At 41.4% G+C, this 288,358-nt stretch overlaps 2 protein-coding genes and 1 long non-coding RNA gene across 13 annotated transcripts; all 3 read right to left on the reverse strand.

Moving 5' to 3' along the window:
* Nucleotides 1–3,587: 3,587 nt before the first annotated feature.
* BTRC (beta-transducin repeat containing E3 ubiquitin protein ligase) lies at nt 3,588–201,454 on the reverse strand. Of its 11 annotated transcripts, none has more exons than XM_007187315.2 (15): nt 201,196–201,454; nt 131,178–131,285; nt 88,086–88,163; nt 70,958–71,047; nt 28,523–28,754; nt 25,052–25,238; nt 19,640–19,736; nt 18,848–18,985; nt 18,256–18,374; nt 16,178–16,427; nt 15,567–15,685; nt 13,591–13,701; nt 11,832–11,910; nt 5,876–6,068; nt 3,588–3,918 (listed from the first exon to the last, which is right to left on the reverse strand). In XM_007187315.2, the coding sequence occupies exons 1-14, from the start codon at nt 201,241–201,243 to the stop codon at nt 5,907–5,909; spliced, it is 1,818 nt and encodes a 605-aa protein (XP_007187377.1). In that variant the 5' UTR covers nt 201,244–201,454; the 3' UTR covers nt 3,588–3,918; nt 5,876–5,906. The 11 variants fall into 11 exon arrangements, with proteins under 11 accessions (XP_007187377.1, XP_057387285.1, XP_007187378.1 ...); XM_057531302.1 differs by lacking the exon at nt 201,196–201,454 and adding an exon at nt 201,026–201,057; XM_007187316.2 differs by lacking the exon at nt 201,196–201,454 and adding an exon at nt 200,801–200,954.
* On the reverse strand, nt 168,060–169,011 carry LOC103006144 (BTB/POZ domain-containing adapter for CUL3-mediated RhoA degradation protein 3-like). Its single transcript, XM_057531308.1, has one exon. The coding sequence runs from the start codon at nt 169,005–169,007 to the stop codon at nt 168,099–168,101; it is 909 nt and encodes a 302-aa protein (XP_057387291.1). The 5' UTR covers nt 169,008–169,011; the 3' UTR covers nt 168,060–168,098.
* Nucleotides 201,455–214,958: 13,504 nt separating the features above from the next.
* LOC103004540 (uncharacterized) lies at nt 214,959–246,562 on the reverse strand. Its single transcript, XR_451439.1, has 4 exons — nt 246,496–246,562; nt 243,590–243,678; nt 235,019–235,166; nt 214,959–215,050 (listed from the first exon to the last, which is right to left on the reverse strand). It is a non-coding gene; the product is annotated as an uncharacterized LOC103004540 (long non-coding RNA).
* Between the last annotated feature and the right edge of the window lie 41,796 nt (nt 246,563–288,358).

The following is a 288,358-nucleotide window of genomic DNA, read 5'->3' on the forward strand; positions in this document are numbered from 1 at the left end:
GGGAAGAAAGGAAGGCAAAAAGAAGCAAGGGCACCTTTTTCTGTTCTCCAGCTTGGGGAAGTCTGTTGAACTCAGAGAAATGGAGGAGGAGATCAGAAATATGGATTAAAGTCATACGGCAAACCTGATCATCAAACACGTGGTAGGCATCGAAGCATCCCTTTTGACACCTGGAAGTACTTCGGATTCCTCCAGAATCAAGCTTGCAGCCTAGCCTCTCTGGCCTGCGCTGTTCTAGGCAGGAAGGTATTACCATCTAAGATGCCAAGAAGGTCAACAATACCAAGGTGTCTAATTCTGGGGAAGAAAATGTTGCCCTAGTTATTCCAATATTCCCCCTGCCACTCCACCCCCAGCCCTGTGTTTCCATGTACAATCAAGTGCTAAGTAAGGAACAGACCAACCACAGCTATTCAGACCAATGGGTACCAGGAGACGGCAAAGGAGAAGAGTGCATATTTTCTTCTCTTCAGCTTTTGATTTTACAAAAGAAAAATAAAAAGGATTTTTCTTACTCAAGCAGAAAACAGAATGATTTAGGGGTCCCAGGGTCTTTCCCAGAAACAAGCTATGAGGGCCAGACTTTATTACTTGTCAATAGAATTCCAGAGAGTCCCTGTCTCTGAAGTTTCTGGTGAAGAGTCGTTGGAAAGAATTTTGCCAAGGGACAAGTGTAAAAGGCCTCCCACTCACAATTCATGTCCATTTTCAAACTGCACATAAGAAAGTAAAAGGATGTTCTCAGCAGTGGAAATATACACACATGTAGCAAGGCATGCTGGTTTTGTCCAAGGAGCCCCAGTGTGAACAGAGAGCTCACAAGTGCCCACAGAGTAACCAGGTGCAGGGGCATGCACACGCTCCTTGCCTGCCTTTGAACAGGATTCCTCCCATCTTTATGAGATGTTTCTTTCAGGCCTAAATTGGAATTTTAGTGAGAAGAGACTAATCTACAATGGGGACATTTCATTTCAGAGCCCAGAAACACCTTCAGCTCCTTTTCTACCATTCCTTTGGAGGTGTTGAGACTTCATTTCTCTTGTCTTTTTAAAAAGGTCAAACTTTACATTTTTTCTAGCCCAGTTGGGGATTAGTGATAATCAATTCCCACTGAAACCATGCAGAGATGGTAAGTGGCGTTTACTTTCTCTGGAAATGAACTTCTACTTACCTGATTATTTCTTCTACAATGAACTGGTAAATGACCCCCAGAGCTGAGAAATGTGACCGACAAGTTTTTCAGACCACTTAACTTCATTCCCATTTCCATGAGCAGCAGAGGACAACCTGGAGAATATCCTCGATAGAGCTAATGGCTCCAGACTGCAGGGTTCACCCTTGATCTCATTTATGATGTACTGGACAAGCTCCTGTCAACATACCTTCAACTGAACCTAGATGAGAGAGCAAAACCCTGGGGACCAATGAATATTCCATGGTTCCACTTCTAAACAGCAGCATATAAGAGAAGGACTGGTAAAGTTATGGCTATTGGACAATATTTTGAAATAGCTCAAAATCCATGCCTCTTTAATGCCTGACCTGGGATGGCCCTCTGCCCCATCTACAGCAAAATCCTTAACCAATCAAAAAGCCATTAATAGTCAACACACACACACACACACACACACACACACACACACAAAGTCAAGACAATAGACAAGGAACCCTGATAGTGGCTAAATAGAAGACATACATCTAGCATGTGGGTATTTGGTAAGGAAATTATATTCAGAAAATATTGGGTTGGCCAAGAAGTTCATTTGGGTTTTTCTGTAAGACGTGTGGAAAAATCCGAACGAACTTTTTGGCCAACCCAGAATTTCCCAAGCAATGACAATCATTTCACTGGGAAATATTTTCTGGCTATAACCTGGAACTAAAAGCTTAAAAGCACTCATAAAGCAGGAAAGGGAAAATGCATATGCACAATCTGCCTCTCAGTACGTAACAAAATTCAGTCTGGGCATATTTTGGAAAGAGGATTCCTTCTGGCAAAGCAGAGGAAAGAGTGAGGATGACCACCCCCCCACCCCCCCCCCCCCGACCCCGAACTAAAGGTGGCCTGGCTTTGAGGTCACCTGCAACAGGATCCCATTCTGAAGTTTTTACAGCAGCTGGTTAAAAGGGGCCTTTCTTTTACTCAACTGCTTTGATATAACGGAAACAATGGGCCTGTCTGCTCAGCTTCCAAGGGAAGATTTGGAGACTGCCCTGTGCCCACTGATGGGTGTGTCTGTGCCACACAATATGGCTGGTGAAGGCCCATTCCTGCCCAGGGAAACAAGCCGGGTACATACTGATAGTGTTCCCTGTGCCCCAGGTTGGGGGGCACACGTGCCCTGCACCTGAAGCCCCTATAGCTGCTTTTGAAGTGGCCAGTAAGCCTTGGCCCTTGCTGAAGTCCATTTATTTATGTTGCTCACCAACTGCCAGAGGAATTTTATTGGGGAGAGTGGAGAGTAAAATAAGGCCAGGAGAAGGAAGAAAAGGAAAGAGAAGGCAGTTCCTGTGCCATTAATAAACCCTGTGTGCCAAACTTCACCCTGATTCTCTCTCTGGCAGTTTTGCCTTTTATAAATACCAGGTTTGGAAAAGCAGAAGGAAGGTTCTGCAGAGCAAGGTTGAGATGATTAGCTTGATTTTTGAGAGACAATATTTACTGGCTTAAATGAAAAAGACATCACCTTTTAGTCTTGACCACCTGGTAAGCTAGTCTGATCATGGTCTCGGCAAAGATACAGGCGCGCCTGGGTACTTGCAGGCCCTGATGAGGAAATCAGAGACGCGAACCATTATGCAGAATGCAATGAGTGACTGGCTCTGGCCATTTCAACCCTTTCTGTAGGCTGAGCCTTAGCAGTGATTTAAGATGAAGTACAACGCTTTTTATTACACATCTAATTGTTAATGAGAGGAAATGCAATCAGCAACTCCTTTCCACACTCTACATGGAATCGAGGAGACTGCTGAGTCCAGAAAAGATGTGGCCATTGAAGGAGCCCAGGAAATTTCTGCCCCTCCCCCCTTTCTTTGGGGGTGGGTGGGTGGGTGGGTGTTACAAGGAGAAGAGAGAAGAGGTGCAAATACGACGAGAGTACCATGTCTGAGAATCCATCGTTGCCACATAGGGTCACTTGCAGCAAAAGCCTGGGTTTGAAATTTTGACTGAAGAGTACTTAACTCTTCTAAGTATTGCATTTTCTCATTTGCCTTATGATAACTGAGGATACTTTCTTCATACTTTCTTCTCAGGTGGAGCAGATAAACATGTTGAAGGGGAGTGGGAGAAGGGGCAAGAGGAACAGAAACAGAGAAAGAGATGGAAGGAAAGAGGCCCAGATCTTCCAGGGTGTACATTCTTGTTTTCTTTCTTTCTTGCCCCAGAGGCTACACAGACAGCTGTTTCCTCCTAAGCACAGTGGGGCTGGGCAGATCTTGCCAGGTGCTGGGTATTCTTGCAGTTTACAGGGAGACACTGGGTGCTATCTGGCTTGAAGTTGTATCCCCCGTCCCCTAGAAGTGGCTCTCTCCCAGAAGGCTACATAGGAAACTAGTTCTTCTGCTTAACGGCAAAGCAAGAGAGATTCTGGCAAAACACTAAATATATTTATGTCATCTCTGTCTGGAACCAAATGAGGAAAAAACATGTGCAGGAGGAAAGAAGGAGGGGAGGTGGGGTTTAAAAGTTCCAATCATTCACAAAAGATAGAAGACATCTTCTGATAGCAGCATGGAAGCAGTCAGCTGTGCTGAGTAAACCATCCTGGGTCGACTGCAGACCAGCTGTGTCCCAACAGGAGTCTTAAAGCCCCGCTCCTCGGCTAGTCCGGGGAAAGTGGGTGGTAGTTTGATTGTTACTGTTGTTGCTCATCCTGGTATTGGCAGGTACGTTAAATACCGCAACTTTAATGAGTCCTGTGCGAAAACAGAGCACATAGTCATTAGTCCCTTTTCCTATATTTCTCACTTTCTCTAAGAGGAAAAGAATATTAAACTAGCTGTCAATTGGGGGAAAGGCTCAGAGGTGCTTCCTAATGCCCGCTTTCTGTCCATGCCATGCAGGAGCTTCTGTCAAAGGCTACATGGCCTGTTTGGGGACTCGGCAGGGCTCACTGACATGGTCAGGGCTGTAGTGCTCATGCAGAGTGACTCTGATAGCTAGAGATTAAGAATGACTATAGTGGGTGCAGCATCAAGCTTTCAGCTGCTCCCTATAATGGTAGAGTGGGCGAGGACAGCTCTGAGGCTCCGGCCCTTAGTGGCCATGAACGCAATGCGCCACTAACAAAAGTGGGGGAGTGAGGTGAGGCTATCTGGCTGCTTGGCTGGAGGGGACTGGCAGTGTAGATGAGGGGAGAGCCTGATTGTTAGATGTGTGCTCTAGAAGTGCTCCTGGTACCTTCAAGGACAGGTGTGTAGGTGGTGTCTGGAAATGTGGCCTGGAGATTAGGCAGAGGTTGGGACTACAGATACAAATTAGAGATGAGAGCTGAAGCCTCGGGAAGAGATAAGGCAGACAAAGCAGGGAACTCAGATAAGGAAGAAAAGCCCGAGACAGACTCTTAGTGGACATCTACGTTTTAGGGGTGAGAGAAAGAAGGAGACATAAACAATCAGAGAGCCAGGAAGAATATTAAAAATGGCAAAATGATCAAAACCTAAGGAGGAGAAAACTTTGGCAAAAGGAGGGGGTAGGTACATGACGACTACAATATTAATACTAATTAATGGCTAGTTTTTAGTGAGGGCCTGTTATGTGCTAGACACTGTGCTAAGCACTAAGAATTTTACATATAACATTTCAAGGGGATCCTCACAACAGCTCTGTGTGGTAGGTATTGCAACCCTCATTTTACTAATAAGGAAACTAAGGCTCTGGGAAGTTATTTGCCCAAAGGCATGCAGCTAGGATTCTCACCTAGGCCTGTCTGTGTGCCTTGGTTGAGGAAGCAGTGCATCCTCTCTGAGAGAAGTGAGGACTGAAGCGAGCCCAGCAGGGCATGAAACACCCTGTTCAGAAGAACCACTATAGAAAGATGTGCAGAAAAGTGTACTAAATGTGTACTTCTGGCACAAGAATGAGGCAGGTATGGGAAATAAGAAATGACAATAATGGCAATCCTCCCCAGTAGCTAGTACAGTTTTCCCAAACCAGTGATTACCTATATTTGAACTGGTTAGGACACCAAGTATGACATAAATATACCATGGCTATAGATTAAGATGAATATTAGGATCTTTTCTTGCCCCAGAGAGAGGATGGAGACTTGAGTGGGAGATTATATGGAGTTCTCACCAACTCCAGAGCTACTTCCAAGGTAAAAAAATAGTTCTTTTCTTTTTTGGATGCAGTAGGGAATGAGGATAAGGATAAAAGAAAAGCTACCTTTTACAATCAAATGATACTGACAAGGCAGAGCTGTGAGAAAGCAGCCTGATATTTCACCAAGAGATTTTTCCTTTCACACATTAGATTATCTACTTGGGTTAAAGGGTCTCCATTATAGGTGCTAGTTTAATCTGGGAATTACAAAGCCATAGGCTTTGGGGTCAATACTCTTAGTTTTGAAACTGATTCAAATCTCATTTTATTTTCTTAAAAATCCTACTAGATTACTGAGGCAGGAATATTAGTTCTACTACACAAGGATCATCTAGATCTAGTTCAAGAATCATCTAAGAACTGAGGCTGGCTACCTCAACCAAAAGCAGTGTCCAATGTGCAGCCCCAGCCCTGTCTCATGGTGTCAGCTTCTGCTTTACAGGACTTGGAGATATAAAGGGCATGAGAAGGCTCCAAGAACTCACAATACCTTACAGCCAATGTTCCATTTCCTACCCACAGTGCTATGTACACAATTCTTTTTCATACCTGGGCAAGTCTGAGGTCAGTGTATGATTATTTATCTGGAGATATAGGTGTATGTTCGAGAAGGGGAGCGGGGGGGTTCAGCTTGGGCAGCTGGATCATTTAGGAAGTCCCAGATGAGAATTGTGTCATCATGTGAACTACTGACAATCTGGAATTCATCAAACTGGAGTCGGAAAACTCTTCCAGAATGCTCCTAAAGAAGCAGAAACAAAACTTTTGAACTACTCAAAATCAAAAGGACACAAATTCAGCAACTTGTCAAAAGGAGTCTATGGAAAGGCTATGCTGATAGTTTTCTCTACCATTTAGCTGTTTCAAGAATACAGAGAAAAACCTTAACTTGGATTAAAGGCAGGATGGAAAAGTCAAATATTGGGTAGTTGATTTCGTATACAATCAAAGTAATATTTACTAGAGCTGATACATGTCAAATAGTACACTAGTTTCTCATTACTAACTCTCCTAGACTTAGGCTGAATGAGAACATTCTTCAGTACCTCCCTGGCTTTATCCTCTTCTCTGTATTTCTAGGATTCTTTTACAATCAAAGGCCACGGACCGATGAGCAATAATAACTAGTGTGCTGGTATATAGTTATCAATTAACTCTCCCCAATTTGTAAAAGCATTTGCACATTTTATGGTCTAAAAATTTCTATCCTGGCCAATTTCAAGCTACCCATCTGAGTTCAACCAGCTTGCAAAATTCATGAACGTCTAACAATTGGCTCCCATAAGCAGGTATAAGCCTGTTTCACTTAGAATAATGTCCTCAAGTTTCATCCATGTTGTAGCATGTGACAGTATTTCCTTTCTAAGGCTGAATAATATTCTATTCTATTCTATTCCATTCTCTCTCTCTCTCTCTCTCTCCTCTCTCTCTCTCTCTGTGTGTGTGTGTGTGTGTGTGTGTGTGTGTGTATATATATTCACACACACACACATTTTGTGTATCCATTCATCTATCAATGGATACTTGGGTTGCTTCAACCTCTTGGCTATTATGAATAATACTGCTATGAACATGAGTATGCCAAGATCTCTTTGAGATCCTGCTTTTAATTTTTTGGGATATATACCCAGAAGTGGGAGTGCTGGATCACACAGTAATTCTATCATTAATATTCTGAAGAGCCACCATACTGTTTTCCATAGAGGCTGCACTATTTTACATTCTTTACAAGATGTAAATGAGCTCATTAGATAGATGAGCATCTGTGTTCATAAGACATACTGGTCTGTAGTTTTCTTTTCTTGTTATATCTTTGTTTGGTTTCAGTATTAGGGTAATGCCGGCCTCACAGAATTAGGTAGCAAGTATTCACTCTGCTTCTATCTTCTGGAAGAAATTATAGAGAGTTGGTATAATTTCTTCCTTAAACATTTAATAGAATTCACCAGTGAACCCATCTGGGCTTGGTGCTTTCTGTTTTGGAAGGTTATTAATTATTTATTAAATTTATTTAATAGGTATAGGTCTGTTCAGAATGTCTATTTCTTCCTAAGTTGTAGAAGATTGTATCTTTCAAGGGATTGGTCCATTTCATCTGGGTTATCAATTTTGGGGGCATAGAGTTGTTCATAGTATTCCTTTATTAGTATCCTTTTAATATCCACGGGATCTGTAGTGATGCAAAGTTTAATATCAAAAATCAATGTAATACAGCAATTAACAGAATAAAGGTGAAAACCATATGGTCACCTCAATGGATGCAGATAAAAGCATTTAATAAAAACCAACATCCATTCCTAATAAAAGCTCTCAGCAATCTGGGAACTGAAAGGAACCTCCTAATCCCCTGATAATGTATCATGAAAAACCTATAGCTAACATATATCTATATAAAAGTATATATAAAATGGTAAAAGACCAAATGCCTTTTCCCAAAGATAAGGACATCCACTCTTACCAATTCTTTTGAGCACTGTACTGATGGTCAGTACAGTAAAACAAAAAATAAAAAGGGAAGGTACACAGATTGGAAAAGAAGTGTATTTGTACATACTTGCAGTGAACAATCCAGAAATCAAAAATTTTAAATAACATTTATAATAGCATTAAAAATAACAAATACTTAAGGATAAATATGACAAAAGATGTATAAGACCTTTACACTGAAAGCTATAAAACATTGCTGAGAAATTTTAAAAGACCTAAATAAATGGTCTTTATTTAGAAGAAAATTCAATATTGTTAAGAAGTCAATTCTTGCTAAATCAATCTAGATTCAACATGATCCCAATGAAAATCTCAGCAGACTTTTTGTTGTTGAAATTGGCAAACAGATTCTAAAATTCACATGAAAATTCAAAGAATCCAAAATACTTTGAAAAACAACACAGTTGAAGGACTTAACGCTACTTGACTTCAAGGGTTATTAAAAAGCTGCAGTAACCAAGATAGACAAAAAGAGCAATGGGACTGAGTAGGTCCGTAAGTAGACCCACACATATATGGTCAATTTGTTTTTGACAAAGCTGCTATTAAGAAGAAAAAGGGGAAACAAATCTCCAAAGCCATTAATGGCATCTTCTCTATGCCAGGCACTTGTTCTACAGCAATAAATAAAACATAAAAATCTAAAAAAAAAAAAAAGAAGACGAAGAAGAAAAAGGATAGTCTTCTGAATAAATGGAGCTGGAACAATCGGATATCCATATGAACTTTGATCCATACCTTGTACCATCTGCAAAAACTAACTCAAAATGAATCACTGACTAAAATGTAAAACCTGTAAGTATAAAACTTCTAGAAGAAAATAGAGGGGAAAATCTTTGTGACTTCAGATTAGGCAAATACATTTTTTTTTAAGATATAATAGCTAATAACATAATCCCTAACAGAAAAATTGACACACTGGACTTAATCGAAATTAATTTCTGCTTTTCAAAAGATACTTTAAAGGGAATAAAAAAACAAACCATGGACTGGAAAAAAAAATATTAGCAAATCATATACCTAATAAAGGACTTGTATCCTGAATATGCAAAAGAATCTTAAAACTCAATAATCAGAAAGCCACTCCATTTTTAAAATGGGCAAAACATTCAAACACTTCAACAAAGTAGATATACGGATGGCATATAAACATATGAAAAGATGCTCAACATTGGGGCTTCCCTGGTGGCGCAGTGGTTAAGAATCTGCCTGCCAATGCAGGGGACACAGGTTCAATCCCTGGTCCCGAAAGATCCCACATGGTGTGGAGCAACTAAGCCCATGTACCAACTAAGCCCGTATACCGCAACTACTGAGCCTGCGCTCTAGAGCCCGCGACCCACAACTACTGAGCCTGCGTGCCACAACTACTGAAGCCCGTGTGCCTAGAGCCCGTGCCCTGCAACAAGAGAAGCCACCGCAATGAGAAGCCCGCACATGGCAACAAAGAGTAGCCTCCACTTGCTGCAACCAGAGAAAGCTTGCGCGCAGCAATGAAAAGCCAATGCAGCCAAAAATAAATTTTTTTAAAAAGTCCCCCTTTAAAAAAAAAAAAAAAAAGGATGCCCAACATTATTAACATTAGGGATATAAAATTAAGATCACAATGCAGTACAATGACACACTTATTAGAAGGATTCAAAAAAGATTGTACTAAGTATTGGTGAGGATATGGAGTAACTGGAACTCTCATGCACAGTTGTATTACCATGTTAAACTGTACAACTGCTTTGGAAAACAGTTTGGCAGTTTCTAAAAATATTAATAATATACTTACCATGTGACCTAGCCATTCTGTTTCTAGGATTTATCCCAGAGAAATGAAAATATATGTTCATACAAAAACTTGTACAAAAATGTTTATAGAAACTTTATTTGTAATAGGCCCAAACTGGAAATAACCTAAATTTTCATCAATTGGCAAATGGATAAATAAATTTTGGTATAACCATACAATGGGATACTCCTCAACAATTTTCAAAAAGGAAAATTGCTCTATATGAACAACATGGGTGAATCTCAAAATAATTATACTTTGTGAAAAGAAATAGGCAAAAAAGAGTACATACTGTTATGATTACATTTATAAAACACTAGAAAATGTAAACTAATCAATACTGACAGAAAGCAGATCAGTGGCTGCCTGGGGATAGGAGCAAGGAAAAGTGGGGTGGGATGGGAAGGAGGGATTACTATGTAATAGGGGGCATGAGGATATGTTCATTATTTGGCTGAAGTGATGTTTTCACTGTTTTGTACATACATCAAAATTTATCAAGTTGTATACTTAAATATGTCCATGTTATTGTATGTCTATTATACCACAATAAACCTGTTTTTAAAAACTTAGTAAGACAACTCAATAAATAAATGAGGATGAGATGTGAAGACACTTCAAAAGAAGATAAGCACATGAAAAGGTGTTCTATACCATTAGCTATCACAGAAATGCAAATTAAAACTACAACCACTACACACCCACTCAAATGGCTGTAATGTTTTTTAAAACTGACAACACCAAGTCCTGTCAAGGATGTGGAAAAACTGGACATTCACACATTGTTTAGTGGAAATGTAAAATGGTTTGCATTTGTAAACTCCCAAAATGCTACTCTGGGAAATAGCTTGGTAGTTTCTTTTAAATTTAAATATATATTCAGAAATCATACTCCTAGGTACTTACCCAAGAGAAATGAAAGAAAAAAATGTACATACAAAAGCCTGTATGGGAATGTTTTCAGTATCACCAAAGACTGAAAACATTCCAAATGTCCTTAAACTGGTGAATGAATAAAGAAATTAGTTCATCCATACAATGGAATACCACTCAGCAATAAAAAGGAACAAAGTATTTACACATGCAACAATGTGGATGAATCTCAAAAGAAGTGAAAAAAGCCAAATGCAAAAAGCTACATAAATATGATTTAATTTATATGACACTCATAGCAAAACTATAGGGACAGTTGCTAGGGGTTGAGGAGAGGGGATTAATAGGAAGGGGTATCATTTTTGGGGTGATGGAAATGTTCTATATCTTGACTGTGGTGTTTACACAATTGCAAAATTCATAGAAGTACACTAAAAAAGGGACAAATTTTGCTGTATGTAGATTATACTTCAAAAATCAAATGAATTAAAGTACACACTTTAAAAAACCATGTGTGAAACATGCAGGTAAAGCAGTTCTGGTGCTTTAAGAACGAGCTTTAAATCCAACAAGGAAGACAAAGAAATGCATCCCTCTCTTCTCCAAAGCAGAGGCTGCCTAAATGTTGAGAGTCAGGATTCAGAACACTGGGCTTCAAATGCTTGCTCTCATCTTTTCCCTGAATTGTGCAAAAGATTTGTCCTCCCTGGTGCCCCACCTAATCTTTTTCTAATGGAAGCAGCTTTCAAACCTTAAGCCATTTTCTGATCTGGGCCTTTGGCTAACACCACCATAAAGAACTTGGTGCTTTTGAGGTGACATTCTTCCTTCTATGTCACTTCTTTGCCCAAATACCAAGATGTTTGGGCAAGGGGGTATATTAGTATAAAAGAGATGAGATTTAAATTGCTGGAGGCAGCATGCCTTAAATAGGAAGCGTAACTCAGGGGCTGACCAGGGGGTTCACATAGACTCCCCTGGCACTTTTTGCAGGCACAGGTGTGCAGGTCCTCAGATTCTGGACAGGTTCCAATTTGAGTAATTATGTTCTCTCTCCCTAAGTACCCCCTACTGTTTCTGGTGGATAGAGAATTCTTATTCACTTCCTATACTAAACTGTTGTGTAGAGTTGCTGTGCAGCTGTTGAACAGCTGCCACATTCTTCTCCATATACAGTCTCTAAAGCACTTTTGGATGAAAGGCAGCTATATAAACATATTTTATTGTCATGTATTGGTTGCCTTTCCACTTAGTAGTAGGCTTTGTGAAGTTCTAACTATCAAATCCAGCTCTGTATTCCACAGCACATCAATGTTAATTTCTTTCCCTTCCTGCTCCCCAAACCCCTCTAAACAATAAGGCTCTTACCACAAGGGTCCGTAGACAGAGAGTTCCTGCAGGAGCACGGGGGTCCAAAGCAGCTACAAGATCCCACACCTTAATTTTTCTAAAGATCAAAAAGGGGACAAAAATCTTACTTAAAAGCAAAATCAAGGGAACACAGGAAGAATAGCAAAAAGTCATGGCAATAAATATGTACAGTGAAGATAGTTTATATTATAAATGCAGCTCACAGGAATATACAAAAACATTTTTGTTTTGGAGACTCAGTCCTTGCATTCATTCTTAAAAGTGGAAAATGTAAAGCACTGCAAACTTCTTTAAAAAAAAAAAAAAAAAGTGGAAAATGTACGTGATTAACCTAAACCTGAAAAACAGGCTAGCTTTAACCAAACTGAAGAGAGTGAATGGTAAAGTTACACCATACTTTGGGCCAAAAGGAGTTCTTATATCAATACATTAGAACTCTTAATGATAGAAGAGATCACTTAGACCTAAAAACCTATAACTCTGAGGCATCTTCTTTCTGGTCAATTCTAAGAATGGCTCACGTCACACATATCAGAGGAATGGGGTCCATTTAAGAGCTCTGGAGTTTAAGCAAATCCTCATATTTTGATTTAAATAAGAAAAGTATAGCTCTTCTATAAATCAAGTATAGGTCATGTCTCCTCAAGGCAAGTATTAATAACAGACAAAACCCAAGAAAAGTGGGTATAGATCAAAACCAGGGCAATGAGAAAATACAACCTTGGACTCACCTGGAACATGTCATCATACCCTGAACAATTTCCCAAGGGTAGAACAGTGATGGCTGACTCAAAGCAGAGGAAGTGGGTCTGTTAACACTTACTGCTGCTGCTTGAGTTGTCTTGATATATCAGTATAGCCAGCTCATAAACTAAGATAATGTTGTAAGTTAGTTTCTGATATTTAAAAAAGCTGCCAGGGACCTCCCTGGTGGTCCAGTGGTTAAGACTTCACTCCCAAGGCAGGGGGCCTGGGTTCGATCCCTGGTCAGGGAACTAGATCCCACAAGCCACAGCTAAAAAGATCCCATGTGCTGCAACTAAGACCCGGCGGAGCTAAATAAATAAATATAAAAATAAAATAAAATTAAAAGCTGCCAATATTTGAACTGTGGCCTTCTACTTCCCCAAATCAGGCACCTTGATGAGAAGAAATGATAGAGAGCACTTCATAAGTGAATACACTTTTGTAAGAATTTACTATGTGCTTATTAGCATTGCTGGACATGGGCTCTATCCACAACATGAAAGGACTCTATGACCATTCAAAATCAGACTGAAGGAAAGTAAAGATTACTTAACTCATTGTGACTGAAATGCTAGAAGTGAGGACAAGAGGGCTGTACTTTTAGGAATCACTCAAAGGGATAAAAATTCAAGACTGTACCATACTAAGCGCCACCCCCCACCAAGATATTGCTCTCCAACATTTCAGCTTTATTAATAAGTCACTATTTTATATTCATATCCTGATATAGTGGGTTTACCCAGTTCTTTGCTTTATAGGGCTAAACAGATAAATATATAACCAAAAAATTAATGAAATTCATGAGCAAACAAGTACAATTAAATGATTGGGAAGCATATTTTAGAAAAGAGTAAACAAAGGAGAGGTGAATATATGGATTAGACACAAGAAATATTGTATCAGATTTTTTCTGTGATATTTTTTAGAGACAAGGAAAGGTTATATTTAACATTCTAAGGCAGGAGGGATTAACAGGCAGATTTCTTAAAAACACTGTTAGCAAACTCACCCATCATAGGCTCCACTGACTATCCTCTTGTTATCGAATCGAATACAGCGCACCAATTCCTCATGGCCTTCTAACACTCGTAAGCATGCACCACATTCTATGTCCCACAATCTAAAAGAGAAAATTGAGTCAAGTGAATTTTCAGGTATTCTTTTCTAAGCTTAGAATGTTATAATAACATACTTCATACGTCTTTTAAAATATCCAAAAAATAAAATCAATCAACACTCATACACAAATGTATTACTTTCAGTGTAGTTTATTTCTTTTCTGCCATATAAGCAGAAAAATGTACGATTTAAGTTCAAATATGCAGTATATATTTTCAAAGCACCAACCTTCATATAATTCTGTAATCAGGGTCACCAAGGAATATAAAAGATGAATTCAATGTACACAGTTGCCTATGAAGGAAATGACCAAGCCAAGAAAAATAATGTTTCCTAAAATCACAATTAATAAGAAAGAGATGCAGTATGAGTGACATCCTGCCCTCACAAAGTATGTCCACCTTTGTCACCGAGGACACTCTCTGCTTTCACCCCACTGTCCAGGACAGTTTTTCTCATATAATGGAAATGCAAAGTAAGTTCTCAAAAACTTTTATATACTAATTTAAATTATGTATGCTTTCTGACCAATCCAAAGGATTTGTAGGAATGATAATTTCCTTAGATATAACAATATCTCTATCTGTTGTTTTTTCAATGGCCTTTTCATTCCTTAGTACTTCTTTGAAGGAGGGGGAGAGGGTTGATAAATCTTCCAAATTCTATTCATATGTGTGTCATTCATCTTCATGAAGGAAAAATACCAAAAAGTACTTCAATTTGTGGATTCTTCATAATTTCTTTATAATTTCAAAGACTGGCAACTCCCTGGCCAATTATGTAATGCTAAGAAAACAAAATGCACAATTTCTAGCAGGGAAACAAATCTTTTTTCTTTTTTTAGAACAGTGGCAAAGAGAAAAGGCCTTTAGCTATTTATTAGCACTTTTCAACTGCAGGCAGGAGAAATTTAAAGAGAAGGGCCTTCAACCTCCATTTTTATCTCTCTTGCTCACTTCCTCTTTCAAGCAGTACTTTTTTTTTTTTTTTAATTATTTATTTATTTATTTATTTATTTATGGCTGCGTTGGGTCTTCGTTTCTGTGCGAGGGCTTTCTCTAGTTGTGGCAAGCGGGGGCCTCTCTTCATCGCGGTGCGCGGGCCTCTCACTATCGCGGCCTCTCTTGTTGTGGAGCACAGGCTCCAGACGCGCAGGCTCAGTAATTGTGGCTCACGGGCCCAGTTGCTCCGTGGCATGTGGGATCTTCCCAGACCAGGGCTTGAACCCGTGTCCCCTGCATTGGCAGGCAGATTCTCAACCACTGCGCCACCAGGGAAGCCCCAAGCAGTACTTTTTTTTTTATTTTTTTTTTATTTGTTTATTTATTTATTTTTGGCTGTGCTGGATCTTCGGTTCGTGCGAGGGCTTTCTCTAGTTGCGGCAAGTGGGGGCCACTCTTCATCGCGGTGCGGGGACCCGCTCTTCATCGCGGTGCGCGGGCCTTTCACTATCGCGGCCCCTCCCGTTGCGGGGCACAGGCTCCAGACGCGCAGGCTCAGTAGTTGTGGCTCACGGGCCCAGCTGCTCCGTGGCATGTGGGATCTTCCCAGACCAGGGCTCGAACCCGTGTCTCCCGCATTAGCAGGCAGATTCTCAACCACTGCGCCACCAGGGAAGCCCCAAGCAGTACTTTTTAAATAGGTCTATCTGGTGATAAAACTATTACGGGAAGGAAACACATCAACAAAAGGCTTTGCTATACTGCCTCTCTGCTTGGGGCAAACTTTTGATCTGTAAGAAGCTACAGAAACTGAAAAATGTTTTATTATAAACATAACACAGTTGAAGATTTGTTTGATCTGTGCACAAACAATGAATGGCAGGATAACAGTGATCCCTTCTGGGCAAGGGCACCTGCTGCTCACCTGATAGTGTTGTCAGATGAGCCACTCACGACTAGCCTGTCTCTGTACTGCAAACAGGCGATTCCACGTTTGTGTCCATTTAAGGTCCTTACAAATTCACAAGTACTTGTGTTCCATACCTGAAACAAAAATAGCATTTGGCAGTTGATCTGGTGCTTTTACTAGTAAAATCTATGGCAACTGGAGTTTTTGGGAAGCAGAAAATAGGACTGAACTAATAGGGGGAATTCAACTTTTCAAACCAATCCAAATCAAACCAAAAAATGACAAGTTTAATTCATAGTAGTATACAGCTAATTTGTAGCTGGCTGCTGTCACATGAGAATCCTCAAATTGATGTACTCTTATGGGGTTAGTCTGGTCTTGCAGACAAATTTTCTTGAACCTAAATTTACCCCTGCCCTTTTCATACTCACCTTTACAGGAATAAAAACCTAATTCAAATTGTCACACAACCTATCTCACTCATTACCTTTTTATGCATAAACTAGTATTTGATTTAAATATTAAGTATTCTACAGTGAGGGTTAAATATGAAACTGCCCTTGAGCAGATTTCCACATGAACTCCCCTTTTCTAAGTTGGGGACTTACTGAAAAATGCCTTATTACCTTTATAGTCCTATCCCCAGATGCAGAAACGATGTACTTGTCATCAAAGTCTACGACATTGACTGCAGCTCGGTGTCCAACAAGCACCCTCCTGAGGGTGATGTCAGTTGGGGAGGCCATATCCCACACCGCAATGGAACGGTCTTTGGAACAGGTCACCATCATGCCATTATTGAAACGCAAGTGCAGAACTGCTTCACAATGGTGAATCAATGTGTTTAGCATTTCACCTGTATTTACATCCCACACCCTGGAACAAACAACATTAAGGTTATCTTAGATTGAGGAGGAACTCATGCTACAGTCTATTACAAGTATTGGACCACCTCACTCCCCACCCTTCCCACCCTATTCTCATAGTTAGTGTTACACCCTACTTTCCTTCTGCAGCTCTGAAGTTGAGCTGAGCTAAAGTGTACTGATGGACCATGGGGAAGTGGTAGACAGAGGGCTGGACTGGGAGAGTAGGAAGAGGAAGGGGATGGGATGCTGCCAATGTGAAACCTGGGCTAGTTTCAAGGGGCTGGAATGAGGTTGCAGTGACCATCACCAGAGAATTGGCCACAGACTTCAAGATTATCATAAACCTTCTAACATTCAATCTGATACATTTTAAACTGGGAATCTGATTAATAACTACAGCATTGGTGATCCCACAGACAGCCCTCAGGTCTTAGACTGACATAGGCCAAGAAGCTTCCCTAACAGACTGACTTAGTACTATGGATGTGAGTTTGATGACCCTGGACCTTAGTTTTCACCACATAGGTCAAGGCCTAAAATTATCTAGACTCTAAATGTAAGGCCCCATTTTTGTGCTTTAAATGAGTGTAGGGATCAAGAACAGCCATCCCAATATCAATATGGGCTTCACAGCATAGTGTGGGACCCTTGGATAGCTTGAGAATTTTTTGTGCAGGTATATTTTACTTTGATCACTCTATTTTTGTATATTTATTTTGTTTTTTACAACACATTTTATTTCTTTTTTCAGTTTAACCCTCTTTTAGAAAATCATTTTTCCCTTGTCCTATAAATGATGTTAGCCTCTACAATCTTTCAGCTTCCTTGAGGCACTCCACAAGCACCAATAAATGTTAAATGTTGATAACTCTAAGTACAGAATTTGCTATGCCTTTAAGTCAAAAGACAAGAAACAGGAATGGCCTTTTCTATTCACAGAGGATAACTTGGAATGGTAAACATTTAGCTTCAGAGAATCTAACAATGCAGTTAACTGCTTTTTTTCCTATTTTTTTAAAGTTACTTTTGATGCATTATGTTTGCTAAATCCTTTAGCTCAAGGCAAAATTCCTAACAGAGGTTTCTAGTCTAGTAGTGCTGCTAGTACCCAGAACTCAAGCTACACTGGACTCCAGCAGCATAATGGCTGTGTCATCAAATCACTAACGCCTCTGGAAATTGAAGGTCCCTCCCTGAGTGAAGCTTGCAATTAAAAACTGCAGGGACAGCAGGGGAGGGGTTGGCAAAGAGAGAGCTTTGCTCACCTGTACACATTTTAAAGGAGATAGGCATGCCTGTACTACAGTTATAACCACTAGAAAGGAAGGCTTCATTCCATTCATGTCATTCCCCTGTGAGGTGGTTTTTGTAAGAAATGCAAGGTTTACCAAGTTTCTATAATAGATGATTCCCCCAAATCAAAATAGATTATGTAGTTTCTATTTTTTTGTAATTAAAAAAAATTTTTATTTTTAAATATTTATTTATTTATTTAGGCTGCGCCAGGTCTTAGTTGCGGCACGTGGGATCTAGTTCCCTGACCAGGGATCGAGCCGGGGCCCCCTGGATTGGCACTGCAAAGTCTTAACCACTGGACCACAAAGGAAGTCCCTGTAGTTTCTTAAATGTACAAAAATGTAAACTTACCGTAACCATTCCTAAATCAAGTTTCTAGTTCTAGACTGACACAATGATGGGGAGAGCTGGTGGTTTATTCTTCTTTGGTTATGAAGTTTCATAACTGTGTTCAGCAGATGCATACAAAATTACTATCTAAGACAGAACAGAGTGAATCTGATATTTCAGAGTTCAAAAGATCATTTGAAATTTTCTACCTGACTGTGGAATCCGATGATCCAGTTATGATCACCCTCTCGTCATACTGGAGACACAGGACAGAACCTGTGTGGCCTGTGAGAATTCGCTTGCATTCCAATGTGCTTTTATCCCAGATCTAGGATGGCAAACAAGATCCTTTTGATCATCGTGATAATGGGGTGCTGCAGAGACTTGCTGGCTCTATTATGTGTTTGATTCCCCAAAAGAATCAAAGCCCGGAATAGTGTGGAATGCATTCTTTCCTATAGGTATAGCTAAGCACCTATATATATGTGGCTTCAGTACTAATGCAGACTTTATCCTTTTCATTAAGGAACAGCGGTAGCCTATAATTATGTGAAGGCCAAAAGAGTAATAGCCCATTCAGTGCACTTCAAGAAGAGAATTTAACCCTAGCCCTATCCATTTGCATGTGTTTCTGGAGGGAAGCAGGCATTTTTCCTTTAAGGAAATTTTGGCTTTTGGACTGGAAACAATCTAAAACTCTTACTTTCTGGAAATACTGCTTAGAGTTTATGCTTTAGATTGCTTTATACTGTGGTCATCCTCACCCCTTCTGCTACTTTCCCATAACTGAAGAGACCTCACCTTGATTGTATTGTCTCGAAGGCCGCTTACTATCTTCTGATCATCATACTGTAAACAATAAACTCCTTTGCTTGTTTCACTTCGGCAGTGGATTCTCTGTAAGCTATGTCTTCCACATCTCCAATTAGATTCTATTGTCTAGGAAGAAGGAATGGTAAAGAAACAATAATTAGGAAAGGACTAGAACTAAGCTCATATCTGACTTTCATGGCAACCAATGACAAATGCTCAATGCTTTACTCTACTGGATATATAAAACTTAAGGCATTTTTTAAAAAAAGCCACTATTTAATGCTGTAAAACATTTTTCCATGTGCAAAGTAATTAAAGATTTATTTCCTAGAACTCTCCTGTATATAACTCATTCAACTAAATAATAAACCAGCTAGAAAGAGACTGTTCACCAACAGAGAGCAAGCTATGAACCACATGAGGTTACCTACTCAGTGCTCATCTTCCATTTATGGTGGCCATTTCTACCAGTGAACTTCCACAGAGGCTCAAATCAGAAGATATTTGAATAATGGCTTATAAGTGCAACTTCAGCAGTTTCACTGCTGTTATCGTATTCTCTCTCTCATCTATTTATCTATCAGTAAACAATTTTTAAAAGCTTAAAATTTTTTTTGCCTGGGAATTTACTATATTTTACCTATCCGACTCACTTGTAAAGAAATTGATTTTTAACCCACACAATAAACCCTAATGGGTTTGCTGTAACAATGCTGTTACTGAAGAATGTTGATGATTCTCTAGTATTTGGCAAATACCCAAATATACATAGATTCTTACCTCAATATCTTGTATGATTTTAGGATAAAGTGCTCTATAAAAAGAGTTGGGAGGAGCATTCCCATCAGGAGGTTTGTTTTTGAATAAATACTGTCCCCTAAAAAACAACAAATATTTCCAAATAAAAATCATAATATTATACATTTACAAGGAACTTCCTATTTCTTCAAAGTGTTTTCACAGTTACCATTCCATATAATCTCCATAACTAGCCTGGAGAGGTGTGAAGTTAAGCTCGATTTCAGGAGTCCATGTCAAGGAGGAACTTTCTGGGCTCAAAGGAACTCTGCCAACATTGATTTGCTTTTGGGTAAAACAGAACATCAGAGTGTCAGGCCTTCAGGAATATTATGTCAATAGACAAATGGAATGCATATAGTCAGAATTCATCTGCTGACTATCAGACCTCTGTATAGACAGATTCATTAGCCTTATCTTTTGAAAATTTTGTTAGTGATGATAACTACCACCTTTGAACTAGGCACTTGCCCCAAAGACTTTTGTTTTCACTGAGTAAAAGCTGTGCCAGTGTCAGTGGAGTCTAGCATTGTGGGCAGCAGGAATGGCTCTGTCACAGAGATCACTTTTTCTAGTCTCCAGTTATATGGGGTAAGGTGTGTTGGCGGCTCAGGCACCCAGGCTGCTGGTGATCAGTGTAGCTATGCTTTAAAAGGAGCAATTTCGACAGAAAACAAAGGGATCACAGGAGTGTCCAGCAGCAAGTATGAAAGCAGATAAAAAAGAGAAATGCCTAGGGCTTCCCTGGTGGCACAGTGGTTAAGAATCTGCCTGCCAATGCAGCGGACACGGGTTCGAGCCCTGGTCTGGGAAGATCCCACATGCCACGGAGCAACCAAGCCCGTGAGCCACAACTACTGAGCCTGCGCATCCGGAGCCTGTGCTCCGCAATGGGAGAGGCCGCGACAGTGAGAGGCCTGCGCACCGTGATGAAGAGTGGCCCTTATTCGCCGCAACTGGAGAAAGCCCTTGCACAGAAATGAAGACCCAACACAGCCAAAAATAAATAAATAAATAAATAAATAAAAATTTAAAAAATAAAAATAAATAAATATATAAATAAAACAATTATTAAAAAAAAAAAAAAGAAATGCCTAAGAGCACTGTGCTGTCCAGTCTAAGGCACAAAATTGACTTTCACAGGTGTGTTCCTGGCTATGTACATACATACATGGATTTTATTGCCTTTCCTTGATTCCAGTGAGCAACATTTGTTAGCACCTCCTTCCTTATGACAGCACATCTCTGGAATACTCATATCCCAAGCTAGATCTTTGCTACAAAAAAAAATCAGTAAATGGCAATCACTTCCTGCTGGGTAAAAAATTTAATTCCTCATCCTGAAGTTAAGAACCCACCAAACACGGTGTGCAAGCTAGTAAACCCCACTATGGGTGTACTAACTGCTGTTCTCATTGGCACTGTGCCTTGCAAAGTGGAGATAGGCAGAAATGCCTCTGAGTGTAATCCTGGCACCAGAGAAATCATGTTTTCCACTCATCCACTGAAATCCAGTCATCCACTCCTCCCTCTGTAGCTCCATTACAAAATAATTAATTGTTCAGTGTCTCTAGGAACACGTCTCCCCTGCCCTCTTCCTATTATACACCTTGAAAATTAGTTGAGAAAATTTCCTATTAGGAAGGTAGCTGGCTCTGACTTCTGTGTTGATACAAAAAGGGTAATCTGCAACAGAGAAGCTAATAGTTTTTTTTTTAAAAGGGACTAATAGGAACAAGAAACATGATACATCAACATAAAGAAAAGGGCAAACAAGACACACTATGAAATAATTTGGGCTTGAAGATACACTTCTCTGAACAATATTATTCTATAAACACATTGCAGGCAAACAGATTCTGAATGAAGAGGTTCTAATCTGGTTAATAGGGAATTCCCTGGCAGTCCAGTGGTTAGGACCCGGCACTTCCACTGCTGGGGGACCGAGTTCAACCCCTGGTTGGGGAACTAAGATCACGCAAGCCGCACAGCTCAGCAAAAAAAAGAAAAAAAAATCTGGTCAATAATTACGATTTAATAGTTTCAACGTCAACATCCTTTAATGAGGTAAGAATCACTATATTCATTTGGCAGATGAAGAAATCAAATGTCAGGGAGGTTAAGCAACTTGCCCAAGGTCACACAGCTAGTGAGTAGACCTGGGATTTGAATCTAAGTCTGACTTCAGAGGCCACACTCTTAATTACTTTATATCTCTGGTGGGTTTTTTTGTTTGTTTTTTAAATTTTTATTTATTTATTTATTTTTGGCTGCATTGGGTCTTCGCTGCTGTGCGCAAGCTTTCTCTAGTTGCAGAGTGGGGGCTAACTCTTTGTTGTGGTGTGCGGGCTTCTCATTGTGGTGGTTTCTCTAGTTGCAGAGCACAGGCTCTAGGCGAGCGGGCTTCAGTAGTTGTGGCGTGTGGGCTCAGTAGTTGTGGCTCACGGGCTTAGCTGCTCCACAGCATTGGGATCTTCCCGGACCAGGGCTCGAACCTACGTCCCCTGCATTGGCAGGTGGATTCTCAACCACTGCGCCACCAGGGAAGCCCTAACTACTTTATTGTCTCTCAAGGCCCACCATTTCTCAGAGATTCCTGTCCTCCTTTTAATCTCTGGCAATCGTATACAGGCACCCCAGGATTTTCTTCATATGCAATGAAACTATACCCTAAGGAAAGAGAAATCATACAAACCTCTGATCTCATTTTCTACCTCACTGTATTTATCACACCTTGCTAAAGTGTTTGAATTTCTTTGAATCAAAGGTGCTACCAAAAAGGGTGGCTAAGTGTTGAAAACTGGTTTCTCAGTCTATATTTATTTTGTAAGTCAAAACCTTTTATGATGGAAGCCCTTTGACAACAGGGGCCACTTCTATGTGAAACGCCTAGTACTTTTGAGAGTGTGAGGACATGATAAATGCTAAATATTAAATTCAGAATGTTATCATAAAATGTGATCTGCTGATTAAGAAAATGGACTTTTCCCAAGCGGTCTTTTATTATACTTTTAAGAGTCACCATTACTGAGCAGAGAGAATATTCAGTATTATTCAAGAGAGAAAATAAGAGTTCATGTCCTAGGGGCAGACTGTCAAATTCGTCTAGATATAAAATACAACAGTAGAGTGGAAATTAAAGCCAAAGCTTTTTTAGAAAACTGTATTTATTTATTTTTGGTTGGAAGAAATGGAAGAAACTTTCAAAGACAGTATTTGGGGAAAGGTAGTATAACAGACTTTATTGACAAAGGAGGCTTGGTTAAGACAACTTGCAAGAAAAAAATTAAAAAGTGATCATAGATTAATTTTTTTTTTTAAGTGGGGAAGGACAACTAACACAGGAAGAAAGGCAACATGTAAAAATAAGCAGCCACAGAATGTGAGGGGGATACTGGAGGCGATCTTCATGGGGTGAACAAATATTTGAAATTTCATGGGTCTATATCAAGCTAAGATGATAAATATGGCCAAACACAAAGGAATACAGTCAGAACTCTGAAGGATACTCAAAAGAGCAGGAATGGGTTTCTATGGTTGAAGAGATAGAGGGAAGAGTGATAATTGGTGCTGAATCCTGAATTATTTCTCAGCTATACCTTCACACACCCTTTTAAAAGGCCAAAAAGCCGTCTGTTCAATGATCTTACTTGGTTTTTTCTTCTGTATAACTAACATAATAGATCTTTAGTGCCAACCCTAAGCAAAACTGTGGAGCCTACATTTATCTTTGGCATTTTCACACGTATGTGTCAAGATCTGTCCATCTACTTCTTGTTCTCCCTGCCTTCAAAAAAAGAGACTTTGTAAAGTCCCAAGGTGTGATAAAGGCTTATTGTCATTTACAGTCCAAATGGGAACAAAGTACATTTTAACAGGGAACAAAACCTTTATAGCTATGGGAATAAGTCTCTACAACTGAAATTTCAGGTCAGGACTTATTTGGAGGGGAGTTTCTTTTCATTTTTTTTTTTTTTTCCCCTGAAGGGTGGAGGAATATTCCTAGCTGCCCTAAAATTTTCCCATGTAAGCAACTGCCTCCTCTATTTCTAAGGCTCATCCTGGCATGCTTAGCAAAATGATGGACTTTGAATGCCATACAACTATATACTTTTTTGCTTTTTTATACAATATAAAGAGTTTATTTCCAAATTATGAAATAAGTTATGAAAGATAAGATTTCTAGTTTTCTATATAGTGAAATAAGTGAGAATAAAGAAAACATATTTGGGGAGGAGAAATAATAACTTTCACTTATGCAATTTTTATATAGCCAAAAATTGCCTGGCATTTGCTTCCTAATTTAATTGAATTTGGGAGAAATTTTAAAGTCTTCCTAATAGCCAGAATGACAGAAATCTCTTGAAGCACTTGGTATAATATTTAGAGGTCATTATGTTTATTATGCTTTAATGAATTTCAAAGGTGCAAAAAAAGAAAGGGAGCTGACTATATTTTTATGAAAATTGCTAAGAAAAGCTGATCCTCCATTCTTAACTGTTCTGTATCTCTTTATGATCCACGATAAACAATTCATAAAATTAATTGCTCAGGATATCACTGAGCATATATATGCCTGCTGGTGCATATCTACCAACTAAAACATTCAATATGTCACCTTTATTTTATTTATGAAATATTCACACCCAACTTTCTTATAGTGACATTATAGAGACATCCTCCGAGAGAAAATTATATATAGAAGACATCTTCCAGAAGTTCTAATGAAATGGTACCATTACATTAAGAGAACAACAAAATTGGTGACTATCTCTTGGGCTGCTAACTATATAATGCCTTAAGGGATTCAGGATTAAGCAGTAAAATCTTGAGAAAATATAAGAGTCTTAAAAAGAAACAATGATTTATACTAAATTCCAATCTTCCCTCTTTCTGATGGCTTGAGTTCATATTCTAGTTGGGCATAAAAATAATTTTGATTACAAAGATGATAAAACACCACAGGCAAGGGCTGAAGGCAAGAAATCTGAAAAAGAAAATAATTATTTGTTCTGGATTATTTTAGGGGAAAGCTAGATCTGATGGCTTCTGTGTGATTCAAAGCCATCTACTTGCCTTATAAATTGCCCATCAGCCCTTTTTCAGGATACCAATCTCTGCCCAGAGAACAGAACGCTTCAAATAGAATGGCTGGCCAGTTTTTTATGATTTTTTGCAAAGCAGTATTAACACATTATTATGTCACTTATGAGTGACTGGTCAGGAGAAAAACTGCCAAGTACACGAACAACTATTTAACATTTTTTGCTATAAAACAGCAAAATCACTGTATCAAAAGATAAGTGGTCTCATGGCTCCCAATAATACTGTATTCCAGAGACTAAAAGGCCAGGTCCTGAAGCTCTGTAATAGTAAGAACGTTAAAAGGCTCACCACCCTCTTCGTTCTGCCAGGCCTCTCCACAGAGAATCTGTCCTGACCATTCTCTCGATGAGCTTCTTCCATAACATGCCATCAGATGTCACTCGGTACCATTCCTTGCACACAAGTTCAGCAGCACATAGTGATTTGGCATCCAGGTATGACAGAATGTTCTCAGCGATGTGATCTAAACCCCGAGCTTTCGGTGGGGGGAGGAGGCAAAGAAAAAGAACATAGATAGTGGTGAATGATTTTTTACAAAAGGTCTTTTAAATCAGAACAGCATTTATTCTGCTATGAAGGCACACTACTGTCCCTAGTGTGGTCAGTTTCTTTTTCAAACAGACTGGGGTAAAATGAGTGTCAATAATTTTTCTATAAGGTTACAGAAATGAACAGTATTTTCCATCTTCCTTTAGATAAGGAAGTGAAAACTAACAACCAGCAAACCCCCCAAGATATTAAAAATAAAAACATTTCCAGGAAACAATTCACATCTATCTATATGGATTTTGGCACTAGGGGATGTTCTATGGATGGCATCTCAAACTCTGTGGTTCAGACCCCCCCACACCCCAATTCTCTATATTAGGTCCATTTCTCATTCTGTTTCTATTACTGCTGCAGTTCCTAAGCTGTTCAGTAAAAGAAATATCCTTTAAATGTACTGGGGGAGAGGCACTAAGTCAGAATGTTCTGGATTATAGAATTCTGGGCATGCAGAAAGGAGAGAAGAAGGAAATACAGAGTGGTATAGAAACATCCCAAGAGGAATGACCGAGAGGTATGTTTAAGTTCAAGTATGAGTTTAATTTTAGATGTTTAAAAAATATAATTGAGAACAGTTGCTGCTATAAAGCCTAAATGACAGTTGGCCAAAAATGGAAAAAAAAAAAATCCCAGACCAATAGATAACTTAGAATTTCAGAGACTATTTTTGTAGGATATACAGAGAAAAACAGTGGAAGTAGATCTTGGACTGTGTTAACTGGGTGGGCTTCTCAATTACGATTCTCTACTACCCAAATCTGTACTGGGGCCTCAGAGGAACAAATCCTATAAAATAGGATATTCGCACTAACTTTTGGCTGCTGTTCTAACTCACAAGTGAGACAAAAACATTCAAAGTTATTTCTCTTTACAGGTTACATATCAGAGGTTTGCTAAAGACTTAAATAGTGCAGAAAAGATTCCTTCATACTCTGATTCCCTTAGGCACAAACTTAACAAACAGGAGAGAGAATACCACATTTCATTTTGTGTCTTTCCCCTGAATCATACAAAGACACATTTGGATGCCATTAGCAAAAATCCAAATGTGCTTAAACATTATTTTAATTATAAAAATTGTATGGATATCAGTCACATTTTTCAGCAGATTTGGAAAAGAAAGCATTAAATGGATCTTGTTTGGCTGGCATCACATGTTCATATTTAAGCACAAGCAGATGGAGGCATTCATCACCTAATTCTTATTAAAGAAACATGACTATAAGCCAATTAAAGATATAATAATTAGTTCGTCATACAAAATACAGTAATGGCACAATTTCTGCATCTTTATATTGAAACTTCCTACACCATCAGAAGTTCCCAAAATGCATTCCTGTTTTTAACGGCTGGCATGAAATTGCTCCTGATCTTTCACTCTGTCCCTATAATAAGTCTTTGGAAGTAATTTCACCTAACACTCCAAACAAACCCATTACATTAATGGATTACAGGCATTTTTTGAAGTAGTTTGGTTTACTAAATGCAGCCAGATGGTGTAGGTTCATAAGTTAAAGTGGCCATAAAGCATTAGACTGATGATTTAGTGTCTTATAAAGTGGTCAGCAGATATACATCAGAGATTGGTATTAGGCAAAGGATACACAAGTCTAATCATCTCCTGTTCAATTCTTAGTGGTATATGCTTGAGATCGTAACATGTCTCAGTGACTGGGAAGAGCACAGTAATGAGGTACACACAGATTGTTCGCACAAAGAAAACTGTTTGCCTATGACTAAAATAAAATCCAATGAGTGAAGAAGAGGCAGAAATCTATTCTACTTAACAAAAGATATAGGAACAAACTCAGCTTGAAAATGGTTATTTCTAAGATATAAATAGGCATTTCTTTTATTTTAAAGGGCAATTTAAATTCCAATTTTGGAAAAACAAATTTTTAAAAAGATATAATTGGCAAAGGTTAAGCAAAGTGGTAATATGCAGTTTGGGGGGGAAGGTATAAGTTGGTATATTTTTCTTAGAGGATAGTTTGGCATATGTATTAGAAGCCTTAAAAAATGTTCATAATTCATTAATATAGAAATCCCACTTCTGGTATTTTTTTCCCTAGGATGCCCAAAAGATGAATAAGAATGTCCACCACAGCACAGTTTATAATGGAAAAAACATTTTAAACTACCTAAATGTTCAATAAAGGGTTTAAATAATATGTGCTTCAATCACCATAAATAATAAATACTATAAAAAAATTATTTTTTAAAAGAACCAACACTTAGAAAAACACATTAAGAGAATACAGTAAGAAAAAAATGTTACAAACACTTATGAGGGAAATATACACACCTAGGAAAAATATTAATAGCATATTAGTAGTTCTCTCTGAATGGTAGGGTTCTGGTAAATTTTATTTTTATATTTTAAACTTTTTTGAATTTTCTAAATTTCCCATAAGTGCTATAATCAGCAAACAACTGAAAAAAAATAAAAACAAGATAAGCTATTTTAGAGATTCACTTACTTTTGTACTATTTTTCTTTTAAAATAAGCTATTAACACAGGTGAGAAACTTGTATTTTCCTGAGACAGCATTTCCCCCAAATACTGATGCCTACATAGTATCCTAGATCACCATCAAGCATTCAGTGAAACAACCACAGCACTCTCCAAAGTATTTTAAGTGTGTGTGTGTATATGTGTGTCTGTGTATGTACAAATATATATATACATTTTAAAAAATATATAGTTTATAATAGCTATTTAGTTCCTGAGCAGTGAGATTGTTAACCCTGGCATTTACATATTTAATATCACAACAAGGCTCCTGAGATACCATTCTTTCTAAAATATTCAATTAAAAATGTTTCTTATTCATTCCTATAATGTAAATATTCTGTTGATAAATTCCCATAGAAATCCAAATTCAAATACATTAGTTAATATACCTTAAAACTAAGACACATCTCAAACCAGACAACACCTCAGAAAAGATTCTATTTAAACCTACGTGTGAGTAAAAATAGGGTGAATAGAGACAGGGAGAAGAGAGGGGAAAGAGGAGTCTCTATTATTTATAGAGTTTGATTTTTTGTATTTATATCCCAAGAAGGTATAATTAAAATACTCAGTTTGTAAAAATCAAGCCAACAAAGATTTTTTAAAATAGAGAGATATAGAGCTGTAGATTTAGTATGATTATCACTGTAACATATCTTCCAGGCAAATTAATGGCTCACAAACATCTGTAGACATACCTGGCAGAGCAGTTATGAAATCCCTCTGCAACATAGGTTTAAGATACGAGTTTATGTGCCCATGTTGGTAATGACACATTTGGGATATAAGATGTTCCACAAATTCCACTTGATCGGACTCTGACCACTGCTCAAAATATTTGACACACAGTTCCTTTTCCTTCTCATAGCTTGCCGAGAGTTTCCGTTGCTTGGGCACAATCATACTGGAAGTGCCATTGGCAAGTTTTGTCTGTAGAAGAGGTGGATTGAAAGAAACATATAAGTATTGAAAATAAGGGAAATTATATAATTTTCCAGTCTGGCATGCTATGTTATGTATGTCTCATATGATGGAGCTCACTCTGTTACTCTATTAGTAATTGGATGTTTGCAAACAGCAGTTACATGGAAAAAGCCACAGAAATACCACAGCAAGTTGGTAAATCAGGAATACTGCTGGATGACAAGGTATCCATTTCCAAAAGTTCATAGGAAAGCATTATTTGGAGATACATAGATGAAAACCCATGAAAGCATGCTATTACTAGCAAGCAAAAAAGCTAATTTGCTTTTTCTTGTATACACCAGTTACTAGGCATTTATACAATTACTTACTCACAACTTATTTTTTAATAGTCAAGTAAGAAATCCTCCATGCAAAGAAAAGCCAATGAATAATTTGAGACCCTGGTACCTTTGGAGATAAAGCTTAAATAACATCAATGCTCAGTATACCCTTTCCCCACCCCAAGCCCCCCAAAATCCTATCTCTGCTGTCATCAAAATTATATGCCATAAAGTCTTCTATATTAATTGGTTCATTCAATAAATATTAATTGAGCATCTATAATGTGCCAAACACTGTCCTAGGTGCTAGGAATACAGGATTGAACAAAAATAATACAGTCTCTACCATCAGTAACTTACATTGTAGTAGGTACAGCAAGCTAAAAACATTACCATACAAACAGAAAATATAATGTAGATAGTATTTTGAAGAAAAATAAAGCAGGATAAAGGGATAGAAAAATTAATATAGGGCTTCCCTGGTGGCGCAGTGGTTGAGAATCTGCCTGCTAATGCAGGGGACACGGGTTCGAGCCCTGGTCTGGGAAGATCCCACATGCCGCGGAGCGGCTGGGCCCGTGAGCCACGGCTACTGAGCCTGCGCGTCTGGAGCCTGTGCCCAGCAACGGGAGGGGCCGCGATAGTGAGAGGCCCGCGCACCGCGATGAAGAGCGGTCCCCGCACCGCGATGAAGAGTGGCCCCCACTTGCCGTAACCAGAGAAAGCCCTCGCACGAACTGAAGACCCAACACAGCCAAAAATAAATAAATAAATAAATAAAGTAACTATAAAATTAAAAAAAAAAAAAAAAAAAAAAAAAAGAAGATGCTTGAATTTAAAAAAAAAAAAAAAAAAAAAAAAAAAAAAAAAAAAAAAAAAAAAAAAAAATTAATATATGCTATTGTGACGGGCAAAAATCTAAGATGGTCCCCCAAGAAATTCTTGACCCCTGGTGTACAAGCATCTCTCTCAGTTATTCAAACAAACATGTAGGTACTGCCGTGACTTAATTAAGGTCCCAAATCAGGACCTTAAGATAGGAAGATTAGTCCAGTGGGTGTGACCTAATGACATGAGCCCTTTAAAAGCAGAGAGTTTTCTCCAATTGGTTGCAGAAGAGAAGGGGATCACCTGACTAGGAATTTGGTCATCCTTAGGAGCTGAGAACAGCTCCCAGCAGACAGCCAGTAAGTAAATGGGGACCTCAATCCTACAAAGGCAAGGAGCTGAATTTGCCAACAACAACAACAACAATGAGCTGAGAAGATTTTTCCCCAGATGAGAACTCAGCCCAGCCAACACCTTGATTTCAGCCTTGGGATACTTTGAGCAGAGGACCCAGTCATGCTATATCAGACTTCCGACCTAGACAACAGTGAGCTAATGAATGGGTGTTATTTTAACTTGCTAAATTTGTAGTAATTTGTTATGTAGCAATTAAAAAAAATAAACAACCTAACAATTATTTAAGTCTAAGGGGTCAGAGATAGTTTCCCTAAAGATATGACATTTGAACTGACACATGAAGGAAATGAGGGGACTAGACATTTTGAGAGCAAAGGTCCTGGGTGGTAGTCTAAATGGCATGTTCAAGGAACAACAGGAGGGCCCAGCATGGCTAGAACCAAGTGAGCAAAGCAAGAAGAAATACAGTTGAAAAAGTAGTCCAAGCCAGATGATACAGGTCATTTGGGTGGTAGTAGCTATCTCCAAAGATGGCTCCAAACAATTCCATCCCTCCCTGAACATGAATTCTGTTCCTCCTATCAAGAAGTAGTTTGGGGCTTCCCTGGTGGCGCAGTAGTTGAGAATCTGCCTGCCAATGCAGGGGACACGGGTTCGAGCCCTGGTCCGGGAAGATCCCACATGCCGCGGAGCAACTAGGCCCGTGAGCCACAATTACTGAGCCTGCGCGTCTGGAGCCTGCGCGTCTGGAGCCTGTGCTCCGCAACAAGAGAGGCCGCGATAGTGAGAGGCCCGCGCACCGCGATGAAGAGTGACCCCCGCTTGCCGCGGCTGGGGGAAGCCCTCGCACAGAAACGAAGAACCAACACAGCCCAATAAATAAATAAAAAAAAAATAAAATAAAAAAAAAAGTAGTTTGTCCTAGCCTTTGAATCTGGCCTTTGACTAACAGAATGTGGAGAAAGTGACATTCTGGGACTTCTGAGTCCAGGTAACTTCTGCCTACTCCACCTTAGAACCTTGAGCCACCATGTAAGAAATTCAGAGTACCCTGCTGGAGAGGGAAGTCTGGAGGATGAGAAGCTATGCAGAGAGAGGTCACATGGAGAAGCACATAGCCTGAGCATGACAATCTGAGACCTTATAAAGGATCACTGCTATGTGGAGAATAGGCTGCAGGGGACATGAATGGAAATTAGGAGACTAATTAACAGATTACTTCACAGTAGTCCATGGAAGAGACAACAATCTTTTGGACTTAGTAAGGTAGCTACAGACGTGGTGAGAAATAATTGGGATTCAACATACACTTTGAAGGCAGAGCTAACTGAATTAGCTCATAGGCTGAATATGGGGTATGAGGGGAAAAAAGGAGACAAGGACCATACTCAAGTTTGAAGCTGGGGAACACTAGGGTAAGATTCAGAAATTAACTGAAATTGTTGCTACTCTAAAAGTTGATTTTCTTTAGAGGATAACCACAACGTGGTAGGTACAACTAGGTACTTGTACTTTTTTTTTTTTTTTTTTTTTTTGGCTGCATCAGGTCTTAGTTGCAGCATGCAGGATCTTTCGTTGCGGCATACGGGCTTCTCTCTAGTTGTGGCGCGTGGGTTTCTCTCTAGTTGTGGCACGTGGGCTCAGTAGTTGCAGTGTGTGAGCTTAGTTGCCCCGTGGCATGTGGGATATTAGTTCCCCAACCAGGGATTGAACCCGCGTCCCCTGCTTTGTACTTTTCAAAGTAACTTGATGGATCTTTGGCATATTTGACAGAGGCAAACCCAGTGTGGCAAGGAGACCCATGCTACTGTGGAGTTCATACCTGCCTAGACATATTGAATGTGCCATAAAACTGTATCAAATTTGGATAATCAACTTCTGCTATTAAAGGCACAGACTTGCCTTAATTTCTAAAGTTTAACTCCTACCTGTAGGCCTCTTTACAAATGATTCCAGATACACAGCTGAAAGTATACTTCCAAGAATGGTATTAGCCATTCTCCTTTTTTTTTTTTTAATTAAAAAAAATTTTTTATTTATTTTTGGCTGCGTTGGGTCTTCACTGTTGCGCACGGGCTTTTCTCTAGTTGCGGCAAGTGGGGGCTACTCTTTGTTGTGGTGCACCGGCTTCTCATTGTGGTGGCTTCTCTTGTTGTGGAACACAGGCTCTAGCTGCAAGGGCTTCAGTAGTTGTGGCACGCGGGCTCAGTAGCTGTGGCTTGTGGGCTCTAGAGCACAGGCTCAGTAGTTGCGGTGCATGGGCTTAGTTGCTCCACGGCATGTGGGATCTTCCCGGACCAGGGATTGAACCATTGTCCCCTGCATTGGCGCACTGGCAGGCAGATTCTTAACCATTGCACCACCAGGGAAGTCCCAAGCCATTCTATTTACATAGAAGGAGCGGACACCATAAACAGCAAGCCTTGGTGTACACACAGTTTTATGTTTTTCAGCATAAATGCCACAGTTGTCTATAAGACCAAAAATGATTAATAAGAACCTTGTTGGACATGGGCCTTGGGGGACTTCTGGGCTGTTTTATGTAGGTTATTTGTTTGTATCTCAGAAAATGAAAACTTGTGAAATATGGAGTAAGATTTTGAGAGCTAATAAATCGGTGGGTTTACAAGCTTGACCAAACGCCACTTCTGATCCCAACATCCAAAACCTCTCACTCCATCACCTTTTATATATTTGTCTTTTATCTTTTAAAAGGTGGAAACGGACTGGAGTTGGATGCCACCAGAGTATTGTATTCTGGCTAAAGACCAGAAACGCCAGTAACAAAAAACAATAATCAGCAAAGTAATGAAATTATTCTGTTTATACTTTAAATGAACCAGATGTTTCTATAAAAATGGGATCAGCGGCTATCAGACCATTAACAGATAAAAATGCCTAAGGATTTCACATATTGATTATCCCACTGCAGGAGCTAAAGTTCAGTCAAGACTTTGTCATACTTTCAATGATCCAATCATAAATGGGACCTAAAACACTGGCTATTAGAAATGAAGTATAACCTGAGAGTTCATGTGTTTGCCAACTGTCTGCTGGTACTACATTCTAGTCACCACCCCTCAAAACAGAGTATTTCCTTGTAGGTAGAAAGACATACACCTCAGATCCATCATCACTTTAAATGAGTACTCTTAATCACTACACCATACCGCATTATTTTAAGAGCGTTGGCCCTAGAGTAGAAAGACCTGGTTTTAAATGTTAACTCCTCAATTTAGCAGCTGTGTGACATGGAACAAATAACTTGATTTTTTTTTGAGTCTCTGTTCCCCTTGTCTGTAAAATGGGGCTAATTATAGAATCTATTCCATTGGGTGTTTGTGAAGATCAAATAAAATAATCTAAGAAAAGCCATGCTTAATTAGCTCACCACCTGGCACACAGTAAAGTGCTCAGTAAATCAACAGTCAATGAATTTATGACACTGCTGGAGCTAGGCCTTCTCTCTTTTTGAAAATATATCCTTCTTTCTTATTATGTAATATATTTTTTCTATTTTAATTTTCATTGAAGTATAATATACGTAAAAGTACATAATCTTAAGTATACAGCTTGATGAATTTCCACAAGGTAAACATACTATGTAACTAGCACCCAGGTGAAGAAACAGATTATCACAAGCCTCACAAGCCCTGCCTTGTCCCTTTTTCAAGTCACTAGCACCCCTAAGGGTAACCACTATACTCATTTCACTTTTTCTTTTAACATCTTTATTGGAGTATAATTACTTTACAGTGAGTGGTGTGTTAGTTTCTGCTTTATAACAAAGTGAATCAGCTATACATATACATATATCCCCATATCTCCTCCCTCTTGCGACTCCCTCCCACTCTCCCTATCTCACCCCTCTAGGTGGTCACAAAGAACTGAGCTGATCTCCCTGTGCTATGCGGCTGCTTCCCACTAGCTATCTATTTTACATTTGGTAGTATATATAAGTCCATGCCACTCTCTCACTTCGTCCCAGCTTACCCTTCCCCCTCCCCGTGTCCCCAAGTCCATTCTCTACATCTGCGTCTTTATTGTTGTCCTGCCCCTAGGTTCTTCAGAACCTTTTTTTTTTTTTTTAGATTCCACATATATGTGTTAGCATACGGTATTTCTTTTTCTCTTTCTGACTTACTTCACTCTGTATGACAGACTCTAGGTCCATCCACCTCACTACAAATAACTCAATTTCGTTTCTTTTTATGGCTGAGTAATAGTCCATTGTATATATGTGTCACATCTTCTTTATCCATTCATCTGTTGAAGGACACTTAGGTTGCTTCCATGTCCTGGCTACTGTAAATAGAGCTGCAATGAACATTGTGGAACATGACTCTTTTTGAATTATGGTTTTCTCAGGGTATATGCCCAGTACTGGGATTGCTGGGTCATATGGCACTTCTATTTTTAGTTTTTTAAGGAACCTCCATACTGTTCTCCATAGTGGCTGTATCAATTTACATTCCCACCAACAGTGCAAGAGGGTTCCCTTTTCTCCACACCCTCTCCAGCATTTATTGTTTGTAGATTTTTTGATGATGGCCATTCTGACTGGTGTGAGGTGATACCTCATTGTAGTTTTGATTTGCATTTCTCTAATGATTAGTGATGTTGAGCATTCTTTCATGTGTTTGTTGGCAATCTGTATATCTTCTTTGGAGAAATGTCGATTTAGGTCTTCCGCCCATTTTTGGATTGGGTTGTTTGTTTTTTTGATACTGAGCTGCATGAGCTGCTTGTAAATTTTGGAGATTAATCCTCTGTCAGTTGCTTCATTTGCAAATATTTTCTCCCATTCTGAGGGTTGTCTTTTCGTCTTGTTTATGGTTTCCTTTGCTGTGCAAAAAGCTTTTAAGTTTCATTAGGTCCCATTTGTTTATTTTTGTTTCTATTTTCATTTCTCTAGGAGGTGGGTCAAAAAGGATCTTGCTGTGATTTATGCCATAGAGTGTTCTGCCTATGTTTTCCTCTAAGAGTTTTATAGAGTCTGGCCTTTCATTTAGGTCTTTAATCCATCTTGAGTTTATTTTTGTGTATGGTGTTAGGAAGTGTTCTAATTTCATTCTTTTATATGTAGCTGTCCAGTTTTCCCAGCATTAAAGAGGCTGTCTTTTCTCCTTTGTATATTCTTGCCTCCTTTATCAAAAATAAGGTGACCATATGTGCGTAGGTTTATCTCTGGGCTTTCTATCCTGTTCCATATATATTTCTGTTTTTGTGCCAGTACCATACTGTCTTTGTGCCAGTACCATAGCTTTGTAGTATAGTCTGAAGTCCAGGAGCCTGATTCCTCCAGGTCTGCTTTTCTTTCTTAAGATTGCTTTGGCTATTTGGCTAGTTTGTGTTTCCATACAGATTGTGAGATTTTTTTGTTCTAGTTCTGTGAAAAATGCCACTGGTAGTTTGATAGGGATTGCATTCAATCTGTAGATTGCTTTGGGTAGTACATTTTCACAATGTTGATTCTTCCAATCCAAGAACATGGTATATCTCTCCATCTGTTTGTATCATCTTTAATTTCTTTCATCAGTGTCTTATAGTTTTCTGCATACAGGTCTTTTGTCTCCTTAGGTAGGTTTATTCCTAGGTATTTTATTCATTTTGTAGCAATGGTGAATGGGGTTGTTTCCTTAATTTCTCTTCCAGATTCTTCATCATTAGTGTATAGGAATGCAAGAGATTTCTGTGCATTAATTTTGTATCCTGCTACTTTACCAAATTCATTGATTAGCTCTAGTAGTTTTCTGGTAGCATCTTTAGGATTCTCTATGTATAGTATCATGTCATCTGCAAACAGTGACAGCTTTACTTCTTCTTTTCCAATTTGGATTCTTTTTATTTCTTTTCCTTCTCTGATTGCTGTGGCTAAAACTTCCAAAACTATGTTGAATAACAGTGGTGAGAGTGGACAACCTTGTCTTGTTCCTGATCTTAGAAGAAATGGTTTCAGTTTTTCACCATTGAGAATGATGTTGTCTGTGGGTTTGTCATACATGGCCTTTATTATGTTGAGGTAAGTTCCCTCTATGCCCACTTTCTGGAGAGTTTTTTTTATCATAAATGGGTGTTGAATTTTGTCAAAAGCTTTTTCTGCATCTATTGTGATGATCATATGGTTTTTCTCCTTCAGTTTGTTAATATGGTTTATCACATTGATTGATATGTGTATATTGAAGAATCCTTGCATTCCTGAGATAAACCTCACTTGATCACGGTGTATGATCCTTTTAATGTGCTGTTGGATTCTCTTTGCTAGTATTTTGTTGAGGATTTTTGCATCTATGTTTGTCAGTGATATTGGCCTGTGGTTTTCTTTCTTTGTGACATGTTTGTCTGGTTTTGGTATCAGGGTGATGGTGGCCTCGTAGAATGAGTTTGGGAGTGTTCCTCCCTCTGCAATATTTTGGAAGAGTTTGAGAAGGATAGGTGTTAGCTCTTCTCTAAATGTTTGATAGAATTCGCCTATGACGCCATCTGGTCCTGGGCTTTTGTTTGTTGGAAGATTTTTAATCACAGTCTCAATTTCAGTGCTTGTGATTGGTCTGTTTATATTTTCTATTTCTCCCTGGTTCAGTGTCGGAAGGTTGTGCTTTTCTAAGAATTTGTCCATTTCTTCCAGGTTGTCCATTTTATTGGCATATTGTTGCTTGTAGTAATCTCTCATGATCCTTTGTATTTCTACAGTGTCAGTTGTTACTTCTCCTTTTTCATTTCTAATTCTATTGATTTGAGTCTTCTCCCTTTTTTTCTTGATGAATCTGGCTAATGGTTTATCAATTCTGTTTATCTTCTCAAAGAACCAGCTTTTAGTTTTACTGATATTTGCTATTGTTCCCTTCATTTCTTTTTCATCTATTTCTGATCTGATCTTTATGATTTCTTTCCTTCTGCTAACTTGGGGGTTTTTTTGTTCTTTTTTCTCCAATTGCTTTAGGTGTAAGGTTAGGTTGTTTATTTGAGATGTTTCTTGCTTCTTGAGGTAGGATTGTATTGCTATAAACTTCCCTCTTAGAACTGCTTTTGCTGCATCCCATAGGTTTTGGGTCATCGTGTTTTCATTGTCATTTGTTTCTAGGCATTTTTTTATTTCCTCTTTGATTTCTTCAGTGATCTCTTGATTATTTAGTAGTGTATTGTTTAGCCTCCATGTGTTTGTATCTTTTACAGATTTTTTCCTGTAATTGATATCTAGTCTCATAGCACTGAGGTCAGAAAAGATACTTGATACGATTTCAATTTTCTTAAATTTACCAAGGCTTGATTTGTGACCCAAGATATGATCTATCCTGGAGAATGTTCCATGCGCACTTGAGAAGAAAGTGTAATCTGTTGTTTTTGGATGGAATGTCCTATAAATATCAATTAAGTTCATCTTGTTTAATGTATCATTTAAAGCTTGTGTTTCCTTATTTATTTTCATTTTGGATGATCTGTCCATTGGTGAAAGTGGGGTGTTAATGTCCCCTACTATGACTGTGTTACTGTTGATTTCCCCTTTTATGGCTGTTAGCATTTGCCTTATGTATTGAGGTGCTCCTATGTTGGATGCATAAATATTTACAATTGTTATATCTTTTTCTTGGATTGATCCCTTGATCATTATGTAGTGTCCTTCTTTGTCTCCTGTAATAGTCTTTATTTTAAAGTCTATTTTGTCTGATATGAGAATTGTTACTCCATCTTTCTTTTGATTTCCATTTGCATGGAATATCTTTTTCCATCCCCTCACTTTCAGTCTGTATGTGTCCCTAGGTCTGAAGTGGGTCTCTTGTAGACAGCATATATACGGGTCTTGTTTTTGTATCCATTCAGCCAGTCTATGTCTTTTGGTTGGAGCATTTAATCCATTTACATTTAAGGTAGTTATCGACATGTATGTTCCTATTACTATTTTCCTTAATTGTTTTGGGTTTGTTATTGTAGGTCTTTTCCTTCTCTTGTGTTTCCTGCCTAGAGAAGTTCCTTTAGCATTTGTTGTAAAGCTGGTTTGGTGGTGCTGAATTCTCTTAGCTTTTGCTTGTTTGTACAGATTTTAATTTCTCTGTCAAATCTGAATGAGAGCCTTGCTGGGTAGAGAAATCTTCATTGTAGGTTTTCCCTTTCATCACTTTAAATATGTCCTGCCACTCCCTTCTGGCTTGCAGAGTTTCTGCTGAAAGATCAGCTGTTAACCTTATGGGGATTCCCTTGTATGTTATTTCTTGTTTTTCCCTTGTTGCTTTTAATATTTTTTCTTTGTATTTAATTTTTGATAATTTGATTAATATGTGTCTTGGCATGTTTCTCCTTGGATTTATCCTGTATGGGACTCTCTGCGCTTCCTGGACTTGATTATTTCCTTTCCCATATTAGGGAAGTTTTCAACTATAATCTCTTCAAATATTTTCTCATTCCCTTTCTTTTTCTCTTCTTCTGGGACCCCTATAATTCGAATGTTGGTGCATTTAATGTTGTCCCAGAGGTTTCTGAGACTGTCCTCAGTTCTTTTCATTCTTTTTTCTTTATTCTGCTATGTGGTAGTTATTTGCACTATTTTATCTTCCAGGTCACTTATCTGTTCTTCTGCCTCAGTTATTCTGCTATTGATTCCTTCTAGAGAATTTTTAATTTCATTTATTGTGTTGTTCATCATTGTTTCTTTGCTCTTTAGTTCTTCTAGGCCCTTGTTAAACGTTTCTTGTATTTTCTCCATTCTATTTCCAAGATTTTGGATCATCTTTACTATCATTACTCTGAATTCTTTTTCAGGTAGACTGCCTATTTCCTCTTCATTTGTTTGGTCTGGTGGGTTTTTACCTTGCTCCTTCATCTGCTGTGTGTTTCTCTGTCTTCTCATTTTGCTTAACTTACTGTGTTTGGGGTCTCCTTTTCGCTGGCTGCAGGTTTGTAGTTCCCGTTGTTTTTGGTGTCTGCCCCCAGTGGCTAAGGTTGGTTCAGTGGGTTGTGTAGGCTTCCTGGCGGAGGGGACTAGTGCCTCTGTTCTGGTGGATGAGGCTGGATCTTGTCTTTCTGGTGGGCAGGACTGCCTCTGGTGGTGTGTTTTGGGGTGTCTGTGACCTTATTATGATTTTAGGCAGCCTCTCTGCTAATGGGTGGGGTTGTATTCCTGTCTTGCTAGTTGTTTGGCATAGGGTGTCCAGCACTGTAGCTTGCTGGTCATTGAGCGGAGCTGGGTCTTAGCGTTGAGATGGAGATCTCTGGGAGAGCTTTCGCCATTTGATATTACATGGAGCCAGGAGGTCTCTGGTGGACCAATGTCCTGAACTCGGCTCTCCCAACTCAGAGGCACAGGCCTGACACCTGGCTGGAGCACCAAGACCCTGTCAGCCATACGGCTCAGAAGAAAAGGGAGAAAAAAAGAAAGAAAGAAAAAAATAAAATAAAGTAAAATAAAATAAAGTTATTAAAATAAAAAATAAGAAAAATTATTAAAAATAAAAAGTAATAAGAAAAAAAGAAAGAAAGAAGAGAGCAACCAAACCAAAAAACAAATCCACCAATAGTAACCAGCACTAAAAACTGTACTAAAAAAACCCAAACAAACAAAAATAACGGACAGACAGAACCCTAAGACAAATGGTAAAAGCAAAGCTATACAGACAAAATCACACAAAGAAGCATACACATACACACTCACAAAAAGAGAAAAAGGAAGAAAAAATATACATCTTTTGGAAAGTCTGAGGTCTTCTGCCAGGGTTCAGTAGGTGTTCTGTAGGAGTTGTTCCACATGTAGATGTATTTCTAATGTATTTGTGGGGAGGAAGGTGATCTCTACGTCTTACTCCTCTGCCATCTTGAAGGTCTCTTCATTTCATTTTTAAAAATATGTATTTTTAAAAAAACTGCCTATACAATTTACAGTAGCATTAAAAAAATGTTAATACTTAGGAATAAGTTTAACAACATATGTGTAACACCTGAAAACTACAAAACATTGCTGAGGGAAAACTTAAAATACTTAAATAAATGGAGAAATATATGTTCACAAATTAGACTCAATATTGTTAAGATGTTCATTCTTTCCAGTTGATCTATAAAGTCAATGCAATATCAATCAAAATTCTAGCAGGCAAACTGACAAGCTGATTCTAAAATTTAGACAGAAGTGCAAAAGACCTAAACTTTAGCCAAGACAATCTTGAAAAATAAAAACAAAGATGGACTCACACTACTAAATTTCCAGACTTACACAATAAAGTAATAGTAATCGGGCTTCCCAGGTGGTGCAGTGGTTAGGAATCTGCCTACCAGTGCAGGGGACACGGGTTTGAGCCCTGGGCCGGGAAGCTCCCACATGCCTCGGAGCAACCAAGCCCGTGCGCCACAACTACTGAGCCTGTGCTCTACAGCCCGTGAGTTACAATGACTGAGCCCGTGTGCCTGTGTTCTGCAGCAAGAGAGGCCACGGCAACGAGAGGCCTGAGCACCGCAGTGAAGAGTAGCCCCTGCTTGACGCAACTAGAGAAAGCCCGTGCGCAGCAACGAAGACCCAACACAGCTAAAAATAAATAAATAAATAAATTTATTAAAAAATAAAAAAAGAATCACACCCTTAAACTACAGCACGTGGTAACTTGATGGATGGAACTCTGTAGTATAGTCTATAAAAAAAAAAAAGTAATAGTAATTAAGATAGCATGGCTCTGGTGTAAGGACAAACATGTAGATCAATGGAACAGAATAGCGAATTCACAAACAATTTCACATATATAGCCAGCTGATTTTTGAGAAAGGTGCCAAGATAATTCAATAGGTAAAGAATAGTGTTTTTCAACAAATGATGCTGAAATAACTGGATATCCATATAGAAAAAATGAACCTTGTTCTCTAGTTTAGATCTTATTAAAAAATTAGGGGCTTCCTTGGTGGCGCAGTGGTTAAGAATCCGCCTGCCAATGCAGGGGACACGGGTTCGAGCCCTGGTCCGGGAAGATCCCACATGCCGCGTAGCAACTAAGCCTGTGCGCCACAACTACTGGGCCTGCGCTCTAGAGCCTGTGAGTCACAATTACTGAGCCCGTGCACCTAGAGCCCTGCTCCGCAACAAGAGAAGCCACCACAATGAGAAGCCCACGCACCGCAACGAAGAGTAGCTCCCACTCGATGCAACTAGAGAAAGCCCGTGCGCAGCAACGATGACCCAACACAGCCAATAAATAAATAAATAAATACAATCTAAAAAAAAAAGTTAACATAAGTGGATTCTGGACTTATATATAGGAGCTGAACTTCTAGGAGAAAACAGAAAATCTTGGTGTTATTGGGATAGGCAAACATTTCATAGATAAGGCATAAAAGCCTTATCTAGAGAGAGATGCAAATGATATTTAAGAATTCTGTTTGGCCTTAAGAAGGCAAAAAAGGCAAAAAAGAACAAACATATATTTTTTTAAAACTCTTAGAACTCGGTAAGAAAACAAGTAACCCTATTTTGTTTTGTTTTGTTTTTTGAAAGGGCAAAAGACCTGAACAGACACTTCACAAAAAAGGATCCATATACAGGATGACCAATAAACACATGAAAAGCTGTTCAATATCATGAGTCACTTGGGAAATGCAAGTTAAAATCATGAGACACGACTACACAGTTATTAGAATGGCTAAAATTAAAAAGACTGACCATACCAAGTACTGGCAACAACAATGAGCAACTGGGTCTTTCATACATTGCTGGCAGTAATGTTTAATAGCACAACCATTTTATAAAACAGGTTGACAGTTTCTTATGAAGTTATATATCTATTTACCATATGACCCAGGAAATTCACTCCTAGGTGTTTACCCCTTCCCAAATGAAAAAAAAAATTTCCACACAAAAACTTGTACATGAATGTTCATAGTTGCTTCATAATAGTCTCAAACTGAAAGATTCCCAATGCCCATCAAGAATTTAACTGATAAACAAATTGTGATATATCTGTACAAAGGAATAGTACTCAGCAATAAAAGAACGAACTACAGATACACAAAATGACAAGGATGAATCTCAAAAACATGCTGAATGAAAGAAGCCAGGCACAAAGAGAGTATATACTTTATGATTCTACTTATATGAAACTCTAGGAATAACAAACCTAATTTATAATGATAAAAACAGAACAGTGGTTGCCTGGGTCTGGATGTGGGGATAGGATTGACTGGGTAAGGGCACCAGTGAAGTTTTGGGGGTAATGAAAATGTTCTATAGGTTGACTGTTACACAGGTATATACATTTGCCAAAATTCATCGAACTGGATACTTAAAATGGGTGTATTTTATTGTATGTAAATTATACCTTAATAAAATAGATTTTAAGAACTTCTAAGGATAGCATATTCCTAAGGATAAATGCCACCGTAATATTAATTTCATTCATAACTAAGATATTATATTTGTAAAGAACTCTGGAGATAAAGGTCTTTGTTATCAAGCCTCTTCCCTCTATCCTTCTCCCTTACGGATTTTCTACTAATGTCTAAAGTAAATGCAGCAAAATTTCAATTTGGGAACCTCAGAAAATCCACAGGGGTACAGTGAAAAAGTTCAAGTATTAAAAAATCAAAAGGTTGTATATTAGAGTGTATGGAAGTGACGGTAATGGTTACTTGTGGCAGTAGAATTGATTTGGCTTTCCCAGCAAAAGCCTGATGACTCAACCACTACTGTTCAAATGTCTAGGAAAGCTGACAAACAACCTCAGTTTAATGGTAACACTAACTTTCTGCCACCCTTGCACATCTCCTGTTCTGCTGTTCTGTTTACAATGAACAGTTATCTCCAAAAGAAAGAAAGAAAGAAGCTGTCAGGTGACAAACACACAAAATGAAAGGACTTAAGTATTTATACGACTGTCCTCAGCTTAGTCCTCAAAGGCCAAGGGCTAACATTTCCCTCCCTGAAAATATATTAAAGCATCACTTTCAAAATTACCATGAATTTCTCTGAAGCTGCTGCCTGGGCCAGGAGGGAAAAATATATACTTGCAGACACCAACTAGCCTAACCACCACCAGGCAACGTTAAGTGTGCTGACTTTGCTAACCGTACTGTGTGTAGGCTGCAAGATACAGCATGGACTGGCTGAACTTGATGGTAAGATGACAGATGTTTCTAGTTTGCGTGTAAACCCTGCGTTAATCACAAGGAAGGGTATGTTCAGTAGAGAAAGGAAAATGTTCCAGATATAGGACAACATTTGGAATTGGGGGTGCAATGACTAGATACAGAGAATAATATTGATGACTAGAGAGATGCAAATGATATTTAAGAATTCTGTTTGGCCTTAAGAAGGACTCTGAGGAAAGACTCTGGCATTGAAACCCATGGGGGTGCGGGGGGAAAGGGATATAATGATTACGATGATGAATGAATGTAAGAATAAAATGGGTAAAAGTTGTGCTTGGGATAAGGCTGCAGCCTAAGAGGGATAGGACAAGAATTCTGACTAAGGCTGGAACTTCAGTATTATCAATCAACCCACAACCATTTTTTTAAAAAAAAATAGAAAATGTTTAAATTTTATTACTTTACACTTAAAACATAAAGTACAGAATGCCATAAATAACAGGGAAGAAAAAGATAAAATTACAAATCACCCAAACACAAAGACTGAGGAAAGAAAGTAAATTTCGGGTTGGGGTAGCAGGTTGATGGTGTAGATCAGGAGCTGACAATGGTGGTGGTTGAAGAGCCTGATTTGCCCGTGGTGGGTGGAGATTTCCTGCAGGAGCTAGTGCAGGTTCTCCCTGGAAGGGTGGTGAATTTTGACCTGGCTCTGGGTCTCCTGCAGGAGCAGCAGCGGGCTCTCCCTGCCCAGGTGGTGAATCATCATCTGGGGCTGGGTCTCCTGCTGGAGCTTCAGACTCTGCCTCGGTGGGCTCCAGGTCCTACAGCTGACTCAAGGGAAGGTTGACACGGTGCCCCATGTTGGAGCCGGATGTGCTAATAAGCTCTCTGTGAGCCCAGGACAGGACCCTGGGAGTAGCCTGGGTGATGTTCGGGGCCAAGGCCTTTCCTGTTCACCTCTGGGCCCTGGTTCTGGAGAACCCTCCGTGGCCACACTCACCGGGAGCCTGCACTGGCCCCTCACTCGGGCAGATGAATTGGATGTCCCCATCAACCAGCTCCTCGCCAGTCTCTGGGGTGGGGCTCTGCTATGACAGTGACCAGCAGCTGGCCCGGCCCGGAGGTATCAGAGTCTTGCCTGGCCAGTATCTTATCACTGCTTCTTCTGCCCATTTGACCTTCTGCTCCCAGATCAGGCACAGACCTGTGTCTGCTCAGATATGCACCCAGGAGGAAGGGTATACATCTAGAGGGCTTGGGATAAACCTCGGGTAGAAGGGCACTGCCTGGGCTCTCTACATCCAGCCCAGCCAGCTTTGACCTGGGGTGTGGACATAATTGGCCCATCAGACTTCTAACCCCTCATCAGCCTGCTCTTGCTTGAGGGAGACCGATCCCACATAAACCCCCACCTTCACACATACAGGGAGGGGACACAGGGCTACCGGGGTGGGATCAGAGTGATGTCTTGGCCTGAGCTGGCCTGCCCTGGGCCTCCCTGTGTTACTTTTTGTAAAAATTTTTATTGGGTTATAGTTGATTTACAATGCTGTGTTAGTTTCAGGTGTACAGCAAAGTGAATCTGTTATACATATACATATACATATATCCACTCTTTTTTAGATTCTTTCCCCATACAGGCCATTACAGAGTATTGAGTAGAGTTCCCTGTGCTATACAGTAGGTCCTTATTAGTTATCTATTTTATATATAGTAGTATGTATGTGTCAATCCTGATCTTCCAATTTATCCCTCCCCCTTTACCCCGTGGTAACCATAATTTTAACAACCATTTATTGAATGACTAGTCTGTGCTGGGCATTCTTCTAGGTGCTAGGAAAACTGGTGAACAGGTAGACAAAGTTTCTTTCTCTGGTGAGGAGTAGAGGGAGAATATGTAATAAATATTTTAATCTCAGAAACCAGTAAGTATTGTGAAGAAAACAAAATAAGGTAACAAAAAACAGGAAGTGAATAGTACAACCTACTCTGACTGAGGTGGTTATGAAATGACACTGAAGCAGGTAACATTTGAGCTGAGATCTGAAAGATGAGAGTCAAGCCTTGTGAAGATCTGGGGGAAAAGCCTCCCAGACAGAAGGAAGAACAAGTCAAAGGTATGTTCAAGTGACAGAAAGAAAGGTGACTGGTATGGCTGGGGCAAACTGAATGAGGGGGAAAGTGGTGGGAAACGAGGTTAGTAAGGTGACTCGGGGCCAGATCACATAAGGCCTTCTGGGTCACAGTAAGAAGTCTGGATTTCTTGTTAAGTGTAAAGGAGAGCCCCTGGAGGTTTAGAGGTAGTTAAATATGGCATCATCTAATTTATGCTTTAGAAATACTTATACTAGGTACCACACAGAGGAAGGGGAGGGGGGCATCTGGGGCAGTGGGGAGGGGATAACAAGGGCAAGTTGAAAGAGCAGAGGAAGGAAGACCAATTAGAGCTGATAAAATAATCCAGGCAAGAAGTGATCATGGCTAAGGTTAGAAGAGGTAGATTAGGAAGTGCTTAGAAGAAAGGTATTTTACCCTCACAAGAGAGGAAGGAGGAGAAAAGCCCTGTTGAGAATTATAAATCTAGGTTATAATACACATTTATTTCAGTATAATGATTTACTTCTTCAGTAGAGCCGATCCTTCAAATATTTAATCTGGTACATTAACCTGGATAGGGATAAAACCAGGGTTCTTGCTCCTTGTGGCCAGGAGAAACAAGGTAAAACATTCAAGAGTTTTGCAGGGGAAAGAGGAGGAGTTTTTAGGTCTATACTATTCTCTATTGATTATTGCCAGGCTTCAGCTAAATAAGAATACAAAAACTTTGATTTCAAAGTGTTTTCCTACTGTTTTCCCTTGATTTCTTTGTAAAAATATCTCTTAAAAAAAAAAGTCAACATTGTCTTGGTTCAATTAAGAGGAAATGATATTGTCTACATTTTGATTAGGACTGAAAGAAATAAGTAAGCACACTTAAGGATGGAGATGGTGATAGCAGGGAGATCCAGACAGCTCTAGAACTTACAAAGAGCTAGGGTAGAAAAGAAAAAGGGACCCAGAAGGTTCAATAGAGTCCACTGGCACGTGAGCATCTTTTAACAAGAGAGTTTCAAGAGAAACTGAAAGAATTTGGCCATAAATTGAATATGCAGAGTAAAAGGTAATGAATGCTCAAAAGTGGAACCATAACTTTTAACATTTCCAATTTTCCGTTTTTTAAAAAATCTCTATAACTTTCAGTGACCAAAGAAGTAGTCCCTTATCTTTGGGGGAGCGCCTCTGGTAAGAGTGCAAATAAAAGAAAATGGTGGCTGCATGTATAGAACGGGACAAACATTTCAACAGGAGTAAGCATCACATTTCTCAGTGGGATTATTGTATTAATATTTTAACAGCTTCTACTAAATATGATTATATATTAGGTAAACTCATAAATATGTCAGATCTGATTAGTGAACGTGGAAGACAGGAAGGGGCAGACTTGTCAGCAGAAGGAAAGTTCACATTATGAATTTGACTGCTTTCTAATAACCAACAAGAAAAAGCTTGCAATCACTCCAACTCTTTTAAATAAAACTTACCAGGAAATGAACTCACAAATGCCCAGGTATAAATGATTATTTAAAGACTGGACACGTGGCAATCTTTTTTTCTATTTACTAATTATAGGAAAAGCCATATAAAAAAATTCACCAAAATCACAACAAAGCCATTTTTATTACTTCCAGATTTTTGAGGTAGTTAAAGGGATAGGATAGTCACTTAACATATTTAGGTTTCAAATCGGGGCTCTTTTTTCTGTAGTGGGTTCCCTCATGCAATTTCATAGCTTCCAGGGTGATAGGTTCTTTTGTTCTAAACCAAGAAGCTCACAGCAGTTTAATTTACTGCTGCATTATTATAGCTACTAACCACGCACACCTCCAAGGCTGGTAAACGCACTGATGTAGACAGTGCCACCTTAAAAGTATTTTTGGATGGGTCTTAGTGATGGGGGGAAAAAAAAGGACATAATGTTTAATTATAAGAAATGATTGAAATAGGCACAGACATACCCCGGGTGCCTCTGCACTGCAGCAAGCTCTAAACTTGTTATCGTTAATGGTTTAAATTTCACTGTGCTAATCATTTCAGGACACAAGCCTTTCTTGATAATCTAATGAATTATTCCAACATCCTTCAGCAAAAAAACAAAAAACAAAAATCCTCCATGACAGCACTAATTACAAGACGTTTTCCCAGTGCTTATGTAAAATATGACAGAGCAGCAGCTTAGGGAATTGCAGAAAACTGCTTCTAATTTCCACTGAGAAACTGACAAACATCTCTCTTTCATCTCTCCCAGCTCTCAAGTAAGATTTAACTTTCTCATTTAGTTAATTACCGAGTGAGGATCATCATTTCCCCGGATCCGAGCGGCATAGAGCCTTTATCGTGTTAACTTGTGAACTTGATCGATGGCTGCTGCTAAAACTTAATAACTTCACCCCCTGGCAAATTGTAAGATAAATATAATAGGAGAAACTCTGACAGTAAAAACCTGCCAGAAATGAGCGCTGTGTTTATGTTTCTTTGCAGGCAGCAAAAAAACAACCAACAGCTTATTACTGGTTGCGTGTTACTTATATTTAAAAGACTCCAGGCAGTTAACTTTCTACATACTGTTAAGACTTTGCTCACAAGATGGGGAAAAATGAGAAAAAGCACCAGTGATGCAGACTTGGGGAAATGAGGGAAGAAGGAAAAAAAAAACAGGGAGAAGGGCAAAACAAGGGAATATATTGTGTAAAATCTTTCAAAATGTCATGTTTATCATATAAAATGTCCAACCAGCACAAATAGGCATAAGATCCTTAAAAAAAATAATAATTCTGGACTTCTGAGACACTATGAACTATACCTAGGAGCAAAGCAAGAGACTTTCACTCACTCAAATTTTTTCAATGACCATAAGTCCATGCCTGCAGAATCCAATTAACTGCAGAATTCCTAGATCTCTTTTCAAAAACCCCTGCAGCTAGAAAACCATTTACTAACTACACCATTTAACTCTTTCTGAAACAAGTACACTATAGCTAGGAAATGCATAACTGTGTAGAACATTTCATCTAGTCTTACATTCACCTTCCACACCTAAGCTAGCCAACTGAGAAGGAAACAGTCTGGAATTTTTTTCTTTTGGTCAAACTTGAATCTGAACTTGGAATTTTAACGTTTAACTGCGAGCGAATTGGTACCATGGCCTAGTACAGTATGAATTTTAAGCCTTTTATAACCAACAGTAGCAAAGACAATAGACAAGGTATAACAAATAATAGAATGGCTGCTCACCAGTGTCAGTCCCCTCTATCCCCCAAAACAAAACAAATCTGTATATAAACTGCTAAGTCTGTTAAACTGACCAGCCTCATAGTATAGTAATATTACAAACAACAAAATATGAACTAAATTTTGGGGAAGGTAGAGGAAGGCAGAAAAGGTCTTGTAGGACTTAGAGTTTAAGCCTAACTTGTGAGACTGTTTTTAACATCCATTATCTGCTATGTTAGCGCCAACAGCTGAAGGCTTCATGTTGCAATCAAGGGGCCACCATTTTGAAAGTTGAAAGGATGTGGAAAACTGAATATCAAAATGGCAAATCAAATTCATATTCACTAAAGGATCAAATTTGATTCCTCATTTTTTTTGGTTTTCTTTCTTTAAATAAGGATTATTGGGGTCAAGCAAAGAAAGATCAATTGATTTTTAAAAAAACAGCATTTATAATAGACAAACTTTAGAAAATATGAAAAATACAGAAACATAAAGAACAAAAATTGCCCATAATTTCCACCATCAACAAATAAACAGTGTTCACATTTTGGTGGGTATATATCTTTCTGGTCTAAAAAAAATTATTAGTCAATTATTTGATATGTGGGAGAGTGTTTCTGTGTCATCTAGAGAATTCTTTGTCTACAACATCAAATTAATCAGAGCAGGCAAAATTTATCTCCTTTGCTGAACACCTCAGAGAAGTCAAGATCTGATCCTATAGGATACAGAATTATAAGTGATTGTGAGTGTGGAAAGGAGGGGAGAGAAGAGGAGGAAGAGGCAGAGAGAGGAGGGAAGGAGTGAGGAGGAGGGAGAAGGAAGGGGAAGAGCGGAAAGAAAGGGAAGGGAAGCAGGGAGAAAGGAGAGAGCAAGGAGGAGGGGAGAGGTGAGAAGGGAGAGGAATGAAAGTGACTGAAGATGGGGAACAGGAGAGAGTGGGTAGGAGAGAGACAGGAAAGAGATGGGAAGGATAGCATGGATAGGAAGAAATGGCAAAGGGAAAAGAGGTGAGGGGCAAGGAAAGAGATGGAGGGAGATATGGAGGGAGAGAGTAGGGATGAGGTGGAGACAGATGAGGGGGAAAGGAATAAATATAACCAAATGCAAAAGGGACCTAACATTACCAAGCTCACCCACCCCAAGAAAAGCAATATGCCTGTTGCATGAAAAGGTCCTCTCCCATACAGTAAACATCAAGAGGGAGAGGGGATGAAAAACTACTTTTCTAAACCACTACTTAATGTTTCAGGCAGAGTAATAAAGTTTAATTGTCTGGAATCTTGTTGCTCTTTCTGTAAACTTCCTCAGATAGAGGTTGCTCATCTGGATGTTAAATAATATTAATATTACCAAAATAAAATTTCTGTGATGGAGAAAGTTTTAACTAAGACACTTCTCCCTGACTTCTCCCTCACATCCTCCCTTAAGTTTAGCATCAGAAAGCTAAGTTCTACCAATAAATAACAGGGAATGATAGAGGCACTGGCTGCCAGAGGAAAACACAGAGACACACTTAAAACGCAATTAAAAAGGACATGGGAAAAAATATAGTCAGTTTTAAATAAAGAAGAAAAAACTACCCTCCTCCTCTTTGTGCTCTAATCCTTACATTTTTTGGTCCAATAAAAGGTCTCAATGACTTGGTAAAACTGGCTCCTGAAGAAAGCCTTTGAGAAGCTATATCTAAAACCTGGATTAGGAAAATACAAGGTTTTTGGGGATAGGATCTCAAGAAGCCAACTCAGCTTTCTAGAAGAAATTCAACTCTTTCCAAATGCTGGTTAATGCATGCTAAATGCAGCAAGAAATAAACCTATGAGGCAGCAGCACAGGCCTCTCTTAGCTGCAGTGAATGAAGTAAATGACTTGTAACTTCTGGAAGTCTTGGTTATCTGCAGGTAAAACTTTAATAACCCTTGGAGCATCAAGGGACAAAAGACATTTCTCTCTGGAATACATGGGTAATTGTCTTCTTTATTTATCCAGGAAAAGCTTAGTTTGGATGCAGCATCTGTTTTTTTTTTAGCAGAGGTGATCAAAATAACTTGCTCAAATTCACATAAGTTAGTAGAGTTCAGACTAAATTTCAAAATGCAGTTGTTACAACAAATGTACAGTTTTTCTAAAATGAAGTTCTGGACCTTTGGCTTTCTAATAACAATGAAGCTCCAAGTCAATGACTAAGATAAATACAGAACACTAGGACTACTTTGTATAAAAGGATAAAGACATTTTCTATAGCCAAAAGAAGTTTACATGAACACCAAGACCACAAGTGCTACACCGAAGCCAGTTCAAATGTTCTTCTGAAGGAGTTCATGTTTATGTAATAGAATATCGTAAAAAATTAATACCATGATTTTGCACTGATTCTATCCGAGCACTACCATGTGATCTTGGCTAAGTTACTTAACCTCTCTGTGCCTCAAATACCTCATCTGTAAAATGGTGATTCTCACAGTACTTAATTGGAAGGGTTAATGTTAGGATATAAATAATACATATGAAAAAGCATTTAGAACAGTACCCGGCACATAGTAAGGGCATTAGCTCTCATTATGCTTTTAACTAGAGAGCACTGCAATGTACATAGTTGCTGATTTTTATTAGCTTAATACTTTTATTAAATACAATCTTCTTCACTTTTACAAAAATATATGCCCAGCAACCTTCACTTTCAAACTAGATTTTAAACTCTGAAGGACAGAGATCGACATAAGCCATTTAGATATATACCGTAACTATATAGATATGTAGCAGCAGCTCAAAAATATTAGGTAAATTGAAATTTCAATCCAAGCTAATGTAAGGAGTGGATATTGCTTTTGGGGAGTAGTGGTAAATTGCTTTGTGGTTATAAACATATTTGGAGTCCCCTTCTCTTACCAACAAGGATGCTACTATCACTACATTGATGCTTGTCCCTAAGTACTCTAACTTAATAACCTTTAATCCACTGTTTTCTAAGATTAGTTTCAACATTTTAATGCAATAAAATATATAAAATATTACTATGTAAAAATTTAAGAATGAGGGTAAAACTGAACTAATGATGAGTGACATTTAACAACTGGTGAAGACAAGAAAGAGCAAAGGGCTTCCCTGGTGGCGCAGTGGTTGAGAATCTGCCTGCCAATGCAGGGGACACGGGTTCGAGCCCTGGTCTGGGAAGATCCCACATGCCGCGGAGCAACTGGGCCCGTGAGCCACAACTACTGAGCCTGCGCATCTGGAGCCTGTGCTCCCCAACAAGAGAGGCCGCGACAGTAAGAGGCCCACGCACCGCGATGAAGAGTGGCCCCCGCTAGCTGCAACTAGAGAAAGCCCTCGCACAGAAATGAAGACCCAACACAGCCAAATAAATAAATAAAATAAATTAAAAAAAAAAGTGTGTTTAAAAAAAAAAAAAAAAAAGAGCAAAAGGAAGACCTCGAAATAAAAGACATTTGAACATCAATCATTTTTCATTTTCAATCTTTCAGAGCAATTGCCAAAACATATTCCCATATCACTCAAATTTAGTGAGGGAAGAACCATAAGGAAATTATTAGAATGGTAACAAGATGCTCAATACAGTACCCTAATTTTGAAAATCCACTTTACTGATTTCTACAGTAAATACAGGATGATTCCTACATCCTGTAGGGTACAGAGTACATTTTGCTTCCTTCAGACTTTGTACTTCATTTTAGTAATCAGCAAAGACATAGCTAGGGCAGAAGTCAGACTGAAATTCCAGCTGTCATCAGCATCCACCCTCCTTTTTCTCAAAAATTAGCAGAAAAACGATTACTTTGTGATTTTGTCTGAAGGTTATTTACATTTCCCCCACATGGGCACTATTTTTATGGGGTTTCGTGGGCCAGAGACTGCAGATTTTTGGTGTTTTGGAGGAAATACTGAATCTTGGGTGTCACAAGAATTTTCTTTTTCAAAATGGGACAAACCCCCACCAGGGATTCTGTGTGTGTTTGTTGGGAGTGAAGGCGGGATGAGAAAATGAAAATCAGGAAGATAGTTACTTCCATACTGTTTATGTGCTTAATTTAGAAATAGGACTTGTATCTTTTCTTTGCAGAACCTGGCTTTTCTTAAAGGATGAAATAGTTTCTATAAAGACATTTCCTGCTTTACTACCCAACTTTTTACTTCACCTGGGTGTGGCTTAAGCTCACATGGAGCACTATCAATATGAAATGCAAGGGTAACAACTTTTTCAATGTTTTGAAGTTACTCTATTTCCATTTTCTGTTTAAGGAATAAACAGAGGCTTTGGAAATTTGATGCTTTGGAAACAAACCATTATGAAAAGTTTTCTTATAGTTGATTCACATGTGAACAGCCCCACAGCAAAAGTAAGACAGCATGATGGCCTAGTCCCATCACTTATTAGCTATGTGATCTTGGATAAGTCTCTACTGTTTGAGATCTCATCTGTAAAATGAGTGGGTGGATGGAATAATCTCAGGCTCAGTCTGGCTTTTATATTTTGAGTTTATGGTTCAGTTCCATGGTAAATTAAAATAGAGCTGAGGGAATACATTTAAAAAGAATCATTCTTCACATTTTCTTACTAAAAAACTAACATATTAGAGTTTAAGTACACACCTCAAGTAAAAAGAAATATTTTTCATAATATTATTTGGACAGGCAATATATTCCAAAATCCCAAGAATAAGTCAAACTTTTCTGCAACAATTGAGTTTTTAATGCAAAGAAATGTTATCATTCTGAGTGTGACAGGTACACAGGTAACATTATTATTCTCTTAGTTTTCTACATGCTAAAATATTCCATAATTAAGAATTTAAAACTTTACGGTGTTAACCTTTCTCAGGGCTGACTCGAGGATCTGAAGACCTAATGATGTCTTGAGGTTTTGTGTCTCAATGTGCCTCATTTCTTTCATAATTTACTCTCATTTCCCCACCCATCCTTCTCCATAGTTCCCAGTATTTAAGGGAAGGTTTTCAAGAAAACTGTCAATAAATGAATGTATCTCTATTAAAAATTCCTTTATTTCCCATGGAGGTAAAATATTATATCAATTTAATATACCAACTTGTCTTATTTAGGGTCAAATCAAAGCAGCAGGACTACATGAAGAGTCTGCAAATAGATATGAAAAACCTACTGGGATTCTCTTAATGCTTTATCAAGGTTCTGCTGTTCTCAGCCAGTTTAATTTTCAGCATGATAGCCCATAGCTTGCTGTATCTTAGAGACCTTTTTCTGTCAATTCCAAAGGCCATCAAGTGTCCTCAAGGCCAAGGTGATACATCAGCTACTCTAATAAATAAAGATATATGAAAAAGAACTGGGCCTCAATTTCCATTTGAAAGATTAAATTTCACTGGAAGTTACAAACATAATTTGTGGCACCATCTGCCATGGTGATAGTATTTTTCAATAGTGAGCAATCTAACGGGCCTACATTGTAAATAAATAAAGCTGGAAGAGTAGGCTGATAGCAGAATGGACATGGACTAAGACAGTAGCAGTGACTATGTTGGGTAGGATTGGGAAGGAGACAGAATCAAGACATTTGGGAGGATATATTCCTAGGGATAATAGCAAGGAGCCTGGGCTCCTTGTAGATGAAGTAAAAGGAATTGTGATTTTAGAGGCAGTACTACATAGTACCAGACAAGCCTAGGTTCAAGCCCTATGTCTGCAATGTACAAACTATGTAGGCTTGTGCAAGCTAGTTACCCTCTTTAAGCCTCAAATTTCTTCACCTGCAAAGGGGAATAATACCACATATTTCCCAGGGTTGTTAAAAGAAACAACAGGAGATTATGTATAAAATGCTAAGCACAGGGTCTGGCACATAAATGCCTAATAAAGGTAGTTGTTTTCATTTGCTAGTATGTAGGAACCATCAGAGCAATTCGGCCTGTATCAGGACCTGCCCACCAAACTTTGAAAGTAAAGTTTTAACTGAAACTCCATACCAAATTCCCCAGGAAGGGGAATTATGAATTGGAATATTTTAAAATATGCTAACTTGTCTGGTTACCATTAGCTGATGTGATTGGGGATAGAACTGTGAAGAAAAAAAGAAAATTTAAGATGTGATTAGACTGTAAGAGCAGCTCAGCAGAGCCAGGCTCAAAGGCTCTGGGTGAAATCAGAGGAAACTACAACTTAGGGAATTTTTGTGTGTACTGAGTTATCTCATTTAAACAAATATATTGAGGACTTCCTATGTGCCAATACTATATTAGGCGATGCAAAGGTCACATAGATGGTAAATACTGATAAGTTGATTCTAAAATTTATATGAGAATACAAATGGCCAAGAATAACCAAGGTAATATTGAAGAATAACAACAAAGCTAGAGGGCTTACTATCAGAGTTCAAGATTTGACAAAGACCTATATATATATGGTCATGTAATTTATGACAAAGAAAACAATGCAGTATTGTGGGAAATACATGTTTTAATAAATGGTGCTAGGTCAACTGAATATCACATTTTTTTAAAAAAGCACTCTCACCTCTGCCTAACACCACACACAAAAATCAGATGGAGTGCAGATCTAAACGTTAAAGGTAAAAAACAATAAAAATTTTAGAAAAAAACATAAGAGAATATCTTCATGACACTGGAGTAGGCAAAGATTTCTTAAGTAGAACTGTGTGAGGCAAAGATTGATAAATTGGACTATATTAAAATTAAGAACCTCTGTTCATCAATAGACATCATTTTAAAAGTGCAAAGGCAAGTCACAGAGTAGGAGAAAATATTCGTACATGTATCATGTACGAATACATGTATCAAAGGACTTATATCCAGAATTCATAAAGAACTCCTACAAATCATTAGGAAAAATACATAAAACACAATAGAAAAATGGGCAAAAGACTTGAACAGGCACTTCACATCTAAGTGGTCAATCAACATATAGAGAAACACTCCATTTTAAGTGTTAAGGGAAAGTTAAATTTAAGAACACGTGACAACAATGTGAATATACTTAACACTATTGAACTGTACACTTTAAAAATGGTTAAGATAGTAAATTTTATGTTATCTAAAATTTTTTTTTACCACAATTAAGAAAAAACACAAAATCCCACAGTGGGATACTGCTACACACCACCAGAATGCTTCAATGAAAAAGCCAGACAACAAGTGTTGTGTAGTGAGGAAAAGGGACAATGGAACTCTCATTAACTGCTGGAGAGAGTATAAATTGGTACCACTGTCAGGACATTCTAATTCCCCTCCCAGTTACATACACAATAGAATACGTGTATTCATTGTAAATATATACCGAAAAAATTTTGTAGTTATCAAAATCTGAAAGCAACCCAAATGTTCATCTACAGTAAAGTGGATACATAAATTTGGTATATTTACATAATGAAATACTACACATCATTGAGAATAAACAAATTACAGGTATATGCAATAATATGACTTTCAAAAAACATTATGTTGAGTGAAATAAGTCAAACAGTACAGAATGTATACTGTATGATTCCATTTACACAAAGTTCAAAACCAGTCAAAACTAACACATGATGTTAGAGAGGATAACAGCTACCCTTGGGAGGGGAATGACAAAGAGGGCAGGAGTGGGTTTCTGGTAAGGTTCTTTTCCTTTCCTTCTTTGTCTAAAAAAAAAAAATCTTGCTGGTGGTTACACAGATGTGTTGTTCACTTTGTGAAAATTCACTGAGCCAAACTCAGGGTCTCCTGAATACTGTATTAGGAACAGATTACTATATTCATAAAAAGAGAAATAAGAGTGAATAAAGTCCTGTTTGGTTACAGATACATAGTCCTAACCCTTATTTTCTGATATAAATGAAACAGGGAGTTCTATAAAAAAGATTTAAAATGTTTCCATGGCACAGCCTTAGCCTCTATCTTCACTTACGACCCTTTGGCCACATACAGACAACTGTTCCCATATGCCACTACTCTGAACAAGGTTAGAGCTCCCTCTAGCACTTTTAACTAAGGAAACAGCACAGGCCTTTACAGAGCTGACACAGTTTGGTGCTGCCCACGGTTAAATGCAATATAGCGATTTTTATTTTTAATTTGCTTTAATTGTTGCTATGATATGAATAATTAATAGGCCGCCTAAGCCAGTTTTGTAAAGTTCACAATACAGAAAGCCAGGAGAGAAATATCTACTTAGAAAGGAGGCTTAAAAATGGTTGTAACTGCTATAATATTAGAGAATTCGGAACATTTATTCATGATTTGTGGCAACATTATGTCTCACCAACAAAGAAGCATGCTACCAAGCACTTCCTACTAAAAATTCTTCTGATCTTCATCAATTTTTCTCTTCATGGCTTCATACCTATATATTGTACCTACAGTACCATACAAGAGCAAAGTAGGTCAGTGTTAGGAGAACCTTGCTCTTTTGTGGAGAAGAGGAAGGTTTGGCTGTAACACTTAACCTAGTTCCATCCATTCTAAAACAAGTATTTATTAGCATTAAATAACCCCCTGGACAATAGCGACCTATTCAAATTAGCCTGTATTCTTTGCCCATGCTTGTAAACTCCCTTCTCCACTGACACCTTAACCAATGGAAATTATGTTATCAATGCTTCCACTCAGCAATGTCTGTTTCACATTTGGATATGCCAGAAAGTATAATTTAGTTATAATGTTGTAATCCTACACATTTCAGGCAGCATTTGAGCGGTCTCTAAAAGTTCAATGATTATAATACACACTATCTGGGAATGCAGCCAGAAATAAAAGGGGCTTTGTTTTTCATTGTTGGGTTTCAAATCTTCCCCTCTCTGAAAGAAACACTGCTTTTCAACACTTGTTAAAATTAATACAAATATAAAACCAGCTAATTAATAAGTCCCTTGAATCAAGGAGAATGACAAAGAAGAGAATATAAAGAACCACCTTAAAAAATAAATTCATTTTAGCTAAGACTATTACGTGTTCTTCATTATTCTGCATCCTAAAGAAACACTTTTTGAGCTATTATAAGGAACAAACATTTCCTACAACCTTTTCTTAGCATACAGATCCCTCAAAAAGTGTGTCCACAATTATAGGAAACTTTAACAATTTCCAAGGGAAATTTTTACCTTTTTTTTTTTTTTTAGCATTCTAAATGGAGATTAATACAAGTCAGGATGATTTCCTCTCTCATGCTCTGGTTACACACAAGCAACACTCTGCCAAAGACAGTATGGCATGGACATCAGTACTGGATCGTTCCTGCACATACCACAAAGCCATAATGCCAAGTTACCAATTAGTTTGGTTTTGCATCATGTCTGCTGGTCACATTAACACGGCCACATTCATTCCAAGGGCAGCTCAAACTAGGGGTGAAATATTATCTGAAAACAGTTATTCATTAAGCTACTGAGAGCTTCAATCATTTGTGTTTTTCCTGAGACAGGATCCACTACTTGCTTCTCTTGTAATTCACCTAGTATCTGCTGGGAGCCATATATCATGAACTGGAACAAGAATGACAGATCTAAATTAACACAACAGAAAAGCTATTTGATGCTGCCTCTTGGTTTCTCCACTTCACTCTCTTGTGTGGCATCCAAAGGCTTCAGAATCCTGGCATTAATTAAGCAACAGTTTTATTACACACAATCAAAGCCTGAAAAGAAAAGCCTAACAGACAGTAAGAGGAGATTACAAGGTTCAATTAACAGTTTTACTTTTTTGTGGTTGCTAATTGAGGTATTTCTAATTTTTATCATCTCATATAGAATGCTGAAAAGGAAAATACTGTAAGTGTAAGAGAAGAACACAAACCTAAAATGTATTACTGTATCATGATTTTATATAACCAATATGCATACTTCTGTGTTTTCCAAATCATGGCTATTTGTTAATAAATTGTTAACACTTAATAGGCACCACAGAGAACTTTTTAGATAATCCCCCCACATTTGCTACACTTGCCCTAATTTCTATGTACTAAAATTCACAAAACACAATGATTGAAAGCACATGGCCATGGGGGTCAGTCAGTCTGGGTTCACATTCTAGTTCTGCAACATACCTTGGGCAAATTGCTTGATATCTCTGAGTTCTGGTTAATCTATATATAAAATGGGGTTGTATGCTTAATGAGATTGTTGTGGGGATTTACGTGAGAGTGTATATAAAACCCTTAACCCTTAGTGTCTGGCACATTGTAAACATTCAATAAATAATGGCACACAAATGCTGTAAAATTTGATGACACAATCTCTGGATTTTAATACTTTAAATAATATATATCAGACTCAACAAATATAATTTGAGAATCTACCTTCTGCAAGTGAAAATCAGTCCTATTCAGACTCTACAATGAAGGCAATTTACTTTTGCATATAATTTGCCTTTCATAGGCAACTTTTACCACACATTTTCAATTGAGGGGAAACAGGGAGTAAAAACTAGTCTACATCTCAAAATTTGAAGTTTCAAGAGCACTAAATAATAGCATTAATTGGAAACCAACAGCAACCTAAACAGCTGAGTAAAAAATTAGTTATATAAGCAAACTATTATATATAGAATTGGATAAACAACAAGGTCCTACTGTATAGCACAGGGAACTGTATTCAATATCTTCTGATAAACCATAATGGAAAAGAATATGAAAAAGAATGTATATTTATGTATAACTGAAACACTTTGCTATACAGCAGAAATTAACACAAAATAGTAAATCAACTATACTTCAATAAATCTAAAAAAAATTAGTTACATAAAACTCTCACTTAGAATCTACTCTTATTGTATGTTCTCATGGTATAATGTGGAGATAGTGGCTCCTATAGTGTCCCAGGCTAGAAGTATTCAAGTTTACATTACTCAGTACTCAAACCTTTGAAAAGCATCCCATATCCTTTTATCACTGCAAATGGAATCTACTATAATCTATAATGTGATGTCTATACCTATTCATTATTAAAATGTAAAATATAAAAAATAGTTGTATTTCTTGGACTTATATTCAGAACCCACCTCTTCTCCTTAAGTATTACCTAGAGGAAAAAAAGAAAACTCCTTCAACCTACCAATTTTAAAGTCAAAAGTGACATTATACTAATCCTACCCCCTACCCCCCAAAAAAAACCCCAAACCAAAACAAAACCCCACACATATTAAGATTCAAGGAAACTGATTTTAAGTTTCCTAATTAAACCATCAGGTTTTAAGTACTCCAATTACAAGAATAAGAAAAAATATACAAACTGGAAATGAACCTCACACATAGATGTAAATAAAGCCACTCTTTAGGTTGCCCATTAATCCACAAGTGGCATATTCATCTTATTTACAGTATTATACCCCCTGCCATGATATTCCATTACAGAGTCACGCTACACACTCCATAGTTAACACTGTAGGAACCATCTCTTTTTAAACATGGTTTTCTCTCTGTATTTCCCTTTAGGCTTGCTCCAAAGTTTTTTGTTTTTTTAATCTTTATAATTAAATTTCTTATGCTATTAGATATTCCAAGAAAATGTGGCTAAAGTTAAAGAAGTGATGTCTGAGGTATAAAGCATAATTAAATTTATGGTCATTCTTCTAGAAATATTTAAACATTTCTGTTTGTCGTGGTCTTAGTGCTCCATGTGAGCAAGTGCTTCTTACATATATGTCAACTGTAACTATCAAAAACTTCTATTCTTTCCATTAGAGAATATCCAGGGAGATTTTATACACACACACACACACACACACACTCACACACATACCCCACAGAATAATATTCATGTTTGTTTGCTTTTTGTTTTCATTTGCTTTTGATCAACCTGTTTCTTAATTACTCACTCCTGTCCCAATCCTCCTCTTTCCTGTCTGAAACAGGGGATTCAAGGTCCAACTATTAATTCTGATACCCTCATCATATCTTTACAATCACCAAACTATCTAAAAGCACGCATACTTACAAAAAATATTTACTAAAGTGTAATCAGACAGAGCCTGGGCTTTGAAGCCCTAAGGGACATTTTTTTGTTTTAACTGATAAAACTAATTACCAAGTTTAACCAGGAAAAATAAGTTTTTGGTATAAAAGGACTGCCAATATATGCTTACACTGGAAATCCTGACACAGCAATTCAAATGAGATTTGTATTCCAAAACAATTTCTAAAACAATTACTAAGATAAGGTTACCACCTTGAACAAATTGTACTGGACTCATACTAAGGTGTTACCATACTCATAAGTCCAATGACATGAGGTCATCTTCAATCCTTTAAAGACCTATGTTTACAAGGTAGGTGATTATTATTGAGTAAGCATTTAAAATTGCATAGAATTATTGACTAGGTAACCCAGAGTATTTAACGCAGTTAGTTAAATTTTCTGGAAACAGTCTTGCCACAGTTCAGGCAGAACAAGATATTTTACAAGCAGTAAGGGGTGGGGGGATAGGGGGAGATGAAGAAATAATATTTGCTAGATGTCAAATGTTCTATATAAATCAAATGGAGAAAAGCTATAGGTGCTTTGTAGTGTGAGGCCAAGTATAACAGAAGATATACACAGGGCCTCCAAATACTACTTAAAAATCAACCATACGCAGTAGAGCAAGGACTCTGAAGTCAGAGAGATCTGACTCAAAACTCTACAGCTTAGAGATGTGAAAAGTTTTAATTTCTCTAAGCTTCAGGTTCCTTATCTGTAAAATAGGGATAGTATCATCCATCTCATCAGGTTGAAACAGACAACATAGCTAGCACAAAAGTGCCTAAACACAGGGGCTTAATAAATATTAACATATTCTCTCTCTCCTCCTCAAACTTTTGAGTAGTACAAAAGTAAAAATAAATAAATATCTTCCATCCTGAAGTTACAAGAGAAAGAAAATGGACCTTTAAAAATTCCTTGTATAGGAATATACCCCAAACTAATAATTGAGGGGGATGAGGAACTCAGAAAAGATTATCACAGCCTCAGAGATAAAACTGGTTCCATACGTAAGAACTTTAAATAAGGGTGTGTTAGGTGAGCTCCAAAGGACTAGACTAATGAAAATTTCTCTAAAGTGAACCCTACTGATGAGATTCTGGATTACTAGAATTTAAGGTGACTTGGCAACTCTAGCTCTGTTAGGAAATTAAAAGGGAGTTTCGTGGTCATTCAGCCAGTTAGACATTTCTGTTATTACTACTATAAACAAACAAAAAAGATGCCCTCAAAAAAAGAGACATCTATTTTAACACTCATCTTAAGAAACAAATCTTACCGGAAAAGAGCTCTAACAACAAGAACAAATATTGGCAAGATCATTAAGTCAGATGGAATTCCAGAATCACAGGAAAATGGAAAAACACAATTTTATTTTTGTAGAAACTTGGTATAGAGAACATTTAAATTCATAGCTCATTTGCCTTACAAGAAGCTGAACTCACGACACAAGAATAAAATTTTACATGTATGAATCCTGAGCTCATGGGTACTGAAAGGTTCAAAAGGAGAGCTCAGGTTTCACAAGCTTTGTAAGCGATCTATTTATACCATATGACTAAGAACATACTTATTTATGGAGAGCTTATGAGCCTAGGCTTCTGGAACTGTCACTAAGAGAGAAGAGAATGAAAAGCCACAAAAATCCATAAAAGCAGTAAGAATAAAAATCTCTTCCAGATTAAGAAATGCAGAAAAGTTATCACGCAAAATTCTAACAAGTGGGCTTTAAAATACTAATATGCACAGTAGCACCATTCTCTTATAGAGTGTGGGGGGAAGTCCTAGAGACTATTTAGTATTAAGTCACTGATCTTAAAATACTGATACATTTAAGTCTTAATGAATATTTTTAGGAAAAGCTATTAGTCAAAAAACAAAACAAAGCAAAACAAAAAGTCAGGTTTCTGACAGAATTGCAAGAGCTATACTAAAGATTTTTAGAGGGGAAAGGAAGGTAGGGAGATAGGTACTAGGAGAAAGTGAAGGGTCTTTTGTTCTATGAGTTCTGCAAAGAAGTAGAATATCAGGGACTTATATTCTGCAAATACAGTATCTTAGGGCTGCAATAAAGAATTTCTGTTAGTTATATATATTATTTTAAAAGTTCTATTAACTATGATGAGAAAAGATTAGCTTATACCTAACCTGAATATTTCATACTATACTTTAGGCTCTTTCCTGTTAATTCTATACTCAGATGGGTACCCGATAAACTGGCTTTTACGTATTAATACTTTAAATAAATGCCTAAGACAACTGACCGTTAATATTAAGAAAACAAATTTGTTTTATATATCTTTGGAAGATATCTGGATTCATCTACATAGCCTATATTACTTGCTTTTACAGTAAGCCACTAAACTTAAGATATAAACTCTAAAATACTGCAAATCCTGGTGGCCTCATATACTTTCCCATAGTCAAAGCCTGTCAAAGGTGGCCAAGAAAACAGCCCCTGATTTGGTAGAGAAAATTTGGCTCATTAATGTCTTCCACAGCCTTATACCATATTTTCCAATATTTCAGGGATGATTAACATGGTTACAATTTTAGTATAACTGAGCTTTAAGTGGATGAACAAGCCTTTAGTCTCAGTTATTGCATAGATTTGCCCCCCTCTTCCTCCTATAAACACCATTCATTGATAGTCAATTATCAATTATATAAACTGAAATAACACAGTCCCCCACACAGAGAAGTCAACGGCATAGGGAAAAAAAAACAAATAGTGAATTTCCTAATAAACAGAATCAGGAAAGGAACATAATTTAAATATGCCATAGCTTACTGCCTGCATTAGGGTCCTCTTTTAAATAATTCAAAGTGACAGAAGTCCTCCAAACCAGAAAACTCGCATGCTACTTGCAAGGAAAACTCTATATTGGAGGGGTGGGGTGGTATGAGGCTGAGAAGGCAGACCTTTTAAAATTTTAATTTCTCTGGTTACCTGATTTTTAAAAAATCAAAGGTTAAAACCCAGAGTGCAATGCCAAGGAAACTGTAAAGTTCTAAATGACCCCTGATAGAATTACCGTCTACAGATCATTAATACATCAACCATATTTGTGACAATACTTTGGAAAGTAGGTGGTATTTCTTTCTTTCAATTGAAGTAAAATTGGCATATAACACTGTATTAGTTTCAAGTGTATAGGCAGTATTTCTTAAAGTCTGTAAACCAGCTCTAGAGTGCAAACACAATGCCGGTGTACAGCAACAAAAGTATGATGTAAAACCCAAAGATTTTTCTTTTTCATTCTTTTTTAAGGAACTGTGCCTGGCATTGTGCAGCTGTGGTGTTGCCTTCATCACTCCCAACATTTCCAGTCTTGCTAATTAAAAGGTTGATCACAGAACAATGCTCTTTTCATTAATTTCAGCGTTCCGATTGGGCAGGATCCCTGCTTACCCCACCTGATCTTTTCACACTGCTGAAGTTAATGTGACAGGAGCCCGAAGATGGATTACCTGCTACCATATTGCCTATCGCCTCCAATCAGGAGCTATCTGTGTAAACTGATTGTTCTAATTTGCTCTCATTATTTTTACAATATCAGGAGAAAATAACGCACACAGCTCACTGTCAAAGCCATGAAAATCAGCCATTAGTTAAACCCAGACACTGAGTGGCTTTATTAGAGGCACTGCAGTTTATTGATATAGCTCCAGTCAAACAAGGCAGCATTTGCTTCAGTAGAAGGAAATGTTTATACTGAAAGTAAATATTTATTGTAATAATACCCACAGCAACATGGTATTTTGAAGAATCCTGTCCTTATTTTATAAGCTTGGTTTTGACACAAATTAACAACAATGAAGAGTTGGGTTGGCATAAGAAAGTAGATAACATTTAATACACACATAGTAGCATGAAAATCTGTCTATTAACTCGAATATGTGAGCACTCTTCACCTCCCATACCTTGTATAATAAGAAACTCTATTCTGTGACTACAAATGCTAATCAATCAATAAATAGTGGAGGTTCTACTTTGCACAACACAACAACAAATATTTTTCTAAAACAGTAATTTTATGACTTAGGAATCAAAATGGTTTCTATAAATGGATTATATAGGTATAGGTTTAAATAATAAAAACCGTATTCTTATACAATGTAAGTGATCAACAAGATTACTAATCCTAGTATCACAGAAATTCACAATATGTTTCAGAATTGGAAAATAAGAAGCATAATAAAGCCAGCTAAGCAAACAACAATCTGGGTTTTAAACCCTTCAGTAAGAGATGGTTTCTTAAAGCAGAAGACAAAATTCTACCCAAAGGTTTGATAGTCAATGAGATAATATCTTTAAAAGATTTGTCCTGGGCACAAAGAAAATATATTTTCCTGTTGTAAAGAAAATGCTAAACTCTAGAAGAAAATATATGTTAATTTGGCATTTCTAGGCTTGCCTAGCTGAGAACATTTTGTAAAAATGTTAGCTAAATGCTGCCTAAACAGCATTTTGGGGGGCCGGAGAAGGAGGGTATAAATAATGGAAACTGATGCCTTTTAAATAAAGGAATTTAATCCACACATTCTACCCCCATTCCCCTTTTTAGTATTAGAAGGAAACATGGCTTCCTCCTGTTTTCTTTCTATACTAAGATTCCTAGGTAATGTGAAGGCAAGAGTATGCCCTTCTTGCTGCTCCCCCTTTAATGGCCACTTTTCTTTTTCTAAGAAACGTGTGCCACGCTTTTCTCCTTAAAATTCCTGCACTAAAGACTGCACCATACTGCACTCCGTAAAACGTGCTGATGGCGCCAATTACAAGCTCCCAGCCGAACGCTCCAGCCCCCACCATTCGGGCAGATTTATGCGGACTCTTGCCGACGTTATTACAAGTCAGAGTTTATTGGGAAATTGTTACATTATGCGGAGTGTCTAACAAATTGCTTATGCTGCTATAATTGGATTACAACAGCCGCTTGCTCCCACCGGTAAGATTAGGCAAGTAGGACTCCTGCCGATCTCTGAGCGTTAGCAGTAATTTTATTTGCCTTGCCTCTCTCTTTCCTAACAACATGCCTCTCTCCCTGCCAGCTGTCTGCTGAAAAGGCACAGGCTTGTTCCTTGGCCCTAACAATGCAATTACAGCCCCGCAGATCGCACTGTTTGTGCATTAAGTACAGAGCCAAAACGAGGCGAATTGATCGTTTGACTTTTGGAGAAGCCATGTGATCTCTTGGTGCGGGTGATCCGACATGCATCAGCAGGCAATACTGCAGTCAGTTCTTGATGAAAAACTTTCTTCCTTCATCCCACTCTCTCCCAACCTTTCCTTTTCCACTGAGGGAGACAAGGACTGGGCTCATCTCATGCTAATCTAGATCAACCCACAAAGACAAACTCAATCTTATTAGCTCCCTGGCTAGATAGAAATGTGAATAGGTTCTAGCATCTTGAAGCGCCTCAGTCAGATATATCAGTGGTTCCCAAAAGTTGAACCACTGCTGCTATCTAAAAATAGGCTCATAAAGAGTTCACTGAAGGGAAAAAGTTTACAGAAACACTGTAGTTCAAAAGAACTACAGAAAGTTTTAGGTTTTGGCAAATAAAACTGCCTTGGAAAGGCTTTGTTATAAGCTCTATTCAAGGAGCCATCAAGAAATCAGCACTGAACCTGTGTCCTGCCTTTCTCCACAGATCTGCTCTGCTGGATGATGCTGGTGGCCAATGTGCAGAATCAATGCCTCTGACTTCAGACTTAAAAACAGTCAGTCTGATCCCCATTCAGGGCAAAAGTTTAACATATTTTGATAACAGCTTTCGGTTTCTTGTTTCTTTTTCTTGTACGTTTAACAATGAGCGCAGGTAGCAAGGAGACTGTGCAAGTATTTACTGTGAATCTAGACTATAATTCATGAAGATTCTCACTGGGGTCCTAACTTTTTTTTTTAATTAACTTTGCTGAAATGGTTGAAAATGACTTTGAATTTTACCAATTTTAATACAGACCAGGATTCCTGTTTACACTTTCCCCTCCAGTGGCATATGCTACTTAGGGTTCCTGAAGCTGATTACACAACAAATGTGCAGTCAATCTGCTGATCCATTTTGGTGCCCCATGTTTGTATTCTTAAATATCATGCACATCTAGAAGGTTATGTATTCTCATATCCTTAATCTGACAAACACACAAACTGTTGTCTATAATGAGGATTCTTGATTCTATTATTACTTCAAAGTGAGCTTGGAAAAGTCACTGTACTAGTATTTCTCAGAACCTCTCTGTAACCCCCATTAACATTCATTAAATTCATATAAATATTTAAAGATGGAAGAAAAAACATTACTTCTGAACTTAATTCCTGCCTCCTTAATACAGCAATAAGCCTAACGTATAAAACATTATACTTCAGTTTTTCCAACCACATCAGCCTCAATGATATGGTTAAATCTTAATATATTCTCCACAAAGCTACTCTTTAGACCCAACAGAGAAGCTTGTGCGCAGAATGGACCATCTGACATGCTACTTGTGGAACAGAGTATTAAAGAAGTCTGTTAACACGTAGTTTAAAACTCAAAAGAAACTCTGAACAGCTGAAATGCTTTATAAATAGCACAGACCCAGAGGAAGTGCAAACGTCTGCATTGTGAATTGTAGATCTTAATTACCGACAATGGCTGGTACAGCAAGTAGCACAGGAAAAAAGTGAAACAGTTGCACTGTTCATGGTTGGCAATAATTCTTCAGGAAAATATTTACTATCAATCAGTTATGAGAAAAGGGACTCTGTGCTCGTAAAACAGCACGTTGCTTCTCATACCAGGACCATTTTGCTTCAGCATAATCTGAATTTAAACAGCTTGTTTCCTGCGGATATAATTTTGGAAATAAATAAAACAAGTCTTCTATCAAAATCTGGAGTGAGTGGAAAGGAACATCACATTTTTCTGTCTCAGTTGCAAAAAGATTATTAGTCTAAAGTAAAAAACAATAACAACAAACAACAACAAATACAATACAGAACACATCTACAGAGGACTATGGAAGGGGTTTATTTTCTAAATATAAAGAGGCAGAACTTCTCCGACCTAGGCAGGAATCCAGGCAGATGTGTTCAAAAACAACTCAGTTTTAACTGTATGTGTATGTGTATGTGTAAGGGTAAATTAGGGAAAAGCCTGAAAACAAAAATTTTCAATAATACTTAAAGTCAATAAAAATATAACAAAAGTTAATGCTCTTTATTTTTCCAGTAAGCTTTCTTTACCAATTAAAAAATATCATGAAGGTTGACAATTAGGTACAACATGATTATTGATTTTAAAGATTAAGTTGGCAGTCAATAATGACTGTCCATTTAAAGCTACAATAAATACAGAGCTTATCATGTTCCAAACACAAACCTCATGAACTACAGGGCTATAATTAGTAAGAAGGAAGGCTTTGGAAGAAATAAAAAACATCTCAATGCCTCCAAATATTACTTGGATTAAGTTATACTATAAAATGACCCTTCCTCCATTTTTATTTTAAAATATTTTCTTAAGACTCATTCTTCAAGTCAGAGATTCAGAAGATTATTAACCGAGGGTGGCTGCAGTTTGCCTTACAACTTTGTCTTCTTGTATTCTAAAGAGGACTAAGGGTCTCTTTTCATACACCTATTATAAAACATTTATTTTAAGATATCTCTGGCAAAGAAGTCACATACAATATAGTATAGGGGGTCCAAACATAACAGGATTGCTGTTTTTAAAGGGACTAACTGGTATTAATGTCTTATATAAACAGTATTCAATAATAAGGTCTTAGACTTTAATTACCATCTCCACCCAAACCAAAGTCACACCTATCAGAATTAGTTGTTTTGAACTAGAGGACCAAAATGGTTGATTTCACCATATTATAGCTGCTCTCCATGAAAATGGACATTCAAGGCCACTTTGGAGCACAATCTGAATCAACGACACATACTTGTACCAAGTTAAAAACCAATGCAGCCATATCAAGTATAGCAGGTGAAACTATCTAGTTAAGGGCTAAAGGTGAAGAGCATGAAATAGGGACAAGCTTACAGACCTAGGAAAATAATGGCAAGTCATTACTTTTCAAAGGGCAAGCAATAAATGAGGCCAGTAGAAGCAGCACAGAATCATGAGATACACATAACACATGTAAATAAAAAAGGGAAAACTCTTCCTATTCCCATGTTATTGGCACTTCACTGGAGACTGTTGCAAGAAAGAGAATTTTCAGCTACATGTTTTTATTTGCCATTGACCAACTGATTATTTGGCTCAAATCTGAAGCAATGAACCAGAAGATGAAGATGGGCCAATAAAAGGAATCAGAAAGTTAGGTGGGTTCCTAAATTAGGAAGTGATAGAAATCATTATTAAATTAGGGTGTTTAAGGAGATGATGAAAGGATATAGGTGGCAGAATAATGCTAAAATAAGCAAGAATGGGATGAGAGGGTCACCATTTGAGAGCAATGGAAACAGCAGCAATGAGCAAATTTATTTCCTCACTCAAGAGCATAGTATGCCATTGTGCCAGATGCCACAAGATTTCTAACCATGCACCGCTAAAGTAGAAGGTAGGAGAGGAAAAAAAACACCATCATACAGACATACACCAACATAGCTATGTAGCTTAGAGATCCTGGCTGACAAAGTATTGAGAAAACAAAAGGAACAGATGCTCACTTGGCCAGCTCTCAATGTAACTCATTAAAATCATCACCCTGTCCTTGGATCGGTGCTCATGCTAAGATTTTACCTTGTTTAGCCAGAAGTCACCCACTTGTGATGAAACTGAGAACAGCATGGCCAAAAAGGAAAAAGATTATTTTCAAAGGCCCAAATTATTGGTCTCCTCAATGTACCAATGCTAGATAAAAAATAGGGTCAATCAGCACTTGGCTAGTTGTGACTATATGACTGAAAAATAAATACACGTTAATTTATAATATTCATATTTTGCAGAAAATTATTAAGACATTCTAATTTAAGAATTGAACTGATTAACTCTACCTTTTTTCACTATAACTTTTAATAAATTGCGACATTTCTTATATGGATCATTTCCAATGGTTCTGTTTTGTATGATATGTTTTCAGTTGATAAAGTATGTCCTTTATCAACTGAAACTACTTCCTGTTTTAAGAAATAAAACAAAATTAAAAATATTGCTGTTCCTTGATTTTTGTAGCAAAGAATGGAGACACATGATACCAGGCCTGGCTCTAATAATAACAGTAACAGAGACCCTGAGTGTATAACACAATAGATTAAACTAGTTAAAGTTGGGAATGTTGTAAAAGTGACAAATCCCTAAATAGTTATAAAAGGCAGTAATTTTGCAGATATGCAGAGTAGAAGTCTAGAAACAGAGCCCGTACTGTACTTTTACTTACTCCTGGAATAATTTAAATGGCTGAAATCTAAATTTTGGTCAAAGTTCCTGAGTAATTAGAGATGGAAAACTTGAGGCATAGTTGATACAATTATTAGATTGTAAGATCTCTAATACATAAGATTATTTTTGTATTTAGGCTACAGATATGGCACACATTTATACATAAGAAACAAGAAGCTCCATATGCATGATTAAACATACTTGTCCAGTCAGATCAGGATCACCAAAAGCGGTATTTTTATCAATAGCTGCTCAATAAATAATAATAGTGATATAATAATTGGATTTTCTATAGCATATTTCACAATCCTACAATGGTGTACTCTATACTTATTACATTTTAAAACCACCAACAAACTTATGAGAATAACTGTATATTTTTTTATACAAATCTTTTTTTTTTGGTCGCGCCACACGGGATCTTTAGTTCCCCAACCAGGGATCGAACCTGTGTCCCCTGCAGTGGAAGCAAGGAGTCTTAACCACTGGACAGCCAGGGAAGTCCCACACAGATCTTATCTGTAATAATCCATAACTAGTGTCAAGCAACAAATGTGAATTAGGCTAAAGTGTGACCAGAACACATAATCAAAAAATTCTGCTGCAACTGAAGAGATAGAAACTCCAACTTGCAATCTGCTTTGGATAAAATGATGCCTCCTACATTCTTTTTAAAAATCCTATAATAGGGACTTCCCTGGTGGTCCAGCCGTTAAGACTCTGTGCTCCCAATGCAGGGGCCCTGGGTTCAATCCCTGGTTAGGGGACTAGATTCTGCATGCCCAGCTAAAGATAAAAAGCTTGTATGCCGCAACTAAAGATCCCACATGCCGCAACTAAAAGATCCCACACGCCGCAACTAAGACCCAGCGCAGCCAAATAAATTAAAATAAAATAAATAAATATTTTAAAATCCTATAATAGTCTTTAATAGCAATACTGAGTAAAGATGTCTATAGATAAACCATTATTATGATGTGGTATAATATATATTGATGTGTAATATTACTTACTTTGGCCACACAATTTTCAGTCTTCATAGCAGTGCTTGCTAGACATACTGTCTCTTGATTTAAGCAGAGTCTGGCACAGCTGTTGTAGGTCTGTAAAGAGAATTTTTTGGAAATAGGTTTAAATACTGAAATACTGTCGTGTAGTTTTCAAATTCTGCCTTATTTCTCAAAATCAACACACAAATAGATCCTATGTGTAAATACCAGATTTACGGGAGCTGCAGGACAAGGTAGACAGGGGGAAGTAAAGAAAGTGAGAGCCCAAAAGTGCCACTGATGTGCCCATGAAGAAGTATGTGAGCAGCAGTGACTTTACTGTATATACGAAAGGTAGGGGTGTCAGTTATTCAAAAATGGGCAAAGGACTTGAACAGAGATTATCCAAGAAGATATGCAAATGGCTAAAAAGCACATGAAAAGATGCTCAACATGACCAATCATGAGAGGAATGCAAATCAAAACTACCATAAGATACCACCTTACACCCATTAGGATGGTTACTATTAAAAAAACAAAACAAAACCAGAAAACAAGTGTTGGTGAAAATGTGGAGAAATTTGAACCCTTGTGCACTGTTAGTGGGAATGTAAAATGTGGAAAACAGTATAGTGGCGGTTCCTCAAAAAAATTAAAAATAGAATTACCATATGATCCAGCAATTCCAATTCTGGGTATATACCCAAAAGAACTGAAAACAGAGTCTTGATGAGATACTTATACATCCATGTTCATAGCAGCATTATCCACAATAGCTAAAATGTGGAAGCAACCCAAGTGTCCACTGACGGATGAATGGATAAGCAAAATGTGGTATATACATACAGTAGAATGGTATTCAGCCTTAAAAAGGAAAGAAGTTCTGCCATATACTGCAACATGGATGAAACCTAAGGACCATATGCTATGTGAAATAAGCCAGTCACAAAAAGACAAACACTGTATGATTCCACTTAGATAGTCAAAACAGAAAATAGAATGGTGGCTGCTAGGGGCTGGGAGAAGCGGGGAATAGGGAGTTACTGTTTAATGAGTACAGAGTTTCAGTTTTACAGGACGTTAAGAGTTATGTGGATAGGACTTCCCTGATGGCGCAGTGGTTAAGAATCCGCCTGCCAATGTAGGGGACATGGGTTCGAGCCCTGGTCCGGGAAGATCCCACATGCCGTGGAGCAACTAAGCCAGTGCACCACAACTACTGAGCCTGCGCTCTAGAGCCCGTGAGCCACAACTACTGAAGCCCACATGCCTAGAGCCTGTGCTTGGCAACAAGAGAAGCCACTGCAATGAGAAGCCCACGCACCACAACAAAGAGTAGCCCCGGTTTGCCACAACTAGAGAAAAGCCCGCGCGCAGCAACAAAGATCCAATGCAGCCGAAAATAAAATTTTAAAATTAAAAAACAAAAGTTATGCGGATGAATGGTGGTGACTATTACACAACAATGTGAATGTATTTAATATCACGAACTGTATGTTTAAGAATAGTTAAGATGGTAAATGTTATGTTACATGTATTTTACCACAATTTAAAAAAAAACACTGGTATACTTTATTGTAATCAAACTTGCCAATGTATTAATTAAAATGTTTCCTTTTAGTCTCAAGTTTTTACTGATAGTACACGTCACAGCTCTCAAACAATAGTGCATGTCAGAATCATCTGGGCTTGTTAAAACACAGATCGCTGGGTCCCATCCCCAGAGCTTCTGAGAATCTGCATTTTTAACAAGTCCCCTGCTGATGTTAATGCTGCTGGTCTAAGAACACTCTTTGAGAACTATTGATATAAATATGTGTGTTGAAATTAAAGAGAAAAATCTTAAGACGTGGGTGATCTCTTATAACCAATAATAGGAAAGAATCAATTTGTTAAAATTCTAGATTTACAGAATAGTTGCAAAAATAGATGAGTTCCTGTATACCCTTCCCCAGCTTTCCTTTATGTTTTTTGAAATATTTATTTATTTATTATTTTTGTCTGCATCGGGTCTTAGCTGTGGCACACAGGATCTTTCGTTGTGGTGCACAGGCTCCTCTCTAGTTGTGGTGCACGGGCTTCTCTCTAGTTGTGGCACACGGGCTCTGTAGTTGCAGCACGTGGGCTCTCTAGTTGCAGCGTGTGGGCTTGCTCAATAGTTGCAGCGCGTGGGCTTAGTTGCCCTGCAGCATGTGGGATCTTAGTTCCCCCACCAGGGATCGAACCCGCGTCCCTTGCATTGGAAGCTGGACTCTTAACCACTGGACCACCAGGGAAATCCCCCAGCTTCCCTTTATGTTGATGTCTTACACAACCACAGAACATTTGTCAAAACTAAGGAATTAACCTTGGTACAATATAAAGTTAAGAACTTATTTGAGTTTCACCAGTTTTTCCACTAACATCCTTTTTCTGTTCGGGATCTAATCCAAGATCCCACATTGCATTTAGTTGCTCTGTATCCTTAGTTTCCTCTAACCTGTGACAATTCCTCAGTCTTTGCTTGTCTTTCATGATTCTGACACTTCTGAAGAGTACTGATTAATCTACAGAATGTCCCTTTGTTTGGGTTTGTCTCATGTTTTCTCATGATCAGATTGAGGTTATACATTATTGGGAAGGATACAACAGAGGTGATATGCCCTTCTCAATGCATCAAGTCAAGAGGTATGTTGCTGAGTGTTTCTGGTGATATTAACCTTGACCACTTGCCTAAGGTTGTGTCTGCCAAGATTCTCTATTATAAGCTTATTATTTTTCCTTTAGAAATTACTAAATATATTGTGGGAAATACTTGAAGACTACGCAAATATTTTGCTTCTGCTTCAACTTTTGCCTGCTAATTGTAGCATACTGGCAGATCTTGCCTGTTGTAATTTTTACTGTGCTGTTCTAATGGTGACTTTTAAATTTCTCTTTCCATCTACATCTATTAATTGGAATTCTTCTTAAGGTAGCGCTATGAGTTCTTCCCCTGTTTGTTTACTTATTCATTTATGTATTTACTTATATTAGCAATGGATGCATAGATATTTTAAATAATTCATTTTTGGTCAATTATCATTCTTTGGAAAAGAGTAAATAGACAAGAATAAAATTTAAGAAAATAGGGAAAAATAACATTATAAATTTGGTTTTCCATTTAAACAAGTTAAACTTTTAAAAATTTATCCATTTGTTTTATTCTTATATTGTTTAAGTTGAAATTATTTCAAACACATATTTTAAAAGAATAAACGATCATTTGACATTAGTGTACAGGCGCTATTGGGACATGTACTAATACATTCTGGACTCAGGTTCAGTATTTCTTTTGCAACTGCTAATACCACAAACACTATTCATGTACAGACAACACAATTTTTTTTAAAAAAAAGATTTATTTATTTAATTTATTTTTGGCTGTGTTGAGTCTTAGTCGTGGCACACAGGATCTTCGTTGAGGCATGTGGGATCTTTTGTTGTGGCATGCGGGCTCTTCACTGTGGCGTGTGGGCTTCTCTCTAGTTGTGGCGTGTGGGTTTTATTTCTTCTCTAGCTGTGGCACGCAGGCTCCAGGGCAAGTGGGCCCTGTAGTTGTGGCACACGGGTTCCAGAGTGCGTGGGCTCTGTAGTTTGCGGCACACGGGCTCTAGCTGAGGCGCGCAAGCTCAGTAGTGGTGGCGTGCGGGCTTAGTTGCCCCGCGGCATGTGGGATCTTAGCTCCTGGACCAGGATTCAAACCCGCATCCCCTGCATTGGAAGGCAGATTCTCTACCACGGGACCACCAGGGAAGTCCCGACAACACAATTTTTTTTTTAAACATCTTTACTGGGGTATAATTGCTTTACAATGGTGTGTTAGTTTCTGTTTTATAGCAAAGTGAATCAGCTATACATATACATATATCCCCATATCTCCTCCCCCTTGCGTCTCCCTCCCACCCTCCCTATCCCACCCCTCTAGGTGGTCACAAAGCACCGAGCTGATCTCCCTGTGCTATGTAGCTGCTTCCCACTAGCTATCTATTTTACATTTGGTAGTATATATATGTCCATGCCACTCTCTCACTTCGTTCCAGCTTACCCTTCCCCCTCTCTGTGTCCTCAAGTCCATTCTCTACGTCTGCATCTTATTCCTGTCCTGACCCCAGGTTCTTCAGAACTTTTTTTTTTTTTTTTAGATTCCATATATATGTGTTAGCATACAGTATTTGTTTTTCTCTTTCTGACTTATTTCACTCTGTATGACAGACTCTAGGTCCATCCACCTCACTACAAATAACTAAATTTCATTTTTTTTATGACTGAGTAATATTCCACTGTATATATGTGCCACATCTTCTTTATTCATCTGTCGATGGACACTTAGGTTGCTTCCATGTCCTGGCTATTGTAAATAGTGCTGCAATGAACACTGAGGTGCATGACTCTTTTTAAATTATGGAGTTCTTAGGGTATATGCCCAGTACTGGGATTGCTGGGTCATATGGCAGTTCTATTTTTAGTTTTTTAAGGAACCTCCATACTGTTCTCCATCGTGGCTGTATCAATTTACATTCCCACCAACAGCGCAAGAGGGTTCCCTTTTCTCCACACCCTCTCCAGCATTTATTGTGTGTAGATTTTTTTTTTAATTTTATTTATTTATTTATGGCTGTGTTGGATCTTCGTTTCTGTGCGAGAGCTTTCTCTAGTTGCAGCAAGCGGGGGCCACTCTTCATCGCGGTGCGCGGGCCTCTCACTATCGCGGCCTCTCTTGTTGCGGAGCACAGGCTCCAGACGCGCAGGCTCAGCAATTGTGGCTCACAGGCCCAGTTGCTCCGCGGCATGTGGGATCTTCCCAGACCAGGGCTCGAACCCGTGTCCCCTGCATTGGCAGGCAGATTCTCAACCACTACGCCACCAGGGAAGCCCTATTGTGTGTAGATTTTTTGATGATGGCCATTCTGACTGGTGTGAGGTGATACCTCATTGTAGTTTTGATTTGCATTTCTCTAATGATTAGTGATGTTGAGCATCCTTTCATGTGTTTGTTGGCAATCTGTATATCTTCTTTGGAGAAATGTCTATTTAGGTCTTCCGCCCATTTTTGGATTGGGTTGTTTGTTTTTTTGATACTGAGCTGCATGAGCTGCTTGTAAATTTTGGAGATTAATCCTCTGTCAGTTGCTTCATTTGCAAATATTTTCTTCCATTCTGAGGGCTGTCTTTTCGTCTTGTTTATGGTTTCCTTTGCTGTGCAAAAGCTTTTAAGTTTCATTAGGTCCCATTTATTTATTTTTGTTTTTATTTCCATTTCTCCAGGAGGTGGGTCAAAAAGGAGCTTGTTGTGATTTATGTCATCTGACAACACAATTTTTAAAAAATGGAACTTAATGTGTTTTTAAGACATTTATGAAGCAATTGATATATATTACATAAAATAAAACTTTAAGTCAAAGAGTTCTGGTCCCAGTAATGGCAGAGATGTTTGTATTAGATTAACCCCTTTTCAGATAACAATTATAAACCATGGAAAAAATATTTTAAAATAACAAAGGCACTAGAGGTTGACCAAAAGTAGGCAGAAATTGGGGGGAGGTGTGGACTGACTGTGAAAAAGGAGACTCACACTGGGTAAGATCCATGTTTACGTGCTTTTTCCCTGAGGGTACTCACTAGGCTATTTGGTGCAGGGTGACTAAAATTCAGTTAGAAAGCCACAGCCTATCAGCTTGAGATGTCAGAAGATGGAGTTCAGGGCAGCCATAGTGGCTAGAAATTGAGAAGAAAAATAGAAAATAGAAAGAGACAGGGCAGGGATGAAGCATCAAAACATGCATATAAATTTCCCTCAAATCCATGGCTAACCCTCAAACTACTTACATAAATGGGAGACTCCAAATATTCCAATGGAAAGTAAAAGCTAGAAGACTGCAAGATCTGAGCAGAGACTCCAGCTGCTGCCCATGAGGGGAGACAAGGTTTTGAATTTGATTCCTACTAAATCAGAGGGGCTTAATAAGCATCTCAAACTTTCCATTGAAAACTTAGAAAGACCCTGCATTTAGACTAAAGAGTAAGTCTTCAGGACTAAGGGATGTGCCTCAGGACTAAGGTCAAAACCAAAACACACCTGCCCTAACAAACATAAACCAAGACTGTATGAAGTCACAGTGATCAGCCAGTAAGATAATCAGAGGAAGATAAAAGAAACCAGAGTCTCCACAATGTACTGTTTATAATGTCCACTATACAATCAAAAACACTAGACATGAGAAGAAGAAAATGAATGGGACCCATAGTAAAGAGAAAAAGAAATCAATAGAAAATGACCCCGAGATGATCTAGTTATGGGAATCAGTACATAAAGGCTCTATAGAAGCTATAACAAATATGTTCAACAACTTAAAGAAAGATACAATCACAATGAGTAAACAGATGGAAATTTTCAACCTTAAAATAAAAAACTAAAATGAACCAAACAAATTCTAGAAATTAAAAATTTACTGGATGGACTTAAAAGCAGGTTGGAGATGGCAGAAGAAAAGACCAATGAACTTCAGAGACAGATTCAACTGAAATAATCTGAAGAACAGAAAGAGTAAAAGAAAAAAAGAACAGAGTCTCAGCCACCTGTGGGACAATTTTCAATGCTCTAACATTGTGTAATTGGAGACCCAGAAGAGAGGCAAGAATGGGGCACAAAAAGTTATAAAAATAGTGACCAAATATTTCTAAAATTTGGTAAAAACCATTGGCTTACTGATCTAAGATAAGCAAACCCCAGAAGATTAATACAAAAAAACCCCAAATCAGAAAACAAGACCTAGGCCCAACGCAGTCAAAACTGCTGAAAACCAATAACAAAGACAAAACTTTAAATGCAGCCAAAGAAAAAAGGGATGCTGCACACATGGGAGTAACAATATAAATAATGGCAGATTTTTCACCATAAACAATGAAGGTTAGAAGACAAGGGAACACTATTTTTTTTTTTTTTTTTTTTTGGCTGCACCTCGATGCTTGCGGGATCTTAGTTCTCCGACCAGGGACTGAACTGGGCCCTTGGCAGTGAAAGCGCCAAGTCCTAACCACTGCACCACCACGGAATTCCCTGGGGAACATGATTTTTTTAAGTGCTAAAAGGAAAAAACTCAAACCAGGTTTCTTACCATTAGAAAAGAGAATTACAAATATGAAGAGGGAGAAATCTAAAACAAACTCTGTGTCACTGTATTGGAACTGGAGGTATCAGTGTGAACTCATGGTTTTCAAAACATGTAATATAGATGTAAAATAAAAGTTAATGCTTAAATCTTGGCTTCTAAATACCATTCTTCACTAAAAGGAACCACAGTTCCCTGGAGAAATGGTTGATTCCAGGATTGGACAGGGTAAATACAAGATGAACCTGGAAACACTCAGGGAATGTTGGACATACATCAGAGGAGAAATAGATGCCAGCCTAAATGGGCTCTCATTGGCCCAAAATGTAAGAGTATTAAAATAAAATAAAATATATTAATAGTTCACAATCTGTTGAATAAAATAGGACACATTTCTTGAAAGACACAAATTACCAAAACTGACACAATAAGAAATAGAAAATCTAGACGGCTCTATATCTATTAAAGAAGCTGAAATTATTAAAAACCACACCACATAAATTTAAAAAGAAATCTTCCCACAAAGAAAACTTCTGGCCCAGACGGTTTCACTGGTGAATTCTATTAAATATTAAGGAAGAAGAACATCAGGATCATATACAAACACTTTTAGGAAATGGAGGAGGAAGGAAAGACTTCCCAACTCATTTTATAAGGCCAGCATAACCTTGACACCAAAACATGACAAAGACGTTTGAAAAAAAACTACAGACCAATATCCCTCATGAACACAGACACAAAATTTCTTAATAAAGTCAATTAATGTAATTCTCCATATTAATAGAATGGGGAGGTGAATTTGACAAAATTAAACACCCATTCATGATTTAAAAAAAAAAGATCTCAGCAAGCTAGGAATAAAAGGGAACTTCTTCAATCCCATAAAGGTCATCTAAAAAATTTCAACTAACATCATACTTAGTGGCAAAAGACGTAATACTCTCTCTCAACTGGGAACAAGGCAAAGATGTCCTCTTACCACATTTATTTAACATTATAGGGAGGCCTTAGCCATTCAAATAAAGCAAGAAAAAGAAACAAAAGGCAAATAGGTTGGAAAAGAAAAAATAAAATTCTCTTTATTCACAAATGATAGGAAACAAGGTCAACAGTCAAAAACCAATTGCATTTATATAATCTAGCAACAAACAGAGAATGAGAAAAGTTTACAATAGCATTGACAAACATTAAGTACTTAGGAATAAATCTAACAAACTATGTGCAAGAAATGTACACTGAAAACTAAAAAACATTGCTTAGAAAAATTTAAAAAGACAAACAGAGATACAGACCCTGTCTGCACACTGGAAGACTCAATATTATTGAGAGGTTAATTCTACTCAAATGAATATATAGCTTCAAAAAAATCCAAATCAACACCCCACAGACTTCTTTCTAATAGAAATTCTAACTTGATTCTAAAATTTACATAGAAGTGTAAAGGACCTAGAATAGCCAAAACAATATTAAAAATTAAAATGTGGAGGACTCACATTACCTGATTTCAAGAATTATTAAAATTACAACAATCAAGACAGTGTAATATTTGGTGCAAGGATAGACAACTCTAAAAAAAATAGAGGACTTTGAGCTCATCTTCTGTGTCATGCAGGGACATGAAGTAGGAGTTGGTCAGTGCCTCAGCCACTGTTACCCTTTACTCTGCATACAGCAGCAAGCAGCCTCTTTTCCAGGAGGTTCAGAAATAGACTACACTTGTACAGCCAACTGATTTTTGACAAAGGCACCCATGTAATTCAATGGAGGAAAGGAAAGCCTTTTCAATGATGGTTCCAAAACAACTGAATAAAAAAGTATGGTGATTGTACAACACAGAGAATATAGCCAATATTTTATAATAACTATAAATGTAGTATAACCTTTAGAAACTGTGAATCACTATACTGTACACCTGTAACATATGATACATCAACTATACTTCAATAAAAAATATAAATAATAAATGAGCAAACAAATACTAGTCACCCAATCAGAAAATAAGCACAATAAAATGTTAACAATAAACTGCAGGAAAAAATAAATAAACTATCTTAAAATTTTTTAGTCAAAAAGAAGTATGGGGAAAAGAATGAGCCCCAAACTCTACTTCACAGTACACTTACGAATTAATTTGAAATGGATCAGACTTCAAGGTAAAAGCTAAAACTTATAAAGCTTCTATCAATAGAACAAAACCTAGAATATCTTCATAATCATGGGGTAAGGGTTGATTGACTGGACTTCATTCAAAAATTAGAAACTTCTCATCAAAACACACCATGAATAAACAGGCAAGATACAGACTGTGAGAAAATATTCAGAACACATATCTGACAGAGGACTATCTAGAACTCATTAATAAGGCAGACAATGCAACTTTTTTAATGGCAAAAAACCAGATACTTCGCAAAAGAAAATATGTGAATAGTCAAAAAGCACATGAAAAAGTATTTAACACATGCTCACCAAAAAAGCTTAAAGAGGGCTTCCCTGGTGGTGCAGTGGTTGAGAAATCTGCCTGCCGATGCAGGGGACACGGGTTCGAGCCCTGGTCTGGGAGGATCCCACATGCCGCGGAGCAACTGGGCCCGTGAGCCACAACTACTGAGCCTGCGCGTCTGGAGCCTGTGCTCCGCAACAAGAGAGGCTGCGATAGTGAGAGGCCCGCGCACCGCGATGAAGAGTGGCCCCCACTTGCCACAACTGGAGAAAGACCTTGCACAGAAACGAAGACCCAACACAGCCATAAGTAAATAAATAAATTAAATAAATAAACCCAAAAAGTTTAAAAAAAAAAAAAGCTTAAAGAGCATTCATAGCAACTTCATTTATAAAAACAGAAATAGCTCAAGTGTCCATCAAAAGAATGGAAAACAAACTGTAGTATATTTATTCAATGGAATTTACTGTACAATAAAAGAGAATAAACCACTGATAAACACAGAAGTATAGATGAATCTCATAAGCATTATGCTGAGTGATAGTGAGACTCCCAACATGGATGATTCTATTACATAAAATTCAAGAAAGGCGAAACTAATCTATGACAGGAAGCTGATAAATGTTTGATTCATTGTGGGTGGGGAAACTGGGAAGGAGAACAAGGGAACTTTCTTGGGTAATGAAAATGTCCTATAGCTTGATTGGGGTGGTGGTTACACAATTGGAAAGACTTATCAAAAATTTATTGACTTATGCAATTAATATCTATATAATTCACTATATGAAAACTTTATTTCAATGAAAATATAAAAGTCTGCAGTTAATATTTAGGGGATAAAGTATTAGAGCTCTGTCCAGTTAATTAATAAAAATGTTATTTTATTTTTCTGAATAAAATAGTCATGGCAGGTAGAAAACTAATTTTTCCTCCAAAATTCCTTTCCCCCTCAGAAATGAGTATAACACACTCAGGGGAACATTAGGGAACCTGCAGGAGTTTCTAGAGTAAGGCTATATATAGGTTTTTATTTTCTAGACATTCCATCTGTAAAATGGGTATATGATCTTCTTTTTCCCCAAAGGAAGTCACCTAGATTAGTAAACCAAAACTGATCACAGTCCTTAGACCACTCTGGAATAAAAAGGCTTTCTAAAGAATCAAATATTTTACATTCAGTATTTTACTATTATAAGACTCCTTCCAGCTAAATAAACTAGTGAGTATAAGAGCCACAGGCAAGATAGGTTCTGTACCCATGCAACATCTGAAAAGGTAGCTTCATTGCTAAACCAGAGACAGAGAGTTTTGCATTAGAGTACTTTAATATGTTTTTATATTGCATATAAAGCACGTAAGCATAAACCAGTAAGATGCCTTGCTGAAAACTACCTTCTTTGTGAAAGCAGGCTGTAATTCTGAACAAGTTTTCAATTTTCACACTGCTGCTAGGGTAAAACATTTTAAAGAGTTTAATTTTTTACAATGGATTCAATGACATAGGATTATCTAACAAAGTAATGGCTAATCAATAGAAGGTTTAGTTGTCAGGTGAAACATATAACACACTAAAAGGGATTGATTGCCAGACTTCTCCTTATTTACTAGAAGGTATATATTTAAAATGACACAAACTTGTTACCGGGCTGCATTCTTTTAACCTTGCAAAAAGCTGCTTAAGAAATCTGTTCAGCAGCCCTATAGCAAAACAAGATACAGTTATAATGAAAATGGCTAGCAATTAGGGGGTGGGGAGGGGTACACAGGGACCTTCAGATTACATATATATATATATATATATATATATATATATATATATATATAAAATAAAAATATCAAGTCCCCAGCAAGAATGTGGGATAGAAAAAGCAAACTAAAAAATGACATCTAGGGAAGGTGGAACTGGGCTTTAAAAATGCCTCAATGATGCTACCAAATCGCATTCAATAGATGCAAAGTTGTATCTGATCTCATTCCATGTTGCTCTTAGGGCAGATTTTTTAAGGATTCACACAACTGGATACAATAGCCCCTCCCACCTTTCTAATGGTACATCCAGATTAAGCACTGAACACAAAATAAATTGGGCCCATATGGACTTCAACCAACATATAAGCTGTTTCCTTTATAATTTATTCACAATATCTCAAGTCTCTATACGAAAATACACTTTTTATGGTCATTACAACCCAGGAGTTCAATAATATTTTTTCTACTAAATCAGCAATTACACAATTTATCGAAGAATGATTACACTGAAATAAAAATAAAACAAAACACCAACCCCCTATACAGTCTTCCTTCCTCAAAGTAATTTTAAGAAAGCTGGTTATTAAATTGCTTGCTTTTGAAGAAGGGTTCTTGTAGCCAGACACAAATTGCAAAAACCATTTTTTTAAAAAAAGTTATTAGACTCTGAAGGATTCAGCCAAAGTGGGAAGTTAAATAAACAAATCACTTCATCAGACTTGGAAAGATCATTTTTGTCTTACTTAAGGGACCTACATTAATTACCTTTAAGGTCTTTTATATGGACTATTTAAAAATAAGTAAAGTTTATTTATTTATTTCAAATGAGGTGCTTCTTCCAAAGTATTAAATAATGTCTACAAATGCAAAAGCATTTTTATAAATAGGTAACTAAAACAGATGACTAAAATTAAGTCAAGCTGCAAAACATTACCCAGGATGTACTATGGTTGTTTTTTTTTTTTTTAATAAACATTTCAGGCAATTTTTTTCCATCCAAAGCCCAAAGCACTTCAGGAAAAAAAAAAAAGAGGTAGGAAGTTTCTTAGGGGGGAAAAAACACACATATATAATGAAATAATGCCAAACCCCAAACTAAAGTATTTACAAGATAGTCCCTGAAGCATAGTTTGTCATATTGCAATTACACCTTGCCTACTGCCAAGACAAAGTGCTTACTATTGCCACTAGGGGGAGAAATGTCTTAACACAAAGCAAAGGCAGATAGGGAATGGATTTTCTTGAGCAATTATCAGAACAAAGCTCCCTTGGCTGTGTGTACCTTCTAATTACTCAATACAATTAAAATGACTAACCAAAAACAAATAGGAAAAAAACCTGTCTGCCTGATATCAGGGACTTCATTAAACCTTTCCCCCTCATCAATCAAATCAGAAAGAAGGGAATGCCATTATATACAAACATTACAGAGCTATCAAAGGAAGTAAAATTCAGTGAGTTTCTCTCCCTTTTTTTTTTTAAAGGAAGAAAAGAAGTGGATCTCTTGAAAAAAGAAATGTCGTGGTATTTACCCATCTGGATGCTGCTTGAAAACAAATTGTCCTCCAAAGAGCAGAAATACAGTATGTTTTCTCTCAGTTCACTGGCTTATGAATGACTTTTTGTTGTTGTTGTTGTTTGGTTAATACACACGATAATGTCATTTTCTGTGTCAGTGATGTGCTTGTTCCTCCTACTCAGCCAACTGTATAAAGGAGCTATGCCAATCAGACCTCCATGCTTACACTGGGTTGTTTTAACTTTAAGTTCTTCACCGCTGTTTTTTGTGCATCTTCTCCAAGGTAATGTTTAGAACGACATAGGCATTTGGGGGAGAGGTGGGGGAAGGTGGTAGGAAAGGAAAACAGCTACTTATTCCTTCTAAAAGGCTTATGTAGTTCCTTTTATAAGGCCCAGTCATTAACAGAAGATGACAACAGAGTCATTTTTCTTTCAGCTGACAATTGTGACATTCTTCCAGCAGCATGCAAGGTGTTGAAAACCTAGCAGCTGTTACCTCCTGGGATGAAGATACTTTTTTATCCTCCCTTGACAGTTTAACTCAGTGGGTCAGCACCTTTAAAGACTGCAAAGTATCCTTGAAGAGGATGGAAGCTTGAATTACTGCTCCCTCCCTAATCAATGTAAACCCTCACTGCAGGTGAAGTCTCCATCTATAGAGGTGTATGGGGGAGGAAAATGTAATGCCCTGAGCCAGATGGTTTTTATCTTGTTTTTAAAGAATAAAGGAACAAGCTAACAAGGGAGACAGCTACTTTGTTAGCTTCTTGGCCTCTCTCATGGCTTTGCATCCCCAGGGTTCCAGCTACACAAGAGAAAGAATACAGAAAAACGTAAACACTTAAAGAAATATAACTAGAGGGCTGGCATCATGCTGCTTTCAAAGAGTTGAGAGAGCACTACTCAATGCTTTATTTATCACTACCCACGTTCTCAGGATGGTAAGTGGACACATACACAAAGGGAATGGGGGATGGGAGAAGGATTAGACAGAGGTCACAATTTACTCAATTACAGAGAAAGGCAGGGGTGACAGATCCTATTAGCACCAATGTGAAGCAAAGAAGGAGTTGTGTGTTGTAAGGTTATGTTTTCAAAAAGTAATGAGTACTTTCATGTATGCTCCCAGGCCTTTGCCCTTGTTTGCAGATATGAATTAAAAGATACGAACACATTTGCTATGGTTTTCTTGGCTTCACATTCTAGGAATAAAAGTAAGAAGAAAATTGTAGCTACTTTGTACGTCCTTTAAATAAAAGTTTACACTTAATGCCAAGATGTCAGAAGATTATTCAAAAACTTAGAAAATTAAAAGAATACATTGCATTTCTTTCCCCCGCCCCGAACTCTACTGCCTTCTGATGTTGGAAATGAAATGGAAAAGCAGGTATACAAAATGACTTGGTGACACAGGGAGTAACGTCTCGTGACTTTCTCCTTCAATAGTTTCTTTTTCTGCTAAGGTCTTTGTCAAGTTTCGGAATAATGGTTATGGTAACCTCATAATACAAGTCAGGGAGTGTTCTTTCCTTCTCTATTTTCTATTTTGGTGTTATTTATTCCTTAAATGTTTGATAGAGTTCACCAGGAAACCCTATGGGCCTTTTGATAATTCAATTTTTTAAACAGACATACGGCTATTCAAATTTTGTTTCACTTTGTTTTGGTTTCAGTAAGTTGTGTTTTTCAAGGAATTCGTCCGTATCATTGAAGAAGCCAAATTTTTGCCTTAAAGTTATTTGTCATATTCCCTTTTACCCTTTTAACGTCTGTAAGAACTGTAATGATTATACTTCTTTCAGCTCCTCCAGTAGTTAAATAACTCCAAGTTAACAGGCAGTGGTCATATCCTATCAACAATGGTAAAACTATACTTTAGAATAATATATGTAAACTCTAAAATTAGTTTAAAACAACACTAAATTTATTAGAACATAACTTAGCATTTTAAAATCAGTGGTGAAAGAGTTCCTGAAACCCCATTAGAAATAGTCTGCAAAAGAATCTCAAGGGACTGGCCCACATGATGCAAATCCTACTTACATCAACACTAGGTAAAAGGCAGCTTTGACATCTTTTTATCTATAATAACTTGACTAAAGGTGGGGTGTGGGGAGCAAATGGCACTTCATTATTGTCATATGCATTAGCGAAAAGAGGGAGTTTAAACAGCTTATATACTACATCCTACATTAAAAAACTTGGCGGTGGCGTAATCAAGTTCAGGGCAATCCTGGACAGCTGCCCTGTGACCCGCTTCTATTGACCCCTGCTATTCATCACTCATCCCTAAGACTGAGAGGGCAAGCTCCTAGGGAGTGACCACCACAATAGACAGACACAAGCCAACAGTAATCTGGTTCGAGCAAAAAAACAGATGGCACTGCAATAAATTTACAAATCTGCATTCATGGGGCTGTTAAAACACCCAGAAGCTAAAAGACTCCAAGTGCCCCAGGAGGATCTCCTACTTCCCCATTTCTAAAGGCCATTTCTCTTTCCAAGAACATTGAGTTCATGCTCTTCACAAAGAGAATGGAGATAAAACCCTTTACAAAGAAAGGAGGGGGAAAAGCCTCATGACCTAATTAATCTCCAGAGCTTGGATCTCAACACTGAATGACAGATATTAGAAAAATCAGTTTGGAGCACTAGGAGGACAAACAAAAACAAACCCAAAAATGGTTGTTATATTAAAGCAGAGGGGGTAAAGAGAACCTGCTAAAAAAGCAATGAAAAAAACATTATTTTAAATACTGCACACAACAGATCTTGCAAGTATAAAATGATTCAATAATGTATGCATTTATTTTTAAAATGAATCAGATTAGTCCCATGTGTGACCTGCTGGTCCATCTGTACGTGCTGGACTTAATAGGCACGATTCTCTCTCTTGCTTCAGTTTGAAGTATGAGAGAGATAAATTTAGTTTAATTTTCAACAGATCAGCCTATCCATTTTCCAAATGGACCATCTGGATCAGCCTATTAAAATTAATTTATAACTTTGCAGAGTGAAAATTCGTTTGTTAGCTTAAATAAAGTTGCCAAAACTTTTTGTCATGTCATTGTTTTCTGACAGTTGTTTCTGTATAGTGGGCAGAGTGTTTCCACCTCCAAATTTATCTTATTCAGTTCTGTCCTATATATTTAGATTCATAGGTCAGGTGTTTATCTCCAAATAGTTAAAACTCTAACTGAACAATATCAATCCCTGATCTTTTGGCTATTTAACAAAGCTCCCTGAACTGATTCAATTCTACTTACCACACAATTATTTTTATAAACAAAATTTTGCCCATCCAAAAATGTTTTAACATATAGTAAATAAATGAGTGTGTCACAATTTCAACTACTTTTCCCCTAAATTAACACTGTCTACAACCTATAGAGTTAGAAGGCAGAAGTAGAAATGCTTTGGCAACACTGAGATCTGGGTTTCAAATCACTGACTTGCTAAATAAACAAGTCATCGAATCTCTCTCAGCCTCCATTTTCTTCATCTATAAAATGGAAATCGTACCTAGCAACTTTACAGGGTTATTGTGAGAGTGAAGTAAAATAAGTATCAGGTTCACGGTAGGTGCTCAACAAATATTTAATCTCTTCTCCTTTTTCTTAGAATAATGCCATAAATGCAAGTAAAATAAAATTATTTTTACTACTGCTGGCAATACCGTAAGAACTTGTTTTTGTTGCCAGTGAGAGACGGAAGATGTTAGAGGTTGCTACAGGCAGTGAGAAGAGCCAATTTTTTGACCAAACGTTTTTGAACATTTTAATTTTTAAAAAGAGCACCATGGAATTGAACTTTCAAAGAAAAACTTTGAGGAGTGGGGGCACTGTGGTGAGTAAAAATTATTTTAAAGTTGTCATTAATAATGGCCTTTACTTCTAGAAAAAGCAAACAAATATTGCTTAGACTAAAAGGAGCTAACTTCATCATAGGTAGATCCCTTTTGATTATTATTTTTTAATGTATGAAGAATCTTAATAGAAAAGTAAGGTTTAAAGAGAACTATTCTACTACCTGCACTTAAGATGCACTTCAAGTTATTTTTCCTAAACAAGAAACCTTTTCTTTGATTTTGTTTTCACTACACATAAACAACTGACTGCCCTGTACTCCTATAGCTAGGATAATTTTTAAATGATTGGGAAAACAATGTAACTGACTGAAATTGATGGCTAGAGCCAGACCAACTTCAGAGTACTCTTAATTTAAGCTCCAGTACTTAACAAATGGCAAATTGAGGGTTTCCTGTCTTTTATTTTGTTGTTGGTAGCTTTTTAAGTAAGACTGAATTTCATACCTGTCTAAGTGAATTCTTCTCTGGTATTATCTTCCTAGGGGGTTCGCCATTATTACAGTCTTCTCTCTCTGAGGAATTCTGTGAAAGAAAGTAAGCTTTAATTCAGTTCTCATTATCTTCAGTCTTATTCTGTGGGAGTAAACTGAATTACATTTTTAATTCTGTAAGCTAGAATACCGTGTATATTTATGCATTTGTTCATTTGAAGATTTATATACATACAGACATACACTTATGTAAAGGAAAACATATGCCCATGTATATAAATAAATATATGTAGGGATCTAGGTGGAAAAGTATTTCATCTATATTTAAGCACTGCCTAGCAGATCATATTCATTATAAGTCTAGTTTATTATTCTTTGGCACTGGACACAAGAAACCTCCAGTCTATACTTAGCTGATAACAACTTAAACCAGGATTATTGCCTTCTCTTTTAAATAATTAGTTTTAAACCATAGTAAATGTTTGATTGGCCCAAGTTCTCATGTCTGGATCCTAAAAACAATTAGTTATTTCTCTTCATCTTTTCTCTGATTTGATTTTCTTTTCTTTATTAAAAACAGCATAGTGCTTAGTTAGCTCAAAGCAATAAAATTTATCAGTAGTTTACAATTAGAGTCCACTCTTGCCATTATCACTTCAAACAGCAGCTAGAAGGCCCTAAAACGTCAGTGAGATTTTTAAATACTTAAAAAGAGGGAAATAACAACAATTCAACTGGAAGCGAGTTCAGAGTTCTAAATATCAACAGAGTAAGAGCCAACCCACAAAATGGGAAAAAATTTTGCAAATCATTTATTGATAAAGGATTAACATCCAGAATACAGAGAGAAGTTGTAAAAACTCAGCCAACAAAAAAACAGAAAAACCTGATTAAAAAATGGGCAAAGGACTTGAGTAGACATTTATCCAAGAAGATATACAAATGACCACCAAGCACATGAAAGGATGTCCAACATCACTAATCATTTCAGAAATGAACAGCAGAACTACAAGGTACTTCACATTCATTAGGTAGGCTACTATCAAAAACAAAAAACAGAAAATAACAGGCATTGATGTGGATGCTGAGAAACTGTAACCCTTGTGCACCTTTGGTGGGAATGTAAAATGGTACATCAGCTATGGGAAACAGTATTGTTCCTCAAAGAATTAAAAAAGGAATTACTATATGATCCAACAATTCCAATTCTGGGTACATACTCAAAAAAACTGAAAGCAGAGTCTCAATGAGATACTTGTATGTCTGTGTTCATAGCAGCATTATCCACAACAGCTAAAACGTGTAAGCAATCCAAGTGTACACTGAGGGATGAATGGATAGGCAAAATGTGGTATATACATACAATGGAATAATCTTCAGCTTTAAAAAGGAAGGATATTCTGACACAAACCACAACATGGATGAACCTTGAAGACATTATGCTAAGTGAAATAAGCCAGTCACAAAAAGATAAATGCAGGGGCTTCCCTGGTGGCGCAGTGGTTGAGAATCTGCCTGCCAATGCAGGGGACACGGGTTCGAGCCCTGGTCTGGGAAGATCCCACATGCCGCGGAGCAACTGGGCCCGTGAGCCACAATTACTGAGCCTGCGCGTCTGGAGCCTGTGCTCCGCAACAAGAGAGGCCGCGATAGTGAGAGGCCCGCGCACCGCGATGAAGAGTGGCCCCCATTTGCCGCAACTGGAAAAAGCCCTCGCACAGAAACGAAGACCCAACACAGCCATAAATAAATAAATAAATAATAATTTTTTTAAAAAAAAGATAAATGCAGTATGATTCCACTTATATAAGACACTTAGAGTGGTCAAAATCATAGAGACAGAAAGTAGAATGTTGGTTACCAGGGGCTGGGAAAAGGAAGGAATGGGGAGTTATTGTTTAATGGGTAGAGTGTTGCAGTTTTACGAGATGAAAAGAGTTATGGAGATGGATGGGGGTGATGGTTACACAACATTATGAATGTATTTAATACCACTGAACTGTACACTTTAAAATGTTAAAGGTGATAAATTTTATGTTATGTGTATTTTATCACATTAAAAAATAATTTTAAAAAATCTGGTAACACATGTAAATCACTCTCTGCAAGACAAAATACAGAAAATCCAAGTACACATTATTTGGGCTCTATTTTCCACAATTACATGTGTAATGTTAACATTTTAGAATTTGCAGCTGATTTACTCATTACATTACATATATTCATCACATTCTAACTGAGGAGTTACTTTTAGGTCCAGAAATTATATCCAACATATGAGTTTATCTGAAAAACTTCATACAAGTATGAAATCATTATTAGAATATAGGATCATAACAGTGTTTTAAATTTAGGTATTATGAATTTTTTGCTTTGTATCAAATATTATATTTTAAAAGATATTAAAGGATAAATAGCATACATATAGTATCAAAAGGCCCTCTGTGGCTAACATCTATGTGCCTTGTGTGTCACCTTGACAGGCCAGTACATTAAGGTCCTTTTGGGCAGAAATCTTTTATGAGGTTTAACTTGATAATTTTACATTTGTAATGATCACTTTAAATTAAAGGTCAATTTTAGGGACAAAGAAGAAGAAAAAATGCTATGTTACAAGCAAGGGATAGAGGCTCAATAACTTTAGAATTCTGCCTTTTCTCTCTGTTTTGGGTAAAAAAGGAATGTAGACTATCTACAAAAAAATGAAGGAGAGGTATAGTTGAGTTAATGACTATAAAGCATCCCAGGGAATTCCCTGGCAGGCCAGTGGTTGGGACGCCATGCTTTCACTGCCAAGGGCCCAGGTTCCATCCCCGGTAGGGGAATTAGGAAGGCATGTGGTGTGGCCAAAAAAATTTATAAATAAAAATAAACTAAAGTAAAATAAAATAAAGCATTCCAGATAAGGAAACTAGCAATATATGCCATTATAAGAGAATCAAAGGAAGGGAAAGGTCAACATTAAACCCATAAAATCAATTGTATATTTAACTTTTCTTAAAAAAAAAAAAAGTACAGATCAGATGTTTTAAATGCTAAAATTAAATGTCTTATATAATAAAAACTTAAGCCAATATTCAATTTTAACTGTATTCAATTAAGCCAGTATTCAATTTTAAACTTATAATTTGCAAGTAACTATTTCCCAGACCATGAAGTTCTACACCCTCCTTTAAATAAAATACCATTTCAGATCACCTAAACCCTTTTAATTCAATGTAAGGTCCTATATTTCAAAATTAATTGTTTTTTTAAAATGTCATTATAATAAAGTTGGAAGCCTCATTACTTTTTGGTGGAAGTTTGTTATACTGAAGACATTATAAATCACATTTTTACTCTACAGGTGCTTGGGATGGAACAAAATTGACGGCAAACTCTCTATACTAAATTACATAGTGCAAAACAGTGATCTGAACCTAATAGGATGAGTAGTGGCTATCTAGCCCACATCAATAATTTTCTTCCTTCTGACCCTCTATTTTATCTGATTTAGATAGTAAACTATTGAGTAGGTATTATAAGAATGTCTAAGGTATTAAAAGATGAAGGGAGCTAAAGGATAATTACTACCTGAGAGCAGAACATAGAGCTGTAGAGGAGCTCCTTTCCCTTCTCCACCCCATCAGGGCAAAGGATATATATATTATATATTGTGTTGTTTTTTTTTTTTAAAAAGTAACTCAACATTAACAAAAAGGAAAAAGAGAAAAACATTGTTATAACTAGTTCTTTTTAGATAGATTAACCCAGCATTTTTTACTCTTTTTTCCCAACTTTTTACTCATTTTTTACTTTTACTGGACCATCCACCATGAGAAACAAATCAATATAAAAAATTCAATTCTGTTGCATAAAATAGGAGTAGGGACATTAAACAGTCATGATATCAGGAGCAAGGAGTAAGGTACCCTACTAATAGTGAAGAGGGGAGCCAGAAACCCAGTGAATAAGAAATTAATAGCTCTACAGTCGAGGGTGGCCGGGAATCATGAAATAGCTGTGTATACCTAATAGTCACCTCAACTGGTTCTCAAAGCCTGTGCTCTCCAACATCACCCAGGAGAGCTCAGTAGCACAGTTATTCCCTGTATCTTTAACTATGATGCATCCCAATAAGCAACGTTCACAACTGCCCTGGGTCATCAAGCTACATTATGTCCAGTAAGTTCTACTTAAGGGTAACTAAAAGATGCAAGTAAGACTTATCACACAAATTAGTGGGTGACAAATAACAGGAGAGTTACATAATCTCAAAATATTTCTCCATAATATACTTAATAATTACAAAAGAAAAAAACAGTAGCCTTGGGCTTCCCTGGTGGCGCAGTGGTTGAGAATCTGCCTGCTAATGCAGGGGACACGGGTTCGAGCCCTGGTCTGGGAAGATCCCACATGCCGCGGAGCAATTACGCCCGTGAGCCACAACTACTGAGCCTGCGCGTCTGGAGCCTGTGCTCCACAACAAGAGAGGCCGCGATAGTGAGAGGCCCGCGCACCGCGATGAAGAGTGGCCCCCGCTTGCCACAACTAGAGAAAGCCCTCGCACAGAAACAAAGACTCAACACAGCCAAAAAACAAAAAAAAAACAAAAAAACAAAAAAAACAGTAGCCTCACAGTGGAGAGATCTGGCAGACACCACCTTAACCTTATGTGCCTCTTGATATGATATACTGAGAAGAACACATTATTACTTCTGAGGTCATCCTGCTCAAAACACATAACTTCAATCCGATCATGAGAAAACAACAGACTAGCCCAAATTGAGGGACATCCTATAAAATTACTAGTCTGTACTTAAAAAAATGTCAAGGTCATAAGGAACTGCTTTCAGGTTAAAGAAAACTAAAGAGATGTAACTGAATGCAGTTTGTGATCTGAGGTTATTGGGGGGGGGAGGGGCTGAAACAAAATTGATGGTAAACTCCTCTGCACTGAATTATACAGTGAAAAATAAGTGATCTGAGCCTAACAGGATGAGTAATAACTATCTAGCCTATATCCACAATTTTTTTCCTCCCCACCCTTTATCTGTTCTTGATGGGTAATTATTGAGTGGGTATTACTGAGTGGGTATTATGACATAAGGTTTGTATAAAGGACATTATTGGAAAAATATGAAACAAGTCTATGGATGAACTAATAACATCGTATCAATGTTAATTTCCTGATTGTTTCCCCACTTTTAAAATTTACATATGGAAAAATTTATTCTTTTTTGTTGTATAGTTCTGAGTTTTGACAAAAGCATAAAGCTCTGTAACCACCACAATCAAGATGTAAAGCAGTCCCATCACCTCCCAAATCCCCCTTGATAGTTACAACCCCTTTCCCCAGTGATCACTGATTTATTTTTTGTCTCAATAATTTTGTCTTTTCTAAAATGTCATAAAATGAATCATATAGTATGAATTTTTTGAGTCTGTCTTTTTTCACCTAACATAATACATTCATTTGTGAGATTCATTTGTTCATTGTGTTCTTGCATATATCAGCAGTTCTTTCCTTTTCATTGGCAAGTATTATCACTGTATGGATGTACCAAAGTTTGTTTATACATTCAACTTCCTGATTTTGACAATTTGTACTGTCGTTATTTTTTTTTAATTGAAGTACAGTTGATTTACGTTTCAGGTGTACAGCAAAGCGATTCAGTTATACATTTATATCTACTCTTTTTCAGATTCTTTTCCATTATAGGTTATTACAAGATATTTAATATAATTCCCTGTGCTATACAGTAGGTCCTTATTGTTTATCTATTTTATATTTAGTAGTAGTGTTAATCCCAAATTCCAAAGTTATCCCCCTGCCCCCCCGCACCCCCCCCACCTTTCCGCTTTGGTAACCATAAGTTTCTTTCCTATGTCTGTGAGTCTATTTCTGTTTTGTAAATAAGTTCATTTGTATCATTTGTACTGTGGTTACTTAAAAGAACTGTCCTTGGTTTCAGAAAACATACAACAGAAACATTTAGAGGTAAAAGGACATATGTCTGTAACTAACTTTCAAAGAACTCAGAAAATATAAGTAAATGGATGTTAGTATATATATGTGTGTATGTATAGAGATAAAGCAAACATGGTAAGATGTTAACATATGGAGAATCTGTGTGAAGAGTATAAAGGGATTCCCTGGTGGTCCAGTGGTTAAGAATCTGCCTTCCAATGCAGGGGACATGGGTTCAATCCCTGGTCAAGGAACTAAGATCCCACATGCTGCAGGGCAACTAAGCCCGTGTGCTCCAGAGCCCTCATGCCACAACTAGAGAGCCTGCGTGCTACAACTACTGAGCCCATACGCCACAACTAGAGAGAAGCCCGCACGCGTCAACAAAGAGCCCACATGCTGCAACTAAGACCCGATGCAGCCAAATAAATAAATAAATATTTCTTTAAAAAAAGTATAAGGGGATTTTTGTACTATTCTTTCAACTTTTCTGTAAATCTGTCAAAATAAAAATTAACCAAACAGATGAAACCTAGAAGAAAATATGTTAAGAAATGGAAAAACAGAAGTTAGATAAATGAAAAATAAATTGAGGGAAAAAAATTCCTTCAATAAAAATAAAAGTTATATTCTACCTCTTAACCCTGAGCCAACTAGAAAAACCTGACTGCTCAGAACAACTCATTCACAACACTCAGATAGAACATTTCATTATAGTAAATCATTTGCAGAATGTGTCTGTAAGTCCTGGAGCAACAATAGTGTATAAATATTAGCATTACATGAAAATATTTCTGTAAAAGATACTATATAACTTGTTACCTTTTATATTAACTTGAATGTTTATCTCTTAACCCAGCATTCACTAGGTTAGAACTTTAAAGGGCAGAATAAAAGCCTCACTGACAACTTTGAATTTAACTTCAAACTGGAAGCATTAAGTTATAACATCTGCAGACATGCAGATATGGTAACAGAAATTTGGGTAGGAAAAAGTCAAAGTGAAATACTGCTAAAGCCCATGCATTAGATCTCAGGGATGTATTTTGGCTAAAATGTTTCCAGAAGTAACCTGGAGGTGAAAAACAAAGAAAAAGGAATCACATTTTTTTAAAAAAAAACTTAACCTGTCTCAAAATCAACATATCCAAATTTATTTTTTCTGTTGTTGTGTGGTTTTTTTTTTTTTTTTTTTGGCCGCACCGCACGGCATGCAGAACTTCCCAGACCAGGGATTGAACTTCCCAGACCAGGGATCAAACCTGCACCCCCTGGACCACTGGACCACTTAACCACTGGACCACCAGGGAAGTCCAACATATCCAAATTTAAAGCACTCTTTACCATTCTCACCCATTCTAGGCTAGCTCTTTCCTTCTCAACTTTTCTTTCTATCCAAGACTTAAATCCTCAGAGTCAATTTTTTTTAAATTAATTAATTAATTTATTTATTTTATTTTTGGCTGAGTTGGGTCTTCGTTGCTGCAGGCTGTCTCTAGTTGTGGTGAGTGGCTTCTCATTGCAGTGGCTTCTCTTGTTGTGGAGCACAGGCTCTAGGTGCACAGGCTCTAGGTGCACAGCCACTAGGGCAGAAAAATGTATGTTGAGGGAAGTAACTTGATATAATGTAGCAAAAATTCTGGAAGGTCTTGAAAACCAGGCCTAGAACTTCATATTTAATTTCATGGAAACAAAGAGCCACTAAAAATTTTTGAGGAAAAAAGACCACCACGACAGTAGTGGTGATTAAGAAAGATTAATCTGGGCTTCCCTGGTGGCACAGTGGTTAAGAATCCGCCTGCCAATGCAGGGGACAAGGGTTCGAGCCCTGGTCCGGGAAGATCCCACATGCCGCAGAGCAACTTAACCCGTATGCCACAACTACTGAGCCTGTGCTCTAGAGTCCGCGAGCCACAACTACTGAGCCCACATGCCACAACTACTGAAGCCCATGTGCCTAGAACCCATGCTCTGCAATAAGAGAAGCCACCGCAATGAGAAGCCCACACACCGCAACAAAGAACCAAAGCAGCCAAAAATAAATTAAAATAAATAAATTTTTTAATAAAAGGTTTTCATAGCAGAGAAACTTCAAAGTGATAGCCCAACTACAGTCTTATCATCCCACCACTTTACTTATTCATTTATTTATTTATTTGGCCATGCCACGTGGCACGTGGGATCCTGGTTCCCTGACCAGGGATCGAACCTGTGCCCCCTGCATTGGGAGCGTGGAGTCCTAACCGCTGGACCACCAGGGAAAGTCCCCATCCCAAAACTTTAATGCCAGTATAATTTACAGGAGGAGTTTGCCAGCTCCTGCTCTAAATAAAGTTTCTACAAATAATGTTTTATTGAAAGTTAGCCACCCTTGTTCATTACCTTTTGTCTGTGGCTGCTTTCACACTACAATGGCAGAGGTGAGTAGTCAGGACAGAGGTCCTATGGCCCACAAAACCTCAAATGTTTATTATCTGGTCCTTTACAAATAAAGTTTGCCAACCCTTCATTAACAAGGAAATGTTCTTCTGTTGATAAGCAAAGCATTCCTAACTTTTCAGATGTTTATGGCGGGAGCAATATTCTCCACAACCTAGTAAGTGGCTTATTTACTGTTTTCAGTTATCTATTCAAACACACAACTCCTGGTGACATGGATAATTAAGAGTTGATTATATAATCAAATAAAAAACTAAACTAATTTACACAGTGATGAAAAGTCAAGCCACTCATAATGACTTACAATAATCTTTGAGTAAGCATCTTGCTAAAGGTTGGATGGTGCAACAGAGCCTGAGCCTGTTTGAACAGACATCTGTTAAAAATAAAATTACCAGCTCTAAAACTAGAAGTAACATTTTCCACCTATGCCACATTCTTCACTGGGAGAATTCAATGGTCTCTGTAACAGGAAAATTGTATCATTTTAGCAAAGCAGGTAAATCGTGGTGAATTAAAACTATGATTTTGAAGCACGTGTTCATCATCATGTAAAATGACAACCCATGTGAAGAGAAAAATCTTGAGACCAATTTCCATAGCTAGTTGCAAACATCATATCACGGGCTTGACCTGTAAATTACTCATTGGATTAATATTTTTCCCCTTACCTTATTACATGATTTGGAGCTAATTATACCCTCCCAATATATATGATTTGCAATTTTCAAAAACAAGACCAATTATTCTTCTACAAGGTTAAAAGATGATTTAGCTACATAAATAAAAATCATTCAAACTCTTCAATGAAAATGACAAAACACTGTGTGTGGCAGGGGGGTAGTGTATGTGTTGTGTGTTTAAGCAAATTTTAATTAATTCTTCTAGAATACAATGGAGAAAACTTAGGTCATTTAAGTTCAGAAGCTGATTGAAGAATCCTATTCAAGTACCAGTTTTATTTTAGGGAGGGCCTCAAGTGTCCTCATAAGATAATATTCTCTGGCATGTTTTCATGCACATTGCTTCTCCAGCACGTTTATCATTTGACATATTCTATTAAACCACAGCCACATCAATGCCTCCCTATACTGCTCACCTTCAACAAGATCCACTAGTTAAACCTTTCAAGAAGTGATATTTTCCAGTAATAACACCAATTCAAGCACAGTGCTAGGAACCAGATAGAATGGAAAGCACTCTCTGGGACAACCAAACACAGAACTTCCATTAGTACTGCCTTACTCCCTTATGACAAAAGTCCAAAAAACGCCAAGTAGGTTTTTCCCTCTGCTACACTGTCCAACACTAATTACAAAACACAGATGTAGTCTTTCTCAAGAAGCAAAGGGATTGTGTATATTTGCAAAGAACAACTATTTTTTATGCTTGCAAATTCTTAATCCTGTTTGGAGCTGTCAGTGGGGGTTAATGGAAGCCTTGGATAGGAGAATTCCAATCTGGTTGGCAGATGGATAGGTTGGTTATAGCTGCATAACTATGTCTTGCCTGCAGGCACAATTCAAAACACTGTTAAAGCAATATAAAGTCTCTGTCAAGCTGAACCATTTGGATCAGTGGCAAGGAGAAATAATAATAAAAAGAAGTTCATTTCTGGGCCTTGTACATTTATGCTAGTATGCAGAAGCTGATTAATTGTCATAGTGTGCTGGTCTTCTTTACCTCAGATTTCTACTTCTGGAGTAGATTTTGCATGCTAATATAATCATTCTCCCTCTTGAGACATTAGCAAATAATCAAATGAAAAACAGGATCATAATTTACTGAGATTCGAGCAATTCTCTATGCAAATTTGACTTGTTATTGCTGCTGCCTCGTTAATCTGAATGCCTTTGACAAACTCCTTTGATTTATGAACTTGTGACAACTCCAATGTGTATATATTTTGCTAGATTGACATTATCATTAAGAGTGGGTGGACTGAGCTCACATGAATGGCTGATTTTATTCGCTGGTGTCTGCTGCTCAACAGCTGAGCATCTCCTCCTCACAAAGCCCCTGAGCGTCAGGCTCTTTCCATCTTCCCATCCATTCATCATCTCGATGTTAATTGGCCCAGGCTTTAAGCAAATTTTCAACACGATTTAAAGGCACGATGACACTGATTACTGACCCTCTGCCATACGGTGCCTATTGATTAACCTGACAGAGATGATGAGCTTGAGGGAAACTAGGTGTGTGGGGACCTCAAGGGGAAAAATATATTGTCTATGCAGGCAAACACTTGTCATTACCTCACAAGCCAGAATTTGCACAGCAGACATTCTTAAAACATACTACTGCTTTAACACCTACAGCTAATGCAAAAAGTGCTTTCTGTATTCAGATATTACAGATATGTCATGTCAAAGTGCATGACACATTCAGTATTTAGAAGAACTCCCCAGATAGATGGCTGCCTTTCAACCAATTATGCTTGTGTTGGCTGATGTATGTATTTTAGGTTAAATGCAAGGAAAGTGCTGGGTGGCCTGGCAATGCTGTATTACATCAGAAAAGACTCAGAATAGGAAAACAAACTAGGTTCTTAAAAATAGATAGATAGAGGAAGGAAGAAAGGAAGGAGTAAAATTGCTGCCATTCCACCACTACTACAATAAGCTGCCATTCTATCACTATTACAGTAAGAGGTACTCTTAAAAAGGAAGAGACCCACCTGATTTTACAAATTTTATTTTCTATTCTTTAGATACTGCTACCTGATTCCAACTGTCAACTATTTCTGGCATAGAAATTACCAATAACTGAATATTTAAAAATAAAACTAAGTAATATTTAAGTCTAACAAGCATACCCCTTAGATTCTTGCTTGCCCGTTTCCAACAACTGCTGCACAAACTGCTGTACTTAGGGAAATTGTGCAGAACATTTGAAGTTAAGCTTCATGAGAAAACTACTATTTGAGAAAAAATATTTAAGTTCATAATGAATAGTTACTGAGCACACACATTAAAAACAAACAAAAATCTGTTTTAAGATGTGCAAATTTACAAAAGCAAAGTCATGCAGCACACTATCAGGGATCAGACAAAAACCATCTTTAGATAGAGAAGGTTCTTATTTAAAACAAAGCTAACAAAATATGTTCCCTCTGGCCACACACATCACCTTGTTTACTTACGAGTCCTGGGGGGACTGCCAATATACAATTTTAAACACGGAGATTTTGGAGCAGCTCTAACAGTTCTTTCAAAGCTAAAATAATAGAAAACTGAACAACAGCCCGGCTGTAGTCCTATTACAGTGACATGGGCTGTTAATGTAAGAGATCAAATGTTTTTCAAGTCAAACAGCATTGGTGCCTGTTATACTGGAACACGCAGCTTACTCCCTAAAAGCCTGCCTCCTGCTCTTTTAAGATAAACAAGCTCAACTAAGCACTGAGATACTCTGATAAGAAGGATGGAAGAGATGAACAGCACCAGGGCGTGACAAGGCAAGGACATGAAGGAGCAGAGCTGCTTTTGTTAACTTTCAAGTTATAGAATGTATCATAATACAGCATTTTAAAATTTCACTATTAAAAATATAGCTAGCATAGGAGGAGAGATTTCTATCAATAAATATGCAGAACAGGGAAAAAAACTAAAATAGTTCTCTGTTTTGTGAACAGGAGAGGTATTATTACACAGCTGTCTGAACACATTCAGCTTTGTGACTTCTTAATCAAAGGTTTGAACATTAACTTAGCAATGACTATAAGTACTATATAAAAGAGCTTGTAATTATGTTAACATGCTCCACATCAGAAGTAAGAGTCCATTTAAATTCTAAAGGTTTTTTGACTCTAAAGGCCTGATTTAAAAACAAACAGAAAAACTTCATACCTTGCCCTTTTTTTTTTTCATTTTATTCTGCTTAACAACCCAATGCAGTCACCAAACTACGTCTATTTATAACAATGTGGCTTAATATTTTTTAAATCCCAATAGGCTTGCAAAGAGGGCATTTATATACTACTGCAGGTTGTTTGTTTTTTCTTGACAGAACCAAGATGACTATCATTCGTTCAGAAAAAAATGTGTTTCATGCGTATGCTTTCACTGTTTAAAATACAATGAAAATGCACAGAGTAGCTAAACAAGCACAGTAAAATGAATAAAGGTTCACCAGGAGGATTTGGGATAGAAAGACATACATAATTAAAAAAACCAATCTCACTTATCACAGTGAACAAAAGTATAAATAGTTTAATTTACTTCTCTTACCTTTAAATCTACATGAATCTAAAATATTTTTTTTTCCTTTTCAAGATAGAACCTTTATGCTTACATGTTTAGGACAGACCCTTTCATGCCACAATTTTCTTTGCTGCCATATTTACACAATATTTCATCCAGTGATCCTATGCATATAGTTCTGTGTGAATTAAGAGGCAAACATTTGCTTCTACTAATAAGGACATCTGGTTATTTTTGTAACTCAGAGACATCTGCTTTCGGTAGATCTTTTTGATTTCTCAAAATGGGGTTGAGAACTATAGAACCCTTAGGAGGTACGCCAAAATCCGTTCTCTCTGTCATTCCTGTTATTATTTATTTCTGTCATTCCTGTTCCTGAATTTTTTCTGCTAAATGACTTTCATCACACCTTGGATATCTTCCCTGCTTTGGTGCTCCCATTTTATTACAATTCAACAATACTGAGGAAGAAATTTAGGGCTCCTTTACAGTTGATAAACTCATCCCCAAATCTATCCATTTGGAATGAAAATAAAATCATCCCAAGTAAATAAGTAAATTTGTGGAAATCGGATTGGGTTAGGTTAAGATGTGTATTTAGGTGTATATTTCTATTGTGCACTATCCCTTATTTAATCACTCTCTTTCTTCCTTATTATTATTAAGAAATTATTCTTCTGTGGGCTTATTATCCTGTGGACTTTTCCACTAATTATACGAAGTCTTAATGAATTTTCAGGTCTTTAAAATTACAAATACCGTCTCCACTCATTTACTTATATAGATTTTTGGTTTCCAAGGGTGAATAACACAGTCCAACACAGGTCTTGAAGGGTATGCCTTAAAGAATAGCAACTTACCGATAAGAAATCAAACATCACACTTTGCTTTATAGTCCTTGCTTTCCTCTTAAAGTGCCCAGTAGACAAATTATACTCATTCAGGATACTTGAGTTTAAGCTCTAACTTTTCCTTTTAGTATAAATTCTGCTTTCTCATTTTCTGCTCATCTCCACTACAGAAATTTTAAAATATATATATACATATATTTATATATAATGAGGGAAAATATGTTTTTAAACAGAAAACAACTAATATAATTCACACTGACTACATTCTCACAGGTCTCTAAGTAGCCAGATACCAAGGTAGTACTGGCCTAAAGGATTTAAAATTTAAGTGAGAAGGCTTCCATTTCTGAAGGGTCAAAGGTTATAAACATCAATTCATGTCTTCAATTTTTCATTTGTTAATATTACGAAACAACAAAATTTTTAAAAAAAGAAAACAGATCAACTTTGAGTTCTACCAAGAGTGGTCTGATAAATTTATTTGGAAAGATAGCTAATTTTACTACCCCAGGGACAAACAACGTTGTAGGGTTGTTGTTGTTAACAATGCTCTTTGATGTGTAAGTAACAAATTTAAAAAGGTTTTTCTTTTTCTCCAATAGATTATTTTTCCTATAACAATGCAAATGGTCTCTACTTAAAGGATATGTTTGTGCACTATTCTAACAAAATTATTTCTCTTAAGCCTGTGGTTTTAAATTATTGGACCGCTAGAGAATGGTAATCTTCCATTTTGCTAAGTATATAGAATTTTGTTTGTACATTTCCAACAAACCCTATAAATAGTTTGATTGTGGTCATTACTTTCCACGCCATAACTGTTCTTAATCTAAAGAATCACACGAAACCTACATTATTTTCTTTTCTCAGAATTACTCGATAAGTCACTATAATTATAAAAAGCAAAAGTTTCACTATCATTTAGCAGTAGTAAAGAATTTTTTTTAGAAATATTAATGATCCTTTATTGATTAAAGAAAAAAAAGTCAGAAACATTCATCTAAATGTTGCAGAATTATTCTGTCTTGGATCAGCATCTCAATTTTAAAGTGGCTTTTTTTAAATCAGATAATCATTTAAGCATGATTTTTTTTAATTGAAGTGTAGTTGATTTACAATGTTGTGTTAGTTTCACATGTACAGTAAAGTTATTCAGATATAGCTATATATATATATATATATATTCTTTTTCAGATTATTTTCCATTATAGGTTATTATAAGATATGATAGTTCCCTGTGCTATACAGTAGATCCTTGTCTATTTTATATAGAGACATTTTATTTTATATATAGTAGTATGTATCTGTTAATCCCAAACTCCTAATTTATCACACCCCCTTTCCCCTTTGGTAACCGTAAGTTTGCTTTCTATATCTGTGAGTCTACTTCTGTTTTGTAAATAAGTTCATCTGCATCATTTTTTTTAGATTCCACATATAAGCATGATTATTTAATTTTATTTAGTTGAATAAATAATGATTAACCAATTCAGATTGGGCTAAATTAATCAATGATCTCTTTTAAAAAATCTGTTATTAGTATCGTCAATGCTGTTTTGTTGAGTATGGAATGAAAAAATCACTAACTTCAGAGTTTGATAATGAATGATTGGTTTGAGAGATATCAAACATTAGTTTTAATACCACAGTACTTGTTCTTTGCAGTACAGAAACTGTGAATACCATAATGGCCAACTTTGGTATTAAAGTTTGTTTGCCACAATTCCCTCTTGTGGAAACCTATATACCTCGTGCTCCTGCATACGAGGAAGGAACGGGAGACTTCAAAACCAGCTGCCTATCACTGACTGCTGTACAAAGGATATTCTGGGTAGTGGTTGGTAAAGAAAGCACAGCCATTTCTAAATGCCAGTAGCGCCCAGCATCTCCTTTCCTTTTGAGTGGAATAAAGTCTGCAAGCACTGACTGGTGGGTCATTTGACCCACGGGGGCCTGGAAAGGTTTCAAGAATAACAGAGGTCATGTAATTGCCAAAAGAGCATTAGCCACTCAATCATAATGGATAATTAAATGACCTACATGATTCCTGAAATAGCTGCTCTATATTTCGTCTATTACTTGCGTCCCTCAAGATAAGCTACTCTTCTGGTCTGCCTTGACCTGCAAAAGTCCAACCTGTGCCTGAAAACTAGCTATATGCTTCTGTTGCTTTGTAAATCCACACCCCCCCCCCACAAGTAGTCATGCCCCAGACTATGCTTTCAAGAGGACACACACACAAAAATCAATCTTGTATCCTTCTCCCTATTGTGCTTTCTGGAATACAAATGACTAAAGCAAAGAAAAAAAATTAGTGAATTCCTGGCTTAGATCTTTGGGAGATAAAAGGAAGAAGCATAAGAACTACAAAAAAGGAAAGTCATGACAAAAAATTTTTTAAGTTTTGCTCATATGCCTCCAAAGACTTTTACATTGATTATAAAGCTAGTAAGGAATTTTTTGTGGGTAGTAAGTCATTAAAACTCCAGTTGCCTGAATTGCATTTTTGATATATGGGCTATTAGAATCTTTCTTGGCCTAGATTTTAGTTCATACAGAAAGCAAACTGCTTCTGAACAAAATAAAATATACATGGAACCAACTGTTTTATAATAGCAGTGGCAAAGGGAGCAAGAATCTATATGCTTCACATTTTCATCTCTTTAAATAGTTCGACAATCTCACTATAATATTTGATCAGAAATACAACCAAATAGAAGCCAGCTGCATGAAATGGCAAAAATGTACTGGAGAATATGCTTCTGTAGGAGAAAAAGGTCTGCCTGTGGCCCTAGAGGTAGCTGCACATCAAGCAAACACTGCAGAAGGAGGCAAGAGACAAGGAACCAAAGACAACTCCACAATAATGGCAAGGGACAAGGGATGTGAGGGACAAAAGAGCTCACATTTAGAATACCTTGGAGGCTACTAGGATTTTTCTGTTCCACAGGAAATTATGTAGCTTGAGGCTACTGACTACCCTGGTCTCTTACTAGTACATGAATGGCTTATTAAACCTAGAACATATCTGTTTTAGTTAACTTCTGGGGGGGGTGGGTTTAGAGAGGGAGAAGAGAACAAAATGTACTTAAATGCTGAATTTTTTCTCCAGGCTGAATGCCTTTCATCCAATAAGACATTCAAAGCAGTGACCCAGCAAATAGATTGAAAAAGCAATCTTCCGTCCCAGTGCCACATTATCATTCCTATTCACTATTCTCCATGAGATATCTCAATCAGCTGTGTGTAAGTGACAACGCAGCCCATTGCTGGGTTAATTAAACATTTGACTTTAACACCCTCCCCATCATTAAGCAAATAAAAACAGATAATTCAAACTGCACTTCATCCTCAGGGTACAAAACACACATGTCAAAATTAAGAGAGTCCAAGGCCTCTGGGGAATTCTGTTGGGGCTATAATCAGTTTAAATCTTATCTGGTTTATCAATTATTGTATTGATTAAACCAAAGTGGTTATACACAATTCCTCTGCCACATGGGATTGATGTCAGCAGAGCAAGAAAATAACTCCAGGAGGTTCCAAACTGATTTAAAAAGAGTCCAACAGACAGACCAATACAGTCGATTATTACATACCAGTGATCCATATACTGAAGAGTTGATTCTTAGTTTCAGGCGGGTGAAGTGAACTGTTTCCAATAACTATATCCCCCTGCTACACCTTACCACTGGCTTGAGTAAATCCATGTCTTGGAAGATCAACATATTTTCTACTGATTTAAACAGAAGCTAGCATGCTCAGCGGTTGAAATATTTTATAGATACAGACCCCCTAAACTGTAACAGAGAGAATCTCAAACAAGGAAAACTAAATTTTTTTCTGATCTCACCTGTCTGCACATGACCAGGAACATGCAGGGATGAAAGGGGACATACCTGAGAATTGATTCTCCTAAAAATATGTAATCGCCCAGCTATTACAGTGTCCTAAAACACCAAATTCTTGAAAAACAGAATCTAAGAAATCAGAGACCTTACCATAGATACAAAGTTGTGACTCCTTTTATTAATTCCAAGGGCAAACATCTTCAAAGCCATTATAACAATGAATGTATAGAGGTGTATCTGCAAACAAAATGTTTTGTCTTTTTTTAAAAATTTAATTAATTTATTTATTTATTTTTGGCTGCGTTGGGTCTTTTGTTGCTGCACGTGGGCTTTCTCTAGTTGCGGCGAGCGGGGGCTACTCTTCTTTGTGGTGCACGGTCTTCTCACTGCGGTGGCTTCTCTTGTTGTGGAGCATGGGCTCTAGGTGTGTGGGCTTCAGTAGTTGTGTCACGTGGGCTCAGCTAGTTGTGGCTCACAGGCTCTAGAGCACAGGCTCAGTAGTTGTGACACGGGCTCTAGAGCACAGGCTCAGTAGTTGTGACACGCGGGCTCAGTTGCTCCACGGCATGTGGGATCTTCCCGGACCAGGGTTCGAACCTGTGTCCCCTGCGTTGGCAGGCAGATTCTTAACCACTGTGCCACCAGGGAAGTCCCAAACAAAATGTTGATATCCAAGCCCTAACATATGGAATTCCTACTGAATTTTTTTAAACACAATTTTTGATACTCTCCTGCTCAATTGTGTAATATCCTTCAAATGTCCAAACCCTTATCGACACAAGGCCATGCCCTACTATATATGAGAAAGGCACCAATAAAGCCTACTAACAAAAAAAGGTGTGGGGGGGGGGGTTAAAATTACTCCACACCTTATATTTGTGCACTCATAGCTGTGCTCTTCAGAAACAAAATTTGTTCATTGCTAATGTGGGCACACGTGCAACCAACCATAATTTAACTTATCTCCTTCAGATTTTTTGTTTTCAGGCAGACTAAGTAAGAAACCTGCATTAGCATGCTATATTCTACACTCACCACTAGAAATACTGAGGGTGCTATTTGTAATTGTATTCTTTTTAAGAGGTTTGTTCTCTGCAGCTGTTTTCTGCTTGCAGTGTATTTTGTGTAATCAGCACATCATCATAAATACATTGGCTGTTCCCCTGAGGGCAGCTGTCAGTGTTTAATTTACAGAACAACCTGGCCAATGTGAATTTTAACACTACAGCACTATGGCAAGGAGTTACCACACTCTGTGAAAAACAGGTTTCTATGAATTTTTATATCAAGAGCTGGTCCCAGGACAATTTAAGTTCTAGAAATAGATGGTTTAAAGAAGTACTTTATACCGTGTATGCAGTAGACTCTTTCCCACTCAGCCTTAGAAGAAAACCTGAAGTAACTACCAAACCACAAGTGGGCACTACAAATTCTGGAGACAACAGGGTTTAAAATCTATGATTTACCAGCAGGAGGCACTGTAATAAATGTTACCCATCTTTTTTTAAAGCTACATGTAAAGCTATCAAAAACATTACTGCTGGGCTTCCCTGGTGGCGCAGTGGTTGAGAATCTGCCTGCCAATGCAGGGGACACGGGTTCGAGCCCTGGTCTGGGAAGATCCCACATGCCGCGGAGCAACTAGGCCCATGAGCCATAATTACTGAGCCTGCGTGTCTGGAGCCTGTGCTCCGCAACAAGAGAGGCTGCGATAGTGAGAGGCCCGCGCACCGCGATGAAGAGTGGCCCCCTCTTGCCACAACTGGAGAAAGCCCTCGCACAGAAACAAAGACCCAACACAGCCATAAATAAATAAATAAAAAAAAAAAAAACCATCACTGCTCCCTTAGAAGGTATGTAAAGGCAGAAGGGAAAACCATTTAAGATCACTCTTTTTGCTGAGATGAGCTATATCTGATACGAAAATAAGTATACTGCTTCCTTAGACCTGCTACTAAGCCAGACCTCTAGCTCAATGAATGGGAAAAACACATGAAACTAATGGTTATTCACAGCAGTAGCCCCTCAAATTATCTGCATAGTGCCTGGTACATAAGTTCTCAATAAATGTCTAATAAATAACTATAATCTCCTTGAGGACAGGGTCTGAATCTTAATTTATGCCCAGTACTTTGTACAGTACCTGGCACACAGAAGGTACTCTATACATGAATTAAATTGAGTTGTGGCTAGTTGTGAATGGCAATGTTATTTGTAAAGCTTTAGATCTACATGGTGTCAAAATACATTTTCTAAATCAGTAAAATGCCCTTGAAAACAGATATAAAGAGTGCATATCATATATTTTAGTCATTTAAAATTTTTTGATTTATTTTATCTTTTATTTTTGGCTGCATTGGGTCTTCGTTGCTGCACACGGGCTTTCTCTAGTTGCAGTGAGCAGGAGCTACTCTTCGTTGCAGTGCACGGGCTTCTCATTGCAGTGGCTTCTCTTGTTGCAAAGCAAAGGCTCTAGATGTGTGGGCTTCAGTAGTTGTGGCACTCGGGCTCAGCAGTTGTGGAGCGCAGGCTCAGTAGTTGTGGTGCACAGGCATAGTTGCTCTGCAGCTTGTGGGATCTTCCCAGACCAGGGCTTGAACCCGTGTCCCCTGCATTGGCAGGCGGATTCTTAACCACTGCACCACCAGGGAAGCCCCTGTTTTAGTCCTATTAATCAATGCTATTTGTATAGCTCTGAAACCTAAGTAGCTCAATCCTACAATAAAAACCAAATTAGCCTATAAAATATTGGAACGTTAAAACTTACTTTTTATTTTAATAATGAAGACCATATATAAGAGATTGAAACTTTTATATAAGAAAGGTATCCAATAGCACTTTTCTATTGTTAAAGTGGTATTACAGGTCCACATACACACTCTATAAATCAAGTGATTATACATGTGTATTTTTCTGTTAAGGGTTATTTTATAAGTTAGAATGCCTAGAGTTATAGAGTCAAAATACAGTTCATGCTTGCTGAGTTGTCCTCAGTGTATTTGCTTTTAAAGTTGTACAGAATTATATTTTCATGTTTTACAAAAATCATTAAATTGTGATTAATGGGTTCTTTTTTTTTAGAAAAGGAAGAATTACCTATTTCACTTCAGAGAATTTCAAACTTGACCAAATTTGTGATAAAGTTAAATTTTAAACAATTAACTAGAGCAGCAGAAATCTGTAAAACTTGCTCTGAGACTGCTATAATTAAAATATTTCCTATAATAATTTAAAAATTTTATATAAGCATAATTAAGTATAGTAAAATTTGATAACACCCTTAAATTGACTGACTCTCAGTATTTTGACAACCAGAAAGAAATTTTAAGAACACAAGCCCTATATCATTACTTTCTGTTAGGCTAAGAATTTTTAAAAGGTAATTCTTTTTTACATTTATGTCATATGAAAGGCAAAATGAAAAAGAGCATGACCCATTGACTCAGCACATTTGGATTTGTTTTCACCAATTATACTGATATTAGAAGCTAGAAGTTTTAAATTCAGTTGAATATTTGAGACTTAATACTTTGTAAAAAACGTTATGCCTAATAAAACATATCTTAATTCTTAACAGGTAAATTAATCACATTCTTTCTTCTTAGATTTAGAACTACAAAAATACATCCTGAGACCTTTTGAACTAAACTGGATGGGGTTAGACTAAGGTCACACTAGATCAGATGACTACATTCTGTCTTCCCTGGAGACCAGGCAGTACTTCCACGCGCTGCCATTAGATAGCAGCACAGTACACACCATCATTCATATCTCCCACAGTCTCTCCCATTAAGGTTGGAATTATCTCAGTTACACACACACACACACACACACACACACACACACACTGATTCTAATTCAATTAGTGCAGTCGGCAACTCCAGAAAAGAGTAATTCAATTAGTGCATTGTGGAGCTCTACAATACCTCTAAGCAGATGTTCACCATCTTCAAGAACTGGAGCTAGGTTTAAAATACCTGTACCACTCAAATATGCCACTACATTACGTCATTTATCAAAGTACTTACATATGCCTTTCTGACTTCAAAGAAAAGGTGAAGAAACACACTCAGGCTAAGTTCTTAGAGATTTTTCCATCATCTACACCAAAGAAATATATTCAATTTTAGGCTGCAGTAATTAAATTATATAACCCAAATTATGTTCAAAACAAGATATGTCACTGTATTCTACACTTTTGCAGCACTGCCTCTAGTTATGCATGCCACACTGTAACGAGGACACTGCCAAGATGGAATGCATTCATAAGGAGGGACAATCACAATGATTAACACCCTCCATCAAAATACAGGGTTATGAAAATGACAGGAATGATTATTAGCATTTTCCAAAGAAACACTAACAGGACCAGGAATATTCACTCTGGGCACAGCAAATATAAGCAACATGATAGCTATCCTCAAACATATAAATACATGAAAAAGAAAACAATTACTTTGTATTACCACAAAAGGTAGGTGAATAAGAAGTTTGACTCCTTGAGAGAAAATTTTCTAACAGAACCAACAGTGAAGAAGAAAGCAAGATGCCTCAAGAAGTTCAGCTTGCCAGTAATGGCAGTGATCAGGCAGAGATTCGATGACCCCTTGCCAAAAACACTTCATAAAGGATTCCTATATATAACTAGATGGCCTTCTGACATCATTTCCAACACTGAAATTCTATGGTTCTATGAATATACTGATTTTTGCTTATAAGGCAAGCCTGGACTTTAAGTAATAAAGCTAATCATTATTATGGAGGAGTGGCTGTATAAAAGCCCATGGGCTGTGAGGCATTTTCATAGTGATTGCTGCATGATAATACACCAAGGGAAGAAGAAAATTTGTACAGTTTCTCTGTTTTAAGATTTAGGAGGTCCCATAAATGTAGATATTTCTAGTCTTATTTCTTAGACAAGCACTTGCACTCCTCTTGTTCTTCCAAGATTGAAAAGAATGGTTTGGTTTCACTTATCCTCAGGATATCAGCCAATGAGAAATCAATTTCTAGAAGAATGATTTTTGAAAACTCCCCCATTGAGTCAAGACACTGGGTTCTCATAGCTTAAATGCAAATCTACATCAATATTTATGCTTTAAAAATATAGAGCAATACTTAAAACAACAGTAAGTAATTCTCAATATCCCTCCCTTTTGCCTTGCTTTCTCTGTGCTGTACTTGGTAAGTGAGGACATAATTCTGGGTACAGGGAGCAGGACATTATTTTACAAATACCATCTCCTCTTTCTAGCATGCCCTCAAAGCAGGGAATTAAGAAATGTCAGGAATGATTACCACCATTTTTCCAGTGCATTTCACTATGTATTCATGATAGAGAATAGCTCCTGCCTTTCACATTTGCAGAGGGAGAAGTCTAAACTAAACAGCTGTGCTTTAAAAGCATCAATAAGAGTTAATTCAAGTACTTTCAACACAAACTACTTTTTCATACTCCAGAAGAATTCCAAAAGGTCATTCTCACTTAATACTTTACTTGTAAGCTCTAGGCCCCCAAAATGAATTAAGATAAAAGCACATATCTGACAATAGAGCTGTTTTCTTAGAACGAAAAAAAAATTTTTTTCTATAAAATATGTTGTTTTAAGATATACTGCAACTTAGGGGCTTCCCTGGTGGCACAGTGGTTGAGAATCTGCCTGCCAATGCAGGGGACACGGGTTCAAGCCCCAGTCTGGGAAGACCCCACATGCCACGGGGCAACTGGGCCCGTGTGCCACAACTACTGAGCCTGTGCGTCTGGAGCCTGTGCTCCGCAACAAGAGAGGCCGCGATAGTGAGAGGCCCGGCACCGCGATGAAGAGTGGCCCCCGCTTGCTGCAACTAGAGAAAGCCCTCGCACAGAAACGAAGACCCAACACAGCTAAAAATAAATAAATAAATAAATAAATTTATTTTAAAAAAAAGGAGATAATTATTTTTAAAAAAAAGATATACTGCAACTTAAATAGCAATAGAAAACTCATTCTATTACTAGAATATATTTTCCAAGAAATTTATGATTTGGCTTTTTCAACAAAAATTTTCTATTCACGTGCCATTAAGCTGTACTAATACAAACATAATGGTTCTTACATATTATCTATTCATCAACCTTCTTACTATAAATATGAATTCTGCACTTTTTTTAAAAAAAGGTATTTTTTTCTTGCCAAACGTTTAAGGCTTAATGAACCACTTGCCAAAACTGTGGATAATTAGAGGAATAAATAACATGGTTGGGTTAATTTTTATTTGACTGGCAATACTGCCATATAGAAGGCTATCAGTTTAACAAACTATGTCACTCCATTTCCTATCCTTACCCACTACCGCCTTCCCAACTTCCTGCCTCCACAAAAACAGAATCAGGACCTAAGCTGATTCCTCCTTAGAACAGAATGTATTCCATAAACCCCAATATTAGTTTACTAACCCAGCTTTAGTCTCCTTTTGCCCACGCCTCACAGCCTGCATTTATGTTCCAGTATTAAGTTTATTTGTTGGCTCCATCAGCACCACTTCTCTTTAACATTGTCCCTTTTCATGCATTTAAGGCAACTACTTCCAACCCTATCAATGAAAGCAGACAAATGGGGGATAAAGGAATGAACTGCAAACACCTCAAACAAGAAAGGTTGCTTAAAAAACCAAGTGTCACATTCTGACAGTTCAATATTTCATAGCCAATACAAGGAATGTGCAACAACACTGCAACTTTAAATCTTTTCCTCCTGTGTCAGTCTCTCTTTCTCTCATTGTAATGCCAAAGGGAACAGCAATCAGAGTGGAGATGTTCAACGTGATAGAGGTCAGGACACCATCGGATCAACGTACCAGAAACACGACCTTGTTTATTTTTTTTCCACAGTATTATTGTTTACAGGGTGCTTTGCTCGTGTACCTTGTGGTTCTTAGCTAAAAGATGAAATTACAGCCCAGGATGAAGCGCTCAGGCACACATCCAATTTGTGTTTCCATCTCAGAAAACAAAAAGCTTCTAAGGCCCTCAGGCTGCCATTCAAACTTGGAGGCTGACATTTTTAACAGCATGAACCAGAGACTGGCAGAGAGAATGATCTAATGCATTTCTGACTTGTCAATCAAAGATCTCACCTCTGCTGTCTTGTAAACAGTTGGGGGCCATCTAACTACATTCATAAACCTAGGGAGAGCTTACTGCCAGCTGGGGTGCTGCAGCCACATGCTCTGGCTTCTATGCACCAAAATCATGATTCAGTTTTATAATCTCACTGTAAATAGTCTGTAGGCACATTTCCAAGACTACTGGAATAGAACCAGAGTAGGGAATACAAAAGAGATTTTGGTCAAATACTGTGTTATTTTCAAGCTGTTGGAATCCTGTACCCATTTTATCCTCATTTTACCAATTCTCCCCAAAGGACTGCACTATGCTACAACTGAAATGCTTAAAAAAAATTAATGACCTGACAATGTAAAAATCTAGGGGAAATATACTAATATTATACTAGAAATTTCCCTTACGTTTTATTACCAGTAAAGAAACAGGCACTCCCCAAAACACGGCTCATGCAAGCCGTGTTTCTCATGTTCATATACAAAAGCTGTGCATAAACTAGTTTTAAATACTGCAATATATATTTGTGTGTGTGAAACACAAAAAGATAAAACGAGTACTTATCCTTGTATACCTTCTCTTCTGTTTATGATCTTTAACACAAAAAAATTAGACCAAATCAGGCTAAGATGTGAACTTTTTGCTAAAGGATCATATATAAAAAGAATTTACTCTTTTTATGTCAATTTTACTGGGTACAGAATTCCAATTTAATTCATATCAAGCCATAGATACTAGGTTTGCGACAAAGGTCTCGAGAATTTGAATGGTACACCTGAGAACTTTAAAACGCAGGTGACAGACAACCCATCAGGGAAAAAGTACACTGCAAAATCCCATTTCATGATGATGTACTACATCTTAGGCCCAAATAACTATTTCAAAATATAGACTTGGTTTTCAGAGGACTGGGCCAGAGAATATAGAAAAGCTCACAGCTATTCAACATCACTCTTAGGAAGAACAGAACTCATGGGTATCACCCCCCAATGGTAAAGTACTGCAATTCTCAGAGGCCTAAGCAGCTAAACAGTCAAGAGATTGGTCTTTTTTTTTTTTTTTTCCCCAATGAGGCCTACATAAATAACCTGGGTTTCTCTCATCATGAAAAATGACAAAGAGTTTCCTAAATGCTGCCTGTCTACCAAGATTCCATATCCTGACAGTCCACATAAAATACCAAGTCTAAAAACTAACACAAGGAAGGACAGCAAGACAATAAAACACTACCACATAAAACAGCACAATAGTGAAAGAAGGTACAAATAGCTGTGGCAGTCACAAAACAACCAACAATGATTCCTGAATAGCACATAAAGAACTCCTGTGGTACTCTGACCTCTACTCAGCACACAGATGGCAGTAACAAGAAGGTAATCTTGGAATATAAAGAAAGTAATATGTACCTCTCCAGAGGACACAGGTGAGTCTTAACTGCCCATAGGAAGAATTTCTCTGGTAAGGACAGTACATCCACAGAGGCTCCCATCACCCTTAAAGTTTTCATCAATTTGATTTTTCCGGTCTGTGCTTCTTATACTGGGGCAACTCCAGGTGCCCGGGGGTACCTATACTCTCCCTTCTGCCATTAGGGGTCATGTTAAGTTAGGGCAGTTAGGTAAAATCTGACATTATTCAACATAAAAGCAATAAGCCCTCTTTGTGGAGTGAAAAGTTTAATTTTTCAGATCCATCAGGAAATACAACAAAAAAAATTTTTTAAGGAAATCTGATCCTCTCACAATAAGATGATCTGGTTTAATCTAGATATTAGATAATGTTGCATATTAGCCTGTAAATGAACATCACCTGCATCACAGACACGTCAAAATACTTAGCAATGGAGGAATCTATTATTACCAAACTTAAAACAGAGTATTTAGAACAACCAAGTAGGCATCCTGAAAGACAAGTCAGTCCTAATGGTGTCATTCTTCCAAGACAATTTCTAGCATAAAGTAAAATACACCAAATTCAGGTCATCTCTAACTTTTCTTAGTTAAATATACATAAAAGTTGAAAGGGTAGAAGCTGAACAATAAGTTTCAATTTTAGCTAAAATGTTTTAAAATCCATAATTATACTTTCTTTTTAATAAATGATCTTCAATAATATATTTCCAACATTTTGCACATATACTTTAATTTTGTTCCCAATCAAGGCTAAAGGGTCACTTTCAGTGTCCCTAATGATCTCCATCCTTTATGTAGACTGTAGTTTATCACTACCATCATTTTAATTTTCCCGGTGTCTATTCTTGTATAGAATAAGGGTAAAATGCAATAAAAGTCAAATAATTGTACAAACACACTGCTGTGAAGATAAAGACGTTGACATCATTGAAACTGAACTGTTAGCTGGCTGGCAGTGCCACTATTTAATAGCTTGAAATGTGCATTTGTTCATCAACAAGAGTCCAAATTCAGCATACAAAATCCAATTCAGAAGGGATCATCGTAGTGTGAGTTGTATGAAAGCCAAATGTATAAAATTTGAGGATTGCCCATAAATCAGACTCAGCATGTTTTCCTTTTTTCCATGTAACTGTGTAGTCTTTGGAATGATTGTTTAATTATCATGACTTCTTTCTGAATACAGAACACTTGTGTGTATGTATGTGCATAAACACTTGTGTTTATGAGTATAGGTCTTCCCACCCTATATATGTTATTTAATAATTTTCTTCAAATTATCTAAGTCCATTCATTCGTTCAGCAAAAATTCATAAAGCACATACTCTGTATCAAGCACTTGATACTGTGCTTGACATTGGAAATATAAACAAAATATAGTCCTACTCTCAAGGAACTGAGCAATCACAATAAGCATATCAGTGCTTATGACAGAGGTATCTATTGCATGCTGTTGGTACAGATGCTCTGACTACGTTAAAGCGGGGGAGTGAAAAGATCAGTGAGGGCCTTTATCCTAGAGGTGAAACAACTTGAGCGAACTGTGGAATTTAATTAGCCAGGTAGATAAAAGTGGGAGGCAGGGGGTAAGGGAAGATAGGTGTTTTCAGTAGCATTCTCCAGGTAGGGAAAACAGGATATGCAAAGACACAGAGCATGGGAGAACACAGCACCTTTGGAGAACTGTGAATTTGAAATGGCTAAAAATTACATGGGATAGAGTGACCAAAATCAATGTAACCAGGTGACAAACATAGAATTTAATTAAGTACAGAATAAAGTTGAAAATCAGAAAGTATTACTATCAATAAAATAGTAATATCTGGGAGGACATTTAAAATATTTCCTTTTTTCTACTCCTCTGTATTTTCTATAATTATTAAATTTTTATTTTATTTTATAATTTTATAATAAAATGGTAATAATAAATATATTTTAAAACAAAATTATATTTGCCTGGGCATGCCTCTGTGTGTACATGCATGCATAAATGGATAAGTCATTCTAGACTGAAGGAAACTAGCATACTGATTGATGATTATCTTAAAGTAGAAGTATGAGTGATACTTTCTTGTTTATATATTTACCAAATAGTTTACATATTCTACTATAAACAATAAGTTAGTTTTATAAGCAGATGAAAATGTAGGGTTTCCCCCCCACACAAAACAAAAACATTTTTGACTTCTCACTATATGCAAACTCCTAATGTAAGGAGTATAGCTAGGATAAACATAGGTCAAATGTCAACATATGCACAAAAAAGAACTGAATTTTAAAAAAAATTTTATTGTACTTGATTTACAATGTTGTGTTAATTTCTTCTGTACAGCAAAGTGACTCAGTTATGCAGATACATATATATATATTTTTTTTCATATTCTTTTCCATTATGGTTTGTCACAAGATATTGAATATAGTTCCCTGTGCTATACAGTAGGACCTTGTAGTTTATCCATCCCATATACATAGTTTGCCTCTGCTAATCCCAAACTCCCATTCCTTCCCTCCCGTACCCTTGGCAACCACAAGTCTGTTCTCTATATCTGTGAATCTGTTTTTGTTTCATAGATATGTTGGTTGGTATCGTATTTTAGATTCCACATGTAAGTGATATCATATGGTATTTGTCTTCCTCTTTCTGACTTACTTCCTTTAGTATGATAATCTCTAGGTCCATCCATGTTGCTGCAAATGGCATTATTTCATTCTTTTTGATGGCTAATATTCCATTGTATATATATATACCACATCTTCTTAATCCATTCATCTCTCAATGGACATTTAGGTTGCTTCCATGTCTTGGCTATTGTAAATAGTGCTCCTATGAACAAAGGGGTGCATGTATCTTTTCAAATTATAGCTTTGTCTGGGTATATGCCCAGGAATGGGATTGCTGGATCATATGGCAACTCCATTTTTAGTTTTTGGAGGAACCTACATACTGTTTTCCATAGTGGCTGCACCAATACACTCCCACCAACAGTGTAAGAGCATTCCCTTTTCTCCACACCCTCTTTAGCATTTGTTATTTGTAGACTTTTTAACGATGGCCATTCTGACTGGCGTGAGGTGGTACCTCACTGTAGTTTTGATTTGCATTTCTTTAATAATTAGCGCTGTTGAGCATCTTTTCAGGTGCCTATTGGCCATCTGTATGTCTTCTTTGAAGAAATGTCTATTTAGGTCTTCTGCCCTTTTTCAATTGGGTTGTTTGTTTTTTTGTTGTTGAGTTGTATGAGATGTTTGTATATTTTGGAAATTAAGCCCTTGTTGGTTGCATCGTTCGCAAATATTTTCTCCCATTCCACAGGTTGTCTTTTCATTTTGTTTACAGTTTCCTTCGCTGTGCAAAAATTTGTAAGTTTGATTAGGTCCCATTTGTTTATTTTCATTTCTATTGCATTGGAAGACTGACCTAAGAAAACATTGGTAGATAAGATTTATGTCAAAGAATGTTTTGCCTATGATCACTTCTAGGAGTTGTAGGGTGTCATATCTTACGTTTAAGACATTTATTTATTTATTTATTTATTTTTTGGCTGCGCCAGGTCTTAGTTGCAGCATACGGGATCTTTCATTGCAGCACGTGGGCTTCTCTCTAGTTGTGGCGTGTGGGCTCCAGAATGCATGGGCTTAGTAGTTGCGGTGCACGGACTCTCTAGTTGTGGTGCGTGGGCTCCAGAGCACGCGGGCTCAGTAGTTACCACACGTGGGGTCCAGAGCACGTGGGCTCTGTAGTTGCGGCACACAGGTTCTCTAGTTGTGGTGCACAGGCTTAGTTGCCCCGAGGCATGTGGGATCTTAATTCCCTGACCAGGGATCTTAATTCCCTGACCAGGGATCGAACCTGTGTCCCCTGCATTGGAAGGCAGATTCTTAACCACTAGACCACCTGGGAAGTCCCATGTTTAAGTCTTTAAGCCATTTTGAGTTTATTTTTGCACATGTTGTGAGGGTATGTTCTAACTTCTTTGATTTACATGCAGCACCACATGCTGAAGAGACTTTTTCCCATTTTATATTCTTGCCTCCTTTGTTGAAGATTAATTGACCATAGGTGTATGGGTTTTTTTCTGGGCTCTCTATTCTGTTCCATTAATCCATATGCCTGTTTTTATGCCAATACCACACTGTTTTGATTACTGTAGCTTTGTAGTATTGTCTGAAGTCTGGGAGGGTTATGCCTCCTAGTTTGTTCTTTTTCCTCAGGATTGCTTTGGCAATTCTAAGTCTTTTATAGTTCCATATAAATTTTAGGATTATTTGTTCTAGTTCTGTGAAAAATATCATGGGTAATTTGATAGAGATCACATTAAATCTGTAGATTGCTTTGGGCAGTGTTGCCATTTTAAAAATATTAATTCTTCTAATCCAAGAGTATGGGATATCTTTCCATTTCTTTAAATCATCTTTAATATCCTTTATCAATGTTTTGTATTTCTCAGCATATAAGTTTTTCACCTCCTTGGTGAGATTTATTCCTAAGGTTTTTTTGTTTGTTTTGTTTTCTGATGTAATTTCAAAATGGATTGTTTGCTTACATTTCTTTTCTGATATTAGTGTAAAGAAATGCAACCAATTTCTGTGTGTTAATCTTGTATCCTGCTACCTTGCTGAATTCGTTTATCAGTTGTAGTAGTTTTTGTGTGGAGTCTTTAGGGTTTTCTATATATAGTATCATGTCATCTGCATATAATGACAATTTTACCTCTTCCTTACCTATTTGAATACCTTTTTTTTTTCTCTTGTCTGATGGCTGTGGCTAAGACTTCCAATACTGTGTTGAAGAGAAGTGGTGAGAATGGGCATCCTTGTCTTGTTCCAGATTTTAGTGGGAAGGCTTTCCGCTTTTCACCATTGAGTATTATATTGGCTGTGGGTTTGTCATAAATAGCTTTTATTATGTTGAGATATGTTCCCTCTACACCCATTTTCGTAAGGTTTTTATCATGAATGGATGTTGAATTTTATCAAATGCTCTGTGTCTACTGAGATGATCGTGTGGCTTTTGTCCTTTCTTTCTTTTTTTTTTTTTTAAATATTTATTTATTTATTTATTTGGCTGTGCCAGGTCTTAGTTGCGGCATGCAGGACCTAGTTCCCTGACCAGGGATCAGACCCGGGCCCCCTGCATTGGGAGCACGGAGTCTTAACCACTGGACCACCAGGGAAGTCTCTGTCCTTTCGTTTGCTGATGTGGTGTATGACACTGATTAGTATGACACTGTTGAACCACCCTTGTGACCCTGGGATGAATACAACTTGGTCATGGTTTTATGTGTTGCTGGTTTCGGTTTGCTAATATTTTGCTGAGAATTTTTGCGTCTACATTCATCAAAGATACTGGCCTGTAATTTTCTTTTTTGGTAGTGTCTTCGTCTGGTTTTGGTATAAGGGTGACGGTGGCTTCACAGAATGTCTTTGGGAGCGTTCAAAAGGAACTGAATTTTTTATTAAATAGAAATTATGCAGTACTGAGATGATTTATATACAGTGGGAGGGTGATCAATTAGGACTTTGATAAGTAAGCATTTTTGTCATGGGGTAATTTTCCTTATGGTATTGTTTTGTAATAAGTTTTACATGTTCATTTACATTCAGTGTGATAATCCATATTCCCCTAAAACCTCAAATGTAAAATAAGGCTTCCATACATGTATATATACGTATATTCTGAATAATGCTTAATTTTCCTAGTATTGCTCCACATTAACATTTCATGTAGCAGATGGTAAGATTTCGTAGACTTCTAAGTATTTTTCTTTTTTAATTTTATTGAAGTATAGTTGATTTACAATGTTGTGTTAATTTCTGCTGTACAGCAAAGTGACTCAGTTATACATATACATATGCTTTTTCATATTCTTTTCCATTATGGTTTATCACATACTGAATATAGTTCCCCGAAATCTAAGTATTCTTAAACAGTAAAATATATTACATAATCTCTCCTGAAGTCAATCCTCAACAATTTCAACCTTTGACAAGGGACCCTAGCTAATATTAAAATACTATATGATTCAAGCTCAAAAATTCCTTAAAATTACTAGCTATACTTGACACCTAAAATATTCTAAGGCCATATAAATCTACCTATATTCTTTTTTTTTTTTAAGGCATTGACTAGTACATTTTTAAAAAATATTTATTTATTTATTTGGTTGTGCCGGGTCTTAGTTGCAGCTCACAGGCTCCTTAGTTGCGGCACGTGTGCTCCTTAGTTGCGGCCAGCAGGCTCCTTAGTTGCGCCTCACAGGCTCCTTAGTCGTGGCTCACGGGCTCCTTAGTTGCAGCTCACAGGCTCCTAAGTTGTGGCTTGCTGGCTCCTTAGTTGTGGTATGCGAACTCTTAGTTGTGGCATGCTTCTGGGATCTAGTTCTCTGACCAGGGATTGAACCCGGGCCCCCTGCATTGGGAGCGCAGAGTCTTAACCACTGCACCACCAGGGAAGTCCCAACCTATATTCTTATTGTTAGAATTTCTCTTCTTCTTTAATGTCTAAAGAAAATAAAGGATCTGAATTACTCAGCTATTTTTAAGCACTTTCTGTTGCTCATTCTCATTTAATAGTACAGATTACGACTGCCATTTGCTGAGGAAAAACAAATGATTCCACAAAATACACCCACTGTTAATCAACAGAAATCCTCTTAATCACCTATTGACTTTCCAGGACAAAACAATGGAATGATGGAAATGAAAATACGTTCAAACTAAACAGGTCCTCAAATAATCTATTTAAATAATATTTACAGCATCTTCTTTACCACTAGTTTTTTTTTTTAATATTTATTTATTTGGCTGCATTGGGTCTTAGTTGCAGCATGCAGGATCTTCAGTTGCGGCATGTAGGATCTTTTAGTTGTGGCATGTGAACTCTTAGTTGCAGCATGTGGGATCTAGCTCCCTGACCAGGGATCGAACCCGTGTCCCTTGCACTGGGAGCGTGGAGACTTAACCACTGGACCACCAGGGAAGTCCCCCTGTCACTAGTTTAAAATGTGTAGTTTGGGGCTTCCCTGGTGGCGCAGTGGTTGAGAATCTGCCTGCTAATGCAGGAGACACGGGTTCGAGCCCTGGTCTGGGAGGATCCCACATGCCGCGGAGCGGCTGGGCCCGTGAGCCACGGCTGCTGAGCCTGCGCTTCTGGAGCCTGTGCCCCGCGACGGGAGGGGCCGCGATAGTGAAAGGCCCGCGCACCGCGATGAAGAGCGGTCCCCGCACCGCGATGAAGAGTGGTCCCCACTTGCCGCAACTGGAGAAAGCCCTCGCACGAACCAAAGACCCAGCACAGCCAAAAATAAATAAATAAATAAATAAATAAATAAATAAATAAAATAAAAAAATAAAAAAAATAAAATGTGTAGTTTGTAATGTCAATAATCAAACCATCCCAATGTTGCCATTTCCATCTGAGTTACTGAGGATAATCCAACATATTCAGCAACAACTCTATGGCTCTTCCTTTTCTATTGTCACAGAATTTTTACTTTGAAGGTGCTTCAAATTCGCTAAATATTTGCGATAATTTCAAAGAAAAAATACTATGAAACTATTACTAAGTCACTTCCTTAAACACATTCAGCAATATTAGTAGAAATGAGTATTCCTACTGGGACAACCACTTTGAAGAATTACTTGAACTATATTTTTTAAAGTTAAAAATACACTTTCTCTATGACCCAGCAATTCCACTCGAGAGGCATTAAGCCAAGAGAAATAAAAATCCATATCCACAAAAAGACATACAAACTGTATACTGTAGCTTTATTCATAGTAGACAAAAATAGGAACAATCCAAATGTCTACCAATGGATGAATGGAAAAACAAATTGTAGTATATTAATGCAATGGAATTTACTTAGCAATAAAAAAGAATAAGTTACAGATAAACATAACAAAATGGATAAATCTCAAAAACATTATGCTGATCAAGAGGACACAGGGAATTCCCTGGCAGTCCAGTGGTTAGGACTCCGTGCTTCCACTGCAGGGGGCAGGGGTTTGATCCCTGGTCAGGGAACTAAGATCCTGCATGCTGTGTGGCATGGCCAGAAAAAAAAAAAAGAACAGACACGAAAGAATGTATACTCTGTGACTGCATTTATATAAGGTTCAGGTACAGGCAAATCTAATCTTCGGTGACAAATCAGAACAGTAATTGCATATGGGATATGGGTACTAACTGGAAGGGGTACAAAGGAACTTTCTCAGATTATGGAAATGCTCTATATCTTGAGAGTGAGGTTACACAAATGTATACATTTGTCAAATTCATCTAAGGGTACACAAGATGTGTATATTTTACTATATGTAATTTTTACATAAACAAAAACCTAAATAAGCAAATAAGGCAAAACCCAAGCAAGAAAGATGCAAATGTACTAAGATTGTTTTAATTCTAGTAGTGGAAACAGGAAAGACTAGATTTAAGTCTATATCTGCCAATTAGTCAATCAGCAATGTTGAGCACCTGTGCACAATGAACCTGACATAGAACAAACTGTTGGATTAACAGAATAAAACCAGCATATAAGCCCATTTCTTCCATTTTTGCTACAGAGAACTTAAATGATTTCTCTGAAGATAAGAAAAGAAAAATAAACATTCATACTTATAGCATTGTTGGGGAAAGCAAAATTTTCTCAATACCTGCACCAAGTGTAGGCTTTGCTATGATACAGAACTGGGCTGTAAGGTATGAAAAAAAAAAAAAAAAGATTTAATTCAACAGTGTACTGTTTTGTACCAAGGTGAAACATTATTTGCTGAAAGCTTCCAAACCTAGTCCTCTGTGCAGTTTTCTGATAATATAGAACCCATTTATCTTCCAGACCCTGTTCTAAGTGAAACAGGAAGGAAGGGGGCAGGGCACAACCTTTAAAAGAATGACATAGCCACAGGACATGACAAAAAATGGTTAGAACTAACTAGATCCAAGATGGTGGAAGAGTCAACTACCAGTAGACCTTGAGCTTCATTATACACTCATTGTAATACATCAGCATGCTAAATGACACACCCACCAGTGCCATGACAGTTCTGAAGCTAAGCATAAAAGACCAAAAAGTGGGCGGTAGCCCAACTCCTGGAAATCCCTGCCCCTTCCCCTGAAATAGTTGGAATAATCCTCCCACGCATTAGCCTATGAAGTTAAGCAGCCCATAAAAACTAATCAAGCCATATTTCAGGGCCTCTCACCTTCTGAGATGGCCCACACTCTGTCTGTGGAGTGTGTCTTCTCTATAAATAAATCCACTTCTTACCTATCACTTTGTCTCTCATTGAATTCTTTCTGTGATGAGACATAAAGAACTTGAGCTTCATTAAGTCCTGAGACCAGGTGTGTAATCTCAATTAAAAGACAGTGGGTTTGGGCTTCCCTGGTGGCGCAGTGGTTGAGAATCTGCCTGCTAATGCAGGGGACACGGGTTCGAGCCCTGGTCTGGGAAGATCCCACATGCCACGGAGCAGCTGGGCCCGTGAGCCACAACTACTGAGCCTGCGCGTCTGGAGCCTGTGCCCCGCAACGGGAGGGGCCGCGATAGTGAAAGGCCCGTGCACCGCGATGAAGAGCGGTCCCTGCACCGCGATGAAGAGTGGCCCCCACTTGCTGTAACTAGAGAAAGCCCTCGCACGAACTGAAGACCCAACACAGCCAAAAATAAAGAAATAAATAAAGTAGCTATAAAATTAAAAAAAAAAAAAAAAAAAGGACAGTGGGTTTAAGTCTCTATCTGAGTTGCATGGTTTCATAAGGATTTAATAAAAGTCAACTCATACCCTAACAACAACCCTATGAGATAGATACTATTATCATCCCTACTTAACTGATAAGGAAACTGAGGTATAGAGAAGTCAAGTACATACCCAATGTTACACGTAGACAGAGCCAGGCTCAAATCTCAAGCAGTCTGGTGCCAGGGTGAAACTGAGCAGAACCCCACAGGGTCCTCCCTGGTACAAAAGCCTTTTTCTTGTTTGCAGGAAAAAAAGGCTTCAGCCTCCTAGACCTTCCCTGAGTTCCAATGGGCAGATTCAAACAGTTACTAATTAAGTGAGGGAATGAAGAAACAAAGGAAAGGAGTCAAGAAACAATAGCGCAGCAATGGGGCAGGGTCCTTGTTCCTCCTCAAGGAATATACATAACAATCTGATACACATCTCTGAGTTTTATCTACAGGAACTAAGGCCCCCCCACCCAGGTGGAAGATGGTAACTTCAAGCTAAGCACTATCACATGGACCCAAGACTGGTTGGAACCAGAAGGCTAATGATTGAGATTCCTGAAACACCACCCTGTTATCACACTACCAACCAATCTGAGGAAGGTCACACACCCTGCAGTCCTCCCCACCAAATTTTGAGCAAGAGCTGCCCATTCTCCTTGCTTGGCCCTTGTAATAAACCTTTTTCTGCTCCAAATTCTGACAGTTCAGTTTGTTTGGCCTTACTGTGCGTTAAGATACAAGAACTTGGGTTTGACAAGGACTCTTAACCACTACACCATATACTGGCCTCTGGGCTTCTTTTCTAAGATGTTTTTTAAGCATCTCTTTTCTGCCTATGTCACACAATTTCACCCCTGCAATACAATTCAAGGCCCACACACCAATTTATTCTGAATTTTTCAGCAAAAATTTCGAAATCAATTTGTCTCCAAATATACTCCAGAAGTACAGTAATTTGTAAGGGGACTCAATATTTTAAAAAATAGATATTTGTTGATTTTTTTGACTAAGACTAAACAGAGAAAGCCCTGACAGTGATGGTAATTTTGTTCACAAATCTTTCCTACTGGCCTTAGATTCAAAATTGTTTTAGGCTGAAAGAAATTTTGAATTGTTCTTCATATCTTAGTGTCCAAGTCAGATGATTTTGACTTGTACAGTTTTTAGTTGCACATGATTATCTTTACCACTTATCTAACATAGTTCAAATCATCAGTTTTTATTGAGCCCCAACTACTAAAAAGGAGGTCAATGGATAAGTGTTAAGAGATTGCTTCTGCTTTCAAGGAATTTTCTAGCCTAACATGTCTCATATTAAGCTAGGATACAATAACTATTAGGATCTATTGAATTCCCAGCCCCACATTCCAGGGTGGGAAGAGGCATGTGGGTGGCAATGTAGTATCTTGCTGTTGTTTTAATTTGCATTTCCCTGATGTCTAAACATATAGAGGATCTTCTCATGTGCTTATTTGCTGTTTGTGTATCTTTTTTTGGTATTATATCCATTCAAATTTTTTGGCTCATTAATCGCCCTTTTTTATTGGGTAGTTTATCTTATTATTTATTGTTTTGTAAGAGTTCTGAATTCAAGTCTTTCATCAAATATGTATTTTACAAATATTTTCTTCCAGTCAGTGCCTTACTTGTTCATTTTCTAAACAGTATCTTTTTTAAAATCAGACGTTTTAAACTGTGATTAAGTCCAACTTATTTTTTTTTATGGTTCATGTTTTTGTCTTCTCGAAAAAATATTTTCTAATGTGAAGTCACAATGAATTTTTTCTCACTCATTTTCTTCTAGTAGTTTTATAATTTTAGCTCATATTTAGGTCTACAATCCAGTTTGAGTTAATTTTTGAATATGGTGCAATATATCTAGTCAAGGTTCATTATTTTGCATATAGATGTCCAATTGTTCCAGCATGATTTGTTAAAAACACTGAGACCAATGCTTTTAATATAATAGAGCACAAGAAGTTCATTGATATGCTTTCAGATTCTATACTACAACTAATCTTTAAGAAATCACAACTACCTGAAAAGGATATTAAAACACTTCTACGTTTTCAAACTATATATCTGTGTGAGGCTGGAATTCTACATGTATTACAAGCAAAACACCACATCACAACTTACTGAATGCAGAAGCAGACATGAGAATCCAGCTGTCTTATTAATCCAGACATTAGAGATTATAAAAATGTAATACAATGTTAGTCTTAAATTTTTGTTTTAGAAAATAGGTTTTTTTAAATAAAAATATTCATATGCATTAACATATAATGGATTTATTGTAGCTATTTTAGTCAGTTGTTTTTAATGAATAAATTAATATTTAAATTTTTTCTCATTTCTGATCTCAAATATAATAAATATCAATAGATATACCCCATACAAACAAAACCACTTTGGAGTCCTCAATAATTTTTTAGAGTTCAAAGGAGTCCTGACATCAAAACCAAACTGCCCACATCTCTTCCTTCAATTACTGAAATTATCTTTATGATAGCTAGAGTAATACATCTAAACGCAAATCTGATCAGGTCAAACTTGTGTTTAAATACTTTCAACAGGGAATTCTCTGGTGGCACGGTGGTTAAGAATCTGCCAGCCAATGCAGGGGACATGGGTTCGAGCCCTGGTCCGGGAAGATCCCACATGCCACAGAGCAACTAAGTCTGTGCGCCACAACTACTGAGCCTGCACTCTAGAGCCCACGAGCCACAACTACTGAAGCCCGTGTGCCTAGAGCCCAGGCTCCGCAACAAGAGAAGCCACCACAATGAGAAGCCCGCGCACCGCAAGGAAGAACAGCCCCTGCCTGCCGCAACTAGAGAAAGCCCACGTACAGCAACGAAGACCCAATGCAGCCAAAAATAAATAAATAAAATAAATAAATTTATTTTAAAAAAAATACTTTCAACAGCTTAGTACTCTTAGCATCAAGATGAAACATTCAATGGCCTACAAATCCTGCCATGATCAAGCTTCCCCAGTCTTTCCTAACTCTATTCTCCTCTATGCTCCTCATTCTCTGAAATGATTTCTTTTTTTTTTTCTTCCCCAGCAGAGTCCTTAAATGCACAAAACCCCACCTGTCCTCAGGGCCTTTGAACTGGCCTGAAATGTTCTCCCCCACCTCCCTTTTTGCCTAATCCCTACTCATCATTCAGTTCTTAACTCAAACCTTGATTACCTGATCTTCCTTACCCCCACCCTCAGGTTAAATTAGGTTCCTCTTTTATATATTCTTATGGCTCCCTGCGCATTTCTGTTAGGGTAACCACCGACCGAAACTGCCTGCCCTGGTCAGGCCGGATAGTAACCACTTGCATGAGGTACCTTACAACAGGAGATCCTGGTAAGGAACGCGGAAACTGACAAGCTATCACCAACCGTAAGAATTCGGGAAAGGTCAAAAGGAGAGGGGAGACGCCAGTCCATATGTCCTACCAACCTCTCAGAATCCTTCCTACTGGAATCCATCTTGGCTGTGTGATGCATGCGCCACCAGGAAGCACCCTGAGTCAGAATGATTGGCCAGAGACAACCCGGAAACTAACCCCATTACCATAAAACCTGAGACTGCAAGCCATGTGGCAGAGCAGTTCTCCTGGGTTCCCTTACCCTGCTGCTCTCTGCCCGGGGAACCCCTTCCCAAAAAGTCTCTTGCTTTGTCAGCACATGTGTCTCCTCAGACAATTCATTTCCAAGTGTTAGACAAGAGCCCACTCTCAGGCCCTAGAAGGGGTCCCCCTTCCTGCAACATTTCCTTAATAGAACTTATCGGTTTGGGGGATTTGGGGATTATGTAATTTAAATAGTAATTTAATCTAAGGCCAGACACCATAAGACTCTTAGAGGAAAACAAAGGCAGAACACTCTATGACATAAATCACAGCAAGATCTTTTTTAACCCACCTCCTAGAGAAATGGAAATAAAAACAAAAATAAACAAATGGGACCTAATGAAACTTCAAAGCTTTTGCACAGCAAAGGAAACCATAAACAAGACGAAAAGACAACCCTCAGAATGGGAGAAAATATTTGCCAACGAAGCAACTAACAAAGGATTAATCTCCAAACTATATAAGCAGCTCATGCAGCTCAATATCAAAAAAACAAACAACCCAATCCAAAAATGGGCAGAAGACCTAAAGAGACATTTCTCCAAAGAAGATATACAGATTGCCAACAAGCACATGACAGGATGCTCAACATCACTAATCATTAGAGAAATGCAAATCAAAACTACAATGAGGTGTCACCTCATACCGGTCAGAATGGCCATCATCAAAAAATCTACAAACAATAAATGCTGGAGAGGGTGTGGAGAAAAGGGAACCCTCTGGCACTGTTGATGGGAATGTAAATTGATACAGCCACTATGGAGAACAGTATGGAGGTTCCTTAAAAAACTAAAAATAGGGCTTCCCTGGTGGCGCAGTGGTTGAGAGTCTGCCTGCCAATGCGGGGGACACGGGTTCGAGCCCTGGTCTGGGAGGATCCCACATGCCACAGAGCAGCTAGGCCCATGTGCCACAACTACTGAGCCTGCGCGTCTGGAGCCTGTGCTCCGCAACAAGAGAGGCCGCGACGGTGGGGGGCCCGCGCACCGCGATGAAGAGTGGCCCCCGCTTGCTGCAACTAGAGAAAGCCCTTGCACAGAAACGAAGACCCAACACAGCCAAAAATAAATTAATTAATTAATTAATTTTAAAAAAAACCTAAAAATAGAACTACCATATGACCCAGCAATCCCACTACTGGGCATATACCCTGAGAAAACCAAAACAAAAAGAGTCATGTACCACAATGTTCACTGCAGCACTATTTACAACAACCAGGACATGGAAGCAACCTAAGTGTCCATCAACAGATGAATGGATAAACAAGATGTGGCACGTATATACAATGGAATATTACTCAGTCATAAAAAGAAACGAAATTGAGTTATTTGTAGTGAGGTGGCTGGACCTAGAGACTGTCATACAGAGTGAACTTGGACCTAGAGACTGTCATACAGAGTGAAGTAAGTCAGAAAGAGAAAAATAAACACTGTATGCTAACACATATATATGGAATCTAAAAAAAAACAAAAGGTTCTGAAGAACCTAGAAGCAGGACAGGAATAAAGACGCAGATGTAAAGAATGGACTTGAGGATGCGGGGAGGGGGAAGGGTAAGCTGGGACGAAGTGAGAGAGTGGCATTGACATATATACACTACCAAATGTAAAATAGATAGCTAGTGGGAAGCAGCCTCATAACACAGGGAGATCAGCTCAGTGCTTTGTGACTACCTAGAGGGGTGGGATAGGGAGGGTGGGATAGGGAGGGTGGAAGGGAGACGCAAGAGGGAGGGGATATGGGGATATAAGTATATGTAGAGCTGATTCACTTTGTTATACAGCAGAAACTAACAACAATGTAAAGCAATTATACTCCAATAAAGATGTTAAAAAAAATAATTTAATAGCTTAAGATAATATAAATATAATAATCATAATATATAAAACTTATAAATAAAATTTTGCCTATGTGTCATGAGTATTTTTCTAAGTTCAATAGTTCTCATCAGATTCTCAAAGGAGTACATGACCCCTGTATACTGAAGAATTAATCTTACCCAAAGAGAGGCCTGGTCTTTCCCCTTGGTTACTGGCAGGTGGTGTCCCCCTGGAACTTCTTACCTAACAGAACTTTGACTGGGGGCTTTGGCCACAGGACTAATGTGATTCATGATGGGGGCTTTGGCCACAGGACTAATGTGATTCATGATGCGGGCTTTGAGCCACATTCAGTTCCAATCCTAAGAAGGAACAGAGACTAAAAGCATTAGTGTAACCTACAGGAGGGGCTAGAGACTAAAAATCAGCCATGTGAGCAGCCTGTAATTGAGCCACAATAAAAACTCTGTACACAAAAGGCTTGGGTGAGTTTCCCTGATTGGCAATATCCTGTGTGTACTGTCACATACAGTGGCCCAGAGGCAATAATGCCATCCATGATTCCATGGGGAGAGGATGACAGGAATTTCTACATTTGGCTCCCTCCAGATTCTATCCTGTATGTCTCTTTTTTTGCTAATTTTAACCTGAATCCTCTCCCTGTAATAAACCGTGAATATAACAGCCTTCAGTGAGTTCTGTGAGTCCTTTCTAGTGAGTTACCAAACCTGAGTGGCAGGGTTGGGGGGAGGCCCCCCCTTACAACTGGTATCTGAAGGAGGGCAGCCTTATACGGACTGTTCTCTCAGACTGCAGTCTGGTGAAACTCATTCCAACCCCAATAAGATTTTAAAAAACCAAAACGCTAGACTGAGTTCCTTGAGAGCCGAAACTTCATCAATATGATATATAGTAAAAAACAAACAAACAAAAAAACATACGATGTTTGAAATAAATTGATACTCTCAGGATATCAATATTCTCTAACATTAACAGCAATAATGTTAATGACAATGAAGATAAGGATGATAAAAACAGCAACTATTTACTGCATGCCCTTACTATAGTCTCCACTTACAGATGAATTTAGAGTGAAAATGACTTGCTCAAGATCATACCACTAGTGACAGACAGTATATAAGCCCTGATTTAACTAATTTTAAAGCCTATGCCCTTCACCATATTGTATCTCATAAGACAAGCAAAGGAAGTTTTGCAAAGGACAAATATCCAGCAGCATCATCACTAAAATACTTATATTAAAGTAAGTATTTTCATTAAAGACAAGTAACTGGGGACTTCCCTGGTGGCGCAGTGGTTAAGAATCTACCTGCCAATGCAGGGGACACGGGTTTGAGCCCTGGTCTGGGAAGATCCCACATGCCATGGAGCAACTAAGCCCATGCGCCACAACTACTGAGCCTGCGTTCTAGAGCCCGCGCGCCACAACTACTGAAGCCCGCGCGCCTAGAGCCCGTGCTCTGCAACAAGAGAAGCCACTGCAATGAGAAGCCCGCACATCACAATGAAGAGTAGCCCCCGCTCACCACAACCAGAAAAGGCCTGCGTGCAGCAACGAAGACCCACCGCAGCCAGGATAAATAAATAAATTTATTTATTTTAAAAAAACCAAAAGAACATATACAAACACACACATATATAATAGTATAGTAGCCAGGAGACACTCTGAATTGAGCACTTTATATTTTTAGTAATCACAAGAAAAACACAAGAAGGTGCCCGGGCAACTGGTTGTAATTAATTGATTGATTATATTAATTGGCTTTATGTAGGTCCAGAGCAAACATTACATATTGAATGCTATTTATTGAGATTACTTTAAAATTCACTATCATACTTCTACTAGGTATGAAAACCAACAAGTCAAGTTGCGCTATGTCGATTTTGGCAAACCAATCATGATAATAAAAATGTCTCAAGAGTGGATGGATCTGGATCTACATTATAAATTAGAGAATTGAGTGACGTGAAATATAGGCAATATGAAGGAGAAAAGTGAACGTAAGTAAAGGATGGGAAAGAAGGAGAGACACACCAATTAATTAGACACACATACTAATGCCCACAAATAACCCACAGAGACAGAGAAAGTACCTGGAAAGCTGTGAGTGCGCCAGTCCCTGGGTTATACAGGCATCGCAGCGAAGGCATGCTGTCCGCCAGGCTGGAGCAGCCCAGCCACAGAGACCTGGGCATAGAGCACTGCAGAGAGAGGACAACTATGAGATGGGACAGTATGAGACAGGATGGCACAGATTACAGGAATTTTCAAGGCTTGGCTAAATACAATATTCCAGTTGCAGCTTGCCTTTATGATAGACACATCTTCAAGAAAGATACTACTTACTAGTTCTAACCCCAGAAGGAAACTCAAAAGGGACACTAGTGGCCAAAAAGCAAGAAAAAAAAGTTATAGGTCAAAAATCCAAATATTTAATAAAAATTTTTATCCCTGTTCATCTTCTATGTATGAATCTAAAGGAAATCTACTTCTTAACCCAATTAATCAATTCTTTTCCTCTACGCACCTCAACTCATCTCCCATAAACTCACCACAGAGTGAAATATTGTGCAGACTAAGCAGAAAAAAGGAATTATTCATGGTAGCATTTCAATATTAGAAATGGTAACTTAGAAGACAAAATATAACAGGAAAGTTAAAGTTTTTTTTTAGAAGGTGGGGAGAAGGCAAAGAAAAAGTATTATACCCCTACAGCTTTGACAGCAACTAACTCTGCACAGTTTGCATATGTTTTATGTATCTTGTTAGTCTGCTATTAACCAAAATGCATAGTTACCACAGCAGCTGCCTCTTCATCTTTCCAGATGGATTAAGCGGGGTGGGAATATTGGAGGGAGGAGGCAGGAAGCAATCCAAACAGAAGGGAAAACAACAACAAAGAAAGAAGCAGAGACAGGGACAGAAAAAGAGGAAAAAAAGAGAACCCCAAAAAGCTGCTGGTCCTAAAACCTTCTAAAGAAACAAAAACAAATGTGTAAGTGTGAATATACATATAGTGTATTCAGCAGCAAACAAACAAAAAACAAGGTAGAAATTATGAGTTCTAGTAGTACTAATTAAACAATATGAGTGGTACTCCTCCTGTAGCTTCATGAAACACTGTATCTTTTAGAAGAATTTTTACATTCCCTAAATGTATCCCAGGCTGAAGCTCTGTGCATCAACTTGGGTGCTATTACAGTCTAATAATACTAAAAAACTAAATACCTGATCACAGCACATATAAAAACAGAAAAATATTTTGAAATATGTCAGTGCACGTAATACTAAACTTTATAAGTTTTGAAATATTTACTATCATCGTGGGACTTTTTTTCTTCTTAAAACACTTTAGTTGGAGAAATATTAAGGAAACAAAATATGGTATTCATTGTTCACACTATCTATAACTGATATAAGGATAGTATGCTGCAAAGTACTCCAAAAAACGGTGGGCCAATAATTTATTACAAATGAAGTCTGTTAATCAATTGAATGAGTTTACCAGCTTTTAAAAAGCATACACAGCATGTTTTTAAATGCCTGAAACATGTTTTCTACTACTTGAAAGAATCAGAAAAAGAGATTGAAATGTTGCAACAAGGGGCGTGCAGTGCTTTAAGGAGAATATAGTATCTAATGCCCATGAGGTTCAACAGCACAAATTCATTTTCACAAAGAACGCTGAAAATCTTGACTCCTCCCCCTATTTGGCTGCCTGGAAAAAGCCACAGTTCCTCTTCACTGATAGAAGGCCCTGCAGGCAAAGGGCTGGCCTTAGCATTTACTATATGAAAGCTGAAAGACAAAATCTCCTAAACTCAGGTCCCTGTTGGTCAACTTCTAAGAGTAACAGACGCTATAATAATGAACAATAAAAAGATTGCTGCATTGAGAGTTTATGTATCCTTAAGCCATGGAATAGAAGAATTCCCTTTTCACTACTATATCAACTAAAAAATTCAGGCCAAGAGAACTATAGTATTCCATAGGCCATGTAATACATTCACACTCTACCTATACAAATTCAATGACTGGCTCTTAAGAATTCCAATTTAGGGACTTCCCTGGTGGTCCAGTGGTTAAGAATCTGTCTTGCAATGCAGGGGACACCGGTTCGATCCCTGGTCAGGGAACTAAGATCCCACATGCTGCGGGGCAACTGAGCCCATGCACCACAACTACAGAGAAGCCTGCGTGCCACAAAGAAAGATCCCCCATGCCCTAACTAAGACCTGATGCAGCCAATAAATAAATTTAAAAAAAAGAATCCCAATTTAGTTCACTCACTTCAAAAATGAAACTCCTACTGTCAAATAGGATAATCATATCTGCATACCCTTACTGCACAAGGTTTTGGTAAAATTAAAATAAGGGATCTAAAAACTTCAAGTACAGGGACTTCCCTGGTGCTCCACTGGCTAAGACTCCACACTTCCAATGCAGGGGGCCTGGGTTCAATCCCTGGTCAGGGAACTAGATTCCATATGCCACAACTAAGAGAACTGCATGCTGCAACTAAAGATCCCGCATGCCACAACTGAAGATCCCTCATGCTGCAACTAAGACCCAGTGCAGCCAAATAAATATTTAAAAAAAAACAAACTTCAGGTACAAAAGAAAAAAATATAAAGTGCCATCATTACCAAGAACAGGCTTCCATGAATGCCACTTGCATTTCAAAATGTTCTGGGAAGCCATTATGAACTGCAGATCATTGAATCAATAAATTCATCCATTAATCAAATATTTAGTGTTCATTAGCAGAATAGACACAAGTGGAGTACAAGGAGAGGAGAAACAAAATTTATCAAGCATAAATTGTTTGCCAGTCATTGTGCTAGATTCTTAAAAACATTATTTCACTTAATCATTACAATCCTGTCAAAGAATTATTAGTATTTTCACTTTAACAGGAGAGTAAACTCAAGTTCAGAGAAGTTACAGTGACTAAATGTCAGTGGCAGAAATAAGACCACAATGTGTTTGTCTCCCAAAATCCACACTCACCACTATAAAGACCTATTCTCAAGTAGTTTACACTCTATTTGAGGGAGATAAGTTAACACAAATAGTAACTACAAGGAAAAATACAATAACATACTAAACTGTGTTAGACAATAGCTGCTATATAAGTTTAGTTAAAATTTCTAATTTTTAAAAAGTTCAGACACAGTCTTTAATTTTATTGTAGCACTTGTTACTGTATGTAAATTAATTATATGTTTGCCTCCTCTATCATAATGTATTTCTCAGATATGAGTCATGTCTTTTTTTTTTTTTTTTAATCTCCAGCATGTGGTCATAGTAGATGCTCAATAAATGTGCTCTTAATGGCAGGTGATCATTGAAAGCTACATATCAAAGAGAAGTAAGGAAACAGTTTTTGCTTATAGAACAGTGAGAATACTGATAAAATAACACTGTTTACTTTACTGAGACTGATCTTACCAGGCTGAAAGGTATGTGTTTTGGATAAATCTCTTTCGCGATTCATTATCTTACTCACCTGTAAAACAATCTAGTAAGAAAGATCCAGAGAGGTTAAATAAATTACCAAAAGTGAGTGGGTACCACGCAAGTGGTAAATATGGGATTCAATTCAAACTAGATACTCTGACTACCTAGAATAATGCCACGTAAATGATGGCACTTAAGGACTTCCCTGGTGGTCCAGTGGTTAAGACTCTGCGCTTCCACTGCAGGGCACACAGGTTCAATCCCTGCTTGGGGAAGTTCCGCATGTTGCCACGGTATGGCCAAAAAAAAAAAAGGCACTTAAAAAGTCACACATGGGGCTTCCCTGGTGGCGCAGTGGTTGAGAATCTGCCTGCCAATGCAGGGGACACGGGTTCGAGCCCTGGTCTGGGAAGATCCCACATGCCACGGAGCAACTAGGCCCGTGAGCCACAACTACTGAGCCTGCGCGTCTGGAGCCTGTGCTCCGCAACAAGAGAGGCCACGATAGTGAGAGGCCCGCGCACCGCGATGAAGAGTGGCCCCCGCTTGCCGCGACTAGAGAAAGCCCTTGCACAGAAACGAAGACCCAACACAGCCAAAAATAAATTAATTAATTAATTAAAAAAAAAAAAAGAAAAGAATGGTTGGCAACCACGCATTTCCATTCTAGGAAAAAAAAAAAAAAGTCACACATGGAGTTAGTTCATTTATTAAAAAATGTGGAGCCAAAGGTGGTTTAGGGGCACTGGACTAACTCAGAAACTAAAGAAAAGGAGTCCCACCCAAGAGGCCATGTTAATCATCAAAGTAATGGGCAAAGAGAAGACAAACTTACATAAAGAGAAAGATCAACAGGACTTACTGACTGACAAAAGGAACAAAGAAAGATGAGTCAGAAATAACCCAAGATTTCAAATGAATGACTGGAAGAATGGTGGTAGCACTGACAGACACATGTAAATTGAAAACTACCTGTGGGTTTGGGGGTGTTGGGGTGGGGGTGGAGTAGATAAGCTCAGAAATCATAAACATAACATGATAATAAACCTCTAGTATGTGAGTAAAAATATGGCATGAAAGCATGGGTATAAACCTGTAAGCATTACATAGATGTGGCAATCACTGGCTTCCGTATAAACTACAATGCACTAGGTTAAAAGCATTTGCGGTAAAAATACTAGCGAGATTTTTTTTAATATGAAAAATAAAATTTGATTCCTCTTCCCCCTCATCTCCTTTCCTACCTGAAAAATGAACTTCAACAGCCATTAAGTGAGTACAAGCTAAGTGGGCATCAAACTGAGTGGTATAAGGGGCGACGATGGCCCAATACAGGCTTTTGGAGTCCAAGTGGTGTGAGAAAGGTGTCCCTGAGGGGTAAAAGCCCTGGCATAGAGTTTCAGAGCCCAAGTAGGGTGACAGAAAAAAAATCTTTACAAGAGGGTGGCCTGGCATGGGGTTCTATAGCCCTAGTGGAGTGAGGAGAGCTTCTACATGGGGGACTGAAGTGGCCGTGAGCAGGATGATGAGAGTGTCCATGTGACGGGCAAGGGCAGGGCAGTGAGGGTTTCCAAAGTGGGCAGAAGAAGACATTCATAGAGTGGAGAGGTAGTGGCACAGCACTGAATTCAGACCCAGTGGGGTGAGGGGCAGTGGCCCAGCAAAGAGTTTCAGACTCAGTAGGGAGAGAAGGGTGGAAGGGTTAGCCCAGTGCAAATAGATCCCAAAAGGGTGAGGAAGGCATCCATAAAGAGTATGGGGTGGGAAATGGAGAGAGAGCTATGTTGGCAATGGGAGATGAGTTACACAGGAAGATTCATCAAATGAGGGGGGGAGGGGCTTCCCTGGTGGTACAGTGGTTAAGAATCCGCCTGTCAATGCAGGGGACACGGGTTCGAGCCCTGGTCTGGGAAGATCCCACATGCCATGGAGCAACTAAGCCCGTGTGCCACAACTACCAAGACCGCGCGCTAGAGCCCACGAGACACAAATACTGAGCCCACGTGCCACAACGACTGAAGCCCACATGCCTAGAGCTCATGTTCTGCAACGAGAAGCCACTGCAACGAGAAGCCCGCACACCACAACGAAGAGTAGCCCCCGCTTGCTACAACTAGAGAAAGTCCGCGCGCAGCAACAAAGACCAAACGCAGCCAAAAATAAATAAGTAAAATAAATTTATTTTTAAAAAAATTAGGCGGGTAGATCAAATATTGAGGATAATAAGAGCAAGGATTCTCATCAGAGAAGAGTTACAAATATAGAAAGGAAGAAAGCCAGAGTGAATACTATGCTGCTGAACTACAATTGAAGATGTTATGAATGCAAAGCTTCATAACAGAGACAGACAATTTCTAGGTAAGTGATGTATGTATATGTGTGTGTACACATACATACACAAACACACCCCCTGGCTCTATCAACTGCGAGGGTCTAGTAACAGTAACACCTTAATAGCAATGAGTACAGTTAATGATTCTAAATATCACTTTCCACTAAAAGGAACCAGAGCTCCTTAGAACATGGCTAATTCCAGGACTTGGGCAAGTAAAGTTTAAGATGAGCTCAGAGTATCATCTTGTGGTACTCAAAGAATGGTGAAGACATGGCAAGATGATACAGGGGCCAGTGCAAAAAGCTCTCACAGGCTAATTCTGTGACAAATTGAACATCAGAATAAATAATGATGATAATGGATTATAATACTGGCAGTCAAACTCTAACATGCTGCCCCCCAGTCATCCCCACCTCCTGATATTCATAACACTTGTAAGTAATCCTGTCCGCTTGAGTGTGGGATAGCCTAATACCTTGCTTCTAGGTTATATAAGATTGAAACTTCCATCTTGCTAATAGACTCTACTGCCTTCTTGGCTTGCATGCTTTGATGAAGCAAGTAGTCACACTAGAGAGCTTCACATGGCAAGAAATGAGGGTGGCCTCCAGTCAACAGTCAGCTAGGAACTGAGTCTCCACTAACCCTTGAGGAAAGGAATTCTGCCAAAAACCACATAAAGTTGAAGTGGATCTTTCCCCAATCAAGCCTTCAAATGAGACCTCAGCCCTGGCCAGTACCTTCATTATAGTCTTATAGGAGATCTTAAAGAGGACCCAGGTCAGGCATGCCCACAAGTGCACACTGTGCGGTATGTATGTGACTAATCAACAGACTGAAAGCGACTGACTGATCATTATGCGCATCTGTTTTCCACATAGTGATCTGCGGACTGGAGAGCTAGCAAGGAAGTTTGCACTTTACAAAAATTACAGTTAATAAACTCTGATAACTGAAATTTGAACCATGTTTTGGGGGACTAGTGTTATTTAACTAAACAGTAGTAATTGAAATTTGTGCATATCAGAACCATGCAAAGTGAGGACTTCCAGTACATTAAATTTAAATAAAATAGAAACTCTAAGTAAAAGAACATTAGACCTCAGCTACTACCATAAGGAAGTAGCTGGTATCAAACTTACCCTCCCATCATAGATTAAAAAAAAAAGGGACAAAATATGTGAAACATATATTTGAAAACATTGGACAACAGGCAGTACCAGACTGTAATCCCTGAAAGACAGGAAATAAATAAGGTGATCCTTAAAACTGTCTAAGTCTTAAACCGCAAGGCACTTTCTAGTCCGTGGCATAAGAAAGGGGACTCCAAGAAGAGCAAAATAGGACCACTTATTGAGGAAACAGAGAACAGAATGTGGGAGGCTAAATAGACTAGAATTGGTGAGTCAGAGTATTGGAGAAAGAATTATGCAGAAAAAAGGTCTAGATAACTGAACAGGGGACTCCTTAAGTCTATTCCTAAACACTCAGTCCTGTTTGCATAGGGTGAAACTCCGTAAGGCCAGGCAAAAAACCATGAAGGAGCTATAAGCTCAACAACTCCTAGAACCCACACAGAGCTGGGGAACTTTTCTGTTCTGACCAGCCAGATTGCAGAAGCCTAACTGAACATGTGGGACATTGAGTAGGAGCCCCAGAAAGCTCACACCTCACTTGTAGGGATAAACTACACTAGTATAAAGGTTACACTAAACCTATCTTAATAAAGCTTAAAATCAAGTCACAGCAGCATCAAACTGCAAGAAGCTTAACTGCTGGCCAAAATAAACTCAACACATTCTTTTAAAAAGACAACAAAATACAAATACTGAATCATGTAGCATTCATAATGTCTAATCTAAAATTACTAGATGAGGGAATTCCCTGGTGGTCCAATGGGTAGGACTTGGTGCTTCCACCATGGGCCTGGGGTCAATCCCTGGCTGGGGAACTAAGATCCTTCAAGCCTCACAGCATGGCCAAAAAATAATAATAATAAAAATTAAATTAAATTAAATTACTAGATGAGACAAGAAGCATTAAAATGTGTCCCATAATCAGGAGGAATATCAGTCAATAGAAGCAGATCCAGAAATGACAGAGATAATGAAATTAGCAGGCTGGGCTTCCCTAGTGGTGCAGTAGTTAAGAATCCGCCTGCCAATGCAGGGGACATGGGTTCAAGCCTTGGTCCGGGAAGATCCCACATGCCGCGGAGCAACTAAGCCCGTGCACCACAACTACTGAGCCTGCGCTCTAGAGCCCGTGAGCCACAACTACTGAGCCTGCGTGCCACAACTACTGAAGCCTGCGTGCCTAGAGCCCGTGCTCCGCAACAAGAGAAGCCACCACAATGAGAAGCCCGCTCACCGCAACGAAGAGTAGCCCCCGCTCACCGCAACTAGAGAAAGCCTGCGTGCAGCAACGAAGACCCAATGCAGCCAAAAATAAATAAAATAAATTAAAAATTTTTTTAAATTAAAAAAAATTAAAAGAAATTAGTAGGCCAAAACATTAAAATAGCTATTCTAACATTAGCTATTCTAACAACAGCTATTCTATGATTCTAGAATCGTAGGATATAAAAAAGGAATGAAATAAGACTTCCAGAAAAGGAAAATACAATGTCTGAAATAGTAATTTCATGAGACGGGATTAACAGCTAACTACAACAATGTAGAAGAATAAATCAGTAAATCTGAAGAAACAGCAATATGCAAAATAATGCACTAAGAGAAAAAAGACTGGAAAAAATTGAATCATGCCTCAGTGACCCATGAGAAATAAACAAGTGGTTCAACATATGTATAATTTGGTATCCCATAAAGAAAACCAGGGAGTGAGTGGGGAGGAAGCATATATTTTCCAAATATATTTGGAAATGATAACAGATACAATCCACACAAAATTTTTTTTTTAATATTTATTTATTTATTTGGTTGCACCGGATCTTAGTTGCGGCAGACAGGCTCCTTAGTTGCAGCTCGCCAGCTCCTTAGTTGTGGCATGCGAACTCTTAGTTGCTGCATGCATGTGGGATCTAGTTCCCTGACAAGGGATCAAACTCGGGCCCCCTGCATTGGGAGCACAGAGTCTCATCCACTGCGCCACCAGGGAAGTCCCACACACAAAAATATTAAAAGTTCCAGAAATATAAATATGTGGGTAAATATCTTTAAATCTTTCTCATTTAAAAAAATTTTAAATACAATAACAATTTAAGTAAAAATAATAATGAACTGTGATATCCATAATATATTTGGAAATAAAACATATGAAAACAACACAAAGAATAGGAGGAGGAAATGGAAATACATTATATGTTGTTGGGCTGCACCCCACAGGCCTGCAAGGCCTGTGCTTGCCCAGCTTCAAGCCTTTAGAAAGAGGTGAGAGTCAGCAACAGAGACAACAATGGGTTAATGGATGGGGGAGCTTACACGTCTGAAGCAAGGTCCTGGAACGACACACCACTGTGTCCGGCAGTCAGCGGGCAGGACATGGTGGCAGTCTTCACTCCCAGGGGAAAAGGGAGATTACCAGTTATAGGGGAATTGACATCAGGTGGGCTCATTAGTTACCAGGGGAACCAATAGAAGGGCACGCCCCTCACCGCCCCTTTGATAAGATCAATCACTAGCTGGGGCCTGGGGCAAGTACTAGGAAGGTCAGTCATGTGTGTAATATATAGGTGAAGCAGGCACTGGTCTGGCAGGGGATGTACAGAGAGCAAGAGAACAGCCATCTTGAGTGGCCTGACAATACATATGTGAAGTAAAACAATACTTCAAGGGAGACTGTGATAAGTTAAAGACACATACTGTTTTGCAAATCATATATCTGGTAAGGGTCTAGTATCCAGAATATATCAATATAAAGAACTTTACAACTCAATAACAAAAGACAAACAACTCAATTAAAAATGGACAAAGGACTTGAATAGACATTTCTCCAAAGAAAATACACAAACTGACAAAAAAAAACATTGACTCAACATCAATAGTCATTAGGAAAATAAAAATCAAAACCACAAGATGCCCTTCACACCCGCTAGGATGGCAATAAAAAACAAAAACAAAAAACCCCCAGAGCTATCTAGATACCTCAGGAAAAAAGCATGCCAGGAGATCCAGATAGACTGGAAGGATCTTTATCATCAAAGTCCTACCCAGTCTCAAAAGCTTTTGAAGCTACAATTAAAAACAAAACAAAACAAGACCAGAAAATCACAAGTTATGGTGAGGATGTGGAGAAACGGAAACCCTCATACACTGCTAGTGGGAATATGAAAAGTTCAGCCACTGTAGAAAGCAGCTTGGCAGTTCCTCAAAAAGTTAAACATAGAATTACCATGTGACCACTTCTAGCAGTTCCACTCCTGGGTATATTCCCCAAAGAACTGAAAATACTCAAATATACGTACACACATGTTCACAACAACCTTATTCACAATAACCAAAAGGTAGAAACAGCCTATATGTTCACCAACAAATGAACAGATAAATGAATTGTGGTATATACACACAATGGGATATTATTCAGCCATAAAAATGAAGTACTGATACAAGGTGAACCTCAAAAACATTATGCTAAGTAAAAGAAGCTATATACAAAAGACCACATATTGTATGATTCCATTTATATAAAATTTCCCGAATAGGTGAATGCAGATTAGTGATTGCCAGGGCCTGGAGGAAGGGGGAAATGGACAGAAACTGCTTAATGAATAAGTTTTACTTGGATTGATGGAAATGTTTTGGAACTAGATAGAGGTGGTGATTGCATACCATTGTGAATGTACTAAATTACCCTATACTGTTCGCTTTAAAATGGTTAATTTTACGTTATGTGAATTTCACCTCAATAATTTTTATTTTGGCCATGCCATGAAGCTTGCGGGATCTTAGTTCCCTGACCAGGGATCAAACCTGGGCCCTGGCAGTGAAAGCACCGAGTCCTAACCACTGAACTGCCAGGGATTTCCCTCAGTAAATATTTTTAAATGCATATTGTACTCTCTAGAGCAACCACTAAAACAAAAGAAAACAAAAGTACCTATTAAGCCAACATAGGAGATAAAATGGAATACAAAAAATAACTAATCCAGGACTTCCCTGATGGTGCAGCGGTTAAGAATCCACCTGCCAATGCAGGGGACACGGGTTCGAGCCCTGGTCCAGGAAGATCCCACATGCCTCGGAGCAACTAAGCTCATGCACCACAACTAGTGAGCCTGCACTCTAGAGCCTGAGAGCCACTACTGAAGCCCACGTGCCTAGAGCCTGCGCTCCGCAACAAGTGAAGCCACCACAATGAGAAGCACACACACTGCAACGAAGAGTAGCCCCCGCTCATCGCAACTAGAGAAAGCCCGCACGCAGCAATGAAGACCCAACGCAGTCAAAAATAAATAAATAAATAAAATTTATTTTAAAATAAATAAATAAATAGTATAAAAATGTTCCAATAACTCAGGGCAAACACTCTTGAAAGAAATGGAAAGATAGAAATTATTAGCAAAGAAATAACAGATATATAGAAGAACCAAGTAGAAATATAAGAACTGAAAATAACTGAAATTTTTAAACTCATTGGACAGTCTCAGTAGCAGAATGGAGATTAGCAGACCAATATTTCTCATGAATATATAAACAAAAGTCCTAAACTAAATACTAGCAAATAAAATCCAGCAACATATAAAAAGGATTATACACCATGACCAAGTGGGATTTATCCCAGGTATACAAGGTGGCTGCCTTGAGCACTAAAGGTGTTCCAATGCCTGGCTCCATGTCTTTGTGGTGCCTGATATCTTCCCCTTTAGTTCCATGAGCTATCTCTGTACCCTTAAAATAGATGCTTCTTCTTGCTTAAGGTGGAAATGAGACCATTTTTAACTTGAAATCAAAAGTATTCAATTAAGAAAAAAGTATAATTCTAAAATGAGTATTATCCCCAGAGTAGACACCATGGGAAGCTACACTTATTCCAACAATGTCATCAATGCTCCAAAAAAAATTTTTTTTAATTTAAGTCTTCCAAAATGAAACTGGATTAATGTTATGAAAAGCAAGTGAGTCCCTGCCTTAAAGGAGATTATAATCTAGTAGAAAATTTAGATTTAAAGGCTCAGCCAACTTTAAACATTTATAACATTTATAAACATTGAAAAACACTAGATAAATTAGAATTTAAATGTAAAATATTACTAGTTTGATATCATTATTGTTAGCCCATATAAACTCACACTTTTCTTATAATCTTTGGATGCCTAGTCCACTGCCTAGTCCAGCAGAAGTGTTCAAGAAATCCCTGGTGAAGTGAACTGTTGAATTATCATAACAACTGAGAATAGGTGTGACACTAATCCAGGAGTTAAGACACTAATCCAGGACAAGGTGCAGACTCTTACTCAAACCAACTGTAAGATCTTGAGCAGCTCACTTAATTTCCATGTGTCTCAGCTTCTCCACTGGTAAAATGGAGTAGATTAAAATATTTCTAACAACACCTTGCAGCAATAAAATTCCATAATTCTATGATTTAAGTCTATCTTCAACACATCTAATATGGATTTTTTTAACAGTAATTATTAGTTTCACTACAAAATCTGGCCTAAAGTGATGGAAATCCCTTTAAACAATAAGGTGAAGAGGGAGAGGAGGAAGCAGCTCCTGATGCTTATTTAGAACTGTTAGGATTCAAACCTGCCTGCTTTCTAAAATAAATTTTATTCATTATTATTTATTAAGTAAGCAATCAGTCAAATATAACACTCCGATAAACTAGAATTTTGCACAAATGCTTTAAAATTCTAATAACTATGCATAAGCAGTAAATTATTCTTACTTGAATTCCTACTGCTGTGTAACGCAGGGTTACTGAGTACATAATTACATAAGAGAGCCACCCAACTTCCAAAGGAGCCATTCCAGTGAATTGTGTAAATAATATACTTTAAAAAAACATAACCTCCTCAAATATGAATTTAGATTTACCAGATATGGAGAAGCTGTGTACCTGTGAGACTAGAACACAGTCTTAAAAAGGCCTTCCTAATTATGAATTTACCAGAGAGATTAGAATGACCCAAAGCAAATTAATACATACTTTTTTTTCGTAACTTTCTATAAAAACATTTTCACTATTCTGCTTCAGTACAGAAAACAAAAGATCTTAAAAGTCATTGGCTTGAGATAAGGACTCCAGAGTACAAGACTATGACCAAATTTTTCTAACACTGACATTCTGGTTTTCTTAATTACCAAATACTTGTGTTGTATTTTTCTTTCATTTGTGTCAACATAAGTCCTGAATATTTGGTCTATGGCTGACTTTACTGTAAGACTGTTGAATTTGAATGAGTAAGAACAATTTTCTTTTTAAAAAAAAAATCACACAAAATATTCAGCATTAGCAGGCAGCATGGCATCATAATACCTAGATGCCACATGTTTTCTGTACCAAAAAGTCATTTTTAATACCCATCTACAGGAATCAACCAACTTAGTAAACAAATTTATGCATACAGCCAGGTGGTATCTTTATTCTCCCCATAACAGTACAAAAAGTAAGGTTGTTCACTTACATTTCCTTTGCTACATTATTAAAAATCACCTATGCTAAGTAAGGAGAATTCCTATATTTTTGAAGTGTTCATTTACACGGTAAGAATAAAACTGCAATTATCTCAGATTAGGTTTTACAAATTCAATCTCCTATACCTGTACTTAAAGGCCTTTTAAATCATGCCACAAAGAAATTATTTGGTTATACTGGAATTTCATTTTATTAAAATCAAGTCAAATCCCACTGCAATAAGCTCTAAGGGACTGTCCAAATTCTTTTATTGCACTAGAATTTATTGCATTAAATATTGTTTGAAATAACTAGGCCACCAGCTGAGGCCTGGGAATCATGGGGTTACACAACAATTTTTGATGATATGGGGTTGGCCTATACACAAACTTCAAATGATCACAGTACTCATTGGGAGGATTAGGCTTTATGTATTTCTGAAAGAGAGAGAGAGGAGAGAAAGGGAAAAGAGAGGAAAAAGAAAAAAGAGAAAGAAAGCTTGATTGCAACTTGAGGAGTAAACAGAAGTTGAAGCAGTCTTTCATTTTGATGAAAGGCATTTGCAACACTTTTTTTCCAGTATGGATTTACACATTTGTTCATAGCAGTTGCTATGACTCAACAGAGGACAGTATCATGTTAATAATCCACATATTAAGGCAGGCTGGCTGCCATATGAGCAATTAGCTCTTATCCCTCACTTCACAGGCAAAAAGAGCAAAAGAAGCCACAGAGTAAAATCCTTTGATTGGGAGGTGGAGGGAGATGAGATAAATCCTCACACTGGACTTCTGGAACATCCCCCTCTCTACAGATGTGTTTGCTCTAACAATGAGATCAAAAGGGAGCGCTCTCTGGAGCTTTCTTCTTAACTGAGAGGGAAACTCTCTTTATGAAAAGATCCCCTGATATCAAACGGTATTTCAACTACTACAAACCAAGTATCCCAGCCTTCCTTGGGTACTCCTTGATTTAACTTTTGTGTAGGAATAGAGAAAAGAAAACTACTTGCTCATTAGAAAGAGAATAAACGCCTACATAAATAAACAGAACCACATTACATCTGACTTCCTGGGCACCACAGACCCATAGAGAAGAAACTCCTTTCCAGCACTGTGTTTATTTCACTATTTGCAAATGGCTGGCTGATTGGCAGCTACAATATATGAAATAAATAACCATTTCAAAGATCAGGTGTCATGTTCTCTAGTAAGAAACAAAAATGAACATTATCTACCCTCCCCATTCAGTTTATGGAATTTAGCAGGAGAATAGGTTTACTGGCTATCTGATTGCTTGATGCGTTTGTGAGGACATTTTCTGTGATGGTGTGGTTTTATTATTTAGGTTAGATAAGAAATTCTTCCCCTTTCTCTCAGGACATCAGTATTAAGAGTTACATATTCACAAGAAGGTTCCAAAATGAATATTTCTGGAGCAAGTGAAATGTGACAAGAAATTGTGAACTGGGGAGTGATGAGTATAGCTAATTTTTTTTTCTTCCAAGAAAATTAACTACCTGATCTTAAAATCTAAACTTAGCACAAGCCAAGATGCAAACTAGTAAATCTCAAATGCACATTGACATTTGATGTGATGATGACACTGTCCACTTTTAGACACCAATCTTAAAATCAGCACATCAGATTCTAATGTAAAACGTTTTTACAGATTTACAAACTAGCCTCAAAAATTTCTGTTCCAAGATAAGTTAAGAGAAAGGGAGATTCAAATTCATGCATTGTTATATCCCAGTGCACTACAATATCTAGGCATAACAGTATACAGGCACATATGGTAGGCTTTCATTTTCTAACTCCTTTACAAAATGTTAGCTAACTTGTTGAAGGAATCTTTGAAGTGTTTGCTGGGTATCTGAACCATTTACTAGCCTAAGCTGTCTGATCTAAGTCACGTGAGTCACATATGACCTACTACTACTAAATAACAACATAAAAGGGATGAGTATTTTACAAATCTTTCAAAACAAACTCTAGTTTGTTTTGAAAAAAAAACTCTAGTTCTCTCTTCTCTTTCCCCATCTTCTCCTCTTTTTTAAAAAGATGTTTCTTCCCTATGCGTATACGAAAGGACAGATTCTAGTCAGGCAAAATCAAGCATTGTTTAAAGAGCCTATTTATGAAAATTAACTTATATTTAAGCAAGTCAACATTAATATTTGGATTTTGACTGAAAATATTCAATGGATTACTTTAAAACACTGTTTTTATGGTCAGTCGATACTATCTCTCATAAATGACTTACATTCAAACCACAGTTTCCAACTATAACACAAGAACATTAAATATAAAAACCTCTACTGAAGGGCAAAAGGGCAATGGCATTCATGTACTCATGCTCAGGTAGTGTTCAATTATTTGCAATTAAATGTGGAAGAAATATGGGAATTTCAACACTACAGTTTTTAGATCAACCCCTCAGTTTTATGGATATTTATAGCATGTGTCCAGTCTTGCAGAACTCCATCTTCCTCCACCCCATTTGTAATAGAAACTGCTCTTAAACCACTTTAACACATTGTTACTGAGATACTTCTTTTACACAGTACCTACCAAGCAGCAGATCAATACTCTAACACAGAGATTCCGATTCCATTACCACAAAAACCTGTGCAAACAGCCAGATGCTGAACAAAGAGCACAGCTTTCATTCCTACCATGTCTCCACTCCACTGGGAAGAAATATTTTGCTATGGTGGGCAAGTAGAAGTTGGGAAAGAAATAATGGCATTTAAAATAATTAAGAAGCTTTGATTATAGAGAAAGTTTGAAGCATATAGCTAAAACAAATTTCACCTACAAGATGCTTATTGTTTATCATCAAACCCATCTGTTCATCTGCAGTCGCAATGCTTCATTTGATGCTTTACAAATTGCCATGACATTAGGCGTTTATGTTGCAGTTCAACACTTAAGACTAAAATGATACAGAAAAGAGATTATAGAAAAGAATGAAAATAAAGCATTGGGTAAGAAATGAGGGAAAAGAGGGGAAAGAGGAGAAAATGAAAACATTTTACTGTTCTTTTAAAGCCACTTTCAGTTAAAATTTTGTGACTTCAATTTCTTTCTAAATGTGCTACCAAAAAAGCTTTATTCACAAGCTTTTCATATAGTTATTGTATTTACCTTTCCTACCATTATTATGATCTGAGGCAATAAAACTGAGTTGAAATACAATTAGAAAGGACAGAGATCTGTCTATATGCAATGATGCTAGCAACTTGTGGCACCAGAGGGATTTAACTTCTGTCTAAAACCAATTCTCCCTGTCCTTTCTTACATTATATACTTCTGATTGACTAAGGTTGCAGCACATCCTTTCTAGACCAGCTGTAATCAGTTTCACAACTATGGTTGCTATGACAACAGGATGCAGCTTATCTGTGCTGTTTTCATTTTCTCCATTTGAGTTGCCATAACAACACAATCATCCTGCCTTTCTCCAATATGTAACAACTTTCTCTTAGGATTGTATTCTTAAGGACACTGGACTTCCCCATGAAGAAAGTAACAAAATTTACATAAGAATTTTATTTAAGTAATAAAAAATCCATTTTAAAATCTTTTGAGGGAAGAGTTAATTTGATAGGAACTTTCATCATTAAAAAAAAAAAAAAATTAAAAAAACCCTGAAACCTGAAACCTAAAGACTATCTACCAATAGCAGTGACTTGCTTTTACAGACTTCCCCAAGCAAAAGATAGCAATATCATCATGATTATGAGCTGTGGCAAACTGTTCATTAATACCTGTCCCAAGCAGAACAATCAAGAATGAATACAGTTCTATACTGCATACTTTGCTGTGGTAATCCAACATCATTTGTTAGGAATACCAGAGCTCTAAGTAGTGGGCTTTATACTAGGTAACCTCCATTTTAAAATCTTTACCTTCAATTCAAGGCTTTCCATGGTAGTAGAATCCTGAAGAAGTTCATACAGTTCAAATTCTTTTATAGTATAAATTGAGTATTTATAAAAACTCCTATTTATAGAAAAGATCAAAGAAAAGCATTTATTGTTCTAAATCAGCGACACAAAACTTTTTGAATATTTTGGCTACTAGATCACCATATCCATTACTAGGACCATCATGTCAGAACATAAAAGTGTTTTTTTTTTTTAAAAAAAAAACAACTATCGGGGCTTCCCTGGTGGTGCAGTGGTTGAGAATCTGCCTGCCAATGCAGGGGACACGGGTTCGAGCCCTGGTCTGGGAAGATCCCACATGCCGCGGAGCAACCGGGCCCGTGAGCCACAATTACTGAGCCTGCGCGTCTGGAGCCTGTGCTCCGCAACAAGAGAGGCCGTGATAGTGAGAGGCCCGCGCACCACGATGAAGAGTGGCCCCCGCTTGCCACAGCTAGAGAAAGCCCTCGCACAGAAACAAAGACCCAACACAGCCATAAATAAAAATAAATAAATAAATTTAAATAGCACTTGGCAAACAAAGAGAGGGAAGAAACAAAAACAAAACAAAAAAAAACTATCAATTGTTAACAACCCTTTGTTGTACCAGTATTTGCTATAACAGGACTCCGTATATGCAAAAGCTTATTTTAATTTAATATCTTAAATCACTAAATTCAGATCTTTTAAGCCCTTTGATCAGCTGACAAAGATACATTAAAATTTCTCCCATAGTGGGAATTCTCTGGCGGTCCAGTGGTTAGGACTCCACGCTTCCACTGCAAGGGGCACGGGTTTGATCCCTGGTTGGGGACCTAAAATCCTGCAAGCTGTGCAGCACAGCCAAAAAAAAATTCTCCCATAGTATAAATATCCATGAATATGTATATATATTTATTGCTTACAAACAAAACATGGAAATATTACTATTTGAGGAAAATATATGCAAATGTTACTAATGTTACTAAGTTCCCCCTTAGTTCCCTAAGGCATCTAAAAGATTATTTACAATATGTAGTATTTTTATAGGATTGAACTAATTTTCACATATTAATGTAACAAGACACATTTTAATTTTAATCACAGCTGAGATAATTTAATAAATTTTGTAGTTTGCAGTGAACTGAAAAAGATGATTTATTTAACCAAACCTGAGGATCATAGCAGGATCATTTTCTTAAGTTCATTTTTTAAAGAAAAAATCCACTACTCTTCCAACCTCTGAAATAACAATTTAATAATTTGGTTTTTAGCCATTTTTTTTTTAAAGACTAAAGAGGAGAGGGTGGGCAAATGTAAAGAGCAAAAATAATGACAGGATCAAGATCTGTTTTTGTTTTTGTTTTTTTAATTTATTTAGTTAGTTAGTTTTGGCTGAGTTGGATCTTCATTGCTACGCGTGGGCTTTCTCTAGTTACGGCAAGCAGGGGCTACTCTTCATTGCGGTGCGAGGGCTTCTCACCAGGGTGGCTTCTCTTGTTGCAGAGCACGGGCTCTAGGCGTGCGGGCTCCAGTAGTTGCGGCATGGGGGCTCAGTAGTTGCGGCATGGGGGCTCAGTAGTTGTGGCTTGCAGGCTCTAGAGCGCAGGCTCAGTAGTTGTGGCGTACGGGCTTAGTTGCTCCACAGCATGTGGGATCTTCCCGGACCAAGGCTGAACCCTGGCAGCGGATTCTTAACCACTGCACCACCAGGGAAGTCCAAGATCTTTTCTTCAGAATCTTTTCCATACAAGAAAATGAGGAACTCCAAAACAATGATAATTTAAAAAAGAAAAAAAAAAAGGCAGCTAGAGCAAATGGGTAGTTACACTACTTAAAGGAGTGGTTGAGAGAGGGGGAATGGCAGCACAGAGGGTACTGACAGAAAAGGAGAGAAACTAGGACCAAATGGATTCCAATCCTGGGCAACCTGGATAGACTCTCACATGAAAATGAAACCAACAAACTGGGCTAAAATCGTACACAAAAGCCCATCTCTCTCTAACCCTGCTTTCTTCTTTCCATAGTACTGGTAGGAACCTCAAGAAAATCCTCCTTTCTAATGCTTAAACTCCCAAGTAACTGTTACCTTGCAATGACTTCTAAATTAGCTGAAGCCAGTAGGTCCTAGGCTATAAGCAAGATGATGTAATTTTATTATAGTGCAATAATGTGAATTGAGGTGCTAATGCTGTTGGAATTGGAGGCTCAAGACTGGATTTTTGTGATGCTCTCTGATAGGATTGGTGAATTATCTGTGCATGTGTGGCTTAGCATTCTTGGTAACAGCCATGACTCATCCAGAATACCTCTCAAAAGACAGGCTCTGGCCTCATCACCAGGGCAGTCTGCTGCGAACCGACACGCATTCAGATCTATGCTATTGCTATCACACCTGCTGGAACTCACTGGTGGAATTGCTATTCCTGCCCTAATCTGACATGTCTAGCCACGCACTCTATAGGGACTTGCAGGCTACTGGGACAAAGCCCTACCAACTCTTCTCAAGAGTGTGCTATATCCTGTCCAAAATGGTAAGAATTTTAACCCTTACTCTCTCCAGGTTAGGGCCTTCCTTATTTCTCTTGTCTGTTCCTAAGATAAGTAGTTATGCTCTACTCATAACTAGTGAGTCTGTGATCTCTGTGTGTTTTGTAGAGAGGAGGAGAGTGGGGGAAGAACCTGCTTTTAGCTTTACTTTTGATACTACTGGGCTGGCCAAAGAGTTCGTTCGGATATATAATTGAGTATTTAAAAGGACAAAAACCCTTATCTCATGAATAAACTAGTGTCCCCAATATAAGCAAAGTGAAGTCCACAAGCCAGGCGAACTGAATACTTCAAAATGGTACTTTTCTTGTGATTTTAAGAGATAAGAATTCTATATATACACAAGAGATCTAAATGTACTTCTACATTCCAAGGTACAATGTAGTGATTTATAAAGCTTAATTATATCAGTCATTGGCAATTAGATCTGGAAAGGTCCAATTTCCAAAACTTAAAAAAATAAGTTATCAGGGCTTTCCTGGTGGCGCAGTGGTTAAGAATCCGCCTGCCAAGACAGGGGACACGGGTTCGAGCCCTGGGTCGGGAAGATCCCACATGCCGTGGAGCAACGAAGCCCGTGCACCACAACTACTGAGCCCACGTGCCACAACTACTGAAGCCCGCGCGCCTAGAGCCCGTGCTCCGCAACAAGAGAAGCCACCGCATGAGAAGCCCGTGCACCGCAACAAAGAGTAGCCCCTGCTCGCCGCAACCAGAGGAAAGCCCACGTGCAGCAACAAAGACCCAACACAGCCAAAAATAAATTAAAAAAAAAAAAAAAGTTATCAAAGAGTCATCTTCTTTAATAAGAAATTATAATGTACCTTTAGTCATCAATCTCCACCCCTAGCCCTACAAGAATATTAATCTTCCAAAGAGAATTGAAATGGAAACATCTCCTTTTGTCCAGCTAAACAATGTCCATATTCTGTAAAGTCTTTATTTACTATAACATTGGAATAAAGGAAGATCTAGGTATAGATTCCAAGGCATATACTTAGCTTTAGAAGGGCATGATATACAGTATAAGAAGTCAGCATTATACTGGCTATGCTTGTTTTAAAGATTAGTTTTCTCATTCAAATGCCTTTCAATGATGTATGAAATTTGAAGAGAATGTGAAAAAAGGCAAAGAACTCAATTCTACCATAAGGCATCTTCCTCCTATGTGTTAGACCAGTTGGTTTCCAATGTGCACATGCCAGGAGGTAGGCAGGATGATCCTTTGGGGTACAGGGGGAAAAAAATTAAACTTCTACTAAAATTAATTTGATTTTAAAAAGAAATTAATGCTTTCTGATTTTTATAATATAGACTGACACTTGTTCCCTCATTTAAAAAAAAAAAATAAGTTCATCTGTGTCATCTTTTTTTTAGATTCTGCATATAAGTGTTACCATATGATACTTGTCTTTCTCTGTCTGACTTACTTCACTTAGTATGATAATCTCCAGGTCTATCCATGTTGCTGCAAATGGCATTATTTCATTCTTTTCAATAGCTAAGTAATATTCCATTGTATATATGTACCACATCTTCTTTATCCATTCATCTGTCAACCAACATTTAGGTTGCTTCCATGTTTGTAAACAGTACTACAATGAACACTGGGGTGCATGTATCCTTTTGGACCATGTTTTTCTCCAGATATATGCCCAGAAGTGGGACTGCTGGATCATATGGTAACTCTATTTTTAGTATTTTAAGGAACCTCCATATTGTTCTCCATAGTGGCTGTACCAATTTACATTCCCACCAACAGTGTAGGAGGGTTTCTTTTTCTCCACACCCTCTCCATCATTTATTGTTTATATAATAGATTTTATGATGATGGCCATTCTGACTGGTGTGAGGTGATATTTCATTGTAGTTTTAATTTGCATTTCTCTAATAATTAGCAATGTCAAGCATCTTTTTCATGTGTCTACTGACCATCTGTATGTCTTCTTTGGAGAAATGTCTATTTAGGGCTTCTGCCCTTTTTTTTATTGGGTTGTTTGTTTTTTGGACATTGAGCTGCATGAGCTGTTTGTAAATTTTGGAGACTAATCCCTTGTAAGTCGCATCGTTTGAGACTATTATCTCCCATTCTGTGGGTTGTCTTTTCATTCTGTTTATGGTTTCCTTTGCTGTGCAAAAGCTTTTGAGTTTAATTAGCTCCCATTTGTTTATTTTTGTTTTTATTTCCATTACTCTGGGAGATGAATTGAAAAAGATATTGCTGCAATTTATGTCAAAGAGTGTTCTGCCTATGTTTTCCTCTAAGAGTTTTATAGTACTCGGTCTTACATATAGGTCTTTAATCCATTTTGAGTTTATTTTTGTGGTGGTGTTTAAGAATGACTCCCAAGACTGAACCAGGACGAAACAGAAAATATGAACAGACCAATGATAAGTACTGAAATTGAAACTATGATTAAAACTCTTCCAACAAACGAAAGTCCAGGACCAGACAGCTTCACAGGTGAATTCTATCAAACATTTAGAGAAGAGCTAGCACCCATCCTTCTCAAACTCTCCCAAAAAACTGCAGAGGAAGAAACACTCCCAATCTCATTCTATGAGGCCACCATCACCCTGATACCAAAACCAGACAAAAATATTACAAAAAAAGAAAATTACAGGCCAGTATCAATGATGAATACAGATGCAAAAATCCTCAACAAAATACTAGCAAACAGAATCCAACAACACATTAAAAGGATCATACACCATGATCAAGTGGGATTTATCCCAGGGATGCAAGGAGTCTTTAATATACGCAAATCAATCAATGTGATACACCATATGAACAAATTAAAGAAGAAGAACCATATGATCATCTCAATAGATGCAAAAAAAGCTTTTGACAAAATTCAACACCCATTTATGATAAAAACTCTCCAGAAAGTGGGCATAGAGGGAACCTACCTCAACATAATAAAGGCCATTTATGACAAACCCACAGAAAACATCATTCTCAGTGGTGAAAAACTGAAAGCATTTCTTCTAAGATCAGGAACAAGACAAGGATGTCCATGCTCGCCACTATTATTCAACATAGTTTTGGAAGTCCTAGCCACGACAATCAGAGAAGAAAAAGAAATAAAAGGAATCCAAATTGGAAAAGAAGAAATAAAACTGTCACTGTTTGCAGATGACATGATACTATACATAGAGAATCCTAAAGATACTACCAGAAAACTACTAGAGCTAATCAATGAATTTGGTAAAGTTGCAAGATACAAAATTAATGCACAGAAATCTCTTGCATTCCTATACACTAACAATGAAAGATCAGAAAAAGAAATTAAGGAAACAATCCCATTCACCATTGCAACAAAAAGAAAAGAATACCTAGGAATAAACCTAACTAAGGAGGTAAAAGACCTGTACTCAGAAAACTATAAGACACTCATGAAAGAAATCAAAGATGATACAAACAGATGGAGAGATATACCATGTTCTTGGATTGGAAGAATCAATATTGTGAAAATGACTATACTACCCAAAGCAATCTACAGATTCAATGCAATCCCTATCAAATTACCAGTGGCATTTTTTACAGAACTGGAACAAAAAACCTTAAAATTTGTATGGAGACACAAAAGACCCCGAATAGCCAAAGCAGTCTTGAGGGAAAAAAACAGAGCTGGAAAAATCAGACTCCCTGACTTCAGACTATACTACAAAGCTACAGTAATCAAGTCAATATGGTACTGGCACAAAAACAGAAACACAGATCAGTGGAACAGGATAGAAAGCCCAGAGATAAACCCACGCATCTCTGGTCAACTAATCTATGACAAAGGATGCAAGGATATACAATGGAGAAAAGACAGTCTCTTCAATAAGTGATGCTGGGAAAACTAGACAGCTACATGTAAAAGAATGAACTTAGAACAATCCCTAACACCATACACAAAAATAAACTCAAAATGGATTAAAGACCTAAATGTAAGACCGGACACTATAAAACTCTTAGAGGAAAACATAGGAAGAACACTCTTTGACATACATCACAGCAAGATCTTTTTTGATCCACCTCCTAGAGTAATGGAAATAAAAACAAAAATAAACAAATGGGACCTAATGAAACTTAAAAGCTTTTGCAAAGCAAAGGAAGCCATAAACAAGACGAAAAGACAACCCTCAGAATGGAAGAAAATACATGCAAATAAAGCAACTAACAAAGGATTAATCTCCAAAATATATAAGCAGCTCATGCAGCTCAATATTAAAAGAACAACCCAATCCAAAAATGGGCAGAAGACCTAAATAGACATTTCTCCAAAGAAGATATACAGATTGCCAACAAACACATGACAGGATGCTCAACATCACTAATTATTAGAGAAATGCAAATCAAAACTACAATGAGGTATCACCTCACACCAGTTAGAATGGGCATCATCAGAAAATCTACAAACAACAAATGCTGGAGAGGGTGTGGAGAAAAGGGAACCCTCTTGCACTGTTGGTGGGAATGTAAATTGATACAGCTACTATGGAGAACAGTATGGAGGTTCCTTAAAAAACTAAAAATAGAATTACTATATGACCCAGCAATCCCACTACTGGGCATATACCCAGAGAAATCTGTAATTTAAAAAGACACATGCACCCCAGTGTTCACTGCAGCACTATTTACAATAGCCAGGTCATGGAAGCAACCTAAATGCCCATCGACAGACGAATGGATAAAGAAGATGTGGTTCATATATACAATGGAATATTACTCAACCACAGAAAGGAATGAAATTGGGTCATTTGTAGAGACGTGGATGCATCTAGAGACTGTCATATAGAGTGAAGTAAGTCAGAAAAAGAAAAACAAATATTGTATATTAATGTATATATGTGGAACCTAGAAAAATGGTACAGATGAACCGATGTGCAGGGCAGAAATAGAGACACAGGTGTAGAGAACAAACGTATGGACACCAAGGGGGGAAAGTGGTGGGTGGGGGGGGGTGGGATGAACTGGGAGATTGGGATTGACATATATACACTAATATGTATAAAACAGATAACTAATACGAACCTGCTGTATAAAAAATAAAGTTAAATTATAAAAAAAAAATTCCAAAGGAAGCATTTGGACAAGGTAGTGAACCATGCCTATATCCTGAACTTGCTCTATTCCTAGTTACCTGATGTTTGTACTCATTCTTTGAACTACTTCATATTCTTCTAATAAATTATGGTTTTGCTCTTAAACAAAAAAAAACCTCCCAACAAACGTACGTCCAGGACCAGATGGCTTCACAGGCTAATTCTATCAAACATTTAGAGAAGAGTTAACACCTATCCTTCTGAAACTATTCCAAAAAAGTGCAGAGGAAGGAATACTCCCAAACTCATTCTATGAGGCCACCATCACTCTGATACCAAAACCAGACAAAGATACCACAAAAAAAGAAAATTACAGGCCAATATCACTGATAAACACAGATGCAAAAATCCTCAACAAAATACTAGCAATCCGAATCCAACAATACATTAAAAGGATCATACACCACAATCATGTGGGATTTATCCCAGGAATACAAGGACTTTTCAATATTCACAAATCAATCAGTGTGCTACACCACATCAACAAACTAAAGAATAAAAACCATACGATCATCTCAGTAGATGCAGAAAGAGCTTTTGACAAAATTCAACACCCATTTATGATAAAAACTCTCCAGAAAGTGGGCATAGAGGGAACCTACCTCAACATAATAAAGACCATATATGACAAACCTACAGCTAACATCATACTCAGTGGTGAAATGCTGAAAGCATTTCCTCTAAGATCAGGAACAAGACAAGGATGCCCACTCTCTCCACTTTTATTCAACATAGTTTTGGAAGTCCTAGCCACAGCAATCAGAAAAGAAAAAGAAATAAAAGCAATCCAAATTGGAAAAGAAGAAGTAAAACTGTCACTGTTTGCAGATGACAAGATACTATACATAGAGAATCCTAAAGATGCCACCAGAAAACTACTAGAGCTAATCAATGAATTTGGTAAAGTTGCAAGATACAAAATTAATGCACAGAAATCTCTTGCAGACTGAGCTCTGACCGCCACAGCAACAGTCAGCTCTACCCACCACCAGAGCCTCCCATCAAGCCTCTTAGATAGCCTCAACCACCAGAGGGCAGACAACAGAAGCAAGAAAAACTACAATCCTGCAGCCTGTGGACCAAAAACCACAGTTACAGAAAGACAGAGAAGATGAAAAGGCAGAGGGCTATGTACCAGATGAAGGAACAAGAAAAAACCCCAGAAAAACAATTAAATGAAGTGGAGATAGGCAACCTTCCAGAAAAAGAATTCAGAATAATGATAGTGAAGATGATCCAGGACCTCGGAATAAGAATGGAGGCAAAGATTGAGAAGATGCAAGAAATGATTAACAAAGACCTAGAAGAATTAAAGAACAAACAAACAGAGATGACCAATACAATAACTGAAATGAAAACTACACTAGAAGGAATCAATAGCAGAATAACTGAGGCAGAAGAACGGATAAGTGACCTGGAAGACAGAATGGTGGAATTCACTGCTGCGGAACAGACTAAAGAAAAAAGAATAAAAAGAAATGAAGACAGCCTAAGAGACCTCTGGGACAACATTAAACGCAACAACATTCGCATTATAGGGGTCCCAGAAGGAGAAGAGAGAGAGAAAGGACCAGAGAAAATATTTGAAGAGATTATAATCGAAAACTTCCCTAACATGGGAAAGGAAATAGCCACCCAAGTCCAGGAAGCGCAGAGAGTCCCATACAGAATAAACCCAAGGAGAAACACGCCGAGACACATAGTAATCAAAGTGGCAAAAATTAAAGACAAAGAAAAATTATTGAAAGCAGCAAGGGAAAAACGACAAATAACATACAAGGGAACCCCCATAAGGTTAACAGCTGATTTCTCAGCAGAAACTCTGCAAGCCAGAAGGGAGTGGCATGAAATACTTAAAGTGATGAAAGGGAAGAACCTACAACCAAGATTACTCTACCCAGCAAGGATCTCATTTAGATTTGATGGAGAAATCAAAAGCTTTACAGACAAGCAAAAGCTAAGAGAATTCAGCACCACCAAACCAGCTCTACAACAAATGCTAAAGGAACTTCTCTAAGTGGGAAACACAAGAGAAGAAAAGGACCTACAAAAACAAACCCAAAACAATTAAGAAAATGGTCATAGGAACATACATATCGATAATTACCTTAAACGTGAATGGATTAAATGCCCCAACCAAAAGACATAGACTGGCTGAATGGATACAAAAACAAGACCCATATATATGCTGTCTACAAGAGACCCACTTCAGACCTAGGGACACATACAGACTGAAAGTGAGGGGATGGAAAAAGATATTCCATGCAAATGGAAATCAAAAGAAAGCTGGAGTAGCTATACTCATATCAGATAAAATAGACTTTAAAATAAAGAATGTTACAAGAGACAAGGAAGGACACTACATAATGATCCAGGGATCAATCCAAGAAGAAGATATAACAATTATAAATATATATGCACCCAACATAGGAGCACCTCAATACATAAGGCAACTGCTAACAGCTATAAAAGAGGAAATCGACAGTAACACAATAATAGTGGGGGACTTTAACACCTCACTTACACCAATGGACAGATCATCCAAAATGAAAATAAATAAGGAAACAGAAGCTTTAAATGACACAATAGACCAGATAGATTTAACTGATATATATAGGACATTCCATCCAAAAACGGCAGATTACACGTTCTTCTCAAGTGCGCACGGAACATTCTCCAGGATAGATCACATCTTGGGTCACAAATCAAGGCTCAGTAAATTTAAGAAAATTGAAATCATATCAAGCATCTTTTCTGACCACAACGCTATGAGATTAGAAATGAATTACAGGGAAAAAAACGTAAAACAGACAAACACATGGAGGCTAAACAATACATTACTAAATAACCAAGAGATCACTGAAGAAATCAAACAGGAAATTAAAAAATACCTAGAGACAAATGACAATGAAAACACGACGACCCAAAACCTATGGGATGCAGCAAAAGCGGTTCTAAAAGGGAAGTTTATAGCTATACAAGCCTACCTAAAGAAACAAGAAAAATCTCAAGTAAACAATCTAACCTTACACCTAAAGAAACTAGAGAAAGAAGAACAAACAAAACCCAAAGTTAGCAGAAGGAAAGAAATCATAAAGATCAGAGCAGAAATAAATGAAATAGAAACAAAGAAAACAATAGCAAAGATCAATAAAACTAAAAGTTGGTTCTTTGAGAAGATAAACAAAATTGATAAGCCATTAGCCAGACTCATCAAGAAAAAGAGGGAGAGGACTCAAATCAATAAAATCAGAAATGAAAAAGGAGAAGTTACAACAGACACCGCAGAAATACAAAACATCCTAAGAGACTACTACAAGCAACTTTATGCCAATAAAATGGACAACCTGGAAGAAATGGACAAATTCTTAGAAAGGTATAACCTTCCAAGACTGAATCAGGAAGAAACAGAAAATATCAACAGACCAATCACAAGTAATGAAATTGAAACTGTGATTAAAAATCTTCCAACAAACAAAAGTCCAGGACCAGATGGCTTCACAGGTGAATTCTATCAAACATTTAGAGAAGAGCTAACACCCATCCTTCTCAAACTCTTCCAAAAAATTGCAGAGGAAGGAACTCTCCCAAACTCATTCTATGAGGCCACCATCACCCTGATACCAAAACCAGACAAAGACACTACAAAAAAAGAAAATTACAGACCAATATCACTGATGAATATAGATGCAAAAATCCTCAACAAAATACTAGCAAACAGAATCCAACAACACATTAAAAGGATCATACACCACGATCAAGTGGGATTTATCCCAGGGATGCAAGGATTCTTCAATATACGCAAATCAATCAATGTGATACACCATATTAACAAATTGAAGAATAAAAACCATATGATCATCTCAATAGATGCAGAAAAAGCTTTTGACAAAATTCAACACCCATTTCTGATAAAAACTCTCCAGAAAGTGGGCATAGAGGGAACCTACCTCAACATAATAAAGGCCATATATGACAAACCCACAGCAAACATCATTCTCAATGGTGAAAAACTGAAAGCATTTCCTCTAAGATCAGGAACGAGACAAGGATGTCCACTCTCACCACTATTATTCAACATAGTTCTGGAAGTCCTAGCCACGGCAATCAGAGAAGAAAAAGAAATAAAAGGAATACAAATTGGAAAAGAAGAAGTAAAACTGTCACTGTTTGCGGATGACATGATACTATACATAGAGAATCCTAAAACTGCCACCAGAAAACTGCTAGAGCTAATTAATGAATATGGTAAAGTTGCAGGTTACAAAATTAATGCACAGAAATCTCTTGCATTCCTATACACTAATGATGAAAAATCTGAAAGAGAAATTATGGAAACACTCCCATTTACCATTGCAACAAAAAGAATAAAATACCTAGGAATAAACCTACCTAGGGAGACAAAAGACCTGTATGCAGAAAACTATAAGACACTGATGAAAGAAATTAAAGATGATACCAACAGATGGAGAGATATACCATGTTCTTGGATTGGAAGAATCAACATTGTGAAAATGAGTATACTACCCAAAGCAATCTACAGATTCAATGCAATCCCTATCAAATTACCAATGGCATTTTTTACGGAGCTAGAACAAATCATCTTAAAATTTGTATGGAGACACAAAAGACCCCGAATAGCCAAAGCAGTCTTGAGGCAAAAAAATGGAGCTGGAGGAATCAGACTCCCTGACTTCAGACTATACTACAAAGCTACAGTAATCAAGACAATATGGTACTGGCACAAAAACAGAAACATAGATCAATGGAACAAGATAGAAAGCCCAGAGATTAACCCACGCACCTATGGTCAACTAATCTATGACAAAGGAGGCAAAGATATACAATGGAGAAAAGACAGTCTCTTCAATAAGTGGTGCTGGGAAAACTGGACAGCCACATGTAAAAGAATGAAATTAGAATACTCCCTAACACCATACACAAAAATAAACTCAAAATGGATTAGAGACCTAAATATAAGACTGGACACTATAAAACTCTTAGAGGAAAACATAGGAAGAACACTCTTTGACATAAATCACAGCAAGATCTTTTTCGATCCACCTCCTAGAGTAATGGAAATAAAAACAAAAATAAACAAGTGGGACCTAATGAAACTTCAAAGCTTTTGCACAGCAAAGGAAACCATAAACAAGACGAAAAGACAACCCTCAGAATGGGAGAAAATATTTGCAAATGAATCAACGGACAAAGGATTAATCTCCAAAATATATAAACAGCTCATTCAGCTCAATATCAAAGAAACAAACACCCCAATCCAAAAATGGGCAGAAGACCTAAATAGACATTTCTCCAAAGAAGACATACAGACGGCCACGAAGCACATGAAAAGATGCTCAACATCACTAATTATTAGAGAAATGCAAATCAAAACTACAATGAGGTATCACCTCACTCCTGTTAGAATGGGCATCATCAGAAAATCTACAAACAACAAATGCTGGAGAGGGTGTGGAGAAAAGGGAACCCTCTTGCACTGTTGGTGGGAATGTAAATTGATACAGCCACTATGGAGAACAATATGGAGGTTCCTTAAAAAACTAAAAATAGAATTACCATATGACCCAGCAATCCCACTACTGGGCATATACCCAGAGAAAACCGTAATTCAAAAAGTCACGTGCACCCGAATGTTCATTGCAGCACTATTTACAATAGCCAGGTCATGGAAGCAACCTAAATGCCCATCAACAGACGAATGGATAAAGAAGTTGTGGTACATATATACGATGGAATATTATTCAGCCATAAAAAGGAACGAAATTGAGTCATTTGTTGAGAAGTGGATGGATCTAGAGACTGTCATACAGAGTGAAGTAAGTCAGAAAGAGAAAAACAAATATCGTATGTTAATGCATGTATGTGGAACGTAGAAAAATGGTACAGATGAGCCAGTTTGCAGGGCAGAAGTTGAGACACAGATGTAGAGAATGGACATATGGACACCAAGGGGGGAAAACTGCGATGAGGTGGGGATGGTGATGTGCTGAATTGGGCGATTGGGATTGACATGTATACACTGATGTGTATAAAACTGATGCCTAATAAGAACCTGCAGTATAAAAAAACAAACAAAACAACTAATACTAAACTTTCATTGGGTTATTTGTATGGAAATATGTTAATATAAATGTTTCAGACATTACATGAAATTTCTAAAAATCTTATATTTGTATTTGTATGGAAATATGTATGGAAATATGTTAATATAAATGTTTCAGACAGTACATGAAATTTCTAAAAATCTTATATTTGTATTTGTATGGAAATATGTATGGAAATATGTTAATATAAATGTTTCAGACATTAAAAAAAAAAAAAAAAAAAAAAAAAGAAGTCAATCAGGTGAAAGTCATGTGTAAGAAGGGCCAGCACAAAGGCCCCAAGGTGAGAAAGACCTGACATGTGTGCAGAACCAACAGAAATTCAGTGTGGTTGGAGCTAGTGGGAGACAGAGAAAGCAAGTGAAGATGATATCCAGGTTAATAAATTTGGGTTTTATTTTAAGTGTACTGAGAAATGTAAAAGAAAAAATTTGCACTGAGTGTGTGTTAAAAATAACAAAAAAAAAAAAAAAAAAAAAAGAAATCTCTTGCATTTCTATACACTAACAATTAAAGATCAGAAAGAGAAATTAAGGAAACAACTCCATTCACCACTGCAACAAAAAGAATAAAACACCTAGGAATAAACCTACCTAAGGAGGTAAAAGACCTGTACTCCGAAAACTGTAAGATGCTGATGAAAGAAATCGAAGACAACACAAACAGATGGAAAGATATACCATATGCTAGGATTGGAAGAATCAATATTGTGAAAATGACTATACCACCCAAGGCAATCTATAGATTCAATGTAATCCCTATCAAACTACCAATGGCATTTTTCACAAAACTAGATCAAAAAAAATTTTTAATTTGTATGGAGACACAAAAGACCCCAAATAGCTAAAGCAATCTTGAGAAAGAAAAACGGAGCTGGAGGAATCAGACTATATACAAAGCTATAGTCATCAAAACAGTGTGGTACTGGCACAAAAACAGAAATATACATCAATGGAACAGGTCAGAAAGCCCAGAAAGAAACCGATGCACCTATGGTCAATTAATCTACGACAAAGGAGGCAAGAATATACAATGGAGAAAAGGCAGTCTCTTCAGTAAATGGTGATGGGAAAACTGGACAGCTACATGTAAAAAAATGAAACTAGAACATTATTTAACACCATACACAAAAAATGGTTCCATCATTTGATCTGATATTAGACAGTCAAATGTGTCACCTACAAACCAACTGTTCCACTGGAAGACTGGGAGTTCTATAATACAAAGGGGTTGGCAGTTATGGCCCCTCATTCGTTCATTGTTTTTTAATTATTTTTTCTACTTTTCAAATTTGTTCTAATTTAAAAAAAAAAAAAAAAACTCACTTAGGGACTTCCCTGGTGGTCCAGTGGCTAAGATTCTGTGCTCCCAGTGCAGGGGGCCCAGGTTCAATCCCTGGTCAGGGAACTAGATCCCACATGCCACAACCAAGAGTTCACATGCCGCAACTAAAAGAAAAAGATCCTGCATGTTGCAACAAAGATCCTGCACTCGGCAACGAACATCCCACATGCCACAACTAAGACCTGGCGCAGCCAAATTAAAAAAAAGCTCATTTATGAAAAATTATCATATGGACATCAAAACTGAAAAACAATGTTGTTAGATTTACTGCCTACAATGACTTCATGAGGTAGGATGCGTGGTTTATCATTACCCCTATTTTACAAGATGAGAAATAGGAAGAAAGTATAGACAGGAAACAGAACCAAGGGCTAAGAAACTCCAGCATTTGTCTAAGGGTCAAATGGTTATTAAACCATCTGGCTCAAGAGAGTGTTCTTTCATTATACACCATTGCCTCTTAACATTTAAAAAACAAAACAAAACAAAACAAAAAAATAACCAAAAAAAAAAAAAAAAGCCATCTTCCCTACCAAAGGTTTTCAAATTTTAGTATTTAATACATGGTAGGTGTCTTCTAGGTGAGTCCTAGAAAAGTCCTTATAGAATCTAATTTAAACTAATCTCCAAGAAACAAGAAAAAGTGGTGGCCTCTGGGGAGGGAAAATAAATGTTACAAAGATGGGTAAAGAGATTTTCTGATATATACCCTTTTTTACTTTTTGAGTTTTGTACTGTGTTGCATGTTTTACATATTCAAAAACAAATATTTTGGGGCTTCCCTGGTGGCGCAGTGGTTGAGAGTCTGCCTGCCAATGCAGGGGACACGGGTTCGAGGCCTGGTCTGGGAAGATCCCACATGCCGCGGAGCAACTAGGCCCGTGAGCCACAATAACTGAGCCTGCGCGTCTGGAGCTTGTGCTCCGCAACAAGAGAGGCCGCGATAATGAGAGGCCTGCACGCCTTGATGAAGAGTGGCCCCCACTTGCTGCAACTAGAGAAAGCCCTCGCACAGAAACGAAGACCCAACACAGCCAAAAATAAATAAATAAATAAATTTAAAAACAACAACAACAACAACAAAAAAACAAATATTTTTAAAACTCCATATTTTGATCTCTATCAATAGTTAACTTCTATATATCAAGGCTTATTATAAAGCTATGTGAATAAAGCTGCATGGTACTGATACAGGGATAAATAGAAAAATATACAGAATAATGAATCCAAAATCAGACCAATGCATGTAAGGACATGATTTATGATGGAGGTAGCTCTGCAGATCAGTGGAGAATACATATTCTTCCAGTAGATGATGCTGGGGGACACTGGAAATCCACATGGAAAAAAATGAAATGAAATTCCTTCCTCACAAACACAAAGATCAGTTCTAGAGAGACTAACATTCTAAATGTGAAAGGCAAAACTATCAAGCTTCTAGTGGAAAATATGAGACTATTTTCATAACCTTAGGGTAGAAAAAGCTTTCTTAAAGAAGTCATGGGCTTCCCTGGTGGCACAGTGGTTGAGAGTCTGCCTGCCAATGCAGGGGACACGGGTTCGAGCCCTGGTCTGGGAAGATCCCACATGCCGTGGAGCAACTAGGCCCGTGAGCCACAACTACTGAGCCTGTGCGTCTGGAGCCTGTGCTCTGCAACAAGAGAGGCCACAATAGTGAGAGGCCTGCGCACTGCAATGAAGAGTGGCCCCCGCTTGCCGCAACTAGAGAAAGCCCTCGCACAGAAACGAAGACCCAACACAGCCAAAAATAAAAATAAATAAAATAAAGAATTATAAAGTAGCATAATTATTTAAAAAAAAAAAGAAAAGAAGTCACAGAAGCACTAATTAAACACACACACACACACACACCTTTCATCTATCAATCACATCCAGTGGAAGAAACACAAGCTCAACCACAAACAAAACAAAGAGTCAAAAGGGAACCAACAAGGCTCTGATTAGGGAAATGTGGGCTCTAATCCAGGCTGTCATCAACTGTAACCCTGAACAAGTCACATGACCTCTTTGGGTCTCAGTTTGCTCTTTTTTTTTTTTTTTTTTTAATTTTATTATTTATTTATTTATTTATTTTTGGCTGTGTTGAGTCTTCGTTTCTGTGCAAGGGCTTTCTTTAGTTGTGGCGAGTGGGGGCCACTCTTCATCGCAGTGCGTGGGCCTCTCACTATCTCGGCCTCTCTTGTTGCGGAGCACAGGCTCCAGACGCACAGGCTCAGTAATTGTGGCTCACGGACCTAGTTGCTCCGCGGCATGTGGGATCCTCCCAGACCAGGGCTCGAACCTGTGTCCCCTGCATTGGCAGGCAGATTCTCAACCACTGTGCCACCAGGGAAGCCCTGCTCTTTTTTTTTTTTAAGTAGAAGCATTATATAACTTTTATTTTATATAAGTCCACAGATGCTTGTACAACATACAATGACTACTTCTGAAGCTCACAGCGTTTTTTTCCATGGCACAAAGAGACAGAAAGGTTAGTGACACACACATGTTACAATGACTCTGGGTGGAGACCTAGAGAGCACACATTCCAGAGGGAGGGCGGGGGTACCTGCACAGCGACTGCCCCACTAAGCCACTGCAGGAGGACAATGGAGAGGCGAGACCCGGAACCATGGAACCATCGTGGGCACAGGCCCCCAGTCACCACAATAAGATGACTTATTTGAAAAAAACCTCATTACAAGGGACCCAAAGCTGTTCTGCTTTTTCCATTGTAAGCTATTACAGTGTAATAAAACTTTACTCTTTACCAAATCTTAGGCCAGTGTTTTACTTGGATGGTTCTTAAATACAAATATTGACTTTTGTTTGCCCTTAGTGCTCACATAAGAAATCAGTTCCTTGTAAAATATGTCTGATAACAGAGCTTGGACCAGCCAACACTTTGTCATTGTCAGCTCACGGCTGTATGCAACTAACAGTATCACGCACCATGGAATGTTTCAGGAACTTGTTCATATCCCAGGGAAGCAAAGACTACAAACTACAAGTGCAAAGTTGGAGGAAATGTGAAAGTAGAGAGACGGCCAGAAACGTTTGGTCATAAGGCGTAGAGCCCCAGACTGTTCCACAAAGTTACTCTTCACGTAAACATTTAAAAAACAGAACTTACATGATGGCTTTCCCATTCCTACAGAAAACATCACAACTGACATTCACTTTAATTTTCTAAAAAAGTTCAACCCAAAGAGCAGGGTTGGTGTTTAAAACTTAAACTGTATAAAATATTTACAAAGCATTATTTAAGCCCCCTCCCTCCCATCCTTAGCACTTAATAAAATCCAAATGGCCTAATATGAAAGTTTCCCACACAACAGTTTAAAAAGCATCTACCTGATACATGATTTTTAGGTTCGGTCATGATTGTTTTAAAGTTTTATTGTAGTCTTTGTTGCTGGATACAAAATAAAGGCATACAACTGTCACAAGTAGGGCAGGATGTACAAAGTCTGAGCTGTAAAAACCATTTCAAAATATAAACTCGTTTTTTTGGAACACACTGTATCAAAGGCTGCCTGTATTAATACCTTTGGCATAAAACAGTAACGTTTCCCTCGAACAGCATACAAAACCCATCCTGGGCTTCCCTGGTGGCGCAGTGGTTAAGAATCCGCCTGCCAATGCAGGGGACACGGGTTCGAGCCCTGGTCCGGGAAGATCCAGTGCGCCACAACTACTAAGCCTGCATGCCACAGCTACTGAAGCCCGCACGCCTAGAGCCTGTGCTCTGCAACAAGAGAAGCCACCGCAATGAGAAGCCTGCACACCACAACGAAGAGCAGCCCCTGCTCGCCGCAACTAGAGAAAGCCCGCGCACAGCAATGAAGACCCAACACAGCCAAAAATGAACAAATAAAATAAATTTATATATGAAAAAAAAGCCCATCCATACCTTAACACACAACCGGATCTCCTTGGAACTACTCTACCAGCCTAGTCTCAACCACCCACATTCGTCACCACTCCCTCTGCGCGTCATGGACACGGAGGAGACAGGGAGGTAGGTAACCAAGAACGTCCGTCCCACACAAGCGCCGTGCAGACAGCAGGGATCCAGCGCAGGCCACCCAGGCCCCACGGACACACATCCTCATCCACAGTCGCACACGTCCCTTAAACTAACATGAACACACACACTGACTGGACCCAAAGGGACCTGCATGTCCTCTCGGTCTGCTCGCCGAAGGCCACTCCACACTGTGTAAGAATCAGAGGCAGAGACAGGAAGGGATTTCCAGGTGACAGCTACACTGACAGCAGGCAAGCCATCCTGAGGCTGCTGGTGTGAGCGGTGGTCCTGCCTGGACGCCAGAACAGAGTCTGGGGCCGTGTTTAATTTCTTCTAAGCAAAGGGCAGGGCATCCGCTGGGGGCAGTAAGCCTCGCTTAACGGGGCAGAAGGCCGAGGAGGAAGGAATGGAGTCCACCGGGCAGTGGTTTGTGCACTATGCCTGTGAGCAGGCCAGGCGGCCTTCCCGGGATGGAGTGGGTCAACAAGGAGGGCAGGGGAAGGGGCATCTTTGCCCTTGGTCAGACCTTGCGGGGTCCCAACAAGCACCAGACCACAGATCAGCCAAAGGGACAACAGGCCTGCCCCTTCAACAGATCTGGGCAATGTAGATCCGCTCCCGCTCCTCGCCCTCGTCCTCGTCCAGGTGGTGGGAGCAACCGGCCACCCCACCTGTGGCCTCCAGGAGCGCGCTGTCAGGTCCCCGGCCATCCTGGGCCTCAGACAGCAAAATATTCAGGGTCTCCTCATAGATCCGGGCTTCGGGGAACTCTACCTTGGTCTGTTTCTTCTCTGTGGTGTAGACGATAGAGGTACAGCAGACTTCAGCGATCTTGCGGCCCTGGCTGTAGAAGGACCAGCAGCAGATTTCATCCCCAATGACATCCTTTATGAACAGGACCCTTCCATTAAAGCACAGAGACAGCTTATCAAACAGGTCGATGTTCTTCAACATACCGTTGTCAGAATTGCTGGTATACGAGTATTTGTTGTTACTTCTGTTGTAGGGCAACTTCATGGCTGGCTTATTTGAAGTCACTATAAGTTTCTGTTCTTCCTTGGATGAGGTGATAACAGGAACTCTGCAGAAAGGCTCATAAGTATCTTTGTTTTGCAGGGCTACCTGGCACTCTTCCACCAGGCCCTGGACCAGGTAGTACTTGGCTTCTGCCTGCAGCTCCTCAATCTCCCAGCGGCTCTCGGGCAAGAGGACCGCCCCGTCACAAAGGTAATTGAGTATCGTACCATAGAGCTTCCCACACCGGTCTGTGAGGATCCAGCCTTCACTGTCCGTGAGCACCTCTATGCGTCTGCTGAACACGGCCTTCAGCATAGTGTCCTGCTTGGTCAGCGTCTGCATGGTGGTGTAGTACAGGACTCCACCCACGTTCAGCTTCACATACTTGGAGCTGGGGCTCGTGCCCTTGAACGAAGTGGTGCGGGTCGCAGCCACTGGTACTGCTGAGCTCACCACACTTTCTCCTGACATCTCTTCCATGAAAAGCCGGAGGACACTGGAGTCTCCAAACCCGGACTGAGAGAGACAGGAAACACCCACCTCGCGTGAGCCTGGGGCGGAGGCGAGGCCTTCGCTCATTTTTAAAAGGAAGAAGTCATAGTCTATGATCCAAACAAAGCCTTTTGCCCAAAGTGTACTACTACTGATCTAAAATGACCACAAACCACTGTTTCTTGAATGAGCTAAGTAGGTGGACAGATTCCCAGTGTTGATACCTTAAGAGGATGAAGAAAAAGGGAAAACGATGTTTCCCAGCCCTCCCAGAGCTGAAGAGTATAAATAACTGAACATGCTGACAGTGTTTAAGGTTCACTGTGATAGAAAAGAGTGTATAGATGTAAAGTGCACTTACTAGGGTAAATTGACGTTGCTGGGCATTTGCTTGGTCATACTCTTTCTTTAATAAAACTGATAAAAGTAGAAAGAGCATGGTAATATCAGTAGGATAGCAATTAAAGTATTAAGTGTTATCTATCCATATATCCCTGACAAGTAAAATTCTATCATCACAGACAGGGATAAATTGCGGCTGCTTGCCTGGGTGGCTAGGGGGATGAGAAAATTAAGAACAGGACATTCCAGTAGGATGTTTGATACCCACCAGTCAAGTCTGTACCCTTTTTCCTGATACTACCAAATAACATAATATTTCATTAGCTTCTCAAAATGCCATTTTATGATGAAGCTCAAACCTGATAGTCATACCCTTATTAAAGTCACAACTAGTTATGTTGAAATGGTAACTATCAACAACAAATTTTAAATTAAAATACATTATGTAACAACATTAAAATAAGGCTAGATCGGGACCCATGGATAGGATTCAAGGATCTCTGAAACTCTTGAAATCATGTACAAAAGGTATACACATGTGCATGTCTTGGGAGAGTATCTCATGACATACAAAAGATTTTCAGTGAGGTCCATGAACAAAAAAGTTTATGAAACTTTGAGTTAGATGACCCCTCTAGACTCAAAGCCCACACAAATTTAGTGACATCTCAGTTAAACCAAATAACTGACCCACTTATTAAGGAAGTAGAACTTTGTCTCCTTCTGATTCATCGCATTTTCTCTTAATCCAAGTTCAATAAAAGTCAGTCTCACTTTAAAATAAAAATTTTTTAAACTTCATGGCTTCAATTAAGCAATTAAAAATTCAGCCCAATAGTGCCCTCCAGGGTTTCCCTGGTGGCGCAGTGGTTAAGAATCCACCTGCCAATGCAGGGGACACGGGTTCGAGCCCTGGTCTGGGAAGATCCCACATGCCGCGGAGCAACTACGCCCATGCGCCACAACTACTGAAGCCTGCATGCCTAGAGCCCATGCTAGGCAACAAGAGAAGCCACTGCAATGAGAAGCAGGCGCACCACAATAAAGAGTAGCCCCCGCTCGCTGCAACTAGAGAAAGCCCGCACCCAGCAATGAAGACCCAATGCAGCCAAAAATAAAAAATAAAAAAATAGTGCCCTCCAATTTCAAAACTCAAATTTTAACTACAATATATTCTATTTCTCAATGAGAAAGAGAATCTCTTCTTTAATCCTTTCCACCAGGCATCACTCTTTCTAGGTTCTGAGTACATTTTCACATCAATTGAAAACAAGATCTCACTCTTTCTTACTGGTTTACATAATTAACTGGAATTGTTAGTCCAAATTCATCAATCCCTGAGCCTTTTTAATTTATTTATTTATTTTATTTATTTATTTTTGGCTGTCTTGGGTCTTCGTTGCTGCGTGCAGGCTTTCTCTAGTTGCAGTGAGCAGGGGCTACTCTTCGTTGAGGTACGTGGGCTTCTCATTGCAGTGGCTTCTCTTGTTGCGGAGCATGGGCTCTAGGCACGCGGGCTCAGTAGTTGTAGCACGTGGGCTCAGTAGTTGTAGCACTTGGGCTCAGTAGTCGTGGCTCACAGGCTCTAGACTGCAGGCTCAGTAGTTGTGGTTCAAGGGCTTAGTTGCTCCGCAGCATGTGGGATCTTCCCGGACCAGAGCTTGAACCCGTGTCCCCTGCATTGGCAGGCGGATTCTCAACCACTGAGCCACGAGGGGAGTCCCAATCCCTGAGCCTTGGAAAAAGCTACTAGTCAAATCCTAGTCTGGTCAAAGTTTGGTGACTGATTCCCACTTCTGCTTCATAAGTACATACTGAAAACACACACACAAAAAACTTACTAGGAACTATAATTTACCACCAACAACTCATAAGAAATTATAGCTCTGCTGACTGGCAAGTAATTTGCAAAAGCAGATCAGTTTAGCTGCATAAAATAAATATCTACCTGCACGTACAAGCACCAGTCAGGGCGTGAAATTAAACTTTTTATTCGGAAGTAAAGAGCTGCTTCAAGGCTGTGATTTAGTCTGGGAAACAAATAGTAAGGTCATCCTTTTCTTTCTGATGTTTATAGCATTTCTAATAGGGGAAGCAAGGGAGGAGGACAATCAGGCCAAATTCCATAGAAGCAAAAATATCTCTATGACATAACAAATGTGCCACTTGCTTTACTAATTGCACAGACTTAACAGAACCAAGTTGGTGAAATGTATGCAGGGATCACTTAAATTCTGAAAGCCCAAAATGACCACAATGGACATCTCATTCGGTCAAAACTAAGGGATCAGTGTTTAAGTGAAGTAAAGAAAATTCCAACAGATATAAATGCCACAGTAAGTTTTAAAACAGCCTACAGCCATTTTCATTACAACACAATTTTGGATTAGTCAGATTAATGAGATCCTATTCAGTAATTTAGCCAATTCCCACAATTTTTCCAACATTTATCAAAATCAACTAACACAAACTTCAACTTATTTCACTATACTATAACCACACTACTCTCACATCTACCAGAGAAAGCAAACAAGTAGAAAAAAAAAAAAAAAGCCCAAATAATTATGAGCAAATTGCCTTGAAAGGCCTAGAGAAGCCACAGTGAGTCTCGAAGTGTGATCCCAGAACCAGCAGCATCATCTGGAAACTAGTTAGAAATGCAGATTTTCAGGCTCCATCCCAGGCCTACGGAATGGAAAACACAAGCCCTCCAGGAACTTCTGTTGCAGCTTTTACTACCACAAGCCTCTAAAAACTAAACCCAATTATTTAAGCAGCTTTAGCAGTGTTTTCCACTGAAGACAAAAATTATAAAGCATATAACCTATAAATTAGAATGTAGGGGCTTCCCTGGTGGCGCAGTGGTTGAGAATCTGCCTGCCAATGCAAGGGACACGGGTTCGAGCCCTGGTCTGGGAAGATCCCACATGCTGCAGAGCAACTAGGCCCGTGAGCCACAATTACTGAGCCTGCGCGTCTGGAGCCCGTGGTCCGCAACAAAAGAGGCCGCGATAATGAGAGGCCCGTGCACCGCGATGAAGAGTGGCCCCCACTTGCTGCAACTAGAGAAAGGCCTCGCACAGAAACGAAGACCCAACACAGCCATAAATAAATAAATAAATAAATAATCAACTTTAAAAAAAAAAATTAGAATGTAAAAAGTACATTTTAATTAGGCTAAGTTCAAAAACAAAAATAAAGGGATTTCCCTGGTGGTGCAGTGGTTAAGAATCTGCCTGCCAATGCAGGAGACACGGGTTCGAGCCCTGGCCCAGGAAGATTCCATATGCCGCGGAACAACTAAGCCCGTATGTCACAACTACTGAGCCTGCACTCTAGAGCCCGCAAGCCACAACTACTGAGCTCGCGTGCTGCAACTACTGAAGCCCGCACACCTAGAGCCCGTGCTCCACAACAAGAGAAGCCACCGCAATGAGAAAAGCCCACACACTGCAATGAAGAGTAGCCCCCGCTCGCCGCAACTAGAGAAAGCCCGAGCACAGCAACGAAGACCCAACGCAGCCAAAAATTAAATAAATTAACAAATAAATGTATAAAAAATAAAATTAAAATGACAAAGTTTACACATTATCTTCTCAAAATAGGAAACAGTCACCATTTCAAAGTCAAGAAGGAAAAAAAGACCAAAAAAACAAACACTTAGAACTGCCTAAAAATAAATGGGCTGATTTTACAACTTCTACAGAACAATCATCAGTGGATGCCAAAACTATTGGGAGAAACAATGTTGGGAAACAAGTTATTTACACAGTTTCCAAGTTTCACTCCACTGAGCACTTATTAATTCCAAATATACCTTTACAATGGAGAAATCTGGTGAATACAGCCTTAATAAAATGATCAAACTTAGCATCACCGATAAAGGAACAAAATAACATCGTGTACTTTCTGACGTAATGCACTAAGAAACTACAACATATATTCCTGCCAAATTTTTTAACCTGAATCTAACCATGGACAACAATCAGACAAATCCAAATGAGAGACATTCTGTAAAACTTGCCTGGACTCTTCAAAAACTTCAATTTCAAGAATAAAAAGACTAAGGAACTATTGTAAATTAAAGGAGACTAAAGAGATATAACTATGTGTAACATGTGATTGGATCATCAATTTTAAAAAAGGAGGCTATAAAGGACACTACTGGAACAACTGGGGAAATCTGAATATGAACTATATATTGAATAATAAAATGTTATCACTGTTAAATCTCTTGAGTGGGATCTTGCATTGTGGTTATGAAAGACAATGCCCGTGTTCTTAGGAAATACGTGCTTTAGTAGAGGTGAAATATCATGATGTCTACAACTTTCAAATGATTTAGAAAGGAAAGTATAGCTATACAGAGAGGAAAAAAATCAAATATGGCAAAATGTTAACACTTGGCCAATCCAGGTGAAGGGTATATGAATGCTTTTCTCAATTTTTCTATAGATTTGAAAGAAGACTGATACCACCCATTCCCCTCTTCAAATCCATATTTCTCCAACTGTATGCTTTTTTTAAAATTTATTTATTTATTTATTTATTTGGCTGCACCGGGTCTTAGTTGTGGCATGCAGGATCTAGTTCCCTGACCAGGGATCCAACCCGGGCCCCCTGCTTTGGGAGCGTGGGGTCTTAACCACTGGACCACCAGGGAAGTCCCTCCAACTGTATGATCTTAAGGAAGTAACTTAACCTCTCTGTACCTCAGTTTCCATGTCTGTAAATTAGGGATAATAACAACACATACCTAATAAGGTGAGAGGATCAAATGAGTTAATATATGTTGAGTGCCTAGAATCCTACACTGTACATACTGAGCTATAAATGTTTTCTGCCATTATTGCTGTTATTTTATTATTACTACTGCTTCCACAACCCAAGGTTAGAGAGATAAAGAAATGTAGCTTGGACGCTCACAGTCCTATATATAACTTCCAAAATATTTTCACTATTTATAATTTCACCTAGTCCTCACAACAGCTCTTTGAAGTAGGAAGAGAATTATTATCATCGCTTTCCAGATGAGGAAAATGAGACTCGGAGGTTAAGCAACTTGCCCAAAGTTTTCTAACTTCTAGAAAGTAGTATAAGTGAGATGAGAACTAGGTCTTGTTTTCACTATAGCACAATATAAAATTTACATCCCAATCTTAACTGATTAGAAGGTATTTCAAAGAAAGCACACCAAGAAGACATGTAGAACTCCGGTACTGTCAGTTAGAGACAAAAGAAGTTATCACTAGTCCATTCAGCAAAACAGATGTCACTTTCCAGAGCTTTGATATTCTCCTTAAATACCCTTGAAAACAAGGACCAAAAAATATGAACTCTTATAAAAAGAGATTTATTGTATTTTTATAGCTTATTACATACCTTGTAACAATCATTTTGTTAAACGTGAATGTCAGTTTTATCTTCGGTCCCTTTTTTCCTGGCTATTTACAAGCTTTGTAAGAACTGTTCCTTAATTAAGTCTAAACATAGCTTTATATAAATGGATTCCTGGAAATAAAATGTTCAGACTTAAGAAATGATTGTTACAGAGACTGTAACAGGCCGTAAAAAAAGAATGCCACTTTAAACAAAGATTTCTTATTTTAATTAAAAATATAATCATCAGAACATTCCTACACTTAACAGAACCATTTAAAGAAGCTTCTTTGGAAAAAAAAAATATGTAGTATCTTATGCAGGCTTCCGTGTATAATTTGTAATAATTTAAATCAAAGTCTCAGTTGATCCTATGGTATGAATTCTTATATACTGTACCTACACTTTAATGATACATTGAAAGAGAAAGAGTTCCAAATGAGATAAACATCATTTCTAATTCTTTTTAACATGAATGCTTTCAAAAGATTATGAGTATTTTTCCATAAGATATTGATAAAACACATTTAAGAATATTTAAGAAACACTTTTTAACATGACCACATATAAACATATCTAGGATCACACAGTTTATTGATGCAGTAGGTATATGTCAAGTAGAGGGACTATATCCAGTGGACTACCATATAATCAAAAATGATACATACCTGCATAAAAGGAGTTTCTATTCTCAAACTCTGATAAAAGCTGAAACAATCATTCTTATTCTCAAAACATCACACCTGAATAAGATTGGAGGGTGTGAAAAACCTTTAGAAGCATGATTTGATAAGGCAGGATTCTTTTCGATTAATTCATTTGACTAACTTTTAAATTGTCCGTTTCTAACCTAAATCACGTAAAATTTGTAAAGTTAGACAAGATTCCAAGAGAGAATGAAGTAGATCTTATAAGCTGTCACTATAATTAACTGCAATTTGAAAAACAGATGCATCAATATTCCTCTACTTAAGTCATCTTTTCTAAATTACACTGAATGCTACACATGAGTCACTACTTGACTGTCTATTTCTGCAGCAATATATTCCTGGAAACTGCTTCTAAGTGGACTATATTCTCCCAGGGAAACAAGTTCTAATCAGGAGGCTACTTCCTAACTGAGGACTTGGTATCAAAGAAAAGTACTGACACGCCTAATAACATCAAAACAAAGATTCAATAATTATAAACCTCTATCATTATTAAAAATAAAGAAATTGGGCTTCCCTGGTGGCGCAGTGGTTGAGAGTCTGCCTGCCAATGCAGGGGACACGGGTTCGAGCCCTGATCTGGGAAGATCCCAAATGCCGCGGAGCAACTAAGCCCGTGAGGCACAACTGCTGAGCCTGCGCATCTGGAGCCGGTGCTCCGCAACAAGAGAAGCCACGACAATGAGAAGCCCGCGCACCGCGATGAAGAGTAGCCCCCGCTCGCCGCAACTAGAGAAAACCCTCGCACAGAAACGAAGACCCAACACAGCCATAAATAAATAAGAAATAAATAAATTTATTTAAAAAAAAAATCCTTCCTATGATCCAGGCTGTGTGCTAAGACTTTGCATGTCTTGTGTTATTTAAAACAAAACAAAACAAAACAAAACAAAACTATCAGGTAATCAGATATTTTTCTTTTTCATTTGCCTGTCTCCTCAGTTTAAAAGCCACAAGTGCTCTACATAAGACCAAATGCCACCAGAAAAAAATACTCTTAAGTCACTCTCTCATTCTCACTGTCACAGGGCTTACTTGAAACTTTGTATCTAGGTTTCAAAGTACCCCTCACTTCATTGAAAAGCCATGAACATTCATTAGCACAAACTCCTTTCTAAAATATTTACAAAAAGTCTTTCATAGAATGCTAATGTTACAAAAGTCTTTCATAGAATGTTTCACAGAACATTACATCACTCTAATGACCATTCTTCTGATTCTTCTTAGGATGACTAGCTTTTGTGTTTGAGCCCAATAGATAAAGTCATCAAGAACTGAGGTATTCATTAGGGAAATGCAAATTAAAACCACGATAAGATACTACTATATACCTATTGGAATGGCTAAAATAAAAAATACTAACAATCCCAAGTGCTGGCAAGGATGCAGAACTAGAACTCTCACACACTGCTGTCGTAATGCGAAATGTTATGGCCACTCTGGAAAATAGTTTGGCAGCTTCTTATAAAGTTAAACAACATTAACCATATGACCCAGCAATTCCCCTCTTGGGTATTTACCCCAAAGAAATGAAAATTTATGTTCCCACAAAACCTAAACACAAGTGCTTATGGCAGCTCTACTTATAATCACCCAAAACCAGAAACAACCCAAATGTCCTTCAACAGATGGATAAACAAAATGTGGTACAATCCATACAATGGAATACTACCAAGCAATAAAAAGGAATGAACTATTGATACATGCAACAACTTGGATGAATCATCTAAAAGGCATTATGCTGAGAGAAAGAAGTCAGTACGAAAAGATTATATATTGTATGATTCCATTAAATGACTTTCTCAAAAAGATAAAACTAAAGTGAGGGAGAATAGATCACAGTTCCCAGGAGTTAGGAAGACGGGGAGATAGTACAAGGTAGTTTCTTGGGGGATGATGGAACTGTTGTGTATCCTGATAGTGGTGGTGGTTACATGAATCTACACATGTGTTAAAATTCTGAGACCTGTACACTAAAAAAAAGTCAATTTTACTAAACGTTAATTTTTTAAAGAAAAAACCAAGACCAAAAACATGCACACAGCAGACATGAATACACGTTTAAACAGTAAAATGGAATAGGGGTGGAATGTCTATTCAATAAACCTTGGAAGCCTGTGTGAATTATTTTGAACTAGAGTTTTGTTGTAAAAGTATTACCACCACTATATCCTTATGGACTAGAAAGCCCCTTCACATTTACCTCATTTAACTGTATCAAATTACATCTTCCTCTAATGCTGTGGCTGATGCTGCTTTTAATCTAAGGGATGAAGATAAAAAGACCTTTTCAGACAATTTCTCACTAACCAGAAAGCCTGTGGCTTTGTGCCTCTCACTTGAGGTCAGCTTGAGGACCCTGCTCAAAAGAACAACTCTAGTCTATGTAATTGTACAAAAGACTAATCTTTCATCATAAACTTCCTTACCATTCAGTTATGCCTATTGCTTTAAGCAACACTTCAATGATTCCTCAGACTTCTCCCTTCATTCCTTGACATTACCTCAAGACATTACCTTAAGAGCACTATGAAACAACGGTTGAGGTAGTCTGTTGTCATTTATCTTCACGTATGTGATAGGGTCATGGAATATTAACAATAAAAGTAATGTTAGAACTATCCACAACCTTTTCATAGCACCAGCAGGGACTACCAGTTTATTGTGACGTGATTTTAACATACCTAGAGTGGCCACATTTGGGGATGTTGCTATTGTTCTTCAACTAGATATATCTCTTATAAATGGCATTATCTTGTTAATTTTTCTGCCCCTATGGTTCACCAAATTCTCCAGCTGCAAACAGCACCCAGAAGTAAATTGTTTTTAGAAACCAACTTATTACTAATCAGTTGGAACTCAGAGATTCTAAGCCTCTGCCATGAAGTTTGTCTCATTCTGCCTTCACTGTTTTTTTCCAGCCTTACTGAGATATAACTAACATAACACTGTGCAAGTGTAAGGTGTACAACATGTTGATTTAATATACTTACATACTACAAAATGATTATCACCTGCCTCCACTCTTGAATCCAGTTAACTCAGCTGCTTCCTGCTATGTTCCCCATGTTCAAGGCTTCACCTTTTACTCTGGCTCTAGCCACAATATTTCCCCCACTCCCTCTGTGTTGGTGCACTGGCCAGGACACAGCAGTCTAGACATTTTGTCAAAGTGTGATCTGAAAACTATCTCTATCAGAAACACTGAGATGCCTATTAAACATGCAGATTCTTGAGACCTACTAAATTAAGTGGAGGGAAGAGGAGCTGAGAATCTGCACTACATGTTAATATGCTCTCCAAATAATTCTCCAAATAATAAAGTATAGTACTACTGCAGTGGGCACTAATGAGTAGGCTGAATTCTTTAGTTCCTTGCTGGGTATTCCAGTTCTATTTTTGAGCCCAAACTTGAAACAGAGGACTTGCCACTTCTTTTCAGTACTCACTGATGTTGTCTGCCTATTGAATCTCCCCAGAATATCTGCACCCAAACTCCTTGTCACTATTTTCCCCTCTGAAATTATATCCTGCCCTTCTAAACTTTTCTGAGTCCCCAAATCTGCTTGGATTGCCAACAGATACCATGTTCCATCTGCCTGGCTAAATTTCCTTTCCTCAGCTCCTAGCTACCCCCAAGCACTTGGTCTACCTCAGCCTGTGAAGCCTCTGTAGCTTTATGTCTCCTTCTGACTGATCTTGATTTAAAACACTGTTCTCAGTACAATGGACAATGATTATGCAATTACACAAAAGTAACATTTAGATGAATCCTGATCTTTCTATCACAAAGGAATTTGAGTAGAGCTGGTCCAGAGAACTTCAGCTTGGCTCACTCTCTATGTGGATAAATCTTTTTCTAACCTCTTATTATGTATACTTTCATATACTCAGAAAAGTATAGAACAGCATATAATGAATCCCCATCACTCAGCTTGCCACCTTCCAAATCCCAAAGCAAATTCCAAAGATTATATCATTTTGCCCATTTTTATCTATGTGTACATCTTAAATTTAGTCTCCTTATTAAAGTTAGGAACTACTCCAATATCTTTACCCACCAAATACTTGTTTTGCCATACCTACTGCTATGGCAACCTTCCCTTTAACTAATCGCCCTGAACACGCCTGACACCAGCCATATTTTACTCTTCTCTTTTCTCTTTTTCTTTTCTCCTAGCCCCAGGCAAACCTTACTCACTGTATCTCCAGAATATTCCTTGAATATCTTTCCTTCTTTCCATACCGGCTGCCCTAGCTCAAGCCCACATGGCTTCTTGCCTAGACTATTACATAGTCTTTACGCAGCCTCCCTGCCTGTCTGTTCCCCCCCCCCGCCCCACCCCCCCCCGCCCCACCCCCCCCCCCCCCCCCCCCCCCCCCCCCGTCCCTAGTCCAATCCACTCAAAGTCAAATAACTAAAGTGGTCTTCTAATCTTCTTTGTTGTAATTGCCCCCAGTGGGAATCAGATTCAGATGTAAATTACAGACCTTTCAGAAAAAATTACTCCCATGTGTTTATACTGAATGAAGGTCATGGAGCTCAGGTTTAAAAAAACCTTTACACGCAACAACAAACGGAAAATTAAATTTTAAAAATAGCATCTAAAAACACCAAATACCTGGAATAAATCTAACAAAAGATGTATAAAGACCCCTACACAGAGAAATTACAGACCTCAAAAATGGAAAGATATACCATTTTCATGGATTATAAAATTCAATAGTGTTAAGATCTCAGTTCTCCCCAAACTTATATATAGATTCAATGCAATTCCAATAAAAGTCATAGGAGGATGTTCTGTGGAAATTAAGCTGATTCCAATATATATGGACATGCAAAAGCTGAGGAACATTCAGTATCCAATATCAAGAATTGGTTTAAGGAGATTAACCAAGATGGCGGAGTAGAAGGACGTGCTCTCACTCCCTCTTGCGAGAGCACCAGAATCACAACTGGCTGCTGGACAATCATTGACAGGAAGACCCTGGACTTCACCAAGGAGGATACCCCACGTCCAAGGACAGAGGAGAAGCCACAGTAAGACGGTAGGAGGGGCGCAATCAGAGTAAAATCAAATCCCATAACTGCTGGGTGGGTGACTCACAGACTGGCGAACACTTATACCACAGAAGTCCACCCACTGGAGTGAAGGTTCTGAGCCCCACGTCAGGCTTCCCAACCTGGGGGTCCGGCAACAGGAGGAGGAATTCCTAGAGAATCAGACTTTGAAGTCTAGTGGGAATTGATTGCAGGACTGTGACAGGACTGGGGGAAACAGAGACCCCACTCTTGGAGGGCACACACAAAGTAATGTGTGCACTGGGACCCAGGGGAAGGAGCAGTGACCCTGGGGGAGACTGAACCAGACGTACCTGCTGGTGTTGGGGGGTCTCCTGCAGAGGCAAGCGGTGGCTCTGTTTCACCATGGGGATAAGGACACTGGCAGCAGAGGTCCTGGGAAGTTCTCCTTGGCGTGAGCCCTCCCAGAGTCTGCCATTAACCCCACCAAAGAGCACGGGTAGGCTCCAGTGTTGGGTTGCCTCAGGCAAAACAACCAACAGGGAGGGAACCCAGCCCCACCCATCAACAGTCAAGTGGATTAAGGTTTTACTGAGCTCTGACAGCCACAGCAACAGGGAGGGAACCCAGCCCCACCCATCAACAGTCAAGTGGATTAAGGTTTTACTAAGCTCTGACCGCCACAGCAACAGTCAGCTCTACCCACCACCAGAGCCTCCCATCAAGCCTCTTAGATAGCCTCAACCACCAGAGGGCAGACAACAGAAGCAAGAAAAACTACAATCCTGCAGCCTGTGGACCAAAAACCACAGTTACAGAAAGACAGAGAAGATGAAAAGGCAGAGGGCTATGTACCAGATGAAGGAACAAGAAAAACCCCAGAAAAACAACTAAATGAAGTGGAGATAGGCAACCTTCCAGAAAAAGAATTCAGAATAATGATAGTGAAGATGATCCAGGACCTTGGAATAAGAATGGAGGCAAAGATTGAGAAGATGCAAGAAATGATTAACAAAGACCTAGAAGAATTAAAGAACAAACAAACAGAGATGACCAATACAATAACTGAAATGAAAACTACACTAGAAGGAATCAATAGCAGAATAACTGAGGCAGAAGAACGGATAAGTGACCTGGAAGACAGAATGGTGGAATTCACTGCTGCAGAACAGACTAAAGAAAAAAGAATGAAAAGAAATGAAGACAGCCTAAGAGACCTCTGGGACAACATTAAACGCAACAACATTCGCATTATAGGGGTCCCAGAAGAAGAGAGAGAGAAAGGACCAGAGAAAATATTTGAAGAGATTATAGCCGAAAACTTCCCTAACATGGGAAAGGAAATAGCCACCCAAGTCCAGGAAGCGCAGAGAGTCCCATACAGAATAAACCCAAGGAGAAACACGCCGAGACACATAGTAATCAAAGTGGCAAAAATTAAAGACAAAGAAAAATTACTGAAAGCAGCAAGAGAAAAACGACAAATAACATACAAGGGAACTCCCATAAGGTTAACAGCTGATTTCTCAGCAGAAACTCTGCAAGCCAGAAGGGAGTGGCATGATATACTTAAAGTGATGAAAGGGAAGAACCTACAACCAAGATTACTCTACCCAGCAAGGATCTCATTTAGACTTGATGGAGAAATCAAAAGCTTTACAGACAAGCAAAAGCTAAGAGAATTCAGCACCACCAAACCAGCTCTACAACAAATGCTAAAGGAACTTCTCTAAGTGGGAAACACAAGAGAAGAAAAGGACCTACAAAAACAAACCCAAGGGCTTCCCTGGTGGCGCAGTGGTTGAGAATCTGCCTGCTAATGCAGGGAACACAGGTTCGAGCCCTGGTCTGGGAAGATCCCACATGCCGCGGAGCAACTAGGCCCGTGAGCCACAACTACTGAGCCTGCGCATCTGGAGCCTGTGCTCTGCAACAAGAGAGGCCGCAATAGTGAGAGGCCCGCGCACCGCGATGAAGAGTGGCCCCCGCTTGCCGCAGCTAGAGGAAGCCCTCGCACAGAAACGAAGACCCAACACAGCCAAATAAATTGATAATAATTTAAAAAAAAAAAAACAACAACAACAAACCCAAAACAATTAAGAAAATGGTCATAGGAACATACATATCGATAATTACCTTAAACGTGAATGGATTAAATGCCCCAACCAAAAGACATAGACTGGCTGAATGGATACAAAAACAAGACCCATATATATGCTGTCTACAAGAGACCCACTTCAGACCTAGGGACACATACAGACTGAAAGTGAGGGGATGGAAAAAGATATTCCATGCAAATGGAAATCAAAAGAAAGCTGGAGTAGCTATACTCATATCAGATAAAATAGACTTTAAAATAAAGAATGTTACAAGAGACAAGGAAGGACACTACATAATGATCCAGGGATCAATCCAAGAAGAAGATATAACAATTATAAATATATATGCACCCAACATAGGAGCACCTCAATACATAAGGCAACTGCTAACAGCTATAAAAGAGGAAATCGACAGTAACACAATAATAGTGGGGGACTTTAACACCTCACTTACACCAATGGACAGATCATCCAAAATGAAAATAAATAAGGAAACAGAAGCTTTAAATGACACAATAGACCAGATAGATTTAACTGATATATATAGGACATTCCATCCAAAAACGGCAGATTACACGTTCTTCTCAAGTGCGCACGGAACATTCTCCAGGATAGATCACATCTTGGGTCACAAATCAAGGCTCAGTAAATTTAAGAAAATTGAAATCATATCAAGCATCTTTTCTGATCACAACGCTATGAGATTAGAAATGAATTACAGGGAAAAAAACGTAAAACAGACAAACACATGGAGGCTAAACAATACATTACTAAATAACCAAGAGATCACTGAAGAAATCAAACAGGAAATTAAAAAATACCTAGAGACAAATGACAATGAAAACACGACGACCCAAAACCTATGGGATGCAGCAAAAGCGGTTCTAAAAGGGAAGTTTATAGCTATACAAGCCTACCTAAAGAAACAAGAAAAATCTCAAGTAAACAATCTAACCTTACACCTAAAGAAACTAGAGAAAGAAGAACAAACAAAACCCAAAGTTAGCAGAAGGAAAGAAATCATAAAGATCAGAGCAGAAATAAATGAAATAGAAACAAAGAAAACAATAGCAAAGATCAATAAAACTAAAAGTTGGTTCTTTGAGAAGATAAACAAAATTGATAAGCCATTAGCCAGACTCATCAAGAAAAAGAGGGAGAGGACTCAAATCAATAAAATCAGAAATGAAAAAGGAGAAGTTACAACAGACACCGCAGAAATACAAAACATCCTAAGAGACTACTACAAGCAACTTTATGCCAATAAAATGGACAACCTGGAAGAAATGGACAAATTCTTAGAAAGGTATAACCTTCCAAGACTGAATCAGGAAGAAACAGAAAATATCAACAGACCAATCACAAGTAATGAAATTGAAACTGTGATTAAAAATCTTCCAACAAACAAAAGTCCAAGACCAGATGGCTTCACAGGTGAATTCTATCAAACATTTAGAGAAGAGCTAACACCCATCCTTCTCAAACTCTTCCAAAAAATTGCAGAGGAAGGAACACTCCGAAACTCATTCTATGAGGCCACCATCACCCTGATACCAAAACCAGACAAAGACACTACAAAAAAAGAAAATTACAGACCAATATCACTGATGAATATAGATGCAAAAATCCTCAACAAAATACTAGCAAACAGAATCCAACAACACATTAAAAGGATCATACACCACGATCAAGTGGGATTTATCCCAGGGATGCAAGGATTCTTCAATATACGCAAATCAATCAATGTGATACACCATATTAACAAATTGAAGAATAAGAACCATATGATCATCTCAATAGATGCAGAAAAAGCTTTTGACAAAATTCAACACCCATTTCTGATAAAAACTCTCCAGAAAGTGGGCACAGAGGGAACCTACCTCAACATAATAAAGGCCATATATGACAAACCCACAGCAAACATCATTCTCAATGGTGAAAAACTGAAAGCATTTCCTCTAAGATCAGGAACGAGACAAGGATGCCCACTCTCTCCACTTTTATTCAACATAGTTCTGGAAGTCCTAGCCACGGCAATCAGAGAAGAAAAAGAAATAAAAGGAATACAAATTGGAAAAGAAGAAGTAAAACTGTCACTGTTTGCGGATGACATGATACTATACATAGAGAATCCTAAAACTGCCACCAGAAAACTGCTAGAGCTAATTAATGAATATGGTAAAGTTGCAGGTTATAAAATTAATGCACAGAAATCTCTTGCATTCCTATACACTAATGATGAAAAATCTGAAAGAGAAATTATGGAAACACTCCCATTTACCATTGCAACAAAAAGAATAAAATACCTAGGAATAAACCTACCTAGGGAGACAAAAGACCTGTATGCAGAAAACTATAAGACACTGATGAAAGAAATTAAAGATGATACCAACAGATGGAGAGATATACCATGTTCTTGGATTGGAAGAATCAACATTGTGAAAATGAGTATACTACCCAAAGCAATCTACAGATTCAATGCAATCCCTATCAAATTACCAATGGCATTTTTTACGGAGCTAGAACAAATCATCTTAAAATTTGTATGGAGACACAAAAGACCCCGAATAGCCAAAGCAGTCTTGAGGCAAAAAAATGGAGCTGGAGGAATCAGACTCCCTGACTTCAGACTATACTACAAAGCTACAGTAATCAAGACAATATGGTACTGGCACAAAAACAGAAACATAGATCAATGGAACAAGATAGAAAGCCCAGAGATTAACCCACGCACCTATGGTCAACTAATCTATGACAAAGGAGGCAAAGATATACAATGGAGAAAAGACAGTCTCTTCAATAAGTGGTGCTGGGAAAACTGGACAGCTACATGTAAAAGAATGAAATTAGAATACTCCCTAACACCATACACAAAAATAAACTCAAAATGGATTAGAGACCTAAATATAAGACTGGACACTATAAAACTCTTAGAGGAAAACATAGGAAGAACACTCTTTGACATAAATCACAGCAAGATCTTTTTTGATCCACCTCCTAGAGTAATGGAAATAAAAACAAAAATAAACAAATGGGACCTAATGAAACTTCAAAGCTTTTGCACAGCAAAGGAAACCATAAACAAGACGAAAAGACAACCCTCAGAATGGGAGAAAATATTTGCAAATGAATCAACGGACAAAGGATTAATCTCCAAAATATATAAACAGCTCATTCAGCTCAATATCAAAGAAACAAACACCCCAATCCAAAAATGGGCAGAAGACCTAAATAGACATTTCTCCAAAGAAGACATACAGACGGCCACGAAGCACATGAAAAGATGCTCAACATCACTAATTATTAGAGAAATGCAAATCAAAACTACAATGAGGTATCACCTCACTCCTGTTAGAATGGGCATCATCAGAAAATCTACAAACAACAAATGCTGGAGAGGGTGTGGAGAAAAGGGAACCCTCTTGCACTGTTGGTGGGAATGTAAATTGATACAGCCACTATGGAGAACAATATGGAGGTTCCTTAAAAAACTAAAAATAGAATTACCATATGACCCAGCAATCCCACTACTGGGCATATACCCAGAGAAAACCGTAATTCAAAAAGACACATGCACCCCATGTTCATTGCAGCTCTATATACAATAGCCAGGTCATGGAAGCAACCTAAATGCCCATCAACAGACGAATGGATAAAGAAGTTGTGGTACATATATACAATGGAATATTACTCAGCCATAAAAAGGAACGAAATTGAGTCATTTGTTGAGACGTGGATGGATCTAGAGACTGTCATACAGAGTGAAGTAAGTCAGAAAGAGAAAAACAAATATCGTATATTAATGCATGTATGTGGAACCTAGAAAAATGGTACAGATGAGCCAGTTTGCAGGGCAGAAGTTGAGACACAGATGTAGAGAATGGACATATGGACACCAAGGGGGGAAAACTGCGGTGAGGTGGGGATGGTGGTGTGCTGAATTGGGCGATTGGGATTGACATGTATACACTGATGTGTATAAAACTGATGCCTAATAAGAACCTGCAGTATAAAAAAACAAACAAAACAACTAATACTAAACTTTCATTGGGTTATTTGTATGGAAATATGTTAATATAAATGTTTCAGACATTACATGAAATTTCTAAAAATCTTATATTTGTATTTGTATGGAAATATGTATGGAAATATGTTAATATAAATGTTTCAGACATTACATGAAATTTCTAAAAATCTTATATTTGTATATGTATGGAAATATGTTATATAAATGTTTCAGACATTACAGGAAACTTCTAAAAATCTTATATGTTCTGGTATAATGTTATAAGTAATAATCCTAGTTATTACTTTAAAATGTATATCTCAGAAATAACTAATTTTCTTGTCAACTGCATTATTATGAACTTTCATCAAATCTTTAACCATGGTCATTTTTAAGTCTTTTGTCATTTACAGACAGTTCTGGGTGTACTCTGATGATTTTGCAAATATGTTCCTATAAAAGGGTTTCATCTTCAAGAAATTCATGGAAAATACTCTGACAAGTACAGGTTTCTGGTAACTGACTGTACTGCTGAACTGAATGAATAAGCATTTTCAGAACTCTAATGAAAAACTGATGAACTCATAAAAGTGCTAACAAAAGATCAAAATGAAAAAAAAAATTAATTACATGGGACTGAGTGAACTGATGAGGATGAGTATAATTTTTGTGACTTTCTGTCCGAATTAAAAAAAAAAAAATCCCACAAAGACTCAGAGGCAAAGAATATACAAATCAATTTTCACTGAAAGTAAAGGAGCTGTCACAGTGGAGGATTACTGGACTGAATGTCAATATTATGACATAGTATGAGTGTGTTTCATGTTTGGTAATTCCAATCATTGTTGCTTTTGTTGTGGTCATCCATGTACAATGCTTGGTGTCAGTCTATTTATCTCTTGTAAAAATAAAATACAGTGTGTGTGTGTGGAAAAAAAAAAAAGAATTGGTTTAAAAATATACTAATTAACAAAGTGTGGGGGCTTCCCTGGTGGCGCAGTGGTTGAGAATCTGCCTGCCAATGCAGGGGACACGGGTTCGAGCCCTGGTCTGGGAAGATCCCACATGCCGCGGAGCAACTAGGCCCATGAGCCACAATTACTGAGCCTGCGCGTCTGGAGCCTGTGCTCCGCAACAAGAGAGGCCGCGATAGTGAGAGGCCCGCACACGGCGATGAAGACTGGCCCCCTCTTGCCGCAACAAGAGAAAGCCCTCGCACAGAAACGAAGACCCAACACAGCCAAAAATAAATAAATAAGTAAATAAATATTAAAAAAAAAAAAAGATGTCTCTGCTTAGGCTTACTAAATACACTGAAAGGAAACACAAAATCAATGTTAGCTGAAAATTAAAAAAAAAAAAAAAAAAGAAAGTGTGATATTGGCACAAGGATAAATAGACCACTGGAACATAAAAGTCCTGGAAACAAGCCCACACACATATATAGACAGGTGGTATATGACAAAAGTGACCATGCAACGCAACAGATGAAAAACAAAACTGAATTCTGTCCTCTACCTCGTATCAAACATAAAAATTCCAGACGGACTGTAGATCTAAATGTAAAAGGCAAAATATTCATGGAAAAGACTCTGACAAGTACAGGTTTCTGGTAACTGACTATACTGCTGAACTGAATGAATAAGCATTTTCAGAACTCTAATGGAAAACTGATGAGTTCATAAAAGTGCTAACAAAAGATCAAGATGAAAAAATATTAAGCGTTTTGGGGTCTTGAAGAGATATTTGTAGACCCATGTTCATAGCAGCATTATTCACGATAGCCAAAAGGTAAAAGTATCCCAAGTGTCTGGCAAGAGATGGACAAAATGTGATATATACATACAATGGAATATTATTCAGCCTTTAAAAAGAAGGAAATTCTGACACATGCCTTAACATGGATGAACCTTGAGAACATTATGCTAAGAAAAATAAGCCAGTCACAGAAAGACAAATACTGTATGGTGCCACATATATGAGGTATCTAGAGTAGTCACATTCATAGAGACAAAGTAGAATGGCAGTTACCAGGGACTGAAGGCAACTGAATGGCAGTTGCCAGGGCCTGTTTAATGGGTAAAGAGTTTCAGTTTTACAAAGTGAAAAATCTGTATTCAGTTTAGTGAGGGTCAAGGAAAACAAGTGTGTACATGAGATGGCATGGAGGGATCTGCAGTGACCTACAGCAGGATGTCAGAACCCTAGCAGGATAAAGAGAATGTCTATACAGGAATATGGCAACCTTAGTAGCCCTGCACAAGGTGCTCGAGTCCAAATGGAGTGAGGAGAGCAACCTAGTGCACAGTATCAGAGCCTGAAATGAGAAGGGTCTTCAAACGGGGGCTAGGGGCAGCAGCCTAATATGGGATTTTGGAGACTGATAAGGTGAGGATGGCATCCACATGATGGGTGTCAGGAACAGCAGCAACAGGAGAGACTGGTCACATACAGGGGGGATTGATTAAGAAATTATGTTGAAAAAAAAAAAAGAAATTATGTTGAGGATAATGAGAGCCAACTTACTATCAGAAAAGGGAGTTACAATTATGGAAAGCAAATTATTGGATAAACCCCTGTTGTGTTAGACAAGAATTGGAGATACCTGTGTGAACTCATGGTTTTAAATAAATATGTAGATAAAATTAAAATAGCGATATGTGTGTGCACATGTATGTGTATGCACGTTTACACATACATATATATTCCCTACCTCTGTCCAGTGAGAGGACTTGGGAGCAGTGACACCCAATAGCAATGTGTATACCTAACACCCAGATATTGACTTCTATATGTCATTCTCTACTAAAAGAAACCAGAAAAAAAAAGAGAAATCACTGATTCCAGGGCTGGGGGGAAAAGTACAATGTTCAAAGAATGACAGAAATACATAAAAAAGACAAAGAAAGCAGTTTGAAAGCACTCTCACTGGCCAAACAGGGAACAATTTAAGTGTCAAAAGAAATAATGATTGGGATTCCCTGGTGGCGCAGTGATTAAGAATACGCCTGCCGGGCTTCCCTGGTGGCGCAGTGGTTGAGAGTCTGCCTGCCAATGCAGGGGACACGGGTTCGAGCCCTGGTCTGGGAAGATCCCACATGCCGCGGAGCAACTAAGCCCGTGTGCCACAACTACTGAGCCTGCGCGTCTGGAGCCTGTGCTCCGCAACAAGAGAGGCCGCGATAGTGAGAGGCCCGCGCACCGTGATGAAGAGTGGCCCCCGCTTGCCGCAACTAGAGAAAGCCCTCGCACAGAAACGAAGACCCAACACAGCCAATAAATAAATAAATAAATAAGCGAAATTCTTAAAAAAAAAAAAAAAAAAAAAAGAATACACCTGCCAATGCAAGGGACACGGGTTCGAGCCCTGGTCCGGGAAGATCCCACATGCTGCAGAGCAACAAAGCCCGTGTGCCACAACTACTGAGCCTGCGCTCTAGAGCTCTAGAGCCACAAATACTGAGCCTGCGTGCTGCAACTACTGAAGCCCACGCGCCTAGAGCCCGTGCTCCACAACAAGAGAAGCCACTGCAATGAGAAGCCCACGCACCTCAACGAAGAGCAGCCCCCACTTGCCACAACTAGAGAAAGCCCGCGTGCAGCAACGAAGACCCAACACAGTCAAAAAAAAAAAAAAAATTAAAAAAAAAAGAATGATAGTATTATAACCCATCAAATAAAACAGGAATTCATAAACTCATTCTGTTAGAAATAGATTGAAAATCTGATGAAGAATAAGATAGTTACATGGTTTCAAAGTACCTTCCCACAAGATACTTACTACAAAAACATTAGCTTTAAAGAAGAAACTGGCAGATGCCGCTTTAATCAAGTAAAAAAAGTTGTAAGACAAACAAAAATTATGTGTCACCCAACAGGAGGCAATAAGTAAAACAAAGCAACACTTCTGTGGTATTTCTGCCAAAAATACAGGACCCAAATCTAATCATGAGGAAACATCATCAGATAAACCCAAATTGAGGAATCATTCTACAAAATAACTAGCCTATAATCTTCAAAAGTGCCATAGTCATGAAAGTTAAAGACAGGAACCGTCCCAGACTGAAGGAGACTAAGGAGACATGACAACTAATTTCAGTACGTGATTCTGGATTAGACCCTTTTGTTATAAAGAACATTATTAGAGGGACTTCCCTGGTGGCGCAGTGGATAAGACTTCGCACTCCCAATGCAGGGGGCCCAGGTTCCATCCCTGGTCAGGGAACTAGATCCCACATGCATGCCACAACTAAGAGTTCGCATGCCACAACTAAGGAGCCTGTGTACTGCAACTAAGGAGCTGGTGAGCTGCAACTAAGGAGCCCTCTGCCACAACTAAGGAGCCCACGTGCTGCAGCTAACGAGCTGGCGAGCTGCAACTAAGAAGCCCGCCTGCCAAAACGAAGACCCTGTGTAACCAAATAAATAAATAAATATTTTTTTTTAAAAAAAGAACATTATTAGAACAACTGGCAAAGTTTGAATGGGGTCTAAGGGGTTAGATCTGTAACTGTACTGTATGTTAATTTCTGAATTTTGATGGTTGTCTTATATAGAATGTCCTTGTTTGCAGAAAATATACACTAAAGCATTTGGTGATGATGTGACAACTTACTCTCAAATGATTCAGGAAAAAATGTCATTTGTGTTGTACCTGAAACTTTTCTGTAATTCTGAGTTGATTCAAAATAAAATATTAAGAGAAAGAGAAAGAATTGCACTGGTAGTTACCAAACACTAAAAATAAAGATAGTGATGTTATATGTATGTGTATTTTATCCACATACACACACCCCAATTAGGATAACTATCTTAAGAGAGACTATTAGTTTGCCATGGCTGCTTTAAAAAAGTACCACATACTTAGTGGCTTAAAGCAACATTAATTTATTATTTGACAGTCTTGTAGTTCTGAAGTCTGAAATGGGTCTCACTGAGCCAAAGATCAAGGCCTCAGCAGGGCTATGTTCTTTTCTGGAGGCTTAGCTTGTCCTTTCCTGCTTCTAGAGGCTGCTCACATTCCTTGGCTCACGGCTCTCTTACCCCATCTTCAAAATCAGCAACAGTGGATTGAGTTCTCACATGTCATCACTATGACCTCCTCTTCAGCCTCCCTCTTACACATTTAGGGTCCCTTGTGATTACACCGAGCCCAACCTGGATTATCCAGGACAATCTCCCTATTTTAAAGTCAGCTGAGGGACTTCCCTGGCGGTTCAGTGGTTAAGACTCTACACTTCCACTGCAGGGGGCATGGGTTCAATCCCTGGTCAGGGAACTAAGATCCCGCACGCTGCATGGCAAAAAATTAAAAATAAAGTCAGCTGATTAGCAACCAAATTCTATCTGTTACCTTAACTCCCCTTTGCCCTGTAATTTAACATATTCACAGGTTCTTGGGATTAGACTGTCTATCTTGGATGGGGGGTGGGGGGAGGGCATTATTCTGCCTACCTCAAAAAGTTTCCTTTATTCTGAGATTATGTGTTTTCTACTTCTGTGGCATTAAAAAGCTCCTTCTTTCGTTTATAAAATGATGGTGCTGACAGTGGTGCTTCTTTTTCAAGTATTGGTTGTGTAGGAAAAAAAACTGTTAACCCTGTAAATCCTGTGTAGGTATTTTGTAGTCACAAAATCTTGTGACTTTTTTACTGATCTCTTAAATGAAAAAATCTGAAAACCAAACACACGTTCCTACAAAAGAACCATATACTTGTTGAAAGATCTGTATTGTATTTTTCAGAATATAGGGAATAGATCAATAAGAAAAAGGCAGACAATCCAATAAAAAAAAAAAAAATGACCAAGGCCTGAATAGACATTTCAAAAAAGAGGATATCTAAACAGCCAGTAAACCTAAAAAAGCCAAAAACCTCAATAATCTTTTTAGGTGCTTGATTACAGCAGTCATTAAGGAAATGCAAATTAAAACAGTCAGATAATACCATTCACCCACTAGTATGGCTGAAGTGAAAAAAGACAGTAGCAAGTAAATGTTACAAGAATGTACAGCAACTGGAACTCTCATATGGTGCTGTAGAAAGTATGAAATGGAAAAAATTCATAGACTCTACTAAAGCTAAACATTTTTCATACCCTATGACCCAGCAATTCCACTCCTAGGTATATACCCAACAGAAATATGTACATACGTACAAGAAAAGACACGTACAAGATTATTCATAAAAGCACAATTCACAGTAACCCTAAACTGGAAATAACCCAAACGTCCATCAACAATAAAATGGCTAAAAATTTGAACTATATTCACACAGTGGAATACTGCACAGCAATAAAAATGAACATACTACACCTAACACAGCAACCTGAATGAATCTTCTTATGTGGGACAAAAGATGCCAGACACTAGAGAATATATACTGGAGTGATTCCATTTATGTGAAGTTAAATACTAGTAAAGGCAAAAACTAATCTACAGGTATTAGATAATTGTTACACAGAAGTGACCACTGGGTAAACATTCAATGAGCTGTATACTTATGATTTCTTTAAAAAGTATACTTATTTTACTTCAATAAAAGCTTATATAGACACATACCAAGTACACTAGAATATTATTCTTAAATACAAACTGGATTCAATCCAAACTCCCTAGGCTCCCAATCTATCTTTTCCTTCTTGTCTGCTATTCACCTTATGTTCAAATCATACATATCTACTCACACTGTGCTGGCCATCTCCTGATCTTCTGGCCTCTACCCAAACTACTCCCTCTTCCTGGAACTGCCCACTTCAGAAACAAGTCTGTCAAAATCTATCTATTCCACAAGACCAATATGAAGCTCTCTTCTTCAAACCTTCCCAAGATCTTTCCGGTTAAAACTAATTTCCCCTCCCTTAACTTCTATAGCACTTTGTGCCTCTATTATGGCACTTATCAAAGTGTGCCTTAAGAGATATTTATAAATGCTTATCTTCTCAACAGACTGTGAGGTTCTAGAGAAGACAGAAGTTTTATAATACTTAACTTTGTGTCTTCATCCCCTCCTGCCCCCATAACCACCTCCCTCCACATGTAACATAATGTTTTGCACTTGGTTTATGTTTATATTTTTATCAAATCACACTGCATGCCTCGTTTTCAGTTGTCAACTCACTCATTTTGTCAAGTACTACTTAACAGGAAAATGCAGTGCTCCAGCACAATTTAGGACCATAGAGTTCTAAATTTCCAATGAAAACCTTGGATACATATAGGAGTTTAAGTAGCATAATTTATCAATTAACACATTATACATGGCAATTTACAATTTAAAATGAACTGGGGGGGGGGGAGAGAGAAAGAGAGACCCTTCTTAATTAGGTAAGACTAACAGTTAAGACTTCTCAGTTAAGAAAATGAGCTCAGAGTGAGGTGTCTATTCAAGCCACCACTGGCCAGTACACTTGCTACACTGTAGTCCATGATCAAGTGCAGGTCTTCATTTGGGTTACTTGTTTTATAAATGTATACATTAAATATATTAAATTTTAATTTTTCTGATTAAAAACAATACATATTCACTGTCAAAAATGTAGAAAACATTAAGGAATATATAGAAAAGAAAAATCACCTAAGTGATGCTTTTTTTGTGTTTCCTAATACATCTTCAGTTGCCAAATATTTTGAAATATTACCCATAATCCAACATCTCACAAAAAAACACATTAACAGTTTAGTGTAGTACTTCCTAAGAAGTACAAGGATTTATGTATCCGTGCTGCAAAAACATTATCCACATGCTACAATTCTGTTTCCACGACTTTTCAATGAAAGCCTAAAAGTCCCCCAGACATCAGAAAATATCGTTGCAGCCTTAAGTTTAGGTTCAGGGAAGGGGCTTAAGAGCTCTGAATGTAATACCAAGGGAGTTGTTAGGGCATTATGTATGACCTTGATTCAAATCTGTTACAGTTCAAATTCTGTTACAAATGCTACTCAGTGACATCAACCTTATCCTTCCCAAGTACAGAAAAATAGAATTGTGATATTGATGAACTTTCCAGGGCATCACTGTGGATTAAAGTCAAGATTCTGATTATTTCTTTACACTTTTTTTTTTCCTACATGACATAATACAAAGACACCTGCTGTATTAAATTGTGATTCTGGAAGTATCCAACCAATAGGTGTTGTTCAGTAACCAAAATGTGAAGGTGCTAGTCAGAAGAGTGCCAACAAGGGAGAGCAGAAAGAAAGCACAATAGTTGTAATAGTAAGCATTTTATCATTCTTCTATAAATCAAGTATATTAGATTATTATTACTATAGTAAATTATTGTGCAAGTTGCTCTCTCTTCCACTCCTTCTATGGGCAGAGTATACTCTCCCACCTCTTGACTTGACCATGTGATTTACTTTGGTTAACGGAATATCAGCAGGTATAATACAACCAACGATTGAAAGGCACTTGAACAACTGGGCTTGCTCTCTTGCTCTACAGCTATGAGGACAGCTCTGCCTGGGAAGTCATTGCCTCTACAGTCTGAGTCCCAGAATAATATGTGGAACAGTCCTGAGTGAGCAGCCAAATCCAGAGTGACCCAACAAAATTCAGTCTATGTCATCCAATATTCAGCAAATCCACATATTCATGAGAATAAATAACTATCATTGTATTGCCATGACATTTTGTGGGTCTTTATTACTCAGCAATAGCCAATTGATACAATGATACTGTGACAACTCCGTTTCCTCAGTAATTCAAATGATCAGAAATCTACATGTAAGTCTGGACAGTAACTCTCCACTCCGGCCCATCGGACCAGCAAAGAAATGTGCCATCATATTCCACTGTTTCTCTGCTCTTCAAGGATGAAACACAGTGCAAGTGAGGGTCTCAAGTCAGACTGCCTGGGTTTGATCTCAGGCTTCTTGCTAAGCAGAGAGACTTTGTGCAAGTTACTTAACCTCTCTGGAATCAGTTTCCTCATCTGAAAATGGGAGTAACAGTAGTACTGAATCTATCTTACAGGATTATTGGGAGGACTAAATGAAATAATAGTATACGTAAAGAATTTAGAATAGCAAACAGTAAACACTAAGTAAATACATATTAGCTATTCATGGCTGATCATATTTTAAAAAAAACAACAAAGAAAAACAAACACAACCCTCCCATTTCTACTGTGGTTATCCTATTATTGACACAGACTGAGTCAGGTCAGGTCAGTCACAAGGCTGGGAATAGGAAGGCAAGTATACCCTGAAGGGAGAGCCAAATCTCAGAAAGGAGCAAGACCTCAGAAGGAAGTTCCAACTCAAAACGTTCACCTTAAGCAGGCAGGAATTCTCTCCCAGCTCTGTGGCTTTTGGTCCCCTGCTCCCCATCCTCACCCTAGCCACAAAGGCAATCCAGGAACTATGATTGTAGTGCCCCAGAGAACAAATCATATTCTTAGTTCAAAATTACTCTCAGTATCTATTCCTCTGTTGTTATCTCTGAGTCTTCTGTAAAATGTTCTAGCTCTGTTTCAATCAGGCTTCAGAAATCTAAAGGGAATTATCCAGAGATTCCCCCAGTAGAAGGTGAATCTTACGGAATACTAGTTGAAATGGTAAGATCACGTGGACCTTTCCCATAGAGATTTTCCCCTCCTCCACTGCCGATGTTAGGATGCTGGGATTGATTTATTAAGAAAGAAAGCAGTTTTCTTTATAGTGACCAAGTTGTTAAACATTGGTAAATATTTTCTACTTTATCCACAGTGAATTCTTATTATATACATTTAGAAAGCACCTTCATGCTGTATTAAAATATTGCTAGAAAGCACATGGTATTTTAAAATATTTTAATACCACAAAGATCCTTTTTCCTTTCTTCATTCTCATTCTTTTTTTTAATTGTAATGCCATTTACCACAAATAATTTTATCTATACATGATCAAGATCTTACATAATGTACCACCTCCCTTTAGAAAGAGAAAAAAATTCTTAACCTGTTATTTTCTTTTAGGATTTAAACAATACACAAAAAATATAGAATAACAAGTAGTCTCCTTTGAAAGTTCATTTTCCAATTTAGCAATAAATTTCTGGCAATCTTTCAAAGTAGAAGAATTTTTACTCCACATCTAATAATTCACTTCCAATAATTTATTATGTACATTACAAACATGAATCAAGAAAATGAGCACAGAGAATTATCATTAATTTGTAATTCCATACCCCAATACCTATATAAGAGTATTCAGAAAAGAAACTGAAGGCTAATTTAAATGAGAACAGATAACAGATATATAGAAATTCTGACAAACTAAGAACTAGTTTCAAATGTCCATCCAACCAGCTGGTAATCAATCTCACTGATTTAAAGAAAAGCCCATCATAGTGAAAAATCTGAGTACTTATTGTAAAATGCAGTTTCTTGCTTTTAGATACATATGGTTCTCAGGCAAAAAAGAAAAGTTCCTGAATCCTATCAATTCATCCAGTATTATCTCTACAGTAACATTATTAAGACAAGTCATGCAGGAGATCATGTTAGTTCCTTAAGAAGTTAACCTCGAAAAAGAGATGCCTCCAAAGCATTCCTAGTGTTATTACCCACAAATCTGGCTGATCCCATTTGTATTTTTATCCTGAGCATCCAACTAGAATAGCATCTGTGGTAGCCAGTCTCAAAAGGGCATGGCCCCCAGCAATTTCTCTCTGTTTATGCATGCCTCTCTTCTTGTCTACAGGTAGAGATTACTTTCCCTCCCCCTGACTCTGGGCTGGCCTTGACTGTCTTTGACCAATGGCAACATTCTCAACTTCCAAACCTAGGACTTAAGAGAATTGGCTGGGGGCTTCCCTGGTGGCGCAGTGGTTGAGAATCTGCCTGCTAATGCAGGGGACACGGGTTCGAGCCCTGGCCTGGGAAGATCCCACATGCCGCAGAGCGGCTGGGCCCGTGAGCCACAACTGCTGAGCCTGCGCGTCTGGAGCCTGTGCTCCGCAACGAGAGAGGCCCGCGCATCGCGATGAAGAGTGGCCCCCGCTTGCCACAACTGGAGAAAGCCCTCGCACAGAAACGAAGACCCAACACAGCCAAAATCAATCAATCAATCAATCAAACATACGCATCTGATTCAAGATCCTCATTAAAAAAAAAAAAAAAAAAAAAAAAAAAAAAAAAAAGAGAATTGGCTGACTGGTTGCTATTTCCTATCTCCTGGAATGCTCCTTCTTAGAACCCAGGCATCATGCTTTAAGGAAATCGAAAGGCCATGTGGAGAAAGGAGGCCCACATAAAGGAGGACAGAGGCCTTACTGTTAGCTGAACTTTCAGCCAGTGGCCAGCCATGACAGAATGTGGCCATTTTGAACATTCCAGCCACGCTGGTACCCCAGCCAACACCAAGTGAAACAGAAAATGCATCAGTCAACCACAGATTTATGTTTGTTACACAGCAAGTTACCCTTTACACTTTCACTTATCTTTCAATTCTTTAAAAAACTATTTTATATGTCCTAAAATTATTTCACGCATGTGTCAAATTTTCCCAGCTCTAAGATCCTGGGACTTCAGGGACTTCCCTGGTGGTGCAGTGGTTAAGAATCTGCCTGCCAATGCAGGGTACACGAGTTCGAGCCCTGCCCCATGAAGATCCCACATGCCACGGAGCAACTAAGCCCGTGTGCCACAACTACTGAGCCTGCGCTCTAGAGCCCACGAGCCACAACTACTGAGCCCGTGTGTCACAACAACTGAAGCCCGTGTACCCAGAGCCCGTGTTCCACAACGAGAAGCCACTGCAATGAGAAGCCCGTGCACCGCAACGGAGAGTAGCCCCCGCTCGCCACAACTAGAGAAAGCCCGTGCGCAGCAACGAAGACCCAAAGCAGCCAAAAACAAATAAACAAATAAATATTTTAAAAACCCTTCAAATTCATCCCTCCACTTGTCATATAGAGAGACAGATATGATATAGAAGGATAGACAAATATAGATATATCACAAAACTCCAAAGGTAAACTTTAAGTCTAGACCATGTGTGAATTATGGTCAAATCTGAATTAGGAGTCTCATTGATAAGATTTTATTATAAAATTTCTAATCAAAGTACTACGTCAATATAATAATGAGCAAAATTCATGAAACAGAATATCCATTTCATGTTGCTATTTTAAACAAATTTTACATTTTCTTAAACAGTGGAAATCAGGCATCGGTATAAAAATTATCATTCACAACTCACAAATGAGGGAAGGGATAAGGATAAAATAAAGCCAAATACTATCAATAACTTCAATTTGATTAAAACGATAGTCCTTCCATGTGTACTGTGCACTAATTACTAGGTGCAAACACAAATAAAATATCTTCCTATCTCAACTGACTAAGGAAACAGACATGTTATAACAGGGTAAATGGGACCAAAGGCAAGTTGTGACTTACTCAGATTCATAATAAGACTGTTACTGAGCTGAAAAAGAATACCAAATCTCTAACTCTCCATTCTGTTTCAGTTATTAAGGTGTCATTCTTGGTGACCCTCTTCCAGTTGGCCTTTTCTCAAACAGCAGCCACAATAGCAGGCAAAGTCAAAAATGAAAGTAACTACTGTAAAACTGAAGAATTGGTTTCTCCCTATAGAAACTGACTCAACATTTAATAATGTGTGGCGTCCCAAAAGCTGCAAACTACTACATGGCCATCTCTAGCTCAACTTTAACTCAATCAGGAGACCATTATCAAAACAACTCACTGGTACCAAGCAGAGATCAATTGGTTGAAAATGTTCCTAGGCTGAGGTCTAATGGGGAGTAAAGAAGATGACCTCATAATGTCTCTTTATGATCTTTAAACCACATTATTCCATAAACCTAACACATGTCAAGATCAGGATTGAGTCAATCTCTAAGCAGGAAAACAAAAATAAGCAACTGCCACTTTTCTGACTCAAATCTAGAAGCTGGCTGTAGATACAAAGCAACTTCCTCTCACTTCTAAAGTCCAAAAAAATTTCAAAGCCTCTTCTTAATATTTTAGAATTTCAACATTGGGCAGAAACTCAAGAACCTTCTTCAGGCCTAAAAGAATTTTGTTAAAGATACACTTGAACTTTAGTTAGGTATTTTTGAAAGCACTAATACAAAGTAAGTAAAGTTATAGTAAATTTGACCAGTCTCTGAAAAGGTATTCTTGTAAATGGGGCAGTTTAAAGCCTAAATTCAATTAGGTTAGTGTCCATGCTTGTTTAAATTTGTTTGGGTATCTCAGGCAAAGACACAAAATAACTGACAAAAGAAATAAGATTTGGAGGGACAGGTTACAATTACTTCTGGAAAAAGCAAAACTAGACTGCAAATACTATCAATGTCTCTATGGCCACCTGCTAAGACAGAAGTAAGTCTATGCATCCCATCATTCTGTGACCACAAAGTCTGGTTTTACATCTAGGATATACAAATGAAGCATCAGATTAAAAGCATCAAATATCAGACTCTACAAATTTGCCAAACATACACATATCAAAAACAGAAAAGCATGATTCAAAGTTAAAGAACTAGATTCCAAAGGATTTTAAACACACCCACAAAATCCAATCCAAGTTCATACTGTGCTTCAACCTAAAACTCATAACTACCAATCCTGACATCTGCCATTCCTCACTACCTGCATTCCCCTTTTTATCTCCTGAATTTCTCCATTGATCTTATCACTTCTTATGGGTCTTTGGATTCTCCATGGCCTTTCCTTTCCCAGAAAATAGTAGAGCACCCGGTCCCCTCATTTTACTATCTCTACAATTTAGCACTAAGTTTTGTTTTACCCTATTAGTTATTAATTTTGCCCCTAATCTCCTGTACCTAGGTTTCCCTAACCAATGAACCTCTCCTGTCTTCTTTCAAACTAGAGGATGTACCCCCTTTCCTGATACTTGTAATTCTGGTTCCTAGTCAACCCCCTTCCTTTCCCAGAGACTGTCATCATAGCGCTAGACCCCCATCCCCAGTCCTTTTCTTCCTAAGTAAGGCCTAGTCCTTTCCAGAGTTTGTCAACATTAGTTTGGCCAAGGTGGGATTGTACCCTGAAGGCGAAGGCTATCTCTCCCACCTAACTCTACAAATCTATGTCTCCCACCAGCCCTGTCTTTCTCTCCTCTAACCTTAGATCCAGCTGCATCCAGCGCTTCCCGTTTCCCACCCACCTCCCACTCCCAATATCTTTCCTCCCACTATCCCGCGCTCCCCTTCCTCACTCCTGAATGCACCTCTTCTCCCGGGCCTCACCCGTAACCCTCACACAAGGAAGGCCCTGCCAGCGGCCTCACGGCGTCTCTCCTCCTAGCTTCCTCCGCTCTTCAGTAACTGTCCCTACGCCCCTTTCCCTCCAGGGTCCTGCGCGCCGCCCAGAGCCCCCTCCCCGATTAAGCTCCCGCTGTCACTTGGCCTCTCATCCACAAGATGGCGGAGCTGCTACCCCCACCCCCGGGTCCTCTCCGCAACCCCTCCTACCTCCCAGGAACTCCCGTCCCGTCCCTTCAGCCGCCCCCGCCCCCGGCCCCGGCCTCGGCCCAGGGTCCCGCTGCCCCTCCTCCAGCGGGATGGCGGCCCAGACCCGAGCCTGAGCGACGCCGCCAACGCCACCGCCTCCACCTTTCCCCGGCCTGCACATTTCTCCTCACCATAAACTTGAGCGCTTTTTCCTGCAGCACCGCCTCGGCCGGGTCCATAATCGCCAACGGCCACCGGGTCCGCACTCCGCCGGGGCCGCCCCCTTGGTGCCAGGCCGCAACCAACGCAGCGCCCGGATCCCGCCTCCTCTTCCTTCTCCCCGCCCTCTTACTTCTCAGGCACCCGCAGGGGGGCCAGGGAGGACCAGCTGTTCCGTGAGCGTGCGTGAGCCCGCTGGCTCACGAGATTTGTAGTTCTGGGGCTTCCCGCCGCAAAAAATGAGGCCACAACGCGAACTGCAACTCCCGCGGTTCACTGCGGTAGGGTCGCGGTGGCTGACAAGCCGAATCTAGACAACGGGCAGTCAAGTAGAGAATCAGCGTATGGGAATCGTAGTTTACAGCTTCTAGGGCTGGGAAACGGGAGGGGCATCGGTGTCTCCGTGGTTACCGAGCGACGCCAGTGGCGGCTTGCCTGGCAATTGATATCAAGATGGCGACCAGTGCCTCACCTGTAGCCCAAATACTGGAAAAAACTGTGAGAGGACAGAGGTCCTAGGGCCTCCCTAACTGTGGTTGTAGAGAACTGAACGCCCCCAAAATTCATATGTCTGGCGTCTGCGGGACGTATTTCAACCCAGAGGCGTTTGGCCTATGGGCACCTGGCAGCACCTCATAGACTAATGCAGAATTTCAAGGTCCTCCTAAGTCATCGCCCCACATTTCTGCCTGTCACCTTATTCTAATCCACAGTAAATCAGGGCGGAATAGAACTCGGCTCAGGAAATTCTCGGGTGTTTAGCACTCAGAAACCATGGCCCCTACTGCTAACCCTGAGATGTAAGCCCTGCATTAAGGATTAAATGGGTACTTGCAAAAGGCCTTTAATGGTGGAATATAATGGCCATCCAGCAAATAAAGCATGTAAGTATTTAGTTTGGCCTTAAAAAGGACAGTACGAATTTATTTTGGAAATTGGTTTTAACCTAAGTGGAAAAAACACTAGGGTTGGGCTAAAAGTGATATGCTGTACAAAATATCTGAGTTTATAAAATAAGTGAATTAAGGAAATACCTTTTCGGTTATAAGGAAATTTTCCATTGTAAACTATTTTATTCATTCTTTCATTCAACAAACAGCATATAACCGTGTGCAGACATCGTGCCAAGAGATGGGCGGGATTCAGTAGTGAATGCAATAGACCCAGTCTTGTGGAGCTTACATTTCTAGTATGTTGATACTTTGTCCTACTCATCCCTACGTCCTCAGAACTCAGCACAATACCTAATATGTAATAGACTTTAAGTTAATATAAAGTTTTACTCTTGAATTAAAAAAAAAAGTTTTACACTACTGCAAAATGAAGACTCAAAACTCATTCATATGAAAACTACCTGCAACTTCTCATAGGACTAAGGCAGTATGTGACAAGTTTGCCAAAAAAGCTAAAGCAATCCTAGGCAGCTTGAAGAGACTAGTGTCTGGGGAATAGAGTTTTATGGTTTTACTCTGTTTTAAAGCACTAAGACCATACCTGGAGTACTTTGTGGGTTTTTTGTTTTGTTTTGTTTAATTTTTTTATATAAATTTATTTTTGGCTGCATCAGGTCTTCATTGCTGTGCACAGGCTTTCTCTAGCTGCAGCGAGCAGGGTCTACTCTGTTGCAGCGCACAGGCTTCTCATTGCGGTGGTTTCTCTTGTTGCAGAGCATGGGCCCTAGGCACACAGGTTCAGTAGTCGTGGCACGTGAGCTCAGTAGTTGTGGCTTGCGGGTTCTAGAGCACAGGCTCAGTAGTTGTGGCGCACAGGCTTAGTTGCTCCGAGGCATGTGGGATCTTCCTGGACCAGGGCTCAAACCCGTGTCCCCTGCATTGGCAGGTGGATTCTTAACCACTGCGCCACCAGGGAAGTCCTCACACCTCGACTACTTTATTCAGTTATGGGCACCATGTTCTATAAACATCATATGCAGGAGCGTAGCCAAGGACAAGATAACTGAAAGAAAAAATATTGATGGATGCTTACTCTGAAAAAAGAGCGCTTAGGAATAACATGGCAACTAAATTCAAGTATTTGAAAGTATTGAAATGCATATGTATATAGCTCTATAGGGCAAACTAGGACCACTGGGTGGGATAATAATTATGATGATGATGATAACAGCTGTCACTTTATTAGCTCTTTATGCCAGGCACTACACTAGGTATTTTACAGTCATAATCTCTAATATAGAGTAACTTTGTAAAAACAAGTACTATTATCCCTAATTTACAGATGAAGTAAGTGAGACTGAGAGGAGATAACTTGCTCAAGTCATACAGCAAATTACATCATCAGGATTGTAACCCAAATCTGCTTGACTCCAAGGCCTGTGCTATTCTCCCTGAACCACACTGTAATAACATAGGACTCAGACTCAGAGCTTTCTAGTAATCAGAGCTATCCTGACAAAGGAAACATAGAGGCAGGATGACCATATTGTCTGAAAACATAGAGGCAGGATTGTATAGGAGGGTTCAGTTTGGGTGGGAGGTTAAGATCTTTTAAACTCTAAAATTCTTCTCTGGGGACTTCCCTGGTGGCACAGTGGTTAAGAATCCGCCTGCCAATGCAGGGGACATGGGTTCGAGCCCTGGTCCAGGAAGATCCCACATGCCGCAGAGCACCTAAGCCCGTGTGCCACAACTACTGAGACTGCGCTCTAGAGCCCACGAGCCGCAACTACTAAAGCCCACGTGCCACAACTACTGAAGCCTGCGCACCTAGAGCCCATGCTCCACAAGAGAAACCACCACAATGAGAAGCCCACACACTGCAACAAAGAGGAGCCCCAGCTCACTGCAACTAGAGAAAGCCCACGTGCAGCAACGAAGACCCAACACAGCCAATAATAATAAAATAAAATAAAATAAAATACTAAATATGGGGAATTCCCTGGTGCTCCAGTGGTTGGGATTCTGCACTTTCACTGCAGAGGGCCCTGGTTCAATCCCTGGTCAGGGAAATAAGATCCTGCAAACTGTGCCATGCAGCCAAAAAGAATTAAAAATAAAAAATTTAAAAATAAATAAATTAATTAATTAAAGAAAATTTCCAAAATTAAAACTTGGGGAATAAAAAGAAGTGAGAGACTTGAGCATATTTAAATGGTGATAGAAAGGATCCATTAAAGAGAGAAAGGTTGAAGATAAAAGAAAGAGGAGGGCATAATGATGGAGTCAGGTCCTGAGAAAAAACAGAATGAAATCCAAATGGAAGGATTAGCCTCCAGTGATAGAAATGGAGGGAAAGAGTTTGGGTGCAAAGGCAGGTGGGGTATAGAGCTGGAGGAGAAAGGTTGAAGAAATGCACTTCTAATGGGTGTTGGAATAGTCAACCAGCAATCTCTGCTGCACAAAGAAATTAGAGTTTTGCATTTTCTGCCCTTCTGGATTATGTTTATCCCCTTTCTTTCATTCATTAGCACAAACAATCAAGAAGTAGCTTTCCTTAGGTTCGATTAATGTTGTTCTAGACCAGTGGTTCTCAGCTGGGGACAGTCTGTCCCCAGAGGACATTTAGCAATATCTGTGTTCCGGGCCTACAGCAGGAAAATGCTGTGGAGGACACAGGATACCTCCTCCTTTTGAAGGATATGTTCTAAAAGTCCAATAAAACAGTTCTGCTATATCTCACTGTAACTGTGTGACCTTGGGCAAGTTACTTAACCTCTTTATGCCTCATCAGCAAAACGGGGACCATAATAGTTCCTATCTGTTTCGGCTGGTGTGAAGGTTCATGGAAAATTCTTAGACCATTACCTGGCACATAGTAAGTACTCAATAAATGTTGACAATTAATAGCTCTAAATTTCATATAATTTGCATATACAATCAAGATGGGCTCAGTTTGGACCTTCTCCTTCCTGAATAATTTAGTCTTAAAACTATTACATAGGGCAGAACAAAGTTGGTGTCCATGCTGAGAGGTGATCTGGCATGGGGTGTTGGAGCCCAACTGGTGTGGTAAGGGCATCCATGTGGAGGAAGAAGCTAGCAGCAGCAATGGGAGATTGGTTACATACATACATTCTCTAGCTCTGCCCACTGTGAGGGTCTTGGAGCAGCAATACCCAGTGACAATAAGTACACTTAGTGTCCAGGTCTTAGCTTCTAAGTACCATTCTCCACTAAAAGGAATCAGTGTTCCTTGGGGAAATAGCTGATTCCAGAGCTAGGACAAGGAAAATACAAGATAAGCCTAGAACATTTTGTGCCAGAACACAAGGAAGTACTCAAAGAATAATGGAGATATGTCTCCCAAAATACTTAATGATTCGAAAAAGAAAAGAGTAACTTCACAGTGGGGAAGCCTGGCAGATATAACTTTAAGCAAGCAATCAAGGTGAACAACATCAGGAATTCCCTGGCAGTCCAGTGGTTGGGACTCCACACTTTCACTGCAGGGGGCACGGGTTTGATCCCTGGTTGGGGAACTAAGATCCTGCATGCCACGCGGAGCGGCCAAAAAAAAAAGCAAGGTCAACATCATCAGGAATGGGGCAAATTGAAATTGTGTGCCCCTGATACAATGCAGTAAGAAGAACAAAGATGTGGTGGTGTCTACCTCCAAGATGACACCCAATAATTCTTGCCTCCTGGTATTCACATCCCTCCTATACTGAATAGGGCTGATTTGTTTAACCAATGAGATACTGCAGAAATGATGGAGGATGACTCCCAAGGCTAGGTTATAAAAAATATTGTGGTTTCTGCCTTACTAACTTGGAGTACTTGCTCTGGGGGAAACAAGGCACTTAGTTATGAGGAACCCCAAGCAGCCCTGTGGAGAGGTCCGCAGAGCAAGGAACTGAAGCCTTCTGCCAATAGTCAGCACCAAATAGCCAATAACATGAGTGAAGCATCTTGGAGCAGATCCAACAGCCACAGTTAAGCTTTCAGGTGACTACAAACCCAGCCAACATCTTGAACACAACCTCATGAGACACTGGGTAGAACACTCAGCTAAACTGTTCCTGAATTCCTGACCCATATGAGATAATAAATGTTTGTTGTTATTTTAAGCTGTTAAGTTGGAGGGTTATTTGTCATGTGGCAATAGATAACTAATACAGATTCTCCTGCAGGTAGTCTAACCCCAGAGCCTAAATGCATTTATTAACAATAGTATCGGGACTTCTCTGGTGGTGCAGTGGTTAAGAAGCTGCCTGCCAATGCAGGGGACATGGGTTCGATCCCTAGTCCGGTAAGATCCCACATGCCGTGGAGCAACTAAGCCTGTGCGCCACAACTATTGAAGCCTGCATGCCCTAGAGCCCGCGTGCCGCAACTACTGAGCCCGCATGCTCTAGGGCCCGTGTGCCACAACTACTGAGCCCACGTGCTACAACTACTGAGCCCACGTGCTGCAACTACTGAAGCCCAAGCGCCCTAGAGCCCGTGCCCCACAAAAGAAGCCACCGCAATGAGAAGCCGTGCACTGCAATGAAGAGTAGCCCCCACTCGCCGCAATTAGAGAAAGCCCACGCGGAGCAACGAAGACCCAACGCAGCCAAAAATAAAATATTAAAGAAAAAAAAAATCTCAAGAGAGAGGACCTGCCTTCAGGAAGCTTTCTATTTGTAAGGGAAACAAAACATAAAATATATACTAACTTCAGGGCTCTCTTGGCAACAGTATGGCCTGTATCATTTGGGGTCCTGGCACATGCAAACTAGATTAATTTGAATAGGGTTTAATTAAAGGCCTATTTGCAAAGGTGTCGCAGGGAGACCAACAAAAGATAGTTCATACCCCTGGGCTGGCAACAGGAGGAGCCATACCACTCCTAGCCTGAAGGGTTGAGGGGAAAGAGTGGTTACCAAGACCCTGAGGTAGCTGTGGGTTGAGGGCCACTTGACAATAGCATTGGCCTTCAAAAGGGGATGCAGCCCTTCCCCATTAACTCAACAGGGAGGGATCTGGAAAGATTCATAGCCAAACATCACTCTCCTCCTGCCCTCTAATCTTTTTTTTTTTTAATTTAATTATATATATATATTATACAGCAGGTTCTTATTAGTTATCTATTTTATACATATTAGTGTATACAGTCAATCCCAATCTCCCAGTTCATCCCCCCACCACCCCCACCCCCACCCCCGCCCTCTAATCTCATTATCTCCTGTTGGCCAAACAAACAGAGCCAGAGGGCAAGATGTAGTCCATGTAGGTTATTTCTCAAGGTCCAGCTAGGGTGGGAAGGATGGAAAGTGTCCCTGGAAAGGCAAATAGAAGACTTCAGCATGGAACCAGCTTGGGGGTGTGTGGGTAGATGAGATCTGGAATGTGGACAGCCCTGCAGGGCAGGGCAGGTCATTCAGGGAGGGGGAAATCCAGGGGGCCTTGCAGCTGGAAGAAGCTTCCATATGAGGCACATTAGTCAGTAGATAAACAGAGAGTAATCCAGACAGCCAGGCTGTCAGCCCAAGAGAAGTCTGGGAGCAGACTGGGGGGTGGCTGGGGGGTAGGTAGAGTCAGAACTTTGATGTCGAAGAATTACCCCTTAAATCAAACACAATCTCCTCCATATAGCAAGAGACAACTTTTTTTAAAATTAATTATTTATTTATTTTTTGGCTGCGTTGGGTCTTTGTTGCTGCACACGGGCCTTCTCTAGTTGTGGCGAGTGGGGGCTACTCTTCATTGCGGTGCATGGGCTTCTCACTGCGGTGGCTTCTCTTGGTGCAGAGCACAGGCTCTAGGTGCGTGGGCTTCAGTAGTTGTGGCTTGCGGGCTCTAGAGTGCGGGCTCAGTAGCTGTGGCGCACGGGCTTAGTTGCTCCGCAGCATGTGGGATCTTCCCGGATCAGGGCTCAAACCCATGTCCCTTGCATTGGCAGGTGGATTCTTAACCACTGCACCATGAGGGAAGTCCCAAGAGACAATTTTTGAGGGGAACAATTCTGAGGGTTAGCAGTGTAGAGGAGGGAGCCAGGACAGCTATACAAATGAAACTATGTTCCTCAGACTGGGACTTGAACCCATGCGGCCAGGACTCAAACCCGGCCGAAACCCACAGTCTTTTTTTTTTTTTTTTTTAATAGCAGGAATTTTTTTTTTTAAGTAATCTTTTATTTATTTATTTATTTTTATATTTTATTTTTGGCTGTGTTGGGTCTTCGTTTCTGTGCGAGGGCTTTCTCCAGTTGCGGCAAGTGGGGGCCACTCCTCATGGCGGTGCGCGGGCCTCTTCACTATCGCGGCCTCTCTTGTTGTGGAGCACACGCTCCAGATGCGCAGGCTCAGTAGTTGTGGCTCACGGGCCCAGTTGCTCCGCGGCATGTGGGATCCTCCCAGACCAGGGCTCGAACCCGTGTCCCCTGCATCAGCAGGCAGACCCTCAACCACTGCGCCACCAGAGAAGCCCAACCCACAGTCTTTTAACTGAGGTCACACACCTGGTTTCAGGACTTAATGAAGCTCAGGTTCTTGATGTCTCATCGCAGAAAGAATTCAGTGAGGGACAAAGTGATTGGTAAGAGGCAGATTTATTTAGAGAGAAACACACTCCACAGTGTAGGCCATCTCAGAAGGTGAGAAGGGCACCAGGGTACGGGGTTGTCAGTTTTTATAGAGGTGGGTAATTTCATAGGCTAAAGAGTGGTAGGCGTATTCTAGCTATTTTGGGGAAGGGGCAGAGATTTCCAGGAATTGGGCCACCGCCCACTTTTTAATCTTTGACGGTCGGCCTCAGAACTGTCATGGTGCTGGTGGGTGTGTCATTTAGCTTGCTGATGTGTTACAATGGCATATACTGAGGTTTAAGGTCTAGTGGAAGTCGACTCGTCCGCCATCTTGGACCTATTTGGTTCTAATCAGCTTATGTCATGTCCTTAGGCTATGTCATTCTTGTAAAGTTTGTGCCCTTCCCCCTTCTCTCCTATTTCACAGAGGTCTGGGTTCCCTATCCCAGAATATTTGTCTTATTGGGGTTGTCCCATGATTGTCCCTTCTACCACTACTGCCCCTAGGGTCCTAGGAACCGTTTCCTCAGTGGCCCCATTTGACTTGGTTTGCCCTTACCACAGCCAAAACAGGCTGCCATTTAAAAAATAAATAGGGGCTTCCCTGGTGGCGCAGTGGTTGAGAATCTGCCTGCTAATGCAGGGGACACGGGTTCGAGCCCTGGCCTGGGAAGATCCCACATGCCGCAGAGCGGCTGGGCCCGTGAGCCACAACTGCTGAGCCTGCGCGTCTGGAGCCTGTGCTCCGCAACGAGAGAGGCCCGCGCATCGCGATGAAGAGTGGCCCCCGCTTGCCACAACTGGAGAAAGCCCTCGCACAGAAACGAAGACCCAACACAGCCAAAATCAATCAATCAATCAATCAATCAAACATACGCATCTGATTCAAGATCATTAAAAAAAAAAAAAAAAATAAATAAATAAATAAATAAAGGCACCTTACTTGAGAAACAATAACAAAACAACTAAAAATAAGAAAAGGAAGAAAGAGAGAAAGAGAAGAGAAGAGAAGAAAGGAAGGGAAGGAGGGAGGAAAAGAAAACACCTGGAAGTAAACATGCACACAAAGAATGGGTGTGTATGTGTGTGCGTGTAACTTTCAATTATGTAAACTTTCAAACACATAGAAAGAGAAGAATATAGTGAACTTCCTTCTACTCATTAGGAGACAGAAGGGAAGGGGACAGGGAACCAACATTAAAAGAATGACACAGCCATTAAGAAAAACAGGATACTACAAAAACTGGTTAGAACCAACTGGGCCCATGATGTTGGAAGATTAGACTTCCAGTAGATCTTGAGCCTCGTTATATGCTCATTGTAATATATCAGCATGCTAACTGACACACCTACAGGCACCATGGCAGTTCCGAGGCTAACCATAAAAGGCCCAAAAGTGGGCAGTGGCCCAATTCCTGGAAATCCCCAACCCTTCTCCAAAATAGTTGGAATAATCCTCCCACTTGTTAGCATACGAAACTACCCAGCCCATAAAAACTAACAACCCCATACCCCAGGGGTGCTCTCACCTTTTTTATTTTTTTGGCTGCTCTGTGTGGCTTGGGGGAACCCACACCACCTGCAGTGGAAGCACAGAGTCTTAACCACTGGGACACCAGGGAAGTCCCTGCTCTCACCTTCTGAGATGGACCACATTCTGCCTATGGAATGTGGTCTCTGAATAAACTCACTTTCATTTTACTATGGCTCACTCTTGAGCTCTTCCCTGCACAATGCCAAGGACTCTCACTTAGTGGCCCATCCCAGGAACTAGTCCAAGACCTGGGACATGACCATTCTCTTGCTCCCCCTTCTCCTGCAACAATTACTCAGCTTCAAAAATATTGACTTATGGCCACTTATATTTCATTTGTACCCCACCAACTTCTTTCCCCCATCCTTTGGATTATATTGATACAAATCTCATATCATTTCAGCTATGAATATGTGGGTAGCTTGCAATATATAAGGTCATAAGGCTCCTTACTGACTTCTGATCTCAAAGCTTTCCTGAACCTACCTCATAGCACAGGGAACCATACTCAATATTTTGTAATAACCTATAAGGTAAAATAATCTGAAAAAAGAATATATATATACATATATATATGTTTTATATATATGTGTGTGTGTGTATACATACATGTGTGTGTATATATATATATATATATATATATATATATATATATATATATATATATATATATATAAAACTGAATCACTGTGCTTTACACCTGAAACTAACACGACATTGTAAATCAATTATACTTCAATAAGGGGACATCCCTGGCGCTCCAATGGTTAAGACTCCACGCTTCCACTGCAGGGGGCGAGAGTTCGATCCCTGGTTGGGGAACTGAGATTGTGCATGATGCGTAGCACAGCCAAAAAATAAAAATAAATAAAAAATAAACACGCAAAAAATTTCAAGACCAGAAAAAAAAAAAAAAAAAGGCTTCCTTGAGCTCAGACTTCCCCTATCCTAAGCTAGTATCATTCTCCTAGTTATTAAATGGACACATGACCAAATTCTACTCTCTAGTCTCTGTCAGAGAATTGTCCCAACCATGTCCCAACTGTCAGAGAGCAACGTATCTAAACTTTATCCCCAGTCCCTGGGTTCTCCCTGCTGGTTCCAGTGCTGGCCTGAGGGTCTGCCTCATTCATAGCACAGCCCTGGAGATTGACCCGCAGAACCACTGTCCTGGGTCAGGCTTAGCAGTCCAGGTTTAGCTGGACCAGGATGAAAAGATGCACATAAGGCACTTTGCCCGGGCCCTAGCTCGTGGTAGGGACTCAGTAAATGTTAGATGGTGGTGATGATGATGATAAGGACTGGGACAGAGAGAGGACATACAAAGATTCATACACCAAGATTTGGCTTTGAGGCCTTAACTTGAATTTCAGTATGGAAGAGTAGTTTGTTTGTTTTTTTTAATAGGTTTTAATTCACCTTCTCTAGAACACGGAATTTAACAGAATGAGATGCTATATCACATAATACTGGAAAAGTGCAAAGGGTTGTAAAGCTGGGCTTTTGAAAGATCTAATTATTTTGTTATGAGGGCTCACCTCCCAACATTCTCCCTACTTCAGTCACCTGTCAGGGAGTCTGACTGAGGCAGTTCTTCAGAGAAGAGGCCAGACCATGGCAGACAGAATTGAAACAGGATCTGAGGATGGGCTGTGCGGTGGAGGTGGAAAGGGAGAGAAGAGACTAGTAGAAGGACTTGCTCTGCCTCCCTCTAGGGTCAGAGGGCACGAAGGGCCCACACTGATGTCGGGGCGGGGGGTAGAAAGCCAGATGACAGAGGGCCACACTTGAATGCTCAGGTCTGTTTGTGCTTGTAACACTATCAAGTCATTGTTGGTAGGTGAGAATCTGAATGGCTCACAGCCAAACCCTTTCGGGCACAGATTGTGCTGTCCCCTCCCTTTAATGCCAGGTGGTGACAGTGTTAGCTCGGGAACAAAGCAATGTAGCTGCTAAATCCACTGATGAGACCTCTTGATTCTAAACCTCTGAGTTCCTGAACAGAACTCCTCTGTGAGTCTCAGTGATAACTGTGAGAAACCAGAAAAAGGAGGCAACTCAGAGGCTTCCTGTAGACTCAGATCAGGGACAACTCCATTGAGGATGGACTGAGTGTTGATTCCAATGAGTAGGTAGATAAATCCTGTTCAAACATTTCTGGGAAAAAAAAAAAGGAAGAAAGGGAGAAAGAGAGAAAGAAAGGTGGGGGAGGGAGGGAGGGAGGAAGGAAGGGAGAGAGAGAGAAAGAAGGAGAAAGAAAGAAAGAAAGAAAGAAGAAAGAAAGAAAGAAAGAAAGAAAGAGGAGGGAGGGAGGGAGGAAGTGAAACAGGAGGGAAGGAGGCAGGGCACAACCTTTGAAAGAATGACGTAGCCGAGTACATGACATAAACTGATTAGAACCAAATGGGTCCAAGATGGTGGACAAGTCGACTTCCACTAGACCTTGAACCTCAGTATACACTCACATCAGCAAGCTAAATGACACACCCACAGGCATCATGACAGTTCCAAGACCAACCATAAGGATCAAAAAGTGGGAAGTGGCCCAATTCCTGGAAATCCCCACCCCTTCCTGAAATAGCTGGAATACTCCTCCCTCTCATTAGCCTATGAAATTACCCACTCCTATAAAAACTGACAACCTCATACCCTGGTGCCTTTCTCACCTTCTGAGATGGCCCACACTCAGTGGAGCATGTTTCTCTCTAAATAAATCCACTTCTTGCCTATCACTTTGTCTCTCACTGAATTCTTTCTGCAATGAGACATCAAGAACCTGAGCTTCATTAAGTCCTGAAACCAGGTGTGTGATCTCAGTTGGAAGACTGTGGGTTTTGGCTGGGTTCTAGTCCCAGCACGTGGGTCCAAGTCCCAATCTGAGGTGCATGGTTTCAGTTTTCCTTTTGGGGATGCACAGTCATCTGGAGAGCTTGTTAAACAGTAGACTCAGGAGCCTCCTACTCAGAGATTCTGATCAAGAAGATTGCGTGGGGTCCATGAACCTGCATTTTTAACAAGCTTCTCCAATGATTTAAAGACTGTCCTCTCTTTCTCATAATTGGAGAAACAACACTCTCTTACTCTCCCATTTGGCCCAGAAGCCTGGGTTCTTGTCAGATATTTCTTGATTTTGATGAAGATCAAACATTGTATCAAAGTGAGCGTGACTGAGGCTAGATGTCCTGTTTCTAACCTAGATCAGAATTTATTTATTTATTTTACATTTTATTTTATTTTATTTTATTTTTTATTTTTATTTTTTTTTAATTTTATTTATTTATTTATTTATGGCTGTGTTGGGTCTTCGCCTCTGTGCGAGGGCTTTCTCTAGTTGTGGCAAGCGGGAGCCACTCTTCATCGCGGTGCGCGGGCCTCTCACTTTCGCGGCCTCTCTTGTTGCGGAGCACAGGCTCCAGACGCGCAGGCTCAGTAATTGTGGCTCACGGGCCCAGCTGTTCCACGGCATGTGGGATCTTCCCAGACCAGGACTCGAACCCGCGTCCCCTGAATTGGCAGGCAGACTCTCAACCACTGTGCCACCAGGGAAGCCCTTATTTTATTTTTTATTTTTTGGCCACACTGCGTGGCATGTGGGATCTTAGTTCCTCAACCAGGGGACAAATCCATGCCCCCTGCAGTGGAAGCACAGAATCCTAACCACTGGACCACCAGGGAAATCCCTAGATCAGAATTTAGATTCTGTTATAGAAAGATACTTTCTATACTTATAATCATTTGGCAGTTTTCATTGGTTTTGTGGTAAAGAGCACAGGCTCTGCAACCAAAACCTGCGTTCAATTCTTGGAACCGCTATTTAACTTCTCCAAGCCTTGGTTTCTTCAGCTGTAAAATGCAGGTCTACTTCATAAGATTATTATGAGGATTAAGTAAATTACTGAGTGAAAGCTCTTACCACAGTGCTTGGCACATGGTAAACTCTCATTAAATGGTAACAATGATCTCTATTCCCTTTGTAGTTCTCCTCTCCTAGCCCTTTCTCCTGTTGTCTTCTTCTCCAACACTGCGTAATAGAAATATCTGGAGAAGTAATTGGACCTTAGCTTTGTAGACAGGATCCAAAACATCTTGCAGCCTTCTATTCTTCCCAACGCCAGGGCAGCCAGGCGGGGTGAAGTCTGCCCTCCATAGACCTCTAGCAGCATCTGTGTGGGAGGGGTTTTTCACTGAGACACTTGGGCCCATTCCCAGATTTTATTAGTGCTAGGTCTAGTTTATATTGGGCCCTGGATTTGTGACTCCAAATTAGTTAATGAGTTGTAGTTGTGCCTCACGAAAATATAGGTCTCCTCACCTTGGATCTTCTCTAGCAGGAGGTCGATAAATCAGTGGAAACCAGGAATATTCTTCAGAGGTGGCAGGAAGGCAAGAGTCAGGATTATCATCTTTTTTAAAATTATTTTTTAAAAGCAAAGCCAACAACCATTCCTCATAGCCCCTTCACCCAGGCAGCCAGAGTGCCAGTGCCCCAGCGTGTTAGAACTCACAGGCTGGACCTTACGAGCAGGCAATGGCTAGACAATCACTCAGCAGCAGAACAACACACTCTTGCCATGGCAGGGCTTCAGCTAGCAGATCTGGCAGTTTATTTGTCAATATTATTTGTCGTTAGCTTAATTGTAGGAAAATTGAAAAGTGTAATGTATAGCCATGAAACCCTTAAGGCTGGTTAATCTTTTTGGATTGTAACCAAAGTAATTTTTATTAGCTGATCTCATCTCGATTATAATATGCAGAACACTGGAAAAGTTGCTGAAGGCTCCAAGTCATGGTGTGCACAGGGAACCGACAGGCTCCATCATCTGCATTTTCTGCCAAGGAGAGAGAAGGGCAGAGGGGGCTGGATTAAAAGAACTGGGTTTGAACTCAACAACAAAAAAGCAAACAACACAATTGAAAAATAGGCAGAAGACCTAAAGAGACATTTCTCCAAAGAAGAAATATAGATGGCCAATAGGCACATGAAAAGAGGCTCAACGTTGCTAATTATTAGAGAAATGCAAATCAAAACTACAATGAAGTACCACCTCACACCAGTCAGAATGGCCATCATTAAAAAGTCTACAAATAACAAGTGCTAAAGAGGGTGTGGAAAAAAGGGAACCCTCCTACACTCTTGGTGGGAATGTAAGTTGATGAAGCCACTGTGGAAAACAGTATGGAGTTTCCTCAGAAAACTAAAAATAAAATTACCATATGATCCAGCAATCCCAATTCTGGGCATACATCCAGACAAAACTATAATTCAAAAAGATACATGCATCCCTATGTTCATAGCAGCACTATTCACAAGAGCCAAGACATGGAAACAACCTAAATGTCCATCGACAGATGAATGGATAAAGAAGATGTGGTACATATATACCATGGAATACTACTCAGCCATAAAAAAGAACAAAATAGTGGATGCAACTAGAGATTATCATACTAAGTGAAGTAAGTCAGAAAAAGAAAATACCATATGATATCACTTATATGTGGAATCTAAAACATGACAGAAATGAACCTATCTATGAAACAGAAACAGAATCACGGACATTGAGAATAGACTGGTGGTTGCCAAGGGGGAGAGGGGTGGGAGAGGGATGCATTGGGAGTTTGGGATTAGCAGATGCAAACTGGTATATATAGAATGGCTAAACAACAAGGTCAGGAACTATATTCAATAACATGTGATAAACCATAATGGAAAAGAATATAACAAAGAATATATATATGTATAACTGAGTCACTTTGCTGTACAGCAGTAATTAACACAACATTGTAAATCAACTGTATTTCAATTAAAAAAAAAAAAGAATTGGGTTTGAGATGGGAGTGGGGAGAGGAGAGGAGGAGTCTCCAGGATGGACTCAGAAATGATCCTGGCAACCCCTGAGGCCAAGCCACGTTAGGTCCTGTGCCTTGTATGCTGGAGGTGTCAGGCCCAGGAGGGCACTGCAAAGAACATCTGAATAATGGCCATAGTTCAGAATTAGGCTCCAGCAGAGGAAATGGAGACAAATCCAAAAAGCCAAAGAAAACACTTGTTCTTTCCATCAGCATTGGTTTATTTATGACTATTTGGAAAGACGCTCTTCTTCAGTTTTACAGTTCAAGTGTGGTAGTACCAAGAATTGGAACTATATCTGCAATTGAAAATTTGAAATTTGTAAGGAATGAGTCTAACAGTCTCTGCTCTTTCTCTGGACTTTTTTTTTTTTGCACCAGAGAAAGGAGAACAGACGTTCTCATCCATTCTACTGCCCCCTTTTCAGCTGATATATGAGGGGGCCTCCTTTTCTGCTTTGCCTTCTCTTGGGTACCTCTAAATACCCAATCCAGCAATGAGCCTTTTCGAAGGGTGAAGTTGGGGCCAGAAACACTGGAATTCTACTGACACATGACTGATGCCCTTGACCCCAACCATACACCCCAGCAAATGAGCCAGCAGCCTATTCTAAACAAATGGGGAGCCTAGAGGCAGCACGTGGGCTTTTTCCCCACCTTAGCCCTTTTATGAATATAAATATTTAGTGCATGGTGTTTTGCAGAATTAAATCTCTGAGCCTAGATTAGCCTGGTAATATCATTATGTAGATGCCAGGGATGAGCTACCTGTGACTGCTGTGTGTCTTCTCATTCAGTGATGCCTGTGATGACTTGATGCACTTTCATTTGCCAGGGCAATCATTAATTGCATATGAAACAGTTGGTGTTTGGCTTTAAGGGAAGCTGATTGGGTCAGTCACCGAGTTTGGCTCAATGATCTACAGCTGGCTCTTTGCTCCTGCATGCCTGCTTTCTTTTCAAAGCATTCTTACTCAGTGTTTTGGGGACCCCCTGAGGAAGTGACTGTGAAACATAGGGGGTTTTAATCTGTGTTTTCCTTTGGGCATTATAGCTTTAATTTTAATATTTTGGATAATAAAGAATGATTTTAAATTAAATTTGCGAGTCGGCCATCTGTGATAGTTTGGACTTTTTCCTCCTCTCTGGCAGGTTTTTTACTTAATTCTTTCTGAACATTAGCAAGAGTGTGTTGAGAGCCAGAGAAGCAAAGGGTAGCGGAGAGGGTAAACCCGTGGAACTTGGAGAAACGGGAAAAGGCTTTGATGCCTGGCCTTTCACCCTGGGGGTTGGTGGAAAAAACTTGATGCCCTGAGTCAAAATCATAAAAGTTAACTAGTATGCAATTGCAGCTTCCTGTCATCTCCTCTTGATTTGTCTTGAGAAAGTAGTTTGCCAAGGTTATGCCTCAGTTTGCCCACCTGAGGCATGGAAGTGATTAAACAGAGAAGTGATTTTCTCCACAGAGGTGCCACTACAGTTTGGGGACAGTTCTTCATCTGAGGACAGCTACTGGAACACAAGTCATCATCATCCGCTGAAGGCTGAAAGGGTCTGAGAAGCTTATATATGTTCCCAAATCTAAAGCTAAATCCAAGAAATCTACCTAGAAATAGCAATATATGCTTCATCTAGTCAGTGAAATCCAGGATGAAGAATTTTCTACCCTTCCAAGGGAAGTGAGGACACATCATCATCTTCATTGCAGACCACAGCATTAATGAGTCAGACAGACAGCGTCACTGAGCACACAGACAAATGTTGAGCGAATGCCAGAATAAAATGAAAAAGTACCTGCCAGCAGACGAGTTGGTGTGATAAGTGGTTTACCTAGGGAAAGCAAGCGGGTCTTGCATGGCAAGGCAAGTAACTCCTTCTCCTCTGTATAGTGGAAGGAGGCTTCTTGGAGGGGTCAAAATTTGCATTTCAGAAAGGAGGGGGAGTTTGAAGGGCTGTGCAGGGAGAATAATCCTGGCAGAGCATGTGGGCCCTCTGAGCAGACTGCAGGGATCAGGGCCTGGGGGTCTAAGAGGGTGAGTGGAGGGAAATAGACAAGGGGATGGAGATACAGCAGAGGCTGAAGAAAGCCACCTTAAATGCTCTCTGGAACCAGAATGGGGTATAAACAAAAACCCCAGGAAGCTTCTGGAGGCCTGAAGTTGTGTGTGGGTCCAAAGGCTTTGTTAGCATCAGAATGGTTTTCTTTGTATCTGCTCATTTCCCACGTCTCTCCTCCCTCACCCTGAATTCTGCTTTTATCAAATCAGGGTGGGGCTCCCAGGCACCTCCCTACACCAAGAAGGGCCAAAGTCATTGCTGCACAGGTCAGAGGGCAAAGGTTATGAAATGAACTTGAAGGTCAGGGAGGCAATATTCATGGCTCTGAGCAGGATAGAAGCTCAGGTGAACAAGTATATATCATGTTTTTAAGACCTCACATGAGCATCCTTTGTCCCGCATGACTCCTAGACTAAGAGATAAGCTTGGAATCTCAATCCCTCTCTCTCTCTCTCTCTCTCTCTCTCTCTCTCTCTCTCTCTCACACACACACACACACACACACACACACACACACTCAAACACAGAGATTTCTCTCTCCTTCCCCTCTTCTTCTCTCTTCTCTAAAATCCCTGGTTCTCCTGAATACAACCTTGGTATCCCCCCAATAGTAGAAAACAACCCCAACAAGTGCCTATGAAAAAGCCTTTAAGACTCATGAATATTTAGCTCGTCCTCATGTAAAATATATGACTTTGTGTAAGGATCAGGCGAACGAGGTGCATGATTTTTTTCTGATTTATGGGCCCAGAGACGGATTATTCATAGCAGAGCAGCTGTGTGGAAAGATTCATCCGCTGCAAAATGTGATTGTACATCAGGCAGTGTGTGGGAACGGAGCTATGACTAATGGCTGCTTTACATATAAATGAGAAGGTTTGTGCTAGGAACTGTAAAAAAATACAATCACTCAGCTGATGGGCAGGCTCCTTATGGGGGTGCAGGAGAGGGACCACAGGAAAGGCAGGCAAATGAATGCCTCACCCCCCAAAAGCTAAGCCAGGTGGGGGTGAGAGTCAGCGAGGAGCAGGTGAGGGGATGGAGGGAATTTGGAGAAGCAGGCAACTCTCCTGACCTGGACGTCATCAGTCCCTGTGTTTGTAACTTCCAGGACACACTGTGACCTGAGAGCCTGTCGGGTCAGAGATGTGGCCCAAAGAAAGTGGCTGCATTGCCAACCCACTCAGGGCTGATGGTCAGATCCTGAACCCTCCAGAGCTTGATGTTAGGCTTCTGAAGATTCAGATCCATTTCAGAAGCCAGCACAGGAATCACCTGGGTAAACCTCTGCAGAGAAAAATTGTGCGAATCTGAGATTTCCCTCTGCCACTCCTCATGTCTCCCTTGCTTTTCCTTGTTCATCTCTCCCCTCTCTCGTAGCTGAGACAGGCTGTCTAGACATTGCAGATGTGGACAGATGTTGGGTCTGTAATTTATAACAACGGCCTCCAGAAGGCAATTCCAATTCGTTTCGGTAAGGCTTTGAGTTACAGGCAGAAAAAATACCCTGTAAATACCGTTGACTTACATGGTAACTACACCAAGGGTTTACTTAGTGAACAATCACTAACTATAGCATAATTACATATCCCTGCAGATTACCAGAGAATTTAATGACACTGAGCAGGTAATGACCACCAAAACCAAGTTTCTGGCTTTGGGAGGACCTGGAGAGCAAGGGAGTTGAGACATACTTAACAGGAATTTATGCCTTTTTCTTCAAGTCATCAATTAGTCTCCATTTTGAGGGCCTTTGAGTTTTATCTACATGCTAGACATCCCTTCGCCATCATACTGAACTCTAAGCAGGTTGGATGCTGGTTGTTGCTTTGAGCCGACACGGTTTTATTTTTATTTTTTGGCTGTGCCACGTGGCTTGTGGGATTCCCTGACCAGGGATTGAACCCAGGCCCTCAGCAGTGAAAGTGCAGAGTCCTAAGCACTGGACCACCAGGGAATTCCCTGGGCTGACACAGTTTTAAACCATGTGGTATCTGGAGGTACACACAAAGCCCTCAGACAAGCAAGGAAGCTGGAAAATTATCTTTGCTGTTATCATAACGGGTCGTGCACTCAGCAGCACGGCTGAGCTGCACCCACCCACTCGCACTCTCTCCTGCTGGCTGATGACTAAACAGCTGTCCAGGCCAACAGTGAAGAGGACTGGCCCACACAAGATCAAGCTAATCCTCATGGGGATTACATTCTGATCTGGTGATTATACTGGGAAATGGAAAGGTGAATTTCTAGAATCATTTTTCATGAAATTCAGGATACTTCTTACTCTCACCTGGGGTGGTGTGTGTGGAGGCGGGAGGAGGAAGTTAATATTAAGGCCAATACCCAGAGAAGTTAAGTGATCTGCCATGATCAGAGTTTGTTGGTAGCAGAAGCCAAATTTGCACTTGGGGTCTGCCATCCCTGAGAACTCTGACCAGCTGGTTTCTCTGGGTTTAGAGAATCAGAGCTGGCCGGCAGCTGGGAAGCTCAGGCTTCCCTGGATATGAAAGGTTGCAGTTGAAATAGCCATCAGGGTTTCATTTATGTCAGTCTGGGGGAAGGGGAAGAGGAGTGGGAATAAAGGGGGGAGGAAAATGTAGAAATCAAATAAACACATTGACAGGGTTGAATTCCAGTTTTCAATCCATCACCAACCTCCTCTAGTTTATCTGTTCCATAGAATCTTCCTTCCCCCTCTTGCCTGTCCAAAAACAATCAAACAAATCTTTATCTTAATACACCTCTAGGTGCAGACCCCTGGGTTTCCACAGACCCTGAAAAGAATGCCTGATGCCAATTTAGGGATTGATATTGTCCAGAGAATCCTGATTCTTTTCAATAGCTGTTCTCTCTCTCATTCCCACCCTCCCCTGCTTCTGCTACTGAATGCTCTGTATCCAACTTGAATGATATCTTGCTTCACCTGAAGAAGTGGGCCTGGTTTAGAATGTCAGCTTCTGGCAGAGCCACAAAACAGATCACTAGGGCTTCCCTGGTGGCGCAGTGGTTGAGAATCTGCCTGCCAATGCAGGGGACATGGGTTCGAGCCTTGGTCTGGGAAGATCCCACATGCCGCAGAGCAACTAGGCCCGTGAGCCACAACTACTGAGCCTGCGCGTCTGGAGCTTGTGCTCCGCAACAAGAGAGGCCGCGACAGTGAGAGGCCTGCGCACCGCGATGAAGAGTGGCCCCTGCTTGCCGCAACTAGAGAAAGCCCTTGCACAGAAACGAAGACCCAACACAGCCAAAAAGAAAGAAAGAAAGAAAAAGAAAGAAAGAAAGAAAGAAAGAAAGAAAGAAGTTTTCATTAAAAAAAAACCAACAACAACAACAGATCACTAGCTGGAAGGATTGGCCGCCTGGGCCAAATGAAAGGAGTTAGGATTATCAGGTGTCATGACTGCAACTGCTCTTCTCTGGTGGGCATTGGCCAGTGGGTCTGGCCTCAGGTCCAGTGTAGGAGGAAAGATGTCAGTTGCAAGAGGATGGGTTTAGGAAACAATCTGTATCTTAGAAGTTTAAGGTTTTGGATGCGACATCTAAAGATACTCCTGAGACTTATTTTATGGAAACTTTAAAAAAATATGAGGGAGTCCTGCCTGCCAGTGGTGTGTGAGATTTTTAACCTACTGAGAGATATAGATGACAATGGCCCGGAGCCTCTCACCCCAGGAGATCCTTGTAAGTGCACCAAGCCTCACACAGCTCCCTGGCAAGAATGGATATGGTTACTTGTACTTCCAGCCCAAGGAGGGCTGTGGGGTGAAGGAGGGACGCCCTCTGGTCAGGGAGGACAAATGAGCTATAATAATGTTAATAGCTAGCATGAATTAGGAGATTACTGTGTGCCAGGTATATATTATCTCTTTGATGATATATCCATGCATTAGCTCTTTGATAAAGAGAAATTTACCCACTGCCAGGGAGCAGAACTTTCCTCAAAATAAGAGGAAGCACATGGCACATAATCCCACTCTGTGTCCTCCCAGCAATAGCTGGAAGGTCATGTATAGTTTTTAGGAGTGGAGGGTAGAAGCAAGAGGGAAAGACAGCTTCAGGGACACATATCCCCAGATGTCTGTGGGGGAGGGAACTTCAGGGTACAGACTCAGGTGTCTCCATACACAGAGAATAGATACCACTGGGTATGAGAGAGCTAATGAAAGGATGGCTTTACTGATACATGTGTATATATACATACATGAACACATGTCCACACACAACGTCCCACATAGATATAGATCATCTGGTGAGTAATATGTCTGAATCAATGAGAAAAGACCACATAGCTTAGGCACAAGAGACATAGTATAAGATGTGGTTGATTATATACACATGAGAATGATGGTCTATCTCCCACAAAGATCCCTTCCTAGACTTTTTTTTTTTTTGGCTGCGCTGGGCAGCTTATGGGATCTCAGTTCCCCAACCAGGGCTTGAACCTGGGGCCCTGAATCCTAACCACTAGGCCACCAGCGAACTCCCCCTTCCTAGGTTTCTTGATAAGCTAACCTAAGCCTGGGGTGTTGGACAAAGACAGGACAGGACTAGAAAGGGTTCACGTTATAGGTGTTTCCGCAAAGGGATTAAGGTCTGATCTTCTCTGGTATCTGAGGTATCATGTGTATCTGCAGGAAGGCTATGGATGTTCAGACTAGGGTCTGGGTCAGAAGGAAGCATAGATCCAGAGTCCAACCTCAGGTTATTTTTCTAATACTGAAGCCCCTGAGAGTCCAAAAATAGTTACCTGAAATGAATAATAGAAAGCCCAGGGGCTTTGGAGCCAGAACGCCTAGGTTTAATGCCTGCCCTTTCTACTACTTATCAGCTTCTCATTCATTCATTCACTCAATAAATATTTATTAAGCATTAACTGCGTGCCAGGTGTGTGACCTTTGGGGGTAAGCTGTATAACTCAGTCAGCTTCAGTTTCCTCATCTATAAACCAGGGAAAATAATCCATAGGAGTCACAGTCGTTGTGAGGTGCTTGGCACATAGCTGAGTCTCAATAAATGCTTCTTGTTGTTGTTAGCACTAGTAAGAGAAATCCAATTATGTCTCTTTAATATAGTTGCTTTCTTTTGCTAGTTTTTCCCCCCAACGGTGTCTGACCTGTGTCTAGGGGAATTTTGTATAGCCCCAGAAGATCAGCCCCTCCTCGTAGGGGCTCTGACAGTGGGCCCAGGATGTGGTTCGTCTCCGGAGTAAAGCAGCACAGGACATGTTTAGTACCCTGGTTGTTTTTGGTGCTTGCCTATCCCCCTGCCTGGACTGTGAGCGCCTCAGGGGCAGGGACTGTGTCTTCACTTGTTTAGCATTGTGACCACAGTGCCTCTGACAGTGCCTGGCACACAGAAGGCACTCAGTAGATGTTTGCTGAATGAATGGAAGAAGGAAGGAGCAGGGTTTCTAGCCCTGTAGTGGTTGTGCAGGCCCCTCATTCCTTCATTCCACAAATATTCATCGAGCGGCTACAATGTCCCTGAATACTGTACCAGGTGTTGGAGACATAAGGGTCCCTGCCCTCATGGAGCTCGGAGTCCAGTGGGAAAATACAGGCTGTAATCAGATAGTCACAAAAGGAAACATCTCCTTACAATATGTGCTCTGTGTTGTAAAGGAAGTAAATGACGATAGGAAAGCATATCAAAGAGCGAGGTAACGAAGTGTGGGTAGTCACAGGAGGCTTCCTCCAGGCCGCAACACTTCAGCTGACATCAGAAGTGAGAGTGGGCGTTAAAGCCATGCGGGGCTGGTGCTGCTCCCGCCAACAGGCGTCTTCCAAGGAGAGGAAACCTGTGCACAGTCCCAGTGGCTGGTTAGAACATGGCACGTTCAGGCAACAGGAAAAGCCCAATATGGCTGGAGCACAACATGAGACTGAGAGTGTAGGGCAAAGAAGTTGGAGACATGGGTTCTTGTCTTTGTCCTAAGAGCAAGGGGACACCATAACAGGGTTTCAAGTAGAGGAATGATAGTAGTGAGATGATCACCACCTGGCTGAGTTGAGGGGGCAAGAGGGCAAGGGGGTGTGGAGTCAGTCAGTGGGGTGTGGAGTTAGGTAGGCAACAGATGGCAGTGGCCTTGGACTGCGGTGGTGGAGATAGAAAGAAAAGGATGGATGAGTAGAACACTTCAGAGTGGAGGTGAAAGGGCTAGCTGATGGTCAGGTCCTGAGGGGCAGATGAGGAGCCGGAGGAGCCATAGATGCCCCTAGGTTTGTAAACTTGCTCCTAGTGTCTGTCTGCTCCTTGCTCACCTCTATTAAAGGTCTTCTTTCTCACAAACCCAAGAGTTTGGTTCTGATAGCCTTCAGAGGTGGATGGATTTCCACTTCCAGAGAATGAGAGGGACTACCAGGGGCCCCGCAGTATCTGGGAGGCACCTAGAGGGTCATTTCCCCAATGAACCAGGCACTCATTTATCCTCCCAAACTCACCCAAACACACACACTCTCTCAGACTCTCTGGCTCCCCAGACTTACACAGACTTCCAATCACTCCCTACAGACCACTCCATCCTACCCTTATTTACCCCTGCCTCCCCAAAGCCCTCCGTGGCCCCCTTTCCCACTCTTCTCCCTACCCTGCCCCAGCGCCCATCTCCCTCTGCCTCCACTTCACCCTATTGAGAAACCACCACCCCCAGAACCCCTGCCCCCGGCTGCTGCTCCCTGAGCCCCGCCCGCCCTCCCTCCTCCTGCTCCTCTCCCTGACAGATGCCTCAGAGCCCCGGGCCGCAGTTAAGGTGACGAGATGCAGCAATTCTTTATGAACATTTCATTCCTGCTCGCTACACGACGTAAATTAGATGGTGTGTTACATTCGGGCAATAAGAGAGATATGTCACCGTGACGCTGGCCCATTGGATGGAGAGGGTAATCCTGCCGTGAATTTCATTACTGCTTTTATATAGACAGAATTAGCTCGGTGACAGCGAGCCTGATTGTCTTTCACTAGGGGTTTGGCGAAGAGCTGAAAGGATTTCACCCTGATGTGCGCACTACTGAGTGACCCGCTCACCAGCGGCTCCGCTGATTGCTTTGCACCTTGCAGACCCGCGATTGGCTCAGCCTCTCTGCCGCCTCGCCTCCCTCCCTGGCCCCCAGCCCTCGCGCTTGGCTTTTTCTTGAAGCAAGAAGAAAGGAGACCTAATGGAGGAGTCACAAGGTCATGAAGGGAAATGTATGGGGGAAGGGCAAGGTGACAGAGTTTAAAAAAAATATTCAACAATCCCTTTCTGATCAGAGTCTCCTGGACAGAAGCTGTGGCCACTCACTCTTGCCTCCCAGAAAAGAGCAAGAAGGACCGGGTCCCTGGGGCACATGTCCATGGCCCTCAGGGCAAAAGGGCAACTGGGTAGAGGTTGGTAGATCCTTGTGAGTCTCCCTGGCAGAGCCTCCCAAGCTGCCATCAGGTTCCTGTCCCTTTGCCTCTTGCATCTCTGGGTCTTTCCCCCTTAGTGGCTCAGGGCTCTTTCCCGCCTCCCAGCCAGGGACACTTGTAAGAAACAAGAGCAAGAACCGTTGTCACTCCCAGCTTGAGGACCCAGCAATTCCAACGTGCAGGTGGACTTCCATTTCCCATGCTCACCTGATCCTGTCACGGCCCCACCCCCACCCTACCGCACGTATTCATAACACTCTTCAGAGACTTCCAGAATCCTCCACAGGGCATAGATGGCCCAGCCGAGGGACTGCCTTCCTTCAGCTTGTTTCTGTGGGGTGGCCAGTTCTGAGAGCGTCAGCCCCCTCTCTGTTCTCTTGGCCTCCGCCTTGGTATCTCTCACCTTCTGTCACCTTGCCCACTCCTTCCCTCACGTCTGTCAATCCCTCAGCAAACAAAGGTCTTCTGCCAGGCCTTCCTGAGGCAGCTGGTGGCCCCTGGGGCTGGCCAGGGAGGTTGACCATTGGCTGGACCCCTGAAAGTTTCTCTTACGGCCCAGACCAGCCAGCTCTGTGGCCTCTGTGCCGGGAAGGATTAAAGCCACAGTCTCCCCTTTCCAGAGGGGGAGGAGGCTCCCTGGACCTCGGCAGAGCTGAGCAGGCTCTCAGGAGGCCTGGCACAGGGTCGCTGCACCCTGACTCTGTCTGCCCAGGTACAGCGCACGGAGCTTTCCCTGCAGCCTCCCACCCTGGGCACCCTCAGCTCCGGTGGCCTGTCCTCCATGGAGCCCAGCGAGAGGGTTCCCTTAATGAATTACTCATGCAGTCACACTGAAGAGTTTTACACTGAAATCCCTTCTCCATGAAGCCAAGGCTTAAGCCTTCGATGCTGAAACTAAACTCCAGCCCTACCTGTACAATAGCTGGATGACGAGGCAGGTCATTGCATCTATCTGAACTTCAGTCCCCTCATCTTCAAAAGGAAAGTGGTAACTGCTGTTGTGGAGGCCGTGCTGCAATGCCCTGCTTCCCTCAGTACTCAAGGACGGTCTCCAGGCGCTGCCCTGGCTTGGCAGCTTTCCTTGGAGTTGTCTCTGTCGAAAGGGAGCTGCCTCACTTAAGGTCATGCCCTTCCCCTGGGCAGCCTGCATCCAATGCCTGGTCATCCCCAGCATATGGAGGCCCAGTCCCCTCTCCCCGACTTGGGACCGTCCTGAAGGGCCATTCCAGCCTCAGAGCCCTCCTTGTGGTCCACTAAGGCCTTTTTTGAGACTGCAGCACAGCTCAACTTCTCCTTCTGTTCAGTCCTGCTTCTTTCCAGTTCCATCCCTTGCACTTGTGATGATCCCAAGGGCACTCCCCAGTGAAGCTCCCGCACAGTAATCTCCACCCTAGAGTCTGCTTCCAGACCCAACTGGCAGGCAATTCAATTCCTGCCTACCTGCTGACTGGGCTACTACAAGGACGAAAGTGTTTTGTAAAGTGCCATGAGAAACACAGCTGCTGCTGTTTACCTTCATCATCATCATTGTCCTCTTCATCAACTTCACAGCAGAGCCTGCCCAGCTGGTGTGATGAGGTTCACATACTTTGGCCAGGAAGTCCCGTAAATGAACACCCAGACTTCTTTTTTCTCCTAAGGACAGGGTCCTTTGCATTCTTCCTTTTATCTTCTGATCAGAATGACCTTCCCAAATTGGCCAGACTCCCTCAGAAAGCTAGCTGTGGTCCTAAGGATCTAGGGGTTCAAATTGGTGAAGTTCTGTTACCCACATCTCATTCTCTGCACCAAGAATCAGTGAGCTAAGTGCCCATTGGATTCTCTCTCCTACATTCTCCAGATGCCTTTCTAGCTGCGCTTCCTACTCTTTATTTAAAGCGCGTACTTTCCTCCTGTAGACCAAAGCATCCATCCCTAGTGGGTGGCAACAGGTCTTAAGTGAGGCCTAAGGGCAGGGTCTCCTCTCCTAGAGCTAAGACTTCCTTCCTTCTGGGCCGTGTTTACAGCCCCCAAAATAAAGAAAGCCCGGGATCCCTCTCTCTTAGGGAACAGGCAATGGTCCCAGATTATTGTTACCCTTCTAAGGATTCCCACACTGTCTCACTACCAGGCCCACAGCCTTGTCAGCGTTTTGGAGTGGAATGGCAGGTAGGGACACTGCCAGGTGAATCAGATCTCCCACCCAGTCCCTATTCCTGGGCCCTGCCTGACCCAGAATCTGTGCTCCTCAGGAGTGCAACGTCCTGCATCTCTTCTGGAGCTTTCCCTGAGGCCTCCCACAAGGCTGCAGACACTGAGCAGTGAGCCAGGGATATGGGAGATGGAGGTTTCTCACCCCACTCCCATCCTGATGTCACAGACCTCATTTTCTGACACTAATTGGTTGCCATGGAAACAAGTTCCTTAAAGTGCCATGATGACTTGAGGTGGTGGGAGGGAGAGGCATAAGAGCAAGCCCTGCCACGAAGAATCCACAGAGCCCCTCAGAATCAAGCAGGGCTGCCCAGAGTCCCTATCCTCTGCTGGTACATTTGCCTCACATATAAGAAGAAAAGTCTGTCTTGTCTTTGAGTAGGGAGATCTTGCTACAAAGTCAGAGATAGTCCAGAGCAAGAAAAGCCAGCCACTTACCCTGGAATAAATGGATATCAGATATGATGTGGGCCCGTCTATTTCAGTCTTAGATCAGAAGTCATTTCTTCTAAGAAACTGTCCTTAACTATCCAATCTCCCATCCCCATCTCCATCTCTCTCTCTCTCTCTCTCACACACACACACACACACACACACACACACACACAAAACACACACACACACGGACACACACATTCCCCTTACTACTTACTCACTCTAGAGCTTACACATTCTTTCAATCATTCATTCAACAAGTACTGATGAGCCTCTGGTGTGTTGTAAACCCTAGGGATACAGCCAGGAGTTGACAGGGCCCTGCCTTATGGAGCTCACTGTCAACATCTTACACCATGTCCTTCTATACTCACATGCTTAACACTTTAATATGCCTCTCTGGGTTTTCTTTTTTCATTCCAGTTCCCCAAATGTGGTGAGCTATCTGGTTGCTGGTAGGGCGGGGTACAATTTGCTTTTTATCCCCTCTACCCATGGGCTTTCCAAGAGTGGAGACCTTGAGCCTATTAACGTACATCCTTGCCTAACACTAACCCAAGACTTGGGGCCCCTCAGCCTCCCATGTCACCCCACTGCTCCCAGCACCAGCCTTCCAAGGACCTTGGATTCTTCCATTCTCTTTCAAGGCCAAGGAGCAGAGGAATAGATGGGACCAGAAAGGTGTGTCTGCTGTGTGTCTACTGGAGCGTATACACAGGCACCAGATGCACGGCTGGGCCTTCATACATGTGTGTCCTGCCATCACGTGTGTGCACTTACATTGGCCAATATCTGTGACTTCTAAATTGGCCAGTACAAGGGTGTGAGCAGGTGTGTGATTCCACTTATGAGCATGAGTGAGCATGTGTTCAGGGAAGGGGAATTTAGGGGTATGTGTCTATGTGTGTTTTTTCCAAATGCTTGGCTTTTTTCAAAATCGCTAAGAGCACTACTGTCATTTATGGGGTTTAAAATGTCAGAACAGGGCCCTCAGGGAGGCAGGGGAGATTAAACTGCAAACAGTGAAGGTTATAGATGATGTTTCTGATAGGCTGACAGGCGGACTCAAATGATGCCACACTTTAGCAATCATTTAAACACATACACTCATACACACGCACGCACACACACACACACACACAGAGATCATCTCTCATATTTTAATGGCATATTCTGAAGGCTAAAAACATAAAAGGCCAAGTCTAGAGAACCACAGCTCTGCTTTCAGAACCCAGCCAGCACTGTCTGGTCTTGTGTGTGTGTGGGTGTGTGTATGTTTGCGTGTGTGTGTGTACTCACTCAAGTGCACCTACTGTGCCAAGTGAACACATGTGCTTATTTGTTTTTGTTTTTGGGTTTTTCAAAATAAATTTATTTATTTTTAGTTATTTATTATTTTTGGCTGCGTTAGGTCTTTGTTGCTGCATGCAGGCTTGCTCTAGTTGCGGAGAGTGGGGTCTACTCTTCGTCGCGGTGCGTGGGCTTCTCATTGCGGTGGCTTCTCTTGTTGTGGAGCACGGGCTCTAGGCGCGCGGGCTTCAGTAGTTGTGGCTCGCGGGCTCTAGAGCGCAGGCTCAGTAGTTGTGGCGCATGGGCTTAGTTGCTCCGCGGCATGTGGGATCTTCCTGCACTAGGGCTTGAACCCGTGTCCCCTGCATTGGCAGGTGCCACCACGGATACCCATTGTTTTTGTTTATTATGAATTTATTTATTTATGGCTGCACTGGGTCTTCATTGCTGCGTGTGGGCTTTCTCTAGTTGCAGTGAGCGGGGGCTACTCTTCGTGTGGTGTGCGGGCTTATTGCGGTGGCTTCTCTTGTTGTGGAGTATGGGCTCTAGGCGCGCGGGCTTCAGTGGTTGTGGCGCACGGGCTTAGTTGCTCCGCGGCATGTAGGATCTTCCCGGACCAGGGCTCGAACCCATGTCCCCTGCGTTGGCAGGCGGATTCTTTTTTTTTTTTTTTTTAACCAGATTGGGACTTAAACCCATGGTCTTTTTTTTTTTTTTTAATTTATTTATTTATTCATTTATTTAATTTTTGGTTGCATTGGGTCTTTGCTGCTGCACGCGGGCTTTCTCTAGTTGCAGTGAGCGGGGGCTACTCTTTGTTGTGGGGCGCAGGCTTCTCATTGCGGTGGCTTCTCTTGTCGCGGAGCACAGGCTCTAGGCGCACAGGCTTCAGTAGTTGCGGCACACAGGCTTCAGTAGTTGTGGCTCGCGGGCTCTAGAGCTCAGGCTCAGTAGTTGTGGCGCACAGGCTTAGTTGCTCCGCGGCATGTGGGATCTTCCCGGGCCAGGGCTCGAACCCGTGTCCCCTGCATTGGCAGGCGGATTCTTAACCACTGCGCCACCAGGGAAGCCCGGCAGGCGGATTCTTAACCACTGTGCCACCAGAGAAGTCCCTTGTGTGCTTATTTGTATTTTAGTGTCTGTATAGGTTAATTCCACCTCACTTTTATATAGTGCCCTATATAATTAACAAAATACACCACATTTAACAGTCTACCTGAGCATCATAACACTTGTATAAAGTAGGCAGGGTCGAGGTTACTATCCCCAGTTTACAGATATAAGAAAACTGAGGCTCAAAGAGGTTCGATGGGCTGCTCAAAGAGGTCCAATGGGCTGCCCAAGCCCACCAGCTAGGAAATGATAAAGTGAAGGTTAGAAGCAGAGTCTTTTTATACTTATCCAGACCTCTTTTCTTGAGGTTGTGTTTCTCAACTCTGGCTACTTTAAAATCCCCTGGGGAGCTTTTAAAACCCATCAATGCCTGAGCCCTACCCCCGGAGATTCTGATCCAGTTGTTCTGAAGGTGGTCCTTGTGGTATGTTTTTAAATTCTAACGTGCAGACTGGTTGAGAACCACTGCTTCCAGGCCTGGTGAAGTCAGGCAGGAGCTGCGCAGAGGGGCAACCCAGGTGTCTGATTAGGCTCACATCCCCTCCATGTGAATGTGGATTCCAGTCTCTTTCCTCCTCAGGGTCTATCTTGGCATCAACTTCCCGGGAAGACTTACTTCCCAGGATGATCAGAGCCTCTATTTCTTCTGCATCACCCCAACTCCCCACCGCCTTCCAGACTGTGGAGACTTAAAAGGATGCTCAGCTCAGCCTGATGAATGAAGAGGCTACTGGCCTCACAGTTGTGGCCACCCGGTAAGGGGCAGAACATGTGGTCTTACCAAGAGGGAGGAGAACCAGCTCCACCTGGCCCATCAGCCAGAGGAAGGCCAGAGAGGTGAGGGGCAGCTGCCTTAGTAACAAAGGGCAAGAGGAAAAAGGGAAAGAGACAGAAAGAAGGGAAGAGAGAAGAGAACAGCTGGCCCCCTTTGAAGGCTGTACGGACCAGCTAACTGCTAAAGTCACAGGCAGTGCTCACCTCACTCAGCCCTCTGCAAAAGAGGTGGTCTAGCAGAGCAATTAGGAGCGCAGACTCAGGTAGTCACCTGCCTGGGCTTGAATCCTGGTTTCTGGTTACTAGTTATGTGACTTTGGGCAAGTACTTAATATCCCTGTGCCTCGGTTTACTTATCTTTAAAATGGCAATGATAATAATAGGACCTGCCTCATCGAGTCTCTGGGAGGATTCAGTGAGTTCATGTAAAGTCCCCAACATAGCATAAGTGCTGGGTAGGGTTCAACCGTTGCTATTCTGCATCATTTGATGCTTTGGAACTCTCCCTCCTTGAAATTCTTCCTATCTTCCTGAACATTCCTTCTCGGCCTTCTTTGCTAGCCCTGTTCCTCTGCCCTCCCTCTGAGTCATTGGTTCTCAGCCCCAACTTCATTTTAGAATCACCTGAGGAACTTTTACAGCTCATTCCCAGAGATTCAGATCTAGTTGGTCTGGGGTGGGGCTCAGACACTAGTGTTTTTCAAGTTCCCTGGCTCATCGAAATGTGCTGCCAAGGCTGAAAACCACTCCTCTAAGTGTAGATACTCCCTAGGACTCTATTCTTGGCCTTCTTCTCTCCTCATGTGTCTTTCTTTCTTTTTTTTAATAATCACCTGCAATTGTTTAACATCACAGCTTTTTAAAAAAATTAACTAACTAATTAATTAATTTGGCTGCATTGGGTCTTAGCTGCCGCATGCGGGCTCTTCGTTGTGGCGCACAGGCTTCTCGCTAGTTGCAGCAGATCGTGCGGGCTCAGGAGTTGCAGCGCATGGGCTTAGTTGCCCCGCGGCATGTGGGATCTTAGTTCCCCAGCCAGGGATCGAACCCACGTCCCCTGCATTAGAAGGTGGATTTTTAACCACTGGACCACCAGGGAAGTCCCTCTCCTCATGTGTCTTTCCCAAGTAATTGACCTCCTTCCCATGGCCGTAATTACCATCCATATGCTGCTGACTCTCAAATCCATATACCCTGACAAGACTTCTCTCTTGAATCCCACACACATAGTTCCAACTCCCTACTAGACATCTTAGTTTCCATATGCATGGAGGTAAAATTGTTCTTAATAGTCTCTTAACCTCCTGGGTATCTTTACTGAGATGTACTCTAGGTCTCCCAAGTACAAGTCCCAATCAGAACTCAGTATTCTGCACTCTCCCCAAACCCATTCCACTCCTTCTGTTCCCCATCTCTGTCACTTCCAACCATTCACCCAAGGCAGTCATCCAGGAATCCTCTCCCTCATCACCTCCCTCATCCAACCAGGTACAAAATCCTGTCAGTTGCCTTGTAAGGCTCTCCCCAGTCTCACTCCTCAGGACCCCCACCACCACTGTCAGAGCTCAGGTCCTCTTTGTCTCTTGCCTGCACAATTGTAAGAGTCTCCTCACTGGCCTCCCAGCCTCCAGCGTTTTTGGCTGCATCCTTCTCCCCTTCTCTTCATCAGCCTCAGAGCTATCTTTCTGAAATGCAAATCATTCCACTGCTAATGCCCTTCCGGATAAAAGCACAACTTCGCATGGGCCCTTTACTATCTGTCCCCTTCCCCTGGCCTCCCCCAAAGTGACCTCTCTACCCCACCTTCTGTACAGCAGTTCTCCAAATGTGCCAGGCTGTTTGATGCCTCAAGGCTTTTGCATATGCTGTTCCCCCACCTTACATGCCCTTCCTGCTCTTCCCCCTCCCATTTTGCCCACATTTACAAATTAGCTGAAGCACCAGTTCCTCTATGAAGTGTTACCTGAATGTTACCTCAGGTTGAACTGACCACTGTTTGTTTGTCTTCACTGCACCCTGTAATTGTCTCTATTACGTTGTCTCTCACTCTATTTTACTTCTTTGTTTTCATGCCAGACTCCCCCACTGGACTGTGACATCTGGAAGAATTGGACCATGTCTTATTTGCCTTTGAGAAGAGGGGTGAGGAGGGAGGAGAGCAGACTCTAAGTTCCCCTGGCTAAAGCACTTAGTTAAGAGTGCTTTGGCTGATGGCTCTGGATTTTGAAGGGTAGCTTCCTTTCTCCTGGAGCCAAGCAGAGAGGCTAGGTATGAGCAAAGAGACCCAAATAAACCACTGGCCAGAAACTGTGCCCCTAGGTTCCTCCTCTGGGTCTGCCTCTCCAGGCCCCAGAGCTGAAAGCTCTGATTTTCTGGCCTTCATGGCCCAACTGAGGTGAGTAGAGTCTTCTTTCCCTTCTTTCATCTGAGATTAGGTTGGGAATACCTCCAAAGGAATCTTCAGAGAGAAACCAAGAAAAACTAAAAGCAAGCAAGCAAACAAACAGACCAACCCATAAGCACTTAGAAACACAGCAATGGACAGAATGCAGATGTCTGATTCTAATTTGTCACCCCTGTCTTAGGGAGCACATTCGAGAGTCGCCTTCTGGACACTGTCACCCTTGCCTAAGACAGCACATTCAAAAGTCAGCTTCTCTCACCACTCTTACCCAGGAAAGGGGCTAAGCAGGAATCCTAGTCCCACCCCTTTTCAGCTAGGTGGGCAGCTGAAAAGGTGCAAGCCCACGTTTTACAGCCAGAGAAATTAAAGCAAGCCCTCATCCTAGACAGAAGTGAAAGGTCAAGGCCATCAATGGTCCAGAACAATAGAAAAAGTCAGAGCCCAGGGAATAACCCCAGGACACCCAGGGCAGTGTTTGCTTCATTCATGGCTGGATCTGCCGTGCCTGACCCTTAATTGATAATATTTCTAGAGCCCTTGCCATATGTCAGCACTGTGCCAGCACTATCTTAGCCTGAGTAACCCTCACAACAACACTATAAGTAAGGACAATTATTATTGCTGTTACAGATGAGGAAACTGAGTCTCAGAGAGGCTAAGTGACTTTTCCAAGGTCATTAAGCCTTGGAAAGGTGGCTAAGCTAGGACCCAAACTCAATCTGACTCCAAAAACCCAGGCCCATAATCTCCATGGTGTACTGCTTAATATATATGGCAGGTGATTATTCAATATTTGCTGATAGTAATAATAATAGCTAACATTTATTGAACAATGTGCCAAACACGGTGTTAAGCACTTTCTATACATTATTTTGTTCACTAGATAGGTACTATTATTATTCCCATTTTATAGATGAGGTCACTGAAGCTTAGAGAAGTTAAGAGCATTGTCCACAGCCTCAAAGCTAGTAGGTGAAAGAACTGGAATACAAACCCAGGGGGATGGATAAATGAACAACAAGCACAGACAATCTCTCCACCAGGACCACCACCATCTTAGAGAATATCCACGAAGGCAAGAGAAGGCCTTTCCAGGAGCTCTGACACAGGGGCTGACGCCTTGATATAGGCTGTCAGTGGACTTTTAAGCCATGTCCTGGCAAAGGCAGCTCCAGCCTGGATAGCTCTGCCAAGTTCACAACCCAGTGTACTCAGAAGTAGCCCTAGAAGGTTGGGCCAGCTCCTCCTTTTCCCCAGGCCTCTCCAGAGCACCCTCTCACCAGCTGTATCTACTCACAGTAGTCTGGCACTTGGAATCTGATTGGGTTTGGGGCCTCCAATATCCAGAAAACCTCCAGGACCTCTCCTAAGAAGGTAGTTTTCAGCTCTCCTTGCTGGATCCTTAAGTTCCTGATGGGAATCCTTGCAGAGAGCCATCCTGTTACCTAAGGAAAGAGAAAGAGGGGAGGCAAACAGCCAACTCCTGGCCTCTCCTCCCCATCTGTTCACCTCCCCAAAGCCTTGCAGGCCACCCCGCCACCTCCAACCCCACAGAGTTTCTCACCTTCAGGCAAAGGCAGATGAGGGTAGAGCTGGGGAACAGAACTTAACTGAGCCCTCGGAGCACTGCAAATCCCTGTCTTCAGTATTTAGGGAAGGTGAGTCACAGAGGAGGAGGGAGGGAGAAAGACTGGGAGAGGAAGGCTGAGATGCTCAGAGATGCAGAGATAGAGATGGAGGCTGACACCAGGAGGGGTTGCAGAGAGAGACAGAAGAGGAGGGAGTGAGGAAAAGAAAAGAGACCAAGGAGGGTGGGAGAGAGGCAGTAAAAGAGGGGAGGGAGGAGAGAGGCAGAAAGAGCCAGTTGCTTTATTCATGGCTGGTGATATTATAGACTGAGTGAAAATCACATTATCGTAATGGGAAAGTTAGAGTCGCTGAGATGATGCCCTGAAGCCTCCGCGCTGATTGGGGTGTGATTGCTATCTGTATTTATATGTAGAAAGCAAAGTTCACTGCCAGTTCAAGATGGTGGCGGCTGCTTCATGCAACATAATTCTTCAGTAGGGAGACGCCCCGAGCAAGCTGAGCAAGCTGTGCCGGGAGTGGGAACCGGAGCCGGAACGCGAGCTGACGCCTGAGCAAGCGCTGGAGCAGGCGATGGAGCCCGGGGTGGAGCCGCGCGGAGCTGCGGAGGAGGGAGTGGCAGCTCGGGCAGGACCAGGGCCTGGGCTCAGACCGAGGCCTGACGGAAGGTGGGGGGAGAGCGGGCGCGAGAGCCTGGGGATGGGGGCAACGAGTAGTTCCCACCATCTTCCACCCTCCAAGCTGGCCCAGAGCTAGGCTAGCCCTGGAGGGCGGGCTGAGCTAGACCTTCAGAGGCCGGAAACCTTGACGGATTCTCCAACTGACTCCACCCCACCCCACCCCCAATGTATAAAATTCAGTGCTAAACCGGACAACTAATGTCAGGAAGTTTTAATTTTTCCCATGATGACTGCTTAGACGCTTTCTTGCCATCTCACATTTCTTGAAAATTTTTTCTTTAATTTTAAATTTCGTTCAGGGATCCCTGCTGTGCTTGCGCCCCACCCGTGGCCTGCCGCTGCCTATTGAGCAGCCCATCCCTACTGATTGGTGAAGGGGTGGGACCTGTGACTCCTCCAGCGCAGAGCCGGGGCTGGTGGGGAGCGGGTAGGTGAGCCCAGACTCCAAGCCCTGACTGCTCTGGGAGGCATCAGCCACAATCAGGAAGAGATAAAAGGGATGCCACTGCAGCCTGGGCAGTCTGTTGAGCTCAGACCACCTTTTACTTGAGGCCTATTTCCCTCAGAAATAGAAAGCAGGACCCCACCCTAGTGCTGCCAGAGAAAATGCAGGATGCCCAGTTAAATCTGAATTCAGATACACAACACATTTAGCATAAGTATACCCATGCTTTTTTGGGTATTTGGGATATTTGGGATATACTTATGCTAAAATAAACTACTGTTTCTTTGAAATTCAAATTTAATCAGATTCACCACTTAGTAGCTGTGTGGGGACTTCCCTGCTGGCACAGTGGTTAAGAATCCACCTGCCAATGCAGGAGACAGCGGTTCGAGCCCTGGTCCAGGAAGATCTCACATGCCGCGGAGCAACTAAGCCCATGCGCCACAACTACTGAGCCTGAGCCCTAGAGCCTGCGAGCCTTAACTACTGAGCCCGCGTGTCACAACTACTGAAGCCCGCGCGCCTAGAGCCCGTGTTTCACAACAAGGGAAGCCACTGCAATGAGAAACCCGCGCACCGCAACGAAGAGTAGCGCCTGCTCACCGGAACTAGAGAAAGCCCACGTGCAGCAACGAAAACCCAACACAGCCAAAAATAAAAATAAAATAAAATTTTAAAAAAGCTGTGTGGCTTTTAACTTCCTAGACCTTCAATTTCCTTTATCTGAGCACTAGGGGATAGTAAGTAGTACCTTCCTCAGAGGATGATTGAGATATAGTAGGTAAAATTCATGAGATATATAGTATGTAAAATACTCAGTCCACTATCTGGCACAAAATAAACACTCAATAAATGATAACTACAAAATACCAGCCCCCTTACATAAGCACCCTTTAGTCCCTTCTCATCTTTATCCTAGGCAAGTCAAATTAAAGGCTTGTATCAGGATTCCTACTCTGGAAGCTGCTGGCTGAATGGATCCCAGGGAGAGATCTGATCCTACTATGGTCCCCCCAGGGGCCTTACCCTACAGGATCCACTGAAAGTTCTGGAAGGCTGATTGCAAAGGTGGAGCAGGAACAAAGAACAAGTCCTAACCCAAGCCCCAAATCAAGCCTCACATATTCCCAGGTACCTCTTCTAAGCTTTGAGAACAAAATAGAGTCTACCTTCTTTTGGGCTCCCAAGTTTCCCTTTCTCCCAGGAAGATGGACGATGGAGCAGGGTAGTGATATGAAACTGTACAGGAAGGGGGCTCTGCCTTCTTGTGTGGCCACAGAATGGGCTGTTTGAGCAACCAGTCTGCCCAACAGCCATCCCATCAGGGTGTCAGCCCAAACCCCTCTCCATCCTCTGGCAGGGTCCCATGTCCAGGACACATCAGCTTGAAATTAGTGAATCCCTCAGTGTCCCTGTGTTTGTTCTCCCTCTACCTCTCTCATATCTCATCCTCAGCTCAGAACTGACTTGGTAAAGGGAAGAGGCAGTGTGCAAAGAGTCCCACTGAGGCAGCCTGGGTTCCAGTCGCATCTGTATGATCTTGAACCTCTCTCTCATAGAAAGATGGGACTTGTTTCCTTCCCTCAATACAGGTGTTCCTGACTCCGCAAAAAAAAAAAAAAAAAAAAAAGGTTCCCAGTACCCCTCATTCCCAGGGAGTCTGGTGGTTGGACTCCAGCCTTTGTCTCTGAAGGAAACTAATTATTCAGGAGACAATTCATGCGGAAATAGTAGCATATCTCCTTCTTTTCAAGAGGTCACAGACTCAAAACTGCAGCACCAGGCAGATTATAAAAATGTGACGCCACCAGTGAAAGGCAATAGGGAGTGGTGGGGTCTGTGGCTCAAAAGCACTGCTTCTCCTAAAGGCATTCAATTTCATGTTTGTTTTCTTGTTTTAAATACTGTGCTCAGCAAACCAAAGAACCAGGTGGGCCTGATTTGGGTCTACTGGGTAATTCCCTAGTTTCTTGATCTTTGGTGGCACACCTATCCCTAGCCATAGGGTCACAAAGTATTGACACAGAGTAGAGATATAACATGTGCAGAGACACACTGACCTACAAAGATACATGGCGCAATCTGTGTATACACCAATATCAGACCCAAAGGAGCAGAGCATAGGACACCCACAGAGGAGCTGCTCATCCCCAGCTTGCCTTCTTGCCCACCTCTTGCCAACCTCCCACCCCCTGCCTCCTCTTCCTTGTTTGCCCACTGGGACCCAAGTCTGCTGCTCACGTCATCACACCCACTCCCCTCTCTCCCTGGTGGTGATACCCAGGGTAGAGCCCAAAGAGTGTAAATGGAAATGGTGGGGGAGTGTTCCACACAGTTGACCCATATGGTAGAGCCAACACACATGCATCTGGGGCCCCTGGAATGCCCCTCTTGCTTTTGACCCTCACAACAAGCCTGTACTGGGGCAGGGGATTGACAAGGAGTGTCCACATACTCTTTGGCATTGATATCAGGAAGTCAAACTACAGTCCCAGTGGTTTAGGTCCCTGCCTGTCATAAACTCCATCAGGATGTGTGATGGCCCTCTCCCAAGGACCATTCAGCAGCCCTGAGCCTGCCTGGGTCCCTCCCCTGGGGACTAAACCATAAAGCAGAGGCCTCAGGCACTCAGGCCATTAACTCTAGAAGGATCCTGAGAGGGGATGCCAAGCCTGAGAATTTTCCAAGCTCCTCTGGTCCATTCCATCTTTGGCCATTAGTGCTAGAACCTAGGCAACCTCTTCCTGGGCTCAGTCATCTCAGCAAAACAGAAGATCAATCAGTTGTAATAAAGAAAATAAATTAAAATCAAGCGCTCTTTCAAAGATTCTTGAGAACTGATTTTCAGATGATTCACTGTTGGGAATTGTCTGTGCTCTTGTCTCCTTCCCTTTCAGGATTATAAATAACATTTATCATCACCAGCATCTTATCAAAGCTGGGATGTCCACATCTTAGGGAATGATTACCCAAATCACACAGGAGGTAGGAGAGGACCCATCGAATAATGTTTTGTCATCTTAGAGATGCAGGGGGAAGTCCAAAGAGATGACCTCTATCCTGTCTTGGAGGCATGAGTCTTTGAGGGTGAAAGCGAGATACCTCCAAGGGCAGGAAGCTTGGCTGGCAGCTCATTTATTCAGCTTCCTCTGAGGTTCCTATTTTACATCCCTTTGGGCTTGTGTCTGTGCAGCTATGTTGGGATTTGTGCCTATGTCCCTGATCCCTAGAATGACCCAGCAAGAGGAACTGAGGTTTGGCAGAGAACATTCTGCTTGTGGTAGAGGAAAGAGAGATGAGGCACCTGCCCCAGAAACCACCCCCCTTATCAAGGAATAAAGCAGAAAATCACCCAGTACCCCTGAGACAGAGGACAGGGCTAATCTGCTCAAAAGCTGGAGGCTGGATAAAATGACCCCTGAAATGGATGTCAAAGGAATGTCTCTGAGGAAATGTCACTCTATTCTCCTTGGAGGGCCCTAGAGGTAGTTGGTAATCCACCCGTCTCCCCCTACTCCTGTCCCCACTCAACATACACACACACATAAATCTTAATTGTGTCCGGAGCTTTTTACAGCGCTAATTAATCATATTTAGGGCTGTTTCCAGCTGTTGCTGAGGGAAAGAAGGTCCCACACGCCTGTGACTTAGGGTAAATCCAATCAGACGGAGGAATTCTTTGATTCCGAAGAAGCCGAGCATGGAAAAGACACCTCTAATCCCAGAGCCTCTCAGACCGTGCCTGCCACCTCCCCCCACGACTGCACTTGGAAACTGATCTGCGCTGGGGAAGCGGAAGGGCTGGAGGGCTACAGAGGAAGGGGGAGGGACCAAGGAGAGGGGTGAGGGAGGGCCCCCCTTGAGATGGGTTGACTGGAATCAGGACCTAGGCCCAGCGCCACGCTGACTTGGAGCTTCTGCCTTTTACTTGGGCCATTTAGTGGGCTCAGGGGGGCCCATGATTCCTGAATAGCCACCTGAATGGCTCAAGAGTTATTACAGGAGACTGGGCCTGGACTAGTCAGGCCAGTGGGGGGGCAGCACTGACCTAATTACAGCTCTGCACAGCCAGCGTGGTCTGAGAAAGGGCCTCGCCCAAGCCTTTTGCTTCCCTGTGACTTCTCCCCAAGCTCCAGCGGCATCTCTGTCATCCGTTAGGCTCTCACACGTCTCTCCATTTCTGGGTCTGTGTTCCTCTCTCTTCTTAGGGCTCCATAGCATGATATCAATGTCTTTCCCTGATGTCTGTCTCTTTTTCCGGCCACTATCTCTGAACTCTTAGCCCATCACCTCAAATCTTCCCAGAGATTCAGTTGAAGATAGACATCCTAAGGGAAGGGGTCAGCTTGGCTGCTGCTACTGACCTCTTCATTGGTTTATGCTGGTAGCCCATTAGGTACACATGTGGAGCAAGTATGGGATGCGGGTGGGGGGATGGGGAAGGTGGGGTGGAGGGAGAAAAGCTGCTGCTGAGTGCGGGGGAAGGAATGGACTATCCCACCCCTTAGAGACCCAGATGGGAGAGGAAGGGTTCCCCAGGGTGGAAAGTGAGGGTGCAGGGCTGTAAGAAGGCCAAACAAAGACCAAGTAGTGGCAACCCTATCCTCCCCGCTATGATGACCACACCTCCGCACACCCCCTTATTGAGGCTTTCTGGGTCCTGGCCTAACTGGGCCTAAATAATTGAGGAGCCCATTACAGCCTCGCTGTTTCCTCACTGTCAAGTGTAAACGCTGCAATGGTTGGTGTGGAAATGGGGCTAATTTGAATTGATAATAGGAAAGGCAGGGAAAAGTCATCTATAGTGAGTGAGGAGCAAGCAATCCCCAAGCAGATGCTAAATCTTATATAATGAAAGAATCTGCCGATGTCAATTATGTACGAGCGTCTTTGCAGTGGTTGGAGGCGGTGGGCGGGCGAGGGAACGGAGGGCTGGGTGCATCCCATAAACCCAAACACCCATCAAAGGCTCATACATATGGAGTGGCAGAGATTACGGCATAAATTTGAATGTTATGAATGTGCATGAGGGACAGGCAGGAAGCCTACCTCGTAAGGGGGAAGGAAACGGACTGTTTTTCAGTGCATGTGTACAAGGGAGCTTTTGTCCTCTGGGTCCCTCAGCTGTGTCTCCTCCGTCTCAGCTGTGCCCCCTCTGCACCAAGTTATGTCCCAGGATGAGAAAAAAGTCAGAGTCTAGGGGTGCTAGGGCAGGGTAAGGTCAGCTGTTTTTCGGGGACCTGGATGCGGGTTGTTTGGGGGCTTTGGGCCGAGCTGCCCTTGACCCATTCAGAGTGTTCCCAGGATAGGATCTAGAGATTGACGCAGCCAGAGATCCAGAGCGATATTCTGAAATATCTGTGATGTGAACATAGCTTCCCCTCCTGCCTAATGGAAGATAAAGGAGAGATCAGTGGAGACAGCAATGCCCACCATGGAATGGGCAGAGTGATCCCGAAGACAGCCTGGAGGAAGAGGTAACAAACTGTGCTATAAAGGGGGCCAACAGCTCAGAATGACAATATCAAGGGCACATCTTCCTATTCCTATTCCTACACACACACGTGCGCGCACGCGCGCACACACACACACGGTAACAGGGCTCAGACCCCTCCATTGGTTCCCAACCTGCGGTTGCTCCCTGAGCAGACTCTGTGATTTGTGGTACAGGCCACCCAGGGACTTTAATCTTCACCGTGACAAATGCAATAATAGGAACAATTTGGAGATCAGAGCTAAGGAAGACACATTTACAAACCCTTCCCCAAAGGTTGGATGGGGCTGTCACCATGTGATTTGTGCCGGAGATGAAGCAGGGAGGGGGAGAGGGGGAGACAGAGAGCTGGAGAAGGCAGACTGGGGAAGAGGAAGCATCACCACCTCTCTCCTGCTCACCCTCTCCGCTGCATTACAGTGGGGTGGGCTAAGCTGGCCTGTCAGGCGGGCAGGGCGGAGGCCTGGACCACAGGCAGCCACTTCCCCCCTCCCCCATCCTGACCAGGGAGCACAACTCAATTACCAGGAACACAGGCCAGAACCACGAGCTTCAGAGAGTCATCTCAGCAGTTCAGGGGCTCTATCTAGAGGAGGGATAGGTGGTGGGTGGTGGAGTGTTGGAGAAGAGAGAAAGAGGGAGAGGCAGAGGCAGAGTGGGAAAGAGATTTTAATAGAAAGACAGTGACACGTCAAGTTGCAAAGGGAGCCCCGAAGAAACCCCAGTCGGGAATAGGAAAGAGAGGGGAGATTTCTCAACCTGGGCTCCCCGCTCAGCCAGACCCAGAGGGATCTAAACCTAGAGTAGCAATAGGGTGGGTGGGGCAGGGGGCACTTAATCTGGGAACAAATCTATGGAGAGGCAGAACAGCCTGGGGTTCCATAGGATAAGTTTATTTGGGGTCTGAGAACTAAGCTGGTAGAGGGCCAAGCAGGACTGAAGATGGCGGTACAGTCGGAGCTAGGGCCTCCCTTTCCCCTCTGAGCCTCTCTTTCCCTATCTGTAAAATGGGCCTAGGTTAGATGATCTGTAAGCTGCCTGCTGCCTTACATCTTGGATGTTCTGAGCCCCAGGTTTCTTAGAACCAACAACAGGAGACTGGGTGAGAGAGACAAGTGCCATCCTGCCATTCCACTACCCTGCCTCTCTGTAGCTGTACTGGTTTACAAACACGTGGGCTCCTTTCTGTTGGGATCCCAGCTCTGCTTCCCAGAGTCCAGGTCTTCAGTTCTCTCAGCCATTCATACCTCAGTAAGGGTTCAAAGGGAACTCTTTGGCCCTCTTTCTTCTCGAAAAACCTGGTCAGTCTTACCTTCCTTTTGGATAAGATCATCCTCAAACCAAGGCCATTCTCTCTCTAGCTCCTTCTACTCCATGCCTAGGTGGCCCCTCAGGAGATGTTCTCTCTGCCCCAGGGTGTAACTTTGAAGCCTCTGGGTTCTTCCTAGTTTCCTAACTTTGAGCTGCCAGCAACTGAGATGTTGGTTTCCTTGATCAGCGCCCTCCCCTTGCCCCTACTGTGCACCCTCCCCACCTACCTATGCTCTGCCTACCCACCCCCCCACCCCCACTTCCAACCAGGCTACGAGGTGCCATGCTGGCAGGAAGTGGAATGTTTCTAGCCCAGGAGGCTTTGGTCTTTCATCTCACTCAAGACCATACCTCAGATCTCCTCCACCTAGCTGCTGCCCTTGTGCATCTCCAGGTCCAGACTTGGTCCTCATACCCAGGTAAGTGGGCCTGGTGAGTACCTAAATGTGGGTAGGAGAAAAGAGACTTCAGGAGTGTGTGGGCCTGACCCTCATTCAAAACTCCCTAGGGAACACGGGCTCAGACTCCAACAGCTGGTCATGGCCCAGGAGGCTCAGAGCAGTTCCCTCAGATAGACTGGGCCTCTTCAGGGTGGTGACTCAGGGCTGCATCATGGCCTCCAAGGGGAGGTAGGGACTGGGGAGGTTGAGGAGGTGGAGGAACAGACAAAAGTATGTTTTCTAAGCTCTAGACATGAAGGAGAGGAGTCCCTGCTCACGAATGAATTGAGGGGCTTGTGGGGGCCAAATCAAGAACAGGCTGACTTCCCCAAATCACTCTCCAGCAGAGGAGCAGGGGCTGGAGGTGTACAAACTCCATCCAAGTGAGTCCCTTGGAATAGGGTCCATGATGGACAGGAGACACAAAAGAAACTGAAATGCTGATCGCTGGATGGAGTAACTCCCATGGTCCTCTGCTGCCTCCCTCTGGGGGAGGGCAAGAGGACCAGCCCTGTCCTCCTCCCAGCCCCTCTCCACTGAACCCCACACCCACCTAGGTCCCTGGTTTCTCCTCGGGTCCTCAGACACTGTCCTCTCCCCTGACCTCCATCCCCCAGATCCCCCGCCCCCACAGAAGGCATGAGAGAAAAAGTGGACTAATAGGTGAGAAGAAAGGGACTCTCTGGAATCTGGAATCTTTTCCATTCCCTGCCTCCCCTCCTCAGAGGAGGAAAGGGCTTTGACTTGGTTCACTCATTTGCATCCCCTGTGGGCTGCAGTGGGAAAGGGTGAGGGAGGAGTGGGCCTGAGAATTGGCCCATCCCCCTGAGACCTCTTCTTTCCCCTGAAGTATTACTTAACCCAGAGCCCAATCCTTCTCTGAGGCCAAAACCAAGACCAGGCCCAGGCAGGAGGGAATCTATGTTAACTGATGGTTCATTGTCCTTCAGTGCCCCTCCCACTATTGGTAGATTGATCCCAGCTGGGCATCCCCTGACCCCCAGCTCTGCTTACCTCCCATCAGGTTTAGTCCAGTCCTGAGGGGGCTAAGACCCAAGATGGGGGGTGTGGGGAAGGCCAAAGGAGGGCCAGAAGTGACCAATGGGTCACATGGGCTCTAAGAGAGGCACTTCCCCTCTAAAAGCCCTCAGATTTAGTCCAGCAGACTAGAGGTTGATGAGAAAAATAGTCAAGGAGAAGGTTTCTGAGTTTCTCCTCTCCTTCATGTTCACACCCATTTGGCCTGTGATCTTTTTTTTTTTTTTTTTAAAGATTTATTGATTGATTGATTGCTATGTTGGGTCTTCGTTTCTGTGCTAGGGCTTTCTCTAGTTGCGGCAAGCGGGGGCCACTCTTCATTGCAGTGCGCAGGCCTCTCACTATTGTGGCCTCTCTTGTTGCAGAGCACAGGCTCCAGACGCACAGGCTCAGTAGTTGTGGCTCACGGGCCTAGTTGCTCCGCGGCATGTGGGATCTTCCCAGACCAGGGCTCGAACCCGTGTCCCCTGCATTAGCAGGCAGATTCTCAACCACTGCGCCACCAGGGAAGCCCTGGTCTGTGATCTGTGACTGTCCACTTACCCAGTACATCCTTACACACACACACACACACACACACACACACACACACACACACACACACACAGAACTGGGCTATGTGCAGCCTGAACGCTCATGTGATAAATCATGGGGTGGGGACTAGTGCAAAGGGTTTGAGGGGAAGGGCACAGAAGGAGGCTGGGATAGTCAGCAGAGGGAGCAGGGCTGGCAGGCACAGTGTGGGGTACTTTAGGGGGAACCAATAGGGTGAGAATGGGGGGCGGGAGGGTATGAGGCAATAGAAAGGGACAAGAAGTAGAGGGTCAGCCAAAGGCTAAGGAGGGGTTGCCTCTAAAGGGAAGGCTTTGGGCAATGAGCTGCTTTAGCAGAATCCCATGGTGATCGGAGGCCCAGGCTCTGGGTACACCAGCATACCCTGTCCTAAGTGAGAGGCGGGCTGGCCCAGGCCTCCACAGACAACCCCAGAAGGCAGCCAGGGGCCAGGAGTGCTCCAGGTACAGTGATTTTTCTTCCTTTCTGCCCTTAAGAGGATGGGCAGGTGGGCTCCTTTCTCTCCTCCCACAGAAGGCTAGATTCATCCACTCTCTCCAAATTCAATCATCCCCTGATGGGATACACCCTCCCATAGTGAGCTTCCCTACCCCCTCCCAAAGAGAAAACCAAATCAAACCAAACAGGTCCTCTCTAACTTGCTTGCAGTCCTAAACTGAACCAGCTCAGGGTAGGAAGAGTCAAAGAGATGATTATGGCTTTCCGCCCATGTCTTTGCCTGAGCCTGGCCTTATGACCTCTTGCCCTTTAGTGGGGTGTAAGGTCAGCAGGGGTGGGAGGGTGACCATTTTGACCTTGGGAAGCCTGCCCCTGTCTTTATCCATGCCCTGTCAGCTTTCAGTGCCCTTTGGAGGTTTATAGTCATATAAATCGCAGAGTCCCATGCCGGGCTTGGAGCCTGCAACTATAAATAGGCATGAAGTAAACAAGGTGGCAGATGCAGGGGCTTGGACAAGACAGAAAATCTGCCCCTCTTTGCCTGGGCAGGGGCCAAGGCACATCCGTGGAAAGGGATATCTTCCCTCCGCTCTCCTCCTCTCTCCTCCCCTGCGTGTGGACTTCTAGCTTCCTGTGCTCTGGGCTTCTAGTCTTTTCCCTCTGGGGATTATCCTCCAAGGTGGCTTTCTGCTGCAAAGTTTCCCCGGTCACCTGTCTTGTTTCTTCCCAGTCAAGGTGGGAGGGGGTAGTGGTGTCTCCTTTACTCACAGTGCCCCCCACTGCTTCTCTCCGGTTGCTTCACACTCTGCAGCTTCTTGAAGAGGTGCTGCTGTTGCCAACCACCAGGCTCTGCCACTAGGGGCGCCCTGATCCCTTCTCCAGCCTAATAGCTCAGGTGATGCTAACATTTCTCAACTAGGAAACTTTATAAGAAACTCCAGAGAAACAAAGTAACCCATTCCCTTCCGAAGTACAGAACATAAGAGTGCACAGATTCCTGTCATTTGGATTGACTGATAGCTTCCAGGGCACTTGGGTTTTCTCCCCAAGGTCTCTGGGCTGGGGACTTCCCTGGTGGCCCAACGGTTAAGACTCTGCCTTCCAATGCCGGGGATGCGGGTTCCATCCCTGGTCAGGAAACTAAGATCCCACATGCCGCAGGGCAACTAAGCCCGCGTGCAGCAGCTACTGAGCCTGCGTTCTCTGGGGCTCCCGCGCCCAACGACGTCTGCCGCCACTAAAACCCACATAGCCAAAAAAAAAAAAAAAAAAAATCTCTGGGCTGTACCAGCCAGATTCTTAGCAGAGAGTCTGAGCTTGAGACAATTTAGGGGGCACTGCCTTCTGGATCTATCCCTGCCCTCCCTCTGCCTCAGCCTGGTCTGCTTTCCTGCTCTGTGCTTGTCCTGGCCCTAGCAGGTTCCCAGCCTCCAGAGAGCTCTCAGAACAATTTCAGACCCCACTGACCCACAACTACCTTTCTTCATCCCTTTTGGAAGATTCTGAATCTTTAACTGTGAAATTCCTTCTTTCATCCCAAATTGGGCTCTCCAAACATATTCACTCACCAGTTTATTTATTTATTTATTTTATGTTAAAATATTTTATCTAGTTAGTTAGTTAGTTTTGGCTGTGCCAGGTCTTCATTGTGGCACACGGGATATTTTAGTTGTGGCATGCAGGCTCAGTTGCGGCATGCATCTGGGATCTACTTCCCCGACCAGGGAATGAACCTGGGGCCCCTGCATTGGAAGCGTGGAGTCTTACCCATTGGACCACCAGGGAAGTCCCCACTCAACAGTTTAGAATCAGAAATTAGAGCTGGAAAAGACACCCTTCCCCTTTTTCTTAACCAATGAGAGATCTGAATTCCAGAGGGGTTAGGTGACTCTCACCATAGTCACACAGCTAACACTGGCTTTCTTGCTAAGGCTGGAAGTGCTCGTCTGTGAAGCCTGGCTTCTCCAGACAGACTTCCTTCTTCTAACTCCTCCTAATGGCTTCCTTTGCCGCCCAGAAACAGGCTTTCTATCTTTCAAAGGTCCATTCTCCTTTGAGCCCTATCTCCAGCTGACTTCTCACATAGGGAGAAGGAATGGACAGGCTCTGAATCACAATGGATGGTTGAACCTTACATGGCTGTTTCCAGTACCTTCATCCCCTGCCCCCCATTTCACTGGGTCCTCTCTGAAGGCTTACTGAGCAGATGATCCTGGAGGAATGACTTTCCAGAATCCCAGTTTGATAAGGCATGGAGGACTGAGAGGCATCCTTCCTGCTATGGGAAGTTACTTCCCTGGCTGCTCCTTCAGTTTTCTTCTGGATGTCAATTCCCTAATTTGGAAAGCAAGGTGGGACCAAGTCCTGTTCCATGAATGATGTCCCCTGTGTCCTGGGCATGCAACGCCCAAGTGAGCACAGGTGCCTGCACACACACACACATATACTCATGTTCTCATCACCAACCTGTTCAAGGGTTCCTAGATTAGAGTGAGACCAGAATCTCAGGTCACAGAATCTCATGTCAAATGAGTCACAGGGAAAGGAAGACAAATCCAGGAACAGATTTGGGTGGGTGGAGACATGAGTTCCTGTGGTTCTCTGAGGGCAGAGGTGAGGAGGAGGTAACTAAGGTGAGTGGGAGTGGCCTGGCTCCCTGATAGCTGGGAAGGGTGTCTGTCCCCACTGGGCTGTCAGAGTGAATGTAATCCATCGGAGAGAGGGAAGATGCTGATGGAGGTCAGACAGGAAGTCCAATTACCCCAGAGTACCCCCATCCTATAGCTGGATTGGAGCTCCCAGATGCCATCTGGAAGTGCCTGGGATGTGTGTGGGGCAGCTGGAGGGATGGCCATGATCTATCCAGCACCTGTCCTGCCCCCGCAGGCTGATGATGTAACAGTAGAACAATGTGGCAGAGGAGAAGGGGGGCTTTGGAATCTGGGGGAGGACTGGTCCAGTTCCCAGTGATGTGGCTGGGATAAGGCAGCTGTCGTCTCTGCTCTGAGCGCAGAAGGAGCCCCGGCCCCTTCGGTGAGCACTCAGCTTGGTTATACTCACCTTAATACCAGTCCTTCAATCATGGGGTGGCTCATGAGCTCTCCTTCCAAGAAACAAAAATGGTTCAGGCTATAGCTGTCAACCACATAGACTCTAATCAGAGATCAGACAAGCCACAGAAAAGACCCTGCCCATGACTGAAATGGAGGCCTTCCTGTGAAGACAGGGGCATTCAGACACCGGAGGATTCCTTATTCTAGGCCCCCAAGCATCTACTCCCTCCTTCCTGCACCCACATCCCACTTCCCTGGTCTTCTGATGCCCCTCACTTGCTCATGTGCCTTCAATTTAGGCCTTTCCCACAGGGTTTCTCACTCAGGCCCTCTTCACACCTTGTACCTGGAAGGCCTCACCTTGGTCCTCGATCTATCATCTTAGCCCTCCAGAGACTTTCACCAGATTCCTTGGGAACATCTTGGATGTGAACTTGCCTATAGATTTGGTGACCACAGTTGTCTAAAATGTTCCTAGAAGCTCTGCTAACCAGCCCCAGGAGAGAGACTGGATAGTAGGTAGGACTCCCCACCCTCCAACTTGACACACTTCCCTTCTGCTTCATCCAGGCTTCTTAGATGATCAGAGAAGTGATCTCTGTACCCACTTTCCCACCTTTCCCCTTCCTTGTCCCTAATCTGAAACCCCAGGTTGTCATTCTCCAAACTGTCCCTGAAAGCAGCAGCATGTCTAACTTACTCCTGTGCCCCAAACACAATACCTCGCAATTTAAGGGTTCAATAAATATTTACTAAAAGAATCAGTCCTCAAACTTCTTCAGTATATTTCCTTCTTTTCTCAGTATATCGTCCTGCCAACAATCACACACTTTTAAAATTCCCAAGGCAGCTTTTGAGGAGCTGTTCTTAGGCATTAACCTCTTTTAGTCTCATATGCTGAGGAGGAAATGCACTGACGTCCAGGTCTGGGACCCAGAGCTGAGCACGTGCCCTGTCTGCCTCCCCTGAGCCTCCAGGCCCCGGGCGGGATTGTCTCGCCTCACTCATCCTTGCCGCCAAGGGCTCCTCGCCTGTATTTATATACACTAAAGCCTCTGCCCGAATAAAACATCCATGTAAAATCCAATTTCCTCAGAATATCTTTTGGAGCCTGGGCCTGAGATGGAGTAGGTAACCCCGGCCCTAACTGCCTGAACCACTCCTGCTGGCTGCAAAGGTGAGGCCCATTTTTCAATTATCTATCTGCTGCGACAGCAGCGGTCCAGCCACCGAGCCAAGGAAGGGGGAGGGGAAGGGGGAGGCAGAGCTGGGGAGAAGGGAGAAAGAGGGCAAGGACAAGGTGGGGGAGAAGGAGAGGGAGAAACCTAGGGAGAGGCACGCGGGAGAGACCTGCACGTGGCGCCCAGTAGGTGCTCAAGAATTATTTGGAAAGTAATTGACTGGAAGAGTGAATTGGGAGGGTGGGGGTGAGGCGAGGAGAGACACGGTGGAGAGAGGGAGAGAGGGCGCGGGAGGGGGAGAGGGGGAGGGGAGGCGAGCGTGGATGAAGCCAACAAGAGGCTCCTGTGTCAATCCGTGGAAACGGGAGGCAGAGTGATGCGGTCACAGCTCCTGCCATCAATATCCTCTAATATAAATGTCAGTGATGCTATTTTCCGCGCAGTCATTTCGCACACTGCTGATTACATTAACGTATAATGGAGGGGCGCCGGCTCCACTGCTTTCTCCCCTAACCCTCCCCCCGGTGATGTGTCAATAGCCGCCTCCATGAACAAGTCAATTTTCTGCAGGCTTGGCAGCGGAATAAATCTGCCCGGCTATGGGGAGAGCTGGAGATATTTATATATCCGGCTCCTGCCTTCCGTGTGCGCGCGTGCGTGTGCGCGGCGGGCGCGGGCTTGCAGGGGGGGGGGGCGCGGGAGCGCGCCGCCGACCTGAATGATTTCCAGCCCGGACTCAATAAGAGGAGAATTTAGAGCGGTCCCTGAGCTGGGCTCCCAGAAACAGCCTTACACGTTTATTTTCCTTAGCTGAACAGGAAAGGCGAGAATTATATGTGGATTTATAGGACAGGCGCAGCTCAACCCAAATGCTCCCGCTCCGGGGGGCGGGGAGCGCGGGGGCTGGAGGGAGGCGGCGAGCAGAGGGCGGGCCACTGGGACTCCGGCTCGAGCCCGTGCCGGTAGGGGTGCACCCCCCTCGCCGGTCGCTTTAATTACATTTGTTCTTGCCCTTCGTGAGGGCGAGACTTCGGCGCGGCCGCGTGGGGCTTTAGGTGGGGGCAAGGCGCAGGCCTGGACCGCCTGGAGCTGGGGGGGCGGCGTGGGCGGCGCCGGGAATGGGGACGAGGAGAGACCGGGAAGGGGGGCTGTCAGCTTCAGCTCAGAAGCGGATCAATAGTACGAGATCTAACGGCCTAACTGCCAAGCGGGCGCACCGACGCGTTGCCCCGCGGGGGCGGGAGGGGGCGGGCGAAGGAAGAGAGCAAGGAAGAGGGGTAGGAGAGGGAGTGAGGACAGGGGAGGGGGAAGGGCAGGAAGAGTGGGCGAGATGGGGGGAGGAGGAAGAGAGGAAAAACGGAGAAAGGGACAGAAGGAGAGCGGAAGGGAGGGGACAGGACAGGACAGCCTTCGTGGGGGCGTCTCTTCAACATCCTTCCCCCGCTCAACGCTGGGAACAGGGAACCTGTCTGGGAGTTGCCAGGCCCCGCTGCCGCCCACCCCCTGCCTCCACTCTGCCACTGAGCCGCCAGGGGGCGGCGCGACCCTGTGCTGTTCCCACGGATCTCCGCGCCACCTCTCTGGGGCTTAAGTGACCCGCCGCCTCCGACGCCCGGTCCCCGCGCGGTGCCCTCTGCCCTTTCCCGGAGGCCTCCCTGCGTGGCAGGGTTGGGGGTAGGGCAGCTCGCCCCCTCCCCGCACCCCGAATAGAGGGAACCTTCTGGCTTTCGTAGTGCCTAGCATGGCACCCTGGGACCCTGGGGCGGGGAAGTGTCTCAGGGGCTGGATCACCGGGCCTGGGGCTGACCCGTGCCCCCCAAAGATACCCAAGGCTGGGCAGACACGGCTTCGGTGGCGGTGTGGGATTTGGGCCTTCCCAACGTGGCGGCGGAGCGCAGGCGAGTCTCTGGGACAGTCCCCGCGCGAAGGGTCCTTCTGCGTGTGCTGTGCGGGCACTAACGAGGGCAGCCAAGGTTGCCGGGATCAATGCCCAGTTTTAACTCTTTCGGTTCCTGGCTATTATCTGGCCCCTAATCTTCCGGCTATAGGCAGATCCTTTTCTCAGCTCCTGCCTGTCCCTTCCCAAACTGAGAGAGAAAATAAAATACAGCCCAACACCCCTGCTGGCAAATTCTGCCACCCAGTAGAGGGGAGCCTGGTTCAATGGGTCTCAACCAGAGGGCATATCAGAATTACTTGAGGGAGCTCTTCAATGTAAACGTGTCGACCCACGTGCACTCGTATTGTAAGGGGTGTGTATGGGGTGGCAGGGGTTCCTGGAAACATGCACTTTGTCAAAGCTCCCCAGGTAATTCTGATATATTCCCATATGGGCATTGCCTGAAGAAAGGTATGACTATTGAACATTTTTTCGTGTTGGGTATGGTAGCTTAGCCTGGGCTCTTTGCCCTCATGGAAATGTCTATATGTGTCTCACTGTGTATATATGTCACTGGGTACCTATGTCATCGGGTAAGCATTGTTTTTATGCATCTCTTTGTGCGTCCTCTGTGTAGATGTCACACATGTTGTCCTGTGTGTCATTGGTATTATCCTCAGCGTTGAGAGCACCAATTGTGTGTGTGTTGTCGTACATGCCTGTCCTGATGAGAGCAAGTGTCGGTCTCGTGGTTTGTGTCGAGTGCATCTCTGTGGGCTCCATTGTGGGGCACAGCCATTGTCTCCATGTCATTGAGAGTGTGTGCTGGCAAGAGCTCATGACACAAATGGAACGAAGCTGATCTGCCCCAGAAGCAAAGGCAGCAATGACCTTCTTTTTCCAATTATATCCTGGTCAGAGGTGAGCGACCTCTCCCCACTGAGGCTGCTTCTTGTCATGCAAACTGAGCAAAAGGATGGAGATTAGAGGAATGTGACCGAGTCACGTGTGAAAACAATCAGCTATCAATGAATCCCGATCAATGCTCCAGATTACAGATGAGCCCAGGGCCCGCAGCCACTTCGGAGTTTTTCCCAAGGAGAAGAAAACACACAGTACACAACAGTCGTTCACAGCACACTGCCACACGCAAGTCCCACACCCAGAGAGACCCCCAGGTACTTACACAGTCTGAGTACAGGTAGGAAGTGCCTGTTGGGGAGAGCTGAGCAAATGAATGGCCACCGGTTCTGAATTGGTGGGCAACTATTATTCGTAATAGGCTGTTATTGTTTTTGCTAACGACGCAATCTTTATTCAGTTGGTAGCAGGAAGTGTAAAAGCTTGTGTTGAGTGTTTTCTATTTTAAGTCTGGAGAGTTAGGATTCTAAGTGGGTCATGGGAGGCAGTGTGGGGATTTGGAGGAAACTCTCTTGTCAGGAACAGAGCAAGAGATGGCTGTGTTGAGGGGTGGCAAAGGAAAGTCTTTGGTCAGCTGTGGGCAGGGGGCAGGTGCGCAGTGGATGGGCTCCTGGGACAGGGCATCTTTCCTCAGGACAACTTGAAACTAGGCTGTGGGGTGAGGGAGCTGAGCTTCTGATGGGCAGGGCCAGCCCTAACCACAGATATGCTCCAGGATAAGAGAGGAGACAGAATTGGGCTAGGGTAGCCGGGACCACTGAAGGGCAAGGCCATGAGGGGCCCTCATGACTAGGCTTTAGAGGGAAGTAGAGGCAGGAATTTGGGGGACTGTAAGGACTTAGAAGCCAAGACGAGGTCGGTACCTACAGGGTCAAGGGAGACCAATGAGATGATGGGAAGAGTTATGGAAAGGCCTGAGGACCTCATCAGACCTGGCTGAGCTTACCTCTGGCTGGGAGTCAGTGTGGCTGGGTCTAGCACACAAGTGAGCCAAGGTTGAGGCAAGGGGAAGCATTATGCCATCTCCCTGTGGGGTGTGACAGGCAGTCCTCTGTGGCCTTTAATTGTCTTAGAATTCCTTTGGTGCACTTTTGTGGAGGTCTCACTCTGTTTTACCCTATAGGAATGCAAAGATGGGCAAGAATGCCCTTAGGGAGAGTACAGTCTAATTCAGAATAAAGAATTTGAATATTTTCTTTTTTTAAAAAATAATATTTATTGGACTTCCCTGGTGGCACAGTGGTTAAGAATCTGTCTGCCAATGCAGGGAACACGGGTTCAACTCCTGGTCCGAGAAGATCCCACATGCGGCGGAGCACTAAGCCCATGGGCCACAACTACTAAGCCTGCGCTCTAGAACCCATGCACCACAACAGCCCGCGCACCTAGAGCCTGTGCTCCACAACAAGAGAAGCCACTGCAATGAGAAGCCCGTGTACTGCAACAAAGAGTAGCCCCCGCTCCCCACAACTAGAGAAAGCCCGTGTGCAGCAACAAAGACCCAACACAGCCAAAAATAAATCAAATAAATAAGTTAAAAATAAATAAATAATAATATTTATTAACAAATATTTATTGAGTATGTATGGTGTACTGCTATAAAGTGAATTTTTTTAAAAAAATTTATTTCATTTTTGGCTGCACTGGGTCTTTGTTGCTGCACCCGGGCTTTTCTCTAGTTGAGGTGAGCGGGCGCTACTCTTTGCTGCTGCGGTGCACTGGCTTGGCTTCTCTTGTTGCGGAGCGCCAGCTCTAGAGCGCAGGCTCAGTAGTTGTGGTGCACGGACTTAGTTGTTCCGTGGCATGTGGGATCTTCCCAGACTAGGGTTCGAACCCGTGTCCCCTGCATTGGCAGGCGGATTCTTAACCACTGCGCCATCAGGGAATCCCAAGATTTTCTTTCTTTCTCTCTTTCTCTCTCTCTCTCTCTTTCTTTTTTTCTGGAAAAAAAGTAGTGTTGCATAAGGGCAAACTGCCTGGATTCAAACCCCCAGCTGTGTCATTTCCCAGCTTCAGTTTATGAGTTCTCAGGCCCTCCTTTCCTCCATCTGTAGAATAGGGGTACCTACCTCTTAGGATTGTTGTGCAAATTTTAGGCAAAGCCCTTAGAACAGTGCCTGGACATAAGTGTTGGCTTTTCTCATCTTTCCTTCAGTTTTCTGGTATAGTGCCTTTGGAAAAGTCCCATTCTTGTGTCAGCAGAGTTAAGGTGAAAAAGGACAAGGTAATGGGGCAGTTGGAAGACGCTGAGAGGCTGGAGTGTGTTGGGTTGGGGGCAGTGATGGGGCCTGCTGGGGGACATGGGATCCTGGGGTGGGGTGGAGAGTGTAGCTGAGACACTCTTTCTAGAGGAGGCCTAGGGCAGAAAGACGAGGAGGGGAGAGAGGTCTTCTGTGCAGAGCCCACCACAGTTAGGACAGTTCAGCGGCGCTAAGTCTGCCCCCTCCCCCTGGAAGGGCACCCCTGCTGAAGCAGCTAGCCCATAGACGTTGCAGGGGAGGGGTGCATGAGAAGCCTTGCGGAACACCTTTGCTTTCCTGGGATAGGCCCATCCAGCTTCCCTCTCCCACACTTGACCTCAGCTACAGCAGCCCCCTCTGCTGGCCTCAGCAGGGCCAGACCTGATCGCCGCTGATCTCCCTTCCTTCCAGACAGTTTGGAACTGAGATGAGACGTCACAGCAGGCCCATTCTGTAGCCTGGGAGATTGAGGGCCGGAAGATCCCTGAATTGAGTCTACTTGTCTACCCAGACTCCAGTAACACTGGGGAAAGGTCCAGGCAGAAAGCTCAGCAAGATGGTTAAGTTGTAGGCTCTGAAAACAGAGTCCTGAGTGTAAGTTTGAAGTCTGATTCTGCCACTTATTAGCTGAGATGAACTTGGGCAAGTCATTTCATTTGTTTAGTCTCAGTTTCCTCATCTGAAAAATGGGAACAAGAATGCCTACGGGTGAGGTTGGTGTGAGGATCAAATAAGGTAGTGCACTTTATATAGTGTTTAGCACACACCACTAAGTGATCAACCCATTCTCCACGAATTTGCCCAAGGAGGAACTTCCTGCTTATGGTAACACTGGCTTCCTTTAGGGGTCTTAGCCCTTAACCGTGGCCTCCTGGGGAACCTCACTGTCCCAGATTTGTTTATTCAAACCCCAAAGCACTAAATGGCTGAACAGCTGCCAGAAGCTGCTGCTTCTTTATAGGATGGGGTCTGGGAGTCCTGGTACTGTGCAGGGGATAAAGGGTTAAGGCGGGTGGGGGGTGCTGGCATGGGAGTGGGTCACCCCCTCCCCTTCCATTGATTATTCTCCTCTCCAGGTGTTTTTGTGGCCTTTTTCCCTCCCTTGGGTGCGAGTGGGGGCTGCTGGGTCCACTTCGGGCTTAGTTATTGTTTTAATTTTGGTGCTGGCTCCCTGGTGCCCGGAGTGGATAATGAAAGAGGAAAAGAGAGGTCAGGGTGGTGCCCAGGCAGCAGATTTCTGCCCGTCAGATTGGGCCGGGGTGGGTGGGGAAGTGGGGGATGTGTTAAGTTAATATCAATAAAACAACTGGAGTCTCAGAAGTGAGAAGCTGCAGAGCCAAGCACAATGTCTTTGTGCTCTGAGCCTAAAGGGGCACTTTGCCTGTCCACAGTGACTCCCCAGAATGAGGCTGGGCATGGGGGTGGGGGGACAGTGAGCATACAGGCTGGGCGGGGTACAGCTCAGCGGCAGCAGGGAGTGACAGCGAGGACCTGGGCAGAGAAGGAGAGTCTCAACTCTGTCTCATGCTCTGTCCACTCTCTGGCTTTCCTCTTCCCATTGTCCTACTATGTGTCTAATCTTGAAGGTGGGCTTGGGTGGGGGTGTGTGTATGTGCTGTGGGGCTACTGGAGATGGAGAAAAATAGAGAAAGGAGGCGGCAAAGTGTAGAGGTTAAGATCATAAGCTTTGTTGTCAGACAGACCTGAATTACTGGCCAACTTCTGCTTACTGGCTGTGCAACTTTGGCAAGTTACTGAACCCTTCTGAGCCTGAGTTTCGTCATCTGTAAAATAGCACCAATAGTGTTGCTAACCTCAGAGGGTCATTGACATTATACATAGAGAAATCCAACCAGGGCCTGGAGTGCAGTGAGCACTCAGTACCTGCTAGCTATCCTTAGCAAGCCTGTTTTCCTCAGCTGTAAAATGGGGATATCAGTTGTAACTTCCCCATAGGGGTCTTATGGGGAACAAATTAGATAAAGCCTGTAAAGTGCTTAGCACAATCTCTAGTACATAAATAAGCCCTCAATACATGTTAGCTGTTGTTATTATATTATTTTTATCTTTATTATTCCCTGCTGCCTTGGAACTGGTGATTTAGTTGAGGAGACTGAGGCCAGGCCACTCCCTTAGCCATCTGAGGTACCTGGCTCCTTTCACAAGGGCTTTCTGAAGCCCAATCCCCTTGGAGAACCCTTCTGGTTTGTGTTTTTTAATCCAGGCAGATAGAAAGTTGCCAGGGGCTGAGATGATCTCTGGACTTGCAATAGATTGGGACCCCCATGACTACCCCTGCCCCCAGGAGAAACCTGTCAGCAACATGGCCGTCTGTGGGAGGGCCGACAGGGCCTTACTTGTGTCCCCCTGAAGCTCAAGAGGTGCGTGGGCTGGAGGAGGGTGCTCACCTGTTTCCATCTGGGAGGCTCTGGGGAGAAAACGGGTCTCAGAACACCCCTATCCCTTTCCATCTGTGCTCCTCCAATTCCTCTCCCTCTCCCAAGGCTGGGGGTTGGGGAGGTGGGGGCTGAGCAGATCAAAAAAGAGGGTAGTTAATGTTTCCCACTTGACCTTTCTGCCCCCCCCCCAACACTTGCCCCCAGCGGGCGGGCAGGCTGAGGGGGTGAATGGAGTAGAGGGCACGATTTTCACATTAATGGCAGCATATGTTGTGTTTATTGACACCGCAGGGTCCGTGCTTGTGGTGGGGAGGGGGGCTCCTAGGAGGCCACTGGCAGGAGGGGGCTAGGGGGAAGAGGAGATGGAAGGGAAGGCTGCCTGCGGGTGGGGAGGGGGAGAGAGAGGGGAGCCTGGGGCCTGGGGGGAGGGAGGCAGGAACAATATTGTTGCGCGAGCACACCAGGTGCTCGCTGTCAGCCCGAACAAAAAGGAAGAGTCAGCAACTCTGGGGCGGGGCGGGGCGGGGCGTGGCCGGGGGGGCGGGAGGCGGGAGCCACCGCCTGCTCCAGGCTTGCAGCCTCTCCCTGTTAACCCCTGCTCTGCCACGCTGCTGAAGGGAGGAGCATCCGGGGGATCTCCCCTCAGCCCTGGTCTATTCAGAGATACCACATCCCCGTTAGTTCTCTGGGAGATGTGGTTACGTCTGGGGTTGGTAGTGGCAGGACTTTCCTTTCCCTTCCTCAAAGCCTGAAGGAAATGAAGCCCCCTCTCTATTCCATGCTTTCCATAATGGGGGCGCGTGGCGGGGGCGGACTTTATGTAGTCCTTGGGAAGTCGGCAAACCAGAATGGCAGGAGTCAGTGACTAGGGCTTCTGAAAGCAGCTGCAGGTAGGGGCTGTGTGAAGAAGGGATTTAAAAAGGGGATGATGGGCCCTCCAACGGAGGAAGTGAGGTTGCAAAGATCCCCACAATTCCCCTCTCCCTACTATGGCGGCAGATTCCTTGCCTCCTGGAAGTCTTCCCAGGGTTGTCTGGCCTAGAGCCAGGGGAGCAGGAGGAGAGGGGGACTTGGCCTGTTCTGTAGAGATGGCTCTCAGTCAGCTGAGAAGACTGGCTTGCTCACTCCTTAGTCTGAAAAGCACTGGGGGCTCATCCTGGAAACCCAGGATGAGGAGGTAAATAGCAAAATGGGCTCACCACCCTGGATCCCAATCTGGAGGTCTGGGAGGGTCTCCTGGGTTCCTGGCTGGGGAGCAGAGCTGCAGGTGCTCAGCTTTCACTGGTCTCCCTGTCTCCCTTCCCCTTCCTGCAAAGCCAGGAAGGGAAGCAAGGTGCTCAGAGATGCTAGGACTCCGCTTTCAGCATTCTCACTGCTTGGGTCCCTCCCCTAGGGTTGCGGGAGGGTGGGAGGGAGGGAAAGAGCATCTGTGAGGGGAAGAAGGGGGACTGGCCTCCCCCTACCCCAAGGAGGCAAGAGTTAGGGTTTATACTCCACCCCTGAGTGCTGGTCTCCTCCAGCCTGTGACCTAACATTCTGGAACCTTCCATGTGGGCGTTAACTGTCGTCCTGGCTATTCTATTCTAGAGTCCATGTCTTGGTCACTCTGGATGAGTGTCCTAGATCCCCAGGCACTGGGGTAGGGGGAGGCGAGGCACTAGAGGAGGAGGAGGGTGTCCTTTCATATCCGCACTCTCCAGCCCCACCGCTGTCTGGCCACCAGGGGTCTCTGAATATAGGTGCAGAGGCCTCTGGGGATATGTCGCCGCCCAGGGCTGCACTCTAGGCGGGCACGCCGGCCTGGAACCCTCCTCGCCACCTTCCCCTTGCAGACAGGCAGCTCCAGCCCTCGCACCTCGCGCTCGGGGGCACACACTCCCGCGCGGCGGCACGAAGGCCAGCGCAGAGGCTGCCTCTCGCACCCCTCGTCGCTCTCACCCCTGCTCTTCCCGGGGCTGCAGGCCGGGGCCGCGCCCCTCCCCTCGCCGGGCTCCAGCTGCGCGCGGAGCGGTCCCGGCGGCTCCAGCTCCTCAATGGCCCTGCTCCCCCATTACCCTGATGTCGGCCCCTCTCCCCCTCGGCTTTATCGGCTCTCAGCCGTCTCCGCCAGGGTAATGAGGGCCCTCCTAATTACCATCGCACAAACTCCACTTACATTAACAGCTCCTTCCAAGGAGCGGCAACATCTGCTGTGCGCAGGCAGGCGCCCCTCCCCCGCCCCTCGCCCCCCTTCCCTCGCCGCTCCCCTCTTTCTGGGTCCTCTCCCCCGACCCTCTTCTCCACCCTCTCTGGCCCCCAACTCCTACCCTCCTCTTCTAATCTCTTCTCTATTCATGCCCTCCCCGCCACTCTGCCAGCCAGGCCCTTTTCAACTTCAGCATCCCAGAATGAGAGAGATCCACGTAGAGGCAGCGCCCCAGAGGTACGGAGAGATGGAGACACTCAGATAGGCGGGGCCGGGCTCCAAGAGACGCATAAACTCAGGGCCCCAGAAACACAGCCAGGAACAAGTAGAAAGTGGAAGCAGCAGAGACTGTGAAAGAGATGGGGGTGTGGGGTGCGCCAGACTACCTATGCGGAGTGGGGCAGGGGCTGTCTTGTCCAGGGCAAGGTATGTGCACGGTATGCACGTATGTGGACAGGTGTCATGTATTGTGCATGCTCATTTCAGCATCATGTGTATGAGTATATGTACACATGTCAGTGTATGCGTATCTGTGTGCATTCATGAGTACATCTATTAATCTATTATGCATTTGCATCAGGTATGTAATTATATTTGCCTAGATGTATCTCTGTGCTTGCATTCTGTGACTGTGTATCTGTGTATGTGCATACACTTTATCATATATGTGATGTTGCATGTGTAGCAGTTGAGTATGACTTGTGTACATGTATGATCCATGTTCAAAATCATATGTGGATTTGGGTGAGATGCCTATGTGGCTCTGGGTGTGTTTGCATCTCTGCATGCATGCCTATGCATGTGTGTATCATCTGTGTAATTATTTGATGAGAGTGGGAGCATGTGTGTGTTCCTGCTCCATGGGGGATGACAGGCAGTTGGGAAGACACTGAGCCCATTTTATCTGAGGTTAACAGGGGTCACATTTCACTCCTGGAAGTCCCCCACCCTCCCCCCACCCCATACAATTAAGCCTCAGTATGGTGGAAAGACAGCCAGCAGACATTAAGAAAGTTCAACAATATTATCAGCTCCTAATCCAATTAGTTACTGTTTATTTGGGAATCCAGCTCCAGGTCAGCTTCTGGGGAGGAGGCCTGGGAGATAGGAGGGCATGGGATGGGGACAGGCTGAAAGAAACTATTGAAGGTGGCCAGGGCTGTATCCCCGTGGCTGGAAGCTGGGGTGGGGGCAGGATCCCAAAACACCGCCTAATACTGTACCTCCCACTTGCTACTTGGAAGCTGGGTAGCTCTGGGGAAGGGCCTGCACTGCACAGGAGGGGCTGAGATATGGGGTTTCATTTCCAGAGATTGGGGTGTAAGAGAAGAGGGATTGTCTCCATCATCTGAGAGACCACCTGCCTCTTTCCAGCCTTGGGATCCCTAAGAGGTGGCTGGGAGCTGGACAGCCTGCCTCAGGGCTGTGGCCAGGTTCCCTCTGGATGGGAGTCAGAGGAGGAGATGTTGGTAAATGCACTATTAGTTCTTGAAGCCACTTCATTAATCCTGCCCTCTGTTTTATTTCCTCTTTTCTCTCCCACATCCTTTTCTGAGCTTTAGCGGGACCTCTACTCCCTCCCACCCCAGGACAAGCAGGGGCAGTAACTTGAGCCCATAGGGTTCCCAGGGTCCCTCTCCTGAGTATAAATAGTGGAAGAGAACCAGAACATGGACTCCTGACCTTGGACAGGGAGCCGCTCAGTGGGACTAAGGGCCCTGGGCAGGAGGGGAATAGGTGAGGTGTCTTCACCCTGCTCTGACCCTCTCTGACCTCTCAGGGATGGACAATATCCTGGGTGCCCAGGATATGCAGACGTCTAACAGGAAAAGGGATGGCTGCTGTATTCCAGGCCAGATTCCAGGCCACCCTAGCTCAGCAGTCAGGGGCAGGCAGGGCTGACACTGTGGTGAACTCAGACCCCAGCTGTGGCCAAATCAGGGTGACAGGAACAGCCATGATCCTCCAGGACCCAAGCCAGGGGTCATTTTTGCTTGTTTCTTAAGGATAAAAGTCCATGGGCCTGAGCCCCCCAGAACTCGACTGCTTGTTCCTCCTGCCCCCAGTGCCCTCCTCTCAATATAGAAACCCCACGATTCGCTTTCTTCTCACTGCCCTTTCCAGGCACATATTCTTGAAAACACACACACACTTATACATACACACACACCTACTCAACAAACCTGCCTCTAAGACTCCAGGCTGGAGATGGCCAGGGTATAAAGACATTGGCAGTGTTCCTCATCTAAGGACTTACAAAGGATCTCTGTGCTTTACAGAATACTCCTCTGAAAGGCATCTCCCCATTTCCACCCCCAAAAGATAACAACAATGAAGATAATACTTTAACGATAATGATAATAATACATATATTTACCCTAGCAGTTTTCATCCTTAGTCAAGCCTTGGAGTCACGCAGAAAAGCTCTTAAAAAATGTACATGCCCAGGCTCCACCCTGGATCAAGCCAATCTGTATCTCCACGGTTGGGTCCCTGGAATCCATATATTTTATAAAGCCATAAGTGTTGGCTATGGTTTAAAAATTCTATCAGTTTTTAACATTGCAATTTACAAATGACAAAGCACTGCCTCTTGTTCTCTCATTAGCCAGAGCAGTATTATTATCTCCATTTTATAGATGAGGAAACTGTGGCCCAAGCTGATTAAAGGTAGTGGTTTTCCCTTCCTTCCTTCCTTCCTTCCTCCCTCTCTTTCTTTTTTAACATATTTATTTATTTATTCATTTATTTTGGCTGCGCTGGGTCTCAGCCATTCCACAAGGGATCTTCGTGGCAGCATGCAGGCTCTCAGTTGCAGCACGCATGTAGGATCTAGTTCCCCGACCCGGGATCGAACCTAGGTCCCCTGCCTTGGTAGCGCAGAGTCTTAGCCACTGGACCACCAGGGAAGTCCCATCTCTCTTTCTTTTTTATTAAGGAACCAGGTGTCCTGACTCCAAGGGCAGCTTGTCAGGTTCCAACAGAATCTAGTCAGTCATTGGAATTTAGAACACCTAGATGGGTCTGCCCTGATGAAAGAGCTCCCTCCTTTGTGACGTCTGCTTCCAAGCTCAGCCTCTTCCTGGATATCAATTCCTTTAATTTAACAATCCCTTATTAAGCTCTTACTTAGGCAATATAGAACATCTCAAGAGGAATAAGACAAGAGTCTTGCTCTCTACTATGTGGCAGGAGAGAAGCAACATGATGTATTTGGACAAACAGGGACTTTGGTGTCAGGTAGTTTTGCATTTGTATTCTTGTTCTACTATATATCATCCATGTCATTTTGTTCAACTTATAAGCAGCTCGGAGTCTCACTTGTAAAATGGAGATAATAATACCAGCTTTCTAGAGTTGTTCCTAGTGTCACATCTGATCAATAGATGGTAAATATGATTACTATTATTTGAAATATAAAGAACTATAACACCTGCCTGAATGGCTATAATTAAAAAGGTTGACAATACTGGAGCAACTAGAACTCACACACATTTTTGGGAGTGTAAGTTGGTAAAATCACTTTGGATTAATGTTTGGCAGTACCTACTGAAGCTATGTATATCCTACAACTCTGCAAATCTACTCCTGGGTATATGCCCATGAGAAATAAATACGCCCACCAAAAGTCATGTACAAGAATGTTCACAGCAGCTGATTTTATAATAGCCCTGAATGGGGACAACCCAAATGTCCATCCACAAGAGAACAGGTAAATAAATTTGACATAGTCACACAATGGAATACTACAAAGCAAGGGGAAAAAATAGACTACTGAAATATGCACGGATGTAGATGAACCTCACAGATATAATGTTGCACAAAATAAACTGGACACAAAAGAGTTTATGCTGTACGATTCAGTTGAATAAGGTTTCATAATAAGCAAAATTATTCTAGGATGATAGAAGTTAGAATAGGAGGTACTGGGGAACGGGGCACAAAGGATCCCTTTGGAGTGCTAGAAATGTGCTATATCTTGATCTTAGAGGTTATGTGTGTGTGTATTTGCTTGGGCGTGTGTATGTAAAAATTCATTTAAAATTCACTTAAGATTACTACACTTGACTGTATATAAGTTATACTTCAATTAAAAATAATTATGCTATGAGGCAGCCTAAGATCGATGTCTTGAGAGGAGTAAAAAGGACTATGGAACTCAAAGGAAGAGGTAGACCCGGTGGTCATCATGCTTAGGGAGGCGATCAGGAAAGGTTTTGTAAGAAGAGGCATTTATTATGGGACTTGAAAAGATGGAGCATTGGTAGGTAGAGAAGGAAAGAGCTGTTGACAAAAAAGGCATTTTCCAGTTGGGATGCTCTTGTGTGAAGGGTGGGGAGGAGGAAGAAGCCTGCAGAGGCAGTTTGAGATTAGATCAGCGAGACCCTCCCTGAGTGCCAGCTGAGAAGTTTGTACCTAAATGGGCGCCACAGTGTTTGAGCAGTACAGGGGCTTAATGGAGTGTGCTTAAATAAGATTCATCTGGCCGCAAGTGGATTGGCTGAATGGAGGGGAAAGAGGCAGGGTGTCCCTGTGAGGCAGCCTGTGGGCCTGCTGCAGACCCGAGGGCTGTGGGATCCTGGGCCCCAGTCCCTTTGGGTGGCAGGGTCATGCCCCAGGAGGAGCCATGGTGCAGTGATGGGAGTCAGAAGAAGCAGGCATGAGGAGATGGCTCAGCTGAGGGTGGAGTCCTCAGGGAGACAGGTTCCTCCCCAAGCCCCCATTGCGGCATCTGCTGCTGCTGCTTCTGCATTCCTTCACCACTGGGCCCAGAACACTGAGCTCTGGTTTTTGCCCCGCGGGACTGCTGGAAGCTGGGCCTGGAAAGGTGCTCTTCTGTGCCTGTCTCCTGCCTTCCAGCAGAGCACAGCACTGTGCCAGGGTTGGAGAAGATGAGTAAGAAACATTTGTAAAGTGAAGTCTTAGTTGAGTCTGGCTCAACTAAGACAGCAGGAAAGTCCTCAGAAAACTGAAAAGAATAGAAGGAAAGTGTAGTTTGCCTGAGTTTGCATATATCAGTTACCAGCTGTGTGATCTTGAGCAAGTTACTTTCTGTGCCTTGACTCCTTCTAGGTCTGTGGGGATAATAATAGTGCCTGTTTCCCAGAGTTACTGTGAAGATGAAATGAAATAAAGCATCCAAAGCAACTGGAATAAGGCCTGATATATAGTAGCTCTGGAGAAACGTTAGTGATTTGTATAATTGCTTCCAATGGTGGGATTAATGGTTTTCTTTGTCTTGTTTCTTTACACTTACTTTCTGCAATGAGCATGGATTACTTGGCTAAGCAGGGAAAAAATTAAGTAAAAGAGGGAAGAAAAAAGAAACTGGTGATAGAAACATGCTTGAAGGGGCAACCAGAGAAATGGACACTCTTACTCAGAAACAGTCAGCCCCAGAGCAGGGAGAAGGGGCTGTCCCCAAATGCCTGGCTCAGCTCAGAGGCTTGAGTACAGAAGGCGGTTGTGTTTGAACCTTAAAGAGTAAGAGAGGTTTACATTGATTGGCATGTAGATGACTCAGCTCTACAAACAAATCCAACATCTTTAATAAAAAACCATCATTGGGACTTCCCTCGTGGTCCAGTGGCTAAGACTCCATGCTCCCAATTCAGGGGGCCTGGGTTTGATCCCTGGTCAGGGAACTAGATACTACATGCCACAACTAAAGATCCTGCATGTGGCAACTAAGACCCAGAGCAGCCGAATAAAACAATAAGTATTTTTTTTAAAAGCCATCATTCATTGAGTGCTTACTAGGTGCCAGAGTTTTTATATATTATACTAATCATTGCCACTACCCTACAAGGTAAATATTATTACCCCAATTGTTACACCACTCTGAGAAATAACTTACCCAAGGTCCTACCACAAAGCTGAGATTTTTAACCCAGTGTTGAATGACTTCTTTCCACTAACTCTCCAGGCCACATTCCACATATAAGATGCAGGAAATTCCTCTAAAAGAGAGGATGCTGGGCAGCCAGGGCCTCAGGCCGGGACCCCCCCTCCCCAAGCAGGACTGGGCTGGGCTGGGCATTCCGTCTCCCATCTATTCTCTTCCCCCAGGTTACTGCAGGGAACTGCCAGTCCCTGGACTTGTCCCCAGACCTCCTCCCTAAAGGCAGGCACCAGGCACTGGTCCCTGTCCCAAATCCAGTCAACATTGCTTCAGTCTCCCACCCTCCTAGATGGCTGACTCCCCTTCCCCCAACACCCTCTTCTTCTCCGCTAGAGCTCCCCTCCACCCCCTCCTCCATTCTCTCTTCATCGCTGGACACCCACTCCCCTCCCCTGCCTGCCAACACCATCCATCAGCAGCACTTGAAGCTCTGCTGCAGCCCCTCGAAGTTGCTAAATCCCCTATTTGGTTTAGTTCCACTCCACCTCCCCCTGCACAGAGGGACCCAATGGGACGTAGGGAAATTATATATGTAATAAAGAGCTGGTTTGCTCTGATAATTCTGATAATGATACACACCTCACACTTTCCCACACACACAGATTGCCATACATACATGCACATATTATACCCTACACCTCCCAATCCACATACCCACCAAAACACATTCCGACCTGTGGACATGCAGCTCACATCCTGGTGACACTCCCCTGACCAGCATCTATATTCACCCCACTAAGGTACATTCTCTGGAAATGTTCTGGGTCAGCTCTCCTCTTCCTGGTTCCCATAACACGCTGCACACCCTCATCATGGCATTTACTGCCTGTGTCCTGAGGCCTGTCTTCTCTGAAGCCCATTAGATTGTGAGCAGGAATAGCATCTGTGGTTCAATATTCAGCAAGCACACTGCTTGGGGAACATGGTGGCTCCCTCATAACCTTGTTGCGTGAATGACTGAATGAATGAAGAAATGAGTGAATGCACACATCATTACACTCATCCCCTGAGAAACACACGTTACATCTTGGGATATCCCCCATCCCTACCTGCCCCCCATCACCCGTCTGACTGTATCTTTCACTTACAACAACACACACACCACACACTATGGAGGCATTCACTTGTGCTAGGGGGTGCTCGTGACACACACCTCAGCTGCCTGGGGTCCTCCTGTGTGTGCGGCGGGGAAGTAGGGGGAGGGAGTGTGTGTTTGAGCATGGGTGAGTATGTGTGAATGAGTGTGCGAGTATCTGAGCGAGCGTATGTACATGTGTACATGCATGCACGGGCACCCAAGCTTTGGATTCCCCACACTTACCTTATTCCGCATCTTCTTAAAAATCCTGACAAGAATCATGTGGTTCTTGTTCAGGTTTCCTTTTCTTCCTCCCCCCCACCTAAAGTCTGGCTCCTTTTAGAGAGAAATTTTCTCCTCAATTTCCCTGTTTTTCTGCAGCCCAGGGAGCCTTAGGAAGGAAAGAGGGGTGGGGGGTGTGGGTAAGATGAGGAAGTCTCGGGGCTTCCCTGGTGGCGCAGTGGTTGAGAATCTGCCTGCTAATGCAGGAGACACGGGTTCGAGCCCTGGTCTGGGAAGATCCCACATGCCACGGAGCAGCTGGGCCCGTGAGCCACAGCTGCTGAGCCTGCGCGTCTGGAGCCTGTGCCCCGCAACGGGAGGGGCCGCGATAGTGAAAGGCCCGCGCACCGCGATGAAGAGCGGTCCCCGCACCGCGATGAAGAGTGGCCCCCACTTGCCGCAACTAGAGAAAGCCCTCGCACGAACCGAAGACCCAGCACAGCCAAAAATAAATAAATAAATAAATAAATAAAATTTAAAAAAAAAAAAAAAAAAAAGAATGAAAAGGTAGCATCTGTGTTGTGAGCATCTCTCTCAAGAGTACAGATATTTAAAAAAAAAAAAAAAAAAAAAAAAAAAAAAAAAGATGAGGAAGTCTCACTTCAGGTCAGCTCTACTCCTATGGTCATGGTCAATGTTCTCCCTGCTTCCACCTGCCCTCTACCACCGCTTCCTGCCCCCATTCAATCTAGGAGAAAGCAGAACCAAAACACAACAACCTCTGCCCTCTGAGGACTAGGAAGCCCGGGGCTCCCAGAGGCCCCCAGGCTTGCTGATCGCCCACACTGCTTGGGGCCACCTCTCTGTCTCCACTCATGAATCCTGACCTCTGTGGCTCTGTGCTCTTCCTGGTCCCCTTCTTGCCTCTAACCTGGTGCCTTTGCTCAACTATCACCATCCGGGCAGCCAGCTCCCAACCACCGTCCCTGGCTCCCTTTCCTCACCTGTGGCAGGGGTCCCCCATGGCCCTGCCCTTGGACGGCTTTTCTTTAGGGAACCTCAGAGATCCTCCGAGTCATGGAGACTCAGCCATTTTCCCAAGGTGGAGCCCTCTCCTGGGCAAACTTAGTCACTGCAGCAGCTTTCTGCCTCTGAGGGTGGCTTCAGCCAAGCTCTGGCCCCTCTCCTCTCCTCACTGACCTGCAGGCCCCGGCTCCTGGGTCCTCTCCATGTCGCCCTGCCCCCAGTCATGCAGGTGTCCTTTGGCCCCTCCTGGACTTATCCTCTGTCTGATCCTTATGGTCACGGCCTCCCCCTTGCTGCTCCTCCACCACCACCCCAGGCCTGCCTCAGCCTCCTGCAGCTCTCCTTAGACAAGCCTCCCAATCACCTAGGGCCTGGAGGGTTCTGGATCTGCCTCAGAGAGAGCCACTCACAATCAGCCTGTCCTCCTCACATGTACCAGAATGCTTGATTTTCTTTCTTTTCTTTTTCTTTTTAAAAAAAACACCAATCTGATCATGTCACAGCTCTGTCAATGGCTCTCCATTCTTCTAGGATAAAGGCCCCAAATCTTCCTAAAGCCTGCTGGGCTCTGGCATAGCCTGGCCTCTGTTGACCTCCCATCCTCCTATTACGTTCTCTGCACACCCTGAGACCCAGCCACAACGACCTTCCTAAGGATCTTTCTACTCCTGGGACTCTCCAGGCCTCCTCTGCAAGCCACAGGGCTTCGGGCATGTTGCTTGCTCTGTCTGAAATGCTTTTCTCTTTTCTTTTCACCTATTCAACTCCTTCTCATCCTTCCAATATCAACTCAGATGTTACTTCCTCAGAACAGCCTTGCCTTGCCTTGCCTCCTAAACTACATGTGCTCATAGCATCAGGAACACCTGCTTGGTTGGACTCACTACTTTTATAATTTTACATTTATTTATATGATTATGTCTTCAATGTCTGGCTCACCCACTAGAGCTCTGGAGAATAAAGAGTATATTTTTGTGCATCACTGAATCCACAGGGCAGTATCTGGTGCATGGGAGGTCTTTGATTTTTGGTGAAACTTCTCTCTTTGTCCAGCCTGAGACTGCTGATTAATTCACTCATACCTCAAATATTTATCAGATAGTACTTGCTTTGAGTCCTTTCATCATGTTACTTACCTTCTCAAGAACTTTCTGTGGTTCCTTATTACCTCACAAACTAAGTCTAAAGTCCTCTCTGGATTTTTCAGGCTTTGATAATCTAGCTTCCTCCACTCAATCCAAATTTATTTTCTATCACTACTCTTTGCTTCCGCCAAGCAAACTCAGTAGCCCATAAAAATACCTTGTTTAGTCTCACCTTCATATCTTCATTCACACCATTCTCTCTGCTTGGAAGGACTCTCTTCTTTATCTTCACTTAAATCTTACTCATCCTTTAAGGCCAAGATCACATCCCAGTTCTTACACAAAGCCTTCCCTGACCATTCCAGCATTCACTGAGCTCCCATGGCCTGTACTCTCTGAACACCCAAAATATCAGAGACTGTCGACCTTGGAAGGACCACAGAGACCACAGGTTCAACCAAAGTCTGATCAACGTCTAAAATCATATTTTCCAAGCTTCAACATTCAAGTACCAGCTTCATAATTCATGCCATATCCATATACCACCAATAATGTTACTTACTTGATATTTTTCTTTAAATCAACTTCCTATTTTTTACTTGAGTATGTTTATTATTTAAAAAACAAACAAACCCTACAGCACTACAGTAACTGGAAAACCAACCATCAGTTGCCAAAAATAGAAAGTCATTATAAAAAAGTAAAATAAAAAAAACCAATGACATTCCATTCTAGCTGGATACCACTGCCTGCCAGAACTCTTGAGCCTAAGGTCTCCTCTCTCTTTGTTAAAAAGGGAAAGAAGAGAAACATGTGTCACAGAGGTGTTGAAGATACACAAGCACCAAACTGAGACTTTCTCTTTGATAAAACTGGACGAATCAAATAACCCAAATGTCCATCAATGGAAAAGCAATATCTTTGTGTGTGTGTTGGGGGCGGGGGGGCAAAATATACAAAACATAAAACGTTACCATTTTAGGACTTCCCTGGTGGTGCAGTGGTTAAGAATCCGCCTGCCAATGCAGGGGACATGGGTTTGAGTCCTGCCCCGGGAAGATCCCACATGCCGCGGAGCAACTAAGCCTGTGCGCCACAACTACTGAGCCTGTGCTCTAGAGCCCATGAGCTGCAACTCCGGAGGCCGCGTGCCACAACTACTGAAGCCTGTGCGTCTAGCGCTCCGCAAAAAGAGAAGCCACTGCAATGAGAAGCCCGTGCACCACAACGAAGAGTAGCCCCCGCTCCCCGCAACTAGAGGAAGTCCGCACGCAGCAAGGAAGACCTAACACAGCCAAAATATATATATATAAAAAATAAATTAATTAAATAAAATTAAAAAACATTACCATTTTAACCATTTTTAAGTGTATAGTTCAGTCAGTTCAGTGGTGTTAGTTACATTCACATTATTGTGCAATCATCGCTGCCATTGTCTTCCAAATTATTTTTATCTTCTCAAACCGAAATTCTGTACCCATTAAACACTAACTCTCTATTCCCTTCCTTGCCCCAGCCATTTGACCACCATTCTACTTTCTGTCTCTATGAAGTTGGCTGCTCTAGGTGCCCCATGTAAGTATAATCATACAGTATTTGTCGTTTTGTGCCTGGCTTATTTCACTTGGCATCATTTCTTCAAAGTTCATGCATGTCATAGTATGTGTCAGAATTTCCTTCCCTTTAAAAGCTGAATAATATTCCATTGTATGTATATACCACATTGTGTTTATTCATCTGTCGATAGACAGTTCTTAGCAGCGTTATTCACAAGAGCCAAAGGGCTGCTTCCAACTTTGGCTCTCGTGAAAAATGCTAAGAATATGGGTGTAAGGAAAGTGATATCTTTTACAACAGTCTGTGGTATCCTCACACAGTGGAATATTATTATTATTATTTTATTTTTTATTTTCTTGGCCGTGCTGTGCGGCTTGTGGGATCTTAGTTCCCCGACCAGGGATCGAACCCGGGCCCACGGCAGTGAAAGCACCGATTCTTAACCCCTGGACCGCCAGGGAATTCCCTCACATGTGGAATATTATACTGTAGTCAAAACAAAGGAACTTAAGTGACATGAAACAGTATGGATGACTCAACATAATATGTGAAACAGTCTAAGAAAATTATATACAGCCTGATACCATTTTTAAATAAAATTAAAAACAGTTAAAATTTTAAATATACTTTTTAGGAACAGATTTAGGCGCAAATATATTAAACTATATGAACTATATTAAAAGGAAAGCAAGAGAATGATGAATATGGGATTTAGGATGTTAACTGCCTCAGATCAGAAGCATGGAAGGGAACACAGGGACCATTTGGTTAGTTGTTAATATTGTCAAGGTCTGAGATTTTGTTTTGGGTGATAAATTCATGGGGTGCTTATAGTATTATTTAAAGGCAACTAATTTAAAAAACTAACTAAATATATATATAAAGTGGTCCATGCAAAGACCAAGATAAGATTGTGTCATGAACAGAGGAATATGATTAATCCAGTTCTGTGAACCCAGGGTCCAATGGAAAAAAGAAGAAAAGAAAGAAAGAAATGGACAAGAAAATAACTTTCTCACTATGGGATTCAGTGTGATTTAATGTCTTGTCAATGTACCATCAAAAATCATCTGGCATTCTGCCAGAGGTCCAATTTCTACACTTGGGGAAACAGCTCTAAAATATCTCTGTCATGAGGCTGACTGCTTCCTCTGCCATTTTGCTTACCTCCAACATGAGGGAACTTCATGGACTTCTGGAGATACTTACCTGGACAGATCCTTTTGTCAGGAAATAATCCCTGGCATGGAGAGGATTCAGCCTCCGTGCAATCCTGCCCACTGTCTTGTTCTTGCCTTGGTGCCTGGCACAGGCTTGGGCACATAGGAACCCAGAGTTTTCATATCAGTTGCTTCATGCTTAAGCCTCCAGCCTTGGAGAAGGAGCCAAGCCAATGTTTCCAACTGTAAGACAAAAGAATCCCAAACCTTTCTGAAAGAGAGCCTTTTTGCTCAATATAATCCATTTTGGGGGAAGAAAACAGCATTATTAATAAAAACACTTAAGCAATTTGCTGATAAACTTTTAAGTGGATTCAATTTTCTTCTCAGAAACCAGTTTTCCATCTACCTCTGCAGCTGTGAGAGTGGGATGCATTTTATCCAGACATTATTTTTGTGTGTCCAGTTTAACAATGATTCTAACCACTCTTCTTCCTCTAGATGTGTCTACCAAGAGGTAATCCTTGAATTGGCCTCTTAGAGGGCTCTTTACTTGCAGCAAGACTGAAATAAAACTTTGACACATGCTCATAAATAAATGGTCTAAAAAGCCTTTTTTAATGTGTTGGTTTTTTTTTTTTCTTTAACACAACTGAATACTTGAAGGAAGGTGGGCTAGAATTTCTTAGCCATATTTTTACTAATCCCCCGGGCTTGGATTAACTGAGACTCCTTGGTCCAAAACCCCTTGACCAGATTCTGTGGGGCCCCCTCCCAGCTTTAACCAGCCATTCTCTTCCCCTGACAGAGTCCATGGCCTTGGGAGTCCAGGGGCAGGAGGGAGCTGAAGCAAGGGAAAGGGGTGAATATAGGCCTGAATGTATCTCCATAAATCTGGGTTCTCACTGAACCTCAGAACTAGGGATGAGGCTGCCTTCACCCCCTCTCCTGTATCTGAAAGCCAGAAGCAGTCACTGGGGTAGGGGATGGAGACCCTTGGGCAGAGGTTGAAAAGGAGTTATGAATACTGGTGCCTCAGGTAGCTGCTTGGCAGACTTGGTCCCTAAAACCTGGCCCCTGTCCAGCTCGGAAATGAGCCCCCCGCCTCCCATTGGACACGGGATTGTCTCCAGGCACAGCTGACTCACAGCTGCCGGGCCTCAGCCCCTCCCCCATGGGCTGCCCTAAAGGAAGCTGGCCCAGGATCACCAAAGCAGACCTGGGGAATAGGCAGAGGGCCTGGGGTCTGCGAAAGTTCTGGGTATGCCTTTGGGGTGCCAGCTTGACTCCAGAGTCATCTTCTTAATCTTTTTCATAACTTCTAAGTTATAAATGTATATGTTGATGGTAGAAATTTGGGAACTATAGAGAAATATAAAGAAAATAAAATCACGCATATTCTTACCACCTAGAAGCCATCATTGTCTATACTTTTGCTGGTTTTATTCTAGTCTTTTTGTTTAATCTATAAATTTATTTTTGCTTCATAAATGAGATCATTCTATACCTAATACTTTGTATCCTATTTTTTTTTGCTTATCATCATCTCCAGAGAATGTTCTTTGTGTGATTAAAAGTTCCTTGAAAATCTGATTTTTAGTGGGTATGGGTTAGCATAAAGTCCGCAAGCTCCCCTCTCCCCCAAACACAATCCTCCCCCCTCCGTCCCCCAGTTTTCAAGAGGTCCTAATACACGGTCTGTGAAGCTGTAACTGTGGTAACTTTTCCAGTCAGGGGGTGGGACCTCTCACGGGGCAAGAGGAGGACTAGGCTCGGCCACAGGGACTCCCAGACCCATTCTGGGGGCAGATCCCTTTAGCTCTGGACCCTGCCGTACCCCGCCCCCCTTAGGCACAGAGAAACTGGAGAGGAAATTTTGCTTTCCTAGGGTGGGCTGTACCCACCCTAGTCATGCATGAAGTCAGTATTCTGTCTCCGCTCACCTCCCATGTTCCTTAGAAATGGGTGTCCATGGTTTCTGAGGCTACAGGCAGCTCCTGGCCACTCTGAGCAGCCTCAGCCATCCCAAACCACCTCCCCACCTCCCCTTGGTTCAGGCGGCCCTGGGCTTGGGCTCCCTTTTCCTGAGAACAACTGGCGGCAGGGTCAGAAGACAAAAGAGGACCTGGAGCCAACATTTGACGTTTGGAGTTACCCGCCCCCCCACACCTCTCCACCTGGAAAGTATCCAGGAGCCTCAGAATGACACCAGGGGGCACAAGGATGGGTAAGGCCCCGGGGAGAAAGGGGCCCGCTCTTGGTGCCTGAACTTGATCCAGCAGAGACAAAGGGTCCCTGCCCTTCCCCTCCTCCTCAGCGACGACTCCTCTCCCAAGCCCTCCTCCCAGCCTCCCAGGTCCCCGTCCTGATTGCATCCCCACCAGCCCAGTCTCTCCCAGGATCATCTCCATGTTTTAGAGCCTTGGCACACTCGGCAGCGATGAACCAATGAGAACTTTCCCACCCCATGAGGAAATCGCTAAGCCCAAACTCTAGAGGCAGGTCCAGTGACAGATACCCAGCCTCATGTTTAATCTAACCTGGCTCAGGGAAATAACGAGGCTTTGAGAGTTGTCCCCGGGTCTTCTCCCCTCGCCCAGTACAGTAACAATTCTATCAATAGCTCACTTTGTACAGTACTTTGAACAGTGCATGTTCACATACATCTTCTCATTTGATCTGCTTACACTGCTATCAGGTAAGTAGGACTGGTCTTATTTTCCTCGTTTACAGATGAAAAAACTGAGGCCTGAGGTCAGACTGTTGGGAATATCAGAACTTAGGCCCTCTCATCTGTGGAACCCTCCCACCCCCCCGGCCTCTTTCCTGGATACTCAGCTCTCCGGGACACTGAGAGATCAAGTTCCTCTGTTTTGGCTTTCCATGCCTGCAGATTTCAGACTGAGGCAGCCTCTGGTTCTTTCAAACCTAAATGCTGTCGGGTCTTCACTCAGAAACATTTTCTCTGTCCCGGCATTTGTTTGTCTCAGTACATTCCCCTCAGTGGATTGCTGTTGGGAGGAAGGAGGGAGGAGCTCCTCATTTTGAAACCTCTCCTAATTGATTTCTCTCTGATGAGGTGCCCTAATCCTTTCTGGCTGCCCTTACCGCTTCTCCAGTTTCTTGAAACAGCCTCTCCATACCCGTTCTCCTGGCCTCCCACATATTCCCTGGGCTCGAAATACCTTTCTCGGTTTTTTTCTTGGCAGCCATCATCCATGACAGACTTATGACCCACACGTCCATCAGGAGAGCCTGCCTCCCAGAGCACGTACACAGGTGCACACAGGTGCACACACACACACACACACACACTGGGGGGGGGGGGTTCACCACATTCTGCTTCACCCACTCTGTTCAAGTCAGACTATGGCAGAGCAGCAGCTTCAAGGATGGATCTAAAGAATTCCGCCTGACGTGAGGCCTTTCTTGCCCAATCTATCCATGGCTTGTTGGGGGTTGAGGAAAGGTGTGAGGCCTGCTGTTTGCTCTTTGCTCAGCTTTGAGGCAGCTGGGGGAGACAGGCTTACCTGGGTAAACCTGACCCTGTGGCTAGGGAAGACACAATCTCCTAGACTGGGGGCTACCTCTTCCTTCAAGACCCCCAGCCCCTTCACCAACCCCCTCACCAGGAGGAGAGCCACAGAGGCCAGGTGGGCTGAAGCAGATGCTTCTGGCCCCAGACCCCTGGAGCCTGGCTTGACCAGAACTCAAGCCTCTCAGCCGATCATTCCCGTCCCCCTTTTCATCCAGCCAGCTCTGGGGGAGGGAAGGAGATTGGCTGGGTGCAATGCAGTGTTTCTGGGGACTGGGGGTGGGGCGCAGGGGAGTCCATTCAAATTGACAAAAATAGAACATCAGCCTCATATCATTTTTCTCAAAACAAGATTTATTGAAGTTCTGTCGGTGAAAATCGCTGCTGTGTGGAACGCTTAACTTATAGATTAGATTACTCAGTCGTGCCTTACTACATTTTTCATTAGAAAAATATTGGCTGGGAGAGTTTGACCTCATAATCTCTGCATTTTAAACAATAACCAGAGGAAAACCAAATAGAAGGCACAAGTTAACGGGTTTCTCCCCCTCCAGCATTTCCCCTGGGAGAGATTGGAGCGAGGGCCGGGAAGGGAACAGGAGCGGAATCTGCTGCGTGAGCAATTCCCCGTCTCCAGCCCGCTCCCCAGAGGCCGCGGGAGGCGGCTGGGGGCGGCAGAAGGAAGCTGAGCTGAGTCCTTGGGGCTTAGGCCCTGGCACATCCCTGCTCAGGTGGCCGGAGCTCTGCAGGGCCCCAGCCCAAGGAAGAGCTGTCGGTTAGCATATATCCATCCCAAAGACAAGACCTGAGTCCAGAATCCCAGGGCCATGGTGGGGCTCCATCTGGGCTGCCGGGGGGGAGGGGAGAGGGCATGAGTACCTCTCCATCTCCCACCCAGGGGGCATCCCTCCCAGAGGCTTTTATGGAGGAGGGAGTGACTCCAAGGCTAGGCCAGCTGGGACGGTCTAAGCTGACGTCAGGCATCCTGCTTGTTCCTCTGGACCCAGGAGCAGAGGCTCCTGGGGGATCCTAGGCCTGAAGCCCTTGAGCTGAGGGTGAGTGTGGGGTGCTGGCCAGCTTGAGAGAAGGGGGACGCCCGGCTACAAACAGATCCTTGGCCGCTTTACGATAGCTGATCGGATTCCTTGGAGGACGGCACCCCCAGCCCTGTCTCTGTCTCGGTTTCTACTTTCTGAGGCTTTGGTGATTTCTAAGTTCTGACACAGTCATTAGTTACAAAGAGCAATTATTTTTTTTTTTGTCATTAAGTCATTTTTTAGATGGCTCCGGGCGACATCACAGAACAAAGAAACAAAATATCCATGAAAAGACTTAATCACAAATTACTAATTATTTCACCCCCTCCTCCCTCCCAAAATCGTGAAATCTGAGCCCCATGAAAAGGGAGAAGGTCTCCCCAGCCATGAGCTCGCCATGGCTCTTAGGCACCTAATCCATCATGGGGGGAGGGGTGTTTCCTGCCCCTCTCCGAGCCCCAGGGGAGGGGGTGGCAGGAGTCCTCCATCCCCAACCTTTGAAGTTACCTTCTGCCCATAGATACAGCCCCTCAGTGGTGGGGGGATTTGAAAATGAGTGGGGGCCCCCATCCAGAGCCCCTTCCCTTGGGCCCCTCCTCCCAGGCCAGCAGTCTCCCCAGCTGGCATTCCACTCTGGGCCCTTTGAAGCCTCCTGGGCCACAGCAGAGAAGCCGCCCCCCTGCCGTGGGGCTCCTAGAGTCTCCAGCTGGAAAACAAACCAGAGGAGGAAGTAATCCTGGAGGGGAAGCCCCTGAGTCCCCAGACGTGAGGAAATAAAATGTATTTGACACCAAGATGTATGGGAGGAGGGGGAAGTCCAGAGTATGGGCCCCTCCATCCAGCCAGGCCTTCTCCTAGAGCTGACTGTGGTCTCCTTATCTGACCCTTGCTGAGTGAGAAGGTAGCGGCACAGAGGAAGCAGCAGTCATGGAAGCCCTGTCTAAGGCCAAGAACAAAGGTAGGTCTGCCAGGGAGGTGGGTTCTGAAGCAGAGCAGGCCTCCTAGGAACTTCCCACACCAGCCCCGTCTCTCTGCCCAACATGTCCAGTTCCCAGTGAGCAGCCTACGCTGAGCTTCAGCCATCAGTTCAATAGTCACAAAGGGAAGATCCTGGGAAGGATGGCATTGCAAGGCCAGAGACAGGGCCACTGAGAAAGATAAGTATGTGTCCAGGGTAGGGGGCAGCTGTGGAGTCCTCAACCTCAAAACCCAAATATCCTCCCAGGCTCTCCTCACAGCTCAACTCTGAACCTGACTCCAGACTAAACTCAACCCCAGCGTTCATCCATGTAACACCATGCTTATCAAAACCTTAACTACATGCCAACCAACAGGACTACATCAGTTGCCAGGAGAGACCTAGATCCTACCTTCCTGGACACCTAGTTTACTTTTCTTGAGTATCTTTTTACTGAGAAGACTTGGATAAAAGAGAAAGTCAAAGCCATGCCCAGTGTCCCATCCTAGCCTTTGCTCACTCCTTGGTTGTTTGGACAGTGGTCCTTGGTTGTTCTCTGACTCCCCATTCAGACCACTCCCTTAAACACAGGTCTTGTGTATCTCCTGTGTCTACCTCCCTGCCAGCCCTGCACCTGATAGAGGTGGAACTGGTCATAGGTGGAAGGAAAGAAGGCAGATGAGCAGGCTTTGAATAAACAGAACCACCTTAACAAATGTTTGCAACCATTGTTCCTATGTCGTATGACCAGTGAAGACCTTGAGTATAAATATGCAAATTATTGGAATCACAGTCACTGTCCCAGGCAAGAGAGCTTAGAATTCAAATAATCGGGCTTCCCTGGTGGCGTAGTGGTTGAGAATCTGCCTGCCAATGCAGGGGACACGGGTTCGTGCCCTGGTCTGGGAAGATCCCACATGCCGTGGAGCAACTGGGCCTGTGAGCCGCAATTACTGAGCCTGCACGTCTGGAGCCTGTGCTCCGCAACAAGAGAGGCCGCGACGGTGAGAGGCCCGCACACCGTGATGAAGAGTGGCCCCCACTTGCCACAACTAGAGAAAGCCCTCGCACAGAAACGAAGACCCAACACAGCCACAAATAAATTAAATTAAAAAAAAAAAAAAGAATTCAAATAATCATTGTCAGCCACACAGAGTACGCCCTCTCCCTCTTTCTCATTCTTGTCAAACTGTCCTCTTTCTTCCCTCTTTTAAAACCTTTCTGACCAAGGAACATCTGGCAATATGCTGGGACTTGGGCTGCCTTTATTAAAAGCATTTCTTTAAAAGGAGCAGGTTTTTCTTGGAAGTTATCTGCTCCACTCTCCTGCTGCCCAAGGCTCTAGTTCAGTGGTACTAGCCACTCCTCAGACCTGTAGAATGTGTGAACCTGGGAGTGTGACCCTACTCTGGGTGTAGCAGAGACTGCTGGTGGTCCTCCAATATCCACTCTCCACTTTTAAAAATAATAAAACCCTCAAGTTTTAGCTGGAACCTAGCCACCCAGTTTAGGACTACATTCCCCAGACTCCCTTGCAGCTAGGTGTGTCCAGTTAACTAGATTCTGGCCAATGAGATGCAAGCAGAAGTAATGTTATACCTTCTGGGCTCTGCCCTTAAAAAGAAGGAGCTGACCCTCCACATCCTCTTCTCCCCTTTTCACTGGGTGTGAAATGGACATGAGAACTAGAGCATCCATCTTAGAGCTCAAGATGGAAGCTATGTGTTGAGGATGGTGAAGCAATAATAAAGGAGGAGACTGGGGCCTTGACACTTGGGATGGAGCTGCCATATCTGCTCTGGAGTGCTTCTGCTTAGACTTTATGGGAGAAAGAGAGACAAACTCATTATGTGCCTAACCCACTGTTATCTTGTAATTTGCTTCGTTTCTTTCCTTTTGCTTCCCTGAACAAAGGAAAAGCAAAGGATCTAAGGCAGCACTGTCCAACACAATGTGAACCATATATGTTATTTAAAATTTTCTAGTAGACACATGTAAAAAATTAAAAGAAACAGGTGAAATTAATATTATCTTTTATTTAACCCAGTATTTCCAAAATGTTATTTCAACATGTGATCAATAGAAACAATTATTAAAGAGATAGTTTCCATTCTTTTTCTCATACTAAGTTTTCAAAATCCAATTTGTATTTACACTCCCATCTCAATCTGACTAGCTGCCTTTCAAGTGCTCAACAGCCACACGCGGTAGTAGCGACAGGATTGGCCAGTACAGGTCCAAGGGAGCTGCCAGAGGCCGAACCAGTTAGGAACTGAGGACTAGCCCTGAGTCAAATACAGCAGCTACAGTAACCACTGCTCTTACTGCTGCAAGGAGTGCCTTTTGGCAGTTATCCCATTTCCAGCCAGATGTCTGGCACACCCATCACGCTTTGGCTCCAGCCCACAAGGTAAAACCTCTATGCCTTACTTTCTATATTGGACCCTGGAGAAGGGCTATCTTAGGAAACAAGTAGACCCCTAGGAAGATGGAGAAAGGGAAGGGAAAGGTAGAATGTGGGTTACCCTCCAACCTCTACTTTGTGATCAGAACACAGTGGAACAGGAAAGACAGTGCAGGTCTGATTAGAGAGGCATTAGGAGAAGGGGGTTCTCCCTCCCGGCTCAGGGAGACCCTGGGCCGTGTCCCTCCTGAGCTTGCCTACAGGGTCAGGCTTACCTCATACACTTACAGGGATTAAGGAAAGAACAGTACCACATGAACAGTTCATATTTACCAATGTAATCCTTGCTACCAACTCTCTCATCTGGACAACAATTCAACATCCTTAGTGTTGTCACAGCCTTCTTCACTTGTGACCATAATTATTGTCACCATCACTACTGATAACTACCATCATCCCCCAAATGATTGCTCCTGTTACTGTGAGCTTCAATATTACCACTTCCTTCACCGTGACAATAATTACCATCACTTACTCCCTTTATCACCATGGCAGTGATCATTAACAAATCATAACAACAACATTATGACCACTCATCACCACATTCCTGCTATTACCATAATCATACAACCACTATAATCCTCAACCTCACTGACAACCACTGCCACCATCACCACAATAAGTATGAGAACCTCCAGCATCTCCTTCACCTCTTCTTGTAAGGTCACCCCCAGGCTCTCCTTTCCTATCTAGAAATCCTCAGAGTGTACCCCAAATTTCCACCTGGTCAAAATAACCTCTTGTACCCATTGTGCCCCAGCATCCCCCTCACTCAACCATTCTTGCCTCAGGGTCAAGTTCTCATTGCTCTATTTGACTTTTCGGATTCTGGACTCTTGCCTGCCCTGCCCTGTTCATTGAAACCTGCTATCCCTTTCTGCCTGCTTGGATTCTCTGACTTTTGGTCCCTTGGTTTATCTCTAACTCATGGCCACTTAACCCTGGGCATTCTGCCATCAGTTACAGAGGTCTTCTGGCTAGGCCTGGGGAGTTTGGCATTGCCATGCTCTCAGGGGACCAACATCTTGCCAATACATTTTCTTGGATTTTTGCTGAGTGAAAACAGGCTGGATTTGTAGAGTTGGTCCCTGAAGGCTGGTTTGGTGACTCCCAAGCCCAGAGGAAGCTGAGAAAAGGTATTTCCTGGCAGGATGTACCAACAGAGAAACCTGGTATATAGAAAAAATCAGAGGAAAGAGAAAAGGTTGGGGGGAGGGGACAAGCTCTTTGCTCTCCCTGGTTTGTCCAATGGAGAGCACAATAAGACCATTGTCCTCATATATTTCTCTGGTTGACCCCAGAAATAACAGGAACACTGCTCTTCTATGAAAAGCTTGCTGTAGATAAAGACCCTGGACATCCCACACCTATTCCATGGACACAGAGATCTTGGGTCTGAAGCATTTGGGGAGAGGGGTCTCCTCTGGTATTAGTAATGGTGGTGGCCATGTCAGAGGCAGCAGGAGCTCTCACCTCTCGCCACCTGTGCACTCTGGCTACAGTCACTCCAGTTACCCTCTTACCCTCCCAGGGATCCACAGGTACCCAGGTTTTCTGCAAGTAGACAACCCCTCCAGTCACATGGGATTCATGGGGATAGAAAGGATGTGAATCTGGATTGAGTTCTGATCCCAAAGTGCAACTCTTGATCTGATCATATATCCAAAAGGAATGGAACTTCAATCTCTAGATCTGAATGACATTTACCAGAGGGTTTGAGGTGGGAAGGAGGGAACTAGATCCTTGTTTTGTATATTTTGAGGCCAGACCCCTCCCCATTGCCTGGCATAGGGCTCTGCCCAAGGCAAAATGGATTGATTTACTGCCTGTCTGCAAAGAGGATGGGTCGGTGGCTCCAAGACATGTGAGCAAGGCCACCTACACTTTGAGGACAGCCTAAATGCTCATTAAAGTGACATCCTCCCTCCCCAGATACTGGGGAAATGGATTGTGAAGTGACTCAGGGAGGTGGCCAAGTGGGAGGGAAAGAAGCAGTCACCCTTTGCCATGACAAGTAGACCCCTTGGTGATAGACATATCAGTTAATAAATACAACCTCCTCTCCATTTCCATCGACAGAGAAAAGGGGTAATTCCTTCCCCACTCTCTCATTCATTCATTTGTTCTACCTTTTTATTGACCAATTACTGTGTGCTGAACACTGAGTTGGGCCTTGGAGACACAAAATTGAATAAGACTTGGTTCTTAACCTTAAGGAACCCACAGTCATCACTGAAAAGAGAGGAAGCCAAAAATGCCCCTGGCCTTTCCAGCTTGTCAAGGGTCAAACACATGTCTGAGCCAGTCCCCTTGAGAGGGCAGTGGGTGAGATTCCGGCAGGTAATGGATGAGTGTAGCTATACCCTGACAGGGATATTACCTGCAATTGGTTCCAGTCATCCATGGAGCCAAGAAGCTTTGAAAATTGGGAGAGGATGGTGTCAGGGGAGAGCCCTGAGGCCACAGGCCCCACCCTTCCATCCCTAATCTGTTCTGATCCCACTCCGAGGAGAAGCAGGGTATGGTCTCCTAGGGCCAGAGCAGAGAAAATATTTTTTACATCTTCTCCTGGCTAGGCTGGTCTCTGCACAGGTTGGAAACCACTCCCAGTGGAAGAAGCACTGAGGGTCCTAGGAGAGAGGGCAGAGGCCAGAGGCAGGGGATGGCCTGCTCCTGAGGTCAGATTCCAGAGCAAACAGCAAGGTATCTGCCTTTCTAGACTCTGAAAGGTTGGACACAGGGCAGGAAAGGAGAGTAAAAAGTTAGGGTCCTCATGGGCTAGAGGATGGGCCTCCAGGGTCCGAGGGGCACCCCAGGACACTGTGTCTTAGCCTTTGCTGGGAAAGTGGAGGGCAGAGGCAGCCACCAAGTGAGTACAGCCCTCAGATCTGGCTGCATAATGAGAGTCCCATTAGCAGTCTGAGTTGGAGGAAACCTGGCAGAGCATATGGTCCTACTCCCTCATTTAGAGTGGAAACTTAAGGCTCTGGTCACATAAGGACAACCACCAGCTCGGGTCTCTTCTGCTACTCTGACACAGAGCATCTCTCCTCCAAGGGACTCTCTGGGCACAAGTCCCCAGCTGAGCAAGCTCCCTCCTCAGTCCCTAGGGTACCAGTGTGAGTGGATCTTGGGGACCATTTCAGATTTTAGGGGCAGGGGTGGGGCTAGCTGTGCTGATAGCCACCTGGACTCTGGTGAACTCTAGACTCCTCCCATCCTCTGCCCCCCGGCCCCCCTCAAGGGCACGGCTGGACCTCTGTCCTGAGCCATTTACCTCCTCTCAGCCCCAACCTGTTCAGCCCACTAGAACTTTCACGTTTCTCTCCCCTTCATGCCTTCTGAGCTCATTTTCTGCCTGTTCTTCTTCCAGCTGCCCCAAATCCATCCCCTTGGACCCTTTTCATCTCTGTACCCACTCCCACGCACACCTCCCTCAAAATACGGAGCCATGGGCCTCAGGAATGGGGCTAATGTGACACTGGCAACTCTGTTGCTTTCACGAAGGCAGAGGAATCCTATGTCTACCTGAGTAAGTCACGTGGGGACCAAAGCAGCATTGGTGGTCTGAACCCCAGGGTGGGCTGTATGGTGTGTCACGGGTGGACTGGGGTCTGCACAGCCTGGGTAGGAGTTTCTCCTGAGTCCAGCTCTGAGAAGGGCTGCCAGGGCCCGGCGAGTCCTGGGTACCTGTGGTCCGACTCACAGAAATCTTCCCAGAGCCTCAAACAGGCCTTGAAGATGAGGCGGGGGAGCATCCAGGTGGGTGGGGTAGGGTTTGACCCCTTGCTGTCCCTCTAGCCAACGAGCCCGGTCCTGCTGCTCCCTCCACCCTGCCCAAGCGCAGTGCAGAGGTGAAGCTGGCCTCCTCCTCCTCAGCTGTCCCCCTGTCTCCAGGCCACTCCTGTCCTTGGCCTATTTGGGAGTGAGGATTTAGGAGACAGGAGAGAAGAGCCTTCTGGGAATGACAATGACACTCATCCAGCAGATGTACACCAACACCTGGCTCAGGCCCACACTTCTGCAGACAGATACACACATGTGAACACACACACACCCCTGTCCTGTTCTGCAGACTGTGCCCTGCTCAGGAGAGCTGCACAACAGCACAGCTCGGGGCTGTGTCTTCGTGGAGGAGGGAGTACCTTTTTCTAATTCTCACAAAGGCACCTCAGGGGTTGGCAGTGGCCTGAGATCTAGCTTAATCTTGGGGTCAGCTTCACATCAACTATCTCATTTCCAATCTCATGATGCCTCAAGGCCAATTTCAGGGTCAATCTCAATGTCACACACGCAGAGTGCACAATACCCTAGCATACACTTGCACCATCACACACAGGTTCACACTGGCTGAACACCTCATTACAGACTTGACTTTGACACTTAAAGAGTCCTCACAACCACACACAGATTCTCACACATGAACTGTCACATGTGTAGACACAGTCTCACTACAGTCACACATCATCCTTCACATCCTATTACACACACAGTTTCTCTCACACCGTCATCCATATACCCACTGCTTTACTATAGTTGCACATGGTCCCTCACCCTCTCTCTCTCTCTCTCTCTCTCTCTCTCTCTCTCTCGCACACACACTCTCTCTCTGGCACACACAGGCGGCCACGCTCCTGTTAGGCTTCTGGAGACAGGCGTGTGCAGCCCCTGATCACAGCTAAATGTCAGCGAGTCCCTCTCCTCCCAGTTAGAGATGAATTGTTGCTCAGGAGATATTTCATCCTTAATGCCTCCTGCTTGAACTGGAGCATGCGTCTCGAGGAGGTTACGTTTTCCCAATCCGTCTGCTGCCCCCCTGGCTGGCTCAGGGAGCTTTCCTCCTGCCTCTCAGCTTTCATGGGAGTGGGGGAGGGCTCCCTCTCCCCTTACAGCCTCTCCTCATCCTTTCCCTTCCCGCCAGCTCAGCTCTTGGCAAAAGAACAAAGCCCAGGCGGCCGCCCAGGCCCCCTCCCCAGCTCCCTGCACAGGAGGTGTCCCCAGAGCCCAGGGGCCATAGCCTGGCCACACCCCACCCCCATCCCAGCTGCTAGCTGCCTTCAGGGCCAGTGTAGACCCCGTGGTCTAGAGAAGAGTTGGGCATAGAGAGGGATATGGCATTGAGGGACAGCCCTGCTTAAGAGTCTTCTGCATCTGCCCCCCTCCCCGTCATAAACTTAAAAAAAAGGCTGAGTGATGCTGGTGTGAGGGTAAACTGGTACAACCATTCAGGAGGCCAGTTGGGTATGATGTATCCATGGCCTCTACAGAGTGTATCCTTTTTGCCCCAGCAATGCCATGTTTATGAATGTATCATAAGGAAATAAGCAGGGATAGTCCAGACACTTTAGCTTTAAGGGGTTTATCCCAGCCTGGTTTATAAGAGTAAAAAATTGGAAACAACCTAAACATCCCACAGTAGGGATTGGCAAAGGCACAGCCATCAACAGAAAACCACGCAGCCATTAAAATGATGGTGTGGAAGAACGTTTAGCATCATTGAAAGGTGTTCACACATAATGTTGAGTAAAACAAGCAGGTTGCAAAACAGTATGTGAACTAAATGCGATGTGGGAGCCTGGATGGGATCCTGCAGTAAGAAAAAGACATTAGCGGGAAAACTAGTAAAAGCCAAGTTAAAAAAAAAAAAAAAAAAAAAAGCCAAGTAAAGTCTGGAGTTTAGTTAATAATAACGGACCAGGCTTCCCTGGTGGCGCAGTGGTTGAGAATCTGCCTGCCAATGCAGGGGACACGGGTTCGAGCCCTGGTCTGGGAAGATCCCACATGCCGCGGAGCAGCTGGGCCCGTGAGCCACAACTACTGAGCCTGCGCGTCTGGAGCCTGTGCCCCACAACGGGAGGGGCCGCAATGGTGAGAGGCCCGCGCACCGCGATGAAGAGCGGTCCCCGCACCGCGATGAAGAGTGGCCCCCACTTGCCGCAACTGGAGAAAGCCCTCGCACGAACTGAAGACCCAACACAGCCAAAAATAAAATATAAATAAATAAATAAAGTAGCTATTAAAAAAAAATAATAATAATAATAATAATAACGGACCAGAGCTGGTTTCCTAGTTCTGACAAATGTACCATGGTAATGTGAGATGTTAGCATTAGGGGAAACTGGGTAAGGGGCATATTGAAACTCTCTGTACTATCTTTGCAAGTTTTCTGTAAATCTAAAATTATTACAAAATTAAAAGATTATTTAAGAAACCATTGGGTATATATACTGTGATCTCCTATTTCATTTTTTAAAAATATATACATCAATAAAATAGATAAGCAACAAGGATTTACTGTAAAGCACAGGAAGCTATATACAATATCTTCAATATTACAGGTTATGTAATAACCTATAATAGAAAATAATCTGAAAAAATATATAACTGAATCACTTTGCTGTACATCTGAAACTAACACAATATTGTAAATCAACTACACTCCAATAAAAACATAGTATATACATCAAAGTCTAGGAGAATAAGCACCAACATGTTAACTTTAGTAATATCTGAGGGGTGGGATTATGAGCACTTTTAATTTAATTTTGATCATTTGAATGTTCTTTTTTTTCAGCTTTATTGAGGTTATATTGACATATAACATTGTATAAGGTGTGCGACGCATTGATTTGACACATGTATATATTGCAAATTTAGCTACACCTCCATCGCATCACATAATTACCATTTCTTTTTTGTTCTCACATTTAAGATCTACTCTCTTAGCAATTTTCAAGTATACAATATACTGTCAACTATTGGGGTTGGCCAAAAAGTTCGTTCGAGTTTTTCCATAAGATGTAATGCTGAGAGACCTGAACGAACTTTGGGGCCAACCCAATATAATCACCATGCTATGCATTAGATCCCCAGATCTTTTTTTTTTTTTTTTTTTAAATAAAGGAACATGTACCAACTTGTGAAATCAAAAAACAAACAAACAAACAAACAAACCTGAAATGTCACTGGGGATGCTGAGAGCAGCTCAATTCGCAGTCACCCCACCCAGCCTCCTTAGTCCCTTGAAGGTCTTGAACCCAGCCATTATGGACAGTTTCTTTTACTTCTAATTTTAATTGGCATGACCACCCCTCACCCCTGGAAACTCCAGAATTTCAGGATCTGAAATTCTCTTCTTTGATCCCAATCTCCTATCCTTTAACCTGACTCATTTCCTCATTCCTACTGGCTCGTTCTCTGGTCCCTTAAGCCCTCCATCTTCTCCCACTCCATCACTCTCAGTCTGGCTTTTCTTCCTCCTTTCCTACCCTGGCTCCATATCAGTCATTTCAACGACATGCTTCCTGCCATCCTGCTTACCAATCTCCAGCCTTAAGCAACAGTGCCATCCACTTTTCTGGCTCCTACTCCTGGACACCCTGGAGCAGGTGAAAAAAACTGGCCCATTCATGCAGCCTCAACTCATCCTACACCAGTATATTCAAAACAAAGCAAAGCAAAACGAAAACTTTCTCTTCATCTATAATTAACTCATTACAATTCCACAACCATTACAAACTTGCTCTGCAAGCCTTCCACTCTAACTTGACCAAGAATATGAAGCCCATTCCTCAAATAATATTCCCCTCTCCACCCATCCCCAAACCCAGCTGTCCACCCCAGAATTTCCCTGGATCATCACTCACCCTTTTCCTTCCCTCCTGTCTCTGAGGAAGAAGAGTTCCTTCTACTTGCCAAGGACCCAACTGCTCCTGCCTCTTTCCAGAATTTTCTCCATGGAGCATCTTCTATGTCTTGTCCATTTCAGCTCTCCCTCTTTCCTCTTTCTCCTGGATAAACTTTATGAATGAGAAATCACCCTCATCACCTCTAGTTCTTTGTCATTCACTCTCCCTGCAATATCCCCACCACCCTATAGTCACTTGCGGTTTACTGTGACCTGAGAATAACCAAATCCACTGGCCATTGACTCTATCTGCCTCACTGATCACGCTGCAGGATTCAATAACAGTTCCTCCCTAAAAACTTCCATCATCTCCAGGCCACTTACTACTTTTGTTTTCCTCCTAACTTTCTGACTACTCCTTTTTAGTCTTTTCTGACTTCTTTCTCTCCTCCAGCTTTCTAAGTACAGGAATCTCCCGGGATTTAGTTTCCATCTCATTTTACTCTACCCCCTGCCCCATCACAGGCAAGCTCACCATTCCCCCGGCTTCCACTAGCCATCTCTTTGGAAGAATCCCTAACAGCTTCTGCGTTCCCATCTGGAATGTCCAACTTCCTGCTGAGCATCTCTGAGCGGATGTTCCAGAGCATCTCAAACTCACTATAACTACAATCATTATCTCCATCCTCTATGCCCCACAAGCCTTGCCTTCAAATTTCCACCATTCTTTCAAACAAGCTGAACACCTAGGAGTCACCTGGACTCTACACTCTCCTTTCCTTATCCTCCAAATCCATTCACTGGTCAGGTCTGGAAAATTCTACGCTAGCCCTGTCTCTTGCTCACAGCCTTTTGTGTTCTGTCTTCTCCGCCCTCATCTGGTTCTGGCCTTCCTTACCTGGACTATGGCAATATCCTCATCCAGGACCATCCCGACTTTCATCCTGCCCCATTCACCATAATCCTAGCAGAGCAACAGCCCACGGTCCCTAAAGCTGGGGCAACCATAGACTGTATTATCCAAACTAGGATGCTTTTAAGAGTCAAAGGGGTCTCTGTAAAATAATAATAATAATAATAATAATAATAATAATAATAATAATAATAATAGCAACAACAATG

The sequence above is a fragment of the Balaenoptera acutorostrata genome, chromosome 16 (assembly GCF_949987535.1).
Source record: "Balaenoptera acutorostrata chromosome 16, mBalAcu1.1, whole genome shotgun sequence".
Taxonomy (NCBI): domain Eukaryota; kingdom Metazoa; phylum Chordata; class Mammalia; order Artiodactyla; family Balaenopteridae; genus Balaenoptera; species Balaenoptera acutorostrata.

Excerpts from the sequence above, each read along its gene's own strand:
- LOC103006144 (XM_057531308.1), bottom strand. The coding sequence starts at position 169,007 with ATGGAAGAGATGTCAGGAGAAAGTGTGGTGAGCTCAGCAGTACCAGTG.
- BTRC (XM_007187314.3), bottom strand. The coding sequence starts at position 200,166 with ATGTCAGGATTGGTAGTTATGAGTTTTAGGTTGAAGCACAGTATGAAC. Across the intron at positions 25,239-28,522 it reads TTTCATAACTGCTCTGCCAG|CTCGGGGTTTAGATCACATC; the intron begins GTATGTCTACAG and ends CCCCACCGAAAG. Across the intron at positions 19,737-25,051 it reads CTGGCAGAACGAAGAGGGTG|GGGACAGTATTTATTCAAAA; the intron begins GTGAGCCTTTTA and ends GTTGTTTTTTAG.